The sequence below is a fragment of the Cuculus canorus genome, chromosome 13 (assembly GCF_017976375.1).
Source record: "Cuculus canorus isolate bCucCan1 chromosome 13, bCucCan1.pri, whole genome shotgun sequence".
Lineage (NCBI taxonomy): Eukaryota > Metazoa > Chordata > Aves > Cuculiformes > Cuculidae > Cuculus > Cuculus canorus.
Genome location: NC_071413.1, coordinates 4,766,983 through 5,037,312, shown reverse-complemented (window position 1 = coordinate 5,037,312; position 270,330 = coordinate 4,766,983). Strand labels below are relative to the sequence as shown.

Genomic DNA, 270,330 nt, shown 5'->3' with positions numbered 1-270,330 from the left:
AGCTCTTCTCCCAAGTGACAGGGACAGGACAAGGGGGAATGGCCTTGAGCGGCGCCAGAGGAGGGTCAGGCTGGACATCAGGAAAAACTCTTTAATAGAAAGGGTCATCGGGCACTGGCAGAGGCTGCCCAGAGAGGTGGTGGAGTCCTCATCGCTGGAGGTATTTAAAGGACGGCTAGATGAGGTGCTCAGGGACATGGTTTAGTGGCCAATAGGAATGATTGGACTCGATGATCTAAGAGGGCTTTTCCTGGTGATTCTATGAGTCTACACGGCCCTGGTGCTGCCCGAATCCCGGTGCAGCCAGGGGCATTTGCACGCCAGCTTGGAGGGCCTGGGGGATGGTGGGGCTCAGGGCACATCTACTCTCGGGGTACTGGTTAGTGTGCCAAGTTACCCGTTAACAGTGCCACTCTCCGGGAGGCACCCACTATCATATCAGCGTTTATCCCCTGCTGCCTGGCCTGTCTGTGCTGCAGGGCCGTGGCGCTCAAACGGGCACCACGCTACAAATCGTGCTCTGCTGAATTCCCCCCTGGCCTCGGTAGAAGTTCTCAATGCCAAGTGCTTGCTTTCACTTTCCAAACACGCTGTGCTAATGAAAAACCCATAAACCACTGTTTCTGTGTCACTGCTGCAGTAGAACAGGGAAGGGATCCAGCAGGTTAAATTCTAGACCAGCCAACAAATGCCCTGGCTGGATCTGAGGGTGCTGAGGCTCTGCACAGCCCAGGATTGTTGTGGTTTCCACCAGGCCTGGGTGATCTCGACTGGACAACACAAGTGCATCCAGACAGGCTGTGCTCCTTCCCAGACCCAGGATGGGCCACTTGCTTCTGACCGGGTTGTGTCAATTGAACCCTTTCTCTCTTTTCAAATGTTGATTGTGTAACACCAAGAAGCATTTGTGCTCTTTTTATTTACAGAGTCTCTTCTAAATAACCAAACCCATGGCTCTCCCAGCGAGGTTTATTCATTCTTGCTGGAGAAGCATCCTGCCTTTGTTCCCCTGGGCTTGTGGAAGCAGCAGAAGTAAAGACGTGTTTGAATGCACCACACAGATGAGCAGCCACATGACAGCTCAGTTCCTGTGCTTGAGGCAGGCTTCTGCTGCCTGTTCTCCTGTCTGGCTGCAGCGGTGCCTCAAGCCTCAGTGAGGCTGTCCCATCTCCTGACAGTCACTGCGTTCCCACCTGTTACATTTGTGCTCTCCGGTGTTCAGGTAACTCCAAAAGTACTGGTAGATCCTATTACTCAGACACAGCCCATGCCTGAGCTCAGCAGGACCTGTTTTCAGGATGGGAACACTTGGCGTGTATCCATATTTCGTACCACATACAGTGTCAGAGCCCCTTTTTGTCATCAAGGTAAACCAAAGGCTTCAGCATCCCCCAGGGAAGAATCCTGGTTTTGGAGCAGATCCTCACGGCACATACAGAATGGGGACGTGTGTGCGGCTCCCTGCCCAGCCCAGGCGGACAGGGTGCCCTGGTGTGGGTGGCAGCCACCTGCGCAGCTGTGTCACTGCGTTTTGTTTTGGTTGCTGAGGACGCGGAACCCTTGAGGCAGCTCCGCTCGAACAGTTTCTGCTGGTGATCTCATCAGTAATTGCTATGTTTTCTTAACCCCCCTTTTGCAGGAGCATGGCCCATAACTGTGACTGCTTTTTTGGCATTAGCAATTCCACTTTGAGTTGTGCGTTTGGCAGCCTTAAGGACTGTTCTCATGTGCTAAGGATGCCAGTAGCCCCCAGGAAGAAAAATCTCTCTGCTGAGCTCAGCAGTGATGAAGGAGTGGCTATGGAGCACATGTCCGGCTTCACTGTTAAATAACAGCATGAGGGAGCTTTATTCTGAGCCTGTTAAGCTGGTCCAGTGTTCTGCTTAGGCTTAGTCTTTTTACATCTGCCCATCTTCCTCCTCCGTAATAACTACTAAATTAGGCAAAAGAAAGGTGGTTGAGATTTTTTTGTCCATTAAGCTTCTCATCGTACTTCACTGGAAACACTGCAAACAAGTGTTTGCCTCTCTGGTGCTTCTGAGGGAGCAGATGAAAGGGGAAACATGTTTTTTCATTTCCTAAATATAGTTGGTTGTTAACTGCTTCCTTGAATGTCATCCAGGTCAAAGATCCGGTGCTGGGGAGGAAGTTAAATCCTTTCTGTGCCATCCTGACCTTTTTCTATTTGAACACAACAGCAAGGACTACCACCCTGTTTCAGGGAGGGAGATTAAAAGTTCTTGGTGAATGAAAGCAACAGTGGGAGTGAGGGAGGGGGAATTATTTTGGCTGGGGGTTGTTCCACTGTTTTTCTAAGTGAGACTCCTGTGATGAGGATGTTTGATCAGCTTGGTTTTGTTACCCTGAGATGGCTTTTGCTCCTTGCAACTTAATTGCAATACTTGAGGGAAAAGAAAACCCTATAGTTAATTGTTGAGCACCTTTATCCTTCACTAAAGGCTGTGAGCTCTCAAATCCTAAAATAAAACAAACACTCTGGTGCTGGGGAGAAAAGAAAATGTTGTGCGAAGGCAGGGAAAATTAGGCCACTTGGGGAATGTGCCTTCAGGACTATTTCTGTCTGTCACAGCAAACCAAAAGGACACTGACTTTGGAGGAAGAGCTCTGTGACCCTTTGGTCCTTGCTCTGTGACTCTCCCCTTGTCCAACTCTGGAGATGGCGTCAGCCACTTGCCCGTTTTTGCAGCAGGTGGGTGACCGTGTTCATCTCACTCCTTAAGCTGAGCTCCCCTGACACTCTGTAGCCACTGTCTGATGATGGAAGGAACCATTAGAAGGGTAAAAGCACCTGGTCTGTGTTAATGCGGGTGCAATTCTCTGCTGATTCAGCTGCTATCAGGACGTAAAGATGGGAATCTGTTTTTAATAGATGAGGCAATGTGTGATTGATGACTACTACAGTACACAGCAGGGAAAATCCTGTGTGACCAGTCAAGTGCCAGCATCAAAGAGGCCAAGAAAATAAGAACTTTGATTAGAAGAATCTTTAAGTTTGGCTCATGTTTTAATTAATGCCATCTATTAACATTTTGAAGAGAGATGGTTGCGGCCAACAAAGCAGCCATTTAGAAAGGCAGCCTTTGGAAAGCTAGTAAGGAGCACAGCTGATGCTCTTGGTTCTGCAGCAGAAAGCTCCCTAACTCTATACGCAGTCTCTTATTTTTTAATAAAACTACTTTTGAGTCACCTTTGTTTTGTTTGTTTTGTTAAAGGACAACTCCAGCTTAAAACAAGCCCTTCTGCCTATGATGCCATTCAGGAATAGAAGACTAGGTTTTCACCCACGAGGGTCACTCAGAGCTCTATGAGGTGCAATTAAATAGTAAGGCTAAAGTAACACAGCGGCTCACTCGGACCAAAACCAGCATTTTTCTGAAGGTTTAACTCTGTGACACAACCTGCTGTGTTGCTGCTGAGTTGCAGCATCAGCCCAGCAAAGCACCAGGACCACACACTGAGGTCAGGACAGGCAGAGCCAGCGAACCAGAAGCTGATTTAGCTCCTGGGCTATACCATGCCCTTGGCCTGCACAGGCAGCAGTGTTTTTGGACCGCTCAAAGCCCTGAGCTGCTCTTGTGGATGGTAAGTCTGCTTACAGGGCTCCCTGTAGGACTATATGTCTATGTGGAGAGTCAGTCCATGGAGCTTAAGGCTTCCTGCATCCCTAGAGGAGGAGGCTTTCCAAGGGTAGTGGTCCCCTGCTGCTGGGTAAATGCCTCTTATTGATGTTCTAGGCGTGAACTCGTGACAGTCCTGCTCTAATTACTGTTTTTACGATTCCTAATGACAGGCTTTAGGTTTCTAGCCAGCTTATGGATTTCAGGGTGTGGAGTGACAGTTGCTCACGGAGCTTACTGACCTCCTCCAGTCTGTGAGGTTGGGAGATGACTTCAACCACCTCTCGCACACAGATGGATTCTTGGGCTTCTCCCGAGCTCTGCACGCTTCAGCAGCTCTCCAGGGAGTGCACTCCCGTGGAGCAATCTGCTAATTCATGGCCTTTGTGTTTCCCCTTCTGCTTTAGCCCCGCAAGCTAAGCTGCGAGGAACCCATGTCACACTGTCAGAGCGCTGCTCCTTCTTGCCTGCATTTACTTTGCTTTTCTAGCAATCCATAAGCCGCGCCTGGCAGACGGTTCAGGCGCTGCTACTGTACAGCTCATTCCCTGTGATCCCCCGCCTATAGCCATCTGTCACCTACCTGTCTTAAAGTTAAACTCCCTGGTCTTCAGAGGCAACACACAGATAAATGTTCATACCCCAGCTCTGTGTCCCTGTCAGCTGCCTCACCGTGGGGCTGGAATGCCCTCCTCGCCCCCAGGGAGGAGCAGTTAAGTGCCATGCTGTCCTCCGTGTCTGAGAGAAGCAGCTAGGGAAGTGGTCTGGCAAAGGCGGCAGGAACTTGCAGTGATCCCAAGCTGTTCCTGGAGCAGTAGGGGTGATGGTTTTGGAATAGTGCATATGAAAAGGCTATCTGCTGAACAGATCTGCCCTGGTGAGGAGTTCCACCTGCCTGAGGGACAGACGTTTGGTCTTTTAAGCGTGTCCTTTGTTCCTGAGCTTAGGGGTTTCTGGGATATTTGGCCTTGCGAAGTTGAAGTGGGGGCACCTTTCACTTGACCTTGACTTATCATCTGCAAAGAAGTCCTCCAAAAAACTCCATCTGTTACATGGCAGAGACGGAGCTGCCGACGTGTGCTGGGACGCTCTGTGGCACCCAGCTAGCACGGAGCTGTGCGCTTGTGTCCTGCCGTGGGGGAGCCCTGGCTCACACTGCCAGGTGGGTAACAATGATTTTTCATCTTTGTAAAAAGTCTGAATTTACCTTCCAGCAGCTTCAACTCTACATTTAATCCTTTGATTCATTATGGGTGTGAAGTCTGTGCATGGCACAACAGCCACCTGATTCCAGGTATCCGTTCACTCATTTGCAAAGTGCTGTGTTGCAATGAATCCGAGCTAAGCTGAGGGGGCTGATGGCATCCTGCAAGGAGCTTCCTGAGACTTGGGGAGGGAAGAGCAAGTGTCAAGACTGTCTTAGAGGAGCATGAAAACAGGAGATGTGACTTCTCAGACATAACAGAGCTGAGAGTGGCATTGGCCGTGGAAACTCATTTCTCTTGGCCTGAAAAATACAAGATGGGGCTGCTAAAGCTGCTTCCTGCTCCTAACCTGCTCAGAAGATAAAGCAGGATTTCAGACTCCAATCCAGCACCTTTCCCCAGTAGTAAATACACATGGCATTACAGAGTGATGTCATGGCTGGAGCACATCCCAGCGAGGCCAAGCCTGGATCAGGTTATATCTGTCTTCTGAGAACATTGGCTTACTCCCAGAGGAGCATATTGCCAGTCCAAGGGCAGCGACTGGAGCCACCTTTCCCAAGGTCACCTCCTGCACACAAGCAAAGGACAGCACTCTCTTCCATGTACACAGCACAGCCTGAGCCGCCCACACAAACGTTGCAGCGCAGCCATGGCAGTTGCTGGCTGCACACAGGGCAAAACCTCCTGGCTCCCCTTTCTGGCGTCACTTTGTTGGCACCAGTGAGGACCCCAGCCCTCCTTCCTGGGGCTTCATCATCTGGTTGCCTTTGAGGCACAGTGTAAAAGGAGAAATAGGAATCTTGTTAACTCCAGCTACGTGGTGCCTCTGTAAATAACTCGTTCTCGTAGTTCAGTACAGTTCTGTCACATCAAGACTCGCATTTTCCAGTTGGGAGCATCACAGTGAGCGCCCAGCAGCCCTGCAGACCTGACACACTGCTTGTTGCTGTCAGTGAGCCCACGCAGACCCAGCTGGGTTTGCTGGAGACTGGGTCCACTCAGCTTTCGTTGCCCTCCCATCATTAAATGGCTGCGAGTTTGTCTTCACTGTCATTGGAGGAAAGCTGTAAGGCGGGTGTAACAAAACCTGTTTGGCCCTCTCTCAGGTTAGCTTAGACAGGAGTTAGTAAAGTCCTGTCTAAGCTAACTGCACTGCTTTGCTTCTGATCAGGCTGTAATTCTATTTCAATGATGCAACTTTTAAAAAGTAAATCAGGCCTAATTAGCAACGGGTCTAATCACAAATTCAATAGAAGCGAGGTGCAATGTACCTTGAGCAAAGAGAAGGTAGGGATGTGCCTGGTGCCCTGCAGTGGTGGGGGGCACTGGAGGACCCCACAGCACCTTGGTTCCTCACATGCTTTGCCAGGGTTGCTGTATCCCATGTTTCCCTGCTGGAAATCCTGCACCTCCGCTCTGTGCCTGTGCTGGAAGGAGCCTACCGCATCAGCCAGCATTTCCAAAGGAGCAGAAACCTCCTCCAAACACAGCTGCAGTGTAAATAACCTCCTGCCACGGATCCCTCTGCAGGGTGGGGAAGACATGACACCCGCCTCTGCGACAGCCACCCAGCCAAGCAGGGTGTCCTGCGTGGGCTGGAGCAGAACCGAGGGCTTGTGATCCGCCTGTGTTTGTGCTGAGCTGGAGCTTTTCCTGCTGTCCTTCCCTGGCCCAGTCCCTTCGGGTCACCACAGCTCAGCAGCACCCATCTCACCTCTGGCTTTGTGTGCTCTCATGTCAGACTTGGGCTCCTGGCAGCCTCAAAGCGGTCAGTGTTGGGTGTCACAGGCTCTGGTCCTGGCCAGGACAAGGAAAAGGGATTCCTTCCCAGCAGAGAGACCCTCTCTTCACAGACAGTGAACGTGCCAGGAGAAGAGTTCGCATAGGTAGTGTAGAGCAGAGGCAGGTAGCAACGTGGTCTACGTGGCATCTCCCTGGGCAGCTCAGCCTCTCCAGACACACCGGGTGGGATCCGTGGGGCAGAGGAGCCGCTGGTGCCTCCACAGCTGGCTGTCACATCCCTGCTGCGACACTCTGACCAGCCAATATGGATTAATCGCAACCGGTTTAATTTTGTGTCTGTAAATTAAGCTGTTTGACGATTAAGCCAGCGATAGAAAGAGACTTCCAGGAGTGAGGAGGACATTTAAATGCTAATAGACCTCGATGGTGGAAGGTTTACTTAGACACATCCCAGGGGGCAATGACAATTAACATCCTAGGAGACTCTTCTAGAAAGAGGATGCTAATTTAGGCCTGCTGGGAAGGGAGATAATTATTTATTATGATTTTACGTAGCCCTGCAACTTCCCACTCAAGAACGCGAGACACCTCAGGACAGGTAAGTTCGGGGAACTAAACAACAGTGATGATATGATACCCAAAAGTTGTCCTCAAGTCACCTGAGGGGAGAAACATGGACAGATGGGAGGGAGGAAAAGCTACAGAAACCATCCTGGTCAGCAGGACAGCAGAGGAGAAAGAAATGTGACTTCTTGAACTCACATCAAAGGAAGTGGGCAGGAGAGATCAGCCCTGCAGGCCTGGCAAACAGAACATTCGCTTCAGTAGAGCAGGAAGGGTGTAACTGTGGCAGGAGAGAGGTGATGTTTGCTCTGAAATGCCTTCCTGCCCTGAAGAAAGACTCAGAAGAGGACGTTGAGCCCAACCACTCTGCTGTACACAACTAGTGAGAAATAGGAAGAGATTACACAAACACAGTGACCTTTGTGAGATCTGCACATGGGGAACTTAACACTGCTCGTAACCCTGACGTGCTCTGGTGCTTGAGGGGAGGTTCCACCAATGTTAGAAATGCGCACATGCACCAACAGAGCAATTTCGAATGCAGACAACAGCTGGTTATCAAACGCATCATAATAGCTTTTCCACAGAAGGCAGGGGGATCACAGGAGCCAGTTAACCCTGCTGAAGAGCAAACATATAAGTGTATATATATTTGTTTGCTCACTTTGCTTCTAAGTGCATTTCTTAATCCACCATGCTCAGCTGCCACCACTAAATTCTGTTTTCTATCAGAGCTGATTCATACCTTAATCTATGAAAAGGGAACTCTTCCTTAGCAACAGCTCCAAAGGGAGGGACCTGGTCTCTCCTCTCTGTTCAATCTGAGGTTGCAGAGGTTTTTTCTTTCTTCTTTCCCCAGCCGTTACAGTTATGTGGGACGTGACATGAAGAGGAATAAAGTGAGGCTATTCGTGTACTCACATTGCCAGACTCCACGCTGCCTGTTTTCCCAGTGCCAGCTCTCCCTGCCTGCCATGCCACCACAGTGATGTTGGGTGGCTGCAGCCTCTCCCATGCCTGCAGGAACTCACTTGCTCCTCCTGGGTGTTTGCACTCCTCCTGCCTGAAGGTTTGGGAGCCTGGCTTTGGCTGGGCTGGGAACCCACCTGGACAAGGCTGGGTTGTGGGAGCTCCAAGGGACCTGGCCAAGAAGATCTTGGCCTGGGCCATGTTTGCAGAAGGCAGGCTGGGCTGAGTGGTGGGGGAGGTCTGGGCAGGCCAGGATGCAGGATCCTGGTCAAGCTGGGCTGCAGGGCTCAAGGACTCTGGGGATGTGGGGAATCTGGGGGTCTGCAGAATCTGGGGCTGTGGAGATCTGGGCCTGTGGGATCTGGGGCTGTAGGGATCGGGTACTGTGAGATTGGAGGTTGCTGTGGGGATCTGGTGCTGCAGGAATAGGGGGCTACAGGGAACTGGGCTGTGGGGATTTGAGATTGTGGGATCGGGGGCTGTGGGATTGGAGGTTGCTGGGATCTGGTGCTGCAGGGATCCTGGGCTGTGGGGATCTAGGGCTTTAAGGATTGGGGGCTGTGGGAATTGGGGGGCAACAGGACCGGGGACTGTAGGGATCTGGAGCTGCGAGGATCCTGGGGATCTGGGGCTGTGAGGATCTGCGGCTGTGGGATCGGAGGTTCCGGAGATCGCTGGCTGCACAGATCGCGGCCTCCGCTCCCCAGCCAAGCCTCAGCTCCCCCTCAGCCGCCTTCCCGGCCCTTCCCGTCACCCCCCGCGCGGTCTCGGCCGCGCCCCGCCACCATCTTGAGCCATGGCAGCGCCATCGCCCGCCCCTCCCCAAGATGGCCGCCCTCGCCTCAGCGGGCACTTCCGGCGCGGCCTGGCGCTCCCCGGCGCTCTCGGGCGCGGGCCATGGCGCTGATGCTGCTGCTGCGGGGCTGCCGGCGGCACCGGGCGGCCTGGGCCTGCGCTCGGCACCGCGCCGGCACCGGGGCCCTTGCCGTGGGACGCGGCCCGCAGGTAACGGCGGCCTCGGGGGGAGCGGCTCCCAGCGCGGAAAGGGGCTCGGGGAGGCTGGGAGGGACGTGGTGTGAGGAGGTAGGAGGAGGGGAGCGGTTTGGAGGGGAGGTCTTGGGAAGGAATGTTCTCCTGTGAGGGTGGGGAGGGCCCTGGGTGGGGAGGGCCCTGGCGCAGGTTGCCCAGAGAAGCCTTGGATGCTCCATCCCTGGAGGTCACAGAATCATAGGATACTTTGGGTTGGAAGGGACCTTAAAGATCATCCAGTTCCAGCCCCCTGCCATGGGCAGGGACACCTCCCACTGGACATGTGGGAATGTGAGAGACCTTCTCTTTCTGGGTGGTCACCATCTTGCTGTCCTGGAGCATATGCCCCCTCTATGCAGGATATTTCAAAGCAGAATATTTTGATCTAAGCTAAAGTATGGTTAAGTTTCGTCTAAGCAGTTGTGGGTTTTGAAAGTTAGACAGAATCATAGATTAGTTTGGGTTGGAAGGGACCTCAAAGCCCATCCAGTTCCACACACCTGCTGTGGGCAGGGACACCTCCCACTGGATCGGGGGCTCAAAGCCCCTTCCAACCTGGCCTTGAACACCTCTGATACCCAAATGCCAGCAAATAAAACTCTACTCATTATGGAGTTTTAGAAAGCAAGCATTCTTTATCAGGCCTGGGCAACATGCAGGAATGATCTCCATCAATCATGTGCAGCAAGACAAAGGCTAGTTACAGGATATATTTCCCACTTCCATGCATATGTATAGATATTCCCAGAAATCTTATGCATATTCTATTACTTTTCAAGGTCTAATTTTAATGTTATGAAACTTTGCAACAGTCAAAACTCTTGCAAATTTGGAGCTGGCTCCAGCTCTCTGTTTGGCCTTGGCTTTCGGCCTGGAGAAGAGGAGGCTATGGGGAGACCTTATCACTGCCTACAATTACCTGAAAGGAGGTTGTAGAGAGGTGAGTGCTGGCCTTTTCTCCCAAGTAACAGGTGACAAGACAAGGGGGAATAGCCTCAAGCTGCACCAGGGGAGGTTCACATCTGACATTAGGAAAAAAAATGTCACTGAAAGGGTCATCAGGCGCTGGAACGGCTGCCCAGAGAGGTAGTTGAGTCACCATCCCCAGAGGTATTTAAAAGATGAGTAGATGAGGTACTTAAGGATATGGTTTAGTGGCAGATAGGTATGTTTGGATTCGATGATCTCAGAGGTCTTTTCCAGCCTGGTGATTCTATGATTTAAGACAGATGAAAAGTCCAAACAGAGGTGGTCACAGAAGAAGAGACCTCTGTTCAGCACAAATCATACTTCACACAATACATTATAATTTTCAAAGAAAGCACAGTGTCGGAAAAACACTGACATACTGTCAGAGAAAGAAAACATACTGTCAGAGGGACGTTCTGGAGGTGTTCCGGGCCAGGTTGGGTGGTGCTTTGAGCAACCTGATCCAGTGGGAGGTGTCCCTGGCCAGGGCAGGTGTGTGAAACTGGATGGGCTTTGAGATCCCTTCCAGCTCAAACCATTCTTTGATTCTCTGTGATTATTATAGAGTTGAGGTTCTTCAGCCTGGAGAGGACAGCAGGGAGAACTTATAGTGGTCTTCCGGTACCTGAAGGAGCCTGCAGGAAAGCTGAGGAGGGGCTTTTTAGCAGGGCCTGTTGCGACAGGACAAGGAGGAGTGTTTTTAAACTAAGGAGGGGAGATTTAGGCTGGGTGCAAGGAAGAAATTTTTCACACTGAGAATACTGAAACACTGGCACAGGTTGCCCAGGGAAGTGAAGTGGTGGAGGCCTCATCCCTGGAAACATTCAAAGTCAGGTTGGATGGGGCTCTGAGCAGTCAGATTAAGTTAAAATTTCCCTGCTTCTACAGGGGGATTGGACTGGGTAATGAACTGTAAAAGTGCCTTCCAATGCAAGGCATTCTATGATTCTGTGAAGCGGGTGCTTGCTTACAGACCAGGTCTTCCCAAGGAGGGTTCTTGGGTTAGACTAGCCTAGGTCAGTTGTTTCAGCGCTGTGCAGCAGTAACTTGGGGGAATACCAGGTGAAGAGAACACTTGGGCCATCCCAAGCAAGAAAATGTTGATTAAAGTTTTTCGTTTCTCGTATCACTTGTGCTGGCTCTTTGCATCACTGGGATATAAGCACCCACCAGTTAGTGTGTGCCTCTGGTGCCGTTTCCCCATCTTGCAGTGCTGCTGGTATTGCAGGGTACTCTGACACAGCCCTTAAGGGCAAAGTTCTTACTTAAACTGTGCCTCCAGCAATGTTTAAGGCTGTTTTGTATTTTCCTTCAGTGCAGTGAAAAAGCACTGGCTGTCCTAATAGGTGTTGGAGGAAGAACAATTGCCCCCCTCCCCCCCCCCACTTTGTTTTTTGTTGTGATGGATTTAAACTGGTCTGGGCTGTTCTGGAAGGTGTTGATCCCAAGAGGTTAACCTTCTCGAGTCAGCACAAGCAGTGGTGCTGCCCAGCAAACCTGGAAAAAAAGGTGAAGGATTTCTGCCTGGTCTGCATCTTTGTCTGGTTTGCTGCACAGAAATTTGTGCCTGTGCACTGGAGAGGTGGTGAGACAGAGAATCACATTGGAGAAGGGGCAAGGCTTTTGTTAGGTGAGAGTATTGGTAAATGTTAGTTTAGACGTTGTGAAGTTGCTTTCAGATGTGAATATCGGCTGCAGGATTGGTGCTGCACAACCACGGGAAGTGGCTGTGTTGTCCTTGCTGCTGTGCAGCAGGGTTGCAAAGTCCTTAAGACTTCCTGTTGTGAGAGGGTATCAGTACATTTAACAGAACTGACTTCCCACATACCTTTAGCATGAAAACCAGAGATACGTGGGGGAAAAAGATAAAATTTTCAAGAGTTTTGAGCGTATGTCCCTATTTATACATTTGCTTTCTTTAAACTGGGTTATAAACAACATTTTCAAGGTCACTTAAACAGTCCACAGCACAACCAGGAATAATACTCAGGTCTCCCAGCTGTTGGTCCAGCAACTTTCCCACAATATTTTCATGTTTAAAAATCTTAGTCTCATGGAATGTTAAAAGGGTAAGCGGTCATGGTATTTTTCCAATAGTTGCCTTTTTTTTTTTATCTTCCTCCTCAGAGCCTTTTGTCGCAAACACTTTCCCCCACATGTCAAGGTCTCAGTGGAATCCTGGTGAAACAACACTTAATTCGAGATCCAGTCAGGCTTTGGAATCTCTTAGGTGAGTCCCAAAGAGCAACTGTACAGGTGGAGGAGTGGAAATGGTCTTGTTTAGAGCGTTGTCTTTTCCTTACCTTCGCTGCCTGCGTTCCTGAAACTGAAATAAAGCTGTACTGCCCTTGGCTTTGGGAGTTGTGTGCCATTTGCAGGGGTTCTAGGTCTCTGTCTGGTGTCAGAGATGAACAATGGCACCTTCCTCAAGTAGCTCAGCGTGATTAAGTAAGCAGTTGAATCATTAGACCTAAAGCTAATTTAAAAGCTGCAGACTTTAAAGTAGAGAATCTTCCTGGGCCTCATTAGCAAAGCCTAAGATGAAAATGTCATTCACCTTTCTCGGAAACAGCATTGTATGACCTTGCTGAAAACCTTGCATTGGAGCAATTTAAAACTGTGTGTTAGAAAATGTTGCCTGAATTCTTAGAGCAAAAAATCCAGAAATATAGAACAAAGGCAATTATTCTTTTCGCTACCCTCCCCAAATTGGGAAGGTGAATTTGCTGTTGCCTTTGAGATTCGTATCCTGGCCAGTGTGGGCATGGTGAGCTTAGGCTGCTTTACCTTGAAGAGTTTTTTTAGAAGTTAAAATATTGATAATCTTTCAATTGGCAGTGAATTCTCTAGTAGAACTAACAGGGAACAAGCAGTCTGATTTCTGGGCTTACTCCTCATTCAGAGCCATCGTGAAAGACCATGGGAACTGGGATCTGCTGCCCTCATCAGTTGTCTTGCTTCTGAGCTTTTTGCGAACAAGCCTTTGCTTATCATTTTGTAGCAGCAACTGCGAGTCTTACTGTTTGTAGCTATACTTCCTTGGCTTTGATCACCATATTCTAACAGCATTTACTTGGAAACCTGCATTTCACTCCAGCACGGACATTTCCGTTCTTAAGCACTTGCAGTTCCTGCTGGGAGGCTGTTCTTTGCTGACCACACCAGTGTTAACTGTGGGGTTGTGCCTTGGGAAATGTGTACGTGTTTCCCTAATTCCCCTTAGGGGAAACTTCCCCTAATTATTTTCTTTGCCACATTAAAATGATCTCTGAGCAAAACCATATTTTGTCAAAAAGTATTTATTACATAAGGAAACTGAAGGAGTTTGTGCCTCCTGTTGCTCCCTCTGGTGAGACTGTCCTGTTCCCTTGGCACATGAACGCAGCAGTGCGCTTGGGTGGATGTGGAGCTCGGCCTTCTCTGCCTTTGGAGTTCACGTGTACTGTCATCCTTGTCTTCTTCTCCCACTGTGTCCTGAGCCCTTCTCGTAGTAACCGCTTACCTCTGCTTGCCTGCAGGTAGCACTCACTATTTTACTACTTCAAGCTCTCAGGGGAGTAACCAGAAGAATGGAGGATTCAAAAAGAAATCTCCGCAGGAGGAGGATGGTATGTACATGCCAAAATGATATTTAATGAAACAAATTGTGTGTGAAGGATGATGGTGGGCAGCATGGAAGATCCACGTGAATGCTTCTGTCTCCGAGTACTGTAAACCTGTAACTATAACTTAGCCGCAGGCTGGCAGAGGTGGTTGAGGACAGGCTTGAAGGGGTGTTTTGGCTTAGGTGGTGGAATACAAAGGCTTAAGAGATCGTGAAGTTTACTCTCTTTCTGTGCCGTTTTGTATCCTAGGCACAATTTCATTGGTGTTCACCTTAGTTTTGCCTCTTTACAAAGGGGAACAGCAGTATTTACTGATTTTTGGTTTGGAGTTTTTGTTGTAGAACATTTTGATTTAATAAACCTGTATTAACTAAATTCAGGTCTTGAAGCTGATTTCTGTTTTTTCTTGTATTTTATTTATCTTCACTGTGGATGTGTCTCTACTTCTAGTGATTTACAGAGCTCATGGTTAGAAATAGATTCCTTAAGGAGTTCTCAGCTGTGTTAGGAATGCCACTTGCTCAGAGTTTTTTCTTGTTAAATCAGTCTCTCCCAGTGCTGTTTTGCACGTCTTATCTGCCTCAGCCCCAGGCACCTTGCTGCGCAGGACTTCTTGAAAATTAGTTTTATCTCACTAACTGTGTTCTGGAAGCTAGGGATATATGAGGCGTGCCAGATTACGTTGTGCGATTGAGGAATGCTTTCCCTGTACCTAAAGCTTAAGAGCATGAGGAATTTAAAGACACGAATGGGATGGGGCGGTGCAGGGAATAACTTTTGTGTACTGGGCAAAAGCTTTGCATAACTTCTGGCAGGCAGTGTTCTGATCCTTGTAGGAGGCACTGGTGTCTGCTACCAGTGGGCTTTCACCAAAGATTTTTCAAATAGGTTTGTGGGTGACCCTTCAAGTCTTGGTGTTGTTGTCAGTGTTCTGCTATTTGTAGATCAGCAACAGCTGCATTCCATTTAAAAAGTGTAATTCGACTCTTTCTGTGAAGAAAATTGTGCTCCTTTGTGAGTACGTGCTCTTTCCCTCCAGCCTCCTGGGAACTGAAGTGCATGCAGAGATGTTCCAGGCTTTGGATGAGGCCAGTTTTCAGACCCTGGTGTAGGTTTTTAGCTGTTAAGTCCTGAGGCCAATGGCGTGTCCTGCAACTGGTGGGGCAGTTTAAGAAACAGATCAGAAGTGGCCCAGGCAAAGGTCTTATTCCTCTGTCTTGTCAGTAATGCCTGCAGAAGCATAGTGAAACCTGAGTGTTTTCTTCAGTTTATGGTGTTAGTGGACTCTGCTGTGCTGCTTGTTCCATGGGCCTTGGAGTGAAGGATAAACCTTCTGATGATGGTGGGCTCCAGACCTCTTTGCTGCAAGTTGGAAGGCATTTAGCGTCACGTTTAAGTCACACAGGTTGTAATATAATTGTGTAAATTGTATGATAAACTTTTGCATAGGTACCATCAGGTGGTGCAACAGCCTGGCTTTTCCTCTGTTGTGGTTAAACAATCGTGGAACACTCTTGGACCAACCAACTTCTGAGGTCAAAGCAGTCAGCTGCTGATGACTTTGAGCCTGACTCGTGTCATTGCATGCGGTCTTTAAGACAGGAGCAGTGGCTTTGCCTGTTTAATCCATTTAACAGGGCTGAAGTCCCATGGGAAGCGAGTACAGGTACCACAGGGTCCTTGCTAAGGAAGTCGGAGCCGAGAAGTTGGGGCCCTTTGTGTTTGCAAGACCACACAGGGTGACTGCGACCACAGCGCCTTGAAGTATTGTAGCTGTTAAAATTAGTAAACAGTAACATGCCGCGTTTGGTGGCCTCTCCTCCTGTGATTAATGGATAGCCTGACTTTGGGAGGTGGAATGCTACCCCGCGTCTCCAGGGGAATACTTGTCTCTGCGGTAATTATTAAAAAGAACTCTTCAAACTGTCATTGCCGCCCTTGCAAGATTTTAATCGAGAGTTCACATTTGGGGTTAATGGCAAATCATTGCTTCACGGAGGCTTTTTGAGACTAAAAAGCTGGAAGTATTCCCACAGCTGTTGCTGGCAAGTGTCACATCCAGTTACTGGTTCTCATTTACTGAGTATTGTGGGTTCGCTTATGGTGCAATGTGAATGTTCTACTGTAAAGAGAATCAGAGTTCACAGCAGCTTAGAAATAGATTGATTTTTGTCCTTAATTAAATGCAGAGTAGAGGAAAGCTTTGTGTTCTAGCTTTCTAGAAATGGTGGTTGTTCCTGAAGTTATTCAGCAGTGGGTTGGAGGTCCTAGAGGAGCCCAGCTCCTAGAAACTGGTGGAGTTGTTTGTGACAGTGTCTCATGGACAGCTTTTACCCTGTGGTAATCTTTTTGTGATAGTTTTCTCAGTTGCGTGTGCCTTTGAACATTTCATGTGCCTTCTCACTTTGAAATTTCATGGAAGAAATGTACTTAGCAATAGTTGACTCTTGACATCTCCAAGGAACTTGCATAGCAATAGATGGACCTTCTTTCTGTCTGTGCTCACTTTTCTGGAGTAGTTTCTTTTTTCTACAGACTTTTTTTTTCATTTAGAACTTGCTCAGCTTTTCAGGACCTCGCTCAGAGCAAGCCTTCTATCATACTATATTTTAATTTTTTTAATAAGACTATAGTGGGTGTCAATCTGCAGCTCTGTGATGAATTGCTTTGCTCTAATAAAGCTGGATCTGGCAGATAGCACAGAAGTGAGGGGATGTCATTGAAGAACAAAGTGGATGGGCTGGATGCAGCGTCTGAGCTTGTCACTGTCTTTTGAAATTATGACCTTATCTGAAAAGCTGCATTGTTTCTATTTAGGAACAAGCCTTTCCTGTTAAATGTGAAGCAGGGCTAGGAAACAAGTGAAAAATGATGCTGCGTATCTGAAGGACGGAGTACTTTTTTTAGCATCTGACTGGGTCATATGTTTGTCCCTTGGTTTTGTTGCAGAGTGTGTAGGGTCTAATTGGTGGCGGGTGATAAATGCTGGTGTCAGGGCATTTGTTAGGAATTTGCAAATAAATCTGATCTGGGCTGCATTGGGCAGAGGCGCTGCCAGTCCAGTGGCTCAGAGTTAATTTATTTCTAGGTCCAGAATAGTATTTATGTATGCCGTGTTGTGTTGATGTTAAACTGTATATCAAGAACAAGTGCTAAATTATATATCAAGTACATCCACATATGACTGGGAAGAGCAGAAGGTTTTGTTGCCACATTAACAGCTCAAACACCAGCAGCAGCTGACACTGAGCTGTACTGTCGTGGCGCTTTGCGGACCACAAGACTTCAGATTTGCCAGTGCTGTCTGAAAAATGTCAGGAGTCTGTAAAAAAGCTTGGATGGCAAATAATCAAAGTAAACCATGCCTTTTTCTTATGTCCTTGCTTCCATGTATCACTGGTACAGTAAAGGTAGGGAAAGCACCTCTAGCATGGAAATCCCTCTTCGATCCAGATCTTTAGTCTGGACAAGTATTCAGGTGATTTTAAGCGTGAGGTTAGTTGTACAGCATGGGAGAAAATCTGTGATTCTAAGAGTGAGATAGATTTGCCTTGTATTTCTGTGCACAGGTAAACTGCATATCCTGTCTCTGCGCTATGTCAGATCTACCGCAAATGCAGATGTTTTCTCGGTAGCAGAAACATTGTTGGTCTCGTGGTACCCCCAGTTCGGGAGCTCTCCAGGAAGCAATTATCTCTTACAGTACTGTGCTATCTTATTCACCAGTGACACTGACTCTCAATATTTTCTGTTGGATATGTTAGGAACAGCTTGAGGACCAGGCAGTGTAAAAGCGCATCAAGTAGAAAGGGGCTGTACTCACCCTGAGTGTGATTTTTAGGAACAAGGGTCCGATGGCTGTGCTTGGCCGATATCCATGTTAGGCCAGGGAAGTGAAAGAGTTTCTCATTTTAGAACAGAATGACATTTAGTGGGATTGTAAAGAGTCCGGTGGGCTATGACAGTCTGAAGTCTCCTGGAGCAGGATTAGACTGCCTTAAACCAGGAAATGCTGAACAGAGCTCTGCAAAATGTGCCTGAGATTGCTGTCTGTGTACGCAATCAATAACTTCTGCAAGTGAGAGGCTTTCTTTGGCTCACTGATGCTTCAGTTCCTCCTCTTACTGAAGCAACAATTAAAGTGAAAAAGGTGGTCCTCCGTTTTCTCTGTGATCTGTGTGCACCGTGCCTCACTGCGTGGCTTTTAGGGCGTCAAGGAACAGCTGAATGTAACCGCAGCAATGTGATGCAAGTGGATTTTTTGCTGGCTAGTGGGATGCAAAATTTGCCTCCTTCCAGGCAACTGTTAGGTTTACATCTGGGTGCTTGTGCTTTCATAACCAGGCGTTTGACCTGGTGTTGTTCCACGTGTACAGCTGAGGCCCTGTGGTCTGACAGTCCAGAAACCAGAAAGGTCTGGAAATGCTATGCAATCCAAAAAACTGAGTCACTTGCATGACCTTGTGCAAGTCACAGAGCCTCCTTTGTGAGCCAAGGCAGAAAATTGCCTGTGCAGTGTGAGTTAGGTGCTGCTTCTGGGCCAGTCTTTCAAGGGAAACCAAACATGCAACAAAGCCCCCCCAAAAGGTACCATGGTGTTAATCTTTGTCATGTAATTGTTCCTTTGTTGGTTAGAAAGCTCTGCATCTATGTGCTGATCTCTTTTTCTCTCTGATATCATTTTTCCTAAAGAGGAGGAGAAGCGCAGGAAAAAGGAACATCAGATGCACCTCGAACGCTTACGGGCACTGCTCATCATCACTTTCATAGTGCTGATGTTCCGATTCACGGTCAGCGAGAACAGAGAAGGGACCAACATTTCCTGGAACTACTTTGTGAATGAGATGCTGGCAAAGGGAGAGGTCCAGAGGATCGAGGTGGTGCCAGAGAGTGACATTGTGGAAATCTATCTGCACCCAGGAGGAACTCCGCACGGACAAGTTGTGAGTGGCTTTCTGCAGTTGGAATGAATAATTTTAGATTATGCTGTTGAAAAGAATTGAATTAATGGATACATGTTCAGTAAGATTTTAGCTGCTAAATTTACTCTTTGTTAATTTTTCTTTCTTGTACTTGAAGTTCAGGGGACTTCTGTTATTCATCTCAACCTGGACGTGATGACTTTTGCTTTAAATAGTAAAAGTAATTCATAGTGGCCTGGAAGAAAAATCTTACGTGTGCCTAAAAAACTGGAACAATTCCATACTTTCTTCTTACCAGATCGGTCTGATATGTGAGAAGGTGTCTGCAAGATTATGAACTTTTACTAGTAGATCTTGTTTCAGAATTTGTCTTCTATTTGGATTTTGGTTTCAGGTGTTCTGTCAAAGTCTATCAGACTTCCTTACCAAAATCTTCCAAAATGGAAACAAAACAAAGGTGAATCATGTGCTTATTTCCATGAGTTGCCACTATCGATGGTTACAAACTGGTTTGAGAGACTAAAATCCTGTTCTTGGGCACATCCCGTTTTGTTCAATGGCTTATGATCCATTCGCAAACTGCTGGATAAAATCCACTTCTGACAAAGATACAGATACAAGATCCATGAAGTCTGAGTGGAGCACAACACGTCCTTCCCACTGATGCAGTTCTCCATATGTAGTACAAGAATTTGCCTGAGCTAGAGGCTTCGGTGTAACTGTTTATAACACTACCTCATTCCTTCAGCTTGCCTGCAAAGTTGTTGCGTCTCCTTGTTTCTAGAGAGCTGAGGCGTAGCTCTTGGCTTTTATGCTCAGTGAGGTGTTCAAAGTTCATTTGGAGCCCTAGTGTGAGTTACCTGCTCATGAGTCCATTGATGCAGTATCAAAGAACGAAATAGAAGGCTAACTTTTATTTGACTTGTCCATGTTGTGTGTTTCGGCTCATTGCTGCATCCTTATTTTACAATACTTAAATGCTGCTCCTTGATTGTGTCTTCCTAGAATGTTACCCTGTTGTTCACAATGCGGGTGGCAAACATTGACAAGTTTGAAGAGAAGCTGAGAGCTGTGGAGGATGAGCTGAATATTGATGAGAAAGACAGAATCCCCGTTTCCTACAAACATCCTGGATTTTATGGAAAGTATGATATAAATTTGTGCTTACTGTTGATCTTATGTTGGTGACAACATCTCTCACTTGGAAAGTCCCTTTCAACTGGGGACTGAATGTTGTTATAAATATAGAACAAAAAAGTGGTCCCAGTTTTGGAGCACTTTCTCCATATTTTAGGAACAGCTGTGCTCTAGATATACCTTCACATTTCAGAAGTGAGAGTCACAGAGGGGTGTCTGGAGCTGCAGTGTGCAGCAGCCCAGAATGTTTTGGGTCAGCATCAGCAAGTCTGAGGAAAGTCTGTGTTGGTTGCAGTGTGTTCTTGCACAGCTGAGCACATTCTGTCCTTATAATCAATTATTCAAGTGCAGAGTGTGATAGAAATCCTGACTCAACAAGTGGTGTTATGCCCTGGTCTGTGGAGAATGCTGGTGGTGCAGCAAGCGCCCCCCCCCCATTAAAACGCTTCGAGGAAGGCCTGGAGTGGTGGTTCAGTCTGTAAAAATAAACACCTAGCTTTGGCCTGTTTCTCCAGCAGCTGTAGATCAGAGGACAGCCTGCACTGGTGCTTGCTCTAGCTGTGAGACACATACTGAGCAGCGTGGCTTTGATTCTAGGATATGAAATCTCATTGAGAGAAGCTCTTCTATTAAACTTACAGCCCTTTTCTGTTACCTGAAACCAGGATGCTTTGCTTAAAATATGCTCAAAGCTTTTTATTCTGAAATAAGCTATAACGAGCATAAAAGAGGGAAGGTGTGTCAAAAGACTAGAGCATTGACTAGGCTTTAATCTGAGTGTTCATATGATATACTGGTGTGTCGTGGTCATTTGCTGCTGATGTGGTTTATTTGCCCTTCTGTTAAGACCAGCAGCTTCTTGTTGCACAACAGATTTATGATTCTGGAGTACAGGACAGACCTGTACTCGCTCACTAGGCTGTTGAACAAGTCCTCCACCATCACAGAGAGCTGTTACACAGGTGTAGGAAGAAGACATTCCGTAAGTGTGGGGAGAGGCTTCAGCGTTTTGGGGAGCTCTCAACTAATTACTTGTTTCACAGTACTGACAGAGAGATGTGGTGCAGCAATCCTGTCTGCGAAGTGCAGAAATCCCAATTCAGATTGCATCGTGCCACTGCAGTTGTCTGCTGAAATGGCCTGGCCACTTGCTTGTGAGCCATGCAGAGCATCATGTCTGCTTTTAGCCGCTCACAGGGTTTGGAGTGCACTGGCTTTCCCAATAGAGGGGAGGATAGCCAGTGGGTGTAATTCCTCCCAGACACCTTAACAAAATGTGAAACAAATGTCATGTTCCTGTAAGAGATGGTACCTGGGCTGTATTTTGTCTGGTTGTCCTCTGAACAGCCTTTGCACAGTTTTAACACAAGGTTTATATGAAGATAAACTTTATTAATTGATCAAACAGTGTGAGACCTTTAGTTGAAATTCAGAACTTGCTAACTTTTTCAGACTTGTGTATAATGGGACGTGTAAGCTGGGCAGTGAGTCAGCCACCAACATGAGCTGCTTCCCTGCCCTTGGAAAGAGATTTCTTTTTTAAAAGATATTATAGAGTCTGAAGTCCCTTAGGAGATTTGGTGAATGTTTTGAGAATTCAGGGTCTCAGTCTGGAGTTCCAACCTGGGAGGTGCAGCTTGGATTCAGTTTACTCTCAGATGTGGACACTTGACGTGTTTCTGAATTAATCCTGTTTGTACAGTTAACAAATTGAAGGTGCCTTTGAGGTTTTTGATGTTGCCTAGGATCTCTCACTGAGAGGAAACAAATGCAGCTGGGTGTAGAGCACATGCTGGCCCCCTTGTTTCAGTAAATCATTCCTCTGAGAGATGGAACACGTATTCCCAGTTTAAAGATAAGACACACAAGTGTGGCAAGACCAGATGATTTCACAGGCACGTACAGAAGCAGAACAGGGTCCCACAAATCCCATCCTGTCATCTGATATATGATAGTTCTGAAAAGCATCCATTTTTAGAGCTCATAGCGTATTTGTCCTCAACATGTTTGTCTTGTAACCGCATTAGAACTGCGGTGTCATCTCTGTTCCTCGTCTCCCTCCTAAGGCGGTTGGTATTGTAAAGGATCCAGAAAATGGATGATGGTGGTTGCTGTAGGGCTTCTTTCTGACATAAAGGACTTGAGCAGCCAGGGCCAACCAGGCAAGGCAGAGCAGCCTCTTAGTGGGAGACCCACACTGGGATTTCTGCCAGGATGAGGGGAGTTGGAATCTCCCAAGCATTGCTGGACGCAGGTCTTCTGCAGGAAGCTCCCTTTGGATGGGCTGCCAGCCCCACTGGGTGTAATTTGACTGCCTGAAGGTTATATGTGTTTTATAAGTAGGCATGCCTCTGAAGGGGATGGTGAGGTCAGCTTTCTTCCACAGCTGTAAGCAGTATTTGCCAGTGTCCTCTGTTTAACTTTTTAGGTTATGTAATTGTTGTTTTTTTTTGGTTTATAACATATATATAAAAACCTGTAAAAATTCCGTTTTCTTACTCGTGTCTGCTTATTGCTGCACTTGTGGCCTAAATGTTAGGACTTTTAAAATACACAAAAGTTATTTTGAGTAATATTTACCAAATTGTGGCCAAACACCTCAATTTGTACCTGTCTTTCTTTTGTCCTTTTAGCGATATCATCTCTCTGATAGTGACACTTGTGGCTGTGTCCATGTTGTGGAGCATCTTCCGCCTTATTAGGGTTGCAAGCCGGGTAGGAGGATTCAATGCCTTGGTAAGTATCCTGGATCTTGATGTTCTTTTGCAGCCCGTGGGCAGTCTTGTCTTCTGCTGGCCTAATCCCCTCCCCTTTCCTCAAAAAAGTCAGTGCAGAGTGAGAATTAAGTGGTGCCAAGGACTCTCCAGCCTTGACACATCTCGCATCCTTTCCTGTCCAGGTCATCTGTGACCAGATTGTACGGTAACTGGCCTGAGCTGAGGCCCGTTCTTTCCCCAGTGGCAGGAAGGGCTGAGCTCAGTGAATTTGCAGTCCAGTTTGCTCTGCTATTTTCAAAGCTTGTTAATGAGTTGCAGCTGCAGATGGTGTTTTTCACTGGGCCCTGCCAATATGCCTCCCATACAGCCAGAAGTAGGAATTGCTGCTTTTTGCAAAATGAGTTCTCAATTTATAAAATATGTTCAGATTCTGGATTTCATTACATGTTGGCCTGTTCCGCTCATCCCACATGCCTCACTTGCAACATCAATCAAATCTCCCTCTCCCCTCTTCCACCCTTGCGTGGATCAGCTGATGAAACTGCACAAATCAGCCTGGGTTGCGCTGCCGGGATTTGGGGATGAAAATACAGAGAATACAATCCCTGTCTGTGCAGCTCTTTTCTGGCTCTGGGATTCTCTTTATACAAAGGAATGCAGCTGCAGAGGAGAAGAATATTTTAAAGAGGTGTTGAGTAATGAGGGCCTTGAGGACTAGATTCTGCCCCCGCATAAGTGGGGACAGCTAGGCCCTGCGTGTTTAACTCTGTTTGGATAAACCGATGTTTCCGAGGCCTGTGAAGCTGTAAAATTTCTTCTCAAGAAAAAAAAAAAAATCCCAAGCAAGTAGCTGTTTTTGGTAGAACATAATGAGCCGTTATGAGTAGGGCGTTTAACTCAATTCTTGTTGTGACTGTCACTGTGGCTTAACACACACCAGGAGACTGAGCTGTGGTGTCTGTTAAATTTGAGAACCTATAGTTCTGTCCCAAGTTGTGCCGCAGTAGAAACCAGTGGCAGCATCGGGCAACGGTGCAGTGTCTGTTTATATGCATTTACGAGACAGCTTTGGTAATTATTCACCACTGATAATTATTTACTATCAATAGATACTCCTCAAAACTATATGTCTCTCGTGTATGTTAAGGATCAGAACATTTAGAAATCGAGGAGAAGATCCCAAATAAGGCTTTGGGCATTCTGCATGTTTTTAATAATAACCCCGACTGGTCTACTTGGAGTTTGAGCTGAATTATGTTGGGACAGTCACTGCAGGTTTATTCTGTCTCTCTCCAACAACGTGTGGATAAATAAAGCTTCAGTCAACAGTCCTGCTGTGGAGAGTTTCCAAAGCAAAAGTTAGTAAAACATCAATGAGCTGGTGGGCATTTTAGTGGTATTTGTTAGGGGCAGCTCATACCTGTGCTGTGCTGACTCCCAAAGTGTAGCAAACTGCCTTTCCAGACTGTTAGATTATTCAGAGTCTGAGCACGTCTTCAGTACTTGTGCTGCCTTCCACAGAACCAGCTGAAAATGGCTCGTTTCACCATTGTGGATGGGAAATCTGGAAAAGGGATTGGCTTCAAGGATGTAGCGGGAATGCATGAGGCGAAAATGGAAGTCAAAGAATTCGTGGACTATTTAAAGGTACATAAAAGTAGAACAAAGTAAGTGCTTGCTGACCTGGCTGCTGGGCTAGATGACTGGCCTGGGGAGGAGGGAATAGTCTTCTCTTCATCCTTCATGATACCGAGCAACCTCTGTTTAAATAAGCTGACAGCTTTTTGTGCTGTGATCAGTATGACTCAATCTATATTTCCAGTTCTGTAAGAAGAATGCAGATGGAGCTGCTCCCATTAGCAGCTCAGAGTTGCTCAGGCTGAAAACAGTATTGGGAAGCTCTGGGAGACTGTGTCCTTGTTCAAGTGCTTCACGTGAGCTGTGGATCTGACAGTTGTGTTGTTCTTGCAGAGTCCTGATCGCTACCTTCAGCTCGGGGCTAAAGTGCCCAAGGGTGCCTTATTACTTGGACCGCCAGGCTGTGGGAAGACGCTGCTGGCGAAGGCTGTGGCTACAGAAGCACAAGTGCCGTTTTTGGCCATGGCAGGCTCCGAGTTTGTGGAGGTGATAGGAGGTAAGCTGCTGGGGAGGTGGGGCATGGGGGTTGGGGTTACTTGGTCTGTTATGGAGTTAGAGGCTGGTGGCCGGGCCTCTTGCAAAGGATGGAGTTTTATCCTGTCTTTGGATGGGGAAGATGAGTTGTATGTTCATTTCTACTGAAAATATAAAAGGTTTTCAGTGATGACAGTATTTAAGTATGTGGTGCCCAAAATTCCCTCTGAATTGCTAGCTGTTTCTTTCTGATAGTGTCAGCCATGGTTCTTCACCTGAGAACATTCTCTTGACTTCCCTGTGCCTATTATTAAAGCCACTGACTGAGGCTTCCTTCCTTGTGTGAGAATGCTGATGGATTTTCCGCTGCTCTCTGCCAATGGGGAAACTATGGCCTCTTTGTGCCTAGGGATTTCTATTTTCCTCCTTTTCTTCCTTCCTCCTTGACCTCTGGAGACCCAACGAGGGTCACTGTGCAGGAACATGCTGAATATTTTGGCTTCTGATTTGTGGAAGGAATGGGAGTTCATGTTAGCAGCTGGGAGCAGAGCCCATGTTACAGCAGCTGTAGGAGTCCCTGCAGTTCTGCGAGTTCAGTTGAGAGCTCACACACTCCAGGAGGAGCAATGCCGAAGGACTAAACATACGAGTTCTGTAGCTGTTTCTTTGTGCCGGGAGTACTGAGAAAGGGACTGTCCTGTACAGGGTTTGTCTGGTGTTGAGAGTCACGGGGGCCAGTATCGATGCTTTCCAGCTCTGCTGACGATTTTAGCTACAAGGCTTATTTCTTCTTCCCTTCTACTCTAGGTCTTGGAGCAGCCAGAGTTCGGAGCCTCTTCAGAGAAGCCCAGGCTCGTGCACCCTGCATCGTGTACATCGATGAAATTGATGCAGTGGGCAAGAAGCGCTCAACCAATATATCTGGGTTTGCTAATGCTGAAGAGGAGCAGACCTTAAACCAGCTGCTGGTGGAAATGGACGGTCAGTATTTCTCTCTGACTCTCAGCAGCTGGGCCCTTATCACCTCAAGAGATCCAAGCTGTTGGCCTGTACATCTCTTTCCTGTTTGAACTTGCTGTGCCTCTTCAGTATTCTCTTCTTGCAGAAGTAATTATAATTGCATTGAAACAAATCTCCCTCTCCTCTTCCCTTGGACAAGGCTAGCTTGCACTTTGCAGCCTGTTCAAAACTAAGTACACACCTTGGTCGTGTCCTTGCTAAAAGGCTATGTGATGAGTGATGACTGTGGGTTAGTGAAGGGTCTGTGACCCTGAAAGTCAGGATGTTTTTTTCCTGTGTGGACACAAGTGTGGCCTTGGCTGGCCTTGCTCTGCTTTCAGAGATTGTTGTATCACTCGAGATGGGTCCTTTTGCTGTTCTTCTTCCCCTTTACCAGCTGCTGCACTGAGGAAAAGCAGCAGCAGCTGCTGTTCTGCACAGGGATTGTGGGAGTTGTGTGCCCAGTGCTTGGCACACAGTCCTAGAGCTTCACACTGACCCAGACTTTCCTGCAGAACCCTTGGGAATCTCCTCAAGCACCACTCTGAACTCCTGTAACCCATCATTAGTCCCTGTTTCTGAAGGCCCTGTAAAACATCTCTCATCTGTCCCTTAGAAAGGCAGGACTATGCCAGAGCTCATGGTACTTAAGGAAGTAATTGGGCTTGCAACAGATCTGTGTGCGCTATGACTAAGTAGTGGAGATAACCTTCTTAAAACTTAGACATTAGATTTAAGGATTTGAGGCTAATTAGTAAATTTTAAAATGCTGGAGCCAGCTGTTTTTGTGACTCTACTGAAGAACCTGAGTCAGAAGACAGTGTAGTGTGGCATCCAGAGTGAATTTGCACCAACAGCTACATAAGCATTCACCTACTAATAGAATCAGTGGAAAATGTGCATTAGAGATGATGGCTGGCAGAGGGCAGCAAGCCCAAAGATTGTTACTGTAGGAAATGGCCTCAGTTTGGGAGTGTGTTTTCCCACTGGCAATTGGAAAAGAATTATTTACAATACTGGGGAACCAAAGGAAAATGAATTGGCAGCAAGGGCAGTTCCTGTCTGTAGAGGGTAACGCTTAGGTCCAGCTGGCCATTAAATATTGTTGGATGCTTGCTGTATTCCATCTAAGACAAGTAGTGGTTTAGAACCTGTTAAGGTTTAAAGTTTAGTTGTCCCAGAGGGACGAGTGATGTAATAAATCAATTCTCCCCTCTTGAGGCTTATTCTTGCATTGTCTGCCTGACTACAGGATCACTATCTAAACAGAAAGATAAGCTTTGCAAGCAAGTCTTGGTTTGATGCCACACTGCTGGGTGGTTTCTGGGCGTGCTGCATCGGGAATCAGCCCTTTTCTCTGATATTTTCACACTAGTGCCAAAAAGAATGATCCTTTGGCTGTTCTTTGTCATAACTCTGTCAGGGCCTGCGGCACTGACCAAACTTGCAGTGTTTCTGTTGCTAAGCCTTATTCATGCAGAGCAAGGGTAAGGAATCACTGCCTGCCCATCGGGGAGTTTTTGCATCGGTCTGCTCTTTTGTGGGTCAGAGCTGCCCCTTCCCTAGACTGGAATTATGATGTTTGTTGTCTCATCGCATTCATCATAGACAAAATTAATAGCGCTCCTGCACTGGAAGCATCCCCCTTTCTCCAGACCTTGTTAAAGGGGTTAAAACTGCTTGCATTTTTACTGGATATTTGCAGTGAAACAGGGATGCAGCCCTGCCAAAGCAAGGCACGTCCTGCAGTTCAACAGCAAGGCTGTCCTCTGGAGGTGGCTCTGGTGTCTCTGAAGTCAGCCCTCCCATCTCAAGGACAGAAGCTGGGACTTATAGAAGTATTATCTGCAAAGGGTAGGTGTTTCTGCATGTGATATCATCTGTAGTTCTGGATCTCTGCCCTCACAGAAGGTGGAGAAACTGCAGGCAGGAGCACAGCGTGGTACAGACGGGGTGTAGTGGTCCTGCTGTACAGAGACCCTCCAGATCTCTCTGCTTCAGCACAGGGCTGTGAAATTTTGAAGGGGAGGAATGAGCTTTAAGTGGGTCCTAAACAACCAGCTAGAGATATCAGAGGAATATGTTTGAAACACACAGTGCTGTGTGGATACCAGAAATTACCTTAAATATCATACATGTATGCACCTCCCTGGGACTTTGCATGCGTGCTAACTGAGGCAACTTGACCAAGCACGTAAGGAGTGAGCACAGCTGTTCACAGTGCAACTGTATTGTAGGTGGTCTTGACAGAAAAGGCCAGTAGTAACACACACAACTGCGATCCTGGCTTGGTTGGGGTTGTTTTCTCCTGACAGTTTTAGGGTGAGCTGGCAACAAGTTAACACTGAGTTAAATGGAGGCCCATCTGTCTGCTCAAGAGTATGAGGTCAGTGCAATCCACATCTCCGTACCAAAAATGAAGTTGTCCAGTTTCCTCCAGTCTGTAGAAATTAGGCATGGTTTCTAGATTTTCTTGGCGAGTCTCAATTCAGAAACTAGGGTACAACTTTATTGGAAAATAAATTCAGAAGGCAAATATTATCCTCAATATATACATTAATAGTCCCTTGTTTGCCATGTGCTGCTTAGTTTATTTTTTCAATTTATACTGTCTCATTTCTTTGTTTCTCATATAGATTGTGTACCAAGTCCCTCATTTTGCTAAGCCCTTTATCAAACACATGCTAGAAAAATAGCCCAAGGAGTTTACAATGTCAAATGGGAGACAGCTGGGAAACACTGTCAGGAGCGTTCAAGGAACACGAACTTACTGTTGGCTTATACTCATCAGCAGAGATCTTGGCACATGTTTCAGAAATGTTATCTAACTGAGCACGTTACCTAAACGAACGCTGAAGTGTTATGTGCATCATGGCAGAATAGTGTTGAGATTAATAGTGAATTAGGCTTTTTAGGAGGTTAAGAGTTCTACCCAAGCACAAGCGGAGGAGTTGGTGTATGTTTGTTATGAGGCAGCCTTGAAATGGAAGGTTGAGAGCTCTGTTTTAGCTGTCTTTAGCTTAAATTGATGGTTGAAGTTCTGCAAGGCAACACCATAGAACCGAGTTAGCTATTAATATGAAAACAAATCGTGCACAAAAGTAGATCTGTGAGTCATCAGCAGTGATTGCTGAATTTGTGTTCGAATGGGATTACTCAGAGGTGAGGTAGAGGAAGAAAAGGAGGGTCAGGAACCTGCTCTGCAGACGAGAGGAAGGATGAGGACAACAAGAAAAAAAGCCATTATGCTAAGCTGTATGGGATGAATGTGCAGCTTGATACTCAGTAGTTCTGGTACGCAAATTTTAGAGTAATTGTAGCACTCTTCCTACAAGCAACCCTGGTTTCTTGCACTGTGACAGCTTTCTTCGTGTTCTGGAAGCACCAGGAGTCTTGTGGGAGAAGGGGAGGGACTAGAGGGAGCCTGCGTGTACAAAAGCTGTTTTTAAACCAGAGTGACACATGTACTCCAGTCTTTGTCAAAACAGGTGCTTGGTTTGAATAGTGAATATTCCCTCATAAACAGCAAACAAGCGGAAGAGGAATGTGACCCAAATATCTCCTCTGTTCTGAATGCATTTCAGAGGAGTTTGGCAGTCCTGCGCTGATCTGTGTCTTGTGAATGAAAACGCAGGATGTATTTGCGCAGCAGCTTTTTACCTGAATTCCTCAGACAAGGCCTCCCCTGATCTGTGCTGTGCACGTATTTCTGATCCCAAGACTCCCGTCACAAAGGTGGCCCCGTTTCAGTGATACCATTCACAAATGATGTCCGAAAGGCTTTTGAACAAGTGACTGGAGAATTAAACAGTGCAGCACCATGGAGGAGATGCCCATCAAAGTAAGATGCTGTGTCAGTGGGGAGCAGAACGCTTACCAGTTCAAGTGGACCCTTTTTTCCCTTTTCATTTTTGAAATGGCTTCATTTGTAAACATTGTAGATATGAAGGCTCCCTTTAGGCTAAAGGTGACTGAGGTGGTGTTTTTGTAGATTTACTTCTTTGGCAGATCTTTGCCTGTGGAAGCCAAGGCCTGTGACGTGCCAGGTGACGTTGCATTGGGAACAGTAATAAGAATTGGAGGAATAGGAATGGATTTCTTGGAACAGTGCTTTGTACCAGTGGGATACAGGCTTGAGAGCAAATGGGGCTGAAGCTGATGTGAGGAGGATGCTCTTAGTGATTCTGTTTTTTATATTTGTTCTAATAGACAGACCTATTTTAAGAGAGTCTCCCTAGCTGCAAGGCAGATAACGTACTGTACCATCTAATCCTGCCCTGTGAATGAAGCTTGCTATCCCCCAAGTGCCTGCCAGTCTCTCTGCTTAGTTACCACACTCCAAAGTGCAGTGTAATACATGCCTGAAGAATGGCCGGCTTCATCCTCTCCAGAAGCTTATTTAGACAGCATCCTGCAGGGGAGCAAGAACTGAGCTTTGCTATAGCACAAGCTGACAGAGCCAGTCCTCCGACTTACCTGTAACCTTAATCTCTGTGCTGAGCTCTTGTACGCTGACACATTTGGCAGCTCTTCTGGTGGAGCCGGAGAGAGCTGAAACTCGCCCAGCTTACGTGCACAAAGCTGCCTCTTTGCAGCGTGTGACTTGGCAGCGACGGAAGCACATGGGACTCATGCGTCCCTTCCCTGGGAAGGCTTCTGTGTGCCAGGGCTGTTGAATCTGCTGTAAGCAGGTGACTCAGACCCACGGGCCTGCAGGCACCTGGTGGAATGTCATAAATAAGTGCTGTGGTTCAGTGATTCAACATGATCCCTGGCTCCCCACCCAGGCAGCACAAACACCTGCCTCTTTCTGCCCTCTTCCAGCTGTGAGTGCTCTGGCTTCCCCAGGAAGCCCTGTCTGCCTTTGATGTCTCTGTACTGCAGGCTGCTTTCACAAAGCCTGTAAATCCTGCTGCTCCCTTCATCTTTAAGACTTGGAGGCCTTCTCTGACTGAGGCTTGAGTTAGTGTATGCTCATCATCACTGCAAAGCTGTTTGGCCGTGTTCCGTGTCTGTCTACGTGTCTGTGGTGTAAGTTCTGCAGGCTTGGTCTTTGCACTGGTCTGCAATATGCCTAGGTGCCTTCCAAGTGATAAAAGATGGGCGAGAAACAAAGATCAAATCATTCTGTAATGTTCCCCCTGCTGCATAGCAAGGCTCTCTCCTCTCTTTCCGCATTGAGCTGAACTGGTCAGAAGAAAGCCTGTCCCTTCCCTGGTGATCTTGGTGGCCTACCTGTGATTTACTGTCAGAAGGCTGACAGTAAATGAAAGCCAGAAGAACTTTCAGCAGAAATACTTGGGAGGGAAAGGCTGTTTCAGGTAGCAAGCATGGTTTGTACAACCTAGAGCTAAAGGAAGAGGAATTGACTTAAGCGTGGGGGTGAGAAGGTATTTCCGAACTCATCAGAATAGAGAGATTCTGATCTACTTTCTAGATGGAGCCATTTCCAAATGTGACAAAAGGAAGGAGGGCGGGGGGAATGTGTTTCAAGCCAAGGCTTATTAAGTGAGTGAAAATGGAATTTCAGAGTATTCGTGATGACCAGAGCCTGAGCTGAGTGTCTGGGGAAGTTCCTTCCTGTCTTGTGCTCCTAGCTGAAGAGAATGCTTTTTCAACTCCAGCTGCCCCACAAAATGCTGTAAACACCCTCTGGCTTAGTGATAAAGCTGCTTAAGATATTCTCTGCATCCTGCCTGTCCCATTGTATGCTTGCAGTGCAGCATCTGTGATGGTGAGAACCTTCCCCTTTGTCTTCACTTGGTTTTCTACAGGAATGGGGACCACAGATCATGTCATAGTGCTGGCTTCCACCAACCGTGCTGATGTCTTGGATAATGCCTTGATGAGACCTGGGAGGCTTGACAGGCACATCTTTATTGATCTTCCAACACTCCAGGTATATTCCACCTGCTTGCCCTGTCCTTACTGTAGCACTAAGGACTAAGATCTCCCAGTCCTTGCTGGCAATTCACTGGTCTGGCAAAGGCTGAGCTTGGACAAGATGGAGATGGTAAGGTTCTGTTTGCCCTTATGTGCACTAAATCGAGGATTTAACGTGCTAACAGAGTTACTTGTTTCTCTGAAATGACAAATCACTGGTTTTAAGTGTTTCTGCTCTGGTATGAGCTTTGGCAGCAAGTTCTTCTGTGAGGTTCTCTTTGCCTTGCAGATGCAGAACTATGTGTCTTCTCTCAAGGAAATTGGGAATCACCTAATTGGCAAGTTGGCAAGTTGGCTTGTGCGAGAATTGTCACATGCCTTGAGCACCGTTTGTTCTTTATTTTTATTGTCCTAACTACCTTTGTAAGGCCCCTCATTTTCCTTTAGGCAGCCTGTTAAGTGACTTTCTCCTTTTGAATGCTTTTTAAATCAATTTACTACGAGTCTTCCCTGTCTGCTCTGTTGACATTTGTAGCAGAGTTTTGGGAATAGGCTCAGCTGCAGTTCAAATCCGTCTGCTCTGCCAGCACAGGCTCTTCTTCTGCCATCTGTGCTTTAATGTCCTCCTCAGAGTTTTTAGTTAAAATACCTTAAATGCCTGATACAATCTGGCACAGGAAGCAGGAACCTTGCAGCTGCCTTAAAGGAGGAAGGGGAAAAACCCTGGCGACTGAGCCCATTGTGTTAATCAGGATCTCCTGGACCAACTGAATGAGTCACTCCTTGGCTACTGGCCAGCCATCCTCTCACCCCCACCTTTGTCTGGGAAATGGTTGCAGGCAAAGCAGCGTATAGATGGGGTTTTCATTGGCAGTGCGTGAGGGAGCAGGTAGAGGCAGTCGGAGTTCCTTCCTGCAAGTGCTTTTGTGGTGAGAGAAAAGTTAAGACAGATCAGAGTGAAAGTTGGGAGGGGCGAGTGCCCCTGAGAGAAAGCAGTGACTCACGGTAAGCCTCTCTGCATCTGTTCTGAATTTGAGAGCTCGGTGTTTATCAGGGCTCCTGTGTCACTGAAGCGCTGTAAGGACAGCCCTGCCCTCTGGTGGCAATGCCACTGTCCCTGCTGTCAGAGGTCTGCTCCTCCCCTGCTCCCAACCACCGATGTCGAAGCTCAAGGCTTATTGGGCTGAGGGGTTCTGTGTTCTTTACAGGAGAGAAGAGAGATCTTTGAGCAGCACCTGAAGGGTCTCAAGCTGATCCAAGACGCCAGCTTCTACTCGCAGCACCTTGCTGAGCTGACTCCAGGCTTCAGTGGTATGACATGCTGTGTCTTGTGGGGCTGCTCTGCCTGCTTCTACGCTAGTTCCGCAGCTCAACCTGGAGCTGCATGGTTGTTTAGTCTTAACGGGGTATTTTGGCCTAAAGGGCTTTTTTCTTCAAGCCTTCTCCATCTCTGTGGAAATAGTGGGAGCCTAACCAGCTCCCTGGTGAATGGAGCTCTGATGAGCAATTGTTCGTGGCTATATTCAATCTTCTGAAACTTCTGGGACTAGCAGGATGTGGGGGTAGGGAAAAGACACTTTTATAGTCCCCAGGTTACTAATTCCTCAGGGGCAGAAAGCACTGCTCACGCCCTTCTCCAGGCTGTTGTTGAAGATGAGATGTTGCACTTCACGGGAAAAGACTCTTAAGTTGATATACGTTACCAGGAAGGCAATAGCAGGAGTGGATAGCAATTACTTTGTTGGTCAGAGTAAAAATTGGACAACTCTGCCTGGCTCCTGCATTGAGCCTGTTTCCATAGTAGGTCCCTGGGAGTTTGAAACGGCGCTGAGCAAGGGGCTCCAGAGTTCCTGTTTATGTGGAGTTCCTGGAATATCCTTTTTGGGTTTCCCCTCTAACAGGCCCCAGCACACTGCTTCTTCGTGACTTCTTTCAGCAGCCCCCCGCCACCATCACCCACCCACGCAAACTCGGAACAGATGTTCTTTCTCTTGCACACGGAGGTTGTGCGGTCGCTGTAGGAACAGTGCCGCAGCCCATGCCAGCCCAGACTGCCCAGGCCACTCCCCTGATGCTGAGAGCCAGCCTTGGCTGTAGCCTGTTAATTGATTGCTGAACTCTATCCTCTCTGTGGCAACGCAGCATTCATTGCCAAGGCAGTTGTATTGTTCAAATCCAACATAAACACCATGGACTAGGTTTGCTCTCTGTCCCCTAGGAACAAAAGTGCAGGCTATTTGACTTTCTTAAGGCCTTTTCCAGATTTGTTCTTGCCTCTCTGTCCTCTGAAGTCTGTCACATCATAAATTCAATGCAAATCTTGTAAACTCTCGTCTACAGGAGCTGACATAGCGAATATATGCAATGAAGCTGCTCTTCACGCCGCTAGAGAAGGTCACAAATCTATCGATACTTTTAACTTTGAGTATGCTGTGGAAAGAGTCCTTGCAGGTGAGTGCCCCTGCCACTGCTGCTGTTTCTCTACAGTATCACAGTTCTTGAATGAAGGATTAAGGGAGTGAGTTACGTTTGAGGAGGACAGGTGGGTCCTGCCTGTGTTCTGGCCTGCACAGCAGTCCTGAAGAGCTTGGGTGCCGTAATCACAGAATGTTCTGTGAATGAGATCTCAAATGAATCTCTCTTCCTGAATCTGCAGGCAGCCTGAACCAGTAGCGTGGGGAAGATGGCTAGTAGCACAATATTAAAGAGAGGGGTCAAATCTGTGTGGCTTTTGTAATTTTAAGGAAAAAAAAAAAAAAAAGACTGGAAGTATCCTTGTTTTTTGCTGCTGTTCTGGACACCTGCTGCATAAACATGAATAGCAAATAGGGTACACATTCTCCACAGCAAGAATTTAGAGATTTTTCTTTCTGACCTCAAAGCCCAGGCTGTGATGAATTGGCAGAATGAACTGCAGGACAGTAGAGCACTGTTCTGCCTCTGAGAATATCCTGTTAGCCTTTCCCTGTTGCTGTTGCGACTGCCAGCAGAGGAACCTCTGGAGATTACCCTGTAGCAGTATATTATAGGGAAGGGGAAGAAAGAGTTCCCAGAAGTCTTGACTTCACCTGAGGGATTTGGATCTGATGGCTTTTGATCTGAACTGCCCTGTAGCCAAGCGTTGGTTTTCATAATCAGGCACAACTGCTTCCAGGCTGCAGCGTCATTACAGTGGGATGAGCCTGAGCAAACAGACTGGCATTCTCTGCTAGAGCGTGTGGAACAGGATGTTTGTGCTGGGTCAGTTGTTTCCTGGTCATGGAATTTGGTCTTGAGTGTTCGTTTTATCAGAAAATGCCTTAGCAATTCCTGATTTAGGAGAAGATTTTGAGGAAGTTCCTGTTTCACCTGCCCCTTCAAAACAAAACTGCAAGTGCTTTTGGTAACAGTGGCCACACCTGCATAAAGCCCAGACTATACTCAGCAGCTCCCAGCAGCAGAGAGCAAGACTCTCTAACACAGAAGACGGAGCAAAGATGTGCTTTACTTTCCTATCTGCAGGAGAAAAAGCACCATACTTCTAGGGGTTCCTTCTGAATTCCTCCCTTGCCTTAGCTCCACAGCCTTGGAGGATAAGGCAAAAAGTAAGTAAGGTCACAGGGAATGTGTAGCGGAAGAGATATCTGGGATTAATGTAGTGGGGCATTGCAGGGCGTGGGCTTCAGCAATTTCACTGCTGACAAGCTGGCTTGCTTCACTGAGGCTCTGTGGCGTGTGGGTGGCTGTAAAGTCTTTTTGTTGCTTAATCAAATTCTTTTGTATTGGCAGGACCTGGCTATTTTTTGTGGACTCCATCTAAAAGGCCCCATGCAACCCTCCAGGCCCATGTATTAAATGTTCCCTCGCTGTGTAATAGAAACGCTTCTGGGTTTCACAATCCAGAGGGCATTTCAGTTGCTATAAAAGCTTTTCTTGAAAGAAAGAAGACATTACTGTGCTTTCCATTATGAGCTTCTGGTTTTAATAAGAGTGGTGTGGAATCAAAAGAGAACTTTGCAAGTCCAGAGGCCCTGTCAGCCTTAAAGCTTTGTTGCTGTGAGGGAGGAGTAAGAACTTGTCTCTGTGGTTGTCGCCATTGTGTTTTTAGTTTGGGAACAGAAAGCAGTCAGTAAGTCAGGGCTCCTGGGAGTGAGGGAGGAAACCTGCTGAGCGCACAGAGGCTTTTTGGGGTTGTCTTTTGAAGATGTAACGGAGCCTGTTTTCCTGGCAAGGTTTGTGTACACTATGTAAGGCCAGCAAAGATGCACCAGAGTTGTCTCCTGGGTTGTTTGTCTCATAGACGTGATAAGTACAGGCCTTCAGAGAACTTTCCTGCCTGGGGATTGCTTTATTTAGGAAAAGAAATAATCATTGTAGGCACACTGTGTGCTATCGTGAAGAATACAGTCCCTCCATCCTTAGTGGGCTGACAGATGAATGCTTCCAGAATTTAAATGTGTGTGTGTGTGCGCGCGTGTGTATATGTATATATTTATAGTGTGTGTATATATATACACACACATCTTTCTGCAGAAAGAAGCATACAGGCACATGCACACACGCTGCTGAACGCAGGGTAAGGCACTGCCTGATGAAAATCAAGGCTGTTGCATTTAGTCTGCTCTTCCATCACTATCATGCCTGGTGGGGCACAGTGGTTTCCAGGGTCCCTGAGCTGTAATTTTACGAGATCTGCCACGCTAATTTTGCTGTTTCCTTGTTTAATAAAGCTCTTGACTTTGTTTAAAAATTAATGTTAATAGAGCGTTGTTTTCCAAGACATCAAGCAAGCTTAGTGTAATGCTGTTCTTGACTGCCTGCCTTACCCCCTGCTGCTCCTGGTCCTGTGCGGAGACATAGGCTTTAAAGTACTGGTACCTTTTGCGTTCAACACACAGAGCTATAATGAGTGCTTGATATGCAGAGTGATCTGTAGTTAACATGTTTTCTACATGCTACAAGTTTTACTTCCATTCAGCTGCTTTTTTTTTCCCCTAAATCCTAATTTGACTTACTATGCGTTATGGGCTACTGGGTCGGAAAATAGACACTTCCAAAAATCACCTTTTTGGAGGAAGTACTAAGTGTGAGTTATGGTTTAACTTGCTAGTTCTGAGAAGCCTTGGAATAGGTCATACGGAGCATGCCATGTGTAATCAGAGCCATTTCCAGGGTCTGAAGAAAGACTTTTGTGTATACTCTTGGTCTTTTGTTGATTCGAGCGCTCCTAATGTACAAGAATCTCAGCCAGGCCCCTTCTCATATATAATGCAACATCTTGCTTCTCTCATCTTCTGCCTAAGGGACTGAAAGACAGTACAGCAAACCCCGTGTGATACCCTCGCTGGTCTCTGGTTTGGGCTTTATTGTTTTGGGTTTTTTTTTCCACATAGTAGCCTAACTGCTTGCAGATCTGTCCCTGGACAGAGATGTAGCGTAACAGGGCTTTGGCAGAGCGGGGAACAGAACAGAGCTCTGCATTCTAGGGCTGTGATCTAATCAAATGTTAAATTATTTGTCTAATGATTAAGTCTGTTGTAAGGAGGAGAAAGGAGAAGTTTCTGCCAGTGTTTCCAAGCAATCCAAGCATGCAGCACCTCTTCCACAGCGTGCAATCAAAGGGCTTTTTACTGCCTCCCACTAGATGAGGTGCAATATGAAGCTTGGTGGCTATTCAGCCACAGGCCGTGCTAGCTTGTGCACTTAGCTGCACGAGGTTTTGCATCCCTGCTTACACCTATTGCCAGCTATCTTACCAAATCCTTGCCTGTGTTCCTGTAGGCACTGCCAAAAGAAGTCAGATCTTGTCACCAGAAGAGAGGAAGGTTGTGGCATTTCACGAATCGGGTCACGCGCTGGTTGGCTGGCTGCTGGAGCACACCGAGGCGGTGATGAAGGTAACTCCACTACTGGCTGTTGCATAATGAAGCCTGTCACTTGGTGGGAAGAGAGTCCTTTGGGGTTCTCCTCTCTGAGACACATTGATTGTGAATTGTCAGCACTGGTGAGGCTGCACCCCAAATCCTGTGTTCAGTTTTGGGCCCTTCACTACAAGAAGGACATTGAGGGGCTGGAGTGTGTCTGGGGAAGGGTCTGGAGCCCAGGGGTTCTGGGAGCAGCTGAGAGAATTTGGGCTATTTAGGCTAGAGAAGAGAAGGCTGAGGGGAGACCTCATCGCTCTCTACAGCTCCCTGAAAGGAGGTTTTAGCAAGGTGGGCATTGATCTCTTCAAGTGGCAAACGATAGGACAAGAGAAAATGGCCTCAAGTTGCACCAGGGGAGGTTTAGACTGGATATTAGGAAGAATTTCTTTGCTGAAAGATTGGTGAAGCATTAGCACAGGCTGCCCAGGGCACTGGTGGAGTCTCCATCCTTGGGGGTTTTCAGAAAACATGCAGACATGGCACCTGGGACCATGGTTTAGCAGGCACAATGGGGTTGGGCTGACAGTTGGACTGGATGACCTTAGAGGTCTTTTCCAACCTTAATGATTATTTGGCAATACTTGTGTTAAATCTTGCTGGGTTACCCTGACCTCTATGAGTGTGGAGGTGGGAATACTGCAGTAAATACACTGTAGAGAAATCCATTAGGCTCCATTGCTGACAGTGATGGTGCAAAGCTGATTAACCAGCTGCAGGAGAAGCTTTGCACTTAGAAGCCAACTGTAAAGCTGTTTGGAGCAACTGAGTGCCCCGATGCTGCTGCTGGTGCTCGATTCATGCACCTCCTCCAGGCACAGAGCGCTGTCCTGTGTGTGCATGCGTGCATGTGTGATCCCTTTCCCTGCCCTGGCTTGCCAGCGTGTTGGAGCCACTGAAGCTGCCATTGCAGGAACTGCACCGAATACTGATAGATGTGTTTTTCAGATTGGCATGCTTGGGAGTCTGTCTGCCTGAGGCCCTTCTTTTGGAGGGCTTTGCACCCCGGGATGTGTTCTCTGATGCATTTCTCAAAAAGCTTTGACACTGGGGGGAGGTGGGCAGTGGAAATGACAGGGGCGACAGCTCCTTGGCTCACCACCAGCAGCAAATTTACTATGAATGACCTATTGTATGAATTGAACTGTTGTTAATTACTCTAATCTAGTGTGGAAGAAATGGCTCTTATTTTTCTGAGGGTACCCTGTCTTTCTCCAGGTATCTCAGTGAGTCTGGAACACAGTAAAGTGAACTCTGGTTTATACCTTCCAAAGCAGCTCCTAAGTGTCAGAATTTCACTGGTGTTAAGGACAATGTCCTTTTCATTTCTTAAGCAGAAAGCGTATGTCTGCAGCTGTGAAGGCGGAGCCTTCGGGACGGGACTGGTGGCACACTGCTGTTCTTGGCTGTGTCTCTGTAGGTCAGCCAGCCCCATAGCTTTCAGCAAATGTCGCTGGGAATGCAGACCACCCCCTGTTCTCTCTCTGCTGCTGTAGATGGGAGCTCTTTTGTTCCCTGAACTGAGGGAGCTGCTCTGTGTTGCAGGTTTCCATAGCCCCTCGAACAAACGCAGCTCTCGGCTTCGCTCAGATCCTTCCGAGAGAGCAGTACCTCTTCACCAAGGAACAGCTGCTGGAGAGGATGTGTATGGCGCTGGGGGGCAGAGTGGCCGAGGCCATCACCTTCAACAGGGTCACTACAGGTGAGGAGCTAGACCCTGGCACGGGCAGGGTGAGGCTGTGCCTAGTGAGCCTGAACTTCTGCACTTGGCAGTCTGAGCAGTAGAGGTTTCCCATGCTGGGAAGAAGAAATGTCAAAGCACATGTTCTGATCTTGGGCTTGCATTTAAGAGCACGGAGGTCTTTCGTTGTTGGTTATCGCCGTGTTGTTGTAAACTTGTTACAAAGCCTAAGGCTGCAGAGGCAATTACCGAGTGAGACACTGCTCATGGGAGGGCTTAGAGCTTTATGTGCCGTGTTTCCAACTTGTTATATCCAAATGGGATAGCAGCGGGCGGCAGCAGATAGGCACTCTGTGTAAGCTAGGTGCCAGTAGATGTGCTCGCTGTCGTGCACAGGTCCTGCACCACGTGTAGAAGGGTCCATCAGCTGGTGGAGTGTTCGCCTCCACCGGCCCCTGGGAAGACTGATCTCTCAACTGGTGGAGTGCATGTTAGTGCAGGATGTGCTCCTCTTGCACTCAGCTCAGAGCTAGTAAGCATTGCATCTCTCTCTTGCCCAGGAGCACAGGATGACCTGAAGAAGGTGACCAAGATAGCCTACTCCATGGTGAAGCAGTATGGGATGGTGCCCAGCATTGGCCAGCTCTCTTTCCCAGACCTGGAGAGTACAGCTGGAATTGGTCGGCGCCCTTTCAGCCAGGGACTTCAGCAGATGATGGACCATGTAAGGCCACCCTTGGTTACACATTCCCATTTGTTCTTTACCTTCTGCACTTTAGGAAAAAAATGCAAGTAACCTGACCCAAACTATTTGCATTTTTCTGTTAGCCCTTAAGTAGGAAATTTTAACAGCTGAGCACTTACACTACAACAGAACAGGCATTAGGACTGTGCAGTGAGGCACTAAGAACAGGCAAAACCACGTACAGCTGTAAGTTCAGCCTGGTAGCACTGTACTGCCCAGAGCTGCAGTGAGTGGCTGTGAAATATGCTGCAATGCATAAAACTGTGAAAACTGCAGTCCTGATTCCAGTGTGGACAAGACCCTGGTGAGCTTCTGGGAAACAGGAGTGCAATTGTGATTTTTTGGAAAAAATGCTTTGCGGGGAAAGAAGGAATAATCTGGGGAATCTGGGGTGTTGTGGAACTGTGAACAAACACCTGGCAAAGGAAAGATTTTGTTGCATGAAGTCTCCCCAGGCTCTCAGGAGTCCCATGTATATCGAAGCATAGCGACACATGCTTAGATTACAAGAAACCTGTGTCTTAGCAGTCTCAGTTGCACAATTGAAATGTCTCCACTTCCTAGATCATAGAGGCTGCCCTAACTGAAACGATGGTTCAGACTGACTGAAAAACGTTAGCCTGTTTTGACAGGAAATTTGGCTTCATTGCTGCAAAAAAACGTGCCCTGAACTGAAAAGTCAAATATCTGGCAATGAAAAAAAAACTGCTTCAGAAGCACTGTGGTGGTGCTTCCCTGGGGTTTGTGCTGAGCTGCATCTTTTGCTACCGGACAGCCTCCTTAATTAGACCGTATTTCCCATCAGCTGGGGCTTGTGCAGGCGTTTGCTGTTCTTTATCGTGAGCGCTCCTTTGGCTCGTTTCCAAACCATTTATCTTATTTTCTCTTGATGGGAACCACTTTCTGCCTGGCTCAGTTTTTAGATTCCATCCCTCGGTGCTCTCCTTGTTTATCCACATGTTGTGTTTGTTGCCACCTGCGCTTCAAATCTTTCTTCTTGTTACTATCTTCTAGGAAGCAAAAGTCCTGGTGGCTCAGGCTTACCGGCGCACAGAAAAACTCTTATTGGAGAACCGGGACAAGCTGCAAACAGTAAGTTGGAAATGTGTGAGGTTTGGGTTTTCATTTTAACTGCTGTGTTTTGCCTTGCTGCCTACTCTGCTCTGTAGCTTGGCTGTTGCAATGCCTCTGTGGTCCTAGGAAGTCTTGTGGTGTGCTGGGGCTCACTTTGTGAACAAGTGGCTGGTCACAGCGTTTCCCCCAGATGAGGAGCAGGCACAGGGAGGAATGATGGGTGCCTCTTCCAGCAGTGAGTCGTCTGCCTGCTGGCACCAATTGGCATTTGCAGGGCAGAGGAGGAGGAGTGCTCTATGGAAATGATTAAAGCCGCAATGTGTGACCCTCACCTGCACTCCTCTGGTTGCCTCTTGACAGTGTAACTTCCTGGAGAGCAGAAAGTGACTGGTATTGCAAAGCCTGCAAAGGCAGGAACAGCTCATCCTTCCAGGTCCTGAAGATGTACAGGGCAGTTTCTGGCTGCTTTGGGACAATATGGGACCTGTCGTCCTGGCTGGTGCTGGTTAGTGCTTTCTGGTGACTCCAGATAGTTTTCACCTGCCAGCTCCTTGATACTTGATGTACCAGAGAGTCCCGTTTGCAAGGTAGAGCTTTGCCTCCTCCTCTTTGTGTCCTGACAGTCCCCTAGTCACCTTGGTGCATCCCCTCCTCTGCCAGGAGATCTGTGCCCATTGCTCCTCACTGAGCCATGCTTGGCTCGTAGCACCTCCTCGATATGTCCTTCAGAAGTCTGGTCCATAACATCCAAAGTGACCAGGATTCAACTCAGTTGTGCATACTTTGCAAATAAAGCAATCCTTTTCCTTAAATCTTCATTTTAAACAAACAACAACAACAAAAGACCCTTCAGCCATGCAACTGCAGGCCTCCTGTGTGTAGTAAAGTGGCTGGAGCTTGCTTGTTTGGACATCCTGCTGTTGGCTGTATTGCAGCCCTGTCCACGTCACGGAGCCCTGGGAGCGCTCTGAAGGCAGGCGTTGTTAGGAGGTCTCCTCTCTGCAGCCCTCCTCTGTTCTGATGCTTGCATTTAACAGCAGTCAGATATTTGTTAGAGGCTCATCACAGAAGAACTTTTAAGTTAAGCCAGAGTACCTACGGAGTGTGTGTTTAGGTTGCCAGGCCAGTGTGTCGCATCTTGTCAGCAGAACTGAGCAGTTCCGCGTTTGGCAGCCTCCTGCTGCTCAAGTGCGGCCCTTCTGCTGGCAGAGGATGCAGCTTTCCTCCAGAGGAACTCCTGATGACCTGTGCTGGCAGGAACAGGCAGCTCTTTGTTATCACTGTGTATGCAGGGAGAGGCGAGCAGCTCTGGCTGGGGTCTCATTTGTTGCTACTTCTATATCTTAGACAGACAGGGCCACAGGTGCAGTGACAGTGGCAGGAAGGGCACTTCTCTAATTGTTTCTGGACTTCTGACTTGCCAAGTCATTCCCTAGAGCATGCTTTGTCACCTCCAGTGTATTCCTGGCCAAAAACACTCTCGTGAAAGGTGCCAGCAGCCTGGGGAACTTTGTATCTGCTCCACCAGGCTTTGGGGTCGCCCCATTCCAGGGGCTGGGTCCAGATGTGGAGATCAGAGTTGAGGTGGCAGGGAAAGTTCAGTTCAGATCAGTTCAGAGAGGCTGTTTGCCACCCCCTGCGCCTCATTATGCTTTATTTACTCTTTCTAGCTGTCTAACGCCCTCCTGGAGAAAGAAGTGATAAATTATGATGACATTGAAGCTTTGATTGGGCCTCCACCCTATGGGCCGAAGAAAATGATAGCTCCTCAGAGCTGGCTTCAAGCAGAGAGAGACAAGCAAGACACAAGAGATGAAGAAATGCCCCAGCAGCCACCAAACCATGAGGAGGAGGAGGAACCACGCCTGAGACCAGTATGAAGCCCACTCCTGATGTGGAACGGGAGGACTTTGGAGGCTTCTTTTGGGCAGAATCAAAGATAACCGAACAGGGAGTCTTTGTGCTGCTGTTCCCAAAAATTAAATGACGGCTACAATGGCTCTTTTAACAAGCTTTTCCCTGCAGGAAGGAGAACTCCTTAGGATTTTGAAATTGATTCTCAGCAGGGTAGTAGTGATTAGGAGTTGGGTAAATCTAATCCACTGGAAAGATTTCTCATGCACAGGAGCGGTGTACCTGTTCTTAGGGGTGAAAGAGCCTGTGGAGTCCTTGTAAGCCACCTTTCGCTGTGCTGTGTGACATGGCAGGAGTGTGGGACCATTCCCTTCAGTGTGGGAATGGTCAGTAGAGTGAAACCCCTGCAAGACTCCGAGCTGGCTGAACTGCTGTAGATCTTGTGCAACTCTGCTGTAAATTTTGATTGCCTCTGCTACTGAACATAAAAAAGAAATAGAAAAACAGGTGTCACTAGAATAAACTGCCCGTAATGTGCTGCTGTGTTTGTAGAATATGTCAGCATGTGGATTTGTGTGTTGGCACACAGAAGCTTGTTATAGCTATGGAGTTTACAGGACAGGGCTTTCCTCTCCCTGGCCAATAACTTATATTCAGTTTTCATCACTAGCATCTTGCAAGCAAAGATTGCAGAAAACCTGTGTGTGTGGAAGCCAGCAGAACCCCACAGCATGGCGTTCGAAACCAGTGCTGCAGAGTGATTCTGAGTTACGCAGTGGGCAGTGTCCAGCGGCACTGCTGGATTGGTGCTGTCAGGAGCTCGAGGTGTATTCACTGAGAAGCCTCGCTAAAAAGCCAGCAGTTCTCCAGCTCCGTCCTCATGGCTCTTACAGAACAAGCTGTGATGACGTGGTTGGCTATCATTCATCAGAGAGCGCATTAAAACCACGCTGGTGCCTGGTGTGCTCTGGCTGGGTTAATACTTTAGGAAAGAGTATTGTCTTGAGTTATTCCGTGGGGATTGTTTGTGACCTGAAAGACCCCAGCCCAAGCCCAGTTTCTCACAGTTTCAACTCCCAGCCCTCAAGCTGCAATTACAGTCCCCGGGCTCCTGCCCACAGAGTCAGGCTGGAGCTGAGCAGAGCTTTTCGTTTTCCCTTTCCCTGGGGAGGAGGGTGTCCTGCAAGGTGACCTCTGCCCTGTCCTGACACAGAGCTGCCTGCAGTGTCTCCATGCTGGTTGTCGTCCTTGTGGTGGGGGGCAATTTCCCATGCTTTCAGGGTCAGAATTGGTTTTCTGTGTTGGGATGTTACTGCCTGTATTTTTTTTCTCCCAGATGTGTTTGTTTCTTCACAAGTTTGTTCTTTGAATTCACTTTTCCAGCAGAAAATAAGGTTTTAAGCATTCTTTGGTCTCATTTTTTAAGTCATAGCTGTTCGGAGCTTCCTGAACAAACCCTTTGCTGGAAGGATTCAGTTCTGTGACGGTGCTATGCTGGGACAGACAGGACAGTGCAGGCTCCTCCGTGGCTTCCAAGGTGTAGTGGGCATGGCTGTGCCATTGCCTCCTGCTGCTGGAGCATCCAGGCTCGCCCAAGGTGCGTAGTGTACCCGATCCCTCCTGCCCCACCAAAAGTGCTGCTGCTGCCCACCCCAAACTGGGGACTGTGCCGGTGGCAGAGCCCTGGGCTGGGGTGTGGGTGTGGAGGGGAGCCGGGAATCCTCTGGAATGGTGTAACCCCTGCTCCATGTCATCTCATCCTGCTGGGCCTGGATGGAGGCACTGGGGTGTGGGAGAGGGTAGGGGAGAAGGGAGGGCAGCTGGGGCGCAGGAGAGGGGAGAGAAGGGGCAGCTGGGGCGCGGGAGAGGGGAGGGAAGGGGGCAACTGGGATTGAGGAAGAAGGGAGGGAAGTTGGCAGCTGAGGTGCAGGAGAGGGGAGGGCATCTGGGGCACAGGAGGGAGCAACGGGGGTGCAGGAGAGGCCGGGGCAGCGCCGTGCGGAGAGGCAGCCGCTCGTGGCCAGGCAGGCGCTGCGAGGGTGCCGGTAGCGGGGTCCCACCCGGCCCGGGGCTCCCCTCGCCTGGCCTCGTGTGGCCCCTTTAAGCCGCCGCCATCTTTGTTGCGGGCGCGGTGAAGCCTCCGCCAGGCGCTTCCGGCTCCCTGCCCTCACTAGGCGGTTCCCGCGGCGCTGCCCATTGGCCGCCACTGCCGCACTTCCGGCGTGCGCCTGGCAGCCGCTTCCTTTTCCGGTCGGCCATTTGCCGTGGCGGGAGGTAAGTGCGGCGCTGCCGGGGCCGCGGGGCGCCATCCGCCGCCATCCGCCCGCGGGGGCTGGGCCCGGGGCCGGCAGGGGTCTCTCGGAGCCCCGCGTGGGGGCGTTGGGGCCGAGGGATGGTTCTGAGCCGGGGCTGCAGGCCGGAGGCCCTAGGGATGGGCCTGACTCGGGGCCCCGGGGGTAGCGGGGCGGGTAGGGGGTGAAGCGGACCCGGTGCTCCGGCGTGCCCGCCTTTACCTCTGCCCCCGTCCTTAGGCCGCAGCAGCCATGGCGCCCAGCCGCAATGGGATGATCCTGAAGCCCCACTTCCACAAGGACTGGCAGCGGCGAGTGGCAACGTGGTTCAACCAGCCCGCCCGCAAGATCCGCAGGTGAGTGCCCGCCGCCCGGCTTCGCTGTCGCCGGGGCTGCAGCACCGGCGTTGGACGGGGACGTTGCCCGCCCTCTCAGGCTGCTGCACCGCGGCGCTGTTTTCAGCTCTTCCCTATGCTTTATGTGTGAAAGGTGGGGATCGCAGCGGGGCGAGGGGAGTTTCTGCTCAGGGTGAGACCGTTCCAGTTGCAGTCAAGTGATGAGAAATCTCCGGAATCGCTGTACCGCCTTGATGATTCCCTTGAACCCTGGTATCTCTGATGACTGTGGCTGTTCTGGAGAAGCAGGTATCGCCTGTCAGAGCTGCTAGGCCAGTATTGGGGTTTGTTTCGGAGAGATTTCTACGCGGCAGATGTGTCCCAGCAAGGGAAGCTATAGAAGTGTAAAATCGTTTGGGTTGAAAGAGACCCTTAAGGCCATACAATTTCAGCCCCCTGCCATGGGCAGGGACACCTCTTACTAGATCAGGATACTCGAAGCCCTATCCGACCTGGCCTTGAACATCTCTAGGGATGGGGCATCCACAAATTCTCTGGGCAACATGTGCCAGTGCCTCCCCACCTCACAGGAAAACATTCTTCTTAATTTTTAATCTAAATCTCTACTTTCAGCTTCAAACCGTTCTGCATGGTCCTATCCCTGCAATCCCTGTTAAAGAGCCCCTTTTCAGCTTTCCTGTACCCTTTCAGTACTGAAAGCTGCTATAAAGTTTCTGACAGCGTAGGAGTGGCACATCTGGCAGAAATTCCTGATTGCTCTCCCTTTCGGTGTTCCAGGAGGAAGGCCCGCCAGGCGAAGGCTCGCCGCATCGCTCCCCGTCCAGTGGCTGGGCCCATCCGGCCGATAGTGAGGTGCCCTACAATCAGATACCACAAAAAAGTTCGTGCTGGTAGAGGCTTCAGCCTAGAAGAGCTTAAAGTAAGTACAGAGAGCTGATCCCAACCCATCAAATAAACCTAGGATCTGAGCTTTGTTGTCCTGTTAGTCTGCGTGTGGACAGCACACGGGTGACACGGCGTTGATGTCTGCTGCCACTGGCTTAGCCAGGGAGGCATTGGTGTTGCTGGCTCTGTAGGAGCACAGAAAATACTTGTCTCGCTTTTTCTCTGACTGAGGTGTAGGGTGTGACTGTGTGTCAGAGCGAAAGGTGGCTCTGAAAAGCAAATGTCTGTTTGTCTGGCCGGGTTGGCACTCAGAATTCTGTTAAATTGAGATTCTTCTAGAGCCTTAATTGCATCTCCCTAACTTATTGGGGAGCGGGAGAGGCTAACAACTTCGTTTAAATCTTTTGTTTCTTTGTGAAACATCTTTGTTGCCCAGAGAAGTTGTGGTTGCCCCATCCCTGGAGGTGTTCAAGGCTAGGTTGGATGGGCCTTTAAGCAACCTGGTCGAGTGGGAGGTGTCCCTCCCTGTGGCTGGGGCTTAGAACCGGGCTTTAAGGTCCCTTCCAACTCACTATTCCGTGATTCTATGATCCTTCTGCTAATCCTGAACATTTTAGCCAACATGAACCTATTCATTTGCTGGATCAAGTGAACCATGGTCAACTTCTTCCTGAGAGAATTAAGGGATCTTGTGCCAGGAAAGGGAACAGTTTAGCGTGGCCTCGCAGAGTAGCTGTGGCTGGTTTTTTTTGCATAGCTACGAGTTGGTTTAGAAACATTTCAAGTCTGTGGGAAATGTTGAGTGTCCTCCATTGCTTCAGGAAACCGTTCTGTGACCTCCCCAGGTGTGTGGAGCCCATGGGCTGGTAAGGCTTAGCTGTGGTGGGCTGCAGAAACCCCTGCCTGTGCGTTTCCACACAGTGGGCAGGAACAAACATCAGTGCTTGCTGGCAGCTGGCATCCACAGCCGCCTCTTGTGCGTTGTTTACTGTCTAATTAAAACATTTATAACAGTGAAATTAGTGTATTGAAGCAGTAAAATTGTTCTTCTGGATGCTAAATGCTTCATTACCTTATTTTTCATTAATTTTTTGATAATGGTGGAGTACAAAATGTTACCCAGATGTTTATCTCTAAACAGAAAATTAGGTTATTTCATGTTTAAGATGGTTACAAAAAATTACTCTTTAATGGAGCTTCCAGTAGCTGATGAACCAGAGTTGTCCGTGTGCTGGCTTCGTAAATTTGTCTCTTGAGAGTTCAAATGTCCCCTCACAATCACTCGAGGGTGCACTTTTCTCTCCTGAGAAATTCAGCCTGCAAAAATTATGCCCTGTGAAGTCTCTCGTTTTAGGCATTAGAATACAGGCACCGAGGTTCCTTTTGCATGTGGGGTAGTCGATCCATTGTGCCAGACCCTCGTGCTACCAATGTTGAGTTGGATGCTGAGCCTTCCTCCAGACCCTGTAGACTGTGATGACTGCGCTCAAACCTTTGTCTGGCTGATGACTGAGCGGCTCCCGGCAGTAGCATGGGAGCGCTGGGAGTTGTCAAATGCTGAAACCATGCGCTCTCTCTTCAGCTTGCTGGCATTAACAAAAGGTTTGCCCGGACTATTGGAATCTCTGTGGATCCCCGGCGACGCAACAAGTCTACTGAGTCCCTACAAGCCAACGTGCAGAGGCTGAAGGAGTACCGCTCCAAGCTCATCCTCTTCCCAAGGAAGCCAGCTATGCCCAAGAAGGGAGACAGCTCTGTAAGTACTTGGCTGATAGAAACATTTCACAGGGGCTGTGCCTGGTAACATTTCCAGAGGTTTGGTTGTCAGTCCATCGTAATGTCACCGTTGGTGGCAGCAGCCCTCCTCTGAGGGCCATGTAGTTCCCATGCACGTATACAGGGAACGAGTGAACCCGGCACGAGGCCAGGCGTGGTGGAATCCCCTTCCGCAGGGGTCTCTGGGATTAGGATCACGCTTAGTGCAGACCTCTGCCCCAGGGACTGCCGTGCTGCTGAAGGGTGGCAGCTCAGCTGTAGGGCTGGGAGCTCTCTTTGCTGTAGCTTTTGTTGTTGTCCAAATATCTGAGTTGTAATTTATGAAGCCAAATTATCAGAATGGCTGAAAAGTCCATCTGGAATTGTCTTCTGCTGTGGTTACAGCTACCTGGAAAGAGTGAGGAAGGCGAGGACAAACTTTTCAATAGAGTAGGTCAGTAAAAGCCATGTGTAAAGCAGTGCTGAGAAGGTTGTTGCTATTGGCATAGAAAAATGGTTTCCATGAAGTCTCACCGAGACCCAGAGTGTGGTTGGCTTTCCTTACCTGTGCTTGGCTCTGCCTCTGTGGTAAATGCACGCTTCCCTTGGGGTGCCGCGAGTCACGGAATGAGGTGGGCTGTTGAAGCTGTCCTCAGTCTCCTGGAAAGCGTTGGCTCTGAGCCACTTAACCAGAGCACAGTCTGCGGAGCCCACTAAGCCCAGGCTGCCTTTCAGAACAGGGAGACAGGGTCTAGAGCTTTTGTATCAGTCGGCACAGATACTTGTGCCTGGAATACAGTAGCAAATTCCTTTACTTGAAATCAGTTATCTAAGATCACACTTCAATGTCTTTGTGCAATGCCCAACTCTTACAAGAGGCTGGAATTGGCCTTGGAAGGAATTGCTGAGGGATACACTGGGTATCAAACTAAATATGGCACAGTAGATGTTTTTTCCAGCTGGCAGAACTGAAGGGCCACTGCTCCTGTGGCCGGATCTGGGTGGATCGATAGCCAGGCGAAACGCGGGTTGTTGATGCGGCACGTCTGCGCCGAGCACTCCTGTAGCTGCGTGGCTGAAATGCTGAATTGGTTACTGGTTGATGTTAAATCTCATCAGGATCATTAGTTAACAGTGTGTAGAAGCTGTGTCCCTGCACATGAGACACATTTTTAACCCAGGTGCTGCCCAAGAAATTCTAAACACTGTTCTGTCCTCTCCTGCAGGCTGAGGAACTCAAGCTGGCGACTCAGCTGACCGGGCCGGTTATGCCAATCAAGAATGTAAGTGTAATTAATTGAAGTCTGTGACAGAATGGACACTGAAGCTTTATGGGCAGGGTTTTCTGGTGGCTGTCCTACTGTTAAGGGTTGCTGTCTCCAGGCACTTCCCATCCTGGTCAGAGAAAACTAGGAGAAGGCTGAGCTCATCCTCTTCAGCAAAGAATCCTTTGGTTTGTTTGGTTCCCCAGTGTTGCAGAGCAGACTGCAAGGAGCTCCTTATGTGGAGTTCCACTAAGTTTCTGATCAGCGGAGGGAGCCCTTACATTCCAAGCTCTGGTTTTGGACCAGACAAGCATTCCAGGCCAGCAGTGTCAGGGACCCAGGTCAAGATGGGTTGGCTGGGAATAATCCTATTTGTATTCTCCTTCTCCTCTCAGTGGCATGTGGAGAAGCAGAGCTGTGCTCACTCTCCAGAGGAGGAACCTCTGCTCTGGTCCGAAATTGCACAGTTCCTCTGAGGGCTCAGGCTAAAGCGTGCATGAAGCGTCTCCAGTTTGTGCTCAGTGTTGTGGGCTCTGGGGTCACTTGTTCCCTTGAGGGACTTCGTACCCCTGTGAAACTGGGGGTGCTTATGGATTGCTGTCTGGGGAGTCGGGGTGCTGGCAGCACCACAGCCTAGGCATGTTCTGTAGTCACCACTTGCTGTTTCCAAAAGGCGCTGTTGACAGCACGCCACAAACCTGACTCAGATTCCACGATGCGCTTGTTTTTCCCTGGTATGTTCTGGTCTGGCGCTGACGCGTGCCCGCAAATTGGAAGCCAGTTGAGATGAGGTGCCTGGCGGAGTGACGATAAGGGCAAGGCCTGTAGATGGCATAAACGCTCTGTGCTTAATGGCATCCTGGAGCTACTGGCAAAAATGTAACTGGACTAATTGCGTTAAGCCTTAAATGTGGTCTCCTCTGGGAGCCTCTGATGTGCAGCCTGACTGTCTGGCACTCTCTCCCACTAGGTTTTCAAACGGGAGAAGGCCCGTGTTATCTCGGAAGATGAGAAGAACTTCAAGGCCTTTGTCAGCCTGCGTATGGCACGGGCCAACGCCCGGCTCTTTGGGATTCGTGCAAAACGCGCCAAAGAGGCAGCAGAGCAGGATGTGGAGAAGAAGAAATGAACTGTTCTCTCTAGAACTGTCAATAAAAAAATGTAGAAACATGGGTGTGCTGTCTTTGTAGGGCGGATGTGCAGGACTGGGCTGCCCTGTGCTGCTGCCGCATTTGAGCAGTGTGTGGATCGTGGGCTGCTGTACGTGGAGGGACGCGGGCTGGGGGAGTTGCTGTTGAAATGTGGGAAGCCTTATTTACCGGGATTAGAGCTGCAAACTTCCCTGAAAGCAAGTGAAACAAACGCCTGTGCAGCTCCTTGGGGCGAGGCCTCTTGGCTTTGTCTCGAGTGATGGCAGCTTTGCTGGACCTTGACCCAGCCTGGCAGCCTCTGGGGCTGCAGAAGCTGCTTAATCGGGGTTTTGTGGGATACCTGCTCCCTGGCAAGCTCTGCTTCCCACTTACCTGTCTCCTGTGCTGACGTTTCAGATGCAATGAGTTAAATCTGATGAGGCCCTGGCACAGGTTGCCCAGGGAAACTAGCTGCCCCCTCCCTGGAGGTGTTCAAAGCCAGGCTGGATGGGGTTTTGAGCAATCTGATCCAGTGGGAGGTGTCCGTGCCCATGGCAGGGGGGCTGGAACTGGATGGGCTTTGAGGTCCCTTACAACTCAAACCTTTCTGTGGTTCCAGGATTTTCTGGCTCTGTGAGGCAGAGCAGCTGGGGCTGCACCGCAGAGTGGGGTGCCAGGGTGGGTGTTTGGTGCACTTTAGGCAGCCTCTGGCCTTGCTGGGCTTCAGTTTAGTCCCTGCTGCTGTTCCTGTGGATCTCGAGCCTTTTCTTCACAGAAATACATTGATGGCACCAAGGAGCAGCCCAGCCCCTGCCTGGTGAGGGGTTTGGGGGCTCCTGGTTGCTGCTGGCTCCAGAACATGAGGGTGTCAGGGCTGGGTGCCACGCGTGATGGGGCACCATTGGGCTCTGTCCCGCTCTGGGGAGCGCTTGAGCGCACCCCTGTGCTGGCTCATGAGTTCTGGGGCCGCTGTGCAGCCTGGCTGTGCTGCGGAGCACCCGTGTTGGGATAATTGAGTCGTTTGTATTCATTAGCAGCTGGGTGACAGAACCTGGAGATCGGATGTGATGAAGCGCTCTGGGCTGGAGCCCTGGCACAGCTGGATGAACCCAGGTCTGCTCAAACACAGGCAAAGAGCGGTTTCTGTGGGGCTGCCCATGCCAGGGCAGCTGCTCCTGCCCAAGGCAATGGTTGGATCCTGCATCTCCCCATGGCTCAGCTGCGGGAGGAGCGGGGAAGGAGGGTGGCCTATTTCTGCCACGCAGGCTGGCGATTAGCTCCCAAAGCCCAGGGCCCTGCAGTGCCCTCCCGCTCATTAGCCCTATCTGCATTTTAATCCCTTCAAACATGGGCTAATTACATCATCTTTCATAAAGCTGAGCTGACAGCACTGCAGTGCCAGGGTGATGGGCATGGGTGGGGGTGCCGGGAGAGCCCCCAGCCAAGGCATGGGGCACCGGGGCGCTGCGGGTGTGGGATGCAGGTCTGGGTGCTCCGGTGCGTGGGGAGGGCAGCCGGGAGCTTTGGGGAGCCCCATCTCCATACCGGGGTGCTGGCAGAGAGCGTGGGGCCAGGATGGACCTCGGGCACTCCACGTGGAGCAGCTGGGGAGGATGAGGGGTCACGGGGCACTGGGAGCAAGGGCTGTGCCATGGGGGGCTCGCCTGGCAAAGGAGCAGCTGCCCTGGCACAGCCAGCGGTGTCGGGGACCCCAGGCACCCCACTGAGCCCCAGTGCCCACGGGTGGGCTCTGCTCTGGTGCCGGCAACGAGGCAGTTAACGGAGCTTGTCGTCTCCCTCTTAGGGCTCCGCTCCCGAACTGCAGCTTGAGTCAGTTGTGTGGAGGTGGCAGCGGCGGCAGCTCGGGCTGGCACACACACCGGCACCGCCTGGCACACCGGCACCGGACCCCAGCCCAACCGTGCGCGGAGCCCACGCCATCGGCACCCAGGTGAGAGGGGCGGCCGGGCAGGGGGGAACCCAGTGCCTCCTCCAGCAGGGGATGCCAAGAGATGCCCGTGATTCCAGGGAGGGGGAAGATGCCACCAGAGCCAGGGCACCAGAGCCACATGCCGGGATGAGCCCGGGACCTGCATGACTTCAGCAGGAAACTTTGACCGTGCGACGGTGGCAGCTCCAGGGCGGGCTGGGCACGCCGGGGTGCGGGCAGGAGGCTGCTCGGACCCTGCCCAGCCGGGCATCTCGGGGGGCTGCGGCTGAGGGGACCTCCTCAGTGTCCCAGCGCTGCAGTGTCGTTGAGTGTCACCAGTGTCCAGGTAGAGGCTGGCCCCCGTCCCTGGCCTGAGAGATACCCCCTGTCACTCCGGGATGCCACCAGCCGTGCCGGGGGCACAGGATGTGGCTGGCACTGCCAGCATCACCCGGCGGCACAGACGAGGACCCCGCGTTGGCGCTGCCCTCGCCAGCGAGCCCTGCCTGGGCACGGAGGCGCTGCCTGCAGGGACGGGAGGGGAGTTTGTGCTCCCCAGCACCAGGAGGGCACCCCGGGGCGTGGGTGCACATCCCTCACTCCTGCACAGCCCCTTCCCTGTGGGACACATCCTGCTCCTGGGGTGGGGCTGGGGCAGAGCTGGTGCAGCCCCATGGGACCCTGCGCAGTCGGGGGGGCTGGTAGGAGGTGGGGGCACAGCAGAGCCTGTGGAGCTGGTGCTTGGGGACACGGGCGGTGTCGTGAGGGGTGACCCGGCTCCCCCCACTCTGCTTTGATGCCTTGCAGGGCCCGCGGAGCCACTGGGATTGGAACCGGCCACCCCACCTCGGAGCAGGTCCGCAGGGTCTCCCACACCCACTGGAGCATCCCACCACCTCCTGCTGTCTCCAAGGACCTGCCCGACCCCACGCACCGAAGCTCTGTCTTCACGTCTGGCACTGCGGGGCGACGTGCCCCGGGCATGACGGGCACCTGCCCGGCTCCCTAACAGCAACGAAGGCAGCAGCCATCTGTGCCACCCCACTCCTCCCACATGCCCTTCACCCACGGGGCCGCCTGCCCCCCATCACGTCCGGCCTCCCACCGCGCCACGGCCACCATGGGTGAGGCGCCCGAGCCGGCCAGCCAGGCCCCGCTGGCCGCTGTCTCCAAGGTGGAGCTGCGGGTGAGCTGCAAACACCTCCTGGATCGCGACACGCTCAACAAGTCGGACCCCTGCGTCCTGCTGCTCACGCAATCCCAGGGCCAGTGGATGGAGGTAGGATGGGGGGCACTGCCGGCACCCGCCGCAGCGGGGCAGGATCCTCGGGGGCGTGACAGGGCGGGTGCAGGGTGCTGGGAGCAGGGTTTGCGTCTCTGAGATGGGCACAGAAGCAGGAATGGCCTCAGGGTGGCTGCGATGCCCACTGGGCCGGCGATGGGGTAGAAGCAGGTTGGGGAGCAGGATGCAGGGGATGGTGGAGAGTGGGGTTTGGGGTGCAAAGTGGGGTGTAGGGTGCAGGAGATGGTGGAGATTGGGGTTCAGGGTTCCAAGGAGGGTGCAAGGTGCATGAGGTGCAGAGCAGAGTGCAAAGGTGCAGGAGAAAGTGGAAAGTGGGGTTCAGGGTGCAGTGCGCAGAGCAGGTTGTGGAGCAAGATGCAAGAGATGGTGGAGAGCAGGGCTGAGGGTGCAGGACGTGGTGGTGAGTGGGGTTCGGGTTGCAGAGCAGAGTGCAGAGTGCAGGAGATGGTGGAGACCAAGGTACAGAGCAGGGTGCAAGGTGCAGGAGATGGTGCAGAGCAGGGTTCATGGTGCACCCCTAGGATGCTGGGCACCAGGTGTGGAGATCATAGTGTGGGACACGGGGTGCGCGCAGGGAGCAGGGCTGGCGCGGAGCAGCGTGCAGGCTGCACACAGAGGGTGCTGTGCACAGGGGGCAGAAGTTGCAGTGCAGAGAGTGCGCTGGGTGTGAGGCACAGAGCAGCGTGCAGGGAGCAGGGTGTGGGGCACAGAGCACAGGGCTTGCAGTGCAGGTGGTGCTGTGGGACACTCGGCAGCGCGTGGGCACCGTGTAGACACCTTGGTCGGAGCGAGTCTCCCTGGGTTTAGTGGTCTGGCAGGGCTGGGGAACGGGGTGCTCACAGCGCACAGCTCTAGCACAGCTCTAGCACAGCTCTGGCCAGGGCCGAGAGACACCTTGGCCAGCCTTGGGGTGGATCAGGGCTTGTGGGCTGATCTCGCCCTGCTCTGGGCAGGCGGCTGGGTGGCATCACCTGCCCCTCCATGCACAGGGGGGCAACTCAGAGGGGGAGTCAGGGCTGGAACCACAGCTGTGTGTGCCTCACCCCACTGCCCAGGGTCCTGGTGCCTACACATGCTGGGGCCGGCTCTGGGGCTGGCACTGGGGATGGCACTGGGGATGGCATGGCTCCTTCCCATCGCTCCCTCACGGCTTAGCTCTGGGCTGGCGCCGGTAACTCCACGCTTGGTAATCACCACTGCTCAGCCGGCAGATTTAACGCTAAATCCCTCTGCATGTAATTGACTCTGCGTGCCGGAGCCAGAGCCGGAGCCAGGGGGGGAGGAGAAGGGCCCTGTGCCAGCTGCGGGCTGGGCTCCCCAGGCTGTGCCGGGATGAGCCACTCGTACCCTACAGTGCCACAGCTTTCCGTGCCACGTTCTGTGTGCCAGCCTGTGCCGTGCCATGCTCTGTGCCATGCTGTGCTGCGCCATCCGGGGCTGTGCTGCACCGTGCCGTGCCATGCCATGCTATGCCATGCAAGGACTAGTTCCAAGAGGCAAGAAGGTCCTTCCTGGGCCACCTTGTGGGGGCACTCTCTGAACTCTCCCCTCCCTATCCCTGCCAGCTTGTGCCCCCCGGCTCAGCTGGGATGGTGGCTGGAGCCAGCTCAGCCCCTGCGTCTGAGAGGCAAAACACCTCTGAACTGGTGTTGCCACCAGTGGGGTGGCACCCCACTGGTGGGGTGGCAACTGGAGAGGTTAAGGTGGCTGGGACCCGGAGCCCCATGGAGCGGCTGTGGGACCAGCAGTGCCCGTGCAGGAGGCACGGACCCACACGAGGTTGCCTTGGCAGCACCACAGTGGTGTGGGCTTGGGCAGATGCTGCTGGACAGGCAGGAGGTGGGCAGGGGCTGGCGGGCTGGCAGGGTGCCCTGGCCAGGATGCATCCCCATCCCTAGTCGCCGCTGTCAGGGATGAGGTGTGTGGGAGGCTCCTGGAAGCTGCTCGGTGCCCACTGCTAGCATAGCCAGGAGATGCTGAGCACCCACCTGCCTACCAGGGCCGTGGTGACGGGTGGTCAGTGGCCTCTGCCCTTGGCCAACCCAGGGTAGGAACGCAGGGGCTTGTCCTCAGTACCGACCCATTGCTCCTGCTTGAGTGGAACCATGGCAAACTGTGGTCCAGAGCAAGAACATCGCCTCCAATTGACTATGGAGTTTGCTCCAAGCTCTGGAGGGAGCAATGGGGCTGGCAGGGCTCGAGCTCTCTGGGCACACCTCCCTGCCCAAGCCAGTGATGGGGCTGCCTCCAAGCGCTGTTCGTTTGGGATCGGGCACAGACAGGTAAATACTTGTGCAGGGCTCATCCTTCCCAGCAGCTGCTTGGCATCCCTCATGCCTGCACCTCACATCCCGGTACCCATGGGTTCCTGTGTCCCCATGCTTGGCTCTGGATGAGCTCTGGCATCCCACGGTCCCAGGGAGCTCCACTGGCTCTGGATCCAGCCCCAAGCTGGGCTCTGGCTCTGCTGTCCCCCCCAGCTGAGCTCCTGCCATGCAGGTCGACCGCAGTGAGGTCATCAAGAGCAACCTCAACCCCGTCTTCGCCAAGATCTTCACAGTAGACTACTACTTTGAGGAGGTGCAGAAGCTGCGGTTCGAGGTGTACGACAGCCATGGGCACGCCAGCGTGGGCACGCATGACGATGACTTCCTGGGGGGCATGGAGTGCACCGTGGGGCAGGTGAGCCCGTGCCTCCCCCCCTGGAGACCTCAGCCAGCGGCGTCCCCCTCCCTGACCTCATGGATTTTACAGATCGTGGCGCAGAAGCGGGTGACAAAGCCGCTGTTCCTCAAGTATGGGAAGTTTGCGGGCAAGTCCACCATCACGGTGAGTAGCCAAGTTCATGCCAGGAGTAGCACTGAGCTGGGATGAGTGGCACCAAGCCAGGACCCAGGTGTGACACCCAACTGAGGTGATGCATTGGCACTGAGTGGGGCACGTGGGTGGCACCAGACTGGGGTGCTGGGATGGCGTTGAACTGGGACATACGGGTGTCACTGAGCTGGGGGAAGATATTGAGCTGGGGCATATGGAGGGTCCCCGGTGACCCTCGTCTTGTCTTAGCTGTCACCCAGCCCTGCAGCCTCACAGGCTCTCGGGGGTAGGGAGACCTCAGAATCCCCTTGGTGTCTGCTGGCCACCCTGGAGGGTCCCCACCGTGGCGGGGTGGGCGCACGGCACCCTGTCCCCTCTCAGGGCACTGCCCTTCCCACACAGGCACGGAGGGCAGGGGGACAAAGCTGCGCTGGGTGTTGAACATCCTGCATCCGCCTCTCCTCGCAGGTCATCTCGGAGGAGATTTCTGGCAACAATGGCTATGTGGAGCTCGCCTTCCGGGCCAAGAAGCTGGATGACAAGGTGAACCAGGTTCCACGGGCAGTGGAGGCGGTGGAGGCAGCGTGGATGGGGCAGACAGTGCCTTGTCCCTTTTTCCCTCCTCCAGGACCTCTTCAGCAAGTCAGACCCCTTCCTGGAGATCTACCGCATTGATGACGACCGCAGCGAGCAGCTGGTGTACCGCACCGAGGTGAGGCCCCGGGCAGGATCCGTCCCTTGGCTGGCCCGTGGCTGCCCCAGCGGCTGCCCAGCCCCACCGAGCCTTTGCTCCACAGGTGGTGAAGAACAACCTGAGCCCCATCTGGGAGCCCTTCAAGGTCTCCCTCAACTCACTTTGCAGCTGCGAGGAGAAGAGGAAGCTGAGGGTGAGGAAGGGTGATAGGGACCCTCATCCCTGCCCTGGGGACACGTGTACCCCAGCTTCCCTGCAGCCCCGCATTTGTGGTGTGCCGGGGAACCCCAAGGCACCAGGGGTAGTGCCAGGGCTGGTGGGGACCTGGGGGTGCAGACTCGCAGCCCCCCCCCCAGCCAGGGCTGAGCTGTGTCCCACCACAGTGCGTGGTGTGGGACTACGACTCGCGGGGCAAACACGACTTCATCGGGGAGTTCTACACCACCTTCGAGGAGATGCAGAAGGCAATGGGGGAGAACAAGGTGGGCATGGGGACGTGGGGATGCAGGGACAGCCTTTGGGGTCACCCCTCTGCACTGCCAGCCGATCCCATCCCAGGAGTCACCTCCCAGCTCCTCCTTCGGTTTTGAGGCCGTTCTCCCCTCGCTGCCCCCTCTTCGGGGAAGGGATGGTGGGTCCGGGCTCCTCCAGGGAAATTGGCCCTGGCTGGCATGGATGGAGCCCACGGGCTGGTTGGGAGCAGAGGAGGGCGGCTGCACCCGGGGGCTGTGGGGCTGCGGGGTTATGGGACCGTGGGGCTGCTGGACTGTGGGGATGAAGGGTTATGGGGCTGTGGGACTGCAGGAAGGCAGAGTTGTGGGGCTGTGGGGTCGTGGGGCTGCAGGGCTATGGGGTTACGAGGCTGTGGGATTTGGGGGCTATGAGGTTATGGGTCTGTGGGATAATGGGGTGATGAGGTTGTGGGGTCCCAGAGCTGCAGAGCCATGGGGCTGGGGTGCTGTGGGGTTTGGGGGGGATGCTGGCGCACAGGGCCGTACCCCTGGGCTGGGGGCCGCAGGCAGCGCGGGTGCCGCGTGCCACAGGTGCAGTGGGACTGCATGAACCCCAAGTACAAAATCAAGAAGCGCAACTACAAGAACTCGGGTGTCGTGGTGCTGCTGGACCTGAAGGTGAGTGTCTGCAAGCGGTGCCGTGCCTGGGCGCCGTGGGGCGGAGTGGGGCAGGACCAGCTGATGTGGGTCCCTTGGGAAGATCCACAGGGTTTACTCCTTCCTGGACTACATCATGGGAGGCTGCCAGATCCACTTCACGGTGAGCAGTGTCCCCCAACCCTGAAGCACCAGGAGCATCCCAGCTCCACCCAGCCGTGGCTGTGCCACCATGCCAGCCAGCGGGGCTGACAGAGCCACCCGACCCTGGCAGGGACATGCCAGTGGCTCCACTCGCCCAGGCGGACCCTCACCACTGTCTTCTCCTCACCAGGTGGCCATCGACTTCACAGCCTCCAACGGGGATCCCCGGAACAGCTGCTCCCTGCACTACATCAACCCCTACCAGCCCAACGAGTACCTCAAGGCGCTGGTCGCGGTGGGTGAGATCTGCCAGGATTATGACAGGTCAGTTGCTCTGGTGGGTGCTCTGGTGCCAGGACATCCTGGTGATGGTCACCCTGGGGTCAGAGCTGCAGTGATGTCACCCCAGTGCTGGCCCTGCCGGAGCTCCTCACGGCTCTTCCCTTGCAGCGATAAGAAATTCTCAGCTCTGGGCTTTGGTGCAAGGATCCCCCCCAAGTACGAGGTAAGGGGGTGGTTGGGGTGCCAGGGTCCCATGGGACCCTAGGGACGTGCCCCTCCCTCCTGTTACCCTTGGCCATGACGAGGAGTGGATGAGTGGGCACTGGCTACTCCCTCCCCTTTCTCCCTTCAGGTCTCCCATGATTTCGCCATCAACTTCAACCCCGATAACGATGAGTGCGAGGGTGAGTCCAGCTCCAGCAGGGTTGGGGAGCCCAGTCTCATGGCTTGCTCTGTGCCAGACGCTGGTGCTGACCCCCTCACCCCTTGCATCCCCGCTCAGGCATCCAGGGCGTTGTAGAGTCCTACCAGAACTGTCTGCCCAAAATCCAGCTCTATGGCCCTACCAATGTGGCCCCCATCATCTCCAAGGTGGCTCGTGTGGCGGCGGATGAGGAGCGGACAAAGGAGGCTTCGGTAAGAACCCACTGCCCTGGCCACTTGGCTCCAGGCTGGGCTGAGACCCAGCACACTCATGTCACTTGTGGCCGCTCCCACATCAGAGCTGAGTCTTTGTCCGGCTCCTCTGGCATGGGGCTGCCAACGGAACCAGACAACCCCCTCAGAGCATCCCTCTCCCCCCAGCAATACTTCATCTTGCTGATCCTGACGGACGGGGTGGTGACGGACATGGCAGACACGCGGGAGGCCATCGTTCGCGCCTCCTACCTGCCCATGTCCATCATCATCGTGGGAGTGGGCAACGCCGACTTCACCGACATGCAGATCCTGGATGGGGATGATGGCATCCTGCGCTCCCCCAAGGGCGAACCTGTCCTCCGCGACATCGTCCAGTTCGTCCCTTTCCGGGAGTTCAAGAACGTGAGTGAGCATCAGTGGTCCTCCTGTCCCCTCCTATCCCCTCCTGTCCCCAGGGCACAGCAAGCCAGTGCCCCGCAGGGTAGGTGCCACCGTGCCCTGACTCACTCATCCTCCCTGGTGTCCTCAATCTCGCAGGCATCACCGACAGCCCTGGCGAAGTGCGTGCTGGCAGAGGTGCCCAAGCAGGTGGTGGAATACTACAGCTACAAGGCCTTCCCGCCCCGCTGTCCCCAGTCCGAGACCCCTGACTCCAACCTCAGCTCGCCCCAGTGAGGACCCCTTTGCTGCCCTCAGCGTGGCACGGGGATGGATGGGGGTTCCCTGTGGGTCCCAGCCCTGCCACAGACCCCTCCTCACCAGGCAGGGGGGCACTGGGAGCCAGTACCCTGCCCCTGCCGGCACCGGGATGGGGACACAGGGATGGTCCGGGTGCCCCGATGCCCTGTGCTGCTCGGGGGGCTGGGGGTCCCTAGCAGGCATTGTCCAGTCCTGGTCCATGCCCCGCTGCTGCTCCATCCCCGCTGTCCCTGTGCTCCCCGCTTGTCCGTCACTGTGAGGCTGCATGACTGCCCCCCGCCGTGTGGGACCCCAAATAAAGTAACCAGCCCTGTGCCCGTGCCGCGTGTTCTCTGGGCGCTGACATCAAACCTCCCTGCCAGGCGCTCAGTAAAGGGACACACAGCTCCTGGGGTGCTGCCCGTGCCCCTCGCCGTGGCACCATCTGCCCAGCAAGCAAGAGCCAAGCACAGCCCCCAGCCCCAGTTGCCCACATGGGCACGGGCTTTGCTGGCGGCAGCTCCGGCTGGCCCTGTATTTAGGGGGATTCGTGACTGGCAGCGCACAGGGGAGCGCTGGCGCTATGGATCTGAGCTACTTTTGAGCAGCTGCCGCTTTCAAGTTGTGCCGGAGCGGCCGCCCAACCTGCTGTGCTGATGCCGGCTGCCGCGGCCCCGAAATCCAGGCCATGGGAGTGGGAGCGGAGGCAGCGTCGGTACCTTCCGCCCGCTGCTGCCCAGCACATTGCCTCCGCGGTGTGCCACGTGCCATGGACTGTGTGCCATATCCCATGTACTGTGTGCTAAGTGCCGTGTGCCGTGCCATGCACTGTGGGTTGCATGCCATGCACCGCATGCCACATGTTGTGCCATGTGCTCCATGCATGCCATGCACTGTGCCGTGTGCAATGTACCATGTGCCACACCGCACACGCTGTGTGCTGCGTGCCATGCGCCGTGCCATGCACCATGTGCCGTGTTCCATGTACCCTTTGCTGTGTGCTGCTTGCAGTGGACCGTGTGCTGCCTGCTTCATGGTCCGTGCTCCGCGTTGTGCCGTGTGCCACCCCATGTACCGTGCGCCCCGTGCCATGTGCTGTGTTCCATGTGCTTTGCCATGTGCCGTGCTGTGCCGTGTGCCACGTACCACGCGCGGGCACTGTGCCACGCTGCTGCCATGTGCCGCACACCAAGTGCTGTGCCCCGTTTGCTGCGCCGAGAGCTGGCTGCGTTCAGCGTGCCAGCTGCCTCCTGCCACGTGCTGTGACACTGTGCCGTATGTCATCCACCCCATCCCGTGTGCCGCACGCTGTGTGTCCTTCACCCTGTGCCATGTGCTGTGTGTGTTGCTGTCCCGGCACTGGACGGTGCTCCCGGTGACATCCGCTGCGCTGGGGTCTACCCGAGGGCAGCGAGGACTAAAACTGGGGCCCGGGGCAGCTGTCACAGGGCAGGGGCCACCCTGGAGGTGACCGTGTGGGTGCCACCGAGGGGACGCTGCGGTCACAGGGGTGCCAGCCTGCCCCAGTGCGAGCAGTCGGGATGGCCGCACTGAGCAGCCGTGCCACTGTGGCGCTGCCGGCGCTCTCGCAAGCAGGCAGAGCGCGCTGCCCGCACCGCTCCGATCAGCCCACATATTTATAGCTCCTGATTCATCTCCTATAAAGCAGGATAATAGACGTTGCCATAGAAACCCAGCGCCTGACGAGCCTGCGGCTGCAGCCGGACACGGGCAGGGGTCTGCCCTGGCACTCCGATGTGGGGTGGGTGCAGGGGGACGCTATGGGCTGGGGTGCCCGGCGTCACCCAGCCGGGCTGGGGAGCAGCAGCAGGGCTGGCACAGGGCTCCTGGGTGCCGATGCCACCGGGCTGCAGTGCCGGTGGCCCCGTGGAGGGTCTGGCTCTCTGCCCTGGTGAGGGGTCCCGCTCGTGCCATGGCTGAGTTGTCCCCCCCCTGCTCAGGCACTGTGCTATGCTGACCCAGCAGGTGCTGGTTAATTAAGCTAGGAGTTAATTATTGATGGTGCCTGTGCTTCTTCAATTCCTTGGAACAAGCAGGATAGGGAGGAGCCACCCCATCCTCATGGGGGGGCTCAGGGTGCTGCCCCTGGGTCACCTTCGAGTGCTGGGGGTAAGATGGGCACGAGGACGTGGCTGCAAACACCCCAGGAGGGAAAACAGGCTGGGAGGGCACCAGCAGTGCCCATCTGGGCTGGTCAGGGCACCACAGGCCCCCCCAGAGCATCAGAGGCAGCCCAGAGGCAGAGTGAAGGGCTTGGGGTGCAGGGAGCATCCAGAGAGGGTGCACTGGGACAAGGAGGGAGGTAGAGGGCTTCGGAGGGAGTGGCAGTGGGGCTGCACAGGGGGACCCCAAGATCTGGAGGGTTCCTGGGAGGATGTGCAAGGATCGACCGCTCTGGGTGCTGCTGAAGGAGCCAACTCTGCCCCATGGACTCCGCCAGCAAACGTCGGCACCACGCAGCTGCGCCGTGACCCCAACACGCTGCCCACCCGGTCATTGCCCCCCATGGCAGATAAGCTCCCAGGGGATGGGTCTCCACCCTGATGCGTTCCTGATAACGCCGGGTGCTTCCCGCTGCTGGCACCCTGCTTCCTGCCCCGTGCCCGCTGGAACACGCTGCCTGGAAACAGCAATAAATATTTATTTCCCTGGGGCGGCCGGGCAGAAGTTGGGGGTGCACAGCCACGCAGCCCACCCCAGGGGGAGGAAGGCTATGGGCATGGCTGCAGTGTGGGACCCAAAAAGTCCCCCATCCCTGCGTCAAGGGGTCATGCAGCCACCCCTCACCGCCAGATCCCTGTCCCCACTGCAGCCCCGGGATGACATGTGGCGCAAAAAAGATATGGGGGGGTGCAAGGGGCTCCCCACAGAGGATGCCCCCCCCCCCGCACCAGGGCTTGGCCAGGGACGGGGGCCAGTTGTGTTGTGCAGTGGCAAGGACACTGCTGGCCCCTCAGGCCATGGGCCAGCGTGCCGGCAGCTCCAAGTCACCCATCTTCTCCTGGTAGAGGCGGTTGAAGAGGGTGTTTTGCAGGGGGGTAAAGTGGTAGCGCCAGTCACCCACCACACCTGCAGGATGGAGGGGACGGAGCGGCAGGGGGGCTGCAGCCGGGGCCAGCGCCCCCGTGTCCCCCCTGTGTCCCCACACCCCGTCGCCTCCTCACCTTTCCTCATAAAGCGTCCCTGGCTGTGGTCCATGATCTCGGAGGGGATAAGGGAGTAGTTGACCATGGCGTTGTCCCGCATGGTGGCGAAGCTGCAGTGCTGCTCCAGGGCTTCCAGCGTCTCTGGTCCCAGCGGGCAGCCCAGGAAGGTGCTGAGGCGCTGCGCTGTGCCGCGCAGGTCCTGCGGCGGAGGGGACGGTCAGCCCTGGGCAACCAGCTGCGACAGGGACAGGGGACACACCAGGGCTCACCTGGTGCAGCTCCTCGTAGGTGACGTAGAAGATGTCCAGGAGGTGCCGCTGGCCCAGCCAGCCCTTGACATGGTCGAACCAGGAGCCGTAATGCACTGCGGGGAGGCAGGGGGTGAATGGGGGCCCCATGGCTGAGCCTCAGCACCCCAGGAACATCCAGCCCTCACCTGTGCCCTCGAGGAACCGTGTGAGGAAGGTGTCGAAGGAGCCAGGGTCGGGCAGGAATTTGGCTAGGTGGTGGAAGTGGTAGAAGGAGACAGCGACATCCTTGGGGTTCCTGGCCACGTAGATTACCTGGGGGGACAGTGTCAGCTGCATTGAAGGGGGATTCCACTCCATCCTACTCAGAAAGTCCCCAGCAATCACCCTGGCTGCACGCAAGAAGCCCCATGGACACGAGATGCCCCTGAGGGGACCCTGAGGACCATCAGGGCCCCCCTCACCTTGGCTTTGCTCTGCTGCAGGGCGGGGGCCAAGACGCGGGCGGGCAGGTGGGTGGTGATGAGCCGGTGGGCAGTTGTGTCCTGCAGCGCTTCCCTGAAGTAGATCTGCTCCAGCCAGGGCGCTCGCTCCCAGTTGGGGATGGTCTTGGCAGGGAGGACATCCCCGCGGCTGAACAGCAGCGTCAGGATCTCCTGCATCCAGGTGGTGCCTGGGGAGGTGGCTGTCAGGGCAGCACCAGCCCAGCGTAGGGGACCACGTGGCACCACACCGTATGGCACGGCACGACACAGAATGGCACAGCAGGGCCAAGCGTGGCTTGGCATGGCTTAGCAGAGAATGGCACGGCATGGCACTGCACGCCATGCCATGGCTCAGCATCGTATGGCATGGCTCAGCACAGAATGGCATAGCAGAGTAGAACATGACATGGCACGGCACAGCACCCTATGACATGGCATGGCTCTGCACAGCATGGCACGGTACCCCATGGCGTACTGCGGCTTGGCACAGCGTGGCATGCCATGCCATGCCACCGTACGGCACAGCGTGGCATGCAACAAATCAGCTCAGCATGGCTTCGATTGCATAGGCACAATGCAGCACGGGTTAGCTGCTGGGCTGGCAGCGCCATGTGGGACCCCCAGGTCTCCCCCCACCAGTGACACCAGTCTGAGGCTGTGGACAGGATGGGATGGGGCAGAGGAGATTGTGGATACAGCTGCTCCCCACCCTCAGAGCAGGGGATTTGGGGGGTGGGAGCCAGCGTCCGGGGAGTCCCCTGTGCTTTGCCCTCAGAGCCCGCTGGGTGCTGGGGGGTCTCAGCCTGGGGATGAGCTTCTCCCGAGCCTGACCACCTCCCGGCCACGCAGGCGGCTCCCAGTCCTGCTGGCAAGCTGCGCAGCAGAGCCTGCCCGGGCCCCCCTCTCCAGCCTGGGGGTCTCCAACAGTGCCCACTGACACTCCCCAACATGGGTCCCCTCCCTGTCCCGTCCTGTCCCCCCCTTTCCGCTGGCACTCACCCGATTTGGGGTAAGTGGCGATGACCACGTCGGTGGGGCGGAAGGGGAAGGTGGTGGCGAAGGCGAGGGAGTCCTGGGTGTGGAGGTGGCCGGGAAGGGAGATGCCAGCGAAGGTCTCTGTCACCTCCATGCGATCCATGGCTCGGCCACTGCGGCGGACGCGCTCGGCTGCTGACCTTAAATAGTTGCAAAAGAGGAAGCCGTCCCGGCGGGCGGAAAGCCAGGCTGGCCCGACAAATTCCTGCTGGGGAACCAGGGATCCGGCAACGCTGGGGCCATCGCCAGGAGAGCGCTGCCCGCGGGGCGGCGGGACAGCCCTGGGATGGGGCATCCTGGAATGGAGTGGGGGTCCCACACAGCCAGACCCACCACTGCCGCCGGGATTGCCGAGCATCCCGCTCGCCTGGCAGTGGGAAGGGTGCCAGGGAGCCTCGCCGGACACCACAGCCTGCGGTGACCCCGAGAGCGGCAGCCCCACACCGTGCCCCATGGCGCAGTGCTGGAGGAAGGGATTCCCATCCGAGCACATCCCGGCATGAGGAATGGGGCCAGCCATCTCCACGTGGCTCCGTGCCATTCCCCGCCACCCCACGGTGCCTCTTGCTGCGCACGACACTGCAGCCACCGCCAGTCCCATGGCCACCACCATCCCCCGGGCAGGAGCCAGCCAAGGTGCCCCCACCATGGCGCTGGGTGGCAAGACCGACGTGTGCCTCAGTTTCCCCCTCACCAGTGGGACCGTGAGATGGGGGAAGCCTGGCACACACGGAGCAGCCCCACAGCAGAGCCGCGTTGTCCCGGCTGCTGCCTCTCCATGGTGGGATGGCCTCACCACGGAGCCGCGGGGTGCACTGGCACTCAGCCACTCCCCAGTACCAGATGCCACATCAAGGGGTGGCTCTGGGGTGGCCAGAGCCCGTCCCAGCCCCACCATCGGCACGCAAGCCGGAAAACATTTTTTTCACAGCCACTGCAGGCAGCGTCTGTCCGAGTGTGCCGGGGCCAGGGTGAGCGAGGGACAGGGGTGCCGGGCTCTGCCCGTCGGCAGTGGGGGTACCGGTGGGTGCCAGCGCTTGGTCGGGGCTGCTGGTGGGTGCTGGCTTTTGGGAAACCGAGACAGGGATGGGCACTTTCCCAGCAAAACAATCTGGGCTGCATTAGAGGGGTTGGGAGCGTCGCCACAGCTCTGCGGCGAGGCCGCCGCATGGCCCTGCCACCCAGGGCTGGGCTGGGGGAGGCCACCGCCGCACTGCCACGGTGCCCACGGTGCCCGCGCTGCCAGGACTGGGGCGCAGGGTACGCAGGGTGGGGTTACGGCTGTGGCTCTTGGTTATTTATTTACGGCAGGAGGGGACGGACGGTGAGCAGGGGCAGCCATCGCGGTACGTGCGCTCGGCAGGGCCCCGGCGGCAGCGGCTGGTCGCCCCGGCTCATCCAGCGGCGGCACCGATCGGGCGAAGATGCTGGGTGAGAACGTGCTGGCGCTGGTGCTGGTGCTGCGTCTGCTCCTGCCCTGTGCCGGACAGCATCACCGCGAGATGGCCGAGCGCATCATGACGACCACGCCGGTCATCGATGGGTGAGCAAAGGTTGCCCAGCTCCGCATCGTGCTCAGCCGACCCTGCAGGGCTGCAGCTCTCGGCACCCCGAGAAAAACCCTGGTCAGAAAACCCCATCGGGAATGGCCCTGCCAGGGAATCCCCGTGCCGGGCACCCCAGGGCCGTGGAGACACAGCTCTTCTGGAAGATCCCCGTGCTGAGCACTCCGGTGCCGCGCAGCCGAGGGGATCCCCCGGTGGTACAGCCCAGCTGGAAGTGGGGAGGGTGCTGGGAAGCTGGGGCCAGGCTGCCCACGGGGAAGTCCCCAACTGCGGCAAATGGATTCTGTGGAGTTGTGTCCTAAAGGATGTCGCGGGTCTCATAACTGGAGCCCCAGGAGCTCTGGTTGTCTGTAGGATCTCCATGGCCCTGCGGGCACCAGCCCTGTGCCACGCAGCCTGGCACGGTGCAGCCCCTGGAAGCAGACGAGGGGCTGAGGGACCCAGAGGATGTGGGGAACTTGACATAGGGAGGGAGAAGTGGGAGCCGGCTCCCAGCACTTCCCCAGCAATACTACTGGTTGTGGGATGCCGCATGGCGGTGACGTTCTGGTGGTGGTGACATCCCCACAGCGATGACAGTGACATCTCTGCAGGAGAGCTACAGGACTGGCTCCCTGCGAGGTGAGAGCTGAGTGGGGCTGGAGAGGTGCACGGAGAGGTCCTCAGCCTCCTGCAGCTCCCAAATGGACAGCAAAGGAGACCCCATGTGGGACTGTCCCCTGGGAGTGACCTGTCCCTTGTTCCCGGCCAGAGCTGCTTGAGTGGCTCCAGGCAGAGGGCACAGATAGGTGGGCGAAGGGACCCCTGGATGGATGATGGATGTATGGACGGATAGTGGGGCACAGACAGGCAGGAAGATGTATGGGTATACGGGCAGTCAGGAGGCTGCCTGGAAGGATGGACAGACTCTCACACCCACTCTCTTCCCTGCCCAGGCACAACGACCTGCCCTGGCAGCTCCTCAAGAGGTTCAACAACCAGCTAGGGCTGCCAGAAGCCAACCTCACGCTGCTGGAAGGCACCCACACCAACATCCCCAAACTGCGCAGTGGGCACGTGGGCGGCCAGGTGGGACAGGGAGGCAGACGGAGCACTGGGATGGGCAGGGGACACCAGGGAGGGCACCAGGGTGGGTGGCAGTGGGGGCAGGGTCAGGCTCCCAGTGCTCACCAAGTGGCATTACGGGCAGTTCTGGTCGGTGTACGTACCCTGCGACACGCAGAACAAGGACGCGGTGAAGCGCACGCTGGAGCAGATCGACGTGGTGCATCGCATGTGTGAGCTCTATCCTGAGACTTTCGCCTGCGTCGTCGATAGTGATGGTAATTAGGAGGGAGACCAGGACGCGGGTGCTCTGGAGCACACTGGTGCCCCAATGCCTGCCCTGACTGACGTCCTCACCCTCCCGCAGGCATCCGGAATGCTTTTGCGAGCAAGAAGGTGGCCAGCCTCATCGGGGTGGAAGGCGGTCACTCCATTGACAGCAGCCTGGGTGTCCTGCGCACCTTCTACCGCCTGGGGGTCCGCTACATGACCCTCACCCACAGCTGCAATACTCCCTGGTAGCAGCCCCCGAAGCGGACAGGGATGGGGTGACAGGGCCAGCGTGGGGGGGATGGAACATGTGGCTGAACCCCGATGCTCTCCCTGCTCCACAGGGTTGACAACTGGCTGGTGGACACTGAGGAGGAGCAGCCCGTGCACCATGGCCTCTCATCCTTCGGGAAGGTGAGTGGGGACAGGATCAGTGGCAGCACCTGGGAGCAATGGCCAGGGCTGGGGGACACAGTACCAGCACCCACAAGCCCTGCAGTGATGCGTGGTGTTCCCCCGTGTGGGGCTGCCGTGATCCCTTGCACACCCCTCGCCCACCCTGTCCCCATCACCGCCCCCGCAGACAGTGCTGGAGGAGATGAACCGCCTGGGCATGATCGTGGACTTGGCCCACGTCTCAGAGGAGACCATGAGAGTCGTGCTGAGGCTCTCTAAAGCCCCTGTCATCTTCAGCCACTCGTCTGCCTTCCAACTCTGCCCGCACCGCCGTAACGTGCCCGATGAAGTGCTGAAGCTGGTGGTGAGCACCCAGGCACAGCCATGGGCGGGTGGGGGACCGGCTGAGGGGCCGTGGGGCTCAGGGCTGCCTCCCCCCAGGCCTCCACGGGCAGCCTGGTGATGGTTAACTTCTACAACGCTTACGTGACGTGCAATGACGTGGCCACGCTGTCAGACGTTGCAGGTGAGGTGGGTGCCCAGGCGGGCAAGGGGAGTGCCGGTGCCCCCTGCCCTGCTTACCCAGCCCCTCTGTACCCACAGACCACATGGACCATGTGAAGAAGGTGGCCGGTGTCCAGTCCGTTGGCTTCGGCGGGGACTACGATGGGGTCACAGGGTAAAGCAGTCGGTGGGAGTGGGATGGGACAGCGTGTCCCAACGGTGGGGACTTGCCATGGAGGGGGGTGTAGGAGGTGGGAGCTTGCCCCCGGCACGGCTGCGAGCTGCAGGGTGGTGCAGGCTCCCCACTGGCCTGGAGGATGTCTCCAAGTACCCCGCACTGGTGGCTGAACTGCTGGCGAGGAACTGGACGGAGGAAGAGGTGAAGGCAGCCCTGGCTGAAAACCTGCTCCGCGTCTTCAGGAAGGTGGAGGAGGTGAGCAGGGCACTGGGAGCACTGGGCATGGGGAGTTAAGGGGCATGGGGAAATGGGGGTACAGGGACCCATAGGACAGCAGAATGTATGGCAGTCAGGAATGTGTGCAGACATGGGGTGGCACAGGGACATGTGGGGCAGTGTGATGAATGTGGCCATGGGGACACACGGGGCTTGGGATGGCATGAGGCAGCACAGGGACGTGCGAGGTTACAGGGGGCTCTGTGGGGCACAGGGACTGCTCCTGGCTGCAGGAACCCATCCTGTCCCCGTCACAGGTGAAGATGTCCATGCAAGGCACGGCTCCCCTCGAGACGCCCATCGCCTTCGAGGAGCTGGAGAGGACTTGCAGGACAAGCTACGGGTACATCAACAGTGCCGGCACAGCCTGGCTCCCGCGGGCTGGCCTGATGCTGGCACTGGCACTGCTCTGCTCGCTGCTCTGCTAGCACCCAGCCCCGCTACAGCACCAGCACCCTGCCGGCGGCTGGCCCTGCGGCTGCGGGGCTGGGCCCAGTCCTGCTGCCCCTTCTCACCTGCGTGCAGGCCCCATCCGCAAAATAAAGCCGTGCTTCGAGCACCGCCAGCAGTGTTTATCCATGCTGGGACCCTGTGGGGACTGCCAGCCCCAGCCCTGGCACATCACTGGCCACCCTGGCATGGCATTGGCCACACCGGCACCCAGCTGGCCACTCTGGGCCCGGCGCCGGCGAGGCAGAGGCGTGGGTGCCTGGTGGGCGCCCAGCCCAGGGCCTTGGGAAGCTGTCACCGCACCAGGAGTGATACATCGCTGCAACACACAGCCAGGGTGGCTGTAGGGCTGCCTCCGCAGGATGCTCTCATTAATCATTAGCTAATTAATCGGCTACTCAATTATCTTCTTAGTAATTTCCTCTCACATTTGAGAACAGCCTGTCTTCAGAGCGGGGGCAGCTTTGGGCACCGGGAAAACAGGCAGGAGAAGGAGAGCCATCTTCCTGTGGCATTTGCAAATTGGCTGAGGCACAGAGCCCCGTCTGCCAGCCTGCACGGGGAAGGGACAGGCACAGGAAAGGGATGCACCTGGTCCCTGCTGGGACCCTGCAGCGGTGGTGGAACTGCTGCTGGTGGGTGCCAGTGGCAGGACTGGGGTGGAAGAGCGGGACTCAACAGAGCCCCTTCCGGTACTGCATCCCTGGAGGCAGTGACCCCAGGGGTGGGGAGCTCCGGCCCTGCAGATGACTGCTCCCCTTCCCCTGAGAGAGGGGAGGCAGGGAGGCTGCTTCCTTCTCCTCCCCTCACCTCTGCGGCAGCCCCTCAGCACTGGCTCCTCTGTCCCAGGGAGAAAATGAACACTGCCATCACCCTGTGCCACAGGCAGAGGGGACAACTGACCCCCTCTTTGTATCTGAAACCCCAGCCACAGCATGACGGATGTTCAGGGACCATTTATTTAAAATAGCAGAAGGTAAACAACACAGGTTTGGAGAAGAAGAAAAAAGGCAAATGAGACAAGCTTTAAAAAAACCCACAGAGAACCATTGCAATGAAAAGAAGGAGCAATTCCAGGGACAGGGGCTCCCCTAAGGCCACAGGGCACATCCTGGCCCCCAGTCCCATGGTTGGCACTCACGCAGGGCCAGGCTGCTGCCCCACGAGGAGCAGGATCCAGCCATTCCACTCCATAGTGCAGGCACAAGTCCCCAGAGGGGCTCCCACTTTCTGCCTGGCCCATTGGGAGGCGGCACAAAATCCAAGGCTCCATGATGCACCTGTGACTTTGTAACCCAAGGCCACCTCCTCCTCAGCCACCACCCCGGACCCCCAGCACGGCACGCAGGGGAAGGCAGCTCTGTCGGTCACTAGATACACGCTGCCAAGGCCACTGAACTCAAAAGAAGTAAAAAAACCAATGAAGAGTGTTTGTGCTGCAAGTGCTGGGGAGACGGGCCCTGGCCCACAGCGAGTCCTGCACAGGCAGCCCGGGAGGGCAGCCAGCACTGGGAGGGAGCTGCCACCCCCTCTTCCCCACACCTCCCTTCCCTCCTCTCAGCACAGCCCAAAGCAGCAGCTGTGAATGCCTTAAAACTCCCTTTAAAAGCAACAAATTGGAGCTGCCCCACTGCAGCGGGACCAGCTGCCACCCCTGGCTGCACACAGCACAGCTCAGCGCAGCCGGACCCGGCAGCTGCCTGGAACACATCTACAGCCTACGGCAAGAAGGTTAAAGTTCCTCCTCGTGAGAGCCAAAGGAAACTACATTTCCTTCCTGAGGAGCTTTCCGTCAGTCCAGCAGATCAGTGGTGCCTGGGAGTCGCAGAGAAGAATGGGCACAGAAAACTCCAGCCCCAGATGAAGGCTCCAAAGGACAAGCAGCCCCGTTTCCTCATGAGCTGTGAGAAGAAATGGGACACAGGAAGCAGTGCCCACTCATCCAGCCAAGTTCCAGCAGCACAGAGCAAATACAGCAGGGTGGGGTCAGCGGAGAGGAAATGGCAGCAGATACCCAGGGGACAAGCCACTGCCAGTGCAGGCAGCTGCGCTCTCAGGATGGTTTAGCATTTACTGTCCCACCCATCCATTCCTGGGGGACATTTGGGGACAAGGCTGCGGCCACCATCACTGTGAACCCAGGGGTGGATGCTGCCGCAATCCATTCCCAGCTGCTGGACATCAGGCAGGGACCAGCTCCACATGGGAGGTCAGGGCCTGGCTAACCACTTCCAGACTGCAGCGGCTGGAGATGGGGAACATATGGATTTACACACACACGCACAGGGGCTTGTGCAGGGCAGGACAAGCTTTTCAAAGGCCACTTCGTGGTACAGAGCTCCAGGGAGGTTCGGCCTGGCAGGACAAGGAGCAAGAAAGCAGCAAGGTGAAGTCTGCAAATGGGGCACCCACCCACGGCTACGAGCCGGGCAGCCAGGGCGTGGGAAGGTCACTGCGAGGGAAAAGATGCCATGGCATAACCTCCACTTCCTGCAAGGCGCTAAGCCTCCCAGAAACACCACAGCCAGGAAAACGGCCCTTCCTAAACTACTGGGACAGGAAGGCGGCTCCATAGGGATCTCTCTGCTCCCTGTAAACAGCTCCTTGCTGTGGGCCCCAAGGAAAACTCAGCCCCCAGCTTGGAGACTCAGTCTAAAACAGATAACAGAAGTGTGCTACGCACAGAGTCGGGGGGGCAACGCCCCAGAAGACACTACAACCTGCCCCCAGAACGATCTGTTTAGTGTTAAATCAGGACATTGTGTCGTGGGACGCTGCCAGAAACCAGCAGCAACCCTCAAATGAAAAACACCCTGAAATCAGAACCAGCAAAGCATTCCTCCAGCCCAGAGAGAGGCAGCCTCTGCTCAGAAACCCCCCTGCCAGGATCACTGCCTGCTCTGGGAAAAGTCATCACCGTCACATCCAAAAAAAAAAGAGTCTAGATGCAGGCAGGCTGGGCTGGGGATGTTGTTGCCGGAGGAAGGGACGGCAGACTCTGCCTGGCCAGCAGGTCACAGCAAGGATGCAGCAGAGGTGGGGAAGGAGTCCCAGGCCCCTCCACCCCACACACCATACCACCAGTGTGGGGCAGCAGTCTGCAGGGGTGACAGGAGACCTTAATTCCGCAGGGCGGCCAATCTGGAAGAGAGAACAGATGTGAGAGAAACAGGGAACTGCTGCGACTCAGGAGCACCCTTCAGCCAGCATGTGCAGGGATATCTCTACCCAGAAACCTCCCTCCTCTGGCTGAGGTGCAAGAAAACTTGCCCTGGAGCACGCAGCCACAGCTGCCTGGGGGTAGTGTGGAGCATCTGTCACCAACAGAGGTGAGGCACTATGGAGAGGGGGTCCCCGGCTTCTCTTTGGGGTGCCTCACCACCACAGGCCACCTCCCAGGGCTGTCCCCAGCTCCCAGGGGAGCATACCACCACCTCAGGGCTGCCCCTAAATGGATCCCAGTGGCAGCTCCGTGGGGAGCATCCGAAAAGTAAGCTCATCAGCTTCTTCTGGGGCAGTTCCAGAGAGACAGCCTGTTCCCAGAGCTGTTTGAAGGTCAGTGCCAAGCATTCCCAGAGCAGTAGCAGCTGCGTGAGGGCGAGCACAGAGCAGAGGGAGACTGTTCTGCACCGCGTAGACAAGAGCTGCTGCCGAGTGCCAGAAGCCACCCCCACTCCTGGCACAAAATGATCCCATGTCCCCGAAGGGTCACCTCACCCGCCTGCGCAGGGTACCACAGGTCTGCCAGGCTCTGGTTTGCCTGAGCAGGAAAGAGGGCGCTAAGCAATAACTCATTCCCTTCATATTGGAGTGAGATCTCTGGAAAGGATTCTAACTGCCTCAATGCGAGGCCAAGGACCTGGCAGAGAACAAACCTCCGTGACAGCTGGTCTTCCTGGGAGCGGACTGAGCTCTCTCCCACTGCCGAAGCCCCCTCGGGGAGCTGGTTGAGCTGGTCCATGATCTCTAGGCCATTCTCCTCAGCGATTTGCACGATGAGGCTGTCCACCTGTTCTTGTGGCGTGGTCAGCGTGGTAGCAGAGCTCATGGAGTCTTCCATGACCTGTGACAGAGACAGCCCATCACCCTGCCCTGCAGGCAACGACTCTTGGCCCAACCCACCTTCTTCCTTCAAAGAACCAGCAGCAGAACTCACATTGCCACTGGACTTCTCAGTCAGAACAGTCTCAATCCTGACAGCAGGGCTGCAGCGAAGGGGCGCAAGATCTGGTTCTGCCACAGATCGCCTCTGAGTAACAGCTAGCTATGACCCAAGGACAGCCACCCGCCCTCTTCTCGTAATCTGCCACCTTTCCCTCTTCGCCCAGCAAGCTCCCTCCCTGTTTTCCAGCAGAGATGCGTCTTCCCCAGTGTCTCTCCTGTGCCTCAGAGAACAAAACTGTGCGAACAGCTCGGGCGGTTTCCCACACCAGAAGCTGGAGTCCCCAAGGGGAACAGCGTGTCACTGTGGAAGCCCAAGTTACCGCTGGGACACAGCTCTCTCCAGGGAGGCAGCACATCACCGTTCACACACCCCACATGAGACAAGCCCACCCAGCAGCTCCCAGATCCCTCAGGGACCACCGGCACTTACCGACGTATGAACATCCAAATTCTGAACCTGCTGCTCAAATTTATCCATCACCGCAGACACCTTCTGCAAGTCCATGGAGCTCAGAGCCTTGTCCAAGGCCTTGGTCACCTGTGCCATATTCTTCGTCACCTGCAAGAGGAGATTGTTGCACAGTTGCTTCCCAAAGGCAAGGTATCCTGCTGCTGAGAGTGAAACCCAGGTCAGCGAGAGAGAAGCCAGCGCATTTCTGATGCTCACAGCAGCGTTGGGAGGCAGGATGGGCTCTGCTCACTCTCCACATGCTGCTGCCAGCAATCTGCAGGCTCTGCTGCGGGTTTCTCCAGCCACATGCGGTCAGTGCAGACCCCAGGGCAGCGCTCCTGGCAGGACAGGTCCCATCCTATCCCCTTACCCACACCACCAGGCAAGAGGCTCCAGGCATGAGCCTCTCCTACCTGCGCAGCCAAGGGTTAAGGATTTAACTCCAGCCCTGATGAAGCAGCTCCTCTGTGAGGAACAGCTCCTTCACAGGCTGCACCAGAAGGAAAGGCTTGGAGCTAACTACGAGGCTTGGTGGGATCCTTTCCTGGGACAGGGAAGTCTGAGGTGGTTTGAAGCAGCAAGAGGGCAAGAGCCAATGTTTGGTCTCCACAGAGAGCACAGACTGGTCTCAAAGCCCCACACCCATGCAGAGGCTCTTACCCCCTTCATCGTCACTGCTGTCTGGACCTTGGAGGCCACTGCATCCACCCGGGAAGACATGCGGAGCCAGTTAAGCCCCTCATTCTTCTTGCGGATGGCATTCTCTGCGTAGACACGAGCACATTCCACATTCTTCTGTTGAAGAGCCTGGAAGGGCAAAGGGCAACCACTTGCATTGAGAACACAACACAGGTTTATAAACAAGCGCACTCTGTTCCTGCCTGACAGGTTTCCAGCAGGAAACAGCTGTCCCGTAACCCTCAAAGTGCTGAGTGTGCCCTTGAAGAGGAATCAGTGTCTCCTCCCAGTGTCCCTGTGACCTCCTGGTGTCACAGGGATGCACCACATCCGCCCGTCAGAGTCAAGAGCTGAGGGTGGGACTCAAAACACTTTGAGGCCAAGCTGGTACGTGCAGAAGAGCCTGGGAGAGGAAGAACCTGCCTGTTTCCCCTAGTTCCTTCACAGAACATGGCAGGCAGCAGAATGTCCAGCTGCCTGGCACAGGGCCGAGGGCCAGCAGTACGGGCCCTGGGCGAGCTCCCACTCACCTTTTTAACTTTGGCTTGCTCAGCCTTGGAATCTTTCTCAGCTTTTTTGGCGAGCTTCTCCAGCTGCTTTGCTGTAAACTGTGGAGCAAACAACAGGTTAGTGCCAGGATACAACAGCGCAGAACCAGGGATGCAGGGTGAGCACAGCCTCAGCTGTCTCCCCGGCCCAGCAACCTGGCCAAGGTTGTCTCAACTCTCTGGCCATAGGTGGTAACCAGGAAGACAGATCCCACCGAGAACTGGAAGCTTCCAGATCACACGGCAAACCGTGAAGGCCCTTTTCCCTGCTTCGGAGAAGGGAAGTGCCGGGAACAGCCCGGAACGGCAGCCCCAGAGAACAAACTCGGCTAAAGGGCTCCCTCTTCCCGCAGCCACTGGCATCGGCGGGGCTCCGGCAGCACCCCCGGCACCCCACGGCTCTCTACCAGTCAGGGCTTCCTTCTGCTGCGGGGCGGCAGCCGGAGCAGTCGTGAGTCACCGGGCAGGACAGTCCCGGGGCCCCTCCTGGAGAGGCAGTCGCCGGCCCCGAGAGACTGGGGATACGAGACGGAGAGGAGGCGGAAGACCCGCCGCCGCCCTCACCTTCAGCTGGAAGAGCGTGTCTAGAAAAGAAGGAAAGCACAGAATCAGAGACGGCGCAGCGGGAGCTGGGACCGGAGACTGGGGACCGGTTCTGTCCCCCAGCGCCCGCCCTACGCGTGCCCCAAGCTCCGCCCCCGCCGCCCAGGACAAGCTCCAACCCTTCCCAACCCCATCTCGGCGCGGCGGAGCCCCCGCTCCCCCCGCCCTCCCTTACCTTCCATCCTGCCCCGCCGCCACTTCCGGGTTCCGCTACCGCCGCTTCCGGGGTGCGCGCGCCGAGTCTCGCGAGAGCGGGGTTGGGCCAGGGGTGGGGTCACGTGGGTGGGCGGGGGGCGGCAGTCACGTGTAAGTGGGCGTGGTTTCTACAGGGGGCGTGGTCACGTGAAAAGCGACCGCTTTCATGGGAACGACGGGCGTGGTCACTAGGTTTTGGGGGCGTGGTCAGAGGCAGAGGGGGCGGGGACAGGGCCGCAGGGCGCGCGTGCGGTGGGCGGGGCGGCTATGGCGGAGGGAGGCTCGGCCGAGGGGGAGCTGGGGCCGCTGCGGCTGCGGCGGCTGCGGGGAGACGGCTTCTTCGAGGTGCCGGCAGCCGACAGGGTGAGGGGCTGCACGGGCGAAGGTGGGCGGGGTCCCTGGGCTGGTGGAAGCGTCGGGAGGAGGAGAAAGAGGGTCTAGAGGCCTCAGAGTCCCCTGGGCCTGGGGGTCGTGGGGGCTGCTTGCGGGGCGCGGGTGCTCGGAGGGAGCCCTGGCCCCGCTGGGGGTTTGGAGGGTGACTCTGCCTACTGGTGATTGGGGGCTGTCCCTGGCCCTGCTGGAGCTTGGGAGGTGACCCTGGCCCTGCTGGAGCTTGAGGAGGTGACCCTGGCCCTGCTGGGGGCTTGGGGGGTGACCTTGGTCCTGCTGGGGGTTTGGGGATGGCCCTGGGCCTGCTGGGGCTTGGGCCTGTTATGGGGAGGCTCTGTGCTGATGGCCACCCAGATTCACCCCTCTCCGGGACAGGCTGGGAGCAGGAATGGAGCCTGACAGCGTGTGGTACCTGCAGACCCAGCCCCGCCAGCTGGCAGCAGCTCACGCTGGGCACAGGGAGGCTCCTCAGTGGTGGTGGTGACAGAGCTGGAGATCAAACACAAAGCTGGGATCAGAAGGGCCAGAGGAGCCACCCCTGTGCCAGCCACCGGCTGAGCTCATGTGCCTGCGGCATTTCCAAACCTCTAGTTTGCTCTGTAAGCACCAGAGCAGCACCGCAGCCTTCCCGATGAGAGGGAGGGGTGTAGCTTTAGGCTGCCATCAAGGGGCTGTGTCCCCCCAAAGGTTGGCGAGAAACTTCTCAGGGCTGCCCCAGAGACAGCACTCGCCTGTGACTTTGCTCTTTGGTTCCAGCTGGGAAGATGCCGGAGCGTGAAGGAGTTTGAGAAGCTGAATCGGATTGGAGAGGGCACCTATGGCATAGTGTGTGAGTGCAACACTGGTTACTCTGTCCAGGCCTGGGGCAGAGCCAGTTCCTGGGCAGAATGAGGAGCTGCAGCTCATCTGCCCTGATCCTGGCAGTGGAGGCAGCTTGGGCTCGGGGGTGCTGTGAGGGACACTGAGGCCGAGAGGAGGCTCATCAGTGCTGGGATTCTGCTGGTTCACAACAAACCCAGTGTTTGCATTCTGGTGCTGAGTGTGTGGCCTGTGGTGCTCTTCCAGACCGGGCCCGGGACACCGTGACAGATGAGACCGTGGCGTTGAAGAAGGTGCGGATGGACAATGAGAAGGATGGTAATGGAGAAGCAGGGGAGCTGTGGTGAGGGTGGCTCCAATGGTGAGCAGAAGCCACAGTCGTGCAGTGTGGTTTTTGCTCCCTGCAGGAATGCCCATCAGCAGCCTGCGGGAGATCACCCTGCTCCTGCAGCTTCGGCACCCCAACATTGTGGAGCTGAAGGAGGTGGTTGTAGGGAACCATCTGGAGAGGTGAGAGCCGCCCCCCGTTGTCCTCTCTGCCTTGCAGACCCTTCTCAGTCCCCTGAGCTGCTTCTTACAGCACAGACCTGTGCTATGAGCGCTGGGACACCAGAGAGGTGTCCTGGGGGCTCCTTACTGTCTTGTCTATGACAGTATTTTCCTGGTGATGGGCTACTGTGAGCAGGACCTGGCCAGCCTTCTTGAGAACATGCAGACACCTTTTTCAGAAGCTCAGGTAAATGTTGGGCCGGGTTTTAGGTACATCTACCCTGACGAATTGCTGCCACTCAACCAGAACCCACTGGCCACCAGTATGGACTCCGCAAACCTTGTGATCCCGGGACCTCCAGCAGGGCTGGGGAATGCCAGAGGAACTGGAATTCCCAAACCGTGTGGGGAGCCTGGGCTTAGCTGGCTTTCACAGAATGCTCCAGGGGCTTTCTAGGCTGGGTTTTGCGCCGGAACAAACTGGTAGGGAAACAGAACTGGGAGAAAATGTCCCAAGCAGCCTGTGAGCTATTCTGGAAGGATACAGGGACTGATGTGCTGCAGAGCAGTGACAGACAGGGCAGACTGCACAGGACCCGAGTGGTTTTGACCTCTGGGACTTTGCCTGGTTGGTGCTGCTGTCACAGATATTTGTGCTCCTGTCCTCTGTCTCTAGGTGAAGTGCATCGTTCTGCAAGTCCTCAAGGGCCTGCAGTACCTTCACGAGAACTACATCATCCACAGGTGGGAGCAGCAGGACAAGATGTGCTGGGAAAGAGGATGTGGGAAAAGGAGATGTGGGGCAGGGGCTGAGGGGAGGGAGCCCGCTGAGCCCTCAGACTCTAGTGTCATTCTGTGCCACCCATGTCCTGTGAGCAAGGAGCATGGCATGGAGTAGCTGTAGGTGAATTGGTTGCTCCCTGTGGAGCAGGAGGGCTGCTGAATGATGAGATTCGCTTCTCCCCATGACGACTCAGCCCTGGGCCTGCCTGCAAACAGGGAAACACAGGTACAGGAGGACCTGTGCCTGAAGGACAGTGCTGACCAACCGCTCTCTGTTCCCTGGCAGGGATCTGAAGGTGTCCAACCTGCTCATGACTGACAAAGGCTGTGTGAAGATAGGTGAGCCTGGCAGCTGCCTGTTGCCTTCCTGTTGTGGATGTGCTTGCAGCTCTCCCTCTGCTCCCTGACACTGTCAGAGCAAGGAGCTTGCCTGTCTCCTCATCTTGAGTTTCCCCTATTGCAGCTGATTTTGGACTGGCACGCACCTACGGGATGCCACCAAAGCCGATGACCCCCAAAGTTGTCACACTGTGGTGAGCAGTCAGTGTGAGGGGCTGCACTGGCTCGGGGTGATGTGGGTGAGCCCTTGTGGGGGCTTCCTTTGCTCCAGCTCCACCATGGTCCCCTGGAGACGGTGCTGTCCCCTGTGCAGGTACCGAGCACCCGAGCTGCTGCTGGGGATGATGACCCAGACCACTGCCATCGACATGTGGTAAGGGACAGGCAGGAGGGGGCTGAGCCTGGCCAGGCAGGGGCCTGAGAGAGCTGCAGAACTGCAGTTGGGGGTCAAGGGAGGGGATTCTCCAGCCCCCACCAACTCTTGCACATGATCTCCTCTGCAGGGCTTTGGGCTGCATCCTTGCTGAGCTGCTGGCCCACAAGCCACTGCTGCCGGGCACCTCCGAGATCCACCAGATCGACCTCATCGTGCAGCTCCTGGGGACACCCAATGAAAACATCTGGCCGGTGAGCGCAGCCCCTGCTTGCTGCCTGCTGTCCCTGTGTCCCCACATCTGCCTCACGCTCCCGTCCCCCACAGGGTTTCTCCAAGCTGCCCCTGGTGAGTCAGTACACCCTGCGGAAGCAGCCCTACAACAACCTCAAGCACAAGTTCCCCTGGCTGTCGGAGGCCGGGCTGCGGCTGCTCAACTTCCTCTTCATGTATGATCCCAAGAAGCGGTAAGCGCCATCAGCAGCTCTGCGTGGGCAGGGGAGGAGGAAACCTGCCTGCAGATGGGAATGCCTGTGTCACGCAACCCCCGTGGGGCTGCCCAGAGCTGGGGGCAGGTCAGGATCTTGGGGGTGCCTGCCATGTCCCTCATTCCTGCAGGGCAACAGCAAAAGACTGCCTGGAGAGCTCCTACTTCAAGGAGAAGCCCTTGCGTGAGTTAAACTCCCCTCAGGGCAGGGCTGAGGTGCCTCTGGGCCCTACTGACCCCTGGCTTTGCCCCACAGCCTGCGAGCCAGAGCTCATGCCCACCTTCCCCCACCACCGCAACAAGCGGGCAGCCACCACCAGCACGGGGACAGAGAGCCAGGCGAAGCGCAGCAAGCCCTGAGCCCCGGCCTGCGGGAGGAGGCACAGCATACGCCAACTGGGATGGCTTTCCTCAGCAGAACAGTATTGGCACCACAAGCTCCATCCCCTTCTGGGATGGCTCCCAACTGGAATTCCCCTCCCTGCATTGGCATGGGGATGGCCTGGCTGCGTTGGCGGAGCGCTGCAACCCTCACCTTGTACATGTTCTGCCCCGGAGCTGGGCTGGCTCCAGCGCAGGGCTGGGGGAGGGCAGCCCTGAGAGCTGCAGGCGCATTCCAGCCCTGTGCCTGCCTCTTCCCTGGGCTGGGAGAGAGAAAAGATGGGGCCCAGGCCCCCCGGGGCCTCAGGAGGGAGAGGCCGTGGTGCTGGCAGGGCCAGCCCTGTCCCGCGAGGCCCTTGAATGGTGCTGGTTCTGTGGGTAACCCTGACTTTGCTGTCAATAAAAATAGCTGCCAGCAGCAGCTGGTGGGGAGTGAACCACCTCATCCTTTGGCTCCAGCTGGGCTGGGAGAAGCCATGGCCCAGCTCTGCCTCCCTTGTGCCACACGTCCTGTCCCAGGGCTGCGGGCACCCTGGGGTCTGCCTCCCAAAACTGGCTTTGACTGGGAGCTGCTCCCGCAAGGGAGCATAGCATCAGATAGTACTGTGGGTCCTGTCCCTGCCCTAGGAACAAGCACATTTCCCCCAAGCAGGGCAGGAGACCACCACACTGCGAGGCAGCCACACTTTACTGAGACGCACCAAGCTGTTTACAGCAGGAATGCCAGGACTGGAGCAGGGGCCCATCCTCCTGGAGCACAGCAGGCTCCTACTGCCCCAGAGGAAGGGGGCAAAAGGAGAACAGCGCAGGCTCCACAGCCTCCCAGCGGGATGAGTTCACTGTCTTTCAGGCTGAGCAGTGGCTGTGTCCCTATTCCCTCCTGGCTGCAAGGGGACAGGGACAGCCATCAGCAGCACCTGGTGCTCGGATCAGGAGTTGTCAGCTAGAAGCATGTCCACCTCCGTCCGCTGCAGCCAGAGCCGCTGCTGCCTCTCGCTGTGCAGCTGCTGCCCGCGGTGCCGGCTGCGGCAGTCCTGCCCGGCCATGCAGGTGCTGGTGTGGAGCTGCTGGCAGGTGGTGCAGCAGTAGGAGGGCAGCATGCCCTGCTGCAGGCAGGAGTGCAACTGGTAGCATGGCAGCTCAGGGGCTTCTTGCGGGAGGATAGAGGACAAATCTAGGGGCTCCCCCAGCACCTGGGGGCTTCTGCTCCCTGCGGCGAGGGTGCAGAGCGGGCTGCCAGCCCTGCCAAGCTCCTGCTCCAGGAAGAGGCGAGATGAGGACGAAAAGGTGTCCAGGTTGGGGTTGCCTGTGGAGGGCACTGGCTCCTGCCCAAGACTGCCATCTCCGCAGCAGTCCCAGCCCGTCTTCGGCCTGTCCTGAGCATCCCACGGGCTGTCACGGTCCCTCCACAGTGCTGGGGGGTCTGTGTCCTCTTCCCCCACGTCCTTGGGGCTGGCCGGCATCTCCTGGTAGAGATCCAGGCTGTCGTCGCAGTTGTCAGCTGCCTCGTGCAGCAGCCCTGGCTGCTGCAGCATCTTCACGCAGGCATCCACATCCCCTGCCAGGCGGCGTGCCTCCAGCAGGTCCTCAGCACGCAGCCGGTGCGGCTGCAGCCGCAGCACCATCTCTGCCAGGATTTCACACTCGAGCCGGCAGGCAAAGAACCCGCAGGCGGTGGCGGCCAGCTCGGGCCCGGGGGGCGGCCGGGAGAGGACGAGGCTGTGCGGGTCGCGCTGCTCGTAGCCCAGCCGGCCAAAAATCCGCACCAGGTCGGCTTCGGGGAGCGCCGGGCGCAGGAGGTGGACAAAGGCGCCGGAGAAGGTCTGCAAGGAGAATGGGGGTCACAGCTGAGGGTCCCCCGCGCCTCCCCCCCACCCCGGGGTCGCGCTCCCCACCTGGACGGTGCCGAACTCCCTGCGCCAGGGGCAGAGGTAGAGGTTGGCGGCCGCGCTCTCCAGCAGGCGGAAGGCGTCGGCCAAGCCCCGCAGCGCCGGGACCGGGTCCGGGCGGCCGCGCAGCCCGCGGGCCAGCAGCGCGGGGCCGTCGTCCTGCAGGGCGGGCAGCAGCGCCGGCTCCGCTCCCAGGCGGCCCCGCAGCCGCTCCGTGAAGGCGTGATCGGCGCAGGCCCCGGCGCGGCCCCGGTGGAAGGCGCGCTCGAGGCAGCGCCGGTACTCCTCCCGGTATTCGTCCGGGCCCTGCCGCCCGCGCTCCTGCCGCCGAGCCGAGCCCGCACACATCCTGCTGCGGGAGCGGCGTCAGACACGGTGAGCGCCCCGCGTCAGCCCCGCCGCCGCCGCCACGAGAACCGGTGCGACCGCCGCTTCCGGCCCCACGCCGCTGACGTCACCGGAGGGTGGTGTCTCCCGAGGTAACGTCCCCGCACAGCACGTGTGGACAGTAGATAGGCGTGGCTATACGAGGCCACGCCCCACGGTAGACGGGGCTAATACACGCCACTCTGAGGGGCGGGGTCACCAGCAGGCCACGCCCATAGAGGGGTGAGGCCAACGCGCACGAGCCGCTGCCCCGCCCACAGCGCCCCCCGGCGGGCTGGAGGAGCGCAGGCCGCGAGCACCGCTCACCCCTGCTTCCCGCCAGCACGAACCCCACGCGGAGGCTCTCGCTGTCACCCCATGGGACCCCCCCTTCCTGCTCCCCGGCCAAGGGGAACCCCCGTCACCCCCTCCTCTGGCCGCTCCCCCCTCCCAGGGGTCCCCTCTCCGGTACAGGGGGTGGGGGAACACAGCCCCGCGCGGCTCGGGGCAGGGGTCCCGGCCGGGCCCGGGAGCAGCAGCACCTGCCGGTGGGCGCGGGCTGGGGTCCGCCGGTGCCACCTCCTCACTGCAGGGACTCCACGTAGGACAGGGCGCTCTGCAGGGACGTCAGGCAGTACCCCTCCTCCCCGATCAGGTACCTGCGCACCGTGGCACAGCGTCAGCCATGGGCACCGACCAACACAAGACACTGCCACAGACACCATGGACATGGACACCAACACCGGCATGGGCACAGGCACCGGCACCAACCAACATGGACATGGGCATCAACGCTGACATGGACACAGACACCGACATGAATACCACCACCACCAATGACATGGGCATCAGTGCTAACGCCAACACAGACACCGACACCAACAAGGCCACTGATACCGACATGGATACCACCATGGCCAAGACAACATCAGCATCGGACACTACTACTGACACCACCACAACCACCACACAACCAGGACGGCATCAGAGCAGGGACACTGCCATGGCTGGGACACTGCCATGGACACTGCACAGCAGGGACAGCATCAGCGCAGGGACATGACACCACAGAGCTAGGACAGCGTCAGGGCAGGGACACTGCCACAGACACCACCATAGCCAGGACAGCATCAGCACCAGGACACTTCCACGGCTGGACACCACCACGTCTAGGCCATCATCACAGCCAGGGCACTGCCACAGCCAGTTCAACATTGTGGCCAGGAAACCACCCCATCACCGTCACAGCCCAGACACTGCCACGGCTGGGACACCACCACAGCCCGGACACCATCATGACCAGGACACCGTCACCTATCAGAGCCAGGCCACCACAGCCCTGCACAGCTCCCACCTGGCTCCCTCCCCGCACCTCCCTGGGCACGTACCCCTCATGGATGAACTCCTCCATGGCAGCGCACTCAGAGAGCAGCTGGGGCAGCCCCGTCTGCAGCACCACGTAGGACAGAATGGGCAGCAGGTCGTCTGCTCCGCTGTCACCAACAAGAATCGTCAGCCATGCCGGTAATGGCAACAGCCAGCCCCGACTCCCCACCGCCATCAGGAATCCACACGGGCACTCAAGTGCCGGCGGGGCGAGCACCCCGCTCCCCATGCCAGTCCTCGCAATGCTCTGCTGCCTGCCGTGTCCCCATACTCACATGGCAGCCGAGGTGGGGGCCCGGCCATCCTGGGTGCCACAGTATTCCTCGGCACACTCGCAGATGCCACGCAGGGCTCGCACTACAGCACAGAGCGACTGTTGAGGACCATCCTGGCACCCCCCAGACCCCACCGCCACCTCAGACCCCCCAGGCCACGCACCGATGCACTCCAGCTTCCTGCGGGGACAGGTCTCCAGTGGGATGAGGCGCAGGTCCTCGATGGCGGAGCCGTATGCAGGGCAGCCGGGGGTCAGGGGGAAGAGCCGTGAGGACAGCCCCATGTCGGCAGGGCTGGCATGCCGGTGCCGCTCCATGCTGCGAGCCAGGGCTGCCTCACGGGGCCGATGCACGCTCCTGTGGGCAGAGGTCAAGGGGTGCTGGGAAGGGTTCTGGGGGGACCATGGGAGTCCAGCCTGGCCGGGGCTGCCGTACCTGTAGAGGGCCAGCAGTGGTGCCCAGAGCGGCGGGAAGAAAGCCTCCTCCAGGCAGGCCAGGCACTGGTCCTTGCCAGCAGCGGTGTTCAACCCCTCGAAGGCCAGCAGCGTCAGGGACAGCAGCCTGTCTGGGAAGGGACAAGTTGCACAGCACATTTGGTGGGCGTTGGCGAGACCCCCATCCTCGCCACCCTGCACCCTGAGTTTGCCCAGGATAAAACAATGGGGTGCAGGGTGTCCCATCCCGCAGAGAACCAACAGCTGAGGAGAGCCCTGCCCAATCCCGGTGGCCATCCCTCACCGATAGCATTGTGGATGTCCCGCACGATGCCCTTCAGCTGTTCTGGCAGCGCCGCCTCCTTCCCGGGAACAGCTGGGGGTTCCCCTGGAGCCCAGACCTCAGGCGACGCCAGGAACCGCTCCAGGTCCTCGAAGGAGCTCTCTCGGGGGGTCTGGGGGGCTGCCACCGGCCCCGGCCAGCTGCCCTCTGCCCTTGGCGTGCTGGGGCTGCCATCGGCAAGGGGCGTGCTGGACAGGCTGTGCCGCAACCCAGCCGTGCCATGCTCGGGCACCGAGAACATGCAGTGGAGGCTGCGGGATGCTCGGAGCCTGCGGCCCCCCGGCTCCACAGGCAGCGAGCCCCCCATGTCCAGCGAGAGGAAGGAGAGGCCGGTGGGGGAGGCAGGGGCGGCATCAGCCGTGCCGTGGCTGACGGCCGGGTAGAGGCGGGCGTACACTGCACACTGCAGCTGCCGCAGGAGCTGAGCAATGGGGTGGTCAGGGAAGCTGCAAGCAGAGAGACGGGGTGGGCAGGGGGCACCAGCAAACAGCCGTGGCCCCCTCACTCCGAGCAGGGCCCTTCCCCACCCCAGTGCTACCTGAGGAGGCAGGAGAAGAGCCCTGACACCAGGGAGAGGTCTGCTGGGCTCCGCTTCAGCCGGGCCTTCCACTGCCTCGGCCAGTCCTGGGGAGCATCCATGGCTCATCAGTAATGATGGCAGGGCACCAGGGCCCACAGCACGGCACCCTGCCCTATTGCACAGCGTCCTGCCCCATGGCACAGCACCCTGCCCCATAGCACAGCATCCCGATGCATGGCACGGCATCCTGATGCATGGCACAGTGTCCCGCCCCACAGCACAGCGTCCTGCCCTGACAGGGCCTGGGGACAGCACAGCATCCCACCCCAGCAGCATCCAGGGGTGTCAAGGCCTCCTGTCCCACGGCACCCAAGGGCAGCGCATACCCAGCACCAACACAGCCATGGCAGCAGCCTCCAGTGTGTACTCACATGATCCTGCTCGTACTCAAGGATGGCAGCATAGAGAGCCCTCTGCTCCTGCTCCTCAGGGGTGAGTGCCACGCTGCTGGAGAACCTCCTGGAGATGCAACAGTCCAGGGTGAGGGCACTGCCAGGGTGGCCCCTGCACCCACGGAGTCCCTGCTGTGACACCGTCGCTTACCTGTTGGCAGCCTCCTGCAGCCGCAGCCGCCGCTCCTCCATTTTCCGCTGCAGCTGGGCCACAGCAGAGTTAAGGCTCTGTAGTTGCCACGCCACCACAGCACCCACCCGGCACCGCTCACCCACTGCCTCAGCACAGCCTGGGGGGCCAGGATGGGCCCTTCCTCCACCTCCAACCCCACCATCACCCAGTACAAGGACAGGATTGGGACCCCAAAAGCCTGTGTGGGATGGGTGCAGGTGCCTGGGCAGCCCAGTACAGAGCCATGGAGCCAGCACTCAGACCTCTCCCCACCAGCAAGGATACAGTTTCCTCCCGGGCCTTTGCGATCACCAGGTTCTCCATCATCTGGCGCTGCAGGGACAGCGTCTGCAAAGCCGTTGATGTGTTGGGGACCCCTGCCCAAAGCCCACAGCCAGCAGAGTGCAGGCATGGAGCAAGGGGTCCCCGGCCACCACAGCTACCCTCTCTCCTCCCAGCCCCAGCCTCCCATCCAGTAGAGCTCCCCACTTGCCAGGGAGGTCTTCTGCACGGCCTGGCTGGGGTTCAGCCGTGCCACTCGTGCCTCGTACGCAGCCTTCAGCTTCTGGTTCTGCAGAGATGCCTCCTCCAGTGGCGTCAGCTCCCTGCTGGAACCAGCCCTCAGCACCCACTGCAGGTGACACGATCCAGGGCCCCTTCCTGCCATGCCCCCCTGCCTGGGACCCCGGCAGAGAGGGGCAGACACCAGACCACGTACTTCCGCGCGCTCTGTGCCTCAGCGATCTGCAGCTTCTGGAAGATCTCCGGTGGCAGGAAGGGAGAGAGCTTGCCCCCCTCATCTGAGAAGACCCTGCGGTGCCTGGGTAGGGGAGCAGCACCACGGCTACGCTCCTGTGCAGCCGGTTTTGCCTGGGCCTTCCCTGAGGAGGGAAGAGAAGGTCAGCTGCACCCCTGCCACCAGCCTGGCCCCAGTGTGGGGACCCAGTTCCCTGAAGCGCGGCCTCCTCACTCACCCAGTGCCGCTGCAATAGACTTGACTCTCTCCAGGCACTGCTCTGCCAGCTTCAGCATCTTCGGAGTGTCAGGAGTGAGATCACCTCCAAGGGATCCGTCTGAAGAACACGGAGAAGAGACACGGCCAAAGAAGGCCAAATGCAACTTCACTTTTGGCTCTTGCTCCCATCTGCAGGGAGGGACAGGGCGACAGGGTCACCCACGGGCGCTGCACCCTGTTCTGCTATGGCCCTGCCCTCCCTGCAGCCCTGGGGAGAGCCTGGGGGGGATGCAAGGGCTGGGGTCCCCACCTGTCCCCGCTGCCTCCTCCTGCAGCGCTTGGGCGATGAGGGCGATGCTCTTCAGGTACTCTATGTAGGCCTCCTGCCAGAGAGGGGGGCTGAGCCGCGGGACCCCCAGGCAGCACCAGCCCGGCAGCCGGGGGGATGCGGCTGGGGGGGGCATAATCGGGCCCCTCCCGGGGGTGTCAGGGCAGCAGGGACCTCAGATCCCAGCCTGCCCCACCACCACCTTGGGGAGACCCTTCCATCCTGGTGACACCCCAGTGGAAGATGCTAGGGGAGCCCTGGGGGGGCAGGATCAGGCTCTTCCCGGGGATGTCAGGGCTGCGGGCAGGACAGGGGGTGGCACAGGGACCCCCACCCTGCCCCACCACCACCACCACCTCAGAGGGACCCCAAGCCTCCCAGTGCCCCAAACCCAGAGGGCCCACAGCCCCGGTGGGATGCTGGGGGGAGCAGGATCGGGCCCTCCCGGGGGTGCCGGGGCTGCGGGGACCCCTAGACCTCAACCTGCCCCCTCCTAGCCCTGGAGAGACCCCAACCCAGAGGGTCCGCAGCCCCGGCGGGAGCCCGGGGGGGGCAGGATTGGTCCTTCCCGGGGTGTCGGGGCCGCAGGCAGGTCGGCACAAAGATCCCCGGCCCCCAACCTGCCCCCCAAGCCCCGGAGGGACCCCAGCCACCCGGTACCCCCGCCCGGGATCCCCAGGAACGCTTCCTTCCCGCGCTCACCCGCGCCCGCCCGGCGCTGTCCATCTCCAGGGCTCCGCTCGCCGCCCTCATGGCGCTCTGCAGCGCTCGGCCCCCCCCGGCAGAGCCCCCGGGGCCGCCGCCGCCCGCCGCCGCCATGGCGGAACCGAACCGCGCGATCGGGCGGCGGCGACCGGGGGGGGGGCGGGGTCCGCCGAGCCCATAGGGGGCGCCGTGTCCGCCCAGCCCATAGGGTCAGAGTCCTCCGTGCCCGTAGGGGGCGCCGCGTCTTTTGCGTCCAAGGGATTGAATGAACTCTTCATAGAGTCATAGAATCATCCATGGAAAAGCCCGCTTGGATCATCGAGTCCAACCATTCCTATTGGCCACTAAAGCACGTCCCTGAGCACCTCGTCTGCCGATCTTTTAAATACCTCCAGGGATGAGGACTCCACCACCGCTCTGTGCAGCCTCTGCCAGTGCCCGACGACCCTTTCTATTAAAGAGTTTTTCCTGATGTCCAGCCTGACCCTCCCCTGGCGCCGCTCGAGGCCATTCCCCTTGTCCTGTCCCTGTCACTTGGGAGAAGAGCTCAGCTCTACATTCTCCTTTCAGGCAGTTGTAGAGAGCAATAAGGTCTCCCCTCACCTTCCTCTTCTCCAGGCTAAGCAGCCCCAGGTCCCTCAGCTGCTCCTCTTGTTCTCCAGCCCCTTCCCCGGCTTCGTTGCTCTTCTCTGGACCCACTCCAGAGCCTCAACATCCTTCTTATAGTGAGGGGCCAGAACTGAACGCGGGATTCGAGGTGCGGCCCCACCAGTGCCGAGTACAGAGGGAGAATCACCTCCCTGGCCCTGCTGGTCACACCGTTTCTGATACCAGCCAGGACGCCATTGGCCTTCTTGGCCACCTGGGCACACGCTGGCTCCTGGTCAGTCCAGGGAAAGGAATGGAGCTGGAGAAGGGGCTGGGGAAGGTTTAGAGGAGCAGCTGAGGGCCCTGGGGCTGTTTATGCTGGAGAAGAGGAGGCTGAGGAGATGCCCTCAGCTCCGCGGAGGGCTGCGGGTCCCGGGGCCGCTCGGTGCCCGGTCCTCCGGCCGGCGGGGGGCGCCGTGTGGGGCGGGGCCGGGCCGGGCCCGGGCGGCGGCGCTGGGGATGAAGCGCGATCGTCGCGGGAGGTTCCTGGCGGGCGCCGAGCCCCGGCGGCGCCCCGGGGCCGCGGACACGGCGGGGCGGGCGGAGAGCCCCGAGCCCCTCGTGGAGTGGGCACCGGCACCGGGTGAGCACCGGCGGGACACCGGGAGCGCCCGGTCGGGGGGGCCCCGCTGCCTCCCACCGACCCCGGGGATCCGGACCATCCCTTCCCAGGGGTCCCCACCGCCGTTCCCGATGCCTCCCACTGCCCCTTCTCGTGTCTCTCCCTGTTCCCAGGGCTCCCCGCCACCCCTTTCTCCTTCCCGAAGGTCCCAACCTCCATTCCCGGTGCCTCCCGCTGCCCCTTCTCTGGGCTCTCCCTGTTCCCAGAGCTCCCCCCCATCCCTGAGGTCCCCGTCTCCATTCCCGATGTTCCTTTCTGCCCCTTCTTGGGGGCCCCCACCACCCCTTCCCGGGGCTCTCCCTGTTCCTGGGGTTCCCCACCATCCCTTTCCCTTTCCTGGGGGTCTCCAACTGCATTCCCGCTGCCCCCTCCCCAGTGCCTCCCACCACCCCTTCCCGAGGCTCTCCCTGTTCGCAGGGCTCCCCACCACCCCTTCCAGGGTTCCTCACATCCATTCCCAGTGCCCCCTGCTGCACTTTCTTGGGGGCCCCCACCACCCCTTCCCAGGGGTCCCAAACTCTATTCCCACTGCCCCTTCCTTGGTGCCTCCCAACATCCCTTCTTGGGGCTCTCTCTGTTCCCAGGGCACCTCTTCTCCATTCCCAGGGGTCCCACCTCCATTCCCAGTGCCCCCTGCTGCCCCTTCCCCAGTGTCTCCCACTTGCCCCTTCTTGGGGCGCTCCTTGCTCCTAGGGCTCCCCACCACCTCTTCCCCTTTCCCAGGGCTCCCCACCGCCCTCCCCTACACTCTGTGCCCCTGACAGCCCATCAGGCACTGGATTTGCCCCGTGCCAGTGCCCTGTTTTCCCTGTTTGCATGGAAGGGCTTTGTTGCAGCTGTTCTGCCTCTACAATTGCTCCAGCCCTGGTGTGCAGGCGGGCGATATCCCAACGCTCTGCTGCCAGTGTGGCTGGGGGCAGGAGATAAGTTTGATTGTTCTAGCAGCTTAAAGTTGGGTGTCAAAGATGAACGGCCACGCTGGGTGTGTGCCATCCCTCCTGCCCTGCACTGGGGTGGCTTTCAGCTCTCTGAAATGCTCACCATGCGTGCTCCCTTCCCCACTTCTCTCCCCTCCCTGGGGTTCTGCAGGCTGTCCCCCCCGGCACCAGCACCCCAAGTTGCTCTGAAGCCGTTTGTGTGGTCTCAGCAACGGCTGAGGACCTCACTGGGTGCTGCAGGGAGGCCGCTGCTCCCTCCCCGTCCCTGCGCGGGTGGACTGGAGGGTACAGAGCGCAGCTGTGTTGCATCAGGGCCGGGAAGAGGCTGTGTCCGGGAGTTTTCCCTGCGCTGGCAGGCGGTTGGGGTGCAGTGGTGGGACAGAGCTGTGATCTGTAGAGCAAGGATGCTGCAGGCCGGGGAGGGAGGCGGCCGGGTGGGAGAGCTGTGTGGTCAGTGAAACAGGAGCAGGAGAGGTGCTTCAAATCTTTCCCCGGTGCTCCAGGTTGGCTTCTCTCCCTACTCAGGAGCTCTGCATCCTCAGCTCCTTGTCCCTCTCCAGGCTTCAGGGCGTCATCAAGGTGGCTGAGAAACAGCAAGTCTCAGAAGAGGCTGCAAGGGCTGGGGCAGCTCAGGCTCACAGCAACTGAGAAATGTGACTGCCAGCTATAAATACTTTGGAGATAAATGCTGGGGAGGAAGAAGAACTATTTAAGCCAAGGGACAGTTTTGGCAAAAGCACAAACCCCTGCATGCAAGGCCTGAGAAAGACAAACCCAGAGGAGGTTCCTCCACTAGGGCAGTTAGGCCAGAAAGGCTGATTTTAGGGTCATCTGGATGTGGTGTGGTGCCCTGATCTGCAGCAGGGTTCATGGGGACGGTCTTTCTCTTCCTGCCCGGCTTTTCTGTGCTTGTGCTGAAGCCAGGGCTTTAGAGGCAGCCTAGATCGAGAGAAGGGAACATCTTCTGGCACACCAGTGCCTTCAGGCTGTAGCCAGCTGCTGTACTTTTGCAGCAGGCACCCAGTGGCTGTATTTAATCCTTCTCTGACAGGAATCAGCAGAGCCCTGAGCACTGGGTATTGTCGCCTCTGCCACGGCAAGTTCTCCTCCCGAAGCCTGCGCAATGCTTTTGGGAAGGTGCCTGTGATGGGGGAGAACTCGGAGAAGCAGCGCCGCGTGGATCAGGTCTTCTTCACCGACTTCCAGCGGCTGGTTGGCGTGGCGGTGCGGCAGGACCCTGCGCTCCCCCAGTTTGTCTGCAAGAAATGCCATGCCCAGTTCTACAAATGCCGCAGCGTCCTCAGGACGTTTATCCAGAGGGTGAACGTGTCTCCCACAGGCCTCGTAAAGTCAAAAGGAAAGTAAGTTGCATTTCTTTCTTCCTGGGAGCAGTAAAGTGCCACGTGTTGACCCATGGTCCCTCTGTAACCCCCGAGACCCCACTGTGCTGTTCTGCCTTTTGCAGGAGCGGCGCAGCCCAGGCCCAGCCGGGAGCAGAAGGAGGTGCCTCCTGTCTGGGTGAGTGCCTGCTCTCAGAGCTGCTTTCCTTTTCTTCCTGTGTTACCATCAACAAAGGGTTGGGTTTTATGGGCGTTGAGGAATGACCACTGGGCAAGCATCCCTTGGTACCGCCATGTCCCAGTCTGGCTGCTTATGGTTCCCTCTCCTTCGTCTGCCCTGAGCTTTCCCCTCCACCTTCCCAGGAGGATCCTTGCTGGCACCACCCTCCCTGAGCTGAGCCGAACAGGCTCACGCTGGGGGTGTGAAGAGCAGGCAGAGCGGATCAGTGTGGTGGTGCCAGGCCTGTCCCAGCCACTTTTGGACACTCGGGGCAGTCAGAAGTACACTTCTAGCTGTAAAGTTAATGATATTGGCAGTCGATGGGACTGCTGCCACCCCCTCTGTCTGGCTGCCGTACCTTTAGGGTGACTCCCACCCGTGTTCTGGCACACAAGTCCAGTGGGGGCCAGGGGTCCACAGTCCTGTCTCTCCCTGCAGCTGTGCCCTTCCTTGCCCTGAGAACTGACTGTACGTGTGCTGCCTTTCCTCTCCAACAGTCGACCTGATCACCTCCAGCCCACAGTGCCTGCGCAGCCTGGTGACGTGGACACACACGCACGCTGGGAGCTGCCCGTCGGTGCCCAGCCTGCAGAGCGTGCTCTCCTCCGAGTACTGTGGGATCATCCGTGCCGTCTGGGGCTGTGGAGACGGGCACGACTATGTCATGGATACGGATTCGGACTGTAGCACGGTGCTTGTTGACAACGCCTTGTCTGTCAAACGAGAGTGGAACAAGAGCACCGTGCAGCACTTGACTGACAACGGGGCAGGGGCAGACAATGCCGAGGTGGTTTCCACTCCCAAACCCCAGCATTCTCCAGTAAGGACAACTCCTTGCCAGCAGCCCACAGACAAAGGGACCACATCGGTGCCACTGGACACGGAGAATGAGCCGCTGCAGAACAGGGATTCGTCTTGCTCGCAACTGGACAGCATGGTTTCCTCGCAGGATAAAGCCCTGCCGCAGCCCGCGTCACCATTAAGTGGTGCCACAGGTAAGAGATTTACCTTCTGATCTCCCTCCAGGACTCTCAGGGAGGGCAAGGAGCTGGAGAGGTGGCTCAGCGGGTGATGGGTTGGCTGGTCCTCCTCCTCGGAGACTGCTGCGCCTCAGGGAGGCTGCAGAGCCCTGCTGGGGAGTGCAAGTTGCCCAGGAAATCACCTCTGATCAGGGACGCTGGGCTTGTCAGAAAGGAAGGGGCATATGGGTTCAGCCGACTACCTGACACACAAAGAGCTGGTCTCTTCACACTGTGTGCTGTTTCCTCTGTGATTGAGGGGTGAGACCTGTCTGTTCCTTATCTGGCTGTGCCTGGCTCGTGAGACCCTGCTGCTTGGCCCTTGCTAGGGAATGTGCACCCATCAGGTGTTGCAGAAGTCGCTGGTTCTCCAGCACCACCTTTCTCACGTGTGTGTTTCCGCTCAATCCAAACCCAGTCCATACGCTGGCGAGGAGGGTCTTCACTTTCCCACTGCAGGTGATACTGAACAGCAAGAGCTCCTTCGTCGTGCGTTTACTGCTGAACTTGCCTCTCTTCTGGAAGTGGCATGTGGGGATAAGCAGTCATTTTGAGTTACAGAAGTCGGGGTGTGTTTGGCTCTGACATCCATGGGTGCTGGGAAGAGAAACAGCAACTGGGAGTCACCTGGGGACAAATCTTTCACTTACAGAGTGTGCGTTACGGGGGAAAACAAAAGATGCTTGTGGGAACTCCAGTGAAAAGGCTGTCCCTGGGGCGCAGGGAGAGCGGTCTCAGAGCACAAGATGCAGAGTTTGGTTTAAAATCACATTAACTTGTGATGGAGCACATATTTTCACACAGTACAAGCCACGATGAGTGAACCTAGAGTGCTTGGTTCCTTCTCGGCAGCTCTGCGCTGGCTTGTTTTTGCTGCTTTTCCTTGTAACACACCGTGTTCTCCTTCATTCCCTAGGACAGTTGAGTGAGAAGCAGGTTCTGTCTGCAACGTCGGATGAGCGGGTAAAAGACGAGTTCAGTGACCTTTCTGAGGGGTGAGAGAAGAGTGGGTTTAAAATAGCCTAAATGTCTTCTTTGCGAGTATGAAATGACCCGCCTCGGAGGGCTCTTTCTCTACGAGTGACCTGGTCCTCGAGGCCACTTGGAACCGGCATCCGAGGGGCAGCAGCTGTGATGAAGCTCATGCCGCTGATGCATTGCTCCTCGCTGCTTCTGCTGCAGGGGGGCTTTACACAGCGGAACGTGGTGTGGGGGTGTGTTTGCACGCGCGTGTGCTCTCTGTGTTTGTTGCCTGCTTCCAGCAAACCTGCTCGTGTTTCATTCCCTGTTCTGCTCCAGGGAAGGAACCCTGCAGGGGCTGGCAGGGGATTGCCTGGTTCTGGGTGCTGCATCTCCAGCCCCTCCAACCCAGAACAAGTCCCCTGCTCTAGGCTGGGGCTCCCGAAGAGCGGCCGGTGTGGGAACACAGACAAGGGGCAGCAGTTGGAGAAATCGCCCCGTTTGCTCATGGGGAAAGGGATTAAATGGGAAGCAGCACTGGGAGGGACACTGGCATCTTAGCAGCCTTTAGGAGCAAAGGTTTGGCAAAATCTTTCAAATGCAGGTATTTAAAGTGACCCTTGTAAATAACTGATAATGGAGTCTGGTTGTTCTGAGTCTAAAGTACCAAGTGCAGACCTTTTTCCGTGTCAGCTAAACCTGTCAGCTGTCACACTGAAAGTGCCACAATTTATTGCCTGTTTTCTGGCTTCAGATTTAATTGCTTCTCCTATAGCTTTGGACTTGAAAGGAAAAAATAACCCAAAATCTATGTGGCTGCTGCGTGCGCTGAAATACACAATTACCTGCAGCTTAATTAACCTGCAGAAGACAATTGTCTTGCATTCTTGCTCTACAAAATTGCTTTTGCCAGGGTAGAAAGCAGTGGAAACATCCAGCAATAAATAGAGCTTTTCAGTAACAGCTGTTTTTTGTTTCCCTGACAGTGGCTCAATTATTCTCAGAGATATGGTCCTAAAAGGACCTGATTTTGCTACTTGCTGCATTCACCGATGCTGTATTTGTTGCTTGGGGAGATTATGGGGGAGGAGAACACGTGGAGCCTCGGTTGCTGTGCTGTGGGGGTGATGGATGCACTGGGACCGAAGAACATATTACTGCTGCTGCTGAAGTTCCAGCCCAGTTCTCTATTGTTAAGGGCATCTTCTGTCTCTCTCAGGGACTTCTTGAGCGACGATGAAAATGAGAAAAGAAACGTGCAATCTTCAGATGACTCCTTCGAGCCTTACCCTGAAAAGAAGTAAGGGGTTTGCTGCATGGTTAGCAGAGCTCTCTGCGGGTGAGCGGGTGGGCTGGGGGCCACCTCTGCTGTGTCTGTGCCGGGTGGGATTCAGCTGGGCCACCATGGATCTCTTTCCTTTATGGCCTCCATTTGCTCCATGTCCCTGCCTGGAGGCCACGACTCCCTAGAACCCGTGTCCCCAAGCTCCCCATTGAAAGGCTGAAACTGGGCTGCATCCCTCATTCTCGGGCCTGGCACTAATTCCTGCAGCACGGCTCACGTGTACCTGACGGTGCGTGTGCTCCTGCTTTGCCAAGCGAAGCCAGCAAACCAGGTGTAACACTTGGGAACAATTAATTATGTGGGAGGACTAATAACCAATAAGTATTAAAACACTGCCCCCCATCCTTGTTCCTTCTTGGAGGGTTTCCAGCAAGAAAAGTGATGGTAAAGAAGCAAAGAAGGTGGAAGAGCCCAAAATAAGGAAGAAGCCAGGGCCTAAGCCAGGCTGGAAAAAAAAAATCAAATGTGAAAGGTAATAAGGAGGCAGTGGCGGTGGCCGGGCAGCACTGGCGCTCGGCACACTGGCTGACTGCAGCCTCTGCTTTGCAGGGAGGAGCTGCCTACCATTTACAAGTGTCCTTACCAGGGATGCACAGCTGTGTACAGAGGGGCGGATGGCATGAAGGTAAGTTCAGAGTTTGCTTCTGTCCCAAAGCTGTAGCTGTGTTACAGAGTAGCTTCCCTACAAGGAGAGGATCGCTGACAGACTGAATTCACCGCCTCGTGCTGTTGGGAGGTGATGAGCCGCTAAACAAAGCAGTTTGCGGAGAGTCCGAGGCCTTTTTTTGTGCTCCCAAACACAACAGGAGCTGCTCTGGCTCTGCTGCTCTCTCCTCCTGTTCTGGAGGTCTGCCAGTGGCTTGGCAGCAGCCTTTGGAGCAAGCTCCGCTGTGTCCTGTTAAAGCCCCTGCTGTCAGGGGTAGATTTGGATGGAAGCCTCTGGCTTTTCACAGCCAGGCGGCACTGATGCGCGAGCCTGCCAAGATGGGGGTCTCGTTTATTGCAGGATTCAAGTTTTTCACTAGGGAAAATGCAGACTAGGAGTTAGAAGCCCTGTCCTTTCTTTACAGAAACACATCAAAGAGCATCACGAAGAGGTTCGGGAGAGGCCCTGTCCTCATCCTGGCTGCAACAAGGTGTTCATGATTGACCGGTACCTACAGCGTCATGTGAAGCTCATTCATACAGGTGTGTCCCAGCACAGGCCCTGCTCACTCCAGATGTCACCAACACCCACGGATTCATTGCACAAGGCTTGTAGGTGCCATGGCAAGACTCAGTGTGGGGTGTAGAACAGCTTGCCTTGCCTGTAAACCTGCAACAAGCCATCACGCGGGGGCTATGAAGCAGGAGGAGGAATTCAGACTCCACCAGTAAGCGCGGGCGGCTGTGTATGCATCTCATGTACTAAGAAATCAGCAGCATCGATGACTCCCTTTTTCCATTTCAGAGGTACGTAATTATATTTGTGATGAATGTGGGCAGACCTTCAAGCAACGCAAACACCTCTCGGTCCATCAGATGCGGCACTCGGGAGCAAAGCCCCTCCAGTAAGTGCACACCAACCACGTGTGTAGCCAAGGAAAGGGTAGAAGGGGTAGTGAAGTTCTGCTGAGCTTGCAGTCACTGGCTTTAATGATTTTGTGATTCTAAAGTTGGAAAAGACTCTTAAGATCGAGTCCAACATCACAGTGCCTACTAAACTATGACCCACAGTGCCACGGCCACATGTTTTGAAACCCCTTCAGGGATGGCGACTCCACCACGGCCCTGGGCAGCCTCCGCCACTGCTTCCCTGCTCTTCCAGTAAAGACAGTTTTCCTAGGATCCAACATAAATGTCCCCTGACTCCTTAGCACAGAGTAGTTGTGTAATACAAACCTCACCTGTAGCTGACAGTAATGTGGCAGTGTCCTGGCTGTGTGACTTTAAATGTCCATCCAGAAGGTGCTGCAGGTGAATGCTCGGCTACCCGTGAGGAGCTGCAGGCCTGAGAAGGGGAATCGGGTTATTTGACTGGGGCAGTTGTAGGAGATGTTGTGAGCAAGCAGCTCTGAGGCCTGGGCCATCTTCTTATGGGTTTATTTAGCATGATAGAGGGTGGACACCACGGCTGCGGCTTCAGGCTCGGTGCTAAACCCCTGCTTTGCCTTGCAGGTGCGAAATCTGTGGCTTCCAGTGCAGACAGCGGGCCTCACTCAAGTACCATATGACCAAACACAAAGCTGAGACGGAGCTGGAATTTGCCTGCGACCAGTGTGGGAAGCGCTTTGAGAAGGCCCATAACCTTAATGTCCACATGTCCATGGTGCACCCTCTGACCCAGACTCAGGACAAAACCAGGGCACTGGAGCCAGAGCCCATTCTCCTCCTAAATACTTCAGGGACTTCAGAAAGCCAGGCCGTAAAGCCAGAAGTGACTGCACAGCAGGAGCCCACCTGAGGGGGACAGGGATGCTTCTCCAGTCCAGCCCTGTAGAAACCATATGGCAGAGCGGAGATTTTTAATCTACATTTTAGTCTCCCAAAGAACTCGGTGGAATTAGCTTCAGCTTGCTCAGAAAAAGCTTGTTATCATGCTGTGATTCTCCATGCTCACGTCTGATTCAGCAGTGTTGTACTAAGAGTCTGTCTAATCCAAGGGGGATGGATGTTCGGCAGCACCCCTTTGTGGTTCCCCTTTCTCCCCACGCACACAGTTGTAGAAACAAAGTTGGCCACAACTGTTCCCTGCCTGCAGAAGCTGCTGCCTGTACAGAAGTGCCCTCAGGGGGCAGTAAGGGTACGTAAGACAGCAGAGCAACTTTGAGCAGAGGTTTGGTTTTAAGAGAAAAAAATAATTATGGTTCCTAAAGCAAGTCTAAACTGAAATTTGTAACCCACTTTTTATTGTAACAAGAGCTTCATGGTTATGCTTGTAATAAATTATTTACAAAGTAATTTGAAAGAAAGAGCACTGGTGAGAAAGGAGCACCTTGTCTGTCGTGTCAGTCGTAGTCTGGGTGTTCGGCTCAGCGTGCCGTGCCGGTGCCATCACTCAGAAGAGAACCAGCTCTTCTTCCAGCTCCATGGCTGCAGCCGGCCTCGAGAAGCGTAAGAGGGTGGCTCCAAGCTCTGGGTCAAGTTCTTCACACGTGGCCAATAGCTGGGGAGAGGGCAAGCAACCAGAATTAGACCTGCTCCTGCTTTCTCAAAGGGAGTTACAGCAGCACCAGATTGTTTTGTTGCTTCTCAGCAAAGTGCAGGTAGAGGAAAGGGAAGCTGCTGCTGACTCATGCAGAAATAAGAGTCTCCTGGCTGACAACACAGTGCTTGTGGGAAACTTCAACGCCTGCCACTTGGTTGTGCTGATATTTCCCCCTAGACCAAGCACTAAGCAAGCAAGCAGGAGTGAGACGGTGGGAGGGCAGCGTTTAATGTTGTTGAGAAAGCTGGAACCTGCATGCCAGGAGAGGGAGGATGTGGCTGTAGCACTCACCGAGCAGCAGGTGTCCCCCGCTGCTCCCAAATATGTTACGGAAATGCAGTGTGTGTCACAGGTTAAGCAGGCTGCACCAGTACAGGATCGGTGCCCAAGAATGCCGACACAGGCAGAAGCAGCATTCCCTGCTCTCAGGCACTGGGAGAAGAGGAAAAGTCTCAACGCACCAGTTGTATGTTTCCAAAGCTTTGGGCAGGGCATCGTGGGATGGCACCAAGCAGGAACCGTCGGGCTGTGGAGATGACCTCCAGGGGATCCTCCTGGAGAACAGAGAGGAAGGCCAAGCACAACATCACTTTCAGCTCTCAATCCCTGCCTCCAAAAGTGAAGCAGGAGTCACTGCACCGCACACAGGGGCTATTCACAGGTTACACAGGTCACTGGAGCAGTGACTGTGTTCAACCCGAGTTGAACAAGTTAAGACAGCAGCAAGGCAGCTTAGGCTTCAGGCAGCAGCAGGACCGTAGCACTGACACTTCCTCTCAGCCCCAAGGTGTGAGCAAGCTGGCTGCCTTTGCTTTGCAGAGGAAGGTTGGGGAACGGGAGGGATGACGCAATTGGCAGGAGAAGGCATAAAGTATAGGAATTCACAGTTACAAGAGGGGAAAAACAGACTAAACTTCACTCACATGCTCCATGGGGTCTGGGCTGTGCCCCTCTTGATCTGACCGTGGCAGGTCCTTCCCTTCCACAAAGAGCTGGACCAGCTGGATGTACAAATCGAGTGCCACATAGAGGAAGGTCCGCTCTCGCGTGAGCAGTTCATGGTGAAAGCAAGGGGTGAGGCTAGAGGAGGTCATACACCATGTCTGGTTAGCACTGGTTCCATGGTAGGCCCAAACAGAGACACAAAGCAATGCCTGGTGCTATTGCCGCTGTTTTACAAGCCCCATTACACGCAGGGCCACCCCACTGCCAGGAGCAGGAACGCAGCCAGGCAACACTCCTATTTGGAACATAAAGCTGAAGGGGAACTTCTAGCAAAAGATATGGGGCTGCTTCAATACTAACTCTGTCATGATCAAGTGTTCTGCACAGCTAAGGTAGGGGCTTAGCTCATCTACCGGCTGCGCCAGCTGCCGTACGTGCAAACCATCAGCCACATCCTCACCAACACCTCCCTTCTGAGTCCAGCAGGACGTTACCTGTAGAATGCAACAGGCAAGAGCCGGATGTGACGGTCCGAGACTGTGCTGCGCAGGACACAGTATTTTCTAGCACCTGCAATAGACAGAGAGAAGCACTGAGTGTCTTTAGCGGTCCCCACGCCACCTTGCATGCTTCTACAGGGGCTGCACAGTTTCATTCCAGCGCTTAGGTGTGGGTACCCCTGAGAGAACACTGTTCCCTCTAAGACTTTTTCTACCAGAGGGAACAACCCTAACCATGAGCTGGATCATAGAATCATAGAATGGTTTGAATTGGAAGGCACCTTAAAGATCATCTAATTCCAAGCTCCCTGCCCAAGGTGCATCCAACCTGCCCTTGAACACTTCCAGGGATGGGGCAGCCACGACTGCCCTGGGCAACCTGTGCCAGTGCCTCACCACCCTCATGGTGAAGAATTTCCTCCTCATGTCTAATCCAAATCTTCCCCTCTCCAATCTAAAGCCACTCTCCCCAGCCCTAGCACTACAAGCCTTTGTAAGTAGTCCCTCCCCAGCTTTCTCGTAGCCCCCTTCAGGTACTTGAAGGTCGCTATAAGGTCTCCTTGGAGCCTTCCCTTCTCCAGGCTGAACCACTCTAGCTCTCTCAGCCTGTAGTCACCATACTGCAGGGTAGAAGCAGGGTATTCTCAGCTTTTACTCAACCAACCCTTTTTCTTGCTGCTTACAAACGCCCACTGGTTCTTTCTTACAGATACACTCGCGCTGATCCTTGCCTTCCCACCCCTTCGCGGCAGGACTTGCTCACCTTCCTCTGCTGAATGGAAGAGAAGTGGCCAGGACATGCCCCTCTCTTCCAGGCACTGCAAGATCTCCAGGGACCATTCCAGAGATGTCTGAAAATCCACTCCTTCCTGGGTGTCAGAAAGGACAGATCTAGTTTGTCTTAGGCTTTAGTTGCAGAAAAGCAGAAAGGAACCCCCCCTAAAAGACTGTACAGGACACACTCTATGAAAGGCCCTTTACGAATTTAGCCAAGTCTTTCCCCTTCCCTGGAAGCCCAGATTCCCCCCGGGCAATCAGGCACTGGAGAAATGTGGCCTTTACTACCAAACCAGGCTGCGACAGGGCTCAGCTGAGAGTGCTTTGCGAGAGCAGAGGAGGCAGAATTGATGAGTAACCGGCTCATCACCCGCACGCTTCCCAGCGGTGCTCAGCACAGAGCCACAGCATGTCCTGCCCCAACGCCACCCTGCTCCACAGAGCAGGCTTTTTCCCCTCCTCGAACCCATCCAGCATCTCGGGATCGCTTTTTTGGGCATTACTCATTTTACTTGGAATAACCTCCCGGATCTGTGTGCTCAAGATGTTTCTTTCCTCTATGACTCTTCTAAAGACTATGAGGCTAAATGATTATTTTTAACTTGGATCTGCCCTCTGGATCCAATTGATTCAGTAACTACACAAGCGGCTGCGCTTCAAAGCTGAGAAGATGGCAAAGGGACAGAAAGAAGCCTTCGCAGGCAGGAAGATGCTTAGGGCAGACAGCTGCTGGAAGAAACTTGTCATCTTTGCTCCTTCATTGTATAGCATCACATCGTGTGGAAACCAAATGTTCCTCCTTGCTGGGGACTCTTTCACCTGTGAGATACCATGTGGTTTCCAGCCTGAGGAATAACATCCTCTAACGAATGTGAAATGCTACACAAAAGCAGAGAGATGTGAGGTTCCTGCATTACCTGGGAGGTGTAAAGTCTGAACAGGGAACTGAAAATAGTAAATCATTCAGGAAGCGAAATAAAAGCTGCTGTAGTGAAAGGGGAGATAACATCAGAGGAAAATACAGGTTTAATCTGATTGGAACAGAAGGGCTTGCAGCAGGCTCTGTCTGGGATGTTGCTGATCCCTTCCTTCTGGCAGAACAAGCTACCAGCCTTCACAGTACGGGTACAAGGCATTTTTGGGCAGCAAACCAAGTGGATCAGACATACTCTGTGTCATGAGAATTCCCTCAGGACTGAATTTACCTTTGGTGCTATTTTTGCTGAGATGAGATCCATGAGTGAGAAGAAGAGCAGAGAAACAAGAAGCTGCAAGGAAAGAGACTGCCTGTTAGTTATATCTGTGGTGGTGACTCAGAACTTGCACTTTCCAATCAGGAAATAGCATTTCACTAAGTACATTCCTAGGATGGACCTGAACAGGCACTGCTCTTCCTTCCAGATGAAGGCAGCGTGTGTGAAGATGACAGACTGCAGTCTGACATCATTCATTGCTTCTAAGGGTAAATTCTACCCTCAATTCACTGTTCTCTAAGTTTGCTGCAATCAACAAGTCAGACAACAGATGACAACTTCACCCAAATACAGGAAAAATAGAGTGAGTTATCACAGATGTAAACCTGGAGGAGAGCTAATGTTGGTCTGCGCCCAGCGTGCCAGCAACAGCCTCTCATCTCAGCAAGTGCATCATAACCCTGTCCTGACAAACACTGCTTATCGCTTTTCTGGATCCTTACCAGACAAATCAAAGGATGCTCTGGCTTTGTGATCCTGGGAAGTTAAAATAACTTCTTTATTTCTGCTGCTAATCCAGTTGTAAAGTGAACCCTCCTTTCTTTTCCTGTCTGTCTGAGAAGGGAGAAGACTGAGGCAAACGGCACGTTCTGTGCAGAGCAGATCTGTTTGCACATGCACTGTGGTCAGGCCAGCGCAGGGAACACAGCAGCGAGAGACCTTTCACTTCAGCTGAGAATTTTCCAGAGGCACAGACTGCTGCATGTGGATAAAACACACAAAAAGCAGTGGCACACGTGGAACAAATGGGTTCCTTGGATTTAACTACAGTGCCTCACCCCCAAAGGTGCCTGTCCCACAACATTCTCCCTTCTGACAGGGAGATTTGCCCTTTCACACCGTCGGTCACCTGAAGGGATTTAGCACCTGACCACACACCAGTCCTGTGTGTGGGACCAAGTCTCCACCACAAGGATCTGTACAATTTCTTCAGTACTGGGGGTCTGAGCTGAGGCCTGGATACTCGGCAGCCGCTGGGACCCCAGTTACACTCAGCCCTCTCACTGTTCTCAGCCTTTCAGGAACCCTCCTCCTATCTCAAGATAGATTTTTGAGGTGAAAACTGCTGTAATTTCACATGTGCTAAATGCTTCTATCAACAGCTTACACGGAGTCAGTGACACCAGACCAGCAGCTTTTGGCTCTAGACCAGTGTAAACAGAGGAGGAGTCGATCCCCTAGCAAGAAGAGCTGCCACCATAACCACTCCCCAGAGCAGTACAACTTAAAAGTAAATAGTAAGGCAGAGGTTCTGCTTCAACTCTATTTACCCATGAATGTCGGGACAGGGACAACTCCCCACACTGAGCTCTGGTCCCAGTTGCCCCCTGGAAGATCAGACAGAACTGCAGGGCAACAGCCCAGCTTCCTCCTCGGCAGAGGACTCTGGAGAATTCCTGTGCATGGAGAACACTGAGCATGGACAAAATGGAAGAAGCATTTCCTGGAAAACCTCTAGATTATTTTTCCTGAGATTCCCAGCGTGCCTTCCTGGAGCCCTTAAAAATGCCTGTACTGCTGTCTCACAAATGTTCTGCATTTTCTTAACCTTCCTGCCAAGTTGCCTGAGCTGAAACCCAAGAGGACGGCTCCTTTGCCAGGGGAGAGGTGATCCTGCCATACCATGGATTGAGCTCTCAATCTGTGTAGCAATCTCTCCAGCTTCAGTTTTTAAAGCAGCTGGTTAACAGTCCTCCCTGACTTCATCGAGAAGCCAGAATCCAAGTTAAAAGTTGAAGTTTAGAACAACCTTGCCTCTAGGACAAGTATTTAGCAACCAGTAATTTACAGCCACATTTTATCAAGTAGCCACCAGCAAGATTTCACAACAGGGTTTACCAGGAATACAGCAGAATCTCAGGACAACTGTTTCTCGGTTAAAGCTTCTTGTTTTCAAGCGTAGGGAATAGCAGGACATTTAAAATGCGGCCAATCTTGCCTGCTCTGCGTCAGTCCCCAACCTCTTCAGTGCACTTCTCTCTTGTCTGCGCGGCGACTGCTGTTGAACAGCACAATGGAGGAAGGCAGCAGGAATCCAAGGAGGGTCAGAGAGAGGGAAAACCGTTCCTGAAGCAAGGAAGCTAGGAAACAAAACAAACATGTGATGGGCTTGGGGGGGGAAATAAAGGAAAAAAAAAAACATCACAGCCGTGAATAAGGGGGAAATCGGGAGCTTGGGTAAAGGGTTTGGGTTTGTGACTGGGACAAACGAATACAATCATAGAATGCTTTGGGTTGGAAGCGACCTTTACAGGTCATCCAGTCCATCCCCTTGCAGGAGCAGGAACATCGTTAATTGGATCAGATCGCTCAGAGCCCCATCCAAACTGGCTTTCAATGTTTCCATGGAGGGGGCCTCCACCGCTTCCCTGGGAAGCCCATGCTTGTGTTTCACTGCCCTCGTTATAAAAAAATTCTTCCTTATATCCAGTCTAAACCTCCTCTCCCTGAGTTTGAAACCATTCCCCCTCGTCCTGTCGCTGCACTCCCTGACAAAGAGCCCCTCCCCAGCTTTCCTGGAGCCCCTTTCAGTACTGGAAGCTGCTCTAAGGCCTCCCTGGAGCCTTCTCTGCTCTAGGCTGGACAACACCGATGCTCTCAGCCTGTCCTCGTAGGAGAGGTGCCTTTATCACAAGTTGTACAGTTAACTGTACACACTACTACACAAGCATGTGATCATCACCTGCAATAACTTGCAAGGAGATTCTTATGCTAAATTCCCAGTGTTTGGAGAAAAGCTGGAGGATGCTGAACAGACAGCGTAATGACAGGTAAAGAAGGAAGCAGCAGAGAAGCAGCCAGTAGCTTCAGGAGAGAAGAGATTCACCAAATCCAGGGAGCAAAGGGTGCAGCAGCTTGAGCAAATGACTCAACACTGTAAAGGCAATTTCCAGTGTCTGTTTAACAAGGACTCTGCCTTCTAGTCTCATCTAAAAAGGTTTTCTTTTCCTTATGGTGAAACACTCTGACCCATATTACACAGAAGGCCAGACTAAATAATTATAATGACCCATTTTGAGTTGAAACTCTACAAAGGAATCCCTGTATAGCTGTTCTACAAGCCTCGGTCCACATTAGCATTTCATACAGCCTGCTGAAACCCAGCCTGCCTCAGAGAACAGGCCTCCTGGGTGCCTCAGAGAGCAGGTTCTCCTCCCCACAGATCCACGCTCAGCGCCTCATACACACCTTCCAGCTGAGGACTGCCATTCCCTCAGTCTTTCCAGTTCTTCTGGAAGCGGAGCCCCAAAGAGTCTCTTCCACTGAGAGCAAAGTACTGGCTCCAGCCTCGACCACCAGAGCTAGAAAGAAAGATGGAAACCAGCAGCATTAGTGGTGGTGGACTTAGTGTTACAGTTGTCTGCAAACAGGTACACACGCTATCTCAGCCAGGCACTCAGAGCAAGAAGTTTCTCCCCCCATCCCTTAATGAAAAAGTCCAAGCTGTACATACACACAAGATAAACATGAGAAGTTTCACACCCTGGAAAAGCAAAGAGAGTCGTTTGTGACCATGTTTGTACCACAGCACCCTGAAATTCCACTAACAGGACCAGTCATAATAAAGGAGCTCAAAACGCAGCTGTTTGCAAAGGTGATGTACACACTTATCGCAGACAGAGCCACGCATTCCCATGTGAAACAGTGCATGAAGAGTTACAGAAAAATCAGTGCTTTTATGGACTTTTTGGTTGCTTGACACATAACAACCAGCATCTCCTTATAGCACATCCGAAACCAAGACAAGTCCCCCAGCTTCTCACTCTTAAACAGCCTCTGTTCCACTTCCATAGTGACACTCCAGGGCTGCATGCCCGGAGCTGGGATCAGCAGTATCAAAAGTAGTAAAATACTGCAATTTTCCAAAGGAGTGAAGAATTAGTACCCCTGCACTTCACAGTTTATATGAAATGAAGGTTAAAACAAATGCTCTGAACCGATACTAAAATTTTCATCTAGAACTCTTAGGACAAAATATGAACGCTTACCGCTGCGGAAAAAAGCACAATGGGACATTTGGTTTGACACGCTGTTAGAACATCATTGACCCCTTCTGTTGGTTCCTCACAGTCCAAGCTGGCATTAAGCAGGCCCTGGAAGAGGATAAATTACAAGATAACTATATATACACCTCTGCTGCTTTGCAGTACCTCACCAAGGCATGTGTAAACTAATCAAAGATAACTGTAGGGGTCAGCACGGCTCAGCAAAAGAAACCTGCGCATGAAAGCTTCGCCTTCCCCCACCAGCTTTGCGGTATTGTATTAAAATTCACCTCTACCACTACTTCCTCCTGCTACTTCTCTTCGTTTTCCTGGTTTATTGCTTTTATTTTTGGAATTTACACCAACAATTCTTGAAACAAGGGCACAAATAGCAGATCTTGTTGCTAAGAATAGCACGTAGTCAGGCATCCTGGTAAAGAAACCGCTCCAGCCAGCAAGGACAATAGAGCAGAATGACAAAAGCAGCTGTTACCCTGAAGAAGTGAGTGGTGATGTCGTAGGAGAGCGCATACCCTCTGGAACAGACGTTCCTCTGTGGGAAGACAAGGAGAGGAAAAAAGAAATTCATTCCTTCCCTTTTGAATTATGATTTACTTCGAACATTTTGGGTGTCTGGCACAACAGGACTTGGCACAAAAATCACCCTGTGAGATGCTGAGCATCAGTTCAGGCTGCAGAAACTTCGTTTCTGTATAACGCAACACCACAGACTTCACAGGTAGTGCTTTACAGTCCCAGCACTAGAAAGCAAATCAGACAGCCCTGCTGACCACACGTGGTGGATGGCAGGGGCAGTTTGATTATCAGTTTTGGGATGAACAGATGTTTCTGGCCATGCCTGGATTGTACACACCCACTCCAGCCATGGATATGCCGGCTGGCTCCACCACAGATTTGCCTATGCTATTTCCCAAGGATTCTCTTTCAATAGCACAAAATGCCACTAGAATTCCAAATAAAGGAACCCAAATTCATCCTACAGCAGACAGTGCTGAGGGGACCTCTGCAAAGCTAATGGCTGGAGAGTCTCGAGCATAATGAATAGAACCTCCCTACATTCTGACAGGAGCTAAAGTTGTTTCATTTTGGCTGCGTTTTAGCTCCTGTCCTAAACTCAAATTTAAGTTCTTTTTCTGGAACATTTACCAACAAGAAATTCTCATTTGGCTAACGACACATACCAGTTCTGAGCTTACAAAACGAAAAAAGTCTTCACCGTCCAACACGGTTTTCTTTCCTTTTTGACAGGTCCTGAGCAGAGCAGACGCAGGGAGCCCGACCAGAACCCTTAGGCCAGGAAGAATAAAAACAAAACTGAGGTTACTGTCAAGAGGAGAATTGGACTCCACACTCTCTAGGCACACGTCTTTGATATTGAAGGGAGTCTGAGCATGTGTTGAACGTGAGAGATCTCAAACACGTTGACAGAAACTGCACAACAAATTTTTCCAGTTGCCCAGAAAAGCACCTGCATTTCAACGAGGTACACGCCACCTTCAGAGATACCATCAGTGGCTCAAAAATAGAGACACCCAGATTACAGCAGCAGACAGAGTAATTTAACTACAGTTGACACAAGTGGTGGCATTAAGAGTGTTGCTGGCTGTAAGCGGAGTCCATGAAGATGTATCGTCTTTGAAACCCAACCTACTGGCAGGGGCAACTGGTAGCCCAAGGTGGCACACTGAAACGCAGCTAAGGCGCATGGGTACTCTGAAGAAAGATTGCTTGCACAATTGTTACTGTGAGCCATGGTGTCATTTTCACTAGTGCAGAATCAGGAGAGGCTATCCGACCGCGCAGGTGCACTCCGGATTGCTTTGAACAGCAGTTTTGTTCCCAGCTTTCAGATCTGCATTTACCTTCTGTGCAGCAGCAGCTCCTGCTGCCTCCATAACTGCTCACTCAAAGCAAAACCATCTTTTCTGTCTTTCAATCTTTCCTGAAGAACCTCAAACAGGAAATGTCTCTGGGCATCCAAGCAGCCAGAAAGCAACTTTTGCCGGCACCCCAGCTCCAGCACCATCTCCTGAACAGGGAGGTGGGGGAAAAAAAAAGCATTTGTCAAGGCTAGTTTGCATTCAAACTCTCTTTGTTTCACTGAAGTAATGCAGAGATCAATAATAAAAATATCTCTCTGAATATTTCCGTGCCACTGCTCGCATTTGAGAGCCAAATGTCGGCCTTACATACACCGAGGCAGTAAGAACTGCCTTTGAGCGGTCAAACTGAAGGACTAAACATACAGGTACACAAAGTGAAATCACCTGCAGCTTGCAGAGAATATCAGGACTGACTGACATCTTCGACCGGCCACAGCCACTCAGGTCTGACCTGAAATTAAGAGACACAAGAGGTAACTAACCCTGTTAGCCCAGGAGGGTAACGCAATTTAAATAAAGTCAAATGGTTTGAGATGAATACAAAGCCCTAATTCTCATGTTCCTTAAATAAGCTGTAGGTGAGCAAGCAACTCTCCTCTAACTCTCCATCATTTCCAGCTTCAGCCGCTTCCCCAGGGGCACTGACGCTTGTCTGGCCAAAGAAATCTGAATACCAACTCAACTTAAAAAAGACAGACAGGCTAGAGACTATCTGTGGCTTCGACTCCAGACCTCTGTCACCAAAAGCAAGATCGTTATGTAAAGACTGGTGAGTCACACAGAGCCACCTCCCAGCTTTCACTGCCAGCATGACCCGTGAGAAGGGAAAAGCTTCCACAACCCCATGCGAGGCACAAACTCACAACTCTTAGTTTGCAAGGTCCTTAGCAGAACCTTTGCTTCTGCCGAAATGCAAGTCACGATACAGAATACCTTTGTGAGGAATCCAGAATGGTATTGACAACAATGGCACACGCCTTCTCCAGGTCTCCATCGCAGCCACCAGAAGCAGAAGGTGCTGGAAGATACCATTGATAGATGGCCCAATAATGGAAGTCCTGTCTGTAATATTGAAAATGAGAAGATAGGAAATCTATCGTCGTGTTTTAATGGTGCTCTTTCCCTTAATGTGAAAGGAAGTTCACACATCAAGTGAAGCGGAATGACAGATACAAGCACCCATGCAAGTGCAGATTTTAGAAGAGCCGTGCACCAGATACCCCACGTCCTGATGGCAGCTGTCTCCTGCTTCTGGGAATGGGGAGGGGTTGTGGAAAGCTATTTGGAAGGACTGCACATACAGGCCAGAGGTTGTCTTGGTGAATGTCCTCAAGTTAAAACACACGACTCATTCTAGAATTCCTTAAACTCTGGACAAACAGTAGCAGTTGACAGGCTTTGGTGTCCTGCAGCAGCTTGTTTAACTGCTTCATAGAATAGTTTGGGTTGGAAGGGACCTTAAAGATCATCTAGTTCCAACCTCCCTGCCCTGGGCAGGGACATCCCACTGGATCAGGCTGCCCAAGGCCCATCCAAGCTGGCCCTTGAACACCTCGAGGGATGGGGCAGCCACAACGTCGCTTGGCAACCTGTGCCAGTGTCTCACCACTCTCATGGTGAAGAAATTCTTCCTAATGTCCAGTCTAAATCTGTCCCTCTCCGGTTTATACCCGTTCCCCCTCATCCTATCACCACAAGCCTTTAAGAAGAGCCCCTCTCCAGTTAACTTTTGTTGTTAACTTCCTCATCTTCAATGCTTTTTCCTAATTTGGATGGCAAGGACTCTTGAACTGTTCCCTTTTCCACAGGGCCTCTCTGCACTCACCTTTCGGAAGCAGAGAGAATATCCTTTTCAGGGTACACTTCCAGCTCCAGCAGCAGCCACTCTCTGAAAGACAACTGTGAAAAGCAACGATTTAGGTAGGAGGGCAGATCGGCAAGGAAAGTCACCTGTGCAGAACTGCCACCTTCTTGCCAACATAAAACCCACCTTCACCCACACCCAGACACAACCTCGTGCCGATTAAGAGATACGAAAACGCAGACAGAAGTTTCTGTACAGTTTCCCTTGTAATAAATCTAAACTAAAACCCCAACGGCATTAAAAAATTTACTGAAAGCAAGCCTATATAGCATCACTCGCACACCCCCACACACCCCACTCCTTTGACATTTCCAAACGTGTTCATCTTCTTAAAGTCTAGATGCCAGAATGAATGTATATTATTAGAAATAAATGCCAAAATGAACAAAGCATCACAGTCAGAAACACTGGAATAAGCATCAAAGAAAGGTTATAATGCAGAGGTATATTAGCCTGGTACATCAAGCTGGCCAAGCACGAGGAGTGATTCTAGTAACACAGCAAACTCCTCTGCGCAAAGACAAACTGGTTTTGGTTTTATATGAACCAGGTTAAAAAAAGAAATCCTGTCAAATCCGATACATTGCAAGGGTGGTATCAAGAGATCTGAGATGTTCCCATTCTTCATAGCGAGGCAGAGCCAAACCATTCGAGATGCACAGGTGGCTGAGGAGAACATTGCCATTTAGACAAAGCACCACAAAAAGCAAGTATTTTCAGTCATTTGACTCCCTTCATAGACAGCACACAGTAGGGAACTAAATTACAGACAGGCTTTTTCTCTACAACTCCTGAAAATTTTCTTACGGATGTGGTGTGCCTCGTCAAACCTGCTGCTTTTATAATAAGCAGGACAAAAGCTATAATCTAGTTTTCTATTTCTGCTTTATCACCTCTATCAAAATCATAGGATCATAGAATCATTAGGTGGGAAAAGACCTTTGAGATCATCAATTCCCACCATACCTGTCCACTACTAAATCACATCCCGAAGCATAAATCTACACATCGGGCACACAACCTCGTGCACAGGACATCTGCACTGTCGGACCGGTTTCTCAGGCATTAAATTTTTATGAGAAGCGTTTTGTCACCAATAAGGAAACTGCAAAGAGCAGATCTGAAAAACGAGAATTACAGTGTGAACTTAAGTCATGGAAAAGATTCATACCTGGAATGCTTTTTCCTTCAAGAGCTCTTGAAAGCGTGCTTGCTTCCACAAACAGAGGCTGGCTCTTTTGTAGTTCAGAGAGGGGCATGACAGGGAACTCCAGATCAGGTCTGTTTTAGCCTCCTCGCACGGGATTCCTCGAGCTTCCAGGCACAGTCGTGGCACAAGGTACTGCAGCTAAAACAAAGGCATAAACCCCCTCCCTTCACATCTCCATCACAAAGGCCTCGTGTGTGGTTGTGTGAAGCTGCCAAACAAGCAAACACACAAGACTGTAAGATGGGAGGGTACAAGGATGCATTTTTATGTAGTTTTCTTTGTACAAGTTATAGCTGTGCAGAAGTTGCTGTGGGAAACAGAACTAAGACTTATCTTTCTCATAAGTAATAGCAAAATGTTTTCCCTTTACCTTTTTAACAAGGCTAGGAGGAATCAAGGCACACAAGTCTTCATGAGAATAGGATGAAAACTTGCACATTAGGTAAGATGCTGCTGCAGTGCAAAACCTGATAGAGAAAAAGAACAAACTCTGTTGTCTGGCGGGTTCAATCGTATCTTTTCCCACTCGTGAAAGCCCAAAGTTAAAACAAAGACTGAGTGTTAAAAATGCTTTTAACCAACACGTCCCAAACTCATTCTCGTTTGGAACCACTTCTGTTTATGTGCTCCCAACCCCACGTACATTAATGGCATAAATTTCAGAACCCGGGACTAAACTAAAATCTTTGACATCATTCAGTCAGCCCCTTCCCCAGCAGGCAGCACAACTATCACAATGTTATTTCATCGTGCAGGACCACCATCAGCTCGTTTCTGTGTGCGGCACCTCTGTGCAGCTCTGGAAAATCCCTCCACAGGACCATGGGAGCATTCCAGCATCCCTCCTGTGGCGAACCTAAAGCCATCACCTGGGGAAGGTGGTGAATGCATGACCTTACCTCATGCAGAAGGCAAAGGACTCTTCCGTCCTGTGCACTAACAAGCAGTTCCAGTACTCAGAAACAGAAAGGACCTTTTCAGGAACAAGCTGAGAAATCCCAAAATTGGCTTCCACTTCAGGAATTAAAGTTCTAGATTCGCTTAAGTGAATCACAAAAGCTGCTAGTCCTAAAATGTGAGCATCATCCAGGGAAGGACCCTACAAACCAAACGTAAGCAAAGAACTGAAGAGAGATACATTTCATTTGTAACAAAACCACCTTTCTCAGAAAAAAATCAGAATTAATCAATTATCAGAACACTGTGTCTGCCCATTGATTAATTAGTGCAGTGATATTAATCTAGCAGATGAGACACCAGTGCTGTGCTGTTGTGCACCTAGCTTTGGTCAACCTACAGCAAAATTTGTTTCTATAACACAGTAACTTGAAGCAACCAGCTGTATATTCAGCCCAGCAGAACTTGAGACTTCCAAGGCTTTTTAGCTTCAATCACAGCTACTCTAGGCTATCAATCTTTTAATTTCACCTTTGCAACACCATGGGGTAAAGAAAATAAAACCAAAGTTCTTCAAAAGAAAACCATGCACTGCTGCACCTCAGATGCAGGGGGCTTACTTTTATTTTTAAAAGGGGTGTACAGCTGAATTATTCAAGGTGGAAGCTTGGGAATTAAGCATTCTACTATTTTCTTCTGGCTGTCTTCATAAACCTGCTTATTTTAGCTCCTGTTAAAAAATATCTCAGAATGCATTAACCTACTACAGCAGCAGTTCTGCAGGAAAACATCCAGCTCGCATTCCTGAGATCAAGCTGTACTGCTTGTCTGAAATTAGATTCTTTTCCTGGAAGGCTGAGAACTAGCGAGGTCCCTCCACAGCGCAATCCAGACAGGTACATGCCCAACAGCTCAGGAAATGGAGCCAGAATAGCCTTTAGCACACTATAACCATATGATTCGTGGTTGGAAAACTAACCTGATGATAAATAAGCTGGCAGAGCCTGCCCAGAAGGGCAGGTAAGAGATTCCTGTGTCCACAGATCATCTTCACAAACAAAGAGAGACATGGACCCTGCCTGCAGAATAAAAAACACATGCTCATTTTACTGTTTCATTTTATCCTGTATACAGGAAGAGGTATTTAAAAATGCTTAAACACAAGCTATACTTGTCTGTAAATACAGGACAATTGTCATTCCACTAATAGGCTCAAAGGAAGCATCATTTTTGGAGCCTCTGACTCCTACAGAGACATGAAATCCACCAGTGCCCTGCCTCAAACGCTTGATAACATCTAGTCAAAGTGTTCTGAGATGACAACAAGGAGAGAAGGGAGCTGCCTCAGTCACAGAGTTTTTTTCAGACAGAAAACACAAGGTAAACAGAGACAAAGCAATAAAAGAGATCAAAAAAACCCAAAGCAAGAGCAAAAAGGAATTAATATGACATTGTCCTGCTGCAAAAACAGAGGAAGGGAGGAACAGAGAGATTTCCCCACCCAGCTGACAGAAAAAGCAGCCTCAGAGGAGATCAGATGGAGAGTTGGGTTTAGAAACGATTTCCTGGGATGCTCTTCTTTATCACAGCTACTCTTCAGCACAGGTTTTCACTACAGATTCATCTGCTCCAGGGCAAAACACAGGTTGCCAAAGCATGCTGCACTCCAGAAGGGCAGACATCTAGCCCAGTACCAGCAGCAGCTGGGATAACAGGCAGCTTGTCAGGACATTGTTTTTTTCCAACAAAGTGATTTTCCACTGAAATATTGACCACGACTTTTAGAGGCTTCTGTTACATCGTGAAGGAGATGGTATTAATAGAGTTGTGGAGGTGGAGGAGCGCTACCTCTGCCTCCTCAGAGGCCAGAATCAAATGGAGTCAGTTCCAGGAGGAAAAAGAGGATGGGAGGTAGAGGTGGTATATCATGCTGCTCTTCCTGTGCCTGCAGCGTTAGCCTTTATGCCTCACTCATTTCATAGTAGATATTAGATATGGCATTAAGGATGAAGGGTGACCATGCCAAAAGCACTGAATGTGCCAAAAGGACATCCCAAAGACACATCAGTGCTCGCTGTCAAAAGACAAGCATTCTCCTTCCCTTATCTCTAGTGTCAGCCAGCAAGTAATTCCTGGACAGAAAGAATATGCTTCATTACCCATCCCCCACCGAGATGGAAACACCAACCGCAGCACGTAGTATGTGTGGAAAGTTTTTATACATTGTCACAGAGCCAAACGTCACCTTTTTCTGAAAGTATGGTAACAACAGAAGAGAAAGAGTTTTATTTACACATACACATCAAAGTGCATTAGTTCTTAGATTACAGAAACTCAGAATAAAGCAGCCTGGCACAGTAGCATGAGCAACCAGAAGTCCCTCCTTGCCCCCGGACAAGTGTTGGAATTCCAGTATATTAACCTGTTTTGATTTCCCTACTTTTCTACTTGCATCTTACCTGTCAGGAGGGTGAAAATAGGAAGCAGCTATTAGATTTTGGCAGAATGATGTCAGCAGAAGATCAACAACCTGGAGTAAGAGACACACTGCTAATTTCTACTTGTCAGCAGGCTGGATATCTAGATCTAGTTTTCTGCTGCGTATATATTATGCTTCCCAACATTAAAGCACGGAGACAAATTGGTTAATGACATTCACCGCAAGTTAAACAGACCCACTGGCACTAAAGAGATAGAGAGTTAAGTCCGTAACAACCCAGGAATGATCCCAGCACACAATAAATACCTAGACAAGCTTGGTGGAGAAAGCCTAGCTCATCACAGGGTTGTTCTAATAGAATATATCTCCAGGTCTCACCCAACAACTTCCAGGAGGTCAAGACATGTGGATAATCTGTGTACAAGGTTGACAGGAGAAGTGTATTTCCTGCCCTCCACAGACAATGCAACCTTTCACACACACTACCCAGATGCGTTTTTACTGACCCAGCCCTACTCATTTCTCACCCCAAGCCAGATGGCACTCACACTCTGATGGCAAGATTCCAGCCTGGGGGCAGAAACGTCAACTTGGATTGGAGAATTCAAAGCAGCAGTTTCACTCTTATCACTGCCGTGACCCAAGACGCTCGTGAGTCTATCAGAAATCACCGCAATCTGTGCTGGCACCTCTGCAGGAAGGTAACCGGAGAAGAGGAGAACCAAGATAGAAGGCATGAAAGATTTACAACTCCACATAGCAGGAAGAACAAGTGAAATATATACTTTAATTGATCAGAGACCAAACTATTCTATGAAAAGCTTTAATGAGCAAAAAAATGTTAGGTGGAACACAGTGATCATCATTCTCGTTTTAGAGGACAGCATTATTTTTTTCCCCAGTGCTATTACCAACACATATCAAGAACAGTTTTTCATATCAGAAAGGAAACAGCCTTCAAAAAGGGGGTCCAATTCACCAGGCGAAGCCCCAGGGATGGGGATGCCCATCTTGGCAAAGATTGGTGTGGTACCAAGTGATCATCACAAAGATGCAGACCTGAAGCTTCAAACTCAAGCATGGGAAATGTGTTGGGCATTAAAATACATATATATTCATAGCTGGAAGGATTATAGAGATCTGAAAGATTACTATCTTCAGGTACCAGTGGCAAGTAACTACTGCCGTTGCTTTGGCTAGCATTAGCCACATTTTATTAACATAGCTTTTGTAACAGCCAATTATGAGTAGTTATAACTTGCCTTCCTGCATACCTTCGTATTTGGCCTGGTCCACGCTCAGCATCCTTAGTTCAGCCAGTTCAGCCTTCAGCTGCTCAACCGGCTCTTTGGAATGGCTGGGCTCCAGTTTTGTTTCATCTAGAAAAGTAGGAGAGAAATGCAACATATTACCCCTACCTTTGTGCATTGCATCAGTTCATAAAATGCGTTCAATGATCTCTGCAGACATTTTCTGTAAAAGCAGTATTTACTTTTCTCTAAGCTCTATCGGATCCCCAAACTGTCAATCTGCCACGTATACAGCTTTGTTTTACATTCAAAATGTGCTATTTGATTAATCATTTATGAGTTTATGCCTAGCTGCAGAAAGGAATTCAGTTGTTTAAAGATGAGGCAAAAGAGTTGACCTTTTAGTTTTCTCCCTGTCTGTTTTAGCTCTCTGCCCCTTAGAAACATTCGCTGTCCTCAAGACTGGAACCAGTCTCAAAATACAGACACAGACATTACAGCATGAATACTAAGTCATCGGCTTCTCCTCAAGCGCAGCACATCTCCAGATGCTGCGTGTTATTCTATTCTGGCTTTTGTTTAAAATTCAAAATAAAAGGAAATTCCTTTTACCACTAAAAAGAGAATGCCACCAGCAACAAGCTGCCCCAGCGCAGCCCCAAAAGCCACCCGGTACGGTTCGTTAGACAGGAACAGCGTCTCGTTAACAGGCCAGAAATAACTCAACCACGTACAGGAGAAATAAATAGCAAGGTTAAAATTAATGCTTGTTATGAACACACTGTAAAGCAACACGGTGCTAAGAGCCTGCTGAGTCACCTTTATGTGCAAGAGTGAGCACTAACGAACAGGGCAGGCTTAGAGCCGGCACATCCTCAGTCCTGCCCTAAATCCAAGCTGTGCAAGAACCCAGGGACGGATTAGGATGTGGGGGATGGCAGGGGACACAGATGAGGCTGATCAGCATGCAGGGGACACGGCTCAGACTGTGCCACTAGAGGTCACCGGCAATTCAAGGACTCCTGCAGGGCTCTGGCTGCCCGCTGGGATCCTGCTGATCCCAACACAGGGATCCTTCATCCCTGCCGGTTGCCAGGACAACCTCAGCAGCCAGACTGCTGCACAGCTGCGGTTCCCCAGGACTGCTTTGTCACGCCTCCCGAGCTACAGCATCTCCAGAAAGCTTCAAACGCTCAAAGTGCGCTGAGAAGGAGTCAAATACAGATTCGTCTCTGTACACGGAGCACGCTTGTCTCCGTCACACTCTGGGAACGATCTCTGCTCACAAGCCTAGCCTTTTCATCTTATATAAACCCATGGTAAGGCTGTTGCCCATTTCAAGATGCATTTGAAACACCCATTTGCTGAAAGAGAAGGAAGCTCATTAAATACCTATTACGGCAACACCCACTGCACCAGAAACGGGGCTACAGCGATGGGACCTGAAATTAGCAGGGTCCTCCCACCCAAACGCATGGAAATTATGCACTGCAATCCCTGCACTGCAACCCCTGCACCGCTGGCTCCATCCCTACCCCCTCCTGTTCCCCCAGATCTCAGTCACCCGCAGTAATCCATCCTCAAAGCGGATGATGATGAGTTCAGACAGCAAAAGTGCTATTTCACAAGAGATCGACCCAGCAGGTTCACACCCCAGGCGAGCTGGAGCTGAGAATTGGAGCTGCAAACGCTGATTCATGGAGATGTATTTGAGCTAGATTTAAATCAGCCAGCTCAGGCAGCATTTGCAGCCTCAGCACAGCCCAAAGCTCTGCAGGGTCTGCAAAAATCCCACCCAAGCAGGACAGTCACAGAAAGTCATTAAGAGTTACTCTATTTAATAACTCCACAGGACATAAAGAACACACCCATATTTATATATAGATTAAAGACCAAATTAGCTGTAACTTTTTGAAAATGATCAATTCAGGAGGGCATCAACGGAAAAATTAACTTTTCTTCAAACATCCATAAGCAAATGTTCTATTTTTTTACCTTTTAACATTTTCTCTTTCATAGCATGACAGGCTTGCATGTATGTGGAGTACAGGTTTGAGGGTATTTTATCAGCTCTAGAAAAATAACAATAAAAAAAGCATTTATTATACCACAGAACCATATTCAAATTTCAGCTTTGTTAAATACAAACATGAACAGCAGCTCTGCTATGAAATGTAATTACAGAGGCTCCAAAGCATACAGAGCATCTGAAGCATTTTTCAATCATGATGTGACATCAGGGCCAGAAGTTTATGTCCAAGGCTTTCATAGCAGGTATGATACCTGCGTAACACTACACAAAGAATTAATATATATATAATTATTGCACACATTAATACCCATTTTATGTACAACACATGTCCAAGATCACGTAACAGCTTAAGTTAGGTGATGCAGTATTCACACATCTAAAACACCAGTCTGATGGACACCAAAGTGTGACCTCCAATACTTGCTGGGCAGGCACTCGATGCCGGAAAAAAAAGTCCAAGGCTCCCTAGAACTCAGCTGCTTCGCTTACACCTTTAATTTTAAAAAATTAGCCAGTGTATTTCAGAGTCAGACTGGAATGACAAGGCAAGACCAAATGTCTCATTTGTAGGCAGTGCTGCAGACACTTTTTCTTCATGATAGGTTACAGATGAATGACTGGATTTAAGACAAAGCTGCTTCTGCAATGCAGAAAGGCACTTTTAAACGTGTACAGGACAAACTTGAGTTCTAACAGGGGCTGTGTTCCCCTGGAACATTATCCTGGTGTCCCTTAAGAACAGCTCATAAAGCATTGACGCACGTTTAAGTTTCATCTTCCCCTTCTCCCATAGCCTCTGACGGAGAGAGGGGAGCTTTTCGCAGCGGGGCTCATCTTCCTGGTAAAATTTGACATTTAGGAGCATTGTCCAAAGCTTGGATAAAAATATACTTGGCCTGCAGTCAAAGGGCTGCACTAGACAACTTCTAGATGGTTTCAGTGGTTTCAATGGTTTTAGAATGGCAAGAGGACTCATTACAGAACAGAAGACATTCACTTCGATAGATAAGGTGCCCCATCACCCACAACCTGCAAGCCACAAGCCTGGCCACAAAGCCCTGCCAAGGGTTGGCCAACACTCAGCCGTTTGTAACCGAGGTGTCAAAGTCTCCAATAATGTGGTGTAAAGTCAAATGTTCTGAAGAAAAAGTCCAGAAGCACAGAAAATAACACTGGAAAGTCTCAATACCTCTTTAAAGAATCTATAAAAGCCATGTGGACATCTGGGATTTTGGGGAGCTGCAAGAAAAACAGGCAGGTTAGGCACAAATTACCCGTCTGCAAACACACATCTAGATGGGAGGATCAAAAAAAGAGCCAAAACCAAATACTAACCACACGTGGCCTGAGCAAAGCAGGAAGAAACCGGGAAGTATAATACGGTCGCCTGAAAATACTGAGAGAGAAAAGAAATACAGCAAAACATTAACAATGCCAAAGCTGCAAAATGCCATTTCACTACCTCAGGAATTAGTTTGGCTCCTGCAAACAAGAAATATTCATGGAAACATGAATAGCCGCAGACAAACCAAGCTCAGATTAGCCAATAGTTATTCATTTCTTTAATTTTCCTTTTTATTTACTGTAACATCTGCGGATTTCTCTTGCAGGTATGCACATGCCTTTCTTACTCCCTGCAGAAACAGCTTCTATTTCTACAACTGCTGACGAAGGGATAGGATCACAGAATGATTAAAGTTGGAAAAGACCTATAAGATCGAGTCAAATGGTCAGCCCAACACAACCGTGCCTCCTAAAACATGTCACAAAGGGCCATGTCTACACATTTTTTTAATACCTCCAGGGATGGAGACTCCATCACTTCCCTAAGCACCCTGTGCCAATGCTTCATCACTCTTTCAGTAAAGAAATTTGTCCTAATCTCCAATCTAAACTTCACCTGGCACAACTTGGGGCCGCTTCCTCTCATCCTACCGCTAGTTATTTGGGAGAAGAGACCAATACTCACCTCATTACAACCTCCTGTAGGGTAGTTGTAGAGAGCAATAAGGTCTCCCTTCAGCCCTCTACACAGTCCTCAGGGAAAACACAGGAAGAATTTTCCCCAAACCTCCTTTGCTCACATCCTCAGTTTTTCTTGCATTGTTATTTTGATTTGGACTTGGCTTGTGTTATTTTTATAGCTGAAAACAAGAGTCAAGAACCACAAAGTACCTGGCTTCTATCACAGATGTTGGGATCTTCCTCGTGTTCTCAAATATCTGAAGGGCCTTTTCAACATCACGAAGCGCCTGGCCCTGGGGCTGGCCCACAGGAGAAACAACAAGAGAAAGATGTTGTGAGAAATCAAGGATGACAATAATCTTCCCTGCTTATTCTTTCAGGGTCAGAAACAGCCGTCTGTGCTGTGAAGGGACGCAACTGAACGACACTAATGAATAACAAGAACTACCTGATATGCAGAGTAAAACTGCAGGACGGAGAAACAGGGCTTGAACCATCAGCCTGCCCCGATAAGGCTATTATTTAGAACAGCTATTTTGGGGTAAACCCAAAGGTCCGTGGACTTCTGTATGCGCCTCCTACTGCAACTGTGGCAGAGACTCCTCCTTAACATCACATTGTTTATGCACTTGTCCACCATGAGGACAATATTGTTTCTGTTCTGAATTTGGTTTATTGTTGTTCTATTTCGGCTCGTACTTTTGAAGTTAAGACCCATAATCTTTGCTTTCAGCCCGTGCTTCGGCACCTCAGGCAGAGGGACTGCCACCTCGGGTTTCTCTGGTTTGAGCCGTAAGACATCTAAGACTGCAATAACCTTTCTGACTTGGAAGAAATTAAATGAAATCTGCACTTATGACTTTCTGTTCATCACAGGACTAGATTTAGTTGCAGCATATCCACCCGCCCTGTGTCACCAGCGTGTATTTCAGCTGACTAACTGGATAGATGAGGGCCCCTCATCTGCCATACTAGTGATCAAAATAGAGGAAGGAACAATAAAAGCCAAATGCTTCCTTATCGATTATTGTCATTATCCAAAATTTATCATGAACCACAGTGTGAAACTGCAGGCTGTAAATTCCCTCCCCAAATCATCATTAGAAAATGGAATTTTTCATTTATTTGCTATGCCCCACAGTGCAAGATGGGCAAGAGGCAGCCAGCACTTTCCTGGCCTCAAAGAGCAGGTGCTGACACACTAACGTAGGTGCTGTTTGGCTGGTCGCTGGCTGAGTAATTGCCAAGTTCCTCTCCAGACTGGCTCTAGGAACACACATCACAGTCTGTTTGCCCTCTACACAGCTCTAGTTTCCATGATATCAGGGGAAAGTTTCCATACTTATCACCACTACATCTTAAAGTTGGAGAAGATTTGGCAGTGTGCTCAGTCTTGGTAGGAATGGCAGACAGGAAGATAATCTGAGCTGTTTTCCAGAGGAAAAGGGACAGGGCTGATGAGAAAACTGTTAAAGACAGACCAGCAGTACCTGCACAGATTCATCGGTGGAAGATAAGTCTTCGTAGAGCCCCATATCTTCTATAGCAACCTATGTGAGGTTACAGAGAGTTGCACATGGTCACAACACAGCTAGTATTGCAACAGAGCCAGAAAGAACTCTCTCCAAAGAGACAAGTTTCACTGACCTTGAGGTCGGCCAGTCTGGTTTTAGCCAGAGTGATGTACTCCAAGAGAAGAGACCGATGTTTTGTTGGCACAAAAGGCGGGTACATTATATGGACCTGAAATGTGGAATTCAAAACAAGATTTGCCATTTTTCCGGGGTATTAGTTGTATGGGAATATAACGGAAGATTGGCAAGAAGGAACAGTAAAACACGTTCAAAAGACCTCACAGCTGGGATGTAGAAAAACGCACAAGCCACCCTAATCATTGCTTGGTCTTGTGTGCTTGACAAGCAGCAACTTTGTGTTTAGGTAACACAAGCCTGTGATAAACTCAGGGTCATCTCAGAAAACATGCTCAAGGTTCCTGCCCCGCTAAGAACAAAGCGCAGTGGAAAACTACTATTATTTTTCCCCTAATAAATTCAAGCAAAGCAGCACATTTGGCCCACATGCTTTCTAGCAAGGGCTGAGCTCCGTGGTGCCTGCATTCCTGCTTGTGTTTCCTCTGCCCAGGTGCTGGTTCAGGGTTCCCTCAGTTCACGAGGTAACAGAAATAAATTTACTCTTTGTATTTCATCCATAGCTTTGTGGTTGCTCCTGCATCCTGCCCGTGTTTCGCTCATACAGTGTAAAATTCTGGTTAAGGTTTAAAGCCATTTACTTCAAGTATTTCCCAAAGATATTAATGCTTGTTTTAAAAAAAGCCATTCACAAAGGTTTTGAATGATATATCAGAAGTAACTCAATTACTATAACATTAATAACACACTGAATCTAGTCCAAAGCACAAGTATGTTCATTCTGGAGCACCTCTGTACCAGTATTTGCAAAACCATCTCTGTTAGCATCTTCTCACCTTCAAGTACGGCGCTGTTTCAAAGGGCACTAGCTCGGACAAGAACTCAAAGAGGAAGACCAGAGCTTTCTTACTGTTCCCATGGTGACCACCGGCATTCCCAAAGGAAGCCTGAAACAGCAGAAAACAACAACACAGCCTTTCAATGTGGAGAGAATTCCCATGCCAGCTGTGCCGTATCTCAGCACACAAATCCCAGACATCCATTACAGATATCTGCTTGCTTTCAAGAGAATCCTTCTGCAGGAAAGTCTCCAAAGAGAGTTTATAGAGGTCTCTAGGGAAATTTTCTTTGAGTTTCTTTGTCCAGCTTCTGGAAAGCCTGTCACGCCACATGAAAAGTTCATTCTGATGTGCTATCATGAGAACATCTAGAAGGGGTAAACCTTGCACCAAAGGAGTTTGCCTTACACCAAAAAGCAGAGGATTGTGCTCATCAAGGAACCGCCAACCTGGCAGTTTCTACACAGCTTTACCTGGGCTTTACAAGGGAAATAAGCCAATCGAAGGGCCATACAGAACATCACTAGTTTACCTCCTGACATATCCTGAACACGACCAGCAGAGGCCGAGCTGAGATTTGCAAGCTCATACAAAGGAATTTACAGGTTTAAATTAAGTGGATATTTGCATACTTAAAATACCTACATGTTTACCATTAAAAGCTAACAGCCAATTATCTGTAAGGTCAAACGCAGCAATTACAGCTGCATGCAAACATCCAGGAAACAGGAACGCTTCATCTGCAACAACCCACAACTTATGCAACAACAACAGTGTTGGTTATCAAGATACTGAAATACATCCAGGATTATGATTATAACAGGAATTACATGTCTGCATTCCTGACAAATAACTAGAGGAGGCAAGATGGACTTACAAGATGAAAGAAGGAAAGACCAGAGAAAGCCAAATAAATACATTTTTTGCAGACACAAAGGCAGTAATAAATACTAAATAATTCCCAATACCAACACAATCACTTGTTACTCTTTCCTTCCCCCTCCCCTTCTCACCAATTCCTGTCTGTCTTGTCTGAAACCAGGATTTTGCTGTACAGCAGAATATTCCTTGCGCACAGGTTTCTCACATACTTGAAACAAAGATTACCAGTCAGGCCTCATTTAGTTGTACCTTAAACCATTCAGAGTAAGCCATGAACACGGCAGGGCCCTCTAGAGCAGCCTGACGAGCTATCAGGAACGCAGTGATCATGTTTTCCATATCATAATTCTCAAAGGCCTTTATCAGGAGATGGCTCAGTAGATCTAGAAACATAAAAAAATAACCTCAAACTTTGCTCTTGACAACTTGTGCTGTAATTTTCTGCAGTAAAGGATGGCAAATACCTGTGATAAAATATCTGCCACATAAAGAAGGAAGTGTATTGCATGAGGAAGCTTTGGAACTCACCTATATTTTTTCCACACACTTTCAACACTCAAATACTCTAGGATTTCAAACCGTAAAAATCGCAGGGAGTCCAGCAATGAAATAATCAGTAAAACTCTAAAAAACAAGGTCTGCTAGCAAAGGTGAGATAGAAGGACTGAGCTTCAGGAATTGCTACTTCAATTAATAATGAAGGTAATTATCAAATAACCACTCTTAGCTGTGCACTAACTTTGAGAAGCACCAGGCACGAGGCCTGGAATTCACGTTGCCACTGATGTGCAATGACTGAATGGAAAAGCAGATTTTCTGTTGTTTTTTTTCAATGCAGGAACCCCAAACCAGAAACTATGAATGACTACCCAGTGGGCACAGCTTCCCCCGGCAGCACTAGAGGAGCAATGAGTACACATCAGCTTGCCAGTACCTACTTACCCTTGAAGAGCTGCTCAGCCTCAGCCTGACAGACTGCCAGCGTGGAAACACAGGACAGGACATGCTGCCAGTTCACTTCGTGGGTCTCCAGGACCTGCTGCAGCTGGGAAATCAACTGCTTTGCACTGAATGCCACGAACAGCTGGAAGAGTGAGAGCAATTCATTTAGCTATGACACACAGCCACCCATAAGAGTGAAATACACTGGCAAGATTAACGTGCAGATGTCTTTTGCGAGACTTCTGAAATAACTATCCTGTGTGCATCTATTGCATCAGCATCCCAGGGCCAGGTATCGCTCTGGCTTGGAACCAGCATTGCTAAAATCAACAGTAATATTCCGATTCTTTCAGAAGCCCTGTCATATTCGGTAACAGTAAAAATTCACATCTTCCATAATTATCTGTGTTCTTAAGAGCTTTGCACAAAAGTCACTGTAGTACTTTTGCTTCATGCTTCACCCTGCCTACAGTTCCTGGCAGGTGGTTCAGGCTCTGCAACTGGAATGCATTAGTTTTATATAACCTCATTTCAGATATTTCAATGAATGTAAGCCCAACGTAGTAGAGTTCTTTCTGCAAAACCAAGAAGACATACTTTGCGATACAAAGTAGTGAGCAGCGGACAAGTTCTTGTAAAGCTCCACTCTCTCTGCATGTGGATGGCATCAGACACTGTACCCAGAAAAAGAAAATAGTTTATTCTTCGGCAATAGATCTTAAAATACATGCAAAATGCATAACTTAACCCCACAAGTTTTCCCTTTGGCTTTGACAGCCAGATACATTAAAACCTGCCCTCTGAAATCCTCTCTGCCTTTCATCTTTGGAACACAGACAGTAGCAACAAGGACTGTGCTATTTCACTACAGCACTGTCATCTCAAAGCTGTTCTTGACATCACGCATTCATAGTCCAACAAAATGCACGCACAGAGAACCAGCAAGGAATCCCCTTTTTCCTCAATAACCTCCTTTAGCTGGAAGCCAGCAGTGACACAGCTCTCCCACACAACAGGTAAGCAGCTCTGGATCATAGCCCAAAGGGATTTTACCAGAGATTTTGTAGCCCAAACATATTCTTTCCTAAAAACATCAAGTTTCACAATTACCAATTGGGGATTAGAAGCTTCCCTGTCTTTATCTCTAATACCCCAAAAGAAACAGTCAGCAGAGAAAGTCTGTCTTCTGCTTCAACCCAAAAACACAAAAGGGCCAGGGGCCAGACTGCTTTAGCCCTGAGCACTTTCTGCAGCGCTACCTCTCACACTCACTTTTCCCTTTGGCCAGGACGCGGTGGCCAGAGCTCCCCCATGTCTGCTCTGTAAAGGCTGCTATTAGACATTACTCCAAATATCTGTTCAGAAGCCACTGGCTGAAGCTCTGTTTGAAGGCACCGATTTACCACCTAAAGTTTTCTCCTGAACTACAGCCCTCTAAAGCCCAAGATTTATTATTTTTTTTTTTCCTCATCTGGCATCCTGCTTGTGCAGCCACAGGGAAAGCACTGGCTGTCAGGTAGCTTCTCTGGGTCCTCCAGGCTGGACTAAATTCAGCGAGACCTGGGTGGAATGGAACTCCGGACACACAATAACACACCCTGGAGACACTCACTCCTCCTCGCCTATTCGTACCTTTTAACAACGGGTTGTAGGTAAGAACTTCGGTCAGGGTGTGTCTAAAAAACTGCTGCAAGGAATCCGGATGAACCGCGCTTTTATAAACTGACACATTGAACACGTTCAGCCTACAAAGGATAAGGAAGCATTCAGAAACAACGCACAGGAAGTATGATCAACCAGGTACTGATTAGGGTGAGTGACTCATTTTTCTTCTACAGCTGCCACAGAATCAGGGAATGGTTTGCCATTCCAGTTCCACTTCCTGCCATGGACAGGGGCACCTTCCACTCAATCAAGTTGCTCAAAGCCCTATTCAACCTGGCCTGGAACACCTCCAGGGATGGGGCCTCCATCCTGTGCCAGTCCCTCACCACCCTCACATGAAAACATTTTATCCTAATATCAAAAATCAAAATAAATCTTATCAAATTACCAGACATACATTTTTTTTGTATGTGTTTTAAAAAAATAATTGGTTACTCAACATTACGCAGCTATCAGACTTCCAGACTTGAGGCAAATATATATACCTGCATAGGACAGGACAAGCTTGATGGGTACAAAGTTGTTAGACAAAATGGGTTTGGAAGCAGGAATTAGAGAAGATGACAGCACCTTCTAGGTGTTTATGCTCAGAAGCAGAATGAGAAAACTTGAGAGAGAAAACTTGCTACATGTCAAGAGGGTGCTCCAAGACTGGTTTCAACACTGCCAGAACACCCTTTCCCATTTGAAGTTTATCTTTTTATATGCATTTTTACTTGCGTGTATTTTATTAGAGAGAATTTTAAACCTAACTAGCACAGGGTGGGGAACATTCCCTCTACCTCAGTAACTGTGAAAGCAGATAAAATCCTCCTAATCTCCTGACATTATTCAGGAGAACAGTGTTTCTTACCAGAATCTCATGGCTTGCAATGTGGGAACATCTTCCTGCTTCTCTTTACCAACAGCATCAAGCACCCCTGTACCCCAAAGCAGAGACACAAAAACACAATGAGAGAAATGGAAGGAACTGTGGCACTAAGCAGCACGAGAACTAACCAGAACAAGCAATTTGTGCGCCCTTTGGAAGGTGACCCCCTTAGCGAAATGTGCAGAAGCCATTCAGCAGCATTAAATTCCTATGAAATATTTTCGAAAGTGACACAGAGACTCAAAAACCATTAACACTGACCTTGAACCAATTTAAAAGCAATCCCAAGAATGGGCTAATAATTAAGCCATCTAAAAATGCACATGAATTGGTATATAATTTCCAACCCGAATCCTAATTGTGCAGTACCTCTGTGAGCGCGAACACGGGAAAGAAAAGTCTGTCTGGAGGCAGGGATTTACACAAGCAAGCTCTGAATTAACAGCCTCTGGAATCGATGGTCTCAACCACCCTCACCAAACAAAGCATGCTGCTGTGAGCGCCACATGTTTCGAGGAGCAGTGGGACTTCATGTCACATTTGCTTAGCAGAAATCCCTTCAAAAGATCTATCTTCAATAGATCTACCCCAGAATGACTGGCAGAGGTCAAACAGGTTGGCAGCCTGCACAGCATATTGCCTTGACCATCAGCTTACACCACTCAAAGCCCACACAGTGAGGGATCCTTTGCTTTACCGCCTGCTCCAGCAGCAGCTTTTCTGCTTCTTGTCCCATCTTGCCTTTGAAATCTTCCCCTTTTAGCAGTTAAAATGAGCTTATTTTGTCCATTAGTTTAGTGAAGCACCCAGAAAAGGAAATTTACTGAGCTGGGGCAGCAAAACAGGTGTCCCTCACACGCCTTTGCTAAAGCAGACCACAGTGTTAATAGGTAATACTCTCCTCCCCTGCCGAGGAATACTTTTGAGGTTAAGTAGGGGAGAACAGAGAAAAGGAGATAAACTCTACTTATCCTCAGGCACAGGAGTTCAATATAGCAAGATCATTACTAAGAAGCACACTGCTCCCATGCTACTCTCAGCCTGTCCTTCTCCAGCGAAGGCCTTTATTAATTGTGAATTATTTTACCTCAAGTATCCTAATGTTCTTCAGAACAGCTGATGAGTTAAGTGGAATGCTTCAAAGAGGACCCAAAAGTATAGCCTAACAAAAATATCTTACATGAAACTCATTTAATACATTTTCAGGCACGCAGGCTGCAAGGCAGGCTGCGCAAACGTGAAGGTCAAATGAAAAGCAGTTTAGCACAGACTCCTGCCTGACTGCCAGCAGTGCGTTTCTTTCTCCAAAATCCCTCTAGTCTCGTGTTTATAAGGATTATTTTTCAAGTACCAGCTCTGTTAAAGGGCTACCTGAGATAGGACTCACACAATTTAAATAATAAAGCACTTCTCTTACAGCTTTCCCTTTTTAGAAGCACTCCACAAGGTCTGTGAGGCATTTCTGTTGACAGACAATGCTCCCTGGGAGACGTGGGGCAAGGTACCAGGGGAGAGGTGCTGAGGGGAGGGAGCAATCCTGGTGCTGTGCCCTGGTTTTCAGTCCTCTGACAGCAGAGGAGAAGCACCAACCTCTGCAGCAGCCCTGAGCACGTTGCTGAAACACGCCAGTGAGGGACGCGGTAAAGCGCTGTCGCTAAGGAGACAGGAAAGTTAAGAGCAGCCGCGCAGTCAGATTATGTTAATACACTGGTTTAGGGCACGTGAGGAGGTGTAAGTGAACGTGAGGAAGTGTGAGTGAATGCTTCCCCTGCTGTACAGCAGATACAGCAACTTACCGTGAAGATCATCTGTGACATGAGACAAAAATAACCCTCACGCGTGTTTAGTCTTTCTGAGTCAGGGTTTGCAATGCAAATCAGGCACTACTACACTTGAGCTCTCAGCAGCAGCAGGACTGCCAGGCCAAGAAAGGCACGTTGTCCTGGGACAGTTCTTTAAGACTGGCCGTTTAAAGATTACACCTGCACATTAGATGTCTTCGCTCAGCATAAAAAAAAATAGGTTTCATAAATATTAGCCCGCAAATCCAAACCATTCACCAGCAAAACAGCTTGCTCGCACATAACGTTGTAAATTCAAAGTTTAATTTAATGAAAAGAAAAAAATTCTCCTAACTTAACCTCTGTGCTACAACAGATTGGATTGCTTCCAAGCCAACTTGTTAAAAATCGGCTCAGATGTCAATCTGTGGTGGCAGCTTGGAGCATCAGAATGAACCAGCATAGAAGGCAAGAAATTATCTGCAGTGTTAGGAGATGCTCACTTTACAAGAGCAAAGGGGGAAGCAGAGGCACATAAAATCAGTGAAATCAAAATCATTTACAACAGAGGAGAAGCATCCCAAGCAAAGGATTTCTCCTTAGAGATTTAGCAATGAATAAGGAACGCAAGTCCAGCAAAAAGCAGTAACTACACAAAGCTACAAATATCAAAAACACTTACATGTCAACATTCTTCGTAAGACTGCATGACAAATCTGCTCAAAATTGAAAAATTAAGAACAGTTAGTGTTTAAAAGAGCTACAGTTCTATGCAGAAAAAAATTAACTGACTTAAAGACTTTGGTCATTCTTAATTTAAAGCTTAGCTTTTACCTCAGGCTCTAACATAGATGCAAAGGGCAGCAGGCAAGCATTTCCCATGCTTACCAGAATTCCATGCCTCACATTCAAGTGGCAAAAAAAGAATAATCAAGGTGAAACTAGGGAAGCTTACAAAGCCCTTGACACCTCACCTTGGAGAAATTTTCCATTTAAAAATATCCGTTCAGGTTTCACCATTTCCTCCTCACTTACTCCACTGCCCTTTCTTTGTTGATCTAAGCTCACACTGATTTGGACTTAGCAAGGTGTGTGATGGAGCTACTTTTTTTAAAAAAGCATTTGTAAACGGGTTCCTTTCGTTCTTACGTGGGGAACTTTTTTGAATTCCAACTTCCTTCCCAGCTCTGAAGTTTGCTGAAAGCCATTCTGAAGAAACACGGTCACAAAGTCTGCAAATCAAGAAGGAATTAGGGTTTCAGCATCCCCTTTCAATAAAGATAATTTGCTCCTTCCTTTGCTGCACAGCAGTAGGCAGGAATCCTTTATTCTCTTGCAGTAAAATTGCTCTCAGACAAAAGCCCTAGAACAATGGATAACAAAGAGCACAGAACCTTAAAGGATTATAAAGACCAAGGAATTTACAGGCCTTCCGCTGTGTCACCACTGCAGAACTCCTACGGGTTGTACGTGACCAACTGCACTGGTCCAAAGCTCTGACCACAGCTCTTCAATCAAACTGCGTAGTGATTTTGTTCCTAAACAAAACCACTAAATAAATAATATAAAATGGAACTGGTCCAAGATATCTCAGACACTTTGCAAGAGTGTCACACTCGCTCTATCATCCTTTGGCCCTATACACCTTGCAATTACACTTTCTTGTGATACTGTAACTCAAAGGGATACAGAAATTCAAACCAATGATCTTTTAAAGGAAAAAATGGGTAAATTCATGAAATATAAAAATATATTCCTCTCACTGAAGTCATAGAATCATAGAATGGTTTGGGTCTGAAGGGACCTTAAAGCCCATCCAATTCCAACCCCCCTGCCATGGGCAAGGACACCTCCCAGCGGGTCAGGTTGCTCCAAGCCCCATCCAACCTCGCCTGGAATACCTCCAGGAATGGGGCAGCCACGACTTCTCTGGGCAACCTGGGCCAGGGCCTCCCCACCCTCACAGGAAAACATTTCTTCCCAAGATCTCACCTCTTTCAGCTGAAAACCATTATTCCCTATCCTATCCCTGCATTCCCTGATCAAGAGCCCCTCCCCAGCTTTCCTGGAGCCCTCTTTAAGTGCTGGAAGCTGCTCTAAGCTCTCCCCAGAGCCTTCTCAGTTGACGATCACCTAAGTAAATGCAAAGCGAAGCCTCTGTCCTTACACCTCCGAGCTTTGACTGCACAGCCCCTGCTGCAGAGTGTGTAGATCAGCCCCGCTCCGCCACTGTCCCGTTGAGTGCCTTGCCTGAGAGGATGTGCCCAGAGAGCTCCACGTCCCCAGAGGAATCCTCTGCCCGCTCACAGAGGCCACGAAGGCTGCTGCACAGCCACTCCACCACAGCAGGGGTGGACGGATTGCTGAGAACAAGTAAAAACACATTCAATTCAATCTCTTACATTTCATCATGCTTGAGTTTTCACTCCAACACCCTCTTGGACTCAAGAAAGAACTATCTGTGTGGGACTCTGCCCTACGTGTTGTGTTTCATTTCCTTAATTTGGACCAGCAAGAGCTTTTTTGGCTTTATAAAAACATTTCACAACACGTCCAAAGGAAAAAATACACATGAAATTTTGTGTTCAACTATTTTCTGGCACTAAAATAGTTCCATTTAGAAAGTTCTCACAGAAAAAAAGACTTTAGTGCTTATTTCTAAGTTACTTGGATAAAAATGCTTTTAAAAAAATAATCAAGATCTTAATCTCTCCCTTTGGTTACCTTAAATTTGAAGTACAGTGGGCACTGGAGGCTTTTTTCCTATCCCATTAACAGAGAAGTAAACCAATATCAAAAGCCTAAGAGATCACTCTAACGTTCCTCTAACACCATAAGAAAACAACCCGAACTTGATGAAGGAAGATGGGGTTCAGCTGTTAGCCCTGGACTGAGAAATTAAAAATACATCAATTCTTAGAATTACCATTCTCTGGAGATTAACTCTGCCAAGCCTTGCTGAAATGTGAGGTTTTGTGAAGCCAGAAGCACAAAGCTTCTGCAAAGCAAGCCTCCTCATCAAGACCAGCACTGATTTTTACAGGTTAAATGAGTTTCCAAAGCAGACCTGGAGGCATGGCCAGATGAACGGAAGGAGTGGGGTTACAGAGCCCTCTCCCACCCAGCGTGGTCTCCACCACATGCAACCATCTGCGCCCGTGAAACAAAGCACTGGGTAAAGCCCAGAAGGTCTGCAGTTATTGTTCTTATTGAACCATTTCTCTTCAAGTTTCAACCAATTCGGTAAACATCAACCAGCCACCGCCCCTCAAACTGCGCCAATTAACCCAGAGTAACCTCTCAAACCCAGGGTAACTTCTTAAACCCTGCTAATCTGATCACTTGCCAGCATCTGACTATATTCTTAGTCCAGAATACTCAAGACTAATCCCAGATTACATTTCGATAGGCTTTAAGAGATTAAATACATCTGCAAACCTATAAACCTCTGCTCACCTCTCCAGCAGCTCTGCCAGTCCAACGATGTCACTTCTATGCAGGTGCCACACAGCTTCCAGCACTGGAGGATCCTAACAAGGTGTCAGAATTAGGTCATAGCCTGCATTTTGCTGTTAACATTAACGTGTGGCTAACAAACTACATATAAAGAATTAAAACTCAATTCTGCTTATTCAGACTATGCAGAACCAATTCAAATTCTAATATGACAACATAGAAAATGCCAGATGAGGGAAGGTTATATTTGATTTTTCCTTCCTACACATTTGAATGGTTGTACATACATCATTGTTTTAGATTTTCATGGCTAAGTACAAAACAGATCTATCTTCGTCCCCCTGGAATAATGTTGACCCTGCATATTCAAAGGAGCAGTGGATATCCCTGGAAACAGGTAACACCACCAAGTTTTAAGCTGTGTTAATTCAGATCCAGAAACAGGTTGGAGAATTATCACTTAGCCTATGAGCTGTTTATTGGTCTCAGTCAAGCAAGTTCACTGTTCTCAAGTCCATTTCTCAATAGGAGACGACAGAAAGACACTGCAACTGCATCGGTGGAGAGGACGAAGGACACAGGAAAAACGAACACCACATGGGTGGGTCCTGCTCCTAAACACCAGGATCGCTTGGCAAAATTGGCACGAAGCATCACTTCCAGATGAAGCTGCTGACCTTCATGCCTCTCTGCAGCATCCTTTGCAGCTCCTGCCCAGAACACCATGTCCTGAGGAGCATCCTGTGCCAGCACAACGGGACTCCGAGGGGCAGCTGGCAGGGGAAAAGGTGCAGCAGCAACTTCTGCCTCATTCCAGCCTCCCTACAGAAATGCTCCAAGCCAGAAACAAAATCTTCACACCTTGTGAAGGAAGAGGTGCTTGGGAGCCTTGAGCACACAAACCATTCGGGAGAAAAACCTCACAGGCTTTCGTCAGTGACCAGCAGCTGCTTTTTAGCGTGACCTTAGACTCGCCCAGATACTCTGTCTTTGACAAGCCAATTCTTTACTCTAACATTCTCAATTACACAGCAGCACTTGATCTCCGTGTCTACCTGAGAACAAAGAGATTTTAATCGCCTACAAAATGCACAGGATTCTTTTTTCAGCCCAGGGTCAGATATTTGAGACTAGAGCATGTCTCTCTATCCTGGCTAATCAGCCACATCCTTCTTTTTCACCAAAGCCATGAGCAACTGCTCTGCTCACAAAAAGTCCATAACTCTTCTCAGAGCACCACTTATCTTAAGAAAACAAACCACCCAAACGAAATCAAGACAATACATTTGAGAAGCAATGCAACCCATTATCTGTCATCGTATTTCTGTGTGAACTTATTGAGGCTTCTCACAATTCCCAGATAAATAGAGCAGAGAACTAGAATGACAAAGACACTGAACATTGGTGGCAAAGCACATCAAGGATTTCTGGGATTGTGCCATCCCACAGCCAGCTGGGAGCTTCCACACCGCCTGGTGAATCCATCTGGATTGCTTAGCCCAGACAGCAAACCTACGCAGCAACCAATGGAGAGAGTTATTAGCATATTTCATTGGTAACAATAAGGCATCGAAGCTAAATAGGAAAGAAAACAACACTCCCAAAGCTTCTTTTAGCTGCAGCGTCACCTCAGAGGAGTTTAATCTTATTGCCTCTGCTGTAACTGCAGACACCACACTGCCATGCCCTCCCTGGCTGGTTCCTAGAGTACAAATGGAAAGAGCTGGATATCTCCTTTGGAGAGGGAAGAGCACTGCTTGCCTCGCCTCCTCAAAACCAACGCTTGATCACCAAGATGCTGTCCACTCCTTTATGACAGCTTCTCAGAAGCGGCCCCACAATTTTAATAATTTATCACTCAAACCTCTGCTAAGTCTTCTTCAAAACAGCAAATCCTGCTACAGAGGCAAGGAAGTTCCCTCTGAACTTACTTTAAAATTAACAAAAACCCCACAACCTCAACACCATTCATAATTCAGTTCATGCTTTTGAAAAATCAGAAAGTCCATGGTCGTTCTCAGGAGGATCCATGACTGCAGTCGACCAGGGCAGGGACGAGCAGTGGTGAAACTGCTTTAGGTCACAAAAAAACACTGAGGGAAACAATGGAAATCACAGCACTTCGCTGGTCCTTTTTACAGTTATCCCTGGCCTTCGCTGGAGAGGAGGGTGGAAAGCCAGATCCCTGCCAATTCCCACAGATGAAGTCTAAATGGTCTGCGAGGTGGGAATGCTTCTCCATGAATTCTTACCTTCATTTTCCACATTTCTTGACAGAAGAGTGAGCGACAGAACACGTTGTTCACCAGCAAGTCCTTGACTGTTTGAAACAGGCGAGACAGCCTCTTCTGGAATCACCCCCAAAATGAAGCAGAAATAATTTCCTTTGTAAATAATACAAAAATAACGCATTGCTTTTCCCTGCTCACTGCTTTTTTAAAGGCTTGAATGGTGAACAGAATTCCCGGGAAAAGTCCAAATCTTTCATCTTAAGGCTGAACTAAAGGCAGCCGGGTTGACAAGGCAGTTGGGTGACACCCAACAGCTCCTTAGAGGTGACCTGAGCCAGCAGCCACAGCACAGCTTCTGTACAGATCGCCTTCCCCATGCCTGACAACACTGCAAACCAACGCAACAGATAGAGGTGGAACTGCCAATAAGAGACCAAACCACACCAAGGAAGGCTGAGGGACACAAAAGGTGAAAATGCACTATCTTAGAGAGACTCATGTAACACTGCGCTTCAGCAACAGACAAAAAACTTCCTTTCCAAGCTGTCAAACATTGATACTTTCCTGTACAGAAGAACCAGAAGGACATCATCCTTCTGTCTGCATGATGGACGTGTAAATGAACAAGTAGTTGCTCAGGTCCTATGTGTTTGGGTGACTTTATCAGAACAGATAAAACTGGATTTGAAGTCAAACTTAACATTATTGCTTTCTTGATAAATGTAAACCATTTTCCTTACTCTCTGGTCCAAGCTGAGCAGAGGCACTTGAGAAGGGCTTGCAGAAGGCTGGCATATCTGCTCGATGTTGGTAATGGCATTTTTGGCTGCCAAGTTTGCTGCGGGTACACCCAGTCTTGAGGCCTGTTCCTGCAGAACAGAGACTAAAAAAAAAAAAAACAAAGCAGAAAGCTAGGAGCATGGGAGAAAAAAGGGTTTGAAGACGTGACTACAAAGACTGAAGTCTTAAATCTTAAACCCATTCCAGCACAGCCTTGTTGCACCAGGCAGATCATTTTCGTTTCCATGTATTGTTCCTTTACTGTACATAAAATGGGGGAAAAAGCAACCACAGAGGTGGAATATCCTTGCTAAGGAGATGTTTGTATTTTAGTTTTGTGGGGCTTATAATAGCAAATCAACAAAATATTTAACAATCAGGCCTTGCCAGCAGTGACATCATCAGCCAAGGAAGAAACAAGTAGCCAAATGGGACACTGGCACAATGAAAAGAAAGTAAAACTGGGATTTCATTTAATAGTCGAATATTCAGTGCTTAAAGAAAAGCTGTTTCCCACAACTGTCTCCATTAGATACTCTTTCACTCACCTATAAATGATTCCGAGGACACTTCCTGGTGCTCTGTGCCACCCTGTCCAGCTGGCTTGACTGAGTCTTCCACCTTGAAGCAAAAAAAAACCCCATTAAGTCTTGGATGTCTGTTACACACGTTTACAAACACATTCCCTCTAAAGCATCCAGAGCCATCCTGGCATTCAGGGGATTGGAGCAACTGAAGAGAAACTAACACCAAGCTCCCACATGGTCCTGGTAAACTGGATTTCAGGGCCCCTTACAAGAGCCATATGTATAGTTATCATCATTCTATGCAGAGAAAAGGGGATACGGATCAAAGTTACTTGTCCAGAGTCATCCAACAGATCAGCAGCAGCTCCAGGAATGAAACTTCTAGCTTTCAAGTCCCTTCTGTGAAGCCAGGCCACCATAAATATGATGACACATGTCAAAATGTTGAATCCTTTTCTAGTTAAATCTCCTTTTTCTCTTTATAAAAACAAATACTCTGTAGAGAAAGAAACATTCCCGTTGCTGAACTGTGGGAATTATTTGAATTGTCTGTTGCTGTTATCAAAATCAAAAGCTCTCTCCAACGTGTGCAGAGAAGGTAGAACATGGCCAAGTGGAATGTTGGCTGAAGCGTCAATGTATTACACAAGTTTTCATGAAGACAATCACACGAGTCAGAAACAGTTGGTAATTCAGATAAAACCAAATAGTCTCTCCTGATTTTTTTTCCTATACTATACAGTTCTGACCCCAAGAAAAAGGTGCTGGATTTCCCATTGTCCCAAATGCAAACCATGTTTAACCATTTTTAGTCCAGAACAATAAATGTAGATGAAAAAAAGAAAAATCTAACTTCAGCAAGACAGATCTCTAAGCTTCTGCTTACTTCCACGGTGCTGTTTCTTCTTTCCTCTCCCATGAAAACTGTGTTCTCAGGACATTCATTTTATAGTTGCACTAGAAAGGATCCTGGTGGAACCCACCTCAAGACCATTACACCCAAACCATGCCACTCCTACCTCCAGGAGGAGGTCATTCAGGTTCTGATGGTGATCCACAAGGCGCAGAGCTGCTTCCTGGAGCTCTGCTCCGCTCCCAAAGGCACTTTTTCTTTTCCTGGTTCTCCCTGCTGAGAAGTTTGGATTTCTTTTATAACCTGAGCTTGCTCCAACAGCCTCTTTGAGCAAACCTCCCTCTCTCTGCTGCTACAGCACTGACAGAGCAGAGGTGGCCCTGGTCAGACCCTTGCAAGCCAGCAGCATGGCAGGAGCACTGCAGGATGCTGCTGTACACTTTGCTCCAGGCAGCTCGGCAGACAAAGCCCCATCCACGGCCTTCCGTGAGAGCAGCCCAGCACAGCCAAAGCCCTGTCAGGTGCTGTCAGCCATCAGCCCCCGAAGCTCCTGGTCCCAAAGCAACCAAAGTGCTGCCCTCACACCCTCATCCCAGGGCAGGAGCTGTGGTGGGACCACAGGAAAGCCATGGGACTTTGGAACCAGGATCCTGGGAGGAGCAGGGTCAAGAACCGAAGCAATGGGCTGCCAGGAGCCCAGAGCACCACAAGGGCTGGAGGACGGGCAGAGAAGGGCATTCACCTCTCCATTCATTCAACTCTGCTTTCACTCCTTCATGCATTCACCCCTCCTTCCATTCATGCACCCCCCTTTTTCATGCATGCACCCCTCTTTTTCATGCATGCACTCCCTTCCTTTCGTTCCTTTCACCCCTCTTTTCATTCATGCACCCCTTCTTTCGTTCCTCCCCTCCTCTCATTCATTCCTCCCTTCCTCTCATTCATTCATTCATTCATTGCCCCTCTCCTCTCATTCATTCCCCTCCATTCCCTCCACCGTCACTGCAGGCAATGCGAGGCCACGAGCCCACCCGGAGAAGCTCCGGCACCGCCCCAGCCCGGACCTACCCAGCAGGTCCCTCCAGCTCCTCCCGCCCGCGCCCGCCATCGCGGCGACCCGGGGCCGCTTCCCGCCAAACCAACTCGCACTCCCCGCGCCGCCATTGGCCGCCCGCGGGGGGCACCGCCACTTCCCATTGGCTGGGGGCGCGTGGAGCCACGCCCCCTCCGCCATCTTGGTAGTGGCGCAGGCGGGGGGCGGCCATGTTGGGAAGGGCGGTGGATTGGGCGCGGAAGGGAGGTGTGGATTGGGCGGGGCGGGACATGGCATGGCATGGCATCGTGGAGCATGAAAGAGCAACAAAGCTGGTGAAAGGACTGTAGGGCAACCCTTATGCAGCTGAGAGACCAGGGGTTGCTTAGCCTGGAGGAAAGGAGGCTGAGGAGAGACCTCATCACTGTCCTCAGCTCCCTGAAATGGGGTTGTAGAGAGGTGGGCGCTGGTCTCTTCTCCCAAGTAACAAGTGATAGGATGAGAGGAATTGGCCTCAAGTTGCACCAGGGGAGGTATAGATTTGAGATTAGGAAAAATTCCTTCAACAAGAGGGTTCTCAGGCACTGGGAGAGGCTGCCCAGGGAGGTGGTGGAGTCCCCATCCCTGGAAGTGTTTAAAAGATGAGTAGATGACATGCTCAGGGATGTGGTTTAGTAGTGGACAGGTGGACAGGTACAGTTGGACTAAATCTCAAAGGTCTTTTCCAGCCTAGTGATTCTATGATTTTATGACAAGCTGGGGTAGGCACAGAAAGAGAGGAAAGCGCTCTACAGAGAGAGTGTGTGTGGGACAGGGTGGGTGCCTCAGAACACAGCCCCGGCATTCTCACCAGGAGTAGGGCTTCCACCTGATGGGCCTTGAGGGGAACCCACCTGCCTGTGGCCCAGCTGGAACTCTTAGGAGGAGAAACCGTCCAGAGGAGGGTCATCAAGATGATCTGAAGGCTGGAGCACCTCTCCTACAAGAACAAGCTGAGAGAGCTGAGGATGTCCAGCCTGGAGAACAGAAGGCTCCAGGGAGACCTTAGAGCAGCTTCCAGTACTGAAAGGGGTCCAGGAAAGCTGGGGAGTGGCTCTTGATCAGGAATTGCAAGGATAGGACAAGGAATAATGGTTTTAAGGTGAAAGAGGGGAGACTTAGATTAGATATTGAGACAAAACTTTTTATGGTGGGGTTGGTGAGACCCTGGAACAGGTTGCCTGGGGAAGTTGTGGCTGCCCCATCCCTGGAGGGATTCCAGGCTGGATTGGATGGGGCTTTGAGCAGCCTGATCCAATGGGAGGTGTCGCTGCCCATGGCAGGGGTTGGGACTGGATGAGCTTTGAGGTTCCTTCTGACACAAACCATTCTATGAAATCACCAGCCCGGCATTGCTGGGGACAATAAAGGTTTCAGATGCAGCTGTGTGGAACTCCCACAGGGATTTTCCCCGGCTGCCTCTCACCTGATCCTTCCTGGAGGTAAACCGCTGCTGCGTAGCTGCTGCTAGCATGCCCTGTGGAGGGTTCAGAGCATGAGGCAGTAACTCATTACAGGAAGGATGGCAGTGTGCAGGCAGGTGAACAACCCCAGGGGATCCACCGTTGAGGCTGGCTTCTGTTTGCAGACGTTGGAGATGTTGCGCTGGAATTGGCTGTGGGATGCTTTTTTATTGCAGTGCTAGCCCCGTGAGCGGGTGAGTCAGAGAGACGAAGAAAACCCTCCCCGGCAGCACTGGCGGGAGGCAAGGCGCCGGGTCTGGCTGCCACCATGCCAGGGAGGCTACAGAAAGTCACCACAGCACCAAATCTTGGCTTGGAGACAGCTAGTGAAACCCTTTCCTGAATCATCTTTCTGAATCTCTTTAAAGCACTGTCAAGTTTGTGGCAGTCACAGGTTTTGGAGGGGCTCCTCAAACAGGGAGAGTGTTTGAACCTCTGTGTCCCAGGTGGCTCAGCGAGCTCCGACACTGCCTGGGGAGCTGGGGGAGCCCCGAGACCACGGAGAAAACCAAAACCATTCCCACAGCAACCCTGCCTGGGAACATTTGCAGGGAGCTCATTTGGCAGATGGCAAGGATGGAATGGAGGACACGGAGACAGTTGGAGGAGTGGAGATGTGGGTTGGAAGAGTGCTGTGGGACGTGGCATCTCCATGTTGTCCCTGGGAAGGCACAGGCTCCGACGGGAGAGGGGGTGGGAGTACTGAGGTAGATTGGGGTCTGTAAGGAGGAGGTGAGGGAAGCCAGATGAGTTTGAGCGAGCAATTAATGTGATTGAGAAGCCAGAAGGACTCATCTACAATGGAATTAAATATTTGCATCATGAAGGGAAGGGATGGGAAGGGAAAGGATGGACCTGCCTCCAAACACCTCAAAAATAAGCAGAGAAGAAGAAAAGAAATTATTCAGCAAGACATTAGGAAGAATTTCTTCACCATGAGAGTGGTGAGACACTGGCACACGTTGCCAAGGGAAGTTGTGGCTGCCCCATCCCTGGAGGTGTTCAAGGCCAGGCTGGATGGGGCCTTGGGCAGCCTGATCCAGTGGGATATCCCTGCTCGTGGTAGAGGGGTTGGAACTAGATGGTCTTTAAGGTCCCTTCTAACCCTAACTATTCTATGATTCTATGAAAGAGAAAAAGAGGAGAGCATGGGATGGGGAAGGGAGGTGAGGGGGAGCTGCCTGTCTGTGAGCTCCAAGATCGGCACCGCACAGCCCAGGGGGGGCTGAATTGATCTCCAGCCCCCGGGACATGTCCCAGGAACATGCGGGCTCAGGGCCACCATCCCTGGCTCCCTGCAGACAGGCCAGTACCCGTGTCCCATGTGTTGTGGAGCCTCATGTCTGTGCAGTCCCATGTGTGGGCTGGGGAGCTGTCACCCATGGGTGGAAATGGAACAGTAAATGTCTCTGTTATCAACACAGCCAGCAGGTCTCTGCGGCCTCACCAGCTTATGGGCCTGCGAGGTGCCACGCTTGCTATATTTAATCCTTCGATGCATTATCTGTGAGGTACACTGAGTTAATACGGTCTGCTCAGAGAATTGGTTTTAATTAAAATATTAATGAAGAAGACTAGAAAGGAAATGGAGCTTTAACAGATGCTCTGCGATTCAACCTCTCTCCTTCTCCAACCCTGGAGCCTTTGCAGTGCCTTGCTATCCACCCGTAGCAGGGCAGAGCCCAGCGGTGCTGGGCAGCAGGACCAGGTGCAGCTGCGCTGAGAGCAGGATCTGGCCCAGAGGCAGCAATGTGAGACTGGCAGCTCTGGAGAAGGGCAGGGAAGCTGGCAGGCTCGCTCCCCTTGTTCAGAGAAAGGCTCAGCCTGGCCGTTCACACCTGGACAAGTGGAGTGCAAAACACCAGAAGCCTTTGCAATAAAAGTGACTCTGCAAGGCGGACGGCTCTGCAGATCTGTTCAAGCATCGCACCCGTGAGCCATGCTTGCCTGGGAGGAACAGGCTGGTCCATGTCCTCCTCTGATGCAGTTGAGGACAGGGCTGGCCACCACGTTCCCAACCCCACCGCTTTCATCAGGAGCGCAGATTAGGGTGCCCAGGCTCCTGCAAAGGGATCACCTGGCATGGCTGGCCCTGGCAGGTGCCTTGACCCAGAGCTCAGTTTTCTGGGGTGCCCCAGAGTTTATTTGCATGGAGAGGAGACTGGAGAGCTCTTACAGTGTCTGTACCCCAGGAGCCTGGTGTCTTCATTCCATGACAGCGATGCTGCACACCAGCTGCTGGCCCAGCCTGGGGTGTAGGGCAGCAGTGGAAAATGCAGCAGGACAGGGCTCAGCGTCCCTCTTGGGGAGAACAAAGTGCAGCCTGGTGGTGGGAGGGCCCGACTGACTCAGGGCTGGCAGGGGCAATTTGGGGAACCAGAAAGTCTGGGAGCAGCGAGTGCTCCATTAGACCACGCACAGTCAGGGACTCATCCCTGGTTTGAACAAAGAAGAAAAACTGTGAGGAAACCATCACTGTGATGGCCAAACTGATGAGAAACCCTCCAAGGGGGCAAAGGGAAGTGCAGCTGAGAGCTCAGCATCGCTGCCTGGAGCTGTGGCTGCACTCCAAGCAGCGACACCAGGAAGCTCCTCTGGCCACATCTGAGGCCAGCACGCACAATGAGTGAGCTACCTCATAAAACACTCTCCTTTCATGGCCCTGGGTTTACTGCAGCATTTAAGGGAAGTAGAGTAGGTGCATCCAACCCCACGGGTGCTCTGTGCGCTCACCTCACGTTCCTGTGGCTTATTAAGGAAACTTTTTGCATCTGATGGATGAAATCCATGTGAATATATTACCCACAAATATGACACACAGCACAGAGCCTACTGCATGCAGCTGGGGAAGGGCTCCATCCTGGCCATCTCACTGGGCACATCCTGCTTTGGTGCCAAGGGTAGCAGGGCGCTGGGAAATCCAACCCTCCCATAGTGCTCTGCAACCCTCTCCCAACCTGTTCTTTTTTTCCTCCTTATTTCTTTAATTTTTAATTCTATTTCCCCTATGCACATACACAGTTGGCTTTTGTTTGATTTTTTCCAAGACGGTAGCTTTTAATTACATCTTGATTTCATATTAATTACAGTTTTACCCAAAGCAAAGGGCTTTGTGCTTTATAATTCAAATGCATTCCCATTATTCCTGCAGGTTGAGTTATTGCCGCCTTCAAACACTGTGCGTCCTCCCCGCTCCTGTCCCCGACGGTGCCGCCCTGGCTGTGTCCGGAGGCGCTGGCAGATGTGTGTGGCGCAGGAAACCCAGCAGCCGGCTCAGCCCAGCACAAACTCGCTGTGGCAGGCAGCACACGCAGCTTTCCTGCCTCTAAAGTCGCTTCCTAAGCAGGCTCCAAAGCCGACCGATTACAAGGTAAAAGTCGCATTCAAATCTTACTTGTTGGTGCAGAAACCCAGATCCAGGCATCAGCATTGCAGCCAAGAGCTGCTCCGGTGGAGCCGTAGCCATGCAGCTTTCCTGAGACATGCAGATTCGGCCAGGACTGAGGCCAGCACTGTGCTCCCAAACTCCTGCAACATGCTCCTACCCTAGTGATGGTGCATTTGAGTAATCCCAGAGATGCACAGACACTTTAGATCACCCGTATCCATCCTCCCTCTTCCCAAACTCCAGGACACCACACAGGGCTGCGTCTCCTAGCTGTCCAACTCCATTCTCCCATTTCCTTCCCCAAAGACAGAGCTGACACTGCTGAGATTCTCCAGAACGGGCATTGGAGGGGATTGCACTTCTATTGTTGCAGGCACCATCACAGACTCTTTGCCAGAGGTCTCTGGTCCCAGGGCAGATCTTTGCCCGTGTGAGATGGATGAGCACTTGCGTACCAGCTCTGTCCCTCTCCCAGGGCTCTGGGATTGGCCCCAGTTTATGCTCATGGGTTAATGGAACTGAAACAGGGGTTTGTGCTCCTTCCATCATGGAAATGGGAAAGCTCATCATGACAACAGCTTTAATTTGCTCTAGCTGACCTTTCACATCAGGCCAGCTGTCCTTTCTGCTGTGGCAGGGCTGTTTCCAGAGGTACCGTCCTGCTCACCCCGCAGGTCCAGAGGGACCTGCTGGTGCCTGGGCATGAGCCTCATATCAGCCCTGTGCCACACCAACCTTTCCTGGGAGCTACGGGATGTTGTTCCTCCACACCATGTTCCTGTGGGACATAATCTCCCTAGACACTCCAGCTGCTCATCCCAGCACCTTCAACTGGTTTCTGCTGCTCCTGGTTGTGTCCAAACCACACAGCAGCATCCAGAGCTCTTCTCTTTCCTAGCCTTTCCCCCCAGGGAATGTTATTGTCCCAGCCTGGCCCCATCCCTCCATCAGCTCCCCATACCAGCCGAGATGAGCTCCCCAGGGCTCCTCTCCCTTCCCACCAACCCTGCAGCCTCTGCAGACACCTCGTTGCAGGCATTCCCAAGGGTGCTGACAGGGAAGGGCCTCTGCTAGAGGTTGTGGCCATGTTTCTCTTGATGTCCCCCTGGCTCTGAGGCTGTTATCTCCCTACAACTGCCTGCCCCATGCATAGGTTCCGTGGGACAGCCCTCTGGGAGCTGGGTTCTTCATGCCTCTGGGCTAGGGCCACACCGCGTGCCATGGCCGCCCTGGACCTCTCCAGGCAGCAGGAGCTGTAACCATGTCGCTCGTGGAAGGGTGTCCCACTGCAGCACCCTGCACCCAGCCCTCAGTACTTATCCTGGGCACTGCACCCCATGTCCTGAGGGCACCCATGTTCTTGCACCCTGCAGCAACTCATGTCTCCTGTGTCCTGCACCCTGTGCCTGCACCCCATGACCTGCACCCAATTGTGTGCCAGCATCCTGCAGCCGAACCCTGCATCCTGCATGCAGTCATGCACCCTCCACTTCGTTACATCAGGGACTCATCCTTGGTTTGACCAAAGAAGAAAAAGCAGCAGGAAACATCCATCCACACACTCGTGCACCCAGTAGTGTGCCTGCACCCTGTGACCTGCACCCAGTTATGTGCCAGCACCCTGCACCCTGCACTCCACACCCTGTTGTGTGCCTGGAACCTGTACCACATACCCCACATCATGCACCCCACACTTCACACCTGCTTTGTGCCTGGAACCTGCACCATGCACCCCACACTTCACCCCCTGCACCCTGTTGTGTATCTGGAATCTGCACCCCACACCCTGCACCCTGTTGTTTTCCTGGGACCCGCACGCCACACCCTGCACTCTGCACCATGCACCCCACATCCTGCTGTGTGCCTGGAACTCACACCCCACATCCCGCACCCTGTTGTGCACCTGGAACCCGCAGCTCACACCCCACATCCCGCACCTTGTTGTGTGCCTGGAACCTGCATCCCGCACCCCACGTTCTGCATCCTGTTGTGTCTGGACTCTGCACCCGCACCCTACACCCATTGAGCGCCCGGAACCCGCACCTCCCCGAGCCCCCTGCCCCCTCGGTGTGTGCCTTCCCCCCATGACCTGCTCCCCTCCCCTCGCACCCCGTTACGCCCCCAGCCTCGCGCCCCGCTCCCACGAGCCTCGCCATACCGCACCGCCCCGAATCGCCCCTCGGCGCCGCCTCCCGGTGTGCGCCTCCGGCGGCGGCAGGCGGTGCGGCGGGCGGGGCCGGAGGGGTGGGGGCGGTGCGCTCCTCCGCTCCTCCACCCGCCGCTCCCCGCCGCTCCCCCGCCCCCCCCGGGGCCCCGCCCGCCCGTTCGGCGGCGGCGGCGGCGGCGCGCGGGGATGGGGCGATGGCGCGCGCGGGCGGCGGCGCCCCGCGGGAGCTGTCCCTGGAGGAGGTGCTGAAGTGCTACGAGCAGCCGCTGAACGAGGAGCAGGCGTGGGCGCTTTGCTTCCAGAGCTGCCGCGCCGCCGCCGCCGCCGCCCCCGCCGCGCCGCTCCGCACCGCCGACATCCGCCTCCGCGCCGACGGCAGCGTCGTCCTGCCCGCGCCGCCGCCCGGTAAGGCACGGCCGCAACCGCAGGGGGAGACGGGAGAGGGCAGCGCCCGCGCGGGAAGGGGGCACCGGCACCGAGACTTACCGGCATCGGGACTTGCTTACCGGCACTGGCGCTTACCGGCGCCGGGAGGGGGTGCTGCACTGCGCCGCCCTCTAGGGGACAAGGCACCGGGACTTACCGGCACCGGGACTTACTTACCGGCACCGGCACTTACAGGCACCGGGACTTGTTTACCGATACCGGCACTTATTTACTGGCACCGGCACATATTTACCAGCACTGGCACTTACCGGCGCCGGCAGGGGGTGCTGCACCACGCCACCCGCCCGGGGAGGGGGGCATCGCCGCCGTGACTTACTGGCACCGGGACTTACCGGCACCGGGACTTACCGGCGCCGGCAGAGGGTGCTGCACCGCGCCGCCCGCCCGCGAGGAACTGGGGGGACAACAGCAGCGGCGCCGACGGGAGGGACCGGCACCGGTGGAGAAGGACCGGGACCGGGGGATGGGCAGGGGAAACGGCACCGGCAAGGGAGGGGGCAGGGACTGGTGTTGCCTGCACCGGCAGCAGGGGACTGGTGTGGCAGTGGGGGCACCATCTGCAGCAGCGGAGAGGCTGGGAGGGTGTCCGGCACTGGCAGGAAGGTGGCACTGGCACTGGCAGGGATGGGGGTGAACCCCCAACTCCAGCCCTGGCAAGGGGGGACAGGCACCGACACCGGCCTTGGCACAGCTAGGACCATCACTGGCACTGCGGGTACTGGCACGGTGGTGGGCTGGTGGCTCAGGGGCACGGGGCTGGTGTGGCATTGGCACCAGCACCAACACCAGTGCTGGCACCAGTAGGGTCTGGCCTGGCCGAATGAGCCGGTGAGGCTGGACCCGGGGTGTGGGGGAGTGTGGGGTGCTGTGAGTGCCAGGCTCACCGGACCTGGACCGGGGCCCACCGTAGGGCTGCAGGACACTGAGCCCATTGAGGCAAGGAGGACGCATGGCAGGGACAGACAGACCGACACAGGGACACATCTGCACACACAGAGCACATACATGGGCACACCCGCTGCACCTGCCAGCACGCTCGGACCCTGCAGGAGATGCTGCCCCCAACGCAGCATGTCACCACAGGTCCCCAGCCTGGTCCTTGTCCTCCCCCAGCCCCCTGGGAGCGGTGTTTTGGGGCAGTGCTGTTCCCGACCTTCGGACTCACGGCCGTGCCCTCTCTGCGGGCGGTTGGCGCTGCTGGGCAGGGCTGTGGTGGTTACGGGCTGTAATTAGGCTCGGCTGGCTGCCAGGAACGATGCTGGGTGGCTTGGCGTGACGAGGAGCACCCCGGTGCCTAATGACAGAGCACGGCAAATGGCTTCACCCACCTTGCCCTGTGGGGAGGCCAGCGCATCCGGGGATGGCACCTGGTGCTCGGCACTGTCGGGGACTGCAGGACCTCATGGGGGCTCATGGCTGGGCAGAACCAGGCAGGGATGCTGCAGTGTTGCTGCCCATCCTCGCCCGTGGCCGGACAGGGATGCTGCAGTGTCACTGTGTGCCCTTGCTGCCAGTGGCCAAGCAAGGGATGCTCCTGGTGGCAGGAGGGTGAGCATGGAGCTGATGGGTGGTGAAAAGCAGGGTGTAGGCAGCCTGTGGGGGTCAGGATGCGTGGGGCAGCGTGCAGGCTGGCTGGGGTCAGCGCTCTGCCCGGGACAGGGCCAGCCACGGGCACGGCACATGCCTGTGGCAGCTGGGCATGGCATGGTCACACCTGCTCTGCTGGTTGCACATGGGAATTGGCCCCACACCCTTCCCTGAGCCACCACGGCTGCTGTGCTGGAGCCAATGCCACCGTGCTGCCTCCTGCTCTCAAGTCCCTCCAGTGCCAGCCTGAGCCATCCCCAGGGTTGAATCAGGGATCTTTACGGCAAAGATGGAACAGCTGTCTGGGGATGCCTCCCAGCACTGCTGCAGGTGGAGGCACGGTCCCGGCACGTGGCTCGGCAGCTCCACCTGGGCACAGGGCCGGATCTGGGCTGGGTGAGCCAGCAGCACCCACCCAAGCAGCTCCAGTTCCCCATCCTGCGGGAGCAGCTGGCCCATCAGCGCTGCCCAGGCACTGCGAAAGCTGCCCAGTTGCTGTTCCAGTAGCAGGCACTGCAGGGACCAGCCAGGCTCAGCCTTTCAGACTGGCTCTTATGGTGTTTTCTGAACTGTGGTCAGTGAAAGGGGGCTCCAGCCGGACACCAGCTCCTTGAGGGTCAGAGACAGCATCCCAGGGGATATGCTCCTGCATCCTCTCCCAGCTAGGGCAGAGCACCATGAGGGCGGCACTGCAGCAGGAGCTGGGCACAGCCTGGGGGTGTGGGAGTGATGTCAGGCTCATGCATGGCACCACAGTAGGGTAGGACCTTGCATCCCCACTGCTCGCACTGCCCTTCCTGTGCAGCTCCTGGCCTGGCTGGCACACGGCCGGCACATCTCGGCCGCTGGCTGCCGCATTGATCAGCTAAATGGAGAGCTAATGCCTGGCTGACTCCCATGGGCCTGGGAAGCGGCTCTGCAGATGCTAAGGGAAAGAGGAGCCAAGCACCCCAGAGCACTACCCTTGGGAATGCTTGCAAAAGCCACTCCTGCTCCTCAGCCCATGGCTGTCCAGCTCTTGGGAACATCTGAGCTGCCCACAAGCATGTCCTGGTCTTGCATGTGGGCACGGTGCTGTGCGTGTGCAATACTCCAGGTATGCTGGCTCTGCAGTTTAAACCAGCATCTTCTGCTGGGCACAACCCATCTCTGCAGCAGGCAGAAGCGCTGTGTCCAGTAGGTGACCCACTTGTCCTCGCTGATCCCCACACTGCCTGTGCTGCCCGTGCCCATGCCATGAGTGCCTACAGCCCAGAGGGTGCAGGGGGCATTTCCCTCAGCTCCCTTTAGCCCCAGGGGTGAGGGGTAAAGGAGTGACCTTGCCACCCTCCTAAAGTGCCTCCTGGGTCCAGCTACTGGTGGTGGAGCCAAGTGGCTGACACCTGTTGGGGTTCATTGCCCAGGGCCAGCGTAGGCTGTGATGCCCACCAAGGCCTGCCATGCTCAGCCAGGCAGGGAGGGCAATGGGGGCTGTGCCACCATCTCGCAGCTGGCACTGCCTGGTGCTGAGGCTCAACACAAAGATCCAGTCCCTGTTGTCCTGTGTACAACTCAGGATGGGACCAGCTGGGGATGGGGTCTTGGCTCAAGATAGGGCATGCTGGGATGGACCTGCTCAGGGTGGCCCCACTGGGTGCCCCACAGCTGGGGTTGGGTAGGTGCAGCATCCTCAGGGGGTGAGACAGGAGGTGATGCTGAAGGGGGTGCCCAGTGTGGGACTGTGGGTGCCAGTGATGACTCTGCTCTCTTCCCTCCAGAACTGCCCCTGCTGCTGACACCCTCTGCTGAAGCCCAGGTACGTGGGGATCAGACATCCAGCAGCCCTGCTGCAGCTTGCTGGTGACATGGCCTGTCTGCCATTGCACCCCAGCACAGGGGTCTCTGGGTGGGCACGGCCACTGTCCCCCTTGCCCTGCGGTGATGGGATCCTGGTCCTGGGGTACAGTGTGGGGATGAGACCCAGCACCAAGGGCTACGGGGTGCAGGGGGCAGCCGGTGCTGGCTGTGTCTGCTGAGGAGCTCCCTCCTGGTGCAGCCGGTGCCAGGGTCCAGCCAGAGCCCAGTGGATGCTGTTTCCTTGCAGATGGTGCAGTCGTTGGGCTTTGCCATCTACCGGGCGCTGGACTGGGGGCTGGATGAGAATGAGGAGCGGGAGCTGAGCCCGCGGCTGGAGCAGCTCATTGACCTGATGACCAACAGCGACTCGGAGGACAGTGGCTGCGGCACAGCAGATGAAGGCTATGGGGGGCAGGAGGAGGAGGAGGAGGGGGGCGAGGGGCCGCCACGTGCCGTGCGCACCTTCGGGCAGGCCATGCGGTGCTGCGCCGCACGCCTGGCTGACCCCACCGAGGCTCAGGCACACTACCAGGCTGTCTGCCGGGCACTGTTCGCTGAGACTGTGGAGCTGAAAGCCTTCCTTGCCAAGATTCGTGATGCCAAGGAGGTAAGTGCAGGTATTCGCCAGCATGACCATGACCGCCTGTCTGGGGAAACCATGCATGAGCCCAAAACACTGGGGTGAGCGTGGTGCTCCCCTCTACCTGCGCTGACCAGGGCTGACAGCACCGGTGTTTGGCCATATACCCTCTTCTGGTGCTGTGACACCACTGTACTGGTGCTGGTGAGGTGGCTCGTGGTGGGGATGGGGGTGCTTTGGGGGTGCACGTCAGTGCTGTGGCCCTGTGACAAAGTCCCAGTGTGACCCTCGGTGCTGCCAGGAGCCAGGGCAGAGTGACAGCATCTTGTGCCATGGCAGATGCTGCAGAAGCTGAAGGAGGACGAGGAAGCAGAGGAGCGGCCGGCGGCAGAGCTGGGCAGCCTGCGCAACACGGACTGGGTATGGTGGCATGGCCGGGTGTGGGGGCTATGCCAGGGCTGTGAGGTTGGCTGATGCTGTGTCCACCCCACCCCAGGCCCGGCTGTGGGTGCAGCTGATGCGGGAGCTGCGGCACGGTGTGAAGCTGAAAAAGGTGCAGGAGAAGCAGTTCAACCCCCTGCCCACTGAGTACCAGCTCACTCCCTTCGAGATGCTCATGCAGGACATCCGTGCCCGCAACTACAAACTCCGCAAGGTCATGGTGAGCGCGGCTGGGCTGTTCTCGTGCCAGCCCCTCACCCTGCTGCTGTGCTGCCCACCAACCCTAGCTTTGTCACCACTCATGGCCCCTCTGCCCTCTCCCAGGTGGATGGAGACATCCCACCCCGGGTGAAGAAGGACGCCCATGAGCTTATCCTTGATTTCATCCGCTCCCGGCCCCCACTGAAGCAGGTGAGTGCCAGCACCAGGACACCTCCATGGCAGGGCAGTGTCCAGACAGGGCTTAACATGTCCCATGGGTGCTGTACCCACCTGGCCAGGCACCTCGAGGGTGGTCAACCCCGAGCTGTGGCCACTGCTTGAGGTCCTGATCGTGCATCCTGCAGGTGTCAGAGCGGCGGCTGCGGCCCCTGCCCCAGAAACAGAGGACGCTCCATGAGAAGATCTTAGAGGAGATCAGGCAGGAGAGGAAGCTTCGGCCTGTGGAGATGCCGTACCGTGGCCAGAAAGGTACTGGCAGCCCCTCCCTGCCATGCCAGGCTATCAGCAATGTGCCTGGCACCAGGGCAGGTCCCCATCACATCAGGACTGAGCCGTGTCCTCATCTGCAGCCTACAGCTCCCTGCCCTGCATCCCCCATGCCTGCTTGGGCCACTTGACCTCCAGCTCCTGCCTCGAGCTCTCCCGGTCCCCAGCAAGCACGACGCTGACGCGCCCGCGGCCCCGTGTCCTGCTCAAAGCGCCCACCCTGGCTGAGATGGAGGAGATGAATGTCTCCGAGGTGAGAGAGGGAACGTACCAGGGTGGGAGGGTGAAGGTCAGGGGGACTCGGGAGATCCCAGGAAGATAAGGGCATCTCTGGCCTGACGCAGTCCCCATGGCCTTGCAGGAAGAAGACTCTCCAAGCACGGAGGTGCCACTGAAGCGGGACCGCTCCTTCTCCGAGCACGACTTGGCGCAGCTGCAGAGCCAGATGGGAGGTGGCCAGGCTGCACCCCAGGAGCCAGAGTCGCTGCAGCCTGAGCCTCGGCCCCGTTCAGGTACGCCAGAAGTCCCCAGCCCCATGCCACCTCCCTCCCCAGTGTGGCTGTGCTGTGCTCTGCTGCAGGGGTGGCACCAGGTAGTGTGGCCTTGTCATGACCTCCCCATCCTTCCCCACAGGCTCTGTTCCTGCCAGCTGCCACCAGCGGTCAGAAAGCTCAGCACCGCCCCGGGCCACCCTCGGCGCTGTGGAGGAGAGACCAGAGGACGGATCTGGCTCTGTACCAAGCACCAGCTCCAAGCACCTCTGGTTGGTGAGTGCCGGTAGCAGGGCCAGGCTGGGGATATCAGGGCTGGGGGCACCATGTGAGCATGACCACGGGTACACAGCAGCAGTCCAAAATGAGGGCACAGGGTGCCCAAAGGGTTCACATGGGCCTCCTGCTCCCTCTGCACGGGATGTGGGGCTTGAGGCATGCTGTGTGGTCATGCCAGGAAGCTCTGCCCGTGCTGGAGATGCTCTTCCTTTGCCAGCGATGTTCTGCCCATGCTGGGAGGCTCAACCACTGTCAGAAACATTCTGCCCATGCTGGGGAGCTTTGCCTGTGCTGGGATGTTTTTTCCATGCCAGGATGCTCTGCCCATGCTGGGAGGATGGCACAGGGATGCTCCAGGCTATGCCCTGTGCTGCAGCCCTGCAATGGACCAGGCTGACATCCCACCTCACCTGCAGGAGTTCAGCCACCCTGTGGAGAGCCTGGCCCTCACCGTGGAGGAGATGATCAACGTGCGCAAGGTGTTGGTCAAAGCCGAGATGGAGAAGTTCCTGCAGAGCAAGGAGCTGTACAGCAGCCTCCGGAAGGGGAAGGTGCGTGCTGGGGCTGGAGCAGCTGAGTGCCTCACACCCAGCCCCTGGATCTCACCCCGCTCTGCCCACAGGTCTGCTGCTGCTGCAGGGCCAAATTCCCCCTCTTCTCCTGGCCCGCGGCGTGCCTCTTCTGCAAACGGTAAGCACCACGCCATGCCATGCCATGGGTTGTGAGGGTTACAATACACAATATTGTGATGAGCACAATAGTCCTGCTCATCAGCCTCTCTCTGTGTCCCCAGGTCTGTCTGCAGCTCCTGCAGCATGAAGGTAAGGGACTGGCTCTGGCCGGTGTCACTGTGTCCCTTCCCTCTTCCTGCCCCAACCCTGTCCCTGCCTCATCCCTATGTTGTCCTGACACCTCCACACACGGCAGATGAAGATGCCTTCAAAGAAGCTGGCTCACATCCCTGTCTACGCACTGGGCTTTGAGAGCCTCCCGGGCTCACTGCTGGCCAAAGCCCTGCCGCTGCGGAGGAGAGAGACCTTCCAGTAAGTCCCCTGGCCCTGAGCCTTCCTCCCCCTTCCTCTTCCTCCTCGGGCTGGGGCTGATGAGGGGTGCCCTGTGCTGCAGCTCACTCTCGGGCACGTGCTGGCGCCGGGTGGAAGAGGAGTTCCCCCACATCTACGCCCAGGGCTCTGTCCTGCGCGATGTCTGCAGTGACTGCGCTGGCTTCGTCACCGACGTCATCTGCTCCAGCCGCCGCAGCGTGGCCGTCCTCAACGCCGCGCCACGCCGCGCTAAGACCCGCTCCCTCTATGGCGACTCCTGGCACAAGTGAGGGACCTGGCGCAGGGGTGCCGGCCACCCCGGCGCAGACCTCGCTAGCAGCCCCCCAGATGTACATATATACATAGGATGTGTACATACAGCCTCTATATTTATATACCCTACGGACTATGGGGAGGAAAGGACCGGCAGCACAGCGGGGCACCTGCTGTCCTCTCCTGCCTTGGTGGGATGCTGGCACGGCCCATTTGAGGACAGCTCCTGTCATGGGGCACCCACAGCCACCAGCCTTCACCCTCCCCGCTCCAAACCCTTCTGTGCCAAGCCCTGGCTGTGCCGGGGTGTGGGGCACTGCGGGCTGGCATAGCCGCTCTGTACGTAAACCCCCCGGCTAATAAATCCACTGGGCTGCCCCTGCGGCCGTGTGGGTGCTCCTGAGTGGGGGGACACTGGGGGCAGGGTGCTGGGGGGCACAAGCGGCCCCCGGGGCGGGGCTGGGTGTCCCACCGCCCCCTTCACGCCACCGTGGCCTCCTTGACGGGTTGCAAACACGCCCCCCTCCCCATCCTCGCTGCCTCCCCAGGACGCCGCGCGGGGGCCGTGGGAAAATCCCGTACCCCGTTCCCACGCCCCCCCCAACCGCCCCCCCGCGCCCGGTCTGTGCCCAGGACCCCACCTGCCTCCCCGGGATTGAGCCCCGTCATGAACCCTCACAATGGCTGCAGGAAACCCTGCGACCACCCGCACACCGCCCGCACACCGCACATGGGACACGAAACGAGACCCGGAGCCGCACGAAGTGCGCATGCGCAACCCCACCGGCACGTGGGAGGGACAGGGGCGGGGCAGGACGGGGAGGAGTGCGCATGCGTAGTGCTCGCGCAGCACGTGGGCGGGACCGGAGGCAAGGGGCGGGACGAGGAGGAGTGTGCATGCGCAGAGGGGCGTCGTGAGGGGGCGGGGCTTGGAGAATTGCGCAGGCGCGGTAGGGTCGGGAGGGAGGGGAGGAGCGCGCAGGCGCAGTTGGGCAAGGCACTCCGGGGCAGAGGCTGGGCAGGGCGGGACCGGAAAATGCGGCCCGGAAGGGGCGGGGCGGAAGTGAGAAGAGGGGCGGAAGAGGGGTGCAAGCGCCTCGCTGGGCTCGATGTCGCGGCGGGCTCTGCGGCGGCTGCGAGGTGAGCAGCGGGGCCAGGAGGAGCCGGGCCTGGGCGAGCTGGGTCTGGACCCCGGCCCCCAGCGCTGCCGGGAGGGAGCGCCGCCCCGCAGAGGCGTCAGCAACCGCTTCGAGCTGGTGAGGGGGCGGCGGGGCTGTCAGCGGATGTGGGAGGTGTCATTTGGGGTGACAGGGGTGGGAGGGGGTGGCCGGGGTGACAGGGACGACGGGGTGGGAGGGTGGTAGTTGGTTTGGGAGGGGGTGGCTGGGGTGACAGGGGTGGTAGTGGGTGTGGGAAGGTGGCAGTGGGTGTCGGAGGGGACAATTGATGTGATGGGGGTGGAAGGGGGTGGGTGGGGTAACAAGGGTGGCAGCGGGTGTGGAAAGGGATGGCTGGGGTGACAGGGGTGGCAGCGGGCATAGGAGAAGATGGTTGGAGTGATGGGTGATAGTGGCTGTGGGAGGGAATAGCTGGGGTGACAGGTGTCAGAGGGTGGCGGTGTGTGTGGGAGGGGGTGGCCGGGGTGGCAGTGGCTGGGAGTGTAGGAGGCTGAAGGGTGACAGTGACTGGGGAGGGGCAATTGGCTGGAGAGAGCAGGGAGCCTGGGTGGCAGTGACCGAGAGGGGTGACAGTCACCCGGGGAGCGGTGGTTGGGTGGAGGTGACTGAGGTGACGATTTTTGGGAGGAGGTGGGGTCAGGGACAGTATCTGGAGTGTGACTGAGGGGGTCAGGTTGGTGGGTGATGAGAGACACTCGGCTGGGGGGTAGGGAAGGGAGGGAGCTGGAGCAGGACGGGGCGTGGGGAGGACTGAGGGGCAGCAACTGGGACTGCACTGGGAAGGAATGGGAGGGAGGCCAGGAGGCACTGCAGTGTCTGGGTTGGGATACTATTAGTGCTAGGCCTGAGTATTGGGACGTCAAAGCAGGGGGGTGAAAATATATTTAGGAATGTTCCTGCTATCTTCCAAGCCCCACAAGGTCCTGGTGCTGGCAGTTGGGTTCAGGCAGGCCCTGGTGGCACAGATGAGTCTTTGGGGTGACAGAGCCTGGTCCTTCCTCTCTGGGCACCTTGGCCAATCCTAGTGGTTCCCTCTCCTTCCTGAGGTTTGACTGTGCGAGCATACACAAGGTTGGTTTCACAGCCTCTTCCAAAGGAACAGCAGAGTCCAGATAGGGCCGTGCTTTTTTCTCCTGGCTGTGCCCTGCAGTGGGCTTGTTATTGTGGTCCTCTGCAAGTTGGTGGGCACGGGGCTCTTCGAGGTGCCTGCTGGGCAGCACACTTTAAATGTGAAGTTGTCCCCATATATCTGCTGGAGAAGCTGGTCAAGCACTGTGCGCTGCTTCTGGGACCTTTTTCTCTTCCATTTCAGTGGAACAGATCGGATCCCTGGGGAATTCTGTCCTGCAGGCACTGGAGAGAGCAGAGCACAGCCTTAGCTCACTGTCTGTCTGTCTGTTTGTGCAGATCCCTGCTGAGGAGTCAGAGGATGACCTGCCTTCCACAGAGGAGCGAGCGGATGCCCGGCTCAGCGGGCGGGATGCAGCAGAAGGGAACACTGAAGGGGCTGTAACTGAAGAGACTGAAGGTGATGCGCAGAGGGATGGGGACGAAGCAGAGCAGCCAGACCAAACGGTAACTAAACCACAGTTTAATTTTAGAGGGGAGGTTCCTGAGCAAGACCTTGTGCTGTGTCCTCAGGAGTGCTGAGGCTGGGCAAGGAAAGCACCCTGGGAGTCTGAAACGCACATTGATTCTCTGCTCCCTTCGCTGCATGGTTAATTGAGCTCTGCAGCGTATGTGGGGCTTGGCTGGTGGACGAATGCTCGGAGAAGCATTTGTTTTGGAGTAGATGATGTGAAGACTCCAAGCAACGTAAACCAAACATTGAATTTACTCTTTTCAGGAGCATTTTGTTGTTATTTTGTGTTGAGATTACCTCCTGTGCTCTGTATCTGCTGTGCTGGTTTTGACTGGTGTAGAGTGGATTTTCTTTACAGTAGCTGGTATGGAGCTGCATTTTGGATTTGTGCTGGAAACAGAATTGACAATACAGGGATGTTTTCCGTACTGCTGAGTAGTGTCTGCACAGAGCAAAGGCATTTTCTGCCTCTCATCCCACCCCAGCAGGGAGTGGGTTCCCAAATGAAAGTTCGAAGGGGAGACAGCTGGGACAGCCAACCCCAACTGACTAAAGGGTTATTTCACACCATATGACACCGTGCTCAGCAGTGTAAAGCTGGAGGAAGAAGGAGGAAGGAGGGAACATTGGGGGTAATGATAGAATCATATAGAATCATAGAATGCCAGGTTGGAAGGGACCTTAGGGATCATCTGGTCCAACCTTTTAGGTGATATATAGTTTAAATAAGATGGCCCAGAAACTTGTCAAGCTGAGCCTTAAAAGTGTCTAGTGTAGAGGAAAATGTGATGTTATATAATGGCATTTGTCTTCCCAAGTAAATGTTACACCTGATGGAGCCCTGCTTTCCTGGAGATGGATGAGCACCTGCTTGATGATGGGAAGCAGTGAATGAATTCTTTATTTAGCTTTGCTTCTGCACATGAATTTTGCTTTCCCCATTAAACTGTCTTTATTTCAGCCCACGAGTTCCTCACATTTACCCTTCTGATTCTCTCCCCGACCCCAGCAGGGGGGAGTGAGTGAGCAGACTGTCATGCTTAGTTGCTGGCTGGGGTTAAACCGTGACACAGCTCAGAAGTGTCTCCTTGCAGAACTGTTACAGGGGAACATAGGGAAAGGGCATTTTTATTAATAATTTAACATTGCAAGTCTAGCCCATATCTCACTGGGATGGGAGGTGAGAGTGAAGGAGGATCAGCCCTCTGGCCTCACCCATTAGGGTGGAGCATTCGGAGCCTGTGCGTGTGGGTTTTGGGTGCCAGGCAGTGTGGTCAGAGGAGGAAAGATCACTGTCTGTGAATGGTCCAGCTGTGCTGGTGGCCTCAGCCAGCCCAGAGGGGTTGGGAATGCTCTGGATGTGCGATATTGGCTCTGTTTAATCGGTCCTTACATGAGTGGTGGCTCCAGCAGACCCTGATCCAGTGAATTTGATGTGTGAGCACTGCTGGGTGGACCTGTTGCTTCTCTTTGAGCTTCCTGGGCAGAAACCTGGGAGCCCTTGGCGGTCATTTCCCCATCACTTGATAGGGTCAAATTTGGGCTGTGTGTTCCCCTCGTTCTGAAATCAGCTCAAGAGCTGTGGGTTGTTCTGGTAATGCTGTTACTCTCTGTATGACTTGCCTAGGTGCTGGAAATGTACTTTTCAGCTCTGTATGCCCTGGGGAAGAGCCAGCATGGACAGCAGTGTGCCTGTCGGGTTAGGGAATGCCACACAGCATTGTGAGCTGAAGTAGCTCTGTCTGCAGCAGGTGGAGCCTGTACAAAGTGGTGTTTTTGGGCAGGTGTTGGTTTCTGTGGAAATCAGAGTGACTGACGAAACTGCTGTGCTCACTAGGAAGACAGGAACAAAGTTTATTCTAGACAGCAAAGGAGTGCCAAAAAGATTTCTTCCACAGTAGGAGTGTCTAAACTGTTTCTTGCCTGATTTTGTATCTCAGACATTGATATGAAAGTCAGCTGAGGTTTAACCCTTGCATTTGTAAACCTTTGGTGCTTTCCTCCATTTTGTCTTTGTGTCTTAATTTCCACTTGCCAGCAAACTTGAAAGATGAATATTGGTTTCATTTAAGGATCCTCCTGGCATGCTGATCCCTGTGGGAAATTCACCTCTCCCGTGTGGAGCTCCCTATGGTCCATGGACATGGTCTGACAGCAGTTCTGTTTATCTTTGCAGCCTACGTTGAGTAACAAGTCACGAAAGAAAAAAAAGAAAAGGAAAACCAAGAAACCTTCAGCAGGGGAGACTCTGGTATGTCTGTGTTTGCTTTGAGGGTTAGTGACTGTGCAGATTCTGGCTACTTCGAGGTGGCTGCAGAAAAGATTAAGGGAAAAATGCTGCTTTTTTGCATTAACTCATTTAAGATTACGAGATGGCAACAGCGGCTTTTGACTGTGGTCCTTCATGCAGCCGGGACTCACGCGGCTCTGCTGCAGATGCTTAGGGTTGAAATCTTCCCAGTGGCATCTTCTTTCATCTCTGCTTGGAGGCTTCGCATAGGAGGGGGGACTATGCAAGGGATTTTGTGTTTTCATTATATTTTCCTTGCCCTACTTAGGTAGCTTTCCTGGCTCTGCAGAGCCATGCAGAGCTCTCACTGCCAGGCATCATCACGCTCCCTTCTTCGTGCAGAGCCGAGCACCTTCTCTGTCATTTGACAGCTGATAGCAGAACGCTGGCAGGAGTGTCTGCCAGTGCGTTACCAGCATGTGCACTGCCAGGTGCTTCCTGTGGGACCGGCTCAGTGGTGAAGGGAGCAAGGGGATGGTGATTCTCTCTAAGCTGTCCACCCCTAAGGAAGTATGCTTGGAAGTGAGAAATGTATCCAGTGTCTGTGTTTGTGGATAAAGCTATGAGAAACAAATGTGTATGCTTGAATATACTTAATCTACTTGAGCTGGGCTGGGAGTCTAAATGAATTACAACCATTGGTCTTTCAAATTAAATAGAAATTCAAGTAGGAGCTGGTTTTCTGCTAAGGTTTAAGAGTCTTAACTGTTCGCTCAGGGAGATCCTTGGCTAAACATCCTGAACCACAGGATGCTGAAGTATAAACAGGTGAGCCATGATTCTGATGTGGATGCCCAGCTGGCCACCTGCTCTGTGGGAGTTCAGCTGGGCAAGCTCAGAAGTGAGTTACTAAGGTAGAGAACCTGGTCAAAGAGCCCGTGTCCTCTCCTGCTTTGAGAGTAACAATCAATAGGGTCACATCTGCCATCTATAGGCTCTAGGGAGTCTTCATACCCAGAAACAGGCAGCATGATTTGCTAGCTATAGATAACGCTACCTTTGTTCAAGCACTTAAATGCAAGGCACTTCATAAACGTTTTGTGTATTCACTCCATGCAGCGTGGCTATATTTAGTTGGCAAAGGCAAGTTTGCAGTGCTGTTTGGGTGTCCTGAATGGAATTCCATGTTCCACCCACATACATCATGAGGATGTGAAAGGGCTGCGTAAGAAATGCATCACTTGCTATTTGTGGGGAGAAATGGAAGAAAATCAGGATAAGCACTGCTGGATATATTCTTTGGGTTGTTAGAAGATGGGAAAAGTGAGAACAGAGTATGTTAGAGCTGGGTTATACTCATGCGAGTGTTTGATGTCTTATTACAAAAGTCACAGCAGTAGCTTAGTGTTTCCATAGAAAGTAGATGGTCAAGGCTGATTATTTAAAGATTTGTGATTAAAGTCAGCACCCCAACATTTCATATTATAGGGATTGTAGTATCAGTAAACCAGATAAAGCCCAGCGAAGGCTGGGTAGGAAGGGCAGTGGTGACTCATTCTATAGTAACTGCCTTGTGTTTGCGTGTGCCTATCTTAAGGAAGACAACGACCTGGAAAACATCGATAACCTGCTGGAAAAGATTGAGGATACCAATGGGCTGTCACAGGAGACACAGAGTGGAATAATCGCTGACAGCAGACCCCTGCTCTACGTAGAGCACAGGTAGTGCTTGCTTCCTTCCAGATTTTGGCCTTGGGTGTGAAAAGGATATCCATTCCCCCAAGGAAGGGAATTGTGAGCCTCCCAGTGTGATCTGGCCATGAATTCATGACCTTGTTTGAAAGGAGTTGTGATAATGGTTGTGCGCATCCCCATTTCTAACCGCAGCTTGTACAGCTGTGTTTGGTTTGGAGTGGTGACTGGTATTCTAGTTTGAGTGAGTGAATGGACCAGATTAGATTCCAGGGATGCCTTCCAGCCTAAAATACTCTGTGACTCTGTAGGAGAATCTCTGCAGAGCTGCTGAGAGCCCTGCTGCATGAAGCTTTGACATCAGAGTCACCTGGCCAGGTGGTTGGCTGCATTCAAACTGTGAACAGCAGGGCCCAGCACAGCACGTGCTGTCCTCTGAGGAAATCTGAGCACTGCCAGGATGTAATGTCACCAGGAAAGCTGGTTTGACTTGTTTAACCTTTCCCACATGTCACCATCAACAAAGTGGACTAAGTGCCAAGTGTGTCCAAGAACGGAAGAATGGATTGGCCTCAGACTGGAGACATGTAACACCTGTGCCTGTTGGGAGTGGGCCAGCTGGTGTGTCCAGCGTGTTTCAGAGCCCTGAGCTGGTGCAGACATTGGTAGCTCTTTTTGTTTCTGGAACAAACATTTAAACTTGTAGTTGGAACAACTTAACCAGTCCAGGTTTGGAAACATCAAAACTGAGTCTGGGCTGGTGGGCACTCGGTGCTAGTGCAGCCTGTTCAGGGACAAATCAGTAAAGGCAGGAATATCTGTTTATCTTGAGGTGGTTTTAAGCCTCAGTGACATCTCTGGTCAGGTAAACATTCAGAAACCTCTGACAGCATAATCTCCGAGTGGGTGAGGGTTGGCAGTGCTGAATCTCAGCCTTCCCACTGCCTCTTCAAGGCCTGCTTGCTGGATGGCAGAGAGAACCTGTGTCACATACGCCTCCCTTCTCTGGGCCAAACGTTAGATCAAGAAAACTGTAGGTGTTGTCATGCTTTGATACAAGATCTTTGTATTTTAAAAATGTATTTTAATCCTTGCCAGCCTTTGCGCAGTCGTTATGGTGCTTGCCCTAAATTGCAGGCTGCCGCTGCCTGGCTCAGCAGGAGATAGCTCATGTTTTCCAGGCACACGTACCCCAGGTGTGCGCTCCTGACTGGCGGCTGTCCTGGGAGTGTGCTAGACCGAGGCCCCAGCTGCCCTGGAGAGGGCAGCAGAAGTATTCCCTAGCTCAGCGTTGTTCAGGAACAGTGCGTGAGGGAGGCGTGCATGTGATTTCAATGTCTCTCTTCTGATCATTTTTAGTCTCCTTTCTGTATGGTGAAAGTTCAGGGGCTTGGCCAGAGCAGTTCACGATACAGAGCATTTGGCATTACCTGTGAGACTTTTGGCTATGTTTAACTGACAGTAGCTTTTCTTTTTTGTTTAAACCTTCCCAGAAACTTGAATCCAGAGAATGAGTTGAAGAGATACTTTGGGGCTCGCGCTGTTCTTGGTGATCAGAGGTTAGTTCAGAATTTAATATTAAACCCTTTCAAAGTCTGAGTTGGTGTGTTTGTCTTTCCCTTGGTACAGTTTGCCGAGCTCCCAGTGCCTCACCCAGGCAGGGAATCCAAGGTTCAGGGTGTCTTTCTCATTTAGCAGTCGCTTTTGGGACAGGAGAGTGATTTTTTGTGATATGCGGGAGGGGAGGAATAAGACCTCTTAAGGCTTTTGCAAGCATTTGCTTTTTCTTCTCTTGGTTTCCTCTCTAATTTACTGTCAAACAGCCTTCTAAAGTCCTTTCACTTGAATTCAGAGTATAGACTCTTAGTTTTTTTTTTTTTCCCCGCCTCTAACATTTGTCACTTGCTGCTATGCCAAAGTCTCTGATATCCTACAGAGTGGACTCTAAATACTTTCCAGAGGGTTTCATGCACTTGCTTTCAGGGCCCCAGGAACCTACTGCTTCTTGGGTGTGAGGTCTCTATGCGATTACCCATTGCACTGTGGTCAGCTTTATCCAGAAATCCCTGCTTTCATGACCTGGTTGAAAAATGTGCACATAAGCTCAAAGCCGTGATGATGGAAGCAGAAGCCTTCTCTGAGAGAGTCTATGAAGAATATTTAGTGCTTGAGGGAGATGAAGAAGCCGTCCCTTACTGAGGAGACATGACTTTCTTAGAGTGGCCTTGATTTCTGAATTCCTCCTGTCTTGAACCAATAAATTGGTTGCATTTGTGAGTACAGCTTAAACTAAAGCAGTTGACTTGTGAAAGCACTGCTGGGATGAGAGATGAGTCAGAGGGACATGGGGCTCTTAATTGGACCTGGGAAGCTGTTTGAAGCAAAGAGGCAGCTGAGAATTTGGCAGGAATAAAAACAGGGGAGGGAAGCTATTGAAGTGCAGATGCTGGAGGCACTGGCTGGCCCAAAGAGGAATGGTTGAAGCAAGGCAGAGCCTGAGTAAAGGTATGTTGTGTCTTGAAGGCAACCATGTTAAAGCTCTGGGCAAAAGCTCCATGTGGCAGTGCTGCAGCTGAGAAATAGGTTGGCTCTCTTTGTTGTTTTTCCTGAATCATCCGTTTTCTGGCTGGTTTCAGCCGTCCTCATTCTGTTAGTATAGAGAAACTGTGACCTTTCCTATTTATTTCTTCAGGCCAAGACAAAGGCAGCGCCAAAACGTCCGTGGCACGTGGCTGACTGCACCCGACAACTCCTGGCCACGCTACACCAGCACAGGTGAGGCTTTCAGTGCCACCTCCCAAAACACCACACTGCTGCTAGCTGTTGGGGCACACCAGTCCTGTGCACGTGTTGGCGCAGGCAGCTGTTCCTGCCAGCCTGCCTTTCCTAGAGCCTCCACGCATGGAAACCAGAGCTGCTTTCATCAGCTGCCAGGCCCAGGCTTCGTGCTGGCTTATGCAGAAAGGGAACTACTCATCAGCTGATGGAAAAACCTCCTTTCTCGTTAGGGAGAACTCTGTTGTATTGTATCTCGGCATTTGAGCATTTTTTTCTCCCCTTATTGGAAGTAGCAGGTGATAAGTACTTCCTCCCATACTGCAATCGTTTCTGGATAATGGGAAATATCCGTGGGAGAGCAAGCAATCTGGGCTTGTTGGATGGGTTTCAGACTTCGGGAGGAGGAAAAGGAGTGAAATTCTCTGTGAGGTTCTGAAAACACATCTGGCTTTGTGCTCCATGGTGTGAATGAGCTTTCTGTGTGATAAGGAAGCAGAAGAGCTTCTCTTGCCGCTCATGCTTGCAGGCTGGCAGCAGTCTTACCCACGTCTCCTATGCCCCCTCTAGGTATCACCATGCAGCTGTTGGAGACCAGGAGGGGAGTGCAGTACTTCACGTTTGAGCATCATCGCAAGTACCAGCAAGTGCAGCTCTTGTTCCTGAAAAATATAGAGTCCATGGACCCCAACAGCGTTGTGGTATGTTGCCAAATTGGGCTGCCCATACTGTTACCTCCTGCTTTCCTGCAGCCCCTTTTTCTGGCAGGGGAGGTGGGCTCATGCATCCTGGTGCTTATTTTTGGCCAGTCTCATTTCAAGCAGTAGAACCCCGTGCCCAAGGTTGCGTTGCTTGCTGAGCTCTTCTTTCACCATATTCATAAGATAAGTGACCACCTTGCTGCAAATGAGATCCAGAGGCTGGTGGCCAAGCCTTGGTGGCTCTGCCCCAGAGCACGCCAGGTAGCCATCTGGGAGAGGAGCCTGTGGGAACCAATCAGTTGGCTGAAAGGGTAAGAATAAAGCTCCTTTGTCTCATCTCTTCAGCTGGGAAAGGAACAATATTGTATAAACCAATCTTTAAATGGGAATCTAAACTAACAGCTGTTCTATTTATATAAACTCTTGCATGGATCAAAAATGTCTTTTCTTGGTATTTCAGCAGAACAGTCTTTGTGTTGAAGGTTCTTCATGCGTGTCCGAGCTCATTAAACTGTGTGGTAACATTTATAGTTTGTAGCTATAAGCAACAGCAAAACTGCTCAGCACCATACTGAACCATAATTGAGGTATTTTTGCTCTGAAAACCCTGGCCACATGAGCTTGGATATATGCCCTGGAGAAATTTCTTGAAGAGGCCATTGTCTGCTAAATAAAGTTTACATCCTTCTGCTTTCCCACCCTCTGCTCGTGGCCACTGCACTCTCCAGCTCGTCAATTTTGCCTGCTGACTGGGCTGAGGGATTCGCATTAAGTGGTGCAAAGTAATTGCTGAGAAGCAGTGATGAACCTGAGATCCAGCGTCCTAAGGACAGCTCAAACTGTCTCACACAGCTGTGCAGAGCAGGACAGGTTTTCTGTGGTATGTTTTGACTCTCTCCTTGTTAAATGGGTCTGGCTATGTTTGAAGATATTCCTACAGCTTCGATTTTCTGATTTTCTGTTATGGATAAAATCTAATAGGCAGGGGTTTGCTGATGCCAGAAGTACTTCAAACCCACAACCGGTTTATCTGTGACAGACACAGTTTTGCGTAGCTGGAGCCTGGATATGCCTTGCTGCTGTGGTTCCAGCATGCAAAACATCATCTGGGGAGAGAGTCCTGCTCAGTAGGTGTTTTTCTGCTCTTGTCAGTGGGTTAAAAGGGTTTTGTTTGTGAAGTTGTGTAAGTGCATGAAGAGCACTTTTCCCCATCACAGTGACTCTAAGTGCTCCGTTTCTTTCAAGAAGAAAGACTGGAAAGGAACTTAAGAGCAAACAAGGAAGGGGTAAAATGTCAAGCAAGCAGCACTCAGGCAAAAGTGGTGGACTGGGATGGCCTAGAACATAAAGGTTTTGTTCTGTAGGTGGGCACGTTAGCTGGTATACCATACCCTCCAGATGTACCTTCTGGAGCTTTTGAAGCCATATTTTTTTTAGTTTGGGGGGGGAAAAAGTCCCAGAATTAAACTTTGAGGACATTTGAAGTAGCTTCAGTATTCTGTTACTGAAACTGAATTTTAGGTACTTGGGCAAAGTAGGCCGTTTATACTATAATTAGTGAATATAGAGGTTTTTGAAATGTGCTTAAACTTCTGTTCTGAAGCCTGGAAAAAAATGGGTTTAATCCATTACCAGTCAGGAGCTGGATCCTAGAATTGTAATAGATGTGTCAAAATGTCCTCTCAGTACCCATGTGAAGCAAAAGCCTGATCAACTGCTCAGAAGTGTTAAGGGATAGAGAATAAAACAAAAATGTAATTATGCCTGCTGCCTGCATCTTGTATATTGTGTGCGGTTCTGAGCCCTCATCTTCTGAAGGAGGTGGGGAGAGATTCAGAGGAGGACAGTAAAGATGATCAAAGGCCTGGCATGGCCTCTGTGCTGGAAAAGCTGGGTTGGCTGGGAAGGAGGTGCCTAAGGGAAGCTGCATTTGAGGGCTCAGATCCTGCATGGGGTGGGGAGAGATGTCCTTGCCGTCCCTTCCAACACGAGGATGAAGGTAAAGCAAGTTTTTTTGCATTGTATGCTTAAGTGGTGGCTTTCTGTATTGCAGTTAGTTGGTCAGTTAGTGAACAAATTCCCAGGAGGAGGCACCATTAATGTTAGTGGCATGTCTGACAGTGGGGGGTCCCTGAACCCCGAAATGCTGGCCTCTGGGAGTCATCACATGTGCCCAGCTTCGTGCCCTCTTTCCCAGGCATCTACTTTTGGAGATGGGGCAACATCTCTGACCCAGTGTGACTTTTTAGGTTCTTTTAAATCCATAGCTTTAGCCTGTTCTGTGAGGTGTGCCTCCAATTTTGTCCTACGGTCTGAGTGTTGTCTCTCTGATGGTATGGAACAGGATTTCTGCACCTTCAGCCTGAGAGACAAGAACAGCCCCTCTCTCTTACAGAATTAGGGCATTGGCCCCCTCACCACACTTACAGAGCTTGCTTTGTAGGGAGAATGCATGAGAAAGCCGTGATCTGTGCCATTGTGTAATCAAGTTCATGCTCTTTTGTAGCCTCTGCTTCAGGCGCTGGAACCGTACCATGTGGACTCCCTTCTGCTGCTCAGCGATGCGTACAGGATGCAGGAGGATCAGGAGATGGCCCGTGAGCTCGTAGGTAAGAGCAGAAGTGAGACGCGATGTCCTGGCATGAATTAGTAATAAGAATCTTTGGGTTTAGTTTTGGGTTTGTTTCAAGAGAGAAACTGCAAACCAGAAGAGTTGGTTTGGCTCAATGTCTGTGACTGTGGGCACTCGGCCTTATGTGATCCTGCAGACCAGCAGCTTTTGCTGGAGGCTTTTAAATAGAGCCAATGTGCTTATCTGGGGCAAAGCACATCAGCATTCACCTTCAAAATGAATGGAAGGATTGTCTGGACACGGGAAAAATCTCATGTGTAGGACATCCCTTGCAGGTCTGCTTTAGTACCTACCAAGTCCTACAGTGTGAAGGGCTTCTCCAGGAAGCCTGTGCCCTAGGCAGGGACCCTGCCCAACCCTCGGGGACAGCCTGCCTTGTTGTCCTCTGATCAGCACATTGCAGGTCAGCACATCAGGTGTTGCTTCTTGGAGCATCATGGGCAGCGTAGGGGCAGGATGCATCCTGGAGGATGGCTGCCCCTCGGACTGCCGTGCTGCGTTCTTGGGTGTCTGAGATATCCTGTTTGGTAACCAGGGCATGTGCTCTCCAGCATGATAGGAGGGGCCAGAGGTGAAGTGAGGACCGGATCTTTGGCTTTCCCATGTGAAGGTAGTTGTGGCAGAAGCAGCTGTACCAACCTCAATCCTAGACCTTCTCCAGAAGAGTTACTTTACACAAGTGGGGTATGATTTAATGCCTGCAGAAAGGAATAAGGCTTCCTCGCCTGGATATCTGCTGGGACCATGTACTGTGAAGTAGCTTTATACCTTGCTAGGCTGTGAAGAAGCTTATTTCATGGTCTATTAGCACCAGACCTCTCAACTATCAGTGTCTTCTGGGCTAAATCAACTGCCGTTTTGTGAGCAGTGTGCCGGGGTGGTGGTGTGCCCTGACGCTGTCCTTGCTGTCTGCAGAGCAGGCGCTGTACAGCCTGGAGTGTTCCTTCCACCCTCTCTTCAGTCTCACCAGTGGAACCTGCAGGCTGGACTACCGGCGGCCAGAGAACAGGTAGGCAGCACGCTGCCTGCCCCGCATGTACCAGAGAGCTGTCACAGCGTGCCCTGGCCTATTTTGGACACAGAGACCCAAATTCACAATGTCTGCTGCGTCATCTGCACTGGCGAGCAGTGGCGGGGGGACCTTGAATATTCCGTTCTGTCAGAACAAGCTCTGCTGCTCAACAGTTGTTGGCAGTGCCCCTCAACAAGGCAGTGGTGTGACTCCTGAGATGCATGCTTGGGTACAGGCAGTTCTTGCGCTGAGGTTTCTTTGCGAAGTATCCTCTTTCTCGAGGGATTTTTTTATTGGAGCATTAATTATTCCTCCCTGTCACATCCTTCTCCTGTGATTAGTACCCCCTTTGCCCAAAACGGCACTTATTTTTGTCACAAAAATACTCACTTCCTGTTTATGGCTGTGCTTGGTCACTTGTGTGCTGCCTGCTCAGCCTTCGTCCCCAGCATTCGTGCTGCTCTTGGCTCACCTCTTTATGTAATGACAGCTCTGCAGCTGTGGGGAAAGGTGACTTTATTCTAGGAATTTTCCAGTCAGCTGACCCAAGTCATCCCTCCCAAGCTGATGTACCTGGAGGTGGCTCAGATTTCCAGTAGCAGCTCACTGATGGGCTTCATTCTGTCTGTGACTCGGGTGCTGCAATCTGTATCTTGCCCAGTTTGGGTGTTAGTCCTCCCCGTGCACATTGTGCACACGCTGTGCCACCATCCACATGTGGCTGGGACAAGGAAGGATGCAGACTCTGTGGATTTACATGTTTGTCTTGTCCTGAGTTGTTGGGTGGTCTGCAAGAGCACAAGGCTGTGAGGCCTGGGGGAGCAGGGATGAAGCAGGACATGGCTTAGTTGTCTCTATAGTTGCACAAAGAGATTGGAAAAAAATATATGGGAATATGGGTGGTCTGTGGCGTCCTGTACTGTACCAGGCTGGGTTCCATGGACACCCCTGGCTACACACCAGTGGTGATGCTCAGGAAAGAGGAGCTGGGGCTGACCGTGAGTCCCTGTTCTTGAGTGGCACAAGGTGCTTCTGTCCAAATCTGCCTTGTAAAACCTGCTCATGTTTTCCACACAGGTCTTTCTTCCTGGCTCTCTTCAAGCACATGATGCTTCTGGAGAAGAGAGGCTGTCCTCGGACAGCCCTGGAGTTCTGCAAGCTGATCCTGAGGTAGGTGCTCCTGCAGAGGGCTGTACTCCATTCCCTTGCGATGGGGTAGGTTGTCTCAGGCTTGGGGGGAGCATGCTTCAAACAACGCACCAAACCTAGCCTAGGCATGACAAAAATGCCAGGGGTGTCCTACTGCTGCCAGATGTGGTGGGGTCTCATTTCCACTCCTTACAGATGCAGTGTTACAGGGTAGTTTTGAGCATATACTTGTCTCTGTCATGCTGCTTTGGGGAGAGGTAATTGTTGAGAAGGAGGCTCAAGCAGGTGGGATCGGCATGGCCATTGCTTTTGAATGCTGGGCTGTGGGCTTGGCTGATCGATAGGGCTGGGAGTCTCTGCAGAGCAGATTTACAGCGGTGGCTTCAGCCTGCTTGATTTGTGACTATTGATCCTCTTCATGGGTGCTGACGGCAGGACTGTTTAACCTGTGTAGGGACACAGACCAGGCAGGATGTTGCACCGTCGTCCTGGCCATGCAGGAATGATTGTGTTCCATTATCTCCACTTGCCAAGTCATGGAAGCTGTCTGGATGCTAGTGGAAAAGTCATGTTGGACTTAGAAATAAGAACAACTACTTCAGCTTTTGTGATACTGATTTTTTTTTCCTCCCCTTGTGGTCACCTCCCTCTGAAGCCTTGATCCAGAGAACGATCCGCTGTGTGTGCTGCTGATGATTGATTTTCTGGCCCTTCGAGCTAGAGAATACACCTTCTTGACCCGCATGTTCCAGGAGTGGGAGGTGAGTTGGCAACAGAGGGAGAAGAGCTGGTTCCTGGGGGCTGCCCACCTGGGCTGGGCTGGAGGTGCAGCTGGGCCACAGAGCAGGAGTTTTTTCTGACCACCTTAGGCCTTTGAGGTCTGTCTCATGGCCAGGCTGTCATCCCAGTATCATTGGAATGACCCACAAAGGCTATGTTGTTTGTTCTTGTAATCCTGGTACCCTGCAAACAATTGAACGCAGAATTGCTTACTCAGTTGTGGGGGCACCAAGCCAGAGGCTGGAAAGTAACTTAATCCAGCAAGCAAGAAACCCCACCCTGTGTGCAGTCCAGACACATCGAGATGGTTCTGCATAGCATCATTTCTCAGTAAATCTCTCTCTTTGATCCTGCAGAGTCACCGGAATTTGTCCCAGCTGCCCAATTTTGCCTTCTCTGTGCCGCTGGCCTATTTCTTCCTGAGCCAGCAGGAGGAGCGCTCGGAGCTGGAGCTAAGCCAAGCCCGGGAGAAAGCCGCCCAGCTCATCCAGCTTGCATTGATCATGTTCCCAAGCGGTAAGTCTGTCCCCACCGGTAAGTCCGATCCTGCAGGCTTTGTTGCTGTCTTCATCTGTGAGAGCAAAGGCTGGATTCCAGGCAGTCAAATGCAGAGGCAGCAGTTTGCCTGTGGGTTGCAAATGACATTTGCCTCCATCTGTGAGAGATGGGAGCCCTGACTCAGAGGGTGACACAGCTCGGAGAGCCCGGCAGTGGCAGGTACTGCTGTACCTACCTCTGGTGTGCTGGTGGGATTCAGCCTTCCTGCACCGTGGCAGAGCTGGTGAGAACAGTGGAACCGGGTAATACCCCTGCGGCTGTGAGCCCTTCATGTACTAGGAAAAGAACAGTGACTTTACCGTGCTGTAAACCCTCCTCAGAGCAGCTGATGTCCCTTTATTAACAATGGTCACAGATGTGCAAGTTGGGGGAGGATGAGAACCAGAGTCTTGGAGCAGGAAAACGTTTCACCCCAGGGTTGCCCAGACCACAGACAGTGAGTCTCTTGGTTTTCCCTCCAAGGCACTGCTCTGCTTTAGATGTGCTTTCTGTGGGTGTCCATCACTCTTGCTTTCATCCAGTTGGTGCTGCCGTCCATGAAAGGAGATATACAGGCCCTTTGGGCCTGGGGGAGGGTGTGCCTTTAGAGGCAGGAATAACCAGCTCTCAAACAGAGGTTTAGTTTGTGTTGGCTGAAGCTATTTTTTTGCTGCTTGTCGTGGTGACTGAAATAAAACCTTTGTTCAAGTTCAAAGGCCAGCAATGTTAAGTGCAGAAAATAGCACCTTATTTCACTGGGGAAAAATAGTTTGTTGTTCTTTTTTGTTTAGTCTGGATCTATTTCCCTCATTGGATCAAAGAGATCAAAACACAGCATAATCCCCAGCAGCATCATTGCACCCTCCTTGCTGGGGTCCTCGTTTGGTGCCCCGGTGGGGTGCTGGCCCTGCAGGATGGGTCTGTCTCCCTGCAGCCCTGGCAGTGGTGACTGGCTACTCCTTGGTGCTCCGTGCTGGGCTGTTGAAAGCGAGCTGTGTGTCTTTCTCCCGCAGTTCTTATGCCGTTGTTGGATCACTGCAGCGTGCAGCCCGATGCCGTGGTCTCCTCCCATTCCTTTTTTGGGCTGAATGCTCAAATAAGGTAAGCCCTGGACATATTCTCGGTAAAGAGGAGGAATCGATTTTGTTGGTGGTGGAGTTTTTGCTTGCTGAGGCAGCTAATGGAGTTACAAAGCTGCAGAGGAGGATATTTGGTTTTCCTGAGTAGGCTGTTAGATGCTTTGATAATGGATTCCCATAATGGCCACCAATAATGCTAATAGAGCCGCCTCACCTCAATGTGGATGGGTCAGAAGTTCATACTGAAGCTTGTCAGTACATGTAGTAAGAGAGAACATGTGCATGCTCTCAGGGCGGGCTGTCTCCTACCAGTCTGGATTTCCCTGACACGTGGTCCTCCTAAACATGCGAATGGTCTCCCCCTCCGGTCAAGGCAGCATCCACTTTCATCTCATGGTTACGCTTATTCCAAAAACGGACAGAGGCAGAAGAACTGGTGAAGGTAGATGGAAGTAGCAAAGCGGGGAGCCTGCAATTCCTCTGTTTGTGTTCTCACGCTGAAGTGCAGTGCAGAGACGAGCTCTTGCCAGCCAGCACAGGGACTTGAAGGCCGGAAGGAGGAAAGTGCCCTGAATAACAACTGTCTCCCATAGCCAGCCTCCTGCCTTGAACCAGCTGACATCCCTCTACGTGGTGAGGACTCACTCCCTGTGGAAGGACCCAGCTGTTATGGCGTGGCTGGAGACCAACGTCAATGAGGTGCTGCACATGGTGGATGCCCAGGACCCGCTGGTGGAGGACGCTGAGCACAAGTGAGTGCAGCAGGTAGAGGTGACCGGCTGTCATACCAGGCTTGGGTGATGAAAGATGGCAACAGAGTGGGTTGGGAGGGCTCTGCAGACAAGAGAGGGGGCCTGTCCTGGGCAGGGCTTGCTTAGAGCCCTGCAACTGCCAACCTGATGGCAGCTGCTGATGCCAAGGGTTACACTGCGGGAAGGCAGAGGCTCTTCCTCCCTACTTTACATAAATGTGAATTAAGAGCTGTACCTCTCTTTTACTGGGGAGTATGTGCTGTACTGGATTCCTCCAGCCTCAGCTGTGTGCCCTGGAAATCGCTTGGGAAGGCAGAGGAGTTGCTGCTGGCTGGGAGGGGTGGAGGTGGCTGCACAGCTCACAGGCATTTATTGCATGGGGCGGGTGCAATACACCTTACAGCTCTGAGAAGCAGGAGAGAGAGGCGTCAGTTCTTGTCCTAAACTGAAGTTGGTTACTCTGCTGACCTGCAGAGGAACAGAGCCGATGAAAGGCATCTATGCAGTGTCCGTGAGCTGTTCCACTCTTCTGTCTGAGGTCAGCAACTGTCAAGTGGCTTTGGTTTTGCTGTAAGCCAGCTCTGCTCGATACGGAGTGTGCTTCCAAAGCCAGTGATGAGGATGACAATGCACCTAGAGAAGCAGAAATGCAAAGCTCTCTATGCTGAGGCATGCTTGGTGCAATCTGCTGTCCTCCCTGCTTTAGGAGGAAGATACGGTACCAGAGCGCACCCAGGAATATCTACCGGCACATCATCCTCTCTGAGGTCAAGGAAGCCATGGCAGCTCTGCCTCCGGTGAGGGGCCCTGATGGGACACAGGCAGTGGCACTGTGTGGTGTGACAACACTCGCGTCCCTGCTGCACAGGTGGATGCTGGGCACGTTTTAAACCCCAGCCACCATCAAGAAACATTGGCCTGTATGCACGGCTTCCAGGGCTGGCATACAGTGGGCACGCGTTGGCAGGCTGGGCTGCAGCTGGTGCCTGGCTGTTGCACACCCTATTACTAAGGGCTGTCTGGCTGGTCCAACCATCTCCGTGCCTCGGTGTTTGCTGCTGCCGGCAATGCAGCCTTCACTCAGTCTTTCTTCTCCCCCATCCTGCAGGAGGTGACCTCGCAGCCTGTGATGGGGTTTGACCCTTTGCCTCCTTTGGACTCCATCATTTCCTACACTAGACCGGAAAGGTACCTTCTCCACCCCTCATTTCTGCGCTGGCACAGACAGCGTGTTCCCAGCGCGCCCTCAGCCCCAGGCCTGGCAGCACGTGGGTGCTCGGAGCTGGCATCCTCCTCCGCCTTGGAGGAAGAGCCGCCTGACTTGTAGTGCTCGCCGACAGGCAGAGCATACAGGCAGGACTGGTCCTGCTGCTTTTCCTTGGTGGTCACTGTCGGAAGCAGCAGCTGCTCACAGCCATTAAGGCAAAGGCCACTGAAAAATTCTGGCTGTTTCTTAACTGAGGTGGTTTGGGGTAAATACAGTTCTAAGCACAGCCAGCTGTGGTGCACACAGACCCATGAGGTGAAGCTCGTATCTGTCATGTGTGCTGTCTGAGCTCAGAGCAAGCCTGACAGTGCTTTTAGTAACTGCTTTGCCTAGAGGCTGGCCAGCTGCTGGCTTCCTGGGGTCAGAAATCCCCACAAATACCCCGATACCCTGTTTTGGGGCTGTCTCTGGTTGCTCCGGGCAGCGTGGTTCTCTCCAGCACCTCTGTGCTGTCTCAGCCCCAGCAAGAGGTTGAGTACCAAGCTGCCTCTCTAACCATGGTCTGACTTATGTCTTTCAGAACGAATCATCCATCCAACGAAAGCACTTTATCTCTCTTCTTCCGCTCACTGTTGCCAAATTTTAACTTGCAGGTATGTGCAGTCAGCTGCTGCAGGCAGATCAGAGCACACTTTTGCTGTTGGCACATGAGTTTTCCACTGCACAGTGTTTCTGCAAAGGGAGTGGCTCTTGGCATATGCAGTGTGTAAACGTCAGGTTGCAGAGGAGCCTGATGCTTTTTGGCAAGCGGCATCGTTTCTCTCCCTGCCTGCTGCTGGCGGGCCGGCAGCTCCCTGCCTCGGTGCTCCAGCTCTTTTGTCTTGCAGGGGGATGTGAGGCACGACGATGAAGAGGCCGGAGCAGGACAGGACCTTAACCAAGGGGTGAACAGACTCATGGCAGCCATGCGGGACATGCTGGCAAACATCCAGTTTCAGGAACCCCCCCGAGATGACAATCCTGAAGGCGATGGAGAATGGGACTGAGCCAAGAGTGTGCATTTCCCCCCACCCCTCTGTAATCACCCCTACGGTTTCTGTTGTGCTCCAATAAAGTCTCAAAAACCCCAGTCACCTGCTCTTGCTGTGGGGGTCGGCTCTGTTTCGGGGCGGGGGGGGGGAGGCTGCCACCGCAGGCACATTTCTTATCTCTCTGTGGGGGGCAAGGGCTGTTGGATGATGGCAGAGCTAATCTACAGCAGCTGTCCCTCAGCCCCAAGTCAGCTTAGTCCCCTTCTGGCTGCCTCCAAGCACATTCGCTGTCCTGTTCCCCTGCCTGCTCTTCTCCTGGTCTTGTGTTTAGTGGCTGGATGCTTTTGTCTTCTGTGTCACCCGAGCCATGCTGCCCTTTGTGCTTTCCCTGGCCTGGAGCTTCCTTCCCTCTATGAAATGCTCCTGGTCTTGACAGCACTGGACCTTCCAGCTTGCTAATAAAGAGCTTGTGGTCTTCACTCCATCACTCGGGGTGCAGAGGAACAAGCCAGGTGCTCCCTGGTATGTACCTCTCCCTGCGCTTCCTGAAGTGTGCAGGGAGCGGCTCCTTCCTGTGCTGTAGCCGTTTGATCATGCTGGGAACGGAAAGGATTCGCCCCTTTGTTTCCTCCCCGATCCCTTGTTTCTCCGCCTTCACCTTGTAGAGCCGGGAATGAGGTCAGCTACACTCAAACCCTTAACTCCTCTTTGCTGCCCGGAAAGCTATTTCCCATTTCTGCTGTGTAACGGTGTATGTGCGGCTCTGATGCTGAGCCAGGCTGTGCTGCCCGGAATCAATCCTGGCTTTTGCAGTGGCTGCTGCATCTCCTCCCTGGGGAGCAGCGGGGATGGGGCCAAGGCCCAGCGGCCGAGCACTGCAGCACAGACCCTGGGGTTCAGCCCAGCCTGCCTCATCCCTGCTGGCATAGCTGAATCCCACAGCTCCAAAACCCCGTCTGCTCCCCCGTGCCTTGGGTTCGCGTTGCTTGGATTTGCAGAGTCAGCATTTTCTAGCCCTGCTCTCAAACCCTCTGTTGATAAAGCTAAAAATTCATGGCACGTACCGGCGTGCTCTTTAGCTGAGCAGCAGCCGGGAAGGGGGAAGCTGGTGGCTGTTGGTCCAGATTCCTCCTGCTTGCAGTTCCCTGGGGGGTCAGTGGGGTTTCGCTGCTCCTTGCCGGATGCTGGAGCTTTGGCTCAGCGCATGGCACACATTAGCCATGCCGGCGCTCGGGTGAGCAAAGCACCATGGCAGCCTGGGAACCCAATCCAAGTGTATCCAGCTGAGCTGCTTTCATCCGTGCTGGAGCCCGTGGGGGGCTCTGTAGCACAGGCAAGATCTCCCAGCAAGGAGCGAAGCGGCTGGCTGGAACGGCTGCAGGATCAGCCTTTTCGTGAAACCGTGAATGACTGTTTGGTTGCTGAATGGCTCCAGGCATCAACACCAACCAGAGGCACATGCTGGTCACATGGGTCCTGTGTCCCCGAGCCTGCCTGGGCTCCCTCTGGCACTGGGCTTCGCTGGGGTGCAGGCACAACATCCCATTTATTGTGCTTTTGACCATCGCTATCGCACCTCTCGCCCACCTGGTGCAAAACCACCTTCCTTGGACTGGCTCAGGCAAGGCCCGTGGTGCTGGTGAGGGGTGTGGAGCTCCGAGGCCCACGTGCAGAGGCTGAGAGGGGCTCCATGGCTCCTGCAGTGGGGAGGGGGCCACTGGGGCCACGAAGGTGAATGGATCCTTCCAGCACCCACAGCCCTGCAGGACACACGGGACCCCTAGGACGCTTGGGGACCCCAAGGTAGGGCACGGAGGATCCCTATGGCACAAGGCCCCCCAAGGTAGATGGATCCTCCTGCAGAGCGCATGGGACCCTCAGGCACACGGTGACCGCAAGCACGTGGGCTCCCCAGGCCCCTGCCAGGGATTCGGCAGCCCCAGCTTCTGCAGTGGCTCCCCTCACCGCAGGGGTGCCATGGTCATGCGGGTGCCCACCCTCCGGAGGAGGAGGAGCAGCGGGAGCTGGCTTTAAAGTCAGGGAGAGAAAGGACCCTTTCTTTCCTATCACCCTGGGCTGGCGGGCGCGCGGCTGCAGGGACACCGCGCTGGGCTGTCCAGAAGGGCAGCCGTGACACCGAGGGGCCTGGCACAGCGTTCCCAGCAAGACCAAACGCTGCGGGATCCCCTGCCCCCAAGACCTCTACATCCCCTCAGCCTGGCCGAAGGGGCTCTGCGGGAGTGCTGGCAGGGCGGGACAGGGGCTTGGGGGTGCGCGGGTGCCGCAGGGGACCCCAGGGGCTCAGCCCCCAGCGGGGAAGAGCCTGGGGCTGAGGTGGGGGCCATGTCAGCGCTAGCCCCCCTGCGTCTGCTGCGTGAGCCCTGGAATGACAGTGACGGCAACCAAAGCAACGTCACAGCAGGGACCAGCAGTGCGTGGTGCCAGGGGCTCAATGTCCCCAATGAACTCTTCCTCACATTGAGCCTGGTGAGCCTGGTGGAGAACCTCCTGGTGGTGGCTGCCATCCTGAAGAACAGGAACCTGCACTCGCCCATGTACTACTTCATCTGTTGCCTGGCCATTTCTGACATGCTGGTGAGCGTCAGCAACCTGGTGGAGACGCTGTTCATGCTGCTGATGGAGCACGGCGTGCTGGTGATCCACGCCAACATCGTCCGCCACATGGATAATGTCATCGACATGCTCATCTGCAGCTCTGTTGTGTCCTCTCTCTCCTTCCTGGGGGTCATCGCAGTGGACCGCTACATTACCATCTTCTACGCCCTGCGCTACCACAGCATCATGACACTACAACGGGCTGTGGTGACCATGGCCAGCATCTGGCTGGCCAGCACTGTCTCCAGCACCATCTTCATCACCTACTACCGCAACAACGCCATCCTCCTCTGCCTCATCAGCTTCTTCCTCTTCATGCTGGTCCTCATGCTGGTGCTCTACATCCACATGTTCACTCTGGCGTGCCACCACCTCCGCAGCATCTCCAGCCAACAGAAGCAGCCCACTGTCTACCGCAGCAGCAGCCTGAAGGGAGCTGTCACGCTCACCATCCTCCTGGGTGTCTTCTTCATCTGCTGGGGGCCCTTCTTCTTCCACCTCATTCTTATCGTCACCTGCCCCACCAACCCCTTCTGCACCTGCTTCTTCAGCTACTTCAACCTCTTCCTCATCCTCATTATCTGCAATTCGGTGGTCGATCCCCTCATCTATGCCTTCCGGAGCCAGGAGCTCCGGCGGACGCTGCGGGAGGTGGTGCTGTGCTCCTGGTAGGGAGTGGGACGTGGATCATGGCGTGGCCGTGCCTGCCTCAGGATGGATGGACAAATGGATGGATGGATGGATGGATGGATGGATGGATGGATGGACATGATGGGACGTGGGGTGTTCCTCTCCGGTGTCCCGCTCCGTGCTGACGGGCTTGTGGTACCCAATAAAGGCTCTTTGCAGAGATGCTGTGGCTGGCACCGCTCAGCCCCAGGGCTTGTCAGCCCTTCCCTCCCCCACGGTTCATTCCAAGCTCAATTGTTCCCGGTTGCCGGCCCCGGGGGGACCGGTGGGGACCGGGAGGGACCGTCGGAGCATCCCTGGGCGGCAGGTCCCGCGGGGGAAGCCCCGGACAAAGGGCCCCTCGCCGCCTCCTTTGTTCTCGGCCGCGCCCGCCGCGGCCCCGCGGGTGCTCCAGGCGCCCGGGACCCCCCGTCCCTGCCCCCCCGGGACGGGTCGGGGAGTCCTCCCCTCCCGCCGCCGCCCCGGGACGCTCCCGCCGTGCCTGGGGGTCCCTCCCCCACCCCCCGCGGGTACCGGGGGCCGCTGCCGCCTCCCCGGAGCGGGAGTCCCACGGGTACCGGCATCCTCCCGCGAACTGGGGACCCCTCCCGTTTGCCCGGTGCGGGGGTCCTTGCCACCCCGCGGGTACCGGGGGGTCCCCGGGGCGGGTCCCCTCCCGTCTCCCCGGTGCCGGTGTCTATGCCCCCGCGGGTACCGAAGGTCCCCGTGCAGAGGCGGGTCCCATCCCGTTTTCCCGGTACCGGGGCCCGTGTCCCCACGGGTACCGGAGGTCCCCGGGGCAAGTCCCCTTCCCTCCTCGTTTTCCCGGTGCCGGCGTCCCCATGCCGGGGCCAGTCCCCCCTCCTCCCGTCCCCCCGATGCCGGGGGTCCCCGTGTCGGGGCCGGTCCCCTCCCTTCCCTTGTCCCCGTGCCGAGGGTCCCCGTGCCGGGGCGGGTCCCCTCCCGTCTCCCCGGTGCCGGGGGTCCCCGGTCAGGGCGGGGCGGGCGGTGCCGGTGCCGCAGGGGCTGTTGCAGCGCTGCTGCGGCGGCGTCGGCGGCTGATTGGCTGCAGGGCGGCGGTGATGTCAGCGCCCGGCCCGGTGCGGCGCGAGGCGCCTATAAAGGAGGCGGCGGCGGCGGTGCCGCCCCCCGCGCTCCCGGTGCCGCTCCTCTCCGCTCCTGCTTCCCGCTCCCGTTTTTCCCGGCCCGGCAGCACCATGAGAGAGATCGTCCACATCCAGGCGGGGCAATGCGGCAACCAGATCGGCGCCAAGGTAACGGCGGAGCCCCCCGCGAGCGGCGGACAAAGACACCCCCCCCGCCCCGCTCCCGCCGCACCGGGCGGACAAAGGGCCCCGCCCTACCCCCCGCCCCGCGCCTTTGTCCGCGCGCCACCGCCCTTCAGCACCGCGGACAGCGCCCGCCCCGCCCCGCCGCCAGGGGGCGCCGCTCGCCCCGCCCGGGGCGCGGTCCTAGTGCCCCCCCCCCCCAGCCCCAGCCCCCCGCCAACCCCCCCGAACCTTGTGCCCCCAGTTCTGGGAGGTGATCAGCGACGAGCACGGCATCGACCCCAGCGGCAACTACGTGGGCGACTCTGACCTGCAGCTGGAGCGCATCAGCGTCTACTACAATGAGGCCTCCTGTAAGCGACCCCCACCTTGGGCGGGGGGGGGAGGAAAACCCCTTTCCCTTTCCTCCTGGTATGGGGACTGCTCCCACCCTTCTTGGGGAGGTGCACGTGTCCCCACCCAACGGGGCCCTTGGTGCACGTCTCTTCTTCTCCCCCCACCCTGTGGTTTGGGGGGAAACACACACATGCACCCAGCCCCATGGGGACCCTGAGCTTTTGGGGGACATGACACAGGCACCCAGCCCCATGGGGACCCTGAGCTTTTGGGGGGGACATGACACAGGCACCCAGCCCCATGGGGACCCTGAGCTTTTGGGGGACATGACACAGGCACCCAGCCCCATGGGGACCCTGAGCTTTTGGGGGGGACATGACACAGGCACCCAGCCCCATAGGGACCTTGAGCTTTTGAGGGGGACATGACACAGGCACTCAGCCCCATAGGGACCTTGAGCTTTTAGGGGGGACATGACACAGGCACCCAGCTCAGGGGGGGAAGAATCAGAGACGCATGTACCCAGACCCATGGGACACTGATATTTGGGGGGGAGTATGTGCACCCAGATCTGTGAGGCCATGTAGGGGGAGAAGTGTGCATCCAACCCTCAGGGACCCCATGATTTGGGGGACACCCACACATGAATCTAGTCCAGAGAGACCCTGCAGTGTAAAGGGGACACAGGTGCACCCAGACCCATGGGGACCCTGTGCTCTGGGGGGGCCATGACATACGCACCCATCTCCATGGGACCCCACAGGGCATGGGGGGGTAACACGTGCCCCCATCCCCATGAAGCCCTGTGGTTTGGGGGACACACACACTCATGGTGCACCCAGACCCACGGGGCCCCCATGTTTGGGGGGACGGACATGCACGCACCCAGCCTGGTGGGAGCCTGGCAGGTAGAGGGGTGTCAGGTCCTCTCCTGGCACGGGGTCTCTTGCAGCTCACAAGTACGTGCCTCGCGCCATCCTGGTGGACCTGGAGCCAGGGACGATGGACAGTGTGCGCTCGGGTGCCTTTGGCCACCTCTTCCGCCCTGACAATTTCATCTTCGGTAGGTCCCCGGGGAGGGGGACGCTGTCGCCTGGGACCCCTCCCAGAGCGTCGCCATCCCTGGGGCGCTCGGCGGGTGCATCCCCACCCGTGCCGCGGGGTTTGGCACATCCAGTATGCTGCCAAACACTTGTGGTTTCCACTTCCCACCCCACCCTGGCTTCAGATGTTGCCGATGCTGCCGCTGGCGGCATTCGTCCCCTCCCCAGTGTGGGCGTGGGGTGCCAGCAGCCATCGGGTGCCTCTTTTCCCTCTGGCAGGGCAGAGTGGGGCTGGGAACAACTGGGCAAAGGGCCACTACACAGAAGGGGCTGAGCTGGTAGACTCAGTGCTGGACGTAGTACGGAAGGAATGTGAGAACTGCGACTGCCTGCAGGGCTTCCAGTTGACCCACTCGCTGGGCGGTGGCACCGGCTCCGGCATGGGCACTCTCCTCATCAGCAAGGTGCGGGAGGAGTATCCTGACCGCATCATGAACACTTTCAGCGTGGTACCATCTCCCAAGGTGTCAGACACAGTGGTGGAGCCCTACAATGCCACGCTCTCCATCCACCAACTGGTGGAGAACACAGATGAGACCTACTGCATCGATAATGAAGCTCTCTATGATATCTGCTTCCGCACCCTCAAGCTGGCCACCCCCACCTATGGCGACCTCAACCACCTTGTCTCGGCCACAATGAGTGGTGTCACCACCTCTCTCCGTTTCCCCGGCCAGCTCAATGCTGACCTCCGCAAGTTGGCCGTCAACATGGTGCCCTTCCCACGTCTCCACTTCTTCATGCCAGGCTTCGCCCCACTGACGGCTCGTGGCAGCCAGCAGTACCGTGCCCTTACCGTCCCTGAGCTCACCCAGCAGATGTTTGATGCCAAGAACATGATGGCTGCCTGTGACCCTCGCCATGGCCGCTACCTCACTGTGGCCACCGTCTTCCGGGGCCGCATGTCCATGAAGGAGGTGGACGAGCAGATGTTGGCCATCCAGAGCAAGAACAGCTCCTACTTTGTGGAGTGGATCCCAAACAATGTCAAGGTGGCTGTCTGTGACATCCCTCCCCGGGGCCTGAAGATGTCTTCCACCTTCATTGGCAACAGCACAGCCATCCAGGAGCTCTTCAAACGCATCTCGGAGCAGTTCACGGCCATGTTCCGCCGCAAAGCCTTCCTCCACTGGTACACGGGCGAGGGGATGGACGAGATGGAGTTCACCGAAGCCGAGAGCAACATGAATGACCTGGTGTCCGAGTACCAACAGTACCAGGATGCCACAGCCGAGGAGGAGGGTGAAATGTATGAGGACGACGAGGAGGAGTCGGAGGCGCAGGGCGCCAAGTGATGCCCCACTGCCGCCCCGCTGCCCGCGGCCGCCCCAGCTTCGCGCTGCTGCCCCTTGGCTGGGCCCTCCCCGCGTGTCCCTTTGGTGTCTCCTGACCCTGTCCCCCCCTGAGCCGGCTCGGCCCCCTCTCCTGCCCTCCTGCCTCCCCCCTTTTCGTTTTTTACTGGTTCGTGTCTATTATTTTTTTTGAATACTTAATAAATTTATTGCTGTCCAGGTACGACCCGTCTGCGGCTCGGGGGGCTGGGGGGATGCACACCCTCTGCTGGGGGGCAGCTCAGGGGCTCAGCCCCCTCCCGGAAACTCCCAACAAAGGAATCAGAGATCTTGTGTGCCCAGCGTGCTGTGACAATGCCCTGTCCCCCACGTCAGTCCCAGAGCACCCCCAGGGCAGCCCGTACCCCATAGCCTCCTGCCCCACACGGGCAGCACCTCCAGGCTGCTTTGCCATGAGGCTGAACCCAAATTCCCCCTTCCCAGGGCTGCTGCTCCCTTCTGGGGGTCCCCGTGCCCCCATGTGGATGGAGGGGCTGAGCTGTGGGGCAAAGGAACAGTCTGGGGGCTCCGTGAGCAAGGAGCTATGGGGCTGGGGGAACAGGGTGCCATGGAGATGAGGACCATGGGGTTGGGACTATAGGAACAAGGGACAAAGAGGGTGGTGGCTCTGAGTCCAAGGAGCTGTGGGGCTGGAGGGTATGGGGACCAGCGGCTATAGAGATGGGGACGTCGAGGACAAGGAGCTGTGGGGCTGGGGGGTATGCGAACAAGGATCTATGGGGCTGGGGGTTCCAGGACCAAGGATCTATGGGGCTGAGGGCTCCAGGAACAAGGCTTTATGGGGCCGGGCACAAGGATCTGTCTGGCTCTGGGCTCTAAGAACAAGGAGCTATGGGGCTGGGGGCTCCAAAACCAAGAAGCTGTGGGGCCAGGAACAAATATCTGTGGGGCTGAAGACTCTGGGAACAAGAAGATGTGAGGCCAGAAACTCTGAGAACAAGGAGCTTGTGGGGCTGGGGGCTCCGAGAATAAGGACCTATGGGGCTGGGGCTCCATGAACAAAGATCTATGGGGCTGGGGACTCCAGAAACAAGGATCTATGGGGCTGGGGCTCCATGAACAAGGACCTATGGGGCTGAGGGCTCCAGGAACAAAGATCTATGGAGCTAGGAACTCCAGAAACAAGGATCTATGGGGCTGGAGGCTCCAAGAACAAGAAGCGGTGGGGCTGAGGGCTCTGAGAACAAAGATCTATGGGGCTGGAGGCTCTGGAACAAGGATCTATGGATCTGGGAACAAAGATCTGTGGGGTTGGAGGCTCTGGAAAAAGGATCTATGGGGCTGGGAACAAAGATCTGTGGGGCTGGAGGCTCTGGGAACAAGGATCTATGGGGCTGGGGTCTCTGCAGACAAGGGGTCCCCGGGGCTGCGGGTGCCCACCCCGCGCGGCCCCACCCGGGCGCGGTGCAGGGGGCGGTGCCGGGGGCGGTGCGGGGGGCGGTGCGGTGGGGGAGGTGCGGTCCTCCCGCCGGCAGGGGGCGGCAGCGCGGGGCGGGGCGGGGCGGGGCGCGGCGGGCGGCGGAGCTGCCGAGGGGCGGGGCGCGGCGCTGCGGTGAGCGGGGCGGGGGCGCTGCCCCCTGGCGGGCGGGGGTGGGCGCGGGGAGGGGGGCTGTGCAACACGGGGGGGGTGCCGGGAGGGGCTGTGCGATGAAGGGGTGCGGGGGGCTGTGTATTAAGGAGGGGCTGAGCAATGAGGGAAGGGGTGCGGTGCAGTAAGGGGGTGCGGGAAGGGGCTGTGCGATGGGGGGCTGAGCAATAAGAGGGTGTGGGGGGGGCTGTGCAATGAAGGAAGGGGGCTATGCAGTGGGGGGGCTGAGCAATAAGGGGGTGCGGGGAGGGGCTGTGCAATAGCGGGGCTGTGCAATAAGAGGGTGCGGGGGGAGCTGTGCAATAAGGAGGTGTGGGGGGGCTTGCAAGAAGGAGCTGAGCAATGAGGGGGTGCAGGGGGAGGCTGGGCAGTGAGGGAGTGCGGGGGGGCTGAGCAATAAGGGGGTGCAGGGGGGCTGTGCAGTGAGGCAGGCCATGAAATAAGGGGGTGCGGTGCACTAAGGGGGTGTGGAAAGGGGCTGTGCAATGGGGGGGGGTCTGAGCAATGAGGAGATGTTGGGGGCTGTGCAATCGGGGGCCGGTGCAGTAAGGGGGTGCGGGGAGGTGTGTGTGCAATAAGAGGGTGCAGGGAGGAGGCTGGGCAGGGATGGAGTGGGGGGGGGCAGTGCAATAAGGGGGTTCAGGAAGAACCTGTGCAATGAGGGAAGGGGGCTGTGCAATAACGAGGTGTCTGAAAAATAAAGGGGTGCAGGAAGAGGCTGTGCAATGAGGGAAGGGGGGCTGTGCAGTGAGGGGGGGCTGTGCAATAAGGGGGTGCAGGAAGGGGCTGAGCGATGGCGGGGCTGTGCAATAAGGGGGTGCAGGAAGGGGCTGTGCGATGGGGGGGCTGTGCAGTGGGGGGACTGTGCAATAAGGGGGTGCAGGAAGGGGCTGTGCAATGGGGGGGCTGTGCAATAAGGGGGTGCGGGAAGGGGCTGTGCAATGAGGGGAGGGGGGACTGTGCATTAAGGGGGTGCAGTGCAGTAAGGGGGTGTGGGAAGGGGCTGTGCAATGAGGGGAGGGGGGACTGTGCATTAAGGGGGTGCAGTGCAGTAAGAGAGTGTGGGAAGGGGCTGTGCAATGTAGGAGGGCTGTGCAGTATGGGGCCATGGGAAGGGTGCTGCCATGCCGGGGGGTCACAGCTGCAAGGACCCCACGATGGGGTTGCACCCAGTCAGTGACCTGGAATGGGGCTGTGCAATGTGGAGGCTGCACCAGGGCAGGGACAGGAATGGTGTCAGATTGGGGCGACCGTGGGGTGAGCTGGGCGGTGGCAGGGTGAGGGCCACAGGCGTGGGAGGCGGAGGGACAGGTTTGTCCAGGGAGGAGGGTGACAGTGCCAGGGTGTTGGTGACAGTGCCGGGGTGTTGGTGACAGTGTCGGGGTGCTGGAGGTGGCGATGAGGTCTTGGTGACAATGACGGTGCTGGTCCTGGGGTGCTGTTTCCAGTGATCAGGTATCGGTGCTCGTGACGGGGTGTTGGAGCTGGTGATGAGGTCTTGGTGACAGTGCTGGGATGCCGGTGCTGGTGATGGGGTGTTGGTGCTGGTGACCTGAGACTGAGACACGCAGCTGGCATCCCGCAGGGTGGGTGGCGATGGCGTACGATGAGCGGCTGGCCCGCTTCCGCCAGGCCCACCTCAACCCCTTCGACAAGGCTCCCGAGCAGCAGGAGCGCCCCGACGGAGGGGTCCCCGCCCCAGGTGGGTGCTGACTCCCCTCTCTCTGCCCCACGGCGAGGGCGAGCGCGCGGTCCCAGCCCCCCGTGGCGCTCACTCCCTTGCAGCCCAGCAGCCGGATCCGTCCCCGGGGGACCCCGAGGGCACCATGGACCTGGGGCTGGCTGAGGACCACTTCTCCCGCCCCGAGGTGAGTGGGAAAGGGAGGACTGCAGGGCTGGGAGGGGGGAGGATTTTGGGTAGGGGGCTTCTGGCCCACTCTTCTCCTTCTTCTCCCTACAGGGCCTGATCCTGGCATCAGACGTGCAGCAGCTGCGCCAGGCCATCGAGGAGTGCAAGCGGGTGATCCTGGCGCTGCCCGAGCACTCGGAGCGGCAAAAGGATGCGGTGGTGCGGCTCATCCACCTCCGCCTTAAGCTGCAGGAGCTGAAGGTGGAGTGAGACCGGGGCTGGAAGGGTCTCCATGGCTGGAAGGGCCACTCTGACACTCCCCCATGCTCTGCAGGACCCCTGCGAGGACGAGCCCAACATCCGGGTAATCCTGGAGCATCGCTTCTACAAGGAGAAGAGCAAAAGTGTGAAGCAGATGTGTGACAAGTGTAGCACCATCATCTGGGGCCTCATCCAGACCTGGTACACCTGCACAGGTGGGGTTGGGACCCCCTCTACCTGCCCTGCATCCCCATCCTTCCCCCTCATCCCCATGCTGATGTCTGCCTGTCGCCCTCCCAGGCTGCTACTACCGGTGCCACAGCAAGTGCCTGCCCCTGGTGAGCAAGCCTTGTGTGCGGGCCAAGGTCAGCCACCAGGCTGAGTACCAGCTCAGCATCTGTCCCGAGAGCGGGCTGGACAGCCAGGACTACCGCTGCGCCGAGTGCCGCGCCCCCGTCTCCCTCCGTGAGGCTGTGCCTGCTGTGGCGTGGGGCTGGGAGGGTGTGGGGCTGGGGGGAACTGGAGGATGTATGGGGCTGGGCTCCTTTGGGGGCGGTAGGGAGCTGGAGGTTGGGGCTCTGGAGGTGTCTGGGAGCTATGGGGAGCCAGGGGTCAGGGCTGTTTGGGGCTGGGGGAGCTGGGGGTCAGGGCTGTGTAGGGCGGGAGTGGAGCTGGGGGTCAGGGCTGTGTGGGGCTGGGGGGGAGCTGGGGGTCAGGGCTGTGTGGGGCTGGGGGGGAGCTGGGGGTCAGGGCTGTTTGGGGCTGGGGGGGAGCTGGGGGTCAGGGCTGTGTAGGGCTGGAGTGGAGCTGGGGGTCAGGGTTGTGTGGGGCTGGAAGGGAGCTGGGGGTCAGAGTTGTGTAGGGCTGGAGGGGAGCTGGGGGTCAGGGCTGTTTAGGGCTGGGGGGGACCTGGGGGAAGGTGATGCTGGGGACCTGCTGTGTCCCCGGGTACTGCTGCACGTCCCATGGAAGTTGTGTAGTGTGGGGTAAGCGGGGTGTGTTGCGGCACTACTGCTGGTACCGGTGCCAACGCGTGTGCCGCCGCAGGGGGGGTGCCCAGCGAGGCCCGGCAGTGCGACTACACCGGCCTCTACTACTGCAGCAGCTGCCACTGGAACGACCTGGCTGTCGTGCCCGCCCGCGCCATCCACAACTGGGACTTTGAGCCCCGAAAGGTGCCTCTGGCGCGGGGTGGGGGCTTGGGGGTGCCCAAGGTCTTGGGGGCGGATGTTATTGAGGGGGACTGTGTTGCTGGGGGGCGTCCCTGGGGGTCCATGTGCCTGGTTAGTCACTTAGGGGGCTGAGTCCCTAGCAATGGGGTCCTCTAGGGCTGTGTCCCTGAGTGGAGGTTACTTGAGGGGTACTGTGTCCCCAATGCTGTTCCCCTGGCAATGGGGTCCCCAGGGTGGTGACAGTGGGGACAGCCCGGTGCCCGTGGGGTGACGGTGACACCGGCTATGGGTGGGCAGGTGTCACGCTGCAGCATGCGGTACCTGGCGCTGATGGTGTCGCGGCCCGTGCTGAAGCTGCGGGAGATCAACCCGCTGCTCTTCAACTACGTGGAGGAGCTGGTGGAGATCCGGGTGAGTGCAGGGGGGCACAGACACAGGGGGCACTCCCACCCTCCAGGGCAGGAGCTTGGGGCAGTGTGGGGTGAGCAGGGAGGGAGATGGAGCCCTGGCAGCACGGGGGGGAGCGGGGCAGAGTTGGGGGTTGAGGCAGAGGGTGCCCAGACTGCCTCAGGGCTGAACCAGAGCCAGCCTAACCTTGTCCCCATCACACCCCTGTCTCTATCCTGTCCCCAACCTGTCTGCATCCTACCCCTGTCCCAATCCTCATCCCATCCCATTCCCCTCCATGTCCTTATCCCCATCCCTGTTGCCATCCTCATCCTACCCCATCCCTGGCCCTATCCTGCCCCTGCCAATGCCCTTAACTCTGTCTCGGTCCCATACCCATCCTTGTCCCCGTTCCCATGCCTGTCCTCATCCTCGTCCTATCCCATCCCCATCTCTCGCCCTATCCTGCCCTTGGCAATGCCCATAACTCTGTCTTGGTCCCCTTCCCATCTTGTCCCCTCGCAGAAGCTCCGTCAGGACATCCTGCTCATGAAGCCATACTTCATCACCTGCAAGGAGGCGATGGAGGCGCGGCTGCTGCTGCAGGTCAGGCCCTGTGTGGGTGACTGAGCCAGGGGGACCCAGGACCGTGAGGTGGTGCCGTGGGGCACAGCGGGGACAGGCACAGTGGTGACAGGCTGTCCACTTGCAGCTGCAGGACCGGCAGCACTTTGTGGAGAACGACGAGATGTACTCGCTGCAGGATCTGATAGACATCGAGGCCGGGCGCCTGAGCTGCTCCCTGACGGAGATCCACACCCTCTTCGCCAAGCACATCAAGCTGGATTGCGAGGTGAGCTGGCAGCGTGGGGCAGACTCAGCTGCGACCCGTGCGGTGGCTTCTGTGGGGCCAGCACCAGACGGGGCTGGTGGGGACCCTGATGGGCACCGTCAGGACCCTCTGCTCGCTCCCCACGCAGCGCTGCCAGGCCAAAGGCTTCGTCTGCGAGCTCTGCAAAGAGGGCGACGTGCTCTTCCCCTTCGACAGCCACACCTCTGTCTGCACCGACTGCTCTGCCGTCTTCCACAGGTATGGCACGTGCTGGGGACAGCCACGTCCCGCCACCGTGTCTTGTGATGTGGCACCGGGGGGAGAGACACGCGTGGCACTGGGGCCAATGCCATGGGGTGGCCCAGCACTGTCCCCTCCCCACAGGGACTGCTACTACGACAACTCCACCACCTGCCCCAAGTGCGCCCGGCTGAGCCTGCGCAAGCAGTCCCTCTTCCAAGACTCCGGCACCGAGGCAGAGCCCTAAGAGGGGTCCCCAGCCCCGCGGCTGCCCCCCCGCCACAGGGTCCTGGGATGGACACCGGCAGCCCCATAGCTGTTTGGGGACTGGGGGGCAGCCTGCAGGGATGATAGCACTGCCCCAGCTTGGGGGGGGCCTGCGCCTGGTCCCCAGCCTCTCCCCACGGGCAGAGTGATGCCGCTGGAGTGACTCAATAGCTCTCGCCGTCTCTGCGCTGATCCTGCCTGCAGTGGCTGCCTATGGAAGTTGGGGTGCAGGTGGAGATGCGGTGCGGGCAGGGGTCCAGCGCTTTGCATCACGTAGCGTGGGCAAGTGTGCCGGCCGAGCCAGAGTGAAGGGCAATGCAAGGGAGGGCGAGTGCACTGGAATTCGACCAGAGAGCTATCCTGATGGGTCCTGGGACCACTGAAGACCTGGGTTGGGTGTCAGAGGGGTGAGAGGCAGGAGCCAAAGAGACCCCCACACCCTTACAGACACTACTGGGATAACGCTGCTGAGTCTGGGGGGGACTGCCCGGTGTTCCCCCTCCTGCGCCATGGGCACAGCAGGTCCTGGGGGGGCTGTGGGAGCTGGGCAGGTGCCGTGTGGGGTTGCTACTAGCCCCTCACCCCATTCTGTAGCATTAATGAGGCCTCTTTGCGCAACCTAGCACTCGTGTCCCTGCTTTGGCTCGGTGGGGTGGTGGGCACCAGTGGGGCAAGAACTGGGGCTGCCCTGCACCCAGGACGCGTCCCCTCGGGCCTCCCGGTGCTGGTGCTGCGCGTTGGCACCATAGGGGAGGGGATGTGGTGACCACCCCCAGTTTCCCAACCACCAGGAGGGGTTGCAGCCGGTGCTGCCCAGTACCAGGCGGGCTCCCCTTGGACCTGGGCCTCCTCACGTCTGGTGCCCCCCGTCCCTCTGTGTCCCCCACCTCCCCAGCCCCTCCTGTGGTGACGCAGATGGGCAGAGCCGCAGTAGGTCGGTGGGCTTTACCGGAACACAGCGCTGCTACATGAGGACCGGGCACCGGCCCCGCTCTGCTGGGCTGGGGATGCTCGTCCTGCTCCCAGGAGCCACATCTGTGCCACCCCGGTCTGTGGCCGGCCCTGTTCCTCCCTCCACGGGGCTGAACTCTGCCTCGTCGCAGGGCTGCTCTCGCAACCCCGGAGGCTGCTCCGCGGTGCCTCTGGGCGAGCTGCACCCCCACAGCACCAGTCCTACGCCCCAGTCACCCCGGGCTGGGTGGCGGGAACGGGCTCCAACGGTGGTGGGGATGAAGGGAAGCGTCCGGCACCGGTGTGTCCCTGTGTCTGTCCCCTGGCATATCCCCGTGTCCGTTCCCCGGGGCCAGGGCAGCCCCTAGGGCTCCCGTGGCCGCTCGGCGGGCAGGAAGGCGTCTGGTGGTCCTGGTGGCAGCTCTGGGTCACTGAGGTGCTTCTTCTCCCTGCCTTGCTCCCGAGCTCGGGTCCAGGAGGGCGAGCGCAGGTACCCAGCCCTCGGCATCACCTGCGGCTGCAGCCCTGCAGGGACAGATGGCTCAGGGCCTGTGGACAGGCAGACGGACAGGCCGAGGATGGCCACATTGGCTCACCGCCGTGTGACTCTCCGGCCGCGTTCTCTTCGTCGGAGTCGGCGAAGACCTCAGCCAGCTCCTGGTCCGACATGTCGGTCAGCTCGGTCAGGTCCAGCAGGTCAAAGTGCACCTCCAGCGAGGAGACGCTGCTCAGGGGCTCTGCGGGCAGCCGGCCGCGCTCGGGGACCCGACGGGAGGCCCCGGGGACGGGCTGCAGGCAGCGGGGTGGGTGGCATTTGGGGAGCCATGGCGGGGGACGAGGGGCTCGGTGGGGGCAATGGCCAGCTAGGGGCAGGCAGGGACCCCGGGGATAGGCAGGGAATGCTAAGGGTAGGCATGGGATGCTAAGGACAGGCAGGGACCCCAAATGCAGGCAGGAGATTCTATGGGCAGGGGACCCTAGGGGTTGGCAGGGACCTTGGGGCCAGGCAGAGGACCCCCGGGGACAGGCAGGGATTTCAGGGGCTGGCAGGGATACGGGGGACAGGCAGGGGACCGCGGGGATAGGTAGGGACCCCAGGGACAGGCAGGGCTGCCTGTGCAGGGTTGCACTCACGTCTACGCTCGGTGACCTGCAGCAGGCCGGCACTGGGGATGGGGATGCCACCCTGCTCCTCCGCAGGGGCTTCGGGGGGCTCCTGTGCTGGCCCATGGACAGGGGTCCCCACCAGGTGCTCCGGGGCCAGCGGCTCCTTGCTGAGCTCTGTGATAGCAGCACCTGCCGCATCGGTGACGGCAGCTCCATCCCGGGACCCCACAGGGGCTGGGGGGATGGGGACAGGGGGACCCCCGGGAGGGGACAAGGGGGGACAGGCAGAGCTGCCCATGGTGCAGCAGCCGCGGCGCTGGCAGCCGGCAGCCCCACGCCCTGCACCCCCTACCCTGTGCAGCCCCTTTGTGTCGGTGAGACAAAAGCGCAGCCTGTGCCGGAGCCCAGACAAGGGGCGGTTTGTCTCCCTGCAAGAGCCAGCGGGGCCCAAGGCAGCCGTGGCACAGCTCGTGGTTGTGACACTCATGCGGGGCTGAGTGGGCACCAAGGGTGGGCAGGAGACCCTGTGTGCCCAGGGTGGCACTGGGCACCATCACGCCCGAGACCCCAGCGCACCAGGGCTTGGGCTGGGGCAGGACAAAGCCAGCTGCACCCTGGCACCATGTGCCACTGGGTCCTGCCATCGGCGGGCTGCCGGGCGAGGTGGCACAAGAATGGGGTCACCATGGGCTGGGCACCTCCCCCTTCCCCCTGGGATGGTGACAACAGGGCAGGGGACAGAAAAAAAACCAACCCAGAGGAGCAGGGACAGGGAAAAGGACATTATGGGGGTGTTTGGTTCCTGTTCTTGGTACACAGAGCTGCAGGACACCAGCACCCCTGCCCCAATGCCATCCTGACCCTGCAAGGTGGGATCAGGCACCCTGTGCTGCTGGCACCTTCCTTCTGGCTGGAAAACAGGTTCCCCACCCCACTCCAATGTTGTGAAGAGCTCCTTGGTGGGGACACGGAATCTTCCTGCCCCTGCCCACTCCGACCGTCCCACCCCACGTGCCACCACCATGCCCAGCCCCAGTGGGTGACACGGTGGTGTCACCATATGGAGCACATCCTTCCCTGCCACCGGCAACCTCCCAGCCCCGCTTCTCCCTCCCAAGCCCCCACCCACCGGGGTGCTGTTCCCTGCTGCAGAAATCGCCTCTGGCCTCCGCCTGCATGGTTACACTGTGCCACCGGCCACGCCGCCGGCCACGCTGCCCCGCTCCGGGCTGGACTCACCGGCTGCCTGGTGGGGAGCAGGGCCAGCATCAGGGTGTTCTCCCCGCACGCTGCTCTGCTGACTCACGTCAAACTGCAGGGCCAGGCAGCAGCCGGCTCCGGCCACCCCACAGGCATCAGCCCCATGCCCAGCCCGTGCCTGGGCTGGTGGCACTGTCCCCCTGCATGGCTCCAAAGGGCCCAATGCCATGGGAGGGCACCTCTGGGGCTGCCACTGGGACAGGGACCACGGCACAGCCATGTGCAGGGCACACACGGGAGGGACAGGCATGCACGGCACCACCCGTGTCACCAGGCAGCCCCCCTCCAATTCCAGGGTTCTCCTGGCTCCACCAGCATGGCCACCAGCAGGTCCACAAGTGCCCCAGCCCTCCGTGCTTCACTGGGTGCACGCTAAGCACAGGGGTGTCCCCCCCGGAACCCCATATCCTCACCTGGCTTTCCTCCCTGCACCTCAGCCTGCCCCAGGCACGCTGTACTCTGCCCAGGCACCCCATTGCACCCCCATGTTCACTGGACACCCCACAGCACCCCCACGTCCCCTGGGCACCCCACTGCACCCCCAAGTCCACTAGGCACCCTACTGTGCACTCATGTCCTGCAGGCACCCCACAGCACCCTCCAATCCCTCGGGCACCCCGCTGGACACCCCCGCCCCTCCGGGCACCCCTCTGCACTTCTGCGTCCACCGTGCATTCATGTCCTCTGGGCACACCGCTGTACACCCCCGTGCCCCCTGGACCCCTGCATCCCCCCCAACTTCATCCCAGACTCCTGCACAAACATGCCTGCTCGGACACCCCCATGCCCCATCCCCAGCTCCTCTGCCCCCCCCCTGTCCCTCTCTGCCCCTGTCCCCCCTCCATGTGGCTGGGCACCCCCCAGCGTGGCCCCGCACACGCTGCCTTGTGCACATCTGCACCCCACTTGCACAGACACCCCCTGCACCCTCTCCCTTGTGCCCCCCCTGCATCCCCCTACACACCCCCTGCACACCTTTTGCACCCCCTGTCTCCATGCACACCCCCCTGCCCTGCATCCCCCCTTGCACACACACCCTCCTGCACCCCCCTTGCACACACAGCCCCGCACCCTCCCTTGTACAAACCCTTCCATCCCCACTCGCTCCTTCACTCCCTCCCTTGCACAGAAACCCTGCTGCAACCCTTTAGAACCCCTCTTTTGCACGTACCTCCCATCTCCACACGACCCCCCTGCATCCCCTTTGTACCGTCCATCCCCATACACACCCCGTGCACCCCCCTTTGCACAGACACCCCCTCTCCACCCCTCCAGCACCCCTCTTTTGCACAAGCCCCCCCATGTCCGTACACCTCCTCTGCATCCCTTTTGTACCCTCTATCCCCGTACACCCCTCCTTGCACATCCCCCCTCTACCCTGCACACCCTCTTGCACATCCCCCCTGCAACTCCCTTGTACAACCCCTGCATCCCCGTACACCCCCCTGCACCCCGCTTTGCACAGACACCCTCTTTGCACCCCGCTGACACCCCTCACTTGCACATATCCCCCCATCTCCGAACAACCTCCTTGCACCCCCATCTCTGTACACACCCCCTTTTTTGGACAGACACCCTCTCTGCACCCCTCTATCACCCCTCCCTTGCACGTACCCTCCCTCATCCCCGTACACCCCCCTTTCATCCCCCTTGCACCCCCATCCCCGCACACCCCCCCTGCACCCCCTTTGTACCCCCATCCCTGTACACCCCCTGCATCCCCCTTTGTACCCCCCATCCCTGTACTCTCCCTGCATCCCCATTTGCACAGACACCCCCTCCCTTGCACATACCCCCCCCCCATCCCCATTCACCCCCCCTCGCACCCCCGTCCCCGCACACACCCCCTGCGTCCCCCCATCCCCAGCACCCGAAGCCACGGTGATGGGCTCGCGGGTCCGTTCGCCGCTCCTCACCTGCAGTGCCGGCCGCTCCCGGAGCCTCCATGGGCCGGGCCGGTGCCGGTGCCGGTGCTGGGCGGGGCGGGCCCGGTGCCAGCCCGCAACCCGCACGGTCCTGCCCGCCGCGGCGGGGGCGGGGCTGGGGGCGGGGACCGGCCCGGGGTTGGGGGGGGGGGCGAGGCACGGCGGGGACCGGAGACCGGGAGGGACCGAGGGAGGGGGGATGCAGAGGGGACGACCGGTGGCGGCGGAGACCGGGAGGGACCGGAGTGGGTGGTGCGGATCCGGGATGGAGGAGGACCCGTGATGGCAAACGGGAACCGGGGATGCAACGGGGCCCCCGGGGGTGCGGTGGGGCCGAAGGGGGTCGGGGGGGGCACACGGGAACCGGGGTTACAGCGGCGCACCGGACCACGGCGGGGACCGGGAGGGATCGAGGGGCAGACCTGGGATGCAGAGGGGACCCGGGATGCGAGGGAGCCACACGGGAACCGGGGGTGCAGCGGGGCACCGGGATAAGGGGGCAAACGGGATCCGGGGGTGCAGAGGGAAGCCCGAGCGTGCGGTGGGACCTGAGGGGATCGAGGGGGAGAGGGAATAGATCCGGGGTTCAGAGGAGACCTGGGACGGGGGGTGCAGCGGGCACCCCAGGGATGCCGAGGGGCACCGGTGGCGGCGGGAACCGGGAGGGACCGGGGCGGGAGGGTGCGGGTCCAGGATGCGGAGGGGACCCGGGAGTGTGCAACGGAGATCCGGGCGTGCGGTGGAGCCGAGAGAGATCGGGGGGGCAACACGGGAACCGGGGTTTCAGCGGGGCACCGGTTGACGGCGGGGACCGGGAGGCACCGGCGGGGAGATGCCGATCCGGGATGCGGGGGGGAACCTGGAGCGGGGTGACACACGGGAACCGGGGGTGCAGCGGGGACTCTGGATGTGCGGCGAGGAGCTGGGAGGGCTGAGGGGACAGAGATCCGGGATGCAGGGGGGATCTGGAGCCGAGGATGCAGCGGGACACAGGATCGCGGCGGGGACCGGGAGGGACAGGCGCGGGGTCAGATGCGGGATGCGGAGGGGACGCAGGAAAGGGGGACACACAGGAACCGGGGATGCAGCGGGGACTCGGGTCACGGCGGGGACCGGGAGGGACCGGCGGGGGGTCAGACCCGGGGAAGGGACACACGGGCAGAGGGGGGGCAGCGGGACCCCGGGCTGCGCTCCCCTCCCTCCCCGCCGGGGGGCGCGCGCGGACGCGGCGCGAGTCTCGCGAGGCGCACGTAACTCTCGCGAGAGCAGCGCGTTGCCTGGAGACCGGGACGCCGTTGGCCGCCGCCATGGTGAGAGCGGGGCCGCGGGCAGGGCCGGGCCGGGCGGCGGGCAGCGGGACAGAGAGGGCCCCGGGCGGCTGGGGGGCTCCGGAACGGCTGCTGAAGGGTTCCTGGAGCCGGGGGGGTCGGGCCGGGCCGGCCTCGCTGTGCGGAGCCGCGGCGCTGCGGGGCCGCTCGGGTGGCACTGCCTCGTGGTTCAGCCGAGCCTGGGGAGAGGGGTCGGGCCGATGCCAAGCACAAACCCGGGCTGGGGAGGAATGGGTGGGGAGGAGCCCTGAGGAGGACTTGGGGTGCTGGCGGATGAGAAGCTCAACATGAGCTGGCGACGGGAGCTCGCAGCCCAGAAAGCCAAGTGCATCCCTGGGTGCATCCAAAGCAGTGGGGCCAGCTGGGCGAGGAAGGGGATTCTGCCCCTCTGCTCCCCTCTTCTGGAACCCCACCTGGAACCCTGCGTCCAGTTCTGGAGTCCTCAGCACAGGGAGGACATGGATCTGTTGGAGCGAGTCCAGAGGAGTCCGCAGAGATGATCCAAGGGCTGGAGCACCTCCTGTACAAGGACAGGCTGAGAGAGTTGAGGTTGTTCAGCCTGGAGAAGAGAAGGCTCCAGGGAGACCTTAGAGCAGCTTCCAGTACCGAAAGGGGTCCAGAAAAGCTGCGGAGGGGCTCTTGATCAGAGAGTGCAGGGATAGGACAAAGTGGAATGATTATAAGCTGAAAGAGGGGAGATTTAGATTAGATATTAGGATGAAATTTTTTCCTGTGAGGCTGGTGAGGCAGCGGCCCAAATTGCCCAGAGAAGTGGATGCCCCATTCTTAGAGGTGTTAAAGGCCAGGCTGGATGAGGCTTGAAGCTTCCTGATCCAGTGGGAGGTGTCCCTGCCCATGGCAGGGTGTTGGGACTGGATGGGCTTTGAGGTCCCTTCTGACACAGACCATTCTGTGGTTTATGATTGTGCGCCTGGGGACTTCACTGCGGAGATGAGCTGGCAGCAGCGGGGCATGAGCTGTGGGTGTCCTTGAAGGTCTTGCAGGCTTTCAGGCTCTTCTGGGGGTGCTGGCTCCATGAGCCCATGCTCCCTGTCACCCTTCTCCTGTCCCCACCATGAGAGTGGTAAGCTTCATGGCCTGGGCCAGTACAGCACAGCTTCCTCCCAGCACCCAAGCCACACCTCATGGGTTTTGTTTTCTTTCTTTAGGCACCTAAGAAGAAAGTCGGGAAGAAAGCAAAAGGGAGCGATGCTCCAGCAGTGGTGGATGCCTTGTCCCCAAAGGAGATGAACAGGGAGCAGGTGAGAGATCCCAGTCTCCCAGCCTTAAAACAGCACTCGGAACCCCTGCTTGGCGCCTGGCTCTGGAAATGACAGCTGGTGGAGGCTGACAGAGACAAGCAGCTGGGATTCATTCACTGCCTGACACCCGTCTGGGCTGTCAGGGGGGGTTCTCCCTGTTCCTGGAAGGAGCAGCCCCCTCATCCCACCCTCCCTTCCCCTGATCCGTGGCACTCTGTCCTCTGGCCCTGTGCCCTTGCTGAGTTCTCCCTGACTCTGCAACCCTGCACCCTGCTCAGCTGGGTAGCGGCTCTGCCAGAGCTCTGTGATTTGCAGCCTGCTGCGCTCTCAGTTGTGTTGCTGCTGGGACAGGGGGCTTCCATAGGCGTGGGGAGGGCAGACAGAGTTGGAAGCTGCAGCCACTGCCCCTTGGTTGTTCTAAGTCCCACTTGTCTTGTCCTACAAACAAAGGGAAAGATGGCCCTGGGCTGGCGACCTTGCTTCTTGGATAAGGTCTTGCACAAGTGTGCCCAGGTGGCCAACAGCATCCTGGCTTGTATCTGCAACGGTGTGGCAGGACTAGGGAAGGGATTGTTCCCCTGTACTTGGTGCTGTACTTCCCCCTTCTTGGCTTTGCAGCTGGAGAAGCATGTTGAGCATCTCAGGCAGGAGCTGGACCGGGAACGGGAAGAGCGCAGTTATTTCCAGCTGGAGCGTGACAAGATTCACGCCTTCTGGGAGATCACCTGCCAGCAGCTGGAGGAGAAGAAGGCAGAGCTGCGTAACAAGGACCGGGAGATGGAGGAGGTGGAGGAGAGGCATCAAGTGGAGATTAAGGTGCGAGGGGAGGAGGCTAGGGGATATTGGGAGTGCCTCAAGCTCCGATTGAGTTTGGGCAGTCCTGAGGAGGTGAGAGAAGGGGGTAGAGGAGGAGGGGCTCTCGGTCAATATCCCATCTCTGAGTGTCTTCCTGCTGAAGCCCCTCACCTGGTCTGTGGCTTATCTTTAGGTTTACAAGCAGAAGATGAAGCACTTGTTGTCTGAACACCAAGCAGACCTCACTGAGCTGAAGGTAGAGGGCACCCTGTCCAAGAAGCTGACCCAGGAGGATCACTTGGTCCAGGAGATGAAGCTACAGAAAGACACGCGTTTCTTGCAAGTGAAGTTGAGGGAGCAGGAGCTGGCCCATGAGACACTGATGAAAAACATGCAGCTGGTATGTCCCTGGCCAGGCTGGAGCTGCGTATGAGGTGCCTCTGCTGCTGAGGGAGGTGGTGGGGCTGCAGGCTGAGCCCTCCCTGCCATGCCATGCGAGCAGGAGCTTGCCTCCCCAGCTCTCTCCATGGGGTGGGATGGTGTTTCCCACAGGCACTGGTAACAGATGGACTCAGGACACTAGAAAATCCACACAGGAACAGGGCGAAGGGATTCCTGGAGCACCTCCTGTGAACCCTGCTTTCCACAGCAGGGAACTGTGAGAGTAGCTGGAGAAACTATGAGCCACTGTTTGCAGGGATAACATGGGATTGGTGCCATGGCGGGAGCCTTTCCCAGGGAGCAGGAGGGAATCCTTCAGGATGCATCTGACTCAGGATTTGGTTTTCTGCCTCTAACATATAGCTTCTCCCTAACAGACGCAAGAGAAGGAGATTATGCGGCTGCGCAAGGATTTTGAGAGACAAGTGAAAGGTCAGGACCTGTGCATAGCTCCTGCGTGAGGTCTCTTTGTTGTTGTGCTGGGGAAGGCTCCTCAAGCTCTCCTGTGCTGACAGTCTCCCTGACAGAGCCTCAGGCAAAAACGGGGCTGTTTTTCCCCAGGTTCTGGCTCGTTTTCCCCCAGTTCTTGCATCCTGTGCTCTGGGCCTGCCAGACCCCCAGCATTGCATGAGTGGAAGCGGAACGGGTGCCTGTAGTGTGGGTGAAGGGTGCAGGCAGGATGCCTGTCACTGCTCCAGGCTGTACCGCCAAGCGCAGCTGCCTGGCCGTGCTTCTCCAGGCTGCAGGATGGGCTGGGTGGAGGAGCCCTTGCAGAGTCCTTGCTCCAGTCTCCTCCTCAGGGGACATTTCAGGTTCTCATGGGCTGACTTGGAGCATTTCCATGCCCTCTTTCCAAGGATGCTATTTCTGGACTCTGCTCTCCATGGTCCCAGCATAACTGCTCCACACACTGGTGGCAGCTGCAGTGATGCTGCTAATGGGTGTCTTGTCCTCAAGTAATGCCAAGGTGGCATGTGTCGGACCAGCGCTGGCTGGCAGAGCTGGGGTGCATTATGCAGGGTCTCCAGGAGGTCCTGGAGGTCCTCCAGCACAGCCTCTGTGCTCCCCCCAGATATTGAGGCCAAGTACACCGTTAAGTTGCAAGTCCTCCGGGACGAGCTTGACTCGCGGAGGAAGGTGGAGATCTCTGAGGTGGAGGAGAAGAAGAACAGCCATATCAATGAGCTGATGAGGAATCACGAGAAGGCCTTCCGTGACATCAAGAACTACTATGATGATGTCACACACCGAAACCTGGAGCATATCAGCTTTCTGAAGGTACTGCCTGCCCCTGCTGCCACAGCCTGCCTGGCCTGCAGTGTCACCCTTCCCCTAAGGGACTGGTCCTGTGAGGATTTCACCTGCATCTGGCCAGATTCCAGGTGGCAGTGTAGCTGCTGTTGGTCTCCTGGGGGCTGTAGACCATTACATGAGCAAAGCTTTTGTGCACAGGGAGATATGTCTTGCTTGGCTGGCAGTGGGAGGGTGTCTGGATGGTGTGGGAAGCTCTGAGGAGCTGGGCAGCCCCCAGGAGTTGGCACTTGTGTTCCCAAGAATAGGAGCAGGTGAAGGAGATGAAGAAGAGAGAGAATCCCTTGAAAAAGGAGAGGGCAGGGTTGCTGCTCCAGAACAAGCAGCTGAAGGAGATGCTGGAGCGGGCCCAGGAGCAGGTGTCTGATCTGCAGAAGAAGTTGGCTCGCTGTGAGGAGGACAAGGAAGCCCTGAAGGTGAGCAGCCAGCCCTGGCCTTTCTCTAGTCACCCTGACTGTTTCCTGGAGGGAGTCGCTCAGCAGTGACCTCTGCTGCTTCGCTTGGCCAGATCACTGAGCAAAGTTCTTTGAGTGATTTTCAGTTTAGCTGGGTGTTCATAAGATCTCATGTGGGACTCCCGGGGCTCTGGCAGCGAGAAGCAAGAGCAGCTCCTGCTGCAGAGGGAGAAGTGGGTTGATGTGAGTGCTGACTGTTTTTTCTCGTCCATATTTGTTTGGTGGTTGCTCTCCTCCCTTGCTGGAATGTATCCTCCACACCTTCCATGGAAACCCATGCTCTTTAACTGTCCCTTCCCACTCACAGAACGCTAAAGGCTGTCTGAAAGTCACCCAGAAGGAACTGAAGGATCTTCAGTGGGAACACGAAGTGCTGGTGCAGAGGTTCAGCAAGGTGAGAGCCGTGGGTGGATCTGGGCATCCCATTTCCCTCTCCAAACCCTGTCCCCTCTGCAGAGGGCTGGCCACAGGGGCTTAGTAGAGAGCCTGTGCTTAGCCAAGGGCTTTTTGAAATCCTAATCCAGAGCTGTGTGATAACTGCTGCTTCCAACAAAGCTTCTCACAGCTTTGGCATCTCCCACGGTCAGCAGACAAGCCTGGCCTTGTATTTTGCTAAGCAATCATGCACGCTCTGGTGGTCTCCTCCTGGCCTGCGAGGGGCTGGCCGTGCAGCAGTTTGGGGGCAGAGCTGTGGGGAGAGATTGTCATGGGCCACCACCCTCAGCCACAGCTTGTTCCGTCCTTCTGCTGGTGCTGGGGGTCACTCCCTCCACTTGCCGTGTTGGAGCAGCTCAGGATGAGTCCTGTTGACTGAGTTCTTTCAGACTCAGCCTCTTCCCCCACCAGTGAGCTCAGATAAATCTTCTGAGGCAGGAGACGGCTCATTTGCAATCCGTAGAAATCCCCAGGAATATGAACATTGATCTGAGGCCTCGTTAACAACCCATCATTAAGGCAGCAACATATTCAGTGCATTCAGAAATAGGCTGTGGAGGAGAGATTGTGTCCTAATTAGGACACTTCTTAACTAGCTGTGAGCCAGGGCCTCGTGCCAGCTGCGAGGAGGAGAGAAGAGATACCCATGTGCTGTGGGGCCCTCTCTGAGGTCCAAAACAGCGGTGCAGTCAGCCCGTTCTGCTGCCGGGGTGTCCTGAGCCCCCGGGGCAGGAGGAGGCAGAAGCGCAGGTGCTGAGGAGGTGCCGGCTGTGGAGGGAGGGGAGCCGTGCTCCAGCACCTGTGTTCCCCGCGGGCTGCAGATGCCGTGGGGAATGGCTGGGCTCTCGCTAGAGCAGGCAGGGCTGAGTGGCCAGGCCTGTTTGCTGTGTGCCCTGGGCGGCTGCCAGCCCAGGGCTTCCTGAAAGTGGTGTGAAGGCCTTGCTGTCTTTGGGAGCAGGTGCAGGCGGAGCGGGATGAGCTCTATCAGAAGTTCACCAAAGCCATTAATGAGGTACAGCAGAAGACAGGCTTCAAGAACCTGCTCCTGGAGCGCAAGCTGAAGGGACTCCACACCATCCTGGAGAGAAAGGAAGTGGAGCTCAGCGAAGTCTTGGCAGCCTCCAAACTTGACCCGGGTGCTGTCTCGTTGGTCTCACGGAAGCTGGAGGTACCGTGCGCTGCTGTGGGGCCCTGTGGAGGCTCCCCTTGGTGGGGAGAGGCTGCTCTGGGGTGAAGGCAGATCTTGGAGTGTCTGAGTCCCCATAGCTGTAACTGTCACGTCACTTATTCCCAACGCTCTCAGGGTCACATGTGGTGCTGCAGGGCACTCCATCTCTCCCTCAGGGATGGAGCATGTGTGTGTCGGAGTTTGGCACTGATCTCTCCCTCAGGCGGCGTGTGTTTCGAGGAGCGTGGCCTGAGGCTGAGCAGCGCTGTGCTCACCAGCTCTGTGCTGCTGAAGGGTCAGCTGTGTGTGGGCTCCTTCAGCCAGCTGGGTGCTCTGTGCATGGGGAGTGACAGCCAGTGAACATCGCCCAGCCTCTTTGGTTGCAGAGAGAGCGTAGACAGGTTCCCAGGGGCTCTGCAATGTCTGCCATGCTAAAAATACATCTGCAGAAAGCCTCAGCACAGAGGCTCAGAGACCCACATTCCTGGAGCCTTCTGTAGCCGTAACTGGAGAAGCAGCACTTGCTTCAGATTGGGCTGAGACACAGGGGATGTGGGTTTCACACTTAGCTCAGACACTGCACCAGTGCCCTCCCACTCATCCCACGCCAGCCCATCCCTTTCCAGGTCCCCTCTGTGGTAAGTGTCAGTGAAGTGCGTGGACACCCTCTTGCCAGGGCGCCCTGGAGGTGTGCAGAGCAGCAGCCGAGGCTCTGGAGGCGTAGGATGGGGCAGAAGATGTGTCACCTACTAGCAGGTGCCACAGCAGCAGGAAGAAAACACATTCCTGGGAAGGCGTCACGGCGTCAAGTTCTCCTGCACCTGCTAGAGTCCTGGAATTCTTTTGCTCAGCTGCCTCCAGTGTCTTCCAGGGAGCCTCTCTCCCTGTAATTCCTTTGGTGCCGGCAGGGCAGTACTGCCAGAGCAGGTGCTGCCGCTGCCCCGCCTTGCAGTGAGGCTGACCGATAATGGCAGGGCTGTGGTAGCTTATGTGTTGTTGGTCCAGGTAGTCCCTGTCCCTCATCTCTGCTTGGGGCTGGCTGTCCCTGGCAGTGCTGGCTTGAAGGGGGCAGGGTGGTGACCCCCTGCCTGCCAGGCCGTGCTGTGAGCTGCTCCGCTTGAGCCAGGCCCCAGAGCTAGTGCTCGGCCACTGTGCAGCAGCTCCTCTGTGCGCTCTGCCATGCCTCTCCCTGCTGTGGCATGGCCACCATGCCCCTGGGGCTGGGCAGCCACTGCCTGGCACGCTGTCTCCCTTTGTAGGATGAGCTCGGTTCCAAGGATGACGCCATCAAGGACCTGCAGCTCCAGCTGGCCCGAGTCTGCAAGGTGAGGGACGGGGCTGGAACTGCTCTCTCCCTGGGTTGAGGCTGTGGGCTGTTGGGTGGCATGGAATGGGCACCTTCTGCTCAAGGCCATGCGCGGGGCACAGGAAAGGGAACTTGTAGCAGGCCAGCTGAGCTGCTTCATGCCCTGTGCTGGGTAAGACCCAGCCCGGGCTGCAGTTTCCCCCGTCTGCCCTGTGAAGGAAGGGCAGACATTCCCTGTTGGGATGCCCTGTTGCCATGCAGGAAGCTGGTGCCCAGGCATGGAGGGGCTGGGTTGGAGCTGGGCTTTGAGCTGACTTTGGGTTGCTTCTCTTGCAGGCGCACAATGACATGCTGCAGGTGTTCCAGGGAAAGCTGGCAGCCTTTGGGATCCCCCTGGACAGCCTGGGCTTCAAGCCTCTGGAGAGCCCCGTGCTGGGGCAGGAGATAGGGCAGGGCCCTGCAGGACTTGTTTCTGTCCCCAGCTGACGCTGGCTGGCACTGAGGGATCCGCTGTGCTAGGCACGGAGCCGGGCTGTGCTTCGTGCTATTAAACATACCCCAGTGAGCCTTTTGCAGGATGTGGAGGACTTCCCCACTCCTGCCTGGGGGGACACCAGCCACAGGCAGCAGCTGGCTGACTTGGCTCTGACTGCGTGATGCCAGTGCAGCCCAGGACCACAGCTCATCCCAGAGGGCTCCCAGCATCCCACCCGCTGGACCGGACCCTCCTGCCTCCTGTGTTGCCCGCAGAAAGGTGATTTTTTGAGACAAACATGTTTTTTTAAGCTTTAACAGTGTTGGTGGCATAGTTTTCTCCAGTGACCTCCATCCCTGGGAAGAGGACGTGCGTTTCCCCTAACTGCCGCGGTACGTTGTGTAGGAGTAGGGGCTGATCAGCAGCGGGAGGTGCAGCTTCTGGGCTGTATCGGTGATGGTGAAGACGACCTGGGGGAGAGTGAGGAGGCAGTGGCTGGGATCCCCCTCTGGTGGGGCTCACCTAGCCTGAGCCAGGCCCCGAGGGATGCTCGGAGCAGAGCCGGCAGTGCTGCAGGAGGGAGGCTGGGGCATGCAGTTCATGTAGGACTCCCGTACCCTGGCTCTGGTCCCCCCGTGGCTTCAGCTGTATCCCGTGGCCCCCATCCCCTGCTCCCCACGTTCTGTACCTCCACGAAGGGGTAGAAGCTGACGTGCCCCAGGCCCTGCCAGTACGCCGCCGTCTCAAAGTGCAGCTTGTAGGTGCCGGCCTTGGCCTGCCCTGGTGCCAGGAGCAGCTGGCAGCGCCCATCCTTGTCTGTCCACCTGAAAGCAGAACGAGCTCGCTGTGCCATGGTGGCCGCGGCAAAGGCTGGGCAGCCTTTCCTGGCAGCTGCCCGGTTCAGAGGTTCGGGCAGCAGCATCTTCTGCCTGTTTCGCTGCTGCTGGCTCTCCTACCTCTGCTCCAGCTCCGTCCACTGCAGCCCTGGCTCCTGCAGCCGGGCCAAGCGGATGGCAACCCCATCTGCCGGCAGCCCCGTGGCCGTGTTCAGCACGTGGGTGGTCAGGGAGCCATTCACCATTTCAGTCATGCCTTCAGCCTGGAGCAGAGGAGTAAGCGGGGCTGGAATGTGTCCCAGCAGTACTGCGTGCCTCTCTCGTCTGCCGTGCTACAGCAGGCAGTGCCACAGCCAAGCACCCCAGCCAACCCCAGCGCCTCTCCGGAGTGGCCCTTGCCCGGCTTCCCTGCGTGCCCCCTCCCTGGAGCAGCCCTTGCTGCCACCCCAGCGCTGGCTCTGGGCCTCGGCTGCTGACTGAAGCAGCAATGCTGGAGAGGAACAACAGTGACCAAGGCTGCCCGGCTGCTTACCTGGCTCTCTTCCGTCCTGCTCAACCAGGGGCCTGTGGCTGGTGACACCGTGCAAAATGCCATCCCCTGCCCAGGCTGCCTTGGCTGGTGCCTCTTCCCACGGAGCTGGCGAGGCTGGATGCCGCTATCCCAGCGCAGAGCTGCAGCAAGACTGGGCGCTCCTCCCTGGCTGGGCTGAGCCAGCGCAGGTGGCTTCCCCCTGGGAGGTGCGCCCTGGAACCCTGACGGCACCCTTGCCCCACCAGCTCCACAGCCCCGGGGCCGATGGAGCAGAGCCCGGTGGGATGTTGGGGTGCCAGGCCAGGAGGAGCTGTGGCAGAGCTGCCATTCCTGCCTCGCCTCTTTCCCTGGAAAGCACCTGGAGTTCGTTGATGCTGCGGTGGCCGGGTATGTGGGAGCTGCCAGGAGCAGGCAATGGATGTGACATTGGCCATGTCCTGCTGGGAAAGCTGAAAGCCAGCCCATAGATGCTGATTCACACAGGTAAGTGCCCAGCTGCCATGTCCCTGCCCATGGCAGGGGGATAAGAATCTTTAAGTTCCCTTCCTACTTTACAGCAGGGTCCTTTTTTAAAGACAAGATATTTCCTGGTCTAGAAGCCATTAAGTCTGTGCTTTGAGGTTACTTTTATTCTATGTGCATTCTCATTATTTGCAGAACAAAGGTGAGATGTGTTTGCGGTGTTTTACCACTCTGTGTTGGCTGTTAGAAATACAGCGTCACACCCGTCTTATTTGGTTTAAATCATCTCTGGTAAAATACAGTTAAATTTTAAAATTAAAAATATACTGTTTTTCCCCTGCAACTCTTAGACACTTTCCAACCCATAAACCAGACCAGCTTTCAAAGAGGTAAGTTTACATATTTTTGCGCTGTTCACATAGTAAAACTAGGTTCTGTCCAAAACGCTTAATTTTAAATGTACTAAGTGTTTGTTAGGGTTGGGGGGTTGACTAAAGATAAGGCAGAACACGAAGGGTCACACAGGCTCTGCTCTAGGTTTTCTTAACAGTAGGGAGTGCTGCAATGCTGTTGCCGAGGCAAGTGAACTCTGTTGAGAAAGCGGATGAAAAGACAGCAGTCCTGTTTGCTGGAAGGGCAGAAGAAGAATTTCAGGAGTCAGAAAGCGGCAGTGATGTTCAAAAATGAGCCAAGACTATGGAGAGAGGTCCTCACCCCCTTTTTGGTAAAACACCAAAATCGAGGAAGCTCGCCTTAGTTTTGTTTTATCTACACTTGAATGTGTGTCATTTGGTTTTCAGAAGCAGAACTTTCCAGAAGTTATCCTTAAACTGATTCAGCTGGTAAGCCATTTCTCTCAGAAGCCCTTGTTGTTAATCAGGACCTGATTAGACCTGGCTTTGTATAAATTCCTTGTGGAGATCTTTTGTCAGATCTTAAAGCAGTGCCTCGTGCCCAGTCTGATTCCACTTGGTGTGGTTTGACCTACGGGAAGTTTGTAGGAAAACCTGTTGGTGAGACAAACTCGTGTGCCAGCCTGAGCTCGCACATACGGTAGAACTTTACGTTCCCAGTAGTGTGATTTTTCAGAAACAACATCCACAGCAGTCATAGAATCATAGAATCACTAAGTTGGAAGAGACTTCTTGGATCATCGAGTCCAACCATTCCTATCAACCACTAAACCATGTCCCTGAGCCAACAGTCCTACAAAATGCTGTCAGAAGTCAGGGCTGGGGACTGAAATTCTTATTTCTTCTTGACACACAGGCTCAAGTTGGTTGGTAGTTCTATGGCACATTATCATTGTCCCATCCTGAGCTAGCTTGTGCTCCATGGGCAACCAATTAACCACCTCTTTCTGTCCCATAAGAGCTACAGTCCCTTTTTCTTCTCTGTAAATACCCTCTGTCTTTTCGCTGAGACTCTCCAGTTTTTGCAAAAAAAAAGCTCAGGATTGTTCTCAACTTGTATTAACTCTGGAAATTGCTTCCTCTGTTTCACAAGTGAGGAAAGGCTTCTGCGCCCAAAATTTTGTCTTTGTTTTCCGTATTCTATGTTAACTCCCACTTAAAAATTAGCTTTTATAAGAATGACTTATGAACTTAGTGAAAAACGGCTGAGGGGTAAGATGAAAGGTGGGCAATAGCAGACCTGGTGTGCGTGTAGCAGAGGGAAGAGATAGGAAGGATTGTCTTGGTTAAAGCGCTGAATGCAATTTTAAAGCAGCAGGGTACAGGATTGTGTGGAAAGTAGCCTAACTAGCTCTTAGATGAGAAGCCTAATTATGCCCAATTACTTCTTTGGTGGGAAGACAGCTCATTCTTGCTTTTATGTCAGCTTTAACTCCATCTGATAAATAAGTGAACAATAACAACCAATGCTCGTGTTACCATTTTCTGCTTATGAATTTGTCAAAATTCATATAAATAGAGCTGCATATTCTGTTCTTTATGCCTTAGCAAATAAGTGTAAAACATATACATTTATGTTGTGTCGTATCGGGTCATATTATGTTATGTTATGTACCATGCGTATATTGGGCTTGATTTCAGCTCTGCCAGGCAGTTTTGTGCTCGTACTGCTCTGAAAGTCTGAAGACAGAACTGGCAACTTGGTTTGTTGTTTCTGAAAAGAGAACAGGGATTTTTACAGAAAAGAAGGAACGCCTTCTGTCTGTGCCATTAACTGTTCCAAGAACTTTACTGATGTTTCTTAATTTTATACGATAGTATTTAAACTGGAGGTGATGTTTCTTAATTTTATACGATAGTATTTAAAATGTAGGCAGCGTATTCGAGAAGTTGGAGTTCCTGATGTGGGGGACCACGAGATGGCAGCATGGATTAAACCTGGCTGGACTCAAACGTCCTGCTAGCTTTTGCTCACACAAGTGTGATCAGCCACTCCACCAGCTTTGGCTGTGTTAGAAAGTACTAGAAAGATAACACTGATCATACTGTCACCTTCTTGTATTTAAACATCATAGTCAAGTGTAGGTCTAAACCACATATATTGTCTGGATTTTCTTTCCAGCCAGGAATGCGTAGCCATTGTTATCTCTTCAAATGCATCCTTTTTTCTCATTGTCTTGCCTGTTCTCTTGTTTCTGCTTACAAAATGTAATGTCTAAATGCACTAAAAATTGCCAGCGTTTGGTTTTGGAGTGGGTTGGATTGGGGTTTGGTTTTCCTTTTTTTTCAGAGAGAAAACCAGTTTCTCTCTAAAACTGAACCAGTTGTGTATGCATCATTGAGTTGATGAGGTTCTGCAAGTCTACACCTTAGTTATTTGGTATGCAATCACTGTTGGATTTTTCCTCTGTAGCCAGGTGATTTAAAGGTAAGCAGAAAAAGTTTTCCCCTAAATGTTATGTGAGGGGCTGCAAGTGTGCTTCGAGAAGGAAGAACCAGTTGTGTTATGCAACCAGGGCCAAATGTGACGATTCAGAAATGTCTGTAGATATGAGATGTGCTGGTATATAGGATGGATAATTTCATCAGTTACCGTGTAGCATTAACGGCTGAATTGTCCTGTTTCTAAGGTTTACAGGAATTAGACAAGTAAACTCAAAAACATTCTGGTGTCTAACAGAGAGGCTCCAATACCCGGAGGAAATGTTGTACTTATCTCAACTCCTCACCCACAGCTTTTGGCTCATAATATTTGTGTCTTCATAATAGAGTTATTGGGTGCTTAAATTCAGTAGCTATTATTTATCTAATTTTCTATTAATGAAATTAACAGCAAAATAGGCCAAATGATTTTTTTTCCACATCCACTCTGTTGGTTAAAACTAACAGACTCTCTGTAAATGTAATTGTGGACCGCTTGGTCTCGGGTGCTTCAGTGGCATTACTGCCAAACTCGCACTACTTTCTTTACTCTACAGCCTCTTTTGTGTCTGAAGCAGAGACCTAAAATTAAGGAGCTCATCAATTCCTGGTACACAGTGAAGCAGGAGCGATGAGTGCTTTGGGGAAGGAAACTTTGGTCATTTTTAATCCATCCACTGCAAATCACAATTACAAGATTCAGCTCCCTGCTGAACTGCGAGGGGCACAACCATTCTTGGTTTTGAAAGCTAGAAGACACAATTATTTTAGATTAAAAAAAAAATAAATAGATCCATATAATCCTAGAAATGGATCACCATATGCAAACCCAGGAGTTTTTATTTCCAACCATAGCCGGTTTATTCAGTTGTCCCATTATACAGTAAGTGAACACAAATATTTCCCTAACATTGCCACCAAGGCTGGATGCCCAGGCACAAGAATGGAGCAAAAGAAAAACTGGGCTTGAAAACTCAGCCGTTACTTAAAAAAAAAGGATCTTTCCAGAAGCCAATGTCTGGTCATCCCCGTGTCTCTTCAGGCATTACATGTCCTGCATGCGGCATAGCAAATAATGCTCTTTTTATTCAGCTTCCATTTATATTTCCTTTTCCATTGCAGTGCAGTTGCTCTAAGTGGTTTCAGTAGTGTTCAGCTGTGGTCTGTGAGGGGTTTGAGCTCTGCTATCTGGTCCCACTCCTTTAGCATTCTGTTTGCTCCGACCTATACATGCTTCCATGGAATTAATTTGGAAAACAGACTTGCATTGCATTCCTTAAGCCTGCCTTCTGGTTGAACTGCCAGGACCCTTTGGAGAGTGACCCTGAGCCGCTGAGAAAGCTCTCATGTGCGCAGTCGGGGTTCCTGTGTTACTTGTCCTTGCACAGCACACCCATGCACGCACTCTTACACACGTATGCAAACACCTCTGTCCTGTTTTGCTCTAGTAAACAGTTTTCCACTCTGCAGCCTGCAGAGAGTTGATGCAGAAAGCAGCTTTTCTGCCATTAGAATTTGTTACTCAGAGGCTTTCTGGGCAAACGAAAGATCCAGTGATATATCTTTCTGCTCTTCTTCAGACTGAACGAGCCGGTAGCCCAGCAGGTCCATTGCATCCTTGCACACATCTTGCACTTTTTCTATTTTCTCAAAGGGAAGGGTTGTCCTCCAGGCCTGGGACACTCTCAGCGCATCTCTGGACCCAATAACAAAAGCCTGTGTGCCTTGCCCCTTCCCGTGGGTGATGTTGTGTACCCACTTCTGAAGTTCTGGTGTGAAATGGAGTTCTGCAAACCTGTACATCTGAGCAGCCCTTGCTAATGGGTCTCTGACGATGTCTTCATAGCGAACCAGCAAGTAGCGATCTCTCAAGGAGCTGGGAATGGTCTGAGTGCCTGCCTTGTAGATCTCCACATGGCTTTTGCAGATCACTTGCATTGCGTCGTAGGGCTCCGTTTCTTCTGTTGTCCACTGGGACCGCACGACAATGTCACTGTCACGTTTCAGCTCGAACACTGACTTCTCTCGGGACCTGAACACAGCCCGAGGATCGCGTACCAAGTGAATGATTTTAAGGTTCAGGGATGGATCGGTGAGAAGCGGGTAGAGAACTTTCAGGTCGAAGAACCGAACCTCCTTGATGACGATATGGCTGTAGGTTTTACAAGCTTCCTCCACCTTGCTGAATGGGTATTTGCTACACATTGTTTTGCAGTTGTGTGCAGTGATAATGTCATTGCGACTGAATGAGTCGCAGGCAGGGGGGGAGCACAAGGCTCGGCTTGTCTCCCACTGAAATAAATCAGACTTTTGCTTCTGGCGAGACATGTAAACATCAAACACAGACATGTCGCACAGAAAGGCCGACCTGACTAGGTCCCGCACTGCCATTTGTAAGACTTCAGCGCTGTTCTGGTGCATCCTAACCCACACATGCCATGCAGGCTCCATCAGGTAGAAGACACTGGGGTGCTGGCTGAAGATTTGTCCAATGAAGGAAGATCCTGACCGCCAGGAGGAGAGAATGAGGATGTGGACTGGAGAAGATTTGTCTTCCGTGAGGGCACTGTTGCTGCAGGGTTGGAATTGGAAGTGGATGAAAAGGAAGGACAGAAATGCCAGCGTCAGGAGCACTGGCACCCTTCTAGGCTTCATCGTTTTTGCAAGGGACCTGCAGAGACAGAGAAAGTTCAGCATCACGAGATCATGAAGAAGGCAGGATGTGGTGCATCGGACTCCTGCCAGTCCCTCTGCAGGCTCAGGGGTTTGGAAAGCTGCCGCGTTACCAGTGATACTGTGACAACTACAGCACAAAGTGTCTTTGGGAAGGACACAAACCCTGCAGGGATGGAAGTTTTCTGTAACAAGAACACTTGTCAATAAGCCAATCGAATGCAGTCTTAGAAGTTCAATGAAGAAATCGTCTGCGCTTTTATCAAAGTTCAGGAGTTAGTTCTGTGTATCAAAATATGTCAGCATGCACAAATGCGTGCATAGTGTACACGATCCCTGCAGGCATGATCCTGGCGATTTTTATGGAGGAAAAATGGAATGAGTTTTTATGGAGAATTCAAGAGTTCCACATTGTTACTGTTAAACTCCTGCCCTGACCACTGTTTACAGTTATTTTTATGCCAGAATGCTGTAAAAATACAATGTAGGCTTCTGTTTCTCTTGCTTATATTCCTTTTGGAATTTCAGGAAATATTTATTGTTGTCACAGGCAAAAACTCACATACCAGAGGAAGTAATTTGGCACTGTAATAAATCCAAACTCAACAACATCTCCTCCACAGTCAGAGCATCATAGGCAATTTTACTAGAAAGGAAAGGCCCACAAAGGTTCATCTCATCCACCTCTGTTTGCTCCCCTCCAGCCAAGCCTGATTGTGCCTTGAATCCAGGTGGGTGCCTACAGCACCTGCCACCCCAGAGCCTTCCAGCTTTGTACACTGCTTTTGTGCAGCCCACGATTGCTCTGAATTCAGTTTGCTGTGCCCACGCAGAGCAGCTGCCTCCCTGCTGAAGCCACCGAGGTGCAAAGTATGCCCCAACAGGCCACCACTTCCCTCTGTGTACTCACGACGTTATCTTCTGGATCCATGGTAATGCAGGAATGTTCCCGGTCAAAATTTCCCTGACTTCCTCCTTATGCCCTGCCTCAATTTACTTCTTCAGCAAAGCTTTCAGACTAATTTGCATGAAGGTGCCTTCTCTCATGGTTTCAGTTCCTGGAGCAATGATGTTTAGATTTCCAGGTAACTCATTAGGTAATCAACAATTGCTAACTAACTAGGAACAGAACCCATCTGTTCCCGTATGTACATAAGTTGGCTTGTTTTTCTAATCTAACTGCTGTGCATTCATTTTGAGGGTTTATAAGGCAGCAGTTATAATTTCTCAAAGCCAGGACAATGCCCAGCCTGGTTGTTGCAGTGCTACCACAATATAAATATTATGTTAGTTATGTCTTGCAAGGATAGGGCTCTACACTCAGTGAGAATTCTACGTCCACGTGCTTATGGTCTCCTGGAAAGAAAAAGAAACCTCCTGATTTTTTTATTTTTTATGGTTATACAAACGAACAAGAGGCTGATTCAGGTCAACATTTGCACCAAGCCTTAGAAGACCTGCAAACAAAGACTGTTGTAAAAACAAGTTATATATCAGCGTCTTCCTTGCCAATGAATACAGCAGTGTTTACCAAAAGTCTTGGCTTCTGAATGAACTTCGGCGATATCACCTCCATCTGGCACCATTAGCGGCATTATTCTAACTGCTGGCAGAGTTCCTGGATGATAGCCAGAAGCTCTTAATTGAAAAAAACTCTGTTAAGTAGGCTTGAACGCTAACATTAAGATATCCAAGCAGGTTTAAAACCACGTAAATCATTATTTCCTCTGGAAACTTGTGCATGAATGGTCTGAGTCAGAGAGAATGGATTCAGGGTTTTTAGGAAACAGGGGTGCACTTTTATCTCAAATCAAACCAGGGTGGGACAACAAAGTGTTCTGGACATGTCACAAAATAAGCAGACCATCCCTGTGACTTGGTGTTGCCTGAGAAATAGCCTCGTGAAGCCACAGCTTCAACAGCTTCTTCCCTTATACAAGAAGCAGTGAGGGTTGTTGGCCTGACCACTCTGTTCCACAGGGAGGGAGAAGGACTAAAGTGAGTTGTGTGTGCCTGGTGAAGCGGAACAGAGGAGCAGCAAAGCGCCACAGAGGTTCTGTGAGACATTGCCTAACATGAAAGAAATACTAATTACTTTAACCGTAATTTTCACCGCTGTATCTTTTGATCATGGCAGCTGAACTCAGGTCTTAAGTTTTTAATCGTATTTTCTCTACAGCAAACGTCAAGAGTCGTAAGTGATTTAATTAATTTCAGGTTGTAGAAGTGAAACATCGAGCTCTGACGGACCTGCAGAGTAAAGATCCACTCAGAATGACTGAGACAATCAGCTGCAGAACAAAAAGAGGCACACTTACTGTCTGCTGGCAGAGAGATGAGCCAGGATTTGGCTGAGAGCAGAAAGAATCTCGAGGCACTAAGGATGAAGAACAGAAACTACTGAAAAAATATGCCTATCCAGTGTCACCACGTTGCAGTCTCCCACAGCACATGTATGAGAACGCAAAGAACTGGGATCTACCTGCCGAGCACCTGGAGTCTCCAAAAATATTAAGAGTTTTAAGCTTCTCAGAAACACAACAGCCTCGGAAAAGCTTGATCCCAGCAAAAAAAAAAAGCTATATAGAAAGCAGCAAGCAGCCCAAGGGAAACACACCCACCAAACACACTCTGAGCACGGGCAGCGTGTCCCCATGGTACAGCGTTGTCGAACCCATGCATTTCTGAGAGGGTACAGCCCAAAATGCCTGTGACCCAGTACTCTGCACGTCTGTCACCCTTCCAGACCTGTACAGATCCCTCACTGCCTTAGTGGCAGTAACGTATCAAAGAATCTGGGGTCAGGGAAGCCTCAGACACTGGTTTTTCATCCCACTGATCGTTGCTCATAGTGTTTTGAGATCCTTCTCTAATTTGGCCTAATAAGCTTCTGCAGAATTAGAAGTAGCAACTGCCCATTCAAAGGAGAACAGACTGCATGGAAATGCTGAGAAGGGGCACTGAGTCTGGAGAAGCAGGAACTACCCTTTTAAGCCAGACCAAGACCTTCTTTCTGCAGGAGGAATCATGTAGCAATTTGCCGGCATCCATATGTTTACAGCGTTTTACAAAAATTATCTCCCAGTTCAAGCTGCGGAACACGAGCAATGAATAAAATTCTGGGCACCAGCGCATCTGCACCAAATATCAAGAAACGGTTGAAAAATCTCACCTTAACAAGTCCTCTGGAAGGATCTCCAGATCTGGTTCAAGCAAAGCTGCTCTCACACCCATACGCTGCTGCGGTACACGTTCCTCCAGGCAGCTGCGTGAACTGCTGTGTTTTCACGTGCTGGCGCGCCGCCTTCATGCCACGCTCTTTTATACACCTGTCCTCAGCTCTCGGCTGTAGCTGTGCCTGCTCCCTCCTGTCCCCTTCATTTGTGTATGTCTCAGCTTTAAGACTGACTGCTCCTCAGTGCCCGCCTCCTTCGACAAGCCTTAAAGTAGATATCTCCACCCTACGCCAAGCAGCCACGCATGGGAACAGCAGTTTCTTTCGTGGACATAAATGACCAAACGCTCCTAGGAAAGCAGAAGGGCCAGAGAATTCATGGAGATGACGGAGAGGTGCTTTTACATTGAGTCCTATCGCAAACCCCGGAGGAGACTGCTCTCTGTAAAAGGAGGAATGGGGATGTGTGTGGCGTCAGCGCAAAGGACAAACGGGAACCCTTGTTGCAGGGAGGACCAGCAGGGATGCAGGGATGGGGCATATCTGCCCGCCGTTGCTCTGGCTGCTTGCGGTGTTATCAGGAGATGCAGAGCCACGTGAAGTCTTTTTGACTCTTTTTGGTCTGTGCCTCGCTCGAGTTAAAGGTTTAGAGGCTGGTAAAGAAAATTGAGTGAAAGGAGCAGCTGGGCTTGGGCTGTTAATGATTCACAAGGGTGCTGGAGTTGCAGTGGGGCTGTGCCAGGTGGGGTAGTGAAGGAGGGCAGTGCTGGGCGCAAGAGAAACACGTGGTGCTCTGCAACCGTGCAAAACCAACCGCTTTGGGTCATTCCTGTTCCACGTGTCATCATTTCTGTCACACCGTCTGCAGAGGTGTAGGCGTTCTTTTGATGGTGTCCCCTATCCCCAAGGGTCTCTCTGAGCTTCTCTGAGGGCAAATGGAGTATAGGAGACAGCAGAAGCGAAAAATCTGGGGACGGCTGGTCCCTCCAGCAGGAGAGAGGACCTCAGTGGGGCAGGGAATGTTCTCTTTCACTTGTTGCATTGCAAACACAGATGGTCAAGCTCTGGTAAACCTGGACTGAGAAACAAGGTGAGAAGCTGGCGGTGGTCCAGGTAGGGCCCTGCAGCATGCAGTGTTCTGTGCAACCTGGATTCAGCCACGTGTTCCTGGGCCCTGCACCAACACCATTTGTAGGAAGGATTTAAGTGTTGCAAAGCCTGTTTGTGACGGTCGCAGCACTTAAATGGCTCTTCCCAAAACCTTATTCATCCCTGACCAACGGCTGTACGAACAGAGATGTATCAAAACTCCCCTTCCACCTGTATGTATTTTGCCCAACGCTGGTCCTTTGGCACTGATACTCAGGCTTCGTGACAGCGCTGAACACTGCTGTACAGCCCTCTAGTCTCAGGGCTGAGCAGATTTTTGCAGCTGCAAGCTCTAACTGCTTGGCTGAACTCTCTAGAAGGCAGCCTCTGTGGCAGAAGCGGTTGCGCAGAGAGGGAGAACGTACTCTTCTTCAGAGCAAGGCTTGGGAGGGCACGTTGTTCTGGCACACTGCATTTCCTGAAACCTGAACATTGTCAAAAGGGAAAGGAATGCTCTGGCTCCTGAACGATGGACCTTTCTCTCTGCGTGTCTGACTCATAAGCTTTGTTAAGCAAAGCAGAAGCATCTGGCAATCAGCCACTGCTTGATGGCAGGCAGCCCTGTATCACCTTGTGCACCTTGCTTCCACCTCATACGATGGCCGATGACGTTTCTGCTTTCTATCCTCCTTCCATGGTTAAAGGTGCTTTCTGGGGACTCTGAGACTGGTGAGCCCTGTGAACTCTCCGTGCAGCCAGAGTTTCCGTTCCTTATACCCTGAAGAAGCAAGCAACACGTGCACGGAGCGCATCTGACCCAGCTCAGCAGCAGTGGGAGTAGGCTGAGGAGTCACATCAGGTGTATGGATTAGACAAAACTCCTCAGTGCTGACACTGGAGAAGATTCCCTCCCTGAGGGTGTCTTTGACAGTCTGATGGCAGGAACAGGCACACCTAGAGCAGGTATGAAAGGTTTAACCAACCCCATGCCCTGTCTTCTGCCATCATCATGAGCAAATGCCAGGAAAGAGAAGAAGCACATTTCCTTCCTAGGTGCTCTCCTGGCCTGCTGCAGACTCTGGAGTACATAATTCTCTTCCCTGGATGTAGGTGTCCAAAATAAGCTAGCGAGTGATGCTCTAGAAGTTCTTGTTCCTTTCTGTTGGCTGTAATAAGAGTAGGGGGTGATGTTTGTGAGTACACATCTATGCGGAAGCTGTCTGAAGTCAGTTGATATCAAGCTTATCTTTGCATTTCACCACACCTAGATTTTTTTCTATTCACTTGTCCAATCTCATTTTGAACTCACAGCTACTTTTGGCATCAGCAGCATCCCCTGGCAATGGGAATATGTTCACCTGAATGTTGTGAGGACTACTTCCCTCTGTTTTGAACCTGACATATAAAAACTGTTTGTAATACCATCATTTTTTTTAATCAAGAGAGACAATAATTCTTACCTATTCACAGTCTCTAACCTACACAGGATTCTAGCATCCGCTCTTATATACCCTGTAGAGCACAACTCATTTATATCAGGTTGATAGCTAAGGCAGCTCAGGGGAATCACGCTGGGGGGGTCTTGGTCTCTTTCCACTGATTGCACACGCTAAGTCAGAGCAGGAATGGTAACCCTGAAGCCATCTGTCGCATGCAAGGTAGATCCCAACCCTGTGCAACGTCCGAGGGGACTCAGACTGGTGAAAGGCTTTCACACTTTCTGCATTCTTCTCCCCTTTTCTTCAGCACCTCACCTCATCTGCCTCGAGAGCCCTTGGGAGCACTGTCCTTGGAGCTAGCAATGTTTATTCACTGCCATGATTCCAGGCAGAGATGAAAGGGACCTTCTCTTCTAAAATCTGAAGGAAAGTTCGCTGTCTTGCAACATCCTTTCTGGCTCAGTTCACAACTTTGACCTTAAGAAAACATTTAGACACTTAAACACAAGGACTGATACGCTGCCACTTTTTTCTTGCCTTTCTGGCAGGAAGGCAGATTTAGGAGACTACGGGCTTCTTTCATGTATTTGTTAATGTTTATTTAGAGAGATCAGTTATTTCCTGATGTCACAATACACCTGAAAGAGGTGTGTTATGGGATGGCTGCCATTTCCTGCATCCCAAGGGTGCAGCATCGGGGAGCTGCCCTGAGAGCCAATGCCATGACTGGTGAATCCTCAACACAGAAAGAGATCTCCTTTGCAAAGCAAAGGGAGTTTTGGTGTTTTCTAGCTGCACCGGAAAAATGGAAGTTTCTGGCTGTGCAAGGCTGAGCGTGACAGAAAGCTACAACATGGCTATTCACACAAAGGTATGATCTATGGTACAGACCCAAGATTTTGCATACAGCTGCACTATTGTGTTTTGAAATGCCCAGGGAATACCTTGCTTCTTGCAGAAAAGAAACCTGACAGTAACCTTCTGAAAAAAAAAAAAGAAGGCTGTATGTCACTTGTTCATCACTTTCAAAGGGATGGAGGCAACAGAGCAGAAATCTGACTTTTAGAAAGAGCTTTTTTGTTTTGGCAGGGATGCTGTATACAGGCACTTTGGCTGTTTTAGAAGTCAATTTTTAAGAGGATAGAAAGGAAACGCAGCCAGCGGGCAAGGACCAGAATGCATAGGAGCAGAGGTGCCACATCTGTGCTAAATTACACTCAGAGCAAGTTCCTACTGAACCAGAGCAGAACATGTAGCTTCTGGAACAAGGGAAGATGAGACAAATGACTGGTGTGATGCCCTAAATGAAACAACCGTCCAAGGACAGGCTGGTGTGCTCCTGCACTGATAGTGCTGTGGCCTTTCCCTTATGTTTGAGATAAGTTATATTTTTATTTAGAAGCAGTTGGAGATAAACAGGCTTGCCCAAATTAGCAGAGAGGGACCCAAAGTTGCAGTAGGCGACAGGAAGGATGGTGTCTGACTCCCCTGCTTGCAGTTATGGTATCTCTGTAAATACTTCTTTTGCAAAAGAGCTGAATTAGCCTTACAAGCAAGGAACTTCTCTACTGTCATTCAGCAAATGCTCTGTGAAACACTGGAGCAGAGAGACTGGTAAGAACTAGCAGTAACAAGAGTGTGATTAAGACATAAAACCAATAGCTAGAACCTATACATTTGCAAAACACGTTATCGATATACTGTGTAACTGCATTTCCGTTTGAAAACTTTTACAGGTATGGAAAAAACTGAGGTTAAGCATAGCAATAGGATGAAGAATATTTTTTTTCCAATTTTACTGTGGTAAATGAGGGGGAATTAAAAACCAACCAAACAATCAGAGCCTAGAACAACAAAGCAAATGAAAATGTTTGTTTCCTGAACATAGCCTGGAAAAAATGGGGTTGTCTGCCAGCCCTCGTGAACAAAGAATCTTTGCACAAGCACCTTCCCCTGGGGTCCTCCTCCCCATCCCACTCCCAAGTGATAATTGAGCCTCACCTGAGCTCCATGGTAGTCGAGGCCCTGGTTCGCCCGGGGCTCCCCGATCACCCCCAGGCTGCCTCCCTCAGCTCAGAGCAGACCATGGCATCCCCCCGCAGGTGCGCAGGGCGGCTCCGTGGTGGCGCAGAGCAGGCTGGCTCAGACAGGCTCTTGTGGCCAAGGGCCATGGTCCCTTGGAAGGATGACGCTCGGGGACTGTTGCAGACATCAGCCCCCTCGGGAGCAGTCAGGGCTGCTGGAAGAGAGCTTGAGCCAGGCCAGGGGCTGGGCTAAATCCAGATTCCCGAAACACCTGGGCTAAGCTAATAGCTTCACTGCAGGCAGGTGTGATATGGCCCAGCCCTGCAAAGAGAGCTGTGGATGGGTTGGGCACCGCTGCCGGCCCCTTTGGAACCTGAGGATTTTCACATTTCACCTTAATTCGCTCACGAGCTGAGAAATGTCTTGTTTCCTAAGGAAAGCACTAAACATAAGGTTGCCTCGCTGCCTAGGTCCCTGTGTCTGGGGTAAGTCACCCTCCTCCTGAACGTGGCCACTCCAGACAGCACAGGGAAGAGGAAAAGGATGCTGTAAGTCTGCTCTAGGCTCTACGGCTGGTGGTCCTCAGGTAAGACAGGGAGGATGGCGTTGGATCCGGCAAAAACGCACTGAGGGAGTTCTATCAGAGCACTGCAGACCTTGTCTGAACATCTGAGGAAGAGCAGCTCTACATCTGTCTGGGCTTCTTCCTTGGTCTCGGTGCTGACAGGGCTTTCTTTAGCACAAAGCACCTCTAAATACCGGCTTCAGGTAGTCTGTAGGGCTGGCAGGGTGCTCAAGGCTACACCCACTCTGTGACGCAAAACATCTCTGGGTATAGTGCATGAAAAATTATACTAGTAGGTTTGTGGTTTAACGCGAGTTTGCCGTTGCAGCAGAGAAAACTTAGGTGTGGTCAAAAGGCAGTGTTATGTTTGCAAAAGATGGCAATAGAGGATGTGGTCTTGAGAAATCTAAATAGCCTAAGATTTATGAGCTATCTATAGCTGTGTCTGGCTCTTTCAGCATCCCTGGCCAAATGCTGCTAGGCTAAAAAGAAACAGAATAGTGTTAATCATTGCAGAATATTTGCGTATTACCAGACAGGCAACTCTGAAAGGAAAGGGGTCCATGAAGGGAGAGCGATCTGAAAAGAGCAGCTCCCTCTAAAACCAGGAACTGGTCTGTAGTAATGGGAATTAAAGCCACAGAGCCCAAGATATGGAGAAGAGTTCAAGGAGACGGACAAAACCTGACAGCTGTAGGAGACGCGAGACAGCATAACAATGCAGCAACGTCATGCTGTAAAGGTCTCCTGGCTCTAACACACCGCTCTACTTCTTATTTATCAATGTTTTGTCTTGCACAGCTCAGGTTATTTGGATCTATTTGGAAGTCTGGTATCATGAAATCCCTTAAACCATCTGCCAGTCACCCAGAGCCCCAGCTTCTCTCTCTTTTTGTTCTGGGATTGCTTTCTTTGAAAGGAAAGAGTGTAGCAGGGATGCTCTGCTGATGTGTCAACGACCTTTTCATACACTGCTCTCTTCCTCATCTAGATACCTTCTCTCTAATGAAGTACTTGTACTCAGACTTTGTACCCCCTGGACAGGGGAAAAGAAGGCAAAGAGATGCCTACAGAACCTGGAATGAGATCTGGCAGTGTGTGATCTAGAGCTAGCTCTCTTTCCCCATCATTGTGTAAGCAGAGTCGACCTGTGGATCCCAATTCTGTGGGAGGACAGGTGAAGAGAGCTGTAGATGACGATGCGAGGCACTCCTCGGGTCACCCTTCTCTCACTTTTAGAAACACCTCCCCAAGCAACTCACCTAAACATGTCTTATGGGCGTTGCGTCCTCTTGACGGCACAGTCACTCCTCCTGATTTTGTAGAACGAGCAGACACCAGACCACCAGTTCGTTACTGTTTTATGGGACTGTCATTCAGCAATCAGTAACCGTGGCCCTGCTGGTGCCTCACCAACACCCTGTAGAGTATGAGTGTTATCTCCTCTTGACTGCACAGGCACTCCTCCTGCTTCCGTGGAATTAACAGACACCAAGCTGCTAGTTCCTTATTACTTTATGGAGCTGACGTATTCAGCAATCAGTAATCTGGCCACTGCTGGCATGTCCCAAGCACCCTGTATTTTATGGGGGTACCTCTTCCTTCTGTACTGGAGCAAGAAATGTCCAGCTGCCCCAGCCCTGAATGCCCAGGCACCAGCATCTGGCATGGCTTGCTCCAATCCATGGGGCACCATCTCTCCGCAGCAGTGACCACCAGCACTCACCGGTCTGTCGGGGGCTACAGGGAGAGGGAAGGGGCTGTGAGGGCCCAGGGGCACATACAGGCAGGGCTGTTTTGCAGGGAGATATCAGGCTGCCACAGTGAGCCTCCAGCAGCAGCGGAGCAGGGGTGATTGCGGGCTGTTCTGGGCTTGCATGGTCCATCCTGCCCTCACGGTCTGCCAGGTACGTTTGCGAGGCTGAGGAGCTCTGGTCTTGGACAGCCGGCTGCAAGGAAGGGCTCACTGGGGCACTGCAGCACCAGGACCTGAGCAAGGGTGACCCACAGAGGGGCCACGCCAGACCCGGGGCAGCATCAGCAGAGTGCAGAGACTGGTGTGTCAGCATTGTTTATTAATAAAAAAGTCACAATAACTTACTCCCTTTGTCACGCAAAGGGCTCGATATAAAGAGCTCTGGCCTCCTAAGGTAACACAGGTAAGTGAGAGATGGGTACTTTTCTCTTGTCCTCTGGGACAGTGGCCTTCTCCTGTCCCCAAGGGGAGCTGCAGCCAGCACAGGAGCCACTGGCCACATGGGGTTCTGGGCATGCAGCTACGTGTCCCTGCCTCCAGCTGGTTTGTAGGCAGCACAGACCAACACAGGGTGCAAAGGCAGAGCATATGGAGACCACTGGATGCCAGAGGGTGTGCAAGATGCAATGGAGGAGGAGAGAGAGGTGGCTGCTTCTTCCCATAGTGCTGGGGGGTCTGTGGAGCATAAAAAGTGAAGCAGCAGGACGGTGGCTGCTTGCAGGCAGGGGATGTGGGGCTGGCTGGAAGCAGCCCTGCCTGGCTGCTGCCTCACACACAGGTGGAGCAGGAGGGGCAGGAGACCCTCTGTGGCTACTTGTCACACTCCATATCCGGGACCCCCTCAGCACCCTGATAGTGTATCTCGCAGAACTCCTGAATGCGACTGCAGGCTTCTATGATCATCTCTGCAGGCACGGTGATCACCACGCGGAAGAAGTTTGGGTACTCAAAGCACTGAAATGAGAAAGGATGAAGCTTGCAGGTTATCTGGGATAGAGCTGTAGCTTCAGAGCCATGCCTTGGGCCGTGTGCTGTGTCAGCAAGTGAAATGGCCAGTGCAGGACAGGCTGGAGCACAGCAAGGCTGGGCTTCTGCTCCCATAGACTGTTTGTAATGCTCCAAGCACAACTCTTTGTCTCCATCTGTGTGGACATGATGCTGTGGGGGTGACCGGCCAAAGAACTCTGTACGGACTATGCAGCACCCAGGGAATGGGCTGGAGGGAGCTAGGGAATGAGAGGGCTGGAGTGGCCCCATCCGTACTCAGTGCTGGACGTGGAGCTGGAGGGAGGTGGGTACAGATGTTCCCAGCCCGTAGTCTGACCCTGTGCCTACAGGGATGGGGAATGGAATCAGGACAAAGAAAGGAACAGCGATGACAGCAGTCCCAGGCCTGTGAGGGAACAGCTTCAGGAAGGAGGTGTGGGGGTACCGAGGGTTCAGGGATACAGCTCTGCCAGCCTGAGGAACGGAGAGCAAGGCTGGAGCTGCGAAGACCCTGGCAGCCTGTCTCAGGGCTCTTAGTAAGCCAGAGGCTGCCAGTCCCCAGACCTGCACACGGCACTTGAAGCTCACAGACAGCACATACACACCATCACAGACCAGGACACTGCACACACGACTCCTACGCCATCCCCAGAGCTCAGGGCTGCGAACCCCTGTTGCTCCTCTCCCCATGCGTTGGACCCAGTGGTCCGCGGGGCTCGCAGCGTTAGGCTCACCGTGGCTGGCAAGCAGAACACAGACTGCTCCGAGATGAGTCGCTCAGTGAACTCCACATCATTTTCAAACTCAGGGAAATGCTCCATCTCAATCTCAACCTGCAGCAGAAGGATGCAAGATGGCAATCAAGGGCATCAAAGCTGTCTGCTGTGTCCCTGCTCACCCACATGCCCCCCAATGACTTTCCAGTCAAGTGCAGCTGCCCCTGCCCTCAATTTTTGCTCATGATTTTGGCTGACTGGAATGTAAGACACACACACAAACATGTAAAATAAAAATGAAGAAGTGTTCATTGACTACCTAAAGCTGGAGCTTTGGTGAAAGACAACTTTAGTGAGAAAAATGATGGCAAACTTACAGTCATGAATTAGAAGTGAAAATAAATAAATAAGATATTGAAAAAGAGGTTGGGAGAGAACTCCTGTCAATATCCATTAATAATTCCTTCATACAAAAAATCCATATTGTAAGCAAAAGACAAAATAATGTTTTGGTTTAGAAAGACAAGAATGATAACAAGGTCTAGAAAATCACAAAAAAAATAAATCCTTGCAGGACTGGTAAAAGTGACATGGAAATGCTGAAATGTTCAATAAATATTTCTGTTCTGTATTAGGAAAGAAGGTGGCTGTCCCTTTACCACATAAGGACTGTGATATCCTGGCCATTTTTTATGGCCAAAGATTATTTTAAACATCTCCTGAGAATATTCTTAAACAAATCAGGTGAGAGATAATTTGAGAGACAGTGGAAGAAAAAAATTAGCGGATTATTTAATTTTAAATGAATGTTCAGATACTGCACAAATACAATAGGTGTGAAAGAATCTTAGAGCTGTGCCTCTGCAGAAAGAGCATAAGCAGAATGACTTGTGCAGCTCTGGTACCAACTGATAAAGACTCATCTGTAGGACATGAGTGAGGCTGGTATTACATTGTCCTCCAGTTCTGGGTCTGTGTTTTTAAAAGCTAATGAAAAACTGGAGACACTGAGACAAAAACGGAGGTGTGATAACCTGAATGGTGGTGAAGGGGCTTCAAATAGAGGTTATACAACATTGTCTTGCAAAGTACCTGTTATAGACAAAGCAGACTTGCGCAGAAGCAAGTGGGTGATGTGTACCAGCCAGGGCTGTGTGAGAAGCACACATCACGTTCTGGCCTTCTAAAGTGATCAAAGGACACAGTTGGTGCACAGGGCAATGTGAAAATGCACGATAACAGAGATGTGATGCCAAGCACCAACCTGAGACCAGTGATTAGCACGGGCAATAAGATCCAGTGTGAGTGTTGGTCTGGAAATGGCATGTCGCTCTTCTCACTTACCATGAGGTACATGGCTCCGGCGGGACGGACAGGCTTGAGGCCAGGGATAGCTGATAAGGCCGCATAACAAAGGTCAGCATTGGACTGAAAAGCAGAAAGGAGAAATTTCAAAACAGGAGAAATTCCAGGTAGCAGGTCAGCGAATGGAAGCCAAGATCTGGACCAGGACTATAAACAGGTTTGCCCACTGCAAATAAAAGGACAGCGAATGCAAACATAATGGATGATCATGGCCTTGAGTTCAGCAGCTGTGACTGAGCTGAGCTCAGCAAATCAGTGCCAAACATCCCATCCCCTGGGTCGTCACCTCCAGCTCATGGCTTGGCTGCCTGAAACTTAGCACAGCCAATATTTCTGACTCAGTTACCACGTCTCCCGCTGGAATTGCATTTGTTGGGCTCTCCTAGTCACAAGCAGAACTGCAACTTGAAGAGAGGTAGGGAGGGATAATGAGCTAGAGAGGTGTGACTCCCTCCAAACAATCCATGGACAAACTGCTGTCCTGTTACAGCCTGTTTACCTTGAGGATGCTGAGAGTGTTGTGGTAGAACTCAGGGGGTGTTCGGTGCAAGATACGTTCCAGTGCTCCTTGGACAATTGTACAGGGTCCTAGGATCCTTTGACTCAGCCTTACAAGGCCATCCCTGATCTGAAAGAACATGGTGATATTTGCAGGTCAGACGATGTTTCCCTAAAGGAAAGGGACAGCTCCAAGATCTACTTTCACTATTTCCACAGCCACTCACACCCCTACCTTCAGTGAGCATACAAAGTACTAAAGAATATTTGCTTGGCTATATGCCAGGTATTTCCAGGCTATTTACAGTGTCATTCTCTGTTCCTCAGTTACAGATTGTAATGCCAACAGGGACAACCTTTGGAGCTTCCCAATCTGACTCGAACCAGGGTAGAATACAGCCAATACAAATAAAGCCACAGTTGTTCCAAATACCACTTTGCTTTTCCCTTAGGTTTGAACCCACAATCCACACTTTGAAAGACCGGTAGGGACAACCAAAATTAGCTCTTCTGCTCACTCAGTTGGTCCTCTCTTCTCCCTCTTCCTCTGCAGAAAGCCCTCTAGGTGGAAAAGTCAGTGCAGTAGATGGGTGTTCTCGTAACACAGCTGAAAATATAGCCAGATAAAGCACTGCGAGGTGCTTTGTACTTACTTCTAAGAGAAATCATAGAAGAGCACACAGAGACCACACGTGGACTCCGTGTGTTGGATAAGCCATGCCATACCTTCAGTGCACACTGGAACTATTTGGGAAGAGAAGGAATTAGAAGTGCACAAAAAGGACAAGGAATATTTGAAGGACCACCAGACACAAGGAGTGTGTTACAGATGTGGGTAAGAGGCCACGTATGATGGAGTAAGGAAGGGGCAGGAAAAGCCTAGAGGTGCCGGAAAGCATGTAAGAAATTGGGTGACACCCATGTGAGACCAGAAGTGCAGTACATTCCTGTATCAGTTAAAGTCCTGGTGATCAACACACCGAGGGTTTGTTGCTGTGACAGCAATACTCAACAGTTCTCACCTCATTACCGAAGATGTCTCTCCTGTCGTGAATTAGGATCCAGCCCATCCGCCAGCCAGGAACTAGCCACCGCTTTGCCAGGCCACCGCAGGACAAGATTGGCACGTTGGTGCTGAGCGTTGCAATGGGCTCATATTTGCAGTCAGCAAACACCTGTGGGGAGAGGCTGTGTTAGGGCTGTTCTTGCCTCTTATAGCGAGAGCTGTGAGGGTGTGCATGAGGCACAAGAAGGGAGGCAGGGGTGTGATGGAAAATTGATGGTGAAAGCTCCCAGCTTCAAGGTATGAACATGGTAAGTGCACTCACATGAGAGTGAGCCATTTGGGAAGAGGAAAGGAGCTGGACATGAGAGGAACACTCAGGAATGCACACCACAGGACTGGGAGCTCCAGGCATAGACCCTGGCACAGTATAGGGGAACAGAGCTGTTGCTCAGCTCTGGAAACCTGGCTGCCATGGCCAAAGGGCAACTGCGTCAGAAAGTGCATCAGGATGAGGGTGCAAAGAACTGCAACTCACCATGTCTCCATAGATCTCGTCAGCAAGGATGGGCACGCACTGTCTTGATGCCACTGTGGGAGAGAGGACATTCAGCTTGGCTCCCCTGCATCCTCTGTGGGAGGAGACTTGCCCTTTGCAAGGCTCTGAGGAAAGCTCTGTTCCAGGGCAGAGGGTCCCTGTCTTCCTCCTACAGACTGTTCTTTCAGAGAGTAGAAGCACTGGAGATCCCTGCCCTGGCTGAGTCTAGTTCTGCTCTCGCTGGCAGGGACGGGCAGCACAGCCCTCCCACCAGCAGGCAAGGGCTCAGGAAGCACAGGGCTCCCTGTGAACACTCTCCTTCTGCAGCGCCAAAGGTGAGGGAATAAACAGACCAAGCCACATGGAGAGCTTGAGCAAGAGCAAGACACACTCTGCATGTTCTTGCAACACCTTCCCCAAGCCCTGCTTCCCGAGCTGGAGTCAGCCATGAGGAGAGAAGCAAAGCCCCAGGCCACAGTGTTGTAGTGGTCAAGACACGGGCAACGTGGGCAGACACTAGACTGCAACCCCAGATACACGCAGGGAGGCTCACCTGCCAGGATCTTCTGGAGATGGCTTTTGCTGAACACAGAGCCACAGGGGTTTGATGGGTTGTTCACAATGAGGCAAGCTGTCTTCTCATCCACCAGAGACTCCAAGTGCTTCAGATCAATTTCCCAAGCTTTCTCTGGCTGGTGAAGTGAAGAGAAATAAAAGTAAGACCTGAGGAACTGGACTTGCCATACAAGGTGAGGTGTGACAGGGTGCTGAGGGTTGCTCAGGTCACCTTCACCCACTTCCCAGACAGGGTCAGAGTGTTTGAGAGGCAGAAACGTCAGGGCTGCCCTTTCCAGGCCTGCCACCACTTACCAAGAGGTTGTAGAGTTTGACCTCAATTCCCATAGATAACGCCAGAGTCTTGTAGAGGGAGAAGCCGGGCCGTGGCACCAGGATGTTCTGGCCTGGGTTGGCCAGCACGGCCAAAGCAAGCTCTATGGCCTGGCTGCAGCCGCTCGTTAAGATGACGTCCTGCCAAAAGCACACGGGAGTCAGTGGAAAGCACAGCCGCTCTCAAGCGCCCCAGCCATATGGGACTGACAGAGCCCAGGTTCTGTCACATAAGAGCTTCTCAGCCAAAAAGGAAAGTCCAGAGCCTGACTGAAAGCAGGAAACCTCCAACAGCTGGAGATCTCAGCCTCCTCCCGAGGAGGGTGGAGGAGAAGGGCTCAGGGCAGGGCATGAGCAGCAGGAAGCTGCTGTCTCGAGGCCGTGGGCAAGCCTTCAGTCCCACAGCTGGGCAGGGGAGGGAGAACGCTGGGACAGGGCCCCCATGCCGTGTGCTCTGGGTTGCAGAGCATCCTCAGGTGAGCACCAGTACCTGAGCCTTCAGCGGTGCCTCTGGGCAGTTGTAGTACGCGGCCACTGTTTCCCGGGATGACTGGTAACCTGGGAAAAAAGAAGCCAAACACAGAAGGGAGGTTTTTACAGAGTTTTTCCTTTTTTTTTTTTGTCAGTGCAAGGCTCACAGCTTCTGCAGGAGGCTCTGGGTCTCGGGTAGATCATGTAGGGAAGGGGACTCGGGTGCCTCTAGGGGATAGACATGCTTGTGACTCTTGCTGAGGGCAGCTGCAGGGTGCTGCTGGGAAGACACTCAAGGGCTCCATCCACCTGCAGTCGTGCAGCAACTGGCACAAGCCTTCATCCTACTCTCACAGGAAGAGCTTTGTCAACTTACCAACAGATGGAGCATAGCCGTCGTAACGTCCCGAGTCCAAAGCCTCCTTCATAGCCCGCGTGACCTCATCATTTGTGGGAAGGTTTCCAAAGACCGTTGGGTCTCCTTTTGGAAGAGTGGAAAAATAGTAATGTTCTCTGTGACAGGCACAGAGCTGTGTGGTTTTCTGGCCTGTCCCCGGGTGTTTTCACAATCTTTGTGTGTCAGGGCCCCGCAATCTGCCAGCCACACATTCGACCCCCCTGCCCTGCACTTCAGCCACAGCACTATGCTTACCTAAGGACAAGGAGATCATGGCTTTCTTTGGGTTGGGCTCCACCTTCATGCTGTCTACGATGGCTCGGACAGGATTGAAAGTCTTCTTTGACATTTCAGAAGCCCTTACAGCCCATCTTGGCTTCCGACCCTTTACCTTTCCCAGTGACATGGCATTCCCATTGGTCTTGAGGTGAACATCCAGCACTGGGGCATGATCTCCACAGCCATTCACTTGGATCAGGTACGAGTCCATCCTGAGAGCTGTCACTGTGAAGTGGATTTCCTGGTCTTAGTTAACACACGCCAAACAAAATCTGCCCATTTGGGGCCACAGCCCGTGACTCTCCAAAAGAAAAACTTCTGAAATCTCTAGACCCTACCTCCTGCCTCTGGACAACTCAATCAGCAGCAGCAAGTAGGGCTGTATTTGGGGCCAGGGTGGAGTGAAACACTACACATAAGTGAAAGTACAATGCAGCGGGAAGGATAAAAGCACTTCTCTGTGCTAGCTGCACCACTGCCTAGCACGGACTCGCTGTGCTGAGAAGAAACACCCCTCAGTAAAGCTAGTGGCCAAGAGTCAGCAGTGTGTAGTCACTGCTTGATTATAGATTCAATGTTGCACTGACAGAAGGGCCAGGTCATCCCTCTTCTCTCCCCCATCTACCAACTTTCATAGCTGCTGCTACAAGGATCAGCCCATTGTGTGTGTTGACATCCAGCACATCTCTCCAGCCTGCAGACAGAAGCACGGCACTGTTTGGATCAAACCTCAGATGTCAAGAAGGTAGTTCTTGTCCAATGTTATCAGGACGCAGTGGGCAGTGGCAGTGTAGAGGTTATAGACACTTGCTCTGTCAGCAGAGCAACATCCCAGAGACCCCCAGATCAAAAGGCAGCACCTAGAAAATGGTACAAGACTGGTACGGCCAAGAGGGAAACCAGGGAGGTGGAAGTGCACCGAGGCTGGGTAACAAGCAAGGCACAACAGAGGAACAGCTGCCTTCTCAGCCCCAAAACACACACAAAAGTGACTTACACCCCAGCGTGAACACCCAGAGCACAAGATAGACCCAGCCAGCAAAAGCCTTACCAAGGAACTGCTGCTGGCTCGGGGCTTTCCACCTGCAGAAGGTTAGGGACAAGACAGGGCAGGCAGAGATCTCTTGAGCCATCAAGGCCACTCTTGCTGATCAAGTGGCACACCTGTGTAATCTTGCCATAAACTCCTTATGCTCTCTTTGCTGCCTTATTTCTCTGCTCCGCAGAAAGGCAATTCAGCGGACACGGGCCCTTTCCTGATAGTAGTCACCTAGCCCCACGCTTGCAGATATTTGCAACACAGCTTCCCTTTCCTTGCTGCAGAGACTGACCTGGAAGGGATGTAGACCTGCCTGCTTCGGGCAGGATTTGCCATCTGAACAAACTTCTCACTGCTTCAGTGAAGTTTGCACCTAGATATGCCCCACGCTGCTGCAGCTACTCTGCCAGCAGTGCCTCATAGCCTGTTTATAACAATGCAGGCTGATCTACCAGGATCACAAACCAAGCCTTCAGTTCCTCTGCTGCTGATACCTTCTGGGTCTCCTTTCTACCAAAAGAGAGGCAGATGAAGAAACACGCAGCAGGGCTGCATAAAAAACTGAGAGGAAAAATGAGCCACATATCTCAGTTCAACAGTGGGGATGAGTCCCAAATGCATAGTGCAGCATCTATCCCACTAGAACCTTCATACCACCCTGCAACTTGGTTTTCATGCAAAGGGCATCTGCAGACACAGACATGATGGATGCTGTTGGTGTAGGCAGGGAAGATCGCCCCACTTCTCCTCCTGAAAGAAGCAAGGTATCAGAGCGTAGTACTTTACCTTCTACAGCAAGGTAAGGGAAACTCCAACAAGCCTGGGGGTCCTGTCTCTACTTTTCATCCAGGACAAATCCCCTTGAGAAGAAATTGCTGCAAATTCTTGCCCATGAAATAAGCCCCAAAACTGGGCGTTGGGACTGACTTGTTCAGCCATTGGCTCACAGAGAGGGCTGCTCTCCCCACCCAAAAATGCCCTCTCCTCCCCGTTGCATCTGTGTTCACATCAAACACCTGGAACACGCCTGCACATTAACTCTTTTGGGGGCAGCCTACAGAGGGACACAACCTGGCTCCCTGGAGGCTCTGGGCTGCCTCCCTTTTGCACCATTTCCCTCAGCCCTCAAAACTGCAGAGACAAACCTGCACAGAGTACAGGTATTTCAGCCATAGCGGCTTGCAGCGCGCCAAGAGTAGATGGATGGACTTCAAAGCCTACAGAAAACATCAGTCTGTCCCGACTTCTAAGGCTCAGGGCTCCCAATGCACCGGCTGAGAAGGGAGAGTTTGTGGTGTCATAACAATCAGGATGTATCTTCCTCCCTAGGCTGAAGGGAAGCAGGCATTTCCCTAGCTGATATCTTGGAGGTACCAGGACCTAAAAGGGTTAAAGGAAGCTCAAGTTGCCATGGGTTTGGATTTTTTTCTTTTGGTTGCTGCAAGGCCCAGACAAACTCATGATTTTGGCAGGTAACAGAAATGATGCAATTCTTCCCTCTCTGACGCTGTGCTGCAAAGCACAGATGACACCATTCCCTGAAGGCCCTTTTTTTGCTAAGTGATGTGAAATCTCTGCCTTCTCTGCAGGCCTGGAATAAACAAGAGAAGCATTTGCATCCTCCCTGTCTTCCAAGGGATGCTCCAAGTCTTCCCTTACTGCCTTGGCAGCAAATGGCCAGGGATGGAAGAGTAGCTCAGGAACAAGAGGGATCCTGCTAATCCTTTTTGCAAACAGATTGCTGCTGCCTTCATTGCGAGGCCGGCGGTGAACAGAGTTTTGCCTGTTTTCACCCAATTCTGTGCGGCAGGAGGAAGGACCGCTTGTGCTCGAGCCACGCTCAGTGCACCCCCAGCGATAAGGCTGAGTCTCCCCAGGTGGAAGCAGCAGCCTGTTCCCTCGGCACTGGTGACGCGTGGGAGTCGTGCCCTGCCGTTGGCCGCAGCGCTGCCATGGGCACTGCTGAGGCCTCGAGGGGCACCGGGGACTCGGGGATGGGGGCAGGTTGGGGTGGATAAGGAAGAACGCCTTTCAAAAGTGCTTCACAGAGAAACATTTTGTATTGAAGCTCCTTGGACTCCTTTCTGCTGAGTGCTGCACAGTTCCAGACTATTTTATCTCTTCTTTTTACTCAAGCCTGACACGAGCAACCTTCAGAAGTCCATGCAGGCTTCTCCAAGCACCTGTGGGTTATTTTCTTGCTTCCCCCAGCTGTCCCCATCTCTTGTCATGGCGCAGCCCAGCCAGGGTTAAATGTGACGTTGGGAGGCCTCAAGGACGATGCTGCATGTTCTGCCTAGCAACATCCCTGAGGCTGACGCAACCAAGGCTCTACCCGTAACACTGCACACAGTGGTGGGGTTCAGGGGAGGGCATGGTGGAATCCTGCTGCCAAGAGTGGAAAAATATGAGGCTCTGGAGACACAGACAGACTCAGTTACATAAGGCTAACAACCTGGCCAAAAGCTGGGGAGAACAGTGGTGTACAACAGGGTCAGCGGGAATTTCCTGGTATTACTGTGCCTTTCTCCTCCCTCTGCATGACTCCAGTCCTTCTGTGGATGTCCTCACATGGGGTCTGCAGCTCCCCACCTCCTTGTGGTGCACAGAGCCTCCCAGAAGCTGAAGCAAGAGCACACAGCTCAGCACTTCATGTTCTACAAATATGGCCAAGCCACCTCCTGTACGGTGCAGGGAAAGAGGCGGCCGTGCCTGCAGGACGCATTTCTGCCAGCGAGGCAGCTTGCTGTCTTGCCTGCCAGGACTTCTGCACCCCACTCGCCCCGACCAGCCTTTCCCTGCAGTTTGCTCCTCTCTCAGCAGCTCTCCCCATCAAGGATCTCATGGCATACCTCTCCGTCTCCCTCATTCTCGCGTAGCTTAAGCACCTGATCTTTGTCTCTTCCCAGTGGAAGGAGAAACTGGTGATGACTTCAGTGTTCTTTTGGTCCTGCCTTGCTCCGGTTCCAGGGCTGCCCAGAGCCTTGTCTCTGTGAACAGAGGCCAGACCAGCACGAGAAAGCTGTTCCCTCCTCCAGGACCAGCCACAGTCACAAAGCAGGAGAGACAAACAGCTGCTTGAGTGGAGCACAGGCTCAAACACCACCGCACTGACAGACCTGCGTCTGTGCCGGGCTGTGGGCAGGACAGGCTCCAGCGGAGCTTTGCCCGTGTGCCCTGCAGCCCCATTCGGGGTGCACTGCTCCAGGGACCGACACCCGGCTGGAACCCTGCACATAAGCCCACCAGAGTCAATAACAAATCACTTTCCTAGTTACCTCCTCACATTTTGCTTTTATTTTCAGCAATTGTGTCTGCTCCATTCTGACCCCAGCAAGTTTAGGGCTGGCATCCACAAGTATGCCTGTAGCCTAATCTATTTGATAACTGCATTTCCAGTGGAATCGGCTTTTAATCACCAAAGGTAGGGTTTGCTTTTTTTTTTTTTTTTAAATAAATTTGTTAATCTCTCCTTTAGAAGAGCAAACAGCCACGAGGCTTCCTTGTCACTCATGCGTTTTGTGACTGTTTATTGACTCCCAGGCCGTATTTCTCTCTATGACACTGCAGCAGGTTTTCTGAAATGCAAGGGACAAAGCTTTTCTGTTACAGGTCAAGTCACATGGGCCCTCTGAAAATGCTGAGATGCAGAGTTACGTGTTCCTTGCCCTGTGGACAGGGCTGCCGTGCCAAACCCACATGAGTCACCAATCAGCCCACGATGCTGGTTATGCCTCCAGCAATATTAAGTGCCCAGCATTCACCTGAAATGGTGCATAACACCTGTTATCTCTTTGCATATCAGACCACAAATTCAGCTCAAAAAAACCCCAGCTATGTTCTACAAAGCTGTGCAAACATTGTGTTTAAGAACCAGAAAGATGACACAATCCACACAGGGCGACTCAAAGCCAGTAACCGAGCAACTCAAAAATACGCAGTAGCTACTTTCTCTGTCTGCCTGTACTTAGGATCCATTGTGATTTGATCCCAGAAACAAAAATCTGAGAGTAATTAAGAGGCAAATTGCAGAGTTTGGGTGGAGACACCTCATTCTGGAGAAGAAATCTGTGTACAGTGAGTGGTTTGCAGGGCACTCTCACCACCTGAGGCCCCTCTGATCTCTGCTCTTCTTTTGAAAGCGGAGCAAGGTGGCTCACACCGCGCACAAATGCTGTAGCGGAGACAGCGAAACTCTGCCCAGGCTCCTGGTAGAGCTCTCTTTTGCTTCTGTTCCATTAACACACCTGCCTTAACAACCGCTATCTCCTACAACGGCAGTTTCCCTCTGCCAAGAAAACTAAGGAACATAAAAAACAAACGCTTTCATGACCATGGCATCCTGTGGGCCTCCCTCAATAACACTGTCTGCACATGCAGTGCTGCAGGCTGCTAACAGCTGTGCTGGGAAACCCGGATTGCTCTCCGCAGCCACAGACCATGGAGGTGAAGGAGCCCTGCAGCTGTGAGGGTTTTTGTACACTCAGCCTGGGCACCAAGTCCCTTGCGAGCAACACACAGTGCACTCCATGTTCGCGTAGAGCTGGAAGCACTGGTGAGCTACAGGCCCAACAGCCACAATGAAAGGCTTGCAAGCCCTCTTACAGATGCCGAGGGGGATGCTCCACAAAGCTTGACCTTTAGTGGCTCCCAGGTACAGGCACAGCAAAGAGAAACACCTTGTTCAGCCTTGCATTTTGCTCACATCCAAGCAAACGTTATGCAAGCGCACATCCTGTGTTTGAGTTATGACTTCAGAGACTTGAGCTGTTGCATGCGTTGTCGTTGCAGCTCCTCGTTGATGGCCTTGAAGCCACAGGACAGTGACCAGCCAAGGGCGATGGGATAGAAAGGGGCATGGTGGCTCTGCGGGGCAAGGCGACACCACGAGCTCGTGGTGCGTGGGGTGGGCAGCAGCAGGCACCTCCTTCTCCCAGAGCACAGACAGCCTCGTGGCTGAATTTGAGCCCCAGTGGTAAAACCTCACCATCTACACAACCAATCTGCTCCAGCAACAACTGTTTGTCTCCTTACAAAGTGGAGGAGTTGAGGGGGTGTGGGAATATTGCCTTTTTTTGAGGAGGCTGTCTAAATCACATCCTTTTTGCTTCACTGCTCCTGACCAGTGTTTGCTCCTAACGGCAAACAGGGAGAGCAAAATATTCCCCTTCTCTTGACGGCAGCTTTTTACAAGTCTGCAAGTTGTTAAGACACCTCCTTATTGACAAGCTTGCACATTGTTAACAGACACCTGTTCTGTCAAACGAGAGGCCTGGGATCAATCTTTTTCTCTGAGGCTTTATTTCTAGAGCTTTCTTTTACTTTTCTCTGGATCCCCTCCAGCCGATCCACTGGAAACACAGTGTGCGAGACCGGAGGCCTAACCAGCATGGAAAGGGGAGCCAGGAAAATTTCTTCACGTCCTACATGTGACATTCCTGTTTATACACCCTAGCAATGTTAGTTTTTTTCGCAACAGGATGACATTGTGGACTCGAGTTCAATTTGCCATGCACAGTAACCTCCAGTTCTTTTCTGCAGCACTGCTGCATCATCGTCGTGCCGTGCTCATTGTTCCTGTGATTATTTATTGATGCGGGATAGTCAATAAATCTGGCTGAGGTGTTCAGCAGCGATTGTGCTGCAGCTCCCAGCTGCCTCACGCTGGAGATAAATGAGGCTGTTCATGACTTGCTCCTTCCACTTCACTCTCCCATTCCCAGGGAGAGCACTGAACCAGGTCAGAGCTGTTGACCCATGGCAGGCCCTTCCCTCCCCTCAGCGCAGCAACAGAGGAGACAGAAATAGTCAAAATTTTTACAAAATTAATAAAAAGAGAAGACAAAGCAGAGGTGAAGATTAATATTGTTGTCCTCAGCTCCCTGTTGCTATCTTCTGCTGACTGCTACATGTGGCAGGGAGAATGGGAACCCAGAAGATGATGCTTACCAAGCTCAGCTGGGTTACCTTGAGCAGGAGTGAAGTGGCACAAGGCATTTTTTTAACAATCTTGACACAACAACAGAAATGCAATAAGATTGACTCAATTCTACAATACTTGGAAGCTTGTACCTCACTTGTTAGCAGCAAACACTCTAGTGAAACACTGAGTGCAGCACCAGCTCAATAGAGCAGTGCTTCCCAACTGCCTTTGAACAGGTAATTCCAGCACTTCACAAGTCCAAGGAAAGCTTCAGCTCAGGTTGCTGGATGGCCGGCAGAAACACTCTGCGTAAAAAACACTTATTTCATCCCTTCTTGTGACTCACGGTACTCAACTCAGTTGTTCATGTGTCCCTCGTGGCGGCTAAACAGCACCGCCCGTGATCATAAAATTATACAAAGGGTTGATAAAGCTTTTAAGCTCGTCCTATCCGTGGCAGCAAAGATGCCGGGGTTCTGGTACATGAACACGAGTGATGCGATCTATGCCTACCAAAAGGTGTGTGCAACACATTCACCTCCAGAGCCCTTCTCCTGAGCTTTTTGTGGTCTCCCATCTGGACCATCTTCCATCTGGACCATCTTCTAACTAACCATCATCATAAAACTCCTATCCCCTCTGAACTGGGGGGCTGCACAAAGAGTTCTTTTGTTTTGATTCTTTATTATCCCCAAACTGAGTAAATTTTAAGATGAGCTTTCAGATCTCCTGTCCTTCATGGGGTCAGGCGAAACAGTGAGGAGAGTGTTTTCGCACAGCGCCGAGGCGCAGAAGTTCCACAGGTTATCAGCTTCTTATGGATTCCATCTGTTGCGGTTGCTCCTGCGAGGACAGCAGGGTGAAGCAATCCTACTGTTGCCACCAGCTGTCCAGATGGAGGAAATGTGTTTCTGCACCTCGGTGACAAATGGGAACCTCCCAGGGCACAAATTTGGGCACTGCCTGAGACATCATGGTGTAACTCTGCTTCCCTAAAAGTGTCTGTTTTCCTAACCGTAACAAAACTCCTCCTTCGCAACGCCGTGGCTTCTCCAGGCAGCATTTGGTCAAACCCTTGGATAAAAGCATTCACTCTGGCTGTGGAATTTTCCCTGTGTTTCCATATTGTCCCACCATTGGGTTTTTTTTTTCCCTATGACGCACACCTTTTCCAGAATAAGTTCTGCCCCTTCCCAGCCCTGAGGGATGCCGACACCTGTGCCTGGGTGAGATCCTTGCCTCCACTCCAGCAGCCACCAATAAACAAAGGAGCAATTCATCACCTCCTGTGCTCCGCAGCCTCCTGGGACAGGGTGGCAGCCAGTCCTGCCGGGGCAGCGGGACGTTCTCATGCATGGAAATGGGACAGCCGAGAAAAAGGTCACATCGTATTGTCCAAAGTGGCCTTTAGCAAACAGAGACGGAAGAAGTCTATTTTATTCTGTGTGGATAAATATAAGGTAATGCATCGAAAGGAAATTACCTGAGCATGGCCTGCAGATGCTGAACTGGATCGCGGCAGCTGTGCTGCGGGACAGATCCCAAGGTGTTGATGACTTTCCTGTGGGAACATGGGCTCCGTGTGCCAGGGCAGCTGGAGAGGCAGCAAAACACATTGCCAGGAGAAGCCCAGGACGTGGCAGAGACAGCCGGGGTGGAAACCCCTGCTCACCTGTCTTGAGTGAAGGGGGTCTATCAGGGATAGGACGAGGGGAATGGTTTTCAGCTGAAAGAGGGGAGATTGAGGTTAGATATCAGGAAGGATTTTTTTCCTGTGAAGGTGGAGAGGCTCTGGCCCAGGTTGCCCAGAGTAGTGGTGGCTGCCCCATCCCTGGAGGTGTTCCAGGCCAGGTTGGATGGGGCTCGGAGCAATCTGATCCAGTGGGAAGTGTCCCTGCCCAGGGGAGGGGAGTGGAACTGAATGGGCTTTAAGGTCCCCTCCAACCTAAACCAATGTATGATTCTGTGAGGACCTGGTCACGAGAGGGGCTTTGAGGGGACCCGGGAGGGCTTTGAGGGGACCCGGGGAGGACTTTGGGGGGACCCGGGAGGGCTCGCAAACGGGCGGCTGATCCAACGCCGGGAACGGCACCACCGCTGTGCGAGGAGAGACTAAAGACGGTGGGGCTGGAGAAGGGGCGGGGGGCAGGACCGAGAGCCCCAGAGGCTGAGCGCCCCCGGGCGATCGGTTTCCAGCCCAGCCCTCGCCGCGCGGCACCGGCGGAGCCCCGGAGGCTCTGGGTGGCGGTGCCGGGAGCGGCAATGGGGAGCGGCCGCGCTCCGAGCACCTCCCCGGGGCGGGGCCGCCGTGCGCGGGGCGCCCAGAGGCGGGGATGGCGGGCACGGCGGCGGGGGAGCCTCGCGGCGGTGGAGCGGGGCGCCGGGCAGCGGCGGAACCAAGCGGCTCCCGCGGCCGGAGTGGCGGGATGGGACGGTGAGGGGCGGGCGGTGAGGGGTGTGGGACGGGACCGGACATCCATGCGGGGGACGGGACAGGATGGGATGGAACGGGAGCGGGCTAGGGGGCGGTGAGGAAGGGACGGGGCGGCTGGCGGTGAGGGGCGGGGAACGGGACAGACCGGACGGACGGGATGGACGGGCGGCCGCTAGGGGGGCGGGGCGGGGGACCGGGAGGGACACGGGCTGGCGCGGGACGGGACGGGGAACGAAGGGACGGGGTGGGACCGGAGAAGGTCTCGGGATGGGGAACGGGGTGGGACCGGAGAAGGTCTCGGGATGGGGAACATGGTGGAACCGGAGAGGGTCTCGGGATGGGGAACGGGGTGGGATCGGAGAAGGTCTCGGGATGGGGAACGGGGTGGGACCGGAGAAGGTCTCGGGATGGGGAACGGGGTGGGACCGTAGAGAGTCTCGGGATGGGGGGCGAGGGAACGGGAGAACCGAAGAACGGGACTGGGGCTCGGGACGGGGAACCGGGAGACGGTCCAGGGCCGGCGGGGGTCTCGGTCTGGGTAATGAGGGCAGGCAGCCCCTCGGTTCCCGGCTACCACCGCCGTTCCCGCAGCGCCGCCGCCGCTTTGCCGGAGGAGCCGCGGGGCCGCAGCCGCTGCCGGTACCTGCGCACGGTCCGGGGTGAGCGGGGCGGGAGGGGTGGGGGCGGCGGTGCCGGTGCCCCGAGGTGGGGGGGGCTGCCCGGGCCGGGGGGAGCCGCTGCCGCCGCCCAGCGCCGCCCCTGCCTTGCAGGCTGCTGCCAGCTGCTGGAGGCGCTGCTGGCCGCGCTGCTGCTGGGCTGCGCCGCCGTGTCCCTCGGCCCCCCCGGCGGCTACACGGGAGTGGCGGAGCTGGGGAGCATCCACTACTATCACTACGGCGGCGCCTACAGCGGCTTCGACGGCGCGGACGGGGAGCGGGCGCGGCGGCTGGACCAGAGCTTCCACCTGCAGAAGCTGCCGGTGGCCAGGGCGGCGGTGGCCGGGGCGGGGGCTCTCCTGGCCGTCCCGTGCCTCCTGATCGCCGCCGGGGCGCTGCGGGTGCCGTGGCGCTTCCCTGCCTGGCTGCTCCTCGAATGCGGCCTGGACGTGGCCATCGCCGCCGGCCTCGTACCCGCCGTGTATTATTTCTTCCGCTGCCTTCTGGGGGTTTACGGCTCCTCCGTGTGCCAAGAGAGAGAGAGGCTTTATGGAAGCAAGGGCTACCGGGGCTTCAGCTGCAGCCTGCACGGGGCAGAGATCGCCGTGGGGCTCTGGGGCTGCCTCGCCGCCCTGGCGTACCTGCTGAGCGCAGGCCTTGCGCTCAGGGGCTTCCGAATTGTCCGCAGCCTCAAACAGAAGCCGGAACAATCCTACGAGCTTTAGAACGATGCCAGCAGCGGTCACGGCTTCTGGCAGCCTCCAAAGCGATGCGCTTCACCCTGGGCAGCAGGACGCGTACGGAGAGTAGAGGTCTAAATCGGGTAGAGTCGGGCTGTTCCTGACCTGAATCGGAGTTATTGAATTATTAGTGGACACAAAGGTAGTGAAATGGCTCATCTTCATAGAATCATAGACTAGTTTGGGTTGGAAGGGACGTTAAAGATCAACCCCCCTGCCATGGGCAGGGGCATCCCACTGGCTCAGGCTGCCCAAGGCCCATCCAACCTGGCCTTGAACACCTCCAGGGATGGGGCAGCCACAACCTCTCTGTTCCAGGGCCTCATCACTCTCACAGTGAAGAAATTCTTCTTAATATCCAGTCTAAATCTGCCCCTCTCCAGTTTATACCCGTTCCCCCTCGTCCTATCACCACAAGCCTTTATGAAGAGCCCCTCTCCAGCTTTCTTGTAGGTACTGGAAGGTCTCTATAAGGAAGGTCTTCAGCTGGTGGTGGGCTCTTAGTAGCAAATGACTGTCCTCATGTGGCTTACTGGCAAGCTGCCTGCTTCACAGGTGGCCTTTCCAGCCATACTTCTGCTAGTGAACAGCTTTATGTAGCTGAAACCGTCTTTACAGAAGGCATATGATAAAGTTTACCAAGAAAAGAGCTCTTAAAAATGTGTGATCGAGACCTGTGGGTGGGGCAGTTAATTATGGCTTTCCTGTCAGTCTCAGGGAACTAACAAGGCAGTTAAAGCCACAGGAGAATTCCCAGATAAACTTGCCAAATGATGACTATGCTCAGCCTAATCGGTGATGTGATGCCTCCTGGGGAGGGGACAGTTTTGTATGAAATGGTCTTTTTTATAACTTGTGTACAATAGTTTTGCTTTGAAAAAAGCCCTGAGTTGGGACAATCGGACGAAAGTTTTAAGAGCTCAAATAAATTAAGATAGAAGTATATTGTTTTCAAAATACTATTTTAATGTACAAGTTGGGGAGATGAGAGGCTGTTCTTGTATTTATTAAAAAAAAATATGAAATGTACTTTTCTTTAAAAAAAAAAAAAGTTTATAGGAAGTTTAACAGGGGAAAAGAGAAGTACCATTAGAATCACAAAGTCACGCCTCTGAATGCAATGTCACTTCAGAGCAGCGCCCATGTGTGTAGTCCATAGGGAGATGGAACTGCCACTGTTCTCCCAGACCCATTCTGCCCACGTTAAAAAGAACCACAAAACTAAACAGAACAGAAACGTGCTTTGCCTTGGACATATCCCCAGCTTCGCCAGTACCAGCGACTAAATCCTCAGTTAGCAAACCCGTGGAACATTGTTGGAACTTGAGATGCATAAGCAAAACAAATGCTAAATGGGAATGCACCAGGTACGCTCTGGGGTTGGTTTGGTTTCTCCTGCCTTTCAGAAGCCGAGACACATTGAGGGTTTCGGGGCAGGGATGCGTGTGGATGCTCCACTGTGGTCGTGATTCTGTATTCCCTGCTTGCTGCAGCGACTTCCCGAGAGCTGCACAGAACTATTTTAAGCAAGCTCCCAGGGCAGGATTCCCCTGGCAGGATACAGAAAGCTGTCTAATAATTGCTATTATGAGTTCTGCCTTCAGAGTGTTCTGCAAGTAGCTTTCGTAGGGAAGGCTGACGAGCAAAGTAGCACACAGGGCTCAGTAGAGGAGACCCTACGGCACAGCTACTGCCAGCCACAGCTATATTTGACTGGGATATTGCACAAATTCCTTCCAGCGCAGTAACGGAATCAGGATATATAGTTAGATGAAAGTAAAAATCTTTATTGCTAAGTCAGCTGAAAAGTTGATGCAAAAATATTCTTCCTTCCTGGACTGCTCTATACATCTGAATAAAGAATCCATGGAATAGTGTTTTCCAGCAATTATATGTTATTTGCCTCTCCAAAGCAATACAGACATAGGCCACAGTGCTGAAGGTGCATTCATTGGACGACCTATTCCCATACACAATAAATCCGGGGATCGTTATAGGTGCATGCTAGAGTGGGATACAGAAAATATTCTTTTTAAAAACAAAAAAACATCAAAAAAGATCATTTAATAAACAGCTGGTGCGCTGCAATATTTCTTTAACATGCGCTGGGTCATATGAGTCAAGTTAAAAAAAAGGTAACATTTTAAAATGTGAAAAAAGAGGGGAAAAATACACTTGAGTCTTCAGACAGCAAGGGAACAGCAGACAACGATTGCACAAAACCAAAGAGGTGAACTCACTGCCTGAAGGAGGCCTTTGGCAAGTGACACGAAAGCCATTACTATCCAGGAGGAGCGCAGAAACTCCTGAAGTCCAAGGGCATTCGCTATGGCTGAATGTCCTGTGCACCAGAAGGATTATCAGCCTCACAGCAGCCTGTCCCCGAGACAAGGAAATACTTGGAACTGGATTTTACCTTCCCCTCTAGTTGGATTCTCATCAGGTCCCAGCAATCTGTGGTGCTGCCTCTACCAGGGCCATACCTGGTGCTGGGAGCAACTCAGAGGCTGTGCCTTATCCTCAGCCCTTGGGCACCAACTACGGCACTGAATAAAACTTTTATGGGTTCCTTTTGCAGAAGCTGCTCTGGAAAGGACAGGGCAGACAGGTCAGTGTCTTTAGAGCTCCTGTTCTCAGCAAACACGCCCATCAGCAGAGCCAGAATGACTGAAGGGTGGACAAGTCAACTCATCAGCCTAACTTGGTTGTGGCTGCACAGAGCACGGCAGGTCTGGCATTGCTCGGTAGGGACAGGAGAGCCTGATGGAGAACCACTGTCTAATAACAAGTCTGTTAACCAAGGGGACATTTTTAGCAATGTGGCTCTGTGGAGGTGATGTATCTGCAAGAACCACATAGGAAAATCAGGGAAGAGACCGGAGACCAGGAAGAGAACTGGGAAAACAATTTCTATTCCCTGCTCCGAGTCCTTCACTAGACTTGCTAATTCATACCTGTTCCACCTACAGCAGTGCTCCTAGGGAGCTGGAAATCTGAGGTGGTGTTAATAAGTAAGGTGAAGAGACAAAGGAGAAGCTTGCTGTCTCTAGGGAGGCAGGAAAACAAAAGGTGGTTGTAGATGGAAGCACTCCGGCTGTGCTGCCCAGAGTAAGACAAACAATTTGTAATATCACCTTAAGCAGAGAAAGCTGTGGAGTCGACCTGGTGTAAGAGAAAGAGCCATGTCCTGCCATGACAGTTCACACCCACAGAAAATAGGAGCTGGCTGCATTGAACTCCCTTTCTGCTTCTCAACCAGGAATGGCACCGGAGAAAAAGGCTAAGCAGGAACTCCTTGCATTCCATTCTGCCACTACCACGAAGAGGAGTTGCTCAGAAACCTGCATGCTCCATTGCAGAACTTTGTTTTACTTAGTCCTTTCCCACTGAGCCAGGCAGAGCCGCTCACAACCAACTCCCTGTGGCAATGCCAACTCTCCATGCAATGCTACTGGTTCAGACTGGCAAGGACACACTGGATTTTCCACATCAGTGCAAGAAAGAGAGACCTGATTTGCATTAACACCTGCTGCTCTCCTAGTGCAAGGTTTGTCACAGTCCTACTCAGGAAGAAGGGTCTGTTTCTGTTCAGTCCCGTACTGTGCAGCCCTGTCGGATATCAGAAAGTGTTGGGCTGGGCACAGGTATTTGGTAAAATTATCACCAGTGACAGAATTAAAAGTTACAGTCAAATCCATCGGGATGAGCCTTTTCTGCATACTTATATGAAGAGAACATGAAAGAGGTTTGGGGGTTAGTTTTTTAATTTCTTCTGCTGCTGTTTCTCTGCCTAAGGGACTCAAACGTTGCTGCTTCTGTGATTCTAAGAATTAGCTTTTCTCTCCATTTCCAAATGAACCGGGTATTTAAACAGCTAAAATTTGTGAGAGTTTAAACTTTGGAAGAAGTTGGCTTGTTTCATGATTACATTGTAACCTAGCACAGGGTAGATCCTAAAATGTTGAGCTTTGATGCTTGGTAAAAATACATTATTTTCCAGTGAGAAGAAATTCAAGGTGCTTTGAAATTTCAGTACAACTCCGTTAGATTTTGTCAAGCGATCTATACTGACAGAATCCCACAAGTAGTCTGCACACTGTTTCCTTCTGAGCAAGGCCCAAATTTGATCTAAAAATATACAACTCAAGTCCCTCAGAGCTCTTGAGAAGAAACTTTCAAATTTTCTTCATAAATATCATTAACAAATAAGAAAAGGCACTAGCCCACATTACAGTCAGGATTATTGCACCTCTGACACGACCCGCTGCTCAGCGCTCCGACAGCTAAGGAAGACAAATCTGCACACTCCAGGGGCTTTTCACAACCCTTACACAAGATGAGGACAGACGCAGCCAACTTACGCCCTACACTAAAAATCCTAATGGAAACAAAATGCACCTGCCGAGTGCAGACTGGTCAGTCCAGCGGTGATGGGACTGTTTTTAAACACCTCTTCCAGTGCTGATACAGATGTTATTAAGGTAAGAAGTTCTATTTTTCCTTTCACATTGAAATCTAAGCAGAAACAAGTATGCTTTACCTTGTTTGTGGCCAAATTGGGCATGTACCATGAAATGCAGGTTGCTGTGGATTTGGAATATGACTCCTGTGTTCAGAGGTGAGTGAAGATGCTGTAGCTGGCAGTGCAGAGGTTTATGTTGGTGGAACAGAGTACTGACAGGCAGCCCCACTGCTCACCAGCCGCACATGCCACTGCTTACAACAACTTGGCTCCTTCTTAAACAAGCACGAGCTCCCGGTTTTCATCCCACGTCTTCTGGACACAGGAAGCCTCTGGTGTGAAGCATCTGTGATAGAGGTGGCCGAGTTGCTGCTGAGCTGGGGCTGTGCTCTGCAGCTGGAAGCACTAGCTCTACACATCTACACCTTCATCAACCAGTCCAGAGCTGCTCAACACTCAGCTGTGCATGTTCTCATCCTGCACAGGTTGACACCATCATAACCCTCGCTCTGCCCTGCACTAGCACACATCAGAACACTGGTACCCTGAGTCCTCCACTGCTCTAACAAGATCCATCGGGGAAAAGCCCCCACCGCACCTGCTGTGGAGCGCTCTCTCCCCTAACCCTAAATAATAAAGTGCTGGGCTGAAGCAGAGCCAAACAGCTTAAGTGCAATCAATAAAAGTGCTTGCAATTAATGTAGGAAACCATTCTTGGGTCAGCTTCATTGCAACTGGCTGTATTCTTTCAAGGAACAACCAAGTCAGTTGCTGGGGTGGGGTGGGGCTGCATCAGAAATATTCACAGGACTCCAAACACTGAACATTGCCCCCATCAAGCAGCCTCCTCACCCCCCTCCCACATATGTCAGCCCCTTTCCTGCAGAGCTGGCAGAACCTCAGGGTTCAAGGAGTTACAGGCAGGCATTGGAACACCTGCCTTCTTCCTAGTACTTGCACAATTCCCAGACAATCCCTAATGCGGAGTTCAGCTGCTGGTCTGAGTGCTCATAGAACAACCGAGACTGCAGTGAAAAGTGGACAGCTCAGACCTTATCACTCCTAGTTTTTCCTTGATTCCATTAAGGAAGCAGCAAATGCCTGTACTCCTTGCAGATCCCAGATCCCCGTAGAGGGCAAGACAGCCCTTAAGGGATAGAGCTTTCTGGGACAGACGTGGGAGCAGTACTTTTACGGTTACAAAGCTGTGTCGAACTCCTCTGGCAGAGTTGCTGCATGTTCCTCTTTCTGCTCCTGATCTGCTCCATTCTCCTGGTGCTGCTTCATTTGTTCCTTCACTTCCTCCTCCAGATCAGGTGGCACCACAAATTGATCCTCTGGCTCCATCTGGGATGGAGCAGCAAAATAGCCTGTCTTCTTCTTGGGTGCCTCTGTGGCTACTTCGATGAGGTTGAGGCTCTCCTCCAAGGGCACTATGGAGCCGTTGGAAAGCTTCTTTCCATAGAGACAGCATGTGGAAAGAGATTTTTGCAGTCCACACTTTTCCTTCACTTCTCTCTGCACAGTGTTGCTGTTTACACTGTTCTGTCTCCGAATGACAAGGACAAGCTCAGGGTCATCCTCTGGCCCTGGAGCGGAGGAGCTGTAGTCTGAAGCAGGAAGTTCAAACTCCAGGCCCTTTCCTTTACAGCAGTGTATGTCCACCTCCACCTCCACTTTACTGCCGTTTGTCATCACACCTTCCACAGGCTGCTCATCATCGCTATCCAGACCGTTGTCAGACTGGTTGCTAGAGAAGGTGGCACTGGAAGGCTGGCGCTGAAAGATGCTTGAGGGGGGCACAGGATGTAGGCTGCAACGTCGCTCTTGTCGCGGCAGCAAGCTGCCGTCGAGACCAACAGCATTGTGTTCATCAGAAGCAGTAGAGCCCACCTCACTGCTAACCTCAGAAGCAGACAGTTCACTGCTGAACTCAGAAGCAATTCCACTGCTAGATGAAGGTGTTGCTGGCTTGGTGGTGGTGGAACTAAATCCCCCAGGACCTAGCAGAGTGAGGCCATGCATCTCACATGTGCAGCTGTCCTCGCTGATGTTCAGACACACCACCATCGCACCTACATTGTCCTGGCAGCCGTAGCTTTGGGCTAAAGTGCAGAGTTTCTTCGCAGCAGCGAGCGGGTCGTGCAGGTGGCGCACAGCCGAGACAGCTTCCGTGTAAGAAAGGTGTTCCCAGAGAGCTTTGTTTCCTATAAGTAGCAGCTCATCTTGTACAGTCAGTGGAATGGAATTGACGTGTGGTTTAGGCAGGATCCAAGGATGCAGGTATGTGCAGCCCAGCATCCGAGTACAGCAAGTCACACCGTTGACCTTATTGTCCTGCAGGCAACAGAAACAAGGCAGCAGCGTTAGATCTGCTATCAGATCACCAGGAGAGCAGTCTTTCCCTGCCCACAGACTGGTTTGGAGCCCTAACAAATGCCAGTACCCAGCTAGAGCACAGGAGAAAGGGATCGAGGTACCACAGCGCAGACAGTCACTGTACCTGACCATGAGCTACAGTAATTGCCCATCACCCCTGCTGGTAATTGCACACTTCTACCCAACAAGAGTTTGTCACATGCCAAAGAATTGTAGCAAACTATTGTGAAATGCACAGCTACACTGCCTGCAGCACATTGATCCCAGAATCGCAGTCACGAGTCTTACACGAAACACCTTTTCACTATGAGCGAGACTTTTTACTTTCTCATTCCAAGTCAGATTATCCAGACATTAAATAATTCCAGTGTAGTTTCTGAACTATTTCCCTCTTTATTAACATATAACTGCATTTTGACTCACGGACATTACATCCTGAGGAAGAAAAGAACACATAAGTATCTCAACATGACTGCTGTATCCTGTTCCTGCTACACTGTCCCCTGGCCAGCCTGGCACTAATCTCCTGCACGGAAAATTGCCCACAACCCTCTGTCCCTTTTTCCAAGTTAGTGCATACAGAGTACACAGCTTCCCACGTGTTTTGAATTCAACTTCAGTGTTCTTAATTTCTATACTTCCCAAGTGTCAAGTATTGCTGCCGCTGCCAAGTATTGAAAACCAGCAGAGGACACACGCAGGGAAATCTCCTTAAACAATGATTTTACTTTTCAGAATCCATCCATAAGTCAGTTTTTAAACCATTTAAGATGCTACACTGATTTCACAGTTACTTTTAGTCAGGGTGCTAAGGAATACAGCACCTTGCAGAGCTGTAACACAGTACTAGATTATCCCTGCCAGAAACACTTTTATCAAACAACCCAATACTTTTTTTTTTTTTAAATACCCACTGATCACAAAGCTAAAGTGACTGTCACTGATTTTGCAGATCATCACCGAGGAGGTATGCTCCAGTTCTTTGGAACTTCCCTGTAATTTCCAAGTTTTAACCTTTCAGAGAGTTCTCCAGAAATCATTTTAATACTTCAGCATGAAAATCAATGAACATTCCTGTGTTAAAATTTTTACCTGTAACATACTCTATACCCATGTTCTGCATTTCTCAAGGACCACTAAACCTGTACCTCCACTAAGCAAAACATGGAAGAAATCCAAAGAGAGGTAACTTGAGTCATACTTTTCAAGAAACACCAAAGATATTTTGTGGCTTTTGAGCCAAGATGACTTCCCAGGTCCCGCTCTGTTCTTCAGTGGCTCCTTTCCACACTCACCCAAGTCATGCACAGTATTATGGATCTCCCCTCCTTTAGCTCCACACCTGTTTTCTTTCCTCCCTCTCTCCCCAAGCCATCCCTGGCATCCTGTACCTGTAGTTCTCAGGCCATAACATGCGTATTATCAGAAGATGTCATTCTGAATAGCTAATCAGCAAGAGAAGCAGAGCAGGAAGCAACTGACAAGTCGATCAAACACCTTCATGCCATACTCTCCCCTGTGGTATTACGCAGACCTCGTGCACTTGTACCAGGCTATTACAGGAAGGTGGAAGCTGAAGCAAAGAGGGTCCAAACCAACCTCTGTTATAATGGCTTTTTGTTCCTTGACTCTCTTGGCTTCTTCTGGACATTGTTCAAGGCTGAAGACTTTGGAGAGAGGCAGTGGTTTTCCGTTTCGGCACAGAATGGCTTGGCACGTCCCCACATTGGCTACCGTCAGAGAAAAGTTGCTGGCTGGATCGGCCACATCATGACGAATATAGCAAAGGACAGCAGAGGAGCCCAGCTTCTGCCCAGCCATGCCCAGCTTCCTGTTGGAGGAGAAGGTGTAGGAAGGCTCCAGACTCCACTGGCAAGCATTCTGGAGGGCTGCCTCACCCCACCTAACACATTAAGTGATATACCTAGGCCGGTCCCACCAGGACCAGCTAGCTCACTGTCCTACCTGTGGGAGACCAAGAAGGTGTTGGACATGAACATGGTGTCTGACTGCTGTACCTCCTCCAGGAGCACATCGGCCATGGTGCACTGCAGCAAGCGTGGCAGCTCCTCGTTCTTGTCACCATCAAACATGCCATACACAGCCTCTACCCCCTCAGCAAAGCTCCCCAGTGCCAGGGATGACACACACAGCCTGTCAGAAAAGCATATAAGCAAAGAGAGTACGTCTCAAAAGATTGTACAGTTCCCCAGAACCACAGTCATCAGGCACCTTGCCGTGAGTGCTCTTCTCACAGGGCAGCACAGCCACTGTCCTTACGTTCACTGCCCCGTGAGGTGTAGAGCTGCAGTTTAGTACTGGAACGCCTGAACCCTCCTTGGCCACACTCAGGACAGGGGCAATGGGCACAGCCAGCAAGAGAAAGAAAAGGCATCTCTGCTGGGGTGGAAAGCAAAATCCAGGCATCCCAGGATAAGCGAGAAAACTGAGGGAAAGCACAACGTGAAGGCTCAACTTATGAAGACTTAGCAAGAGATCTGGAGAGACAGAGGGGCAGATGGGCTCTAGAGCAAAACCAGTCTGTTTGGGTGCACTCCACCCAGCACCCTGAGAAGACAAAGCATCAGCATCCAGCAGACCATAATACTCACTTATTCCTTTGGCCTGCCATCTCAGCTACTCCGTGACTCCAGAAGGTAGAAGCGAGTGCTGAGTCTGCCGTGAGGGAGGGCTTAGCATCAATCTTCAGTGTGGTGATATGACTACAGAGAGAGAAGAAGAGAAGTCATTCTCTCCTAGACCCTGCTGAACAGTCTGCGGCCAAAGGACCTCGCTCAGTCTAGCGTTTTAGACAGCAGACTGTGGGAAGAACTGCACCGAGGACAGGAGTTTAAGGTCTTGGCCTTCTGCAGATGTCTGGCTGCTTATGCCAAAGACATCCGTGAGAAGCTCATATCACCTGAGAAACTGCTTGCTCTGAGGATTTGGATCCAGACTTTTCTCTGCCTACAAGACAGAGAGCTTCAGCTGCCTGAGGCACGGAACATTACAACATTACGCAGTGCTGTGATACACTGTCCTGTTTCTCCTCCTAGGAAGGGCTACCCTTCCCCGTGCAGATCACTACTGGGTTGGCACCCCCATGGCTCACCTGAAGATGTCCAGTGTCTTGTGCTCTAGCATCAGGTTTGTGTTTCCGCTAAGGTCCAGCTCTTGCAAGGTACCTGGCAGTGCCTCTGGGATCAGGATTTCAGTTAACTCATTGCAGCTCAAGTCCACAAACTGCAGTATTAAAAAAAAAAAAAAAAGCATAATGACAAAGAAAATAGCCTCTATCACACCTACCAAACATCATATGACCCTACAGCTGATTGTATCCCACAAACAGGTCATGAAAATGGGTCTGATCTATCGGTAGAAGAACAATTTGCAAGCAGCAAATACTTATAAGCTGCCATAGCCAGGACTCCAGTGCTGAAATAATAGGACAGACTAAAGATAGCAGAAGGGCCACGTAGGCAAACCTGTCTGGCTACACAGCGCTCCCTATGGTCTTAAAAGGTAAACCAGAAATACATTAAGAGGCAGATGGCAAAGGTGAATGAGAGATGAGCAATCTTTGATGAACCCAGAAAGGCAACGGATTTAGAATGCATATTCTGTCCCCTCTTCTCAGGCTGATCAAGCAAAATGCTGGCATCTCCGGTTCCTCTCATACGATTGCAGAATCGTTTGTTTGGAAAAGACCTTTGAGATCATCAAGTCCAAACGTACCTTTCCATTACTAAACTGTATCCTTCTCCTAGCAGTTCCTCTTGATTCTGCAACCCAAACTTTCCCCTCATACCTCTTTACCTTCTCCATAAGAATACCTGAATACGGGGCAAATGTAGGATCTCTGGAAAGATGCTTATTTCATTAGAGTGTGCAATCAAGGTATGAAGTAGCTTGCAGTTCGCCACTGTTGTGGGAATTGTTTTCAGTTTGTTGCCACTCAGATTCAGCTCTTCCAAGTGCTCCATCTTACTAAGTTTGCTGAAAGGGAAACAGAAGAACACTGAATCGCCCTGACCCAGATGCAGGAGCTTGGCCTTATTGAACCTCATGAGGTTTGCCCAGACCCACTCTTGAAGGCTGTCAAGCTCCCCCGGGAGGACATTCCTTCCCTCTAGCCAGTCAACTGCACCACAAAGAAATACCTGATATTACATAGTTTTCATACTACAAAGACAGCGTGATATAGTGGTAAAAAGAAGCAGATAAATAATTCTCACTGAAAAATACAACATATAACTGAGAGCAACTGCAATAACTTAGCTGGAAAACATGGGAGTGTCCAGCCTCTTAAGTTTCTACGCTGAGCATAAATTTCTCTCCATTTCAACTCCAAATCATAAAGCCTTGTGCATGATTTCACAGATGAAATTGTATGACTTGCACTGGGCAGGAGTTCAGACAAGTCTTACTGAGGGGCTTGTGGCAATACTGAGAAGTCAAAAAATGCAGCAAGCTCCACACCAGTAATGCTGAAGTTGCAAAGAACTATTGCCCCCACACCCACATCAACCACAACTAGGACAGGAACCACTGCAGCCAACGGCATCTTGTGCCAATCCCTCTTGACGTGCTATTCCTCTGGCTGTGTGTAGGAATGGCAGGACTGTCATCAAGCTGTAAGGAGAGCATCTTCCTTTGACACCGATTCACATACAATCGCAGTAAGGCAGGCAACATCTCCCAGTGGGCAACATCTCGCCCACCCACCTCGCTTATTTACCTTGCAGGGAAAGTCTGTAGGTTGTTGTTTGCCAGGTGCAGGATCCGTAGGCTCGGGTGTCCCACCAAGATGGGGATGCATTGATCTGTGAGGTTATTATTGGTCAAGTAAAGCAGCTGCAGCATGCTCAGACTCTCCTCCCCTGTACATGCAGGGGGCAAGGACTCCAGGCTGTTTGCAGATGCATTCAGGTACCTGAGGCTAACCATAGCAAGTGCAAAAATCAGACTTCATCTAAACGACTCCATTAACAGCAGGAAAAGGAGCTATACAAATACCAGTGTGGACAGAGCAACAGCATTAGACAGGAGGCCAGACAACAGTGTAACATCCCTACTCACATTAAGATTTATGAGTCTACTAATGATGTTTTTTTATCTATATAGCACTGCAGAAGCACACAGTATTTCATAGCAAACAGTGAGCACTGAAGAGCCTGTGGAGGGGGTGGGTAATACTGGGGAAGCAGCTACATGAATTCTTCCTCAGAGTCTTTAAAAGAAGGGTTGACTCATGTCTGAGCAGAGTTATGAAAGGATGTTATTTGTAAGGGTCTCTAACTGTTCTCCAATGACCTGATGTACTTTCTGCTGTAATGTCTGAAAATCTGTCTGGCTTCTTTCCTTTGCACCCGAATTTATGTGCTACTTTTAAAGACAAAGCTCTTCAGGCAGTACCATGATCCTAGAAACAGTTGCAACTGAAGCACATTCTTTGGTTGGTTGTTATGTTAGGTAAGCCTTTGTTTTCCTGTAATTAAACAGTAATGGACTGATTCCCTCAAATCAGCGTGATGAATTCCCTTATGGCACCTGAATTACTCCCTCATAACAGGCACACCTCCTTATCTCTTATGCAAACGGCACCTTGCAAGGACAGTCACGCAGATGCCATTAGGAGCCTTTACAGCTCCAAAGGTTAGTGCAGACCGAAGATGCTCGCTACTGTCACTCACTTCAGAGCCTTGACAAAGAGTGTGTCCGGCAGTTTAGTCAACAGGTTGTGCTGAAGGTCCAGCACCTCCAGTGGAATGTGTTCTAGGAGAGGTGGAAGGCTCTGCAGACGGTTGTGCCCCACCATCAACTTCCGAAGGCTCAAGCTGCTGAGGATCCTAGAAAGACACAGGGGTTCCTACATCAGAGTTAGGTAGTATTTAATCTGTTATAATTTGACTGTACTGTGGAGAAAAATTAAAATAAACTGATCCATAAAATGTAAACAATGGCAAAGCAGAAAAACACATGGTAAGATGCCTCAGTCACTTTGTACACTTGGAAGTGCATCTACATTTCCCTCTATGCTACCACAAATCGGCACCTTGTGATATGAGTCTATCTGTGTGCGTACACCTAGCATCCTCCCAGGCAGAAAAAAGGGAGAAGTCACAAAGGATGGATTTCAATGCCCGTTTTCAGTGTAGACAGAAGGAGGTGCTTCCATTGGGCCAACTTTAATTCAGAGCTTTAACAGGCTGCTTAACGCTCCCATATTCCTTCTGAGGCTGTTGTCACATTCCCCAGAACTGCAGTGCTTGCTGAAGGAAAGGGCCCCTTCCACCAACTGCAGAGAGCTGCTTGCAGGAATTTTGAGAGGGCTCCTGAACACTCTGGATGTAGCCTAGAACCACTGTGCCCATTTGGGTGAGCTGATAATTTGGGACAACAATTTGAGAGCCCTGTACAGAACAGCTCTGAAGCACGAAATGCTAAAGCTGCATTAGAGCACTGCTCCACATGGGCCAATTAATTCAGTTTCTTTCTGCACACTGTGGCTTCTCAAAGCTAATCATACTGGATACAAAAAAATGCAGAAACACTGATTTCTTTACTCATCCAGAGTTGGCTCGGGTATCTCACTCGACATTGTGGTGCACCACTTCAATACAATTCTGTTTTCAGACAACTATGTATAAAAGACTTCACAGCGAACCATATTCCCATATTCAAGGCTCTTTAGGTTTCAGTTTGCTGGCTTAACCTGCTCAACGGCTGAAAGTCAATGCTGGCAAAGTTCTAACCGTACACAAGACACACACTGTTGATGACAAACACCCCCCCAATGAGATCCCCAATGGCTACAGTAAATGCTAGCTACTCTTGAATCTTTAAAAATGCTTCAATCTATTTTTAGAATATATTTCTCTGTCCGGATTCTGCAGGTTCTTTTTGCGTAACGTCCTTAAAACTTGGTCTTTCACATCCATTCGCATGGCTAAAATTCTTTTCTAAGTTCTCATTACTGCATCCTTGTTACAGCCTTTTTCTGCTTTTGATGCATATAGTCTTGAATCTGACAACGGTTAGAATGTCACTACTAAGATTACTTCCTACACCTGCAGCTTTGACTGCTTCAACCGGCTCACTGCGTTTCTTCACTACAATCCACCCTTCCATCCAATTTCAATACAGCTGATCCTAGACATTGTCATTCAATACAATCGTACCCCCACCAAACACAATTGTTTGGCTGTGAGTATTTGTGCTTTGCCTCTTCCCATGATATCCTTGGTACCTTAGAGAAGTCATTACAAACATCTGCAAAATTATATTAGTTCTTGGCTCCCCTTTACAGCGTTTCTGAAAGGAAAAGAGGGAGAAAGGAGTTGGCTGATGATGTGTTGTGAAAGCTACCTTTGAGATCGGCAATACCTTATCTCTGTGATACCTCCCTATGAAAGACAACAGATGAAATCTCTGTGGGGCAATGCAAGGCATATTATGGCCTCACCTATGACCTGTGTTCACAGACACTATGGTAACACAAATAAATCATAGCAGTGCGTTCTACCTCAGGTGCAAACAGCTGCAGCAGAAGCCAGAAGCATAGGATGAAATTACCTGGCCCCTGTTATTCAAGAAGCTGAATTGGAAGTCAGTTCTTTCCAACATTTGAATACAGAGTGTTTTCGACACTGCACAGAGAAAGTAAGTGGATTACATCTCTGCACAACAAGGAATAAAGCAACTGGAACAGCACTGCTTCTCTCTCCCCAGTTAGCTCACCAGAGAAGAAAGCTCAGCTCTGTATAAGAAGAAGGTTTGCTGACCTCGATGGAAGCTCCACAAGGAGATTGTAGCTCAGGTCCAAAATTTCCAGTTTCTTTGCTTCACAGGCCCAGTCTGGGACACACTGCAGCTGATTGCTGAGAAAAGCAAGGAGAAAAACTAGAGACCAGCACTCCACGTGGAACATACCCTGTTTGAATGCTGCATGACATTAATGACAGCCAAACCCAAAACAACAGGGAGAAAATGAGCAACAGTATCCGAACTAGTCACGTGGCATTTGTCTCATGGCTGGCTGCGTAATGCAAACTGAGCTGATGCATGATTGGTACAAAGCACTGATGCGAGGCTCTGATGATCAGGCAGTTCGTTTACAGCACTGACATCAGCAGAACAGGCCACCCGATGCTATCCTGCTATTGTGCTTCAACCCAGAAATTAAGCAAAAGGTGATCAGGTCCTCTGGGCATCCTCAGAGGTCATACAGTGCTGCCCCAAGCACAGACATAGGCGACACAGCCAACAGCAGTGATCACTGGCAGCTACTCTAATTGCCTGCCCCACAGCCTCCCACCATTCAGCCCAGTAAGCTGCCACAAGTTCAGTGGTCCCTGCTTGGCTTTTTTGGCCGATTATAGCCTGTGGCTGAAGGACAGCCAGTCACCAAGACAAGTCATACTGGTTCAGAGGGGCCCCTCTGGTTTTCCATCACTCTTTAATGCTGGGCTTTCCAGTTCTGTCATTAAGGTGGAGCGCCTTCCCTCAGTTGCCCTCAAATCTTTCAAAAGCTTAAAAGCTCCAGAAAATTTCTGCAGGAAACAGCAAAGATGTCTAAAAGCGTGTTTTGCAATGTGTATGGTCACTTACTGAGAGAGTTCTAGACATGTCAATTGACCAGGAACTGGATAAATATTGATAGCTGTCAGACCTGATGAAGTAAAGCAAATAATGACGATTGCAGATCTTCAGAGGGAAAACAGCACAGAGCAGCAGACAGACTAGCTAGCAAGCGAGACTCGTGGTCTTACTTTATGGATACTCATGGTCTCTACTCATCCTTCCCAAGAAAGAATTCACACATCATACATCTGCCACACAGCACTACAGCTTCTTGCTATCCCATTTGTCCATCTGCCACATGGGGCACCAGAATAAAGGAGAACTGCACTTTTATTTGTTGACTCCCAAATAGATCTCATTGGAAGACAAATTGCTTGGGCAGTAACTCAGCATCACAGCCTCCCCCCTGCTACACAGCCTCCACACATACACACATACGTGATCCCTAGAAGCCGACCTCAGAAGACACATCACATACTATCTCACTACTGTAACATCCACTTAAGTATTTTTTTTTGGTGGGGAGGGCAAAGGGGTGTTTTCCTTTGTTCCCAGGGCTTGAAAGAAGAAGGTGGGTCAAGAAAGTAGACGTACAGTTGCTGTTGGCATAGAGGGCTCGAAGGGAGAAGCCACTTAGCGTCAACTCCCTCAGCTTATTCCGCTCACAGTGCAGCTGCTCGAGGCTGCCCAAGTAGCTCAGATCCAGATCTGTCATCTGATTGTCTCGTAAATCCATATAAGTCACAGATTTGTTCCCCTCCAGAGTGTCAGCCACTGCTCTCTTCAGGTTGTTCAGCCTAAAAAATCAGAGGTAAGAGTTACATAGTCAGGAAATAGGACACTGAACACTGGACATCAGTAGGCAGAGAGAAGAAAGAAGAGAAAAAGAAGAGTTCTGGTGAAGGCTAATGCCAAAGGTGAGAGCACAGTGAAATGCAAGAGGAGCAATGGTGGATTTATGGCAGTGAATACAAAGAAAAACACTTTCTTTGTCTGCACTGCTATTTGAAACCATTTTACTTATTCCCCGCTGTTTAAGAGATTCTGAAGACCAGCCTGGAAATTAGAAGCCAGGCCAAGAGATAACTACTTTGCACTGACACAGGAAGATAATGCAGAGACTAGATACTAGATTGCCTTGCCACAGACAAAAAGTTCTTTGTCCCTTCCTGGGAGCTCTGCTGTCAGCGGCCTGGAGATTCACGATCACATCTCTAGGGCAAGGGGTAGCAGAAAAAGGCAATAAAGGATAGGAGAGATCAAAGAGTTACCAATGCTCATGGTAACAGCGTATCAAAAGAGGAAACTAGAGGGCTGAGTCACATTCAGTGGCTTCAGGCATCGCTCAGTTAACCTCGCTTCTCCAAGGGAATCTTGCACACCCTCAGACACAAAACTCCCTAAAAGCTAAAGAATTGGTAAGAGAAAAAATTACACCTAGTTTATTGCAAAATGTACTTAGATGTTATGCAGCTTCGCTGCTCTAAGTGGAAAGAGGCAATCTGGTTTATATACATAGGCGAGTTTCCCCTCCTACCTCAGGTCCACACTTTTGATGTGACTCATACGGTTCAGCACGGCAAGGTCCAGGGTCTCTATCACGTTCCCTGCCAGGGCTAGTTTGTCTAACATGACGAGCTTCTCACAAATTGCTGGCAGTTCACGGAAGTTATTGAAGGAAAGCCCAAGGCTGCTGAGCTGTTGCAGACTTCCCAGTTCTTCTGGTAAGGACGTGAGGAAATTCCCATCAAGGCAGAAGGTCTGGAGACTGCAGCCATGAAAAAGAGAAGGAAAATAATTCAGCAAAGAGTAGTGAAGATCGCATTTAGCATTTTCAGTTAATCTCCCCACAGAGCTAGCTGGTCTCAGAGTGGCTATTTTTTAAAGAGCTAATTTTATTCTTATACCCATAAAGTTACTGGAATACTTTTATAACACATGTAATAGGCTTGGAGCTGCATGTACGCAATGCCAAACAGTTCCTAAATTATTTTGGAGGTAAGCTTCCAGTTGTGCCAAGCACTGCAAGTTAACATCAGCAAAATACAAATCAGTACTTATGTTGTAAATAAAAGACATTTACTAAATCACTGGGTTTTCTACAAAGTAAGAATCCCTCACTTAGTGTGTCAGGCAATCTTTAAAAGACCTAGGACAAATTAAAACTAAAAATGACAGCAGTAGCAGTACAGACCTGCCCCATATGAAACAATGAAAATCATCCGCACTTTCATCATCCAGCTGGTAGAACAAGCAAGAAGTTACAGATGATGAACAATAACTTGCTGTATATGAGTGACTTAAAGTGGCAACTGTAAAAACATACTGTGATATCTCCTTTTTCAAGAAAAAATGGATCTTACTGGTTATCTTGGTCCTTGATGTTCTGTTGAAGTCAAATCATAGAATGGTTTGGATTGGAAAGGACCATGAAGGTCACCCAGTTCTACCTCCCTGCAGCAAGCTGGGACATCTTCAACTAAAAACATCATTCAGCCTTCGTGAGCAGAACAGGCTGCCCCAGCACTCATATTTTCATGAGCAGTACCTTCGTGTCAGCTGTGCTCAACCGGAGCATGAAGAATGTTTATGACCACAGATATAAAAATAATATACTCACTTTAGCAGTTTGCCAATATGGCTTGGCAAGGAATGAAGTCCGTTACAGGAAATATTAAGCTCTGTCAGAGTAGAGATCTCGCACAGCGATACAGGAAACTCTCCCAGTCGGTTATGAGACAAGTTCAGGCTCTTCAGCTGAGAAAACCTATTGGCAGGAATACTAGTTAATCCACAAATCTCCATGGTCTCAAAGCAAAAACATACAAAACCAGTTATAAAGAGTTTTTAAGTGTTTCTACAATGGTGATACTGTCAGCTAACCCACGGGAGTTTCTGCACAAACTTGGTTTTAAGTCACTCGTATTTTGTACCTCAGTGGTGATGCTGGAAGTGATCAAATACCATGGTTTTACTGCAAGAACTGATAACTTTCTACCCTGACCCCTGACAGGCTTCCTCCTAATGACTGGTACTAAGGTGAAGGAGACTTAAAATACTCAGTTCAAAAGATTTACCTTCAAAGAATTATTTAGAGAAAGAGTCTACAACTACGCAGATTGGCAAAATAGGAGCTGAAAGCAATAACTGCAACAATTCTGAGAATAAAACAGAAAAGGGGAATGCCCTTTCCAAGATAAGCACAACAGAAGGCCTAGCAGAGCTGTGAAAGGGAAAACCAGGAAAGCATGACTTCATGCTGGGAAGCACCCACAGGCCCTGGGAAGAGATTCCATGAACTTGCTTGGCAGACCATGGGTACAGCCACGCAAGTGCTGACACAGCCCTCGGTCACTCAGGTCCTACCCAAGCTCAACAGATGATTGCCTTTTCCTGCTCTTTCTATCCCTGTGCTGGGGCCAGAATGAAGAAATTGAGCATGGGCTGGGGCAACATGTAAGAGGTTCCTCAAAGAGTTCCCACCTCTCTCTACAGGAAACAAAAGCATTTTTTTCCAAGAAATAACATCCCCATCCCAAATCGCCACCATCAGAAATCAACTCAGTGGATAATTAAGATCATACTTTCATGAGACAATCGCAAATCTAATGCAATGTACCAGAGAATTACTTCTTGGAAACATATAATTCATTCATCTGCTTTATCCACCATACTTTTTGCTAAGTAATGGTGAATAACTCTTATTCTGAAGCAAATGCTTTAACATAGGTAACAAAAACGAGGTAAATTAGCCTGAAGGATAACATCACTTCTAGTTTGAGATGTCTTGAAGTATAACACTGAAAGGCTTTGATTTTTTTCCTTCTTATAGCGAGTCCTTTTTCAGATTCAGAATACTTGGAATGAGCTATGTGGAAACTGTGTATTATATTTCTCCATTCTGCTTTACAATCTTTGCAGTGGGGGGTTGGGTTTTTTTAAAAGAGGGAGCATATCTGGACACAGGTGGTTTGGTTTGAGAAAGCTCCCTCTCCTATAAATAACTGCCTGGGTATTTTACGGTTGCTGCAGCCACAAACAGATTCTCTTGTAAGGCAACTGAAAGCCAAAGAGAAAGATGCTGCATTGGCAATAGCACTCCAAAAGGGAACGTATTGTGTGATGCAAAGATCTAACGATGACATAAAAATCAGAAATTTGTACACAGAACTTCACAACAATAACAGAAAAAAAGGAAACAATAAGGATAAACCTATAGATTTGAACTTTTCTCATTAATTGGTTCAACTTTAAGAGATTTAGGACAGATTGCAGTTCTCAGGTTTAGGAATCTAAAAATGCTTTAATGAGATTGCTTTCTCTGGAGTTCCACAATGGCTTTTTCTATGGCACCTGTCCTTAACACCAAGCAGCTCTTTCTCTGTCATTAGCAGAGCATGGTGAGAAGCTGCCCCAGAGAAATGGCATTTAAATGCAGCAGCATAACCAATTTTTAGAATTCATCCCTCCGCAACAGTATCAAAGCAAATACAAAAGAGGCATCAAAGTTTCCGAAAGCTGGAGGGAAACTGCTATGCGACACAGCTCGGTCTGAGACTCCTCGAGCAGACTGTCATATTCAACAGAAAGGACAATACTCAAAAGCCTTTTGAGTTCTCTTTCTATTCTCCTTCTCCTTGCCCCAATATTCTCACGCTGTAGGGATGTAGGGACGGAATGCAAACCCATCTCTCGTTCAAGTTGTAGACATGAGCCATGATTATAGAGAATACGGATCCTGAAATCGTTATGACTCTTCAGGTTTGGTGTGTGCTCTCACAGGGCACACTGCGATTACAGCAGAGAGGAATGGAAACAGAGCAACAAATCCTCAGTGGGACGGCCAGCCTCTGTTCAACGGCTCAAGCTGCTGCTGGCCTGAAATATTCCCAGTCTAACACAACATCCTGCTCTGCTGCCAAAGCATTCCAGTACAACTCTGTATCAGCTAGCCAGGATGGCGATAGCAGACATGCATATGTATACACATGCATATGCACACACATACACGCTTATCAGTGAAGATCAGACTCGATAACGTTTTCCAGAAAAGGGAGATACTGAAAGGCAGTGCGTTACAGAAAAAATAAGCTAAGAGACGTAACAAACCAGGTGGCGTTATTTAATTTCCTTTGCTTAACATTTCCCTTTCAGTTAATTATTTTTGTTCCACTATTATAGTTACAGCTAATTAGACTCCGAAAGCTTCAAAGATTTCCTCAGAGGAAGAGGTCTCATCATTACAAAAACTTCTGCAGTTCAGAATTGGCAGCCTCTAGGCACTGGTAACACCTACTGCAAAGTGAGCCACTTTCTTTATTGGGGGCTGCGACCTGATAAACATCCTAAAAACCTCAGAAAGAAAGTCTTTTCCAAAGGCAATGAGCAGCCTTACATGGGCTACCTAACGCTACCTGTTTATTCAAGATTGTGTGAAGTGAGGGCTTCTTTTATTTGTTTGAGGATTTCAGCTTCATCAGATATAGTAGAGTTTCTGACATGTCAGATTTCTTGTTGCCTACATGCAAGGTCAAAAGAAATGTCAACCCCTTTGCTGATCCTGTGAACCAAGGATACTGCATTTTAGCAAATAAAGTTCTGATATGGTTTTCAACATCATACAGCGTATGCAAAGAGAGAAGCAGAAAGCAAAATCTTGCACTGTTTTAAGCAGCTTTTCCAATAACAGAAACTATTACACCTCGGCAGTTAGAGAACACTTGGAAAACAAGTCTGGAATTAAACCAAAACCAGACTAGACTCTGGTTCTCAAACTGCAAAGAATTCCCTCAGGTGAGCAACTTTTTCCCCTGTATGTTCTCATGGATACCTAGGTGTATCATTACACTGTAGGATGAAAAATGAAATAACCTAATAATAGGCATCTAGAGAAACAAACCAAAACCGAACCGCAATGAAAAAATCCAAACCAAACAAAAAAAAATGCGGTTTTGCAAACGTTCTCCACACATTTTTCTTAAGGCACAATGTATTCCAAACACAGAGTCATTTGACAATATTACTGCAGTCTTCCTAGCAGCTTTGGAAATTCATACAGCAATGCTTTTGAGCCTGGCTAGCAGAGACATCACCAGACTAACCTCCCTCTCCATTTTTATGGTTTTCAGGAATCAATTTAAAAATCTTTTGGTAGGATCCCTTTGCTTACCTAAGATGACTCCATCATGTATCCATACCATGACACAATTGCCACTCTCTTAAAAGCAGAGCTACAAGTTCCCAAAGCAAAGCTGGAGTCTCACGAGCTCTCTGCCAGTTCCAAAAGCAGAGTACCATTAAGAACTTGCCAAAAACGGCATTTTCAGATCTGCACTTCTTCCAACAAACACTTATCCACAACAGCAGCATTATGCTTTCCCTCACCTTTTATTTTATACCCCAAAACGTTCTCTCTTTAGCAAGTAGCCTTATATTACTATTGCATCTTGTCCATACACACAGCGTATCGCTCCACAAGGGTCATTTCAGATCAAACTTAGTACCAAGAATCTGTGAAAGGGAGTTCACGAATATTGTAGATCGTTGGACGTTTAAACCTGCCTGCGCTGCTCAGTTCTGCTTCCTACCTCCTTCATTTGTTAGAGCTTCTTGAAGATCGATATTTTTATCACCCTATGAGAATGGGCAACACGTCCCACCCCCTCTTTGTCCCTGGATGCACATCTCAAGAAAAATAATTCTTTGCAGACCTGCAAAGAGAGTCAAGGCTTCCTGGTCCACTTGATCTCATAAAATTGTGTCGTAGGTTGAGGTAGATGATGTCTTGACTGTAGAAGAGGTGCTCAGGTACTTCCTCAAGGCTGTAGCATGAAAGATCAACCATGCTAAGACGCATAGACACAACCTAAAAAGGAGAAGTAAGAGCTGTGCAATGATTTTTCTCTGGTAGTCTAACAGAAGGAGCAAGCAGTAACCAATTTGTACAAACATAAAAGAACCCCCTTGTATCTACCAGGCGGAGTCCACACAGGAAACTGAGCCCATAGCATGTAGTTTATGCTCTTTGCTACTGTTGTTTCTGCAACCCCCCTGACAAGGATGCATGTCTAGATACCGACTGGGACACACAGAAAGCCCTATTCTGCACGTGCAATGGGCGCTGCCTAGAAGCTGGACTGTAAGAGCCAACCTAATGGAGAAAACCATCTTTCTGGCTGCGGAAAATGCTGAAAAAGCATAATCTCCGAGTGCCTTACGAAGCTGGAAGCAATTGACTTGCCAGTTCAGTCCTTTAAGATTTACAGAACCCCTGCTTGGCTTAGCTACTTCTTCTGACTTTCTTCTGTTAGCCTATTCAGGGTATAATATTGGAAACATAACCTGTTGTGATGAAAAAGCACCATAAATTACGGTTTTGCAACATTTCATAAAGACCTTGCAAATACTAGATCTCCTTCCATTAAGTATGCTTCATTTCAAGGTCTTTGGTGCTTTATTCCAGGTTTTATGACCTGCTTTATCCAGAACTCATTTCATATTTTATAATATTACACAAGGTCAAAGTGTAGCTCAGCATTAAGCTATCACCATCTAATTGTACTTTGGATGCATCTAATTGTAGGTGGAATAAGGATGCAGCTCTGAACAAACTACACTTCCTTCGCTGACCTATGATCTCTGCGCTGACTCAAACCTATCAGAGCAGCTCCACGGCAGTCCAGGCCATGGTTTAGGCAGATTCAAGCTTGGCAACGGGTGCAATTCATGGCTGTAAAGTCAGCCAGTCCCTGGATTTTGCTCAAACGACCTGTGATAGCTACTTCTAATAGGTGCAGCGGGGCTGTAAAACACACAGAACTACCACTCAACGTTGTTGCAGAGGTAGAGAGAAAAGAGAAGGCTAAAAGAAAACCTCTGTAGACCTGAGCACGTAAGAAAAGAAGAAAGCTGGAAAGCGGCCTGAGTACTTTCTCCAGCATCCCAGCATCCATCTCTGCCTGCACACCAATCCTGTGTCAGAACACCCTTGCTATGCCTGTACCCACCACCCAGACCACTGCAGTCTCCAGGGCCTCACCGTGGACGCCTGTCGGTGCCACCGCTGGCACTCCGCCAGTGTTTCAAAGGAAACATGGTATGTTTGAGCTTGTGCTCCAGCAGATGTGAAAGCAAGCGTGTACTGCCGGCGTTTCATCTCTTCCACCTGCAAAGGGAGAATTGAAAACAAAAGTCTGCCTGAACTCCAGCACTTGTGATGGGTCTGAAGTGTAGGGTGAGGTATTACCCACTATCAATAACTTTATATCTGGCTAAAAACACAGTTGTAAAGTTACTGGAGAGAAACACAGAAATAAATCCTCCTTAACATCCTTCTGCTGAAGTACTAACTTCCAGAATGCCCATTCCCAACACTGGCTGCTCATAGGAAAGCAGAACTTGTGTCTCTTCGTTTTATCAGCCTACTACCAAAGCAGAGCAAGTAGAATGGAGCTGCATAACTCTGCACATGTTAATGCAGTAATTTGTTACAAAAGCCTAGATTAACCTCTTGTGGGTAATACCTATCATTATAATCCCTTCTTCCTTTCTAAGCCACAGGAAGCTAAGCAAAAAAAGTCTTACCTTCCCTCCAACGAGAGGCAAGATGTGCATCTTCCCCGTGTGGCTGTCCTTGACAGAGGACACGATGAGGCACGTACCACAGAGAATCACCAAGCGCTCTGCCCACTTGTGCAACTGGGTCTTTCCTTTGCGTACGTTATAGACTCCAGAGAGCAGGATGCGATCTAACTGTTCCACTTGACATGGCTTTTCTGAAGAAAAAGAAGACATGAGTGTTTACTTTCCACTTGTTCTCTATCCTCAGCTGTGAGTACAAACAGCAACGCAGCTGTAACACGCAAAATCAGTTACTGTAAAGACAACACCAAATTGCTTACTTTTCTCTCAGAAGTTCTCACGGCCCTGTGCTTGATGCTTCCCCTCCTTCCAGCTGAGGTAACTTCTAACTCCCAACCCTACTCCTTGCCCTATAAATCCAGATTGTATGCATGTCGTACTCCCATCTCCATTCCACACCTACACTGTCTTGCCCATTCTGCACGTGGCTCCCAGGCAGAGGGGTTTGTCTCAGGTAAAGGGGTGGAGAAACCGATTTCTCATGATACCATTTTTTAACACTGAACAAAGAAGTGATGGCTGGCACCTTAGGCTGCTCAGCTCCACTATGCAAGGACAATTTTTCATTAAAAGCACTTTGATTTTTTTAATTCTGAAATGCAAAAAGTACTTACAAGTATTTAAAAGTAGTGAAATAATTGCAATATCAGCTTTCCACCCCCTTATTTCTTTTATATTTACTCTTCACTTCAGCGAATTCCTTTTCCGACACCTACCACCATACGCCAACGGGTCTACGACTGCCGTTCTGTTGCTCCTTAGGCACATGGTATCCTGCTCAAACTGATTCAATTGGCCAGTCAAAAGTCTTGCTTCTAAAACAAAATGCACTGGGTTTCTAATGGCAGCTGCATTATTAACAACCAGCCGACACTTTCACTCTCTATTTACAGGCTGTGAGGGTATTTCATGAGGGCCTTTCTTGCCTGTATCCTTACACGCTGTGGAAATGCCACCTTCAGGCACAGCTAGACTGACCTGCAGGACGTTTCTGATCCCATTAGGAACTCTAAGGCATCTGTTATAACACTGGAAACTAACAGAGCAATCTTGTGTCTTCCCATGGAGATGTCTACGTCAAACCATAGACAGGATCAAGAGAACTACAGAACTGTGGGGTTTCCCCCATTAAACTTGAAAACTCCTTATTTTAAGAAATGCTTACTGGTACTCTGGGTGTTTGATGTAACCATCTATAAACCAGACAGGTCAAAGACTTGGGCTTCAGCTGAGTTCCACCTCATAGTTAAAGCCACAGGAACAGCAACGGCACACGCACACCCCCCATTTCTTACCACTGTAAAAGCGAATCATACAGCTGAGATCAGAGTTTGCTGCCTCCTCCTGCATTCTGACAGGATCATCAAAACCCAAGCCAGCCAAGTAGTCATACACAATCTGAAGGGGTTTTTCTGTGGGCTCCAACCTCCTGTCAAAACATACAAGAAAGCGGTGTGAGAACACAAAGATTAAACCAGTCCCATTGCAGCTGAAGTATAAGGAATACTGACATACTGGAGGTTCTGCTCTTCTGAAAAGGATGCGTCCTTGGGGTCTGTGCTTCCTGCTTGTCAGGTAGCACGTAAGAACTGTAGTGCCCGAAGAATTACATCGCAGAGGGAAAACAGAGAGGAAAAGCAATAGGCATAAACTATACAGTCCATAGTGATGGCTTCCATTCCACGACACTAAGGAGTACCAGGATGAAACAGTGACAAAACCCCAAAACAGAAATCCTGCACAGACAGCAGATGCCAAATAACTAAAAAAACCCCATGTTTAATGACTGAAAAAACCCTCTACTTAAATTTCTCTTCCAAATGCAGCTGGGAGCAAAGCATGTGAGAACCCTCTTGAAGAATAACTTCTAAAAAGAAAGGAAAAAAAGAGACATACCACTCTCTCTAGGTCTCTTCAGCACAAGATTCTCATGCTCTGGCAAACTAACTCAAATGGTACATTTAAAGGAAAGACGTTTTTAGAACTACAACACAACATAAGGATTCAGTGGCAAACCTGAAAAAATGGCAATAAGAGAAAGTTCTCTTGAAACATCAGATTTACTATATTCAAAACAGAAAAGGTGTTTTCTGATCCTCTCCTCTCACTTCTTCCAGTGATGCTAAACTGTTATTTTCTGCAATAAAAATAACAGTTTCTCACTCAAAGGTTTTACTTTAAGAAAGAAACAATCTTAGTGTTAAAGATTTAGAACCGAAAAAGAAAGACGGAAGTTAAAACAAATTCCTCCAGTGGTTCACTCATTATCCACCATTAAAAATCCTCATTTTAACCTAAACATGCCTAGCTTCAGATTATGGTTTCTGGACCTCAAGTTACCACCTAGTCTTTAAACAGGTGTTTATAAATCATGAGTCTAACCACTTCAAACTTCCTTCTGAACATGAGGCTCAATGTGCTTATAATATTTTCTTGCAATAGGGTGCAAGTACTCTGACTCAAAATAACTTTTACCCCTTTTAGCTTATGTTCTGTAAGCGCTCACACCGACTACACAAATCCGTATAGACTTCTTGGTTCTACACAACAATATTTATATTCCTGGATCAAATCTGCTCCAGACTATTTGGCACATTCGTTCATGTCCCTTCAATCCACAAGTCCTCCTGAATGGCAGTTTTTGCAAGTTATAGCCGCCTTCCTCACCTTTTTAGTATTTAGTACACTTGGCTTTTACATAAATATATCCAGTAAAATTGAAAAGCAGTGTTTTCCAGAGAAAACTGTAGATAAACCACCTAGACTAACCTGCTGCACTGACTCATCGCTCCCATCCTTCCTTCCCATCCGTGCCTTCCTAAGTTGTTACCTTTTTAGCCACAGACTAATAACAGAACAACTGAACACTGCGAGTTTGCCTTCCTTCATGCAGACGTACACCAACCCCACGTCCAAAAATATGCGTACACTGAATAAGTTTCCAATTTGTAAGCTATCTGCCAATGAGTTTTACTGTTTTGTGTGCTGCTTTTTCATCAATTACATCAGAACACAGAATCACGGGATGGTTTGGGTTGGAAGGGACCTTTAGAGGTCATCCTGTCCAACCCCCCTGGACAGCCTCAACTCGATCGGGTTGCTCAGAGCCCCGTCCAGCATCACACACTGCAACAAATGACTAAAGCCTTTGGTGACTGAGGTTGATATTTCAAAGCATCAAGATCAAGTTTGTTTGGTAAGACCTGTTTTCTACTAAACTTTGTTGACTTGCATACATCATTTCTACTGCATGTCTTAACGTGAAATATTTATTACTGTATGTACCAAACCTTTCAGCTTCTTCTCAGCTGAGGAACAAAAATATTTCTGATTCTTTTAGCGATTATACTACAGTATTCCACTGTTACTGACAGCTTGACAACTGCTGTAATAATCTTATAATCAAGGCAGGATTGATTTCATAAGGTATGCACCGTTCACAAGTATCCAGTCATCCAAACTTCCTTTGCAGTCAACAGGACACACCTCAAGAACTAAAATGACCTCATGTATTTCAAGCACATACATTGCAACTCTTTCACTTCACAGGCAGGACCTCTGGATCAGGATTACTCTCAAAGTTACCATCCAAACCACAAAGTTTCTAGCCTGAAAAGATAACGCAGTTGATATATAGCTGAGCGAGAAAAACAGTTCCTACCGCTCAGTGTTCGCTAAGCCTGATCAGGGAAACTTTGCTTCCTCCTTTTTTTGTTTTACACATAAATACATTAGCTCGCTTGCCAGGAGATGTATATGAAATAACCCTCTTCTTCTTGCTTCAGAAATTGTCTCTTGGAGCTTCTGCTGACTAATAAAGGGATGTCAGGTCTGGCAGACTCTAGTCAGCCCTAAACAAAATCAGAAAGTCATTGGCGAATTTCAACTCATAAATAGGCTTTATTTAACAGAAAAAGGAAGACAACCTTGATCAGTAGCTTCAAATCCACCCAAAAGATCACGCCCTGACAAAGCTGGTTTGCTTGGAAATCTGTTCTTATTCCTTCCTCAAACGGACTGGTAGGATTTAGATTTTAATTCATGAAATATCAGCTGCCTTAAGCAATAGAAAGCACTGTCCAATATTTGCTGCTGGTCATAATTTGTGACTGATTTTGAGGAGTTATTTTAATTTCATGAAGATTCCAATATGACCAAAAGCAACGTCAAAGACAGTAATTTGATACTCGCTGTAAGGAAAACCGCAGTCCAGAATGAGAATTCAAACAGTGCTGACCAGCACCACCATCAACCACTCTGACACCACTCATCTTCTTGGAACACCTGGAAAAAGATCCCAGTCCAGCTAAGATGGAGTACTTTGTATAATCAGCATGAAAAGCTGATTTATTAAATGGTTTCTCTTTTCTTGCTTTGCAAGATGGACATGGGACAAGGGAATGGTTCAAAAGAGTGTAAACGCTGTTGATGCTTCTCTCTCTGCAGAGATTTCTTCCGATCAAATGCAGGCTCCCAGCTTTTTTTTTAGACCTTCTGTCGAGAAGCTTAGAGCCAAGAACTTCTACAAATACGAAACTGAGGTTCAAAACCTTCAAAAGAGCTTTCTGAGGTAATCTTGGAAATGACAAACCTGCATATGTCTCCCATAACAGGCAAGCTACTAGAACTGCAACAAATAATAGATTGCACCAACCAACGCTGACTTCCACCACAGTAAACCTTGATGTGTTCTATACCCTTCAGCACAGAATCCAAGAAGAACATTAGATTTAACTGAATCTCCAAACACTTTGCCCAAGTTTCCCTCGGCTACCTCTAGATTTCAATTCTTCTGCTATTAAAGCCTTATGGTTGCCACAAAATAGCTTTTCCAGCATGTGACCCGGGACTCAAGGACCATAGATGATCAAGTGTCACTCACAAAAAGAACTCTTCAAGTAGTGTCCATCTAGATTTCCCAGCAAAAAAAGCCCAAACCACTCAAACATGACCATTCGGTTGCTGAATGGACGGAGGCGAGCGAAGACGGAGAACACCCTGGCTGTCACAGCAGCTGCTGTTCGACACAAACAGCCCATTATGTCCACATCAGTATCACGTATCAGGTACCGGACACTTCCACCAGGCAGAGAAGAGGCTCCATTAAGCAAAGGTGCAACGGGTAAGGAGACAGAAAAGCCAACAAAAATTAGCAGCGGTTCCACAACTGCGCCAGCAGCAGCTCTTGTGCATAAGCAACAGTGGAGTTTCCACATCTTTGTAGCTTAAATTTTTGTTGTGAGGGGTGTCCATGCCAAAGAAAGTATCCACATCACATTTGTTTAATCCTTCCCTCTGCAGGGAAGTATAATTCCTGAATATGAAAGGACGCTGCCGTAAGGCAAGATCCTAGCTAGGAGAAATCTAGAGATCCTTTGAGACACTCTGTGAAGAAAGGGAGATGTAGAATGGTCACGAGGACACCGCTGAATATTTGAAGGGAACACACAAAAAAGGTTTCTGTTATTCCTCTATTTACTGTCCAGCTTTCAGTACTCTGAGTCAGGTGGCAAAGCAATCTTTACCACACTCAGCTTCTGGCAGAGAGTCACCCACTGACATTAGAAGGGTGGGAGAATCCAGAAGTTGTTTGGAGACAAACATACCCACAGTAAAATGCAATCAGATGCTTAACAGAGTAATTTGTATTCACAAACACGTTATTATTAAAGCAATCAGCAAACTTTGTTCAGGGAAGAAATGATCTCAACAGTTCACGGGGATATCTGTCATCTTCCTGTGGAAGAGCAAGCAGGTTCCACTCAGGCCTTCTTCCTCTTACAACAGAGACGCTGCTGAAGCAATACTGGTAACTCCCATTTTCCTATCGAGAACATCCCCAATGGGAAGCAATCCAGAGATCTTTTCCGTACCAAATACATTCTGAGAATTACAAGGAACAGACATACCGTAATCAAGAACCCTTTGTGAAATTTAAGAGGAAGCTCAACAAAGCGCTAGATAAATCAAGAGGCAATAAGAGTGGAAAGCGAAGGTTTACAACCGGGTACTTGCTTCCAAAATGCTGTTGGCAGGACCAATTTGCTACTCCAGCGCAAAGCCTGTCACAGATCAAAGACAGGCATGGCTTCCTAGCATGAGAAGACACACGGATATTGAACAAACTCAAACGCAAAACCGTTTCAAAAGCTAAAGAAGGTCACAACATTCCTCTCTGAACACATCTTCAAGCTTTACCTAGCCTTTCTCAGGATCTGCAGTAAAGGGTCTGCTTTTCTTTCCAAACGCTGGGAATTCTGCTCACTGTCAGGGTCCAGAACAACCCAATTTCCTTATAATTTCTTTAAGCAATGGAAATTTTCAGCTGCTTTGACGGCTACGTTCAAGTGTCCATCTGTCCTCAGACAGTGGTTCTGTCCCATCTATCCCCGCTTCTGACAACCCAGGCTGGGCAAGGCAAACAGCTCTAACTTTTTTCAACTCAGCTTTACCCACCTCCTGTTCTCCGCATCTCTTGCCACTTGCGCTCTCTCCCTCTACCTGATCGAACGTGAGCTGTGTTTTAATATCTACACACGAGCAACTTATGACTTTCATTTCGCTCAAAACCCCGGTACTAGTCCTGTTCAGCACAGTGTCTCTACTGCTCAGCCTTCACGTAAGGGCACTACAGCAATTCTTTTCCCCTGAGGAGTGGCAACTTTATAACTGAATCCTAAGTCCAGAAGAATCACTGCAGAGTCTAAATCTTAAAGACTTGATGGCAGCCTGTGAACTTCAAGGAGTCCAAAATACACCCACAGCATAAAGTTCATCCACATCACACCCTGAGCTATTTTCAGCCTAAACTGACTGCAGGCATTAAACATATAACCTGATGCTTAAGCCTTCTTTATATAACCTTTACACCACGCTACCTTTCTGTCTACCTTTAATTACTCACCTGGCAACTCTTCTTAGCAAAAAAATTACTGACGCATAAATATTACATGACATAAGCATGAAATTGCCTTACATGTTTCACTGACTCAGAATAACTGTTCGCAGCCTCTCAAAAAGCTTGAGTTTTCCGGTCCACAACGTAGAACATAACAAAGGAGTATGTGAACAGTAGCCTCTGCTTACAAAACGAGAGTGTGTTTCTGGTTGGAGCAGCAGCCAAACCCTCCCAGCTAAAACACCCATGGCTTAACTAAGAGAGGTGTAAAAGGCGAACCAATGCTTCATTTTTATGACTTGCATTACTCCAGGCTGTCTCTAACCGTTACCACCACCTCTATCCGCCCCATATCTGCCCCGCTAACAAAGTCAGGCAAGCAGGGAACAGATCCCTCCAAGGCTAAAACAAATGTTTCTCAGGCAGGTTTATCCCTTTTCAACCCTCACCTGACCAGGTCTCCATGAAGCTGCAAAAAGAGGTTTTCCCTCCCTTCTCCATCGCAGATCTCAGATGCCGGGGTGTCCACCGTACAGAGGACCAAGCGCAAGTCTGAAGAAGCAGCAGAATCTTTTCCATAAACGTATACGCAGCCTCGTCTGACATTCTCCTTCAGCCAGTCCCTCTCACGGGAACCAAACCGACTCCTGTTCAGGCAGCTCCTGCTCCCATTCCGCTTCACATTTCTCTGCAAGGCCCAAACCAGACCATCAGCAGTCACCACTGACCACCCTCCTGCCAACCGGGCCCTGCAGCCCCCTCCGCACGGGCTGCAGGACTGTTAGGGGTACGGCTGGGTACAGGGGGGATGCTCGGGGGGTGGAATCCGGGGGAGTACGGCTGGGCCTCGGCTGTTTGCCCCAGCTGGAGAGGGATGGCCAGGCCCACTGGGTACAGCCGGGGCATTGGGGGATCCATGGGGGGATGCCCAGGGGGCACAGCCGGGTGATACAGCCAGACCTGGGGGGTACGGCGAGGTCCATGGAGGATCCCCAGTAGGGTACGGCTGGGCACAGGGTGGGGATGCCTGGGGGAGTACAGCCAGGACTAGCCAGGGGGGTACCAGGGTGGGTACGGCCGGGCACAGGGGTGAGATGCCCAGGGCAGGGATGCCCGGAGAGGTACAGCCAGGCCTGGGAGGGATGCCCAGGGGAGATGCTGTGGGGTACAGCCGGGCCTGGGGGGGATGACCGGAGGGGTACAGCCAGGACTAGGGGAAGATGGTCAGGGTTGGGATGCCCAGGGGATACAGCCAGGACATGGGGGGTTGCCCCCATGGCAGCCAGGGCTGAGAAGCCCAGGTGGGAAGATGCCTGGGGATACAGCCAAGACCAGGAGGGATGCCCCGGGTGGGCGCAGGGAGACGCCCAAGGGGGGATGCAGTCAGGACCAGGGGGGATGAAGCCAGGACCGGATGGGATGCCCGGGGGATGCAGCCAGGACCAGCAGGGATGGCCAGGGTGGGCACGGGAAGATGTCTAGGGAATGCAGCCAGGACCAGGGGGGATGAAGGCAGGAGATGCAGCCAGGGCCAGGACCAGGAGGGATGCCCGTGGGATTCAGCCAGGACCGGGGGGGATGCCCAGGAGAGATGCAGCCATGGCCGGAGGGATGCCCGGGGGATGCGGCCAGGGGACCAGGAGGGATGCCCGGGGGATGGCGCCAGGGGACCGGGAGGGATGCCCCGGGGATGCAGCCATGGCCGGAGGGATGCCCGGGGGATGCAGCCATGGCCGGGGGCTCCCGCCCGGCAGCCCCGTCCCGTCCCGCCCCGCCAAGGTCGCGGCGGCCCCGCCACCCCCGCTCGGGGCCCGCCCCGTCCTCACCCGCAGCACCCGCACGGCGCCGCGGGGCCCTGCCCGGCCCCCCCGAGCGCTTCCCGCCGCCGCCTCGTCCTCCTCGGGCTCCGGCGGGTCCCGCGGCGCCGGCCCGGCCTCCCCCATGGCCGCGACACCGGGCGGCGGCGGCTCCGCCCCGGAAGCGCGCGGGAAGGGGCGGGGCGGGGGGAGGGCTCCATCGCTCCAATCAGTCGTTGATGCCATCAATTACGGTATAGGGAAAGACCTTTGAGATCAATCGGATTCATAGATTGCATCAGAGACTCATAGGGCCATCACTCCATCAATCCATCGCTCCAATCCATCAATCAATCAATCGCTCCATCAGTCCAATCAATCATAGATTCCATCATTCACTATATTGAAAATGACCTTTGAGATCAATCAGGTTCATAGATTCCATCATAGACTCATAGGGTCCATCACTCCATCAATTAATCGCTCCAATCCATCACTCCATCGCTTCAATCAATTAATCAATCATAGATTCCATCATTCGCTACATTGGAAATGACCTTTGAGATCAGATTCATAGATTGCATCGTAGACTCATAGGGTTCATCACTCCATCAATCCATCAATCAATCAATCACTCCATCAGTCCAATCAATCATAGATTCCATCATTCGCTACATTGGAAATGACCTTTGAGATCAACCAGATTCATAGATTGCATCACAGACTCATAGAGTCCATCACTCCAATCGATCGCTCGATCACTCCAATGAATCACAGATTCCATCATTCGCTACATTGGAAACAACCTTTGAGATCAATGACATTCATAGATTCCACCATAGATTCATAGGTTCCATCACTCCAATCAGTCAATCACTCCATCGCTCCAACCAGTCATAGATTCCATCATTCACTGCAGTGGAAAAGACCTTTGAGATCAATCAGATTCACAGATTCCATTATAGATTCATAAGTTCCATCACTCAATCACAGATCCCATCATTCAATCATTCACTGCATTGGAAAAGACCTTTGATATTCGAGTTCAACCATACCCGTCCACTACTAAACCATATCCCTCAGCACTTCATTTACCTATCTTTTAAACACCTCCAGGGATGGGGACTCCACCACCTCCCTGGGCATTAAGGTTGGAAAAGACCTCTAAGAGCATCGAGTCCAACTGACAGCCCAACACCATTGTGCCTACCCAACCTTGTCCCCAAGTGCCCTGTTTACGTGCCTTTGGAACACCTCCAGGGATGGCGACTCCACCAGCGCCCTGGGCAGCCTGTGCCAACACTTCACCCCTCTTTTGGCAAAGGAATTTTTCCTAATACCCAACCTAAACCTCCCCCGGCATAGCTTGAGGCCATTTCCTCTGCTCCTATCACTCGTTACCTGGGAGAAAAGACCAACACCTGTCTCATCACCACAGTGCTTCCCTGCTGCACCAATTCCCAGCCTTATTTCAAAGTCCAGGCATGCGCTTTCCATATTCCCACTGTTGGCAATATTCACTGTGCCAAACATTTGCAATTCCATTATGTGTTTCCTTTAAGCATTTCCCGCTTTCTTCCTGGTCAGTCCAAGCACCTCACCACGCAGCATCGCAGATCTGCTCCAGGGTACACAGGACATAGCCAGCATTGCCCACCCAGCGCTCCCTGGGCTCAGGCTCCACGCACAGGAGGAACCCCATGAGAAAGCTTTTCAGAGGTGTATCCAGCTCCAGAAACAGGGCCTAGGATAACTGACCACCCGCTGCCGCACAAACTGGCAGTTTCTGATGCCATCCCTGAATTCTCCAGTGCCGGGAGGGCTTTCCTTTTTAAAACCAAGGCAATGACACAGCCCATCTTACCAGCAAGGCTAAAAGTGCTCTTTGGCCCTTCATATGAATTCATGTTGTTAAATCAGGACAGTCACAGGGAAGGCCACCCGGTTCCAACGCTTCCAGGCTGTAGACACAAGCTAAGAAAGCTTTAAAGCAGGTTTTCATTGGGTTTTCC

General features: G+C 52.8%; 22 protein-coding genes and 1 non-coding gene across 44 annotated transcripts; 13 read left to right on the top strand and 10 right to left on the bottom strand.

Moving 5' to 3' along the window:
* Positions 1-8,934: 8,934 nt before the first annotated feature.
* Positions 8,935-44,347, top strand: SPG7 (SPG7 matrix AAA peptidase subunit, paraplegin). 2 transcript variants are annotated; one of them, XM_054078497.1, is made up of 18 exons: positions 8,935-9,127; positions 9,964-10,091; positions 12,248-12,350; positions 13,639-13,728; positions 18,418-18,668; positions 19,653-19,792; positions 22,418-22,520; positions 24,023-24,148; positions 24,473-24,635; positions 25,421-25,594; positions 31,387-31,511; positions 32,704-32,806; positions 33,836-33,946; positions 37,256-37,371; positions 38,941-39,097; positions 39,637-39,800; positions 40,836-40,913; positions 42,566-44,347. In XM_054078497.1, exons 1-18 carry the CDS (start codon positions 8,950-8,952, stop codon positions 42,773-42,775), a joined length of 2,520 nt encoding a protein of 839 aa, XP_053934472.1. In that variant the 5' UTR covers positions 8,935-8,949; the 3' UTR covers positions 42,776-44,347. The 2 variants fall into 2 exon arrangements, with proteins under 2 accessions (XP_053934472.1, XP_053934473.1); XM_054078498.1 differs by lacking the exon at positions 9,964-10,091 and having other exon boundaries at positions 8,938-9,127; positions 42,566-44,345.
* A 626-nt stretch (positions 44,348-44,973) lies between these two features.
* Positions 44,974-50,471, top strand: RPL13 (ribosomal protein L13). The gene is made up of 6 exons (XM_009563218.2): positions 44,974-45,023; positions 45,281-45,396; positions 46,174-46,315; positions 47,864-48,037; positions 49,263-49,319; positions 50,272-50,471. Exons 2-6 carry the CDS (start codon positions 45,293-45,295, stop codon positions 50,428-50,430), a joined length of 636 nt encoding a protein of 211 aa, XP_009561513.2. The 5' UTR covers positions 44,974-45,023; positions 45,281-45,292; the 3' UTR covers positions 50,431-50,471.
* Positions 45,595-45,674, top strand: LOC128853546 (small nucleolar RNA MBII-202). Its single transcript, XR_008452153.1, has one exon. It is a non-coding gene; the product is annotated as a small nucleolar RNA MBII-202 (small nucleolar RNA).
* Positions 50,472-52,227: 1,756 nt separating the features above from the next.
* On the top strand, positions 52,228-60,433 carry CPNE7 (copine 7). The gene is made up of 16 exons (XM_009563170.2): positions 52,228-52,382; positions 53,169-53,640; positions 56,164-56,346; positions 56,419-56,493; positions 56,950-57,024; positions 57,110-57,193; positions 57,279-57,368; positions 57,559-57,657; positions 58,219-58,305; positions 58,388-58,447; positions 58,619-58,752; positions 58,879-58,933; positions 59,063-59,114; positions 59,213-59,346; positions 59,515-59,751; positions 59,887-60,433. Exons 2-16 carry the CDS (start codon positions 53,416-53,418, stop codon positions 60,022-60,024), a joined length of 1,728 nt encoding a protein of 575 aa, XP_009561465.2. The 5' UTR covers positions 52,228-52,382; positions 53,169-53,415; the 3' UTR covers positions 60,025-60,433.
* A 2,261-nt stretch (positions 60,434-62,694) lies between these two features.
* On the bottom strand, positions 62,695-65,666 carry LOC104061291 (sulfotransferase 1A1). The gene is made up of 6 exons (XM_054078997.1): positions 64,927-65,666; positions 63,907-64,115; positions 63,631-63,757; positions 63,464-63,558; positions 63,213-63,393; positions 62,695-63,117 (listed from the first exon to the last, which is right to left on the bottom strand). Exons 1-6 carry the CDS (start codon positions 65,609-65,611, stop codon positions 63,002-63,004), a joined length of 1,413 nt encoding a protein of 470 aa, XP_053934972.1. The 5' UTR covers positions 65,612-65,666; the 3' UTR covers positions 62,695-63,001.
* A 165-nt stretch (positions 65,667-65,831) lies between these two features.
* DPEP1 (dipeptidase 1) lies at positions 65,832-69,769 on the top strand. Its single transcript, XM_009563216.2, has 11 exons — positions 65,832-65,933; positions 66,274-66,505; positions 67,463-67,595; positions 67,717-67,849; positions 67,939-68,089; positions 68,186-68,255; positions 68,425-68,601; positions 68,679-68,763; positions 68,841-68,916; positions 69,039-69,174; positions 69,453-69,769. The coding sequence occupies exons 2-11, from the start codon at positions 66,387-66,389 to the stop codon at positions 69,621-69,623; spliced, it is 1,251 nt and encodes a 416-aa protein (XP_009561511.2). The 5' UTR covers positions 65,832-65,933; positions 66,274-66,386; the 3' UTR covers positions 69,624-69,769.
* Positions 69,770-70,590: 821 nt separating this feature from the next.
* On the bottom strand, positions 70,591-76,373 carry CHMP1A (charged multivesicular body protein 1A). The gene is made up of 7 exons (XM_054078998.1): positions 76,265-76,373; positions 76,051-76,070; positions 75,469-75,546; positions 74,921-75,067; positions 74,240-74,368; positions 73,521-73,708; positions 70,591-72,786 (listed from the first exon to the last, which is right to left on the bottom strand). Exons 1-7 carry the CDS (start codon positions 76,269-76,271, stop codon positions 72,765-72,767), a joined length of 591 nt encoding a protein of 196 aa, XP_053934973.1. The 5' UTR covers positions 76,272-76,373; the 3' UTR covers positions 70,591-72,764.
* A 141-nt stretch (positions 76,374-76,514) lies between these two features.
* On the top strand, positions 76,515-80,720 carry CDK10 (cyclin dependent kinase 10). 2 transcript variants are annotated; one of them, XM_054079058.1, is made up of 13 exons: positions 76,515-76,647; positions 77,431-77,503; positions 77,740-77,811; positions 77,901-78,003; positions 78,148-78,229; positions 78,659-78,726; positions 79,052-79,104; positions 79,229-79,298; positions 79,418-79,477; positions 79,608-79,731; positions 79,805-79,944; positions 80,096-80,148; positions 80,221-80,720. In XM_054079058.1, the coding sequence occupies exons 1-13, from the start codon at positions 76,552-76,554 to the stop codon at positions 80,322-80,324; spliced, it is 1,098 nt and encodes a 365-aa protein (XP_053935033.1). In that variant the 5' UTR covers positions 76,515-76,551; the 3' UTR covers positions 80,325-80,720. The 2 variants fall into 2 exon arrangements, with proteins under 2 accessions (XP_053935033.1, XP_053935034.1); XM_054079059.1 differs by lacking the exon at positions 76,515-76,647 and adding an exon at positions 76,651-76,669 and having other exon boundaries at positions 80,221-80,713.
* A 551-nt stretch (positions 80,721-81,271) lies between these two features.
* Positions 81,272-82,986, bottom strand: SPATA2L (spermatogenesis associated 2 like). Its single transcript, XM_009563214.2, has 2 exons — positions 82,241-82,986; positions 81,272-82,168 (listed from the first exon to the last, which is right to left on the bottom strand). The coding sequence occupies exons 1-2, from the start codon at positions 82,580-82,582 to the stop codon at positions 81,275-81,277; spliced, it is 1,236 nt and encodes a 411-aa protein (XP_009561509.2). The 5' UTR covers positions 82,583-82,986; the 3' UTR covers positions 81,272-81,274.
* On the bottom strand, positions 82,446-88,322 carry VPS9D1 (VPS9 domain containing 1). Of its 3 annotated transcripts, none has more exons than XM_054079055.1 (16): positions 88,168-88,322; positions 87,448-87,520; positions 87,157-87,255; positions 86,901-87,063; positions 86,676-86,790; positions 86,468-86,530; positions 86,162-86,214; positions 85,990-86,077; positions 85,577-85,662; positions 85,000-85,484; positions 84,697-84,826; positions 84,425-84,618; positions 84,262-84,343; positions 83,989-84,093; positions 83,143-83,259; positions 82,446-82,583 (listed from the first exon to the last, which is right to left on the bottom strand). In XM_054079055.1, exons 1-15 carry the CDS (start codon positions 88,282-88,284, stop codon positions 83,184-83,186), a joined length of 1,929 nt encoding a protein of 642 aa, XP_053935030.1. In that variant the 5' UTR covers positions 88,285-88,322; the 3' UTR covers positions 82,446-82,583; positions 83,143-83,183. The 3 variants fall into 3 exon arrangements, with proteins under 3 accessions (XP_053935030.1, XP_053935029.1, XP_053935031.1); XM_054079054.1 differs by having other exon boundaries at positions 82,449-82,586; XM_054079056.1 differs by having other exon boundaries at positions 82,449-82,586; positions 86,676-86,787.
* Positions 88,323-89,245: 923 nt separating this feature from the next.
* On the top strand, positions 89,246-98,163 carry ZNF276 (zinc finger protein 276). Its single transcript, XM_054078684.1, has 11 exons — positions 89,246-89,401; positions 91,430-91,739; positions 91,844-91,896; positions 92,436-92,933; positions 93,874-93,952; positions 95,137-95,217; positions 95,624-95,734; positions 95,812-95,887; positions 96,333-96,450; positions 96,713-96,812; positions 97,420-98,163. Exons 1-11 carry the CDS (start codon positions 89,278-89,280, stop codon positions 97,703-97,705), a joined length of 1,836 nt encoding a protein of 611 aa, XP_053934659.1. The 5' UTR covers positions 89,246-89,277; the 3' UTR covers positions 97,706-98,163.
* FANCA (FA complementation group A) lies at positions 98,129-137,074 on the bottom strand. Of its 6 annotated transcripts, none has more exons than XM_054078677.1 (43): positions 137,017-137,074; positions 136,115-136,224; positions 135,117-135,189; positions 134,529-134,671; positions 133,810-133,905; positions 131,558-131,631; positions 130,352-130,464; positions 129,251-129,333; positions 128,784-128,817; positions 126,303-126,369; positions 125,417-125,529; positions 124,382-124,458; positions 123,785-123,926; positions 123,092-123,225; positions 121,958-122,068; positions 121,120-121,215; positions 120,963-121,022; positions 119,683-119,771; positions 118,843-118,903; positions 118,697-118,746; positions 117,471-117,547; positions 115,500-115,604; positions 114,753-114,916; positions 114,245-114,315; positions 112,765-112,864; positions 111,788-111,987; positions 111,259-111,355; positions 110,850-111,026; positions 109,640-109,713; positions 108,748-108,876; positions 108,199-108,265; positions 107,794-107,960; positions 107,113-107,218; positions 106,404-106,463; positions 105,914-106,018; positions 105,114-105,226; positions 103,864-104,005; positions 101,877-101,939; positions 100,658-100,763; positions 99,889-99,964; positions 99,373-99,529; positions 98,911-99,003; positions 98,129-98,700 (listed from the first exon to the last, which is right to left on the bottom strand). In XM_054078677.1, exons 1-43 carry the CDS (start codon positions 137,054-137,056, stop codon positions 98,635-98,637), a joined length of 4,281 nt encoding a protein of 1,426 aa, XP_053934652.1. In that variant the 5' UTR covers positions 137,057-137,074; the 3' UTR covers positions 98,129-98,634. The 6 variants fall into 6 exon arrangements, with proteins under 6 accessions (XP_053934652.1, XP_053934654.1, XP_053934658.1 ...); XM_054078679.1 differs by having other exon boundaries at positions 114,774-114,916; XM_054078683.1 differs by having other exon boundaries at positions 98,129-98,407; positions 114,774-114,916.
* A 7,116-nt stretch (positions 137,075-144,190) lies between these two features.
* SPIRE2 (spire type actin nucleation factor 2) lies at positions 144,191-152,167 on the top strand. Its single transcript, XM_054078685.1, has 15 exons — positions 144,191-144,443; positions 147,830-147,867; positions 148,156-148,515; positions 148,828-148,908; positions 148,985-149,149; positions 149,254-149,340; positions 149,496-149,619; positions 149,721-149,890; positions 149,999-150,149; positions 150,271-150,404; positions 150,824-150,958; positions 151,030-151,097; positions 151,201-151,228; positions 151,335-151,450; positions 151,533-152,167. Exons 1-15 carry the CDS (start codon positions 144,233-144,235, stop codon positions 151,738-151,740), a joined length of 2,076 nt encoding a protein of 691 aa, XP_053934660.1. The 5' UTR covers positions 144,191-144,232; the 3' UTR covers positions 151,741-152,167.
* A 605-nt stretch (positions 152,168-152,772) lies between these two features.
* TCF25 (transcription factor 25) lies at positions 152,773-172,158 on the top strand. The gene is made up of 18 exons (XM_054078952.1): positions 152,773-152,979; positions 154,309-154,476; positions 156,660-156,734; positions 158,311-158,435; positions 159,899-159,964; positions 161,098-161,180; positions 161,751-161,881; positions 164,388-164,490; positions 165,429-165,522; positions 166,603-166,695; positions 167,330-167,435; positions 167,811-167,970; positions 169,005-169,092; positions 169,664-169,822; positions 170,529-170,619; positions 170,931-171,010; positions 171,610-171,682; positions 171,917-172,158. Exons 1-18 carry the CDS (start codon positions 152,833-152,835, stop codon positions 172,073-172,075), a joined length of 2,001 nt encoding a protein of 666 aa, XP_053934927.1. The 5' UTR covers positions 152,773-152,832; the 3' UTR covers positions 172,076-172,158.
* A 2,230-nt stretch (positions 172,159-174,388) lies between these two features.
* On the top strand, positions 174,389-179,580 carry TUBB3 (tubulin beta 3 class III). The gene is made up of 5 exons (XM_054079068.1): positions 174,389-175,344; positions 175,596-176,619; positions 176,879-176,987; positions 177,923-178,033; positions 178,293-179,580. The coding sequence occupies exons 1-5, from the start codon at positions 174,404-174,406 to the stop codon at positions 179,366-179,368; spliced, it is 3,261 nt and encodes a 1,086-aa protein (XP_053935043.1). The 5' UTR covers positions 174,389-174,403; the 3' UTR covers positions 179,369-179,580.
* Positions 179,581-180,941: 1,361 nt separating this feature from the next.
* DEF8 (differentially expressed in FDCP 8 homolog) lies at positions 180,942-186,658 on the top strand. Of its 5 annotated transcripts, none has more exons than XM_054078591.1 (12): positions 180,942-180,977; positions 182,462-182,715; positions 182,799-182,881; positions 182,974-183,123; positions 183,197-183,338; positions 183,424-183,588; positions 184,171-184,298; positions 184,593-184,706; positions 185,208-185,288; positions 185,395-185,535; positions 185,663-185,772; positions 185,899-186,656. In XM_054078591.1, the coding sequence occupies exons 2-12, from the start codon at positions 182,610-182,612 to the stop codon at positions 185,999-186,001; spliced, it is 1,323 nt and encodes a 440-aa protein (XP_053934566.1). In that variant the 5' UTR covers positions 180,942-180,977; positions 182,462-182,609; the 3' UTR covers positions 186,002-186,656. The 5 variants fall into 5 exon arrangements, with proteins under 5 accessions (XP_053934566.1, XP_053934570.1, XP_053934571.1 ...); XM_054078595.1 differs by having other exon boundaries at positions 180,959-180,977; positions 182,585-182,715; positions 185,899-186,657; XM_054078596.1 differs by having other exon boundaries at positions 180,961-180,977; positions 182,599-182,715; positions 185,899-186,658.
* Positions 186,659-186,935: 277 nt separating this feature from the next.
* DBNDD1 (dysbindin domain containing 1) lies at positions 186,936-191,382 on the bottom strand. 5 transcript variants are annotated; one of them, XM_054078601.1, is made up of 5 exons: positions 191,256-191,382; positions 189,209-189,325; positions 188,107-188,268; positions 187,569-187,709; positions 186,936-187,497 (listed from the first exon to the last, which is right to left on the bottom strand). In XM_054078601.1, the coding sequence occupies exons 2-5, from the start codon at positions 189,255-189,257 to the stop codon at positions 187,337-187,339; spliced, it is 513 nt and encodes a 170-aa protein (XP_053934576.1). In that variant the 5' UTR covers positions 189,258-189,325; positions 191,256-191,382; the 3' UTR covers positions 186,936-187,336. The 5 variants fall into 5 exon arrangements, with proteins under 5 accessions (XP_053934576.1, XP_053934577.1, XP_053934580.1 ...); XM_054078602.1 differs by having other exon boundaries at positions 189,209-189,321; positions 191,256-191,352; XM_054078603.1 differs by having other exon boundaries at positions 186,937-187,497; positions 188,107-188,253.
* A 597-nt stretch (positions 191,383-191,979) lies between these two features.
* On the top strand, positions 191,980-200,515 carry GAS8 (growth arrest specific 8). Of its 2 annotated transcripts, none has more exons than XM_054078589.1 (11): positions 191,980-192,574; positions 193,762-193,854; positions 194,473-194,670; positions 194,843-195,049; positions 195,468-195,522; positions 196,163-196,368; positions 196,650-196,817; positions 197,164-197,250; positions 198,250-198,459; positions 199,719-199,784; positions 200,102-200,514. In XM_054078589.1, exons 1-11 carry the CDS (start codon positions 192,242-192,244, stop codon positions 200,249-200,251), a joined length of 1,773 nt encoding a protein of 590 aa, XP_053934564.1. In that variant the 5' UTR covers positions 191,980-192,241; the 3' UTR covers positions 200,252-200,514. The 2 variants fall into 2 exon arrangements, with proteins under 2 accessions (XP_053934564.1, XP_053934565.1); XM_054078590.1 differs by lacking the exon at positions 191,980-192,574 and adding an exon at positions 192,770-193,676 and having other exon boundaries at positions 200,102-200,515.
* Positions 200,516-200,694: 179 nt separating this feature from the next.
* LOC104061281 (5-hydroxyisourate hydrolase) lies at positions 200,695-202,090 on the bottom strand. 2 transcript variants are annotated; one of them, XM_054078599.1, is made up of 3 exons: positions 201,609-202,090; positions 201,197-201,339; positions 200,695-201,064 (listed from the first exon to the last, which is right to left on the bottom strand). In XM_054078599.1, exons 1-3 carry the CDS (start codon positions 202,071-202,073, stop codon positions 200,839-200,841), a joined length of 834 nt encoding a protein of 277 aa, XP_053934574.1. In that variant the 5' UTR covers positions 202,074-202,090; the 3' UTR covers positions 200,695-200,838. The 2 variants fall into 2 exon arrangements, with proteins under 2 accessions (XP_053934574.1, XP_053934575.1); XM_054078600.1 differs by having other exon boundaries at positions 201,197-202,090.
* Positions 202,091-205,727: 3,637 nt separating this feature from the next.
* On the bottom strand, positions 205,728-217,779 carry CHST4 (carbohydrate sulfotransferase 4). 2 transcript variants are annotated; one of them, XM_054078598.1, is made up of 2 exons: positions 217,133-217,779; positions 205,728-207,575 (listed from the first exon to the last, which is right to left on the bottom strand). In XM_054078598.1, exons 1-2 carry the CDS (start codon positions 217,138-217,140, stop codon positions 206,423-206,425), a joined length of 1,161 nt encoding a protein of 386 aa, XP_053934573.1. In that variant the 5' UTR covers positions 217,141-217,779; the 3' UTR covers positions 205,728-206,422. The 2 variants fall into 2 exon arrangements, with proteins under 2 accessions (XP_053934573.1, XP_053934572.1); XM_054078597.1 differs by lacking the exon at positions 217,133-217,779 and adding an exon at positions 210,750-213,738 and having other exon boundaries at positions 205,729-207,575.
* A 225-nt stretch (positions 217,780-218,004) lies between these two features.
* TAT (tyrosine aminotransferase) lies at positions 218,005-226,745 on the bottom strand. The gene is made up of 12 exons (XM_009563163.2): positions 226,594-226,745; positions 224,745-224,993; positions 224,469-224,573; positions 224,112-224,179; positions 223,604-223,762; positions 223,287-223,425; positions 222,734-222,786; positions 222,215-222,367; positions 221,194-221,322; positions 220,674-220,757; positions 219,348-219,446; positions 218,005-218,580 (listed from the first exon to the last, which is right to left on the bottom strand). Exons 2-12 carry the CDS (start codon positions 224,977-224,979, stop codon positions 218,437-218,439), a joined length of 1,368 nt encoding a protein of 455 aa, XP_009561458.1. The 5' UTR covers positions 224,980-224,993; positions 226,594-226,745; the 3' UTR covers positions 218,005-218,436.
* A 7,179-nt stretch (positions 226,746-233,924) lies between these two features.
* Positions 233,925-236,008, top strand: MARVELD3 (MARVEL domain containing 3). Of its 2 annotated transcripts, XM_054078467.1 has the most exons (3): positions 233,925-234,164; positions 234,756-234,823; positions 234,935-236,008. In XM_054078467.1, exons 1-3 carry the CDS (start codon positions 234,064-234,066, stop codon positions 235,543-235,545), a joined length of 780 nt encoding a protein of 259 aa, XP_053934442.1. In that variant the 5' UTR covers positions 233,925-234,063; the 3' UTR covers positions 235,546-236,008. The 2 variants fall into 2 exon arrangements, with proteins under 2 accessions (XP_053934442.1, XP_053934439.1); XM_054078464.1 differs by lacking the exon at positions 233,925-234,164 and having other exon boundaries at positions 234,592-234,823.
* Positions 236,009-236,600: 592 nt separating this feature from the next.
* PHLPP2 (PH domain and leucine rich repeat protein phosphatase 2) lies at positions 236,601-268,484 on the bottom strand. The gene is made up of 19 exons (XM_054078401.1): positions 268,349-268,484; positions 266,972-267,210; positions 260,920-261,053; positions 259,568-259,758; positions 259,023-259,148; positions 257,695-257,849; positions 253,605-253,751; positions 252,522-252,752; positions 251,579-251,781; positions 251,012-251,072; positions 250,186-250,281; positions 248,095-248,250; positions 247,140-247,340; positions 246,235-246,397; positions 245,514-245,644; positions 245,014-245,124; positions 244,367-244,555; positions 244,001-244,232; positions 236,601-242,359 (listed from the first exon to the last, which is right to left on the bottom strand). Exons 1-19 carry the CDS (start codon positions 268,463-268,465, stop codon positions 241,220-241,222), a joined length of 4,023 nt encoding a protein of 1,340 aa, XP_053934376.1. The 5' UTR covers positions 268,466-268,484; the 3' UTR covers positions 236,601-241,219.
* Positions 268,485-270,330: the final 1,846 nt, after the last annotated feature.

Coding starts and splice junctions, on each gene's coding strand:
- SPG7 (XM_054078497.1), top strand. CDS start 8,950: ATGGCCGCCCTCGCCTCAGCGGGCACTTCCGGCGCGGCCTGGCGCTCC. Junction 9,128..9,963: donor CCGTGGGACGCGGCCCGCAG/GTAACGGCGGCC, acceptor ACTTTGCAACAG/TCAAAACTCTTGCAAATTTG. Junction 12,351..13,638: donor CAGGCTTTGGAATCTCTTAG/GTGAGTCCCAAA, acceptor GCTTGCCTGCAG/GTAGCACTCACTATTTTACT.
- RPL13 (XM_009563218.2), top strand. CDS start 45,293: ATGGCGCCCAGCCGCAATGGGATGATCCTGAAGCCCCACTTCCACAAG. Junction 48,038..49,262: donor CCAAGAAGGGAGACAGCTCT/GTAAGTACTTGG, acceptor CCTCTCCTGCAG/GCTGAGGAACTCAAGCTGGC. Junction 49,320..50,271: donor CGGTTATGCCAATCAAGAAT/GTAAGTGTAATT, acceptor CTCTCCCACTAG/GTTTTCAAACGGGAGAAGGC.
- CPNE7 (XM_009563170.2), top strand. CDS start 53,416: ATGCCCTTCACCCACGGGGCCGCCTGCCCCCCATCACGTCCGGCCTCC. Junction 53,641..56,163: donor CCCAGGGCCAGTGGATGGAG/GTAGGATGGGGG, acceptor CCTGCCATGCAG/GTCGACCGCAGTGAGGTCAT. Junction 59,752..59,886: donor CTTTCCGGGAGTTCAAGAAC/GTGAGTGAGCAT, acceptor TCAATCTCGCAG/GCATCACCGACAGCCCTGGC.
- LOC104061291 (XM_054078997.1), bottom strand. CDS start 65,611: ATGGTGGGGGCACCTTGGCTGGCTCCTGCCCGGGGGATGGTGGTGGCC. Junction 63,758..63,906: donor TGCAGCAGAGCAAAGCCAAG/GTGAGGGGGGCC, acceptor CTGTCCCCCCAG/GTAATCTACGTGGCCAGGAA. Junction 63,559..63,630: donor ACGGTTCCTCGAGGGCACAG/GTGAGGGCTGGA, acceptor GCCTCCCCGCAG/TGCATTACGGCTCCTGGTTC.
- DPEP1 (XM_009563216.2), top strand. CDS start 66,387: ATGCTGGGTGAGAACGTGCTGGCGCTGGTGCTGGTGCTGCGTCTGCTC. Junction 67,850..67,938: donor CTGCGTCGTCGATAGTGATG/GTAATTAGGAGG, acceptor ACCCTCCCGCAG/GCATCCGGAATGCTTTTGCG. Junction 68,090..68,185: donor CACAGCTGCAATACTCCCTG/GTAGCAGCCCCC, acceptor CCTGCTCCACAG/GGTTGACAACTGGCTGGTGG.
- CHMP1A (XM_054078998.1), bottom strand. Junction 74,369..74,920: donor CAGCAGTGACGATGAAGGGG/GTAAGAGCCTCT, acceptor CTCCTCTTGCAG/GTGACGAAGAATATGGCACA. Junction 72,787..73,520: donor GAAGACCAGCTGTCACGGAG/GTTTGTTCTCTG, acceptor TCTCTCTTCCAG/ATTGGCCGCCCTGCGGAATT.
- CDK10 (XM_054079058.1), top strand. CDS start 76,552: ATGGCGGAGGGAGGCTCGGCCGAGGGGGAGCTGGGGCCGCTGCGGCTG. Junction 78,727..79,051: donor GAGAACTACATCATCCACAG/GTGGGAGCAGCA, acceptor GTTCCCTGGCAG/GGATCTGAAGGTGTCCAACC. Junction 80,149..80,220: donor CTTCAAGGAGAAGCCCTTGC/GTGAGTTAAACT, acceptor TTTGCCCCACAG/CCTGCGAGCCAGAGCTCATG.
- SPATA2L (XM_009563214.2), bottom strand. CDS start 82,582: ATGTGTGCGGGCTCGGCTCGGCGGCAGGAGCGCGGGCGGCAGGGCCCG. Junction 82,169..82,240: donor GGGAGTTCGGCACCGTCCAG/GTGGGGAGCGCG, acceptor TTCTCCTTGCAG/ACCTTCTCCGGCGCCTTTGT.
- VPS9D1 (XM_054079055.1), bottom strand. CDS start 88,284: ATGGCGGCGGCGGGCGGCGGCGGCCCCGGGGGCTCTGCCGGGGGGGGC. Junction 86,215..86,467: donor CAAAGGCCCGGGAGGAAACT/GTATCCTTGCTG, acceptor GCTGTGGCCCAG/CTGCAGCGGAAAATGGAGGA. Junction 84,827..84,999: donor GGACATCCACAATGCTATCG/GTGAGGGATGGC, acceptor GTCCCTTCCCAG/ACAGGCTGCTGTCCCTGACG.
- ZNF276 (XM_054078684.1), top strand. CDS start 89,278: ATGAAGCGCGATCGTCGCGGGAGGTTCCTGGCGGGCGCCGAGCCCCGG. Junction 96,451..96,712: donor TGTGAAGCTCATTCATACAG/GTGTGTCCCAGC, acceptor TTTCCATTTCAG/AGGTACGTAATTATATTTGT. Junction 96,813..97,419: donor TCGGGAGCAAAGCCCCTCCA/GTAAGTGCACAC, acceptor TTTGCCTTGCAG/GTGCGAAATCTGTGGCTTCC.
- FANCA (XM_054078683.1), bottom strand. CDS start 137,056: ATGGCGGGCGCGGGCGGGAGGAGCTGGAGGGACCTGCTGG. Junction 99,965..100,657: donor CTTCCATTCAGCAGAGGAAG/GTGAGCAAGTCC, acceptor TGTCTATTGCAG/GTGCTAGAAAATACTGTGTC. Junction 98,408..98,910: donor GCTTTGGAAACATACAACTG/GTGCGTTGAGAC, acceptor CCCTCTCCCCAG/CTATTGGCCACGTGTGAAGA.
- SPIRE2 (XM_054078685.1), top strand. CDS start 144,233: ATGGCGCGCGCGGGCGGCGGCGCCCCGCGGGAGCTGTCCCTGGAGGAG. Junction 148,516..148,827: donor AGATTCGTGATGCCAAGGAG/GTAAGTGCAGGT, acceptor GTGCCATGGCAG/ATGCTGCAGAAGCTGAAGGA. Junction 148,909..148,984: donor GCCTGCGCAACACGGACTGG/GTATGGTGGCAT, acceptor ACCCCACCCCAG/GCCCGGCTGTGGGTGCAGCT.
- TCF25 (XM_054078952.1), top strand. CDS start 152,833: ATGTCGCGGCGGGCTCTGCGGCGGCTGCGAGGTGAGCAGCGGGGCCAG. Junction 158,436..159,898: donor CTGCTCTACGTAGAGCACAG/GTAGTGCTTGCT, acceptor AAACCTTCCCAG/AAACTTGAATCCAGAGAATG. Junction 169,823..170,528: donor GTGGAGGACGCTGAGCACAA/GTGAGTGCAGCA, acceptor TCCCTGCTTTAG/GAGGAAGATACGGTACCAGA.
- TUBB3 (XM_054079068.1), top strand. CDS start 174,404: ATGTCAGCGCTAGCCCCCCTGCGTCTGCTGCGTGAGCCCTGGAATGAC. Junction 175,345..175,595: donor GAGGTGGTGCTGTGCTCCTG/GTAGGGAGTGGG, acceptor GTTCATTCCAAG/CTCAATTGTTCCCGGTTGCC. Junction 178,034..178,292: donor CCCTGACAATTTCATCTTCG/GTAGGTCCCCGG, acceptor TCCCTCTGGCAG/GGCAGAGTGGGGCTGGGAAC.
- DEF8 (XM_054078596.1), top strand. CDS start 182,610: ATGGCGTACGATGAGCGGCTGGCCCGCTTCCGCCAGGCCCACCTCAAC. Junction 184,299..184,592: donor GGGACTTTGAGCCCCGAAAG/GTGCCTCTGGCG, acceptor ATGGGTGGGCAG/GTGTCACGCTGCAGCATGCG. Junction 185,536..185,662: donor ACATCAAGCTGGATTGCGAG/GTGAGCTGGCAG, acceptor CTCCCCACGCAG/CGCTGCCAGGCCAAAGGCTT.
- DBNDD1 (XM_054078601.1), bottom strand. CDS start 189,257: ATGCAGGCGGAGGCCAGAGGCGATTTCTGCAGCAGGGAACAGCACCCC. Junction 188,269..189,208: donor CAGCAGGGAACAGCACCCCG/GTGGGTGGGGGC, acceptor CCGATGCGGCAG/GTGCTGCTATCACAGAGCTC. Junction 187,710..188,106: donor GCAGGTCACCGAGCGTAGAC/GTGAGTGCAACC, acceptor GGCTGCCCGCAG/AGCCCCTGAGCAGCGTCTCC.
- GAS8 (XM_054078589.1), top strand. CDS start 192,242: ATGCAGCGGGACACAGGATCGCGGCGGGGACCGGGAGGGACAGGCGCG. Junction 195,050..195,467: donor TGATGAAAAACATGCAGCTG/GTATGTCCCTGG, acceptor TCTCCCTAACAG/ACGCAAGAGAAGGAGATTAT. Junction 198,460..199,718: donor TGGTCTCACGGAAGCTGGAG/GTACCGTGCGCT, acceptor CTCCCTTTGTAG/GATGAGCTCGGTTCCAAGGA.
- LOC104061281 (XM_054078599.1), bottom strand. CDS start 202,073: ATGGGCTGGCTTTCAGCTTTCCCAGCAGGACATGGCCAATGTCACATC. Junction 201,340..201,608: donor GCAGGACGGAAGAGAGCCAG/GTAAGCAGCCGG, acceptor CCTCTGCTCCAG/GCTGAAGGCATGACTGAAAT. Junction 201,065..201,196: donor TGGACGGAGCTGGAGCAGAG/GTAGGAGAGCCA, acceptor TTCTGCTTTCAG/GTGGACAGACAAGGATGGGC.
- CHST4 (XM_054078597.1), bottom strand. CDS start 210,811: ATGGGTGTGAGAGCAGCTTTGCTTGAACCAGATCTGGAGATCCTTCCA. Junction 207,576..210,749: donor CTTCCAGAGGACTTGTTAAG/GTGAGATTTTTC, acceptor CTGTCTCTGCAG/GTCCCTTGCAAAAACGATGA.
- TAT (XM_009563163.2), bottom strand. CDS start 224,979: ATGGACTCGTACCTGATCCAAGTGAATGGCTGTGGAGATCATGCCCCA. Junction 223,763..224,111: donor AGGCACCGCTGAAGGCTCAG/GTACTGGTGCTC, acceptor TGCTTTTGGCAG/GACGTCATCTTAACGAGCGG. Junction 219,447..220,673: donor CCGGAGCCATGTACCTCATG/GTAAGTGAGAAG, acceptor CTTCTGCTGCAG/GTTGAGATTGAGATGGAGCA.
- MARVELD3 (XM_054078464.1), top strand. CDS start 234,607: ATGGGGGGCGAGGGAACGGGAGAACCGAAGAACGGGACTGGGGCTCGG. Junction 234,824..234,934: donor GTACCTGCGCACGGTCCGGG/GTGAGCGGGGCG, acceptor CCTGCCTTGCAG/GCTGCTGCCAGCTGCTGGAG.
- PHLPP2 (XM_054078401.1), bottom strand. CDS start 268,465: ATGGGGGAGGCCGGGCCGGCGCCGCGGGACCCGCCGGAGCCCGAGGAG. Junction 259,149..259,567: donor TGCCTCTCGTTGGAGGGAAG/GTAAGACTTTTT, acceptor CTCCCTTTGCAG/GTGGAAGAGATGAAACGCCG. Junction 247,341..248,094: donor CTCTTTGTCAAGGCTCTGAA/GTGAGTGACAGT, acceptor TGCTATGGTTAG/CCTCAGGTACCTGAATGCAT.